The 288358-nt window shown below is 39.6% G+C and overlaps 1 protein-coding gene and 1 long non-coding RNA gene across 7 annotated transcripts; one reads left to right on the top strand and one right to left on the bottom strand.

The window, feature by feature from the left end:
• The first annotated feature begins 69636 nt into the window (after positions 1–69636).
• Positions 69637–210603, top strand: HMGA2 (high mobility group AT-hook 2). Of its 6 annotated transcripts, none has more exons than XM_030820040.1 (5): positions 69637–70546; positions 73160–73246; positions 83633–83683; positions 195656–195688; positions 207563–210603. In XM_030820040.1, the coding sequence occupies exons 1-5, from the start codon at positions 70436–70438 to the stop codon at positions 207608–207610; spliced, it is 330 nt and encodes a 109-aa protein (XP_030675900.1). In that variant the 5' UTR covers positions 69637–70435; the 3' UTR covers positions 207611–210603. The 6 variants fall into 6 exon arrangements, with proteins under 6 accessions (XP_030675900.1, XP_030675899.1, XP_030675901.1 ...); XM_030820039.1 differs by lacking the exon at positions 207563–210603 and adding an exon at positions 196634–196814; XM_030820041.1 differs by lacking the exons at positions 195656–195688; positions 207563–210603 and adding an exon at positions 158678–159146.
• Positions 210604–279846: 69243 nt separating this feature from the next.
• On the bottom strand, positions 279847–283149 carry LOC115836891. The gene is made up of 3 exons (XR_004031877.1): positions 283044–283149; positions 280709–280820; positions 279847–280004 (listed from the first exon to the last, which is right to left on the bottom strand). It is a non-coding gene; the product is annotated as an uncharacterized LOC115836891 (long non-coding RNA).
• Positions 283150–288358: the final 5209 nt, after the last annotated feature.

Here is a 288358-nt window from a genome sequence, read left to right as displayed (position 1 = left end):
TACATTGTAACAAAGGTAAGTACAGCCTTTGCTATCTGGTCTTATATGTCACCTGATCTTTCAGGTTATTCTGTGCTTGACTCTGTCTCACCAGAAACCCCTTGTTTATTCTAAGCAGACAGAAACCCATAATTCTTACTCATTTTATCGATCCTCCCCCTCTGTTCTCAAATCCCCTTCATTCCTTTTCGTTCCTAGTTACCTCATTGTCCCTTGGCCTCCAAAGAATCATCTCACACCCACAAGCCAGACAGATTAATATCCCTATTTCCCAAGGTGTGTGTTTGGTCTGGCTCCAGATGACCACTGGGATTTTGAGCCATGACACTATCGTTGAGAGGAAACTCCCTCCCTTTTTATACTAAATGTATACTTTCTCCTGACCCTTAATCTAGCCTGAAAAAAAAAATCTATCTATCTTCCCAAACATTTCTGAGGGGGAACTTAATGCTCTCTTATCATCCACAAACTTCTCTTGAACCTTTAAGCTCCAAAAGAAAGTATAGATGCCATCTTAGAGATTAGGAATGTTTTGCAGCGTATTTTTAGGGAATTTTAAATCAATAAATCTCAACTTGGGTGATTCAACCAATGGATTTACTGAACTCAGGCATGGATGAGTTCAGTAAATCCTGTCTCATTGCCAAGCCCACTGAACTCACCACCTGAGTTCCGCAGCAGGCACTCAGCAAATTATTCAGCAGTGGTGGAGAAAGATGGGCTTGGGGATAAAGGGAGGTCAAGGAGCGTTTTGTTCTCTTGTGGTAAGAAACGAAGGGAAGGAGAGGAAAAATAGTTCTAGAATAGCCTACTAGCATAACCTTTGCTTTAGAGATGCTGTTTCAGCTGTCGTCATTTCATTGGGCTTATTTCTCCACCATTTTTGAAGAATAAGCAGGAGTTACGTGCTTCTTGTTATAGCTGGTCACTGTAGTTTGTAAGATTCAGGATGGCTTCCAAAGAAAAAGTCGTATGAACATATTATAAGTTAGTTTTTTTGGCCTTTATGATGCTGCAGAATCACATGCATGTCATGACATTCACCACATTTGTGACTGTTATTCGGAGAAACACTGGAAATGAACAGTAGCAATGTATCTACGTAGGGAGAATTCAACGTCAAAATCTCTAGGGAATGCTTCCCTCTATGTCCTTTTATTCATTCCTCCCTCCTTCCCTTCCTCCTTCTTCTCTTCCCTTCCTTTCTTTTGCTTGAGTGAACCAGAGGAAACCATTCATCTGGAAGCCTCCAAATGTAGAATTTTAGAAAATTTAGTCCTTGACAGATCCTTGCAAAGTTTCAGAACAACTGGCCATTTACATGCATACATACATGCATGTGCACATTGCAATGAGCCCACTCATCACTTAAAACTATACTGGGATTTAAAATAATGTTTAGATGCTTTAATTAGATAGCAAATTTTTGGTTTGTGTTGGATCTCTTATTTTGTTGGCTAGGTAGTTCAGGGTGCAGTGGTGACAGAAGCTTAAGAAACGGAGCAGAGAGGTGAGGGCAGACTAGCCAGAATCTTCCTTTCTCTAGTCCCTTGTGCTAATTCTTACATTTTGTGATTGTGGCATGTTTGCTCTGCTCTGAGTACAGAACCCCAGCATATGTCCAATTGTCTGCACAAGTGGGAGAAAGGAGGTCTTCTAAAAGACTAGTGTTGACAGCAATGCTGTCAATTAATATAGCCATAGCAAACTATTCATCAAATTTATGTCTGCACATGGCTTTCTTTACCTTAAATTCAGGCACTTGTTTTACCTTCCCTACATCTATTTTAATCAAGTGGCCAAGTCACCTGAAAAAATCCATAGACTTTTGAAACCATACATTCAAGATTAATGTCAGAACAAAGGAGATGAAACACATGCAATTTTTTTCTCAACACAGAATGCAAACAATCAAACTGAGAAGGTTCCCAGTCTTCTTGTTTCCAAATGAATCGTCCATTTCATGGTTGATTGTACTTCCCAAGGTGGCTGCAGTAGATCTCCTATCATACATACTCTTCTTATAACTTGATGTTGACACTCTTCTCATAAACCTGAGAGGGCCTTTGACTATGGTGGAAGTGACACTATGTGACTTCTAAGGCTAGGCCATAAAGAAAGATCTAGTTTCTACCTGGCTCTCTTAAGACAGTTGCTCTAAGGACCCTGTCACCATGCTGTGAGGAAGCCAAGCAGCCACAGAGAGAGACCACATGTAGGTGTTCCAGCTGACCACCCCAGCTGTGGTCCCTCCAGTCAGCTGATATCACTTACCACTCCTGGAGCCTGGAGTCATCTGAAAGTTACTGTGTGTGAGTAACCATCCGATGACTCCGGGCTCCATAAGTCATCCTCAGCATCTGAGCTGAGCTGTTCCTGCTGAGCCTTGCCCAAATTGCAGATCTGTGAGATAGAGAAAAAGATTTTTTATAAGCCACTAAGTTTTAGATTTTTCTTATTCACCAATAGGTAATTCCAACCCTGAGTTCTCCCCTTCTACTGGGAGTTTGCTGTTGGTCCTAATAATTTCATACGTTTAAACATCCACTTTTAAAGAAACCATCTAAACCGGGATCTGGAGTTCCTAAGATTTAGCCGCAGGAAAAAGTAAAAATTCCCGCAAAATGAGTGCTGTGAACTAAGAAAAAAGAAGTTAAGATCTAATGGAGCTATCATTAATAATGCAGCAACAGTTACCATTCCTCGGTACCTACAGTACTCTACCATCTATTACATTAGAACTGAGATAAATTGGAAAATGCTTCTTGACAGAGCAAGTTGTTTTCAAAAGATCAGAAAATGAGAAATCTAAAGAAACAAGGATGGAAAGAGCAACAATGTGATCTGAGCTATGCCATGGACTTAGGATGACTCTGGTCTTTGCATCACAGAATTTTATTTTTTATTTTTTATAAACTGATGTTTATTTTCTGTCAACCTTATTTTCATGTTGCTTAAGAGTCCCTGCAAGAACAGCTTAAGACCATTCAGTGGTTGCTCCTACCCATTCAGTGGCCTGAGCAGTGGGAGCTGTGGACCAGTCTTCCATGGCAGGCTGAGCACTCCAGTCTTCAGTAGAAACTGCTGAATAGGCACAGAGGGCACCTGCATGCCTTCAGACCAGTCTGCAACTTCAGGCTGAGTAACAGTGAACTCAGGGGCTGGAACAGTCCATTTACCCTGAAATTCCTTCTTGGTCACAGCCTTTTCAGCAGCAGCCTGCTCTTCTTTTTCATTCTCTTCAAGATCTCTATAGAAGCAGAGATTAGACATTACCTCCCATGGGTGTTGCAAGAAATGGTGCCACGCATGTGCAGAACTTCCCAGGCCAGCATCTACCACATCTGACCCACTGAGGGAGGTCCCTTGTTGTTGCATGTGATACCAATGTCCACATGGCACAGAGGAGAATCTGTGTTGCACAAAGCAATGGCAGGTGGGTTAACACAAGATGCCTCTATGAGAGACTGGTGGTCAGCCCTGGTGTCAGAAACCACAAGAAGCCGTGGCTCCCAGTAGGCTGCCTGGATCTGGTTAGGAAGGTTCCAGGAGTGAAGTGGCCAGCAACTGGAGTGGCTCCAGTGGCAGCAGCAAACTTCACATAGGCTTCTGGCCAGTATTCCTGGAGGATATGACACTGACATCAGCAGAGTTTTCTTTTTTTTTTTTTTTGTTTTGAGACGGAGTCTCGCTTTTCCACCCAGGCTGGAGTGCAGTGACTCAATCTCGGCTCACTGCAAGCTCCGCCTCCCGGGTTCATGCCATTCTCCTGCCTCAGCCTCTCCGAGTAGCTGGGACTACAGGCGGCCGCCACCACGCCCGGCTAATTTTTTGTATTTTTAGTAGAGACGGGGTTTCACCGTGGTCTCGATCTCCTGACCTCGTGATCCGCCCGCCTCGGCCTCCCAAAGTGCTGGGATTACAAGCATGAGCCACCGCGCCGGGCCAACAGCAGAGTTTTCAATGACAACAGTGGCATGACCTGCCAGCAGAAGCTTCTCCCAGGTCCTCTTCAGATTTATGCCGTAGATGCCATCACTTTCCTTTTATAGATGTACTGTTTCATTTGGAAGTCAATTTGGTGCCACCTAATTGGGTTCCTACTGCAAGGAACTTAAGGACATCCTCCTCCTTCATTTGCAGGGCATCAAGGCCTCCAGACATTGTGAAAGTTTCTCTTTAAGTCATGACAGGAATCTGAAATTAAGAACAACACAGTATGGACCCCACTGTAGATAGCACAGAAACGCTGCCTCACAGAATTTTAGAACCTCAAGATTATAAGAGATCAGCTAGTTTGGGTCTGATTAACCTCTCTTGTCAAATCCCTGAGTCCCATCTGCAAAGAAAAGCTATCATCTGGTTTGTGTTTAAATATCTTTGATGTCAGAGAGAATCCTCTTAATTTCTCAAAGAAGTTAGGTGTTAAAGGATTCTTCCTTGGGTTAAGCTAAAACCATTCTCCCTGCAATTTTAACATTTGGTTTTATTGTGAAGTTGTATCTTTTGCAAGAGGTTTGGTTCTAAAGCCACATGAGGCAGCAATTGAATATGGCCAAACATGGTCTCGAAAGTTCCTCAGGAAAGCAACCCAACCATTATTAGCCTGTGAGTTGTTAGCCAGCATTCCTGCCCATGTCGGAACTGATTACTGTTTCTTTGGTTGAAAAGCAGAAAATGTAGTTGGTTTGCATAATGGTGATGGAGGCATTTTAAAAAATATGAATTTTACAAAGCTAGAATTACACTCAGACTGGGGCGATACTTATGTTAAGAGAGGCAAAATGGACCTGAGATGGGAGAGTTCATGCTTCCTGTTTCCTGCTCATTCTGGGGCACATATACGCTGATTAAGCAGAATGGCTGAAGGAGCCACCCACACTACTTACTTGTATTTTTCTCTAAAAATAAGATTATATTTGCAGAGCTCATCTAATTGAATGCATGTCCATTAAACACACTTATGACATATACCACTGTAGGCCTGTCCTCTAAAGCTACATACAGCAAGTCTCATGTCGTCTCCAGGAAAGCGTTTTGAAGACAGTGGTTAGAATTCTTGAGACAGCTCCACACGAAGCACCATCATTCCTTCAAATGTTTCTCATAGAACATAGTTTTGAGCCCCTACTCACTTGTATTTCTCCTCAGAACAGAGCTGAACATGTGCCCCTAAGTATAAATTCCTGGACTGTTCAGACTGTGCACATGGGATCAGGTCAGCATGGAATAGAGGAGATGGACACGTCTTTCCTTCTGAATTCTGACTTCCCTTATGCCAGCCAAAAATTGCATTTGAATTTTAGCAACTAAATCCTATTGTATTATAGTTACCAAAATCTAAAGTGCTTTTTAAAGTTATAAACTATTTAAACGTGCAGAAAATGATATAGCAGACATCCATGAACTCATCACCAAGATTAACATGTTAACAGCTTTACCTTATTTACCTTGGATTACTAAATCTTTCTTTACATGTGCTTTTATTTGCCCAGTTCTCCTGTATACTGTATTTCTGCACCCATCTAATCACCCTGCCAAGAGTTATGGATTCAGCAATTATTTCTTAAATTCCTACTGTGTCCTCTTTGGGGTCTTGATTTTGCTATTTAAATGCGTCATGTATTATCTCAGACTCATATGCACAGTTTTCATTAGGGACCCTGTACACACAAGTTTTTTTACAAAAATGAATGGGACAGGTTGATGACAGAGCTCTGGGATCCACCACTAATGACATCCTCTAAACTGGCTGAAGCATTATTTCATCTCTGTGACCTTCTTGTGCCTTTGTGTCGTTTCTTTCTCCTGGAATGGCTTCTTGCTTCCTTCTTCTATCTGACCAACTTATGTTACTTAACCCCTTGAGGTTCAGTGTCTGCTGTTCCAGGAACCCTTCCCTGATCATTACCTGCTAGGTGAGGTGCTCTACCTTTGTGCATTTCTTTAGGGTAGCACCTCTGCTCTACAGTCTTCATTGGCTATCCTGTCTATCTTCCCATCTCATATTTAAGTCCTTTAAGGGAAAAAATGTCATTATGTTTTCCTTTATATTCTTAACCCTTATCAATGTGCCAGAACTTCAAAAGTACCAGATCATATTAGATGCTCAAAAATGCTTGTTAAGTAAATATATAAGAATAAAACAATTTAGCCAAATCTTCCTTACTTCCATTACTGGGATACTTTCCACAATACCTCTGATAGATCGTCACTTCCATCACGGAGAATTCGCTACCTAACAGGACAGCCGATTCTCTATGTGAATGGCTCTGGATTTTGAAAGTCTCCAATTAAGCCCCGAATAGGTTTCCTGTAACAACACTGTAAGTTCTCATTATAAATAAGTCAAGTCTCTTTTCTGCATGTCAAAGATTCTTATGTGGTATTCCTTGGGTAACTAAGTAGTTTTTAGTGAATATGTTTTACACACAGCAGGCAGAGCTGGAGAAATTATTTCGGTGTTCAGAATTGAGGCACTTTCTGGGGCATCCCATTAAGGATTTCTACCCTGAATTCTTTCCAGAAGCTAATTGGGTCTGTGAAGACCACAGAGTACAGGTGTTCCATGTTCTATGCAGCTCACATTCCTACATAAACATGCTGTTACTTTCTTGAGCGTCACAAGCTCCTGGGTGGTCTTAGGGCTGCCTTCAAAGGAAAACAAGTAAGACTTTCCTCTCATTGCTGATCACTTGAAGACCTAGTTAGCATACAACATTCTGGAATCTCTATTTACTGAGTCATGAGTTCTCACCTGAAAGGAAACTTAAATGGCTAACTCTGGCTAATTCCAAACCTCATTGTATAGCCAAAGAGTTGTGGGAAAGGTAAAAGTGAAACAGGTAACTTCGGTGCCAAGTTCAATGCCTTTCTCTAAGCTCTTGATCGTAACTGTTACTTAGCAAAGTGAAAGCAATTGACATCTTCCTCAGGAAATATAGAAGCAAGTCATTTCCTTAAAAGTTAGGTTTTTTTGTTTTTTTTTTTGTCCCAGGTTGCAGATTCTTCCACATGGTGATGAGTTGGCTAAGTTTTATAACAGAGCAGTCATTATTCTTTCTGTATAGAATGTCAGTGTTTCTTGTGTGCCAGGCACCGTGCTAGGTACTTTGCAGACTTACCTAATGTGGCCCTCCTAACAATCCTGAGAAATAAATATTATTATCTCCATTTTATATATGAGGTACTGTAGGCACAAGAAAATTAAGAAACATATCCAGTGTTTCAGAATTACTAAATTGCAGAAACAATCCAAATCCAGATGGTTCTGATGCCACAGCTCATGGGCTTTGTAATAGGCCGTGCTGTCCCTCGTTTCAACATCAGCTTCCCCATGTGATCTTCCATGTGGAGCTGAGCACTGCCTTTACTTCCAGATCCAGTGTTCACAGACCAACTCTATTATCTGCATATGATTGGGTGCCATCCACTTAGGACAAAGTTATAACATTCTTTTCTTATCAACCAGAGTGTATTTAATTTTGTTTTAAAATAACATCACGCTTAAGAATATCCAGAATGCATGTAAATGATTGCTTGGATGTGTTAGCTTTTCTCTCTCGCTCTCTCTTTTTTTTTTCTTCTCGTTTGTTTTTTGTTTTGAGACAGAGTCGCACCGTCACCCAGGCTGGAGTGCAGTGGTGCGATCTCGGCTCACTGAAACCTGTGCCTCCCGGTTTCGATGATTCTCATGCCTTTGCCTCCTGAGTAGCATGCACCACCATGCTCAGCTAATTTTTGTATTTTTAGTAGATATGGGGTTTCACCATGTTGGCCAACCTGGTCTCGAGCTCCTGACCTCAAGTGATCCGCCCGCCTTGGCCTCCCAAAGTGCGGGAATGACAGGCATGAGCCAACATGCCTGGCAGCTTCTCTCTTTTATCTTTGGGTTGGCTGGAGGGGTGGAGTAGAGGAAGGTGAACTTTACTTAATAAGGCCCAACAAAAGTATTTAGTAAGAAGCTCAATTTATTTAAAAAATCTGAGTCGTTTGGACTGAAAAGCCAGGGACAGCTTTTGCTGATATTCATCATCAGTATTTTATTTGCATTATTTAGGCTATTTTTTCCACCCATCTTGATGCTCCATGCTTGACAGCAAATTCTTTAGACCAGAGGTTGGCTGAATTTTGCCCACTGTCTTTATAAATAGAGTTTTAATGGAACACAGGCACGCTCACTTGTTTACATGTTGTTTGTGGTTGCTTTTATACTACAAAGGCAGAGAGAAGTAGTTGCAACTAAGACTGTATGGTCCACACAGTCTAAAATATTTACTTTCTGACCCTTTACAGAAGCAGCTTGCCAACCCTTGCTTTAAGCAGACCAAAGATGTATGGATGCTGCAGTCCAGCTATGAATCTCTGTGTCTAGACTTGAATGAGGAGGAATTTGGACTTGGATGGCAGGACTAGAACATCTTTAAAGGCTCTTCCAACTCTGCATTTCAAGGATTTAAAAATTCAGCATTATATATGTTTTTTTCTCATAAATAAAGTGTATGAGGTAGGACCCGGATAGCAGATGTGGACTTGTAACAAATCTTGGAGTGCAATGGGTATGTTAAAAACAGACATTTCTGTTTTGGTAATTCTTACTATGCTGACGCTCAAATATAGCAAACTATGAATCCAGTGCATTAGTTAAATTTTGAATAGTCTCTAAAGGCAGCTAAGGCTGAATATGTGGAAGTGGGCCATGTCTGGTTATACTGACATCAACGAGTATTTGAAAGGAATCGAACTACATAATTGTACTATTTTGCTTGTCGGTATTTGTAAAATATTTTTTGTGTCTTCTGTGAAAACTCCCTCCAGTCATGAATGTTTTATTAATTTATTTGTTGCCCATCAACCTTATGCACACTGCTATATGAAACAATAGAGGAAATGTGGTCACTACCCTGGAGAACTGTGCTGCTCAGTTCTTGGACTCTCTTCCCATGTCTCAGGACCTGTTGTAATGTTTTGGTTATTTTTAAAAGTATTTCCTAGTAATTAAGATGCATGTCTGAAAAATTATGTGTAATGTCAGAGGCCCAAAACCTTGGGATCTGACACTGGCTGGATTTCTTTTTGCATGCTTGGGAACTTTGGCTGCATTTAAATTAGAAAACACATCTTTTGAAACTACAGGCTTTTTTTTTTTTTTTTTTTTTTAAGCCTCCTGTATTCTCTGTAGATCTTATTTGGCTCACTGGTTAGTCACCTGGTCTTTTAACTTGGGCCAAGCTTTCTCTGAATACCAGAAGGATTTCAAAAGTAGATGTTTAAAGACATCTGATCCCTGATGTATTGCTTAAAATCATCATCTACACATGTATATACATAAATACATTTTTAAAAATATTAATTTGGTATTTTTTAAGTATTTCCTATGTTACGAAATATACTACATTCAGATTTTTTTCCTATTGAATTTAAAATCAAAACAGACATATGTGAGTCAAACAACAAAAACTGTAAAAATACCTGTATGGTTTAAAATGATTTGCCTGGGGAGAAGAATATCTTATGATTTGAAAATGGGAAAGAAGTTTTATTTTGGAAGGAAAAAAAGACATCATGCTCGAGCAAAAAGGATGAGTTTCATGCATAGACATTGGGAATGGATTATGGGCATGACCCAGCAAGAGGTCGGAGCTGTCAGCACATCACACCGTGTGGCACCATTGTGAACTTGTTGATAGAATGTTTTGTAATTGTTCTCAAGTCAGCCAGTATATGAATATTTTGTCTTCTGAGTCAGCAAAGAGAAGAATTTTCATCACCTATTTCATTAGTATTTCCTTTCTTTTCTTCACCTGTAAGTGTCTAACAAAATATTTTATCTTAGGTACCTAATAAGTATTTATTGATGAATAACTTCACTGTTTAAATCAGCTCATTGGCATGTTTACTGATAAAAAAAAAAAGGGGGGCCGGGCGTGGTGGCTCACGCCTGTAATCCCAGCACTTTGGGAGGCCGAGGCGGGCGGATCACGAGGTCAGGAGATCGAGACCATCCTGGCTAACACGGTGAAACCTCGTCTCTACTAAAAATACAAAAATATTAGCCGAGCACAGTGGCGGGCGCCTGTAGTGCCAGCTACTCAGGAGGCTGAGCAGGAGAATGGCGCGAACCCGGGAGGCGGAGCTTGCAGTGAGCAGAGATTGGCCACTGCACTCCAGCCTGGGGACACAGTAAGACGCCGTCTCAAAAAAAAAAAAAAAAAAAAAAAAAAAGAATGAACTTAAAAATTCTGGAGAGAAAATGCATACATTCCAGAATTGTTTAAAAGACAACCTTTACAATGGTTCTAGATGAATTCATCAAAGTTGATTTCAGATGATAGCAATTTGTCAATAGATGAATTGGCCCTATGACTTATTTGCCCATTTAATGATTCATAATTTTGTTCTGACAAGTAATAAAGTAACAGGAATGTCTGTTTCAGTGAGGCTGCTCAATGTACAGCTTACTTTGGAGGAAGACAATTTCTTGGGTGTAAAAAAATTCAGATATCAGGCATATCATCCATCTCAATGAATTTTTTAAATAGTATAGTGAATTTTAAATAGTTTAGTGAAGTGAAACCAATCTCTTGCTGTTCCTGCCTCCTATAATTTACAGATTTTCTTTCTTGACAGGGAGAGAAAGGAGTTGCATTACAAGTTTGGACTAGGAATATTTTTATACATGGATAAGGAGAGGCTTGTATGCCTGTGACTGTGAGTCATGAACTGATATAAATGGGAGTGTGAAGATACTCAATGGTTTTAAGCTTGGAATTTTTCAAGTGGTTGTGCCAAGAACTACAAAGCAACAAGTTCTTAGTGAATCAATAATGTTGAAAATCGTTTTGTTGGCAAATTGGTTTTTTAATGAATTGGTAGTCGATCACTTACTACTTGACTAATTTTCTTCACACTGGTCTATCTCTTATGAAATAATCTTCCCTCTCCATTAGAGACCCACTTATCCGGATGCCAAAACCAGCCTTATCTGGAAGCGGGTAAATGAAGCTGCTGCCATATTTCCCAGCCCCCATAGCTTTATAATGATAAATTGTTTTATTCCATGTAAAGAAAAACATTCTTTTAAGGTGTCTTTTTGGAGAATTAGTTATTGAACATTTCAATGTGATAACATTAAAAACAAGATTTTGGCCGGGCGCGGTGGCTCACGCTTGTAATCCCAGCACTTTGGGAGGCCGAGGTGGGCGGATCACGAAGTCAGGAGATCGGGACCACGGTGAAACCCTGTCTCTACTAAAAATACAAAAAATTAGCCGGGCCTGGTGGCGGGCGCCTGTAGTCCCAGCTACTCGGAGAGGCTGAGGCAGGAGAATGGCGTGAACCCGGGAGGCGGAGCTTGCAGTGAGCCGAGATCGCGCCACTGCACTCCAGCCTGGGTGACAGAGCGAGACTCCGTCTCAAAAAAAAAAAACAAAAAAAAAACAAGATTTCATTTTAACCACTAAAATGGCTTAGCCATAACTCTTAATAGAGGTATGGCCTAGAATGTAAAAGAAAGAACTTGGCTGTGTATAAAAGAAAGGGAGAGAGAAGAAGAGTAAATGTAGAAAAATGAGTGAAAATACTGCAGGCTGTAAGAAATAGAAGAAAGATGCCTGAAGACATAAAATGGCATAGGGCTATTAGAGTCTGGTAGGTGCTGATGTACATGGGTGTGTATCCTGGTATGAGACAAAGAAGGTTAAGTGTATGTGTGTCTTAAAGATAGAAGGTCCACTCTCCCAAAATATTCAACCTTTTCAAAATATTCAGCATCATATAGTGGCTAATAGATATAAGTAATTTCCAGGCTTGCTCTGTTGATGTCACCCTGTCCCTATGTCTTAGCAATTGGAATGGGGATTCAAGGACTGGAAAGCAGGGTATTGGGTCTGACACTCTGATGGCATTGGACAAACTCCTCTCCACTTGTGTTTTCAGTGGTGACAGCCAGAGATTAATGGCAAGAGGGTACTAGAATTGACTGTGTGAATAATGAAAGGTACTAGGGGTCACTGCCAAAATAATGATCTACATTCTTTTCTGTTATCAGGACACTGGCATCCACAGAAAAAAAAAAAATCTTTGTAGAAAAAAACTCTAGTATTATTCTACCAAGTTTCTCTTTGCAACTTGTGCAATGTGCCCAGAGTTTTAAATCGGTCTTTCTATTCTTCAAATAAGAAACTGTTCTTATTTAAAGAACAGTTCTTAGTGTTCTTATTTCAAGTATCACTGCAGAGCCCAGATTTCTCTCCAACCTGTTTTCCCAACACAAAGAAACTAAACTTGAAGTCCTTGGAAATTCTGCTTGGTATGAGTCTTTGTCTTTCCATTTGATTTTTCTTTTTCCTCCTCTTCACTAGATTGAATTCCATGCCTTTCTTCTTTGAAAAAAAAGAGCTGCATCAGGAATGGGGATCAGGAAAAGGTTTTTTCACCTCCATGATTTTGGTAGCAATACAGACATCTGGCAACAAGGAGTACAAAAAACTTCTTTACCTTTTTTACTTTTTTTAAGGAAGCCATTATTTCAGGTAGAGGATATCAACTAACATATTCTTGCAGGCATTGAGCTCTTTCTTTCAAGACCTCCATTGGTGATCAAACTAAATATTTAAAAGGACATTCCTGTAAACAAAAGCATGGTCTGCATTCACAAAGCATTTTCAACAAGATCTCTTTCCAGTCAAGACTCTGACCATCTGCTTGCCATCTTATATTTTTTAATATTATTCTGTCAAATACATGCTCTGTCAATGCAGGTAAAGGAATACTTGAAAAATCTGAACATACACAAATCAGTGGGTCCAGATGACATGAATCCAAAAGTCTGGAGGGAATTAACTAATGCAGACTTGCAAATAAGTGCCCCAAACAGAGCAGCTTCACAATATTTTATCAAACTGCCCTTCTTTCAGGAAGTACACAGATAGTAAAACAAATACAATCAACATTCCCTTTGACTCTCCTGGCAGCAACTGTTACCTTGGACAAGTTACCATTTACAAGGCTGCATGTATGAACTTACTCTAAAAGCAAAGCACAAAAAAGTAGCATATCACAAAGAAAGAGCAAACAAACAATTAGTATTTTCTAAAGATTATAGAGATAGTCTGTAATTTGTTATTGACTAAGAGTTCCTTTGAGATCTAAAAAAGGGTAACAAGGCCAGGTGCAGTGGCTCACACCTGTACTCCCAGCACTTTGGGAGGCCATGGTGGGCGGACAACTTGAGGTCAGAAGTTTGAGACCAGCCTGGCCAACAGGGTGAAACCCTGTCTCTACCAAAAATACAAAAATTAGCCGGCTGTGTTGGTGGACACCTGTAATACCAGCTACCTGGGAGGCTGAGGCAGGAGAATCGTTGAACCTTGGAGGCAGAGGTTTCAGTGAGCTGAGATCGCACCACTGCACTCAAGCCCAGGTGACAGAGCGAGACTTTGTCTAAAAATAGATAAATAAATGGATAACCACATATGAGATGTGGCTGAGAGGTTCAAGGGGGACAATTCAGGACTGTGAGCCAGAATGACCCTGAGTCTGGTCTTGTTTGTCATCTGCCTGTGCAGCCACAGCCATGGACCTTGCATGGGCAAAAGCTGGGCTAAGCAAGAGAGTATGACAGAAGTAATGTTATACCAGCTCCAGGCCTATTCTTCAGAGGACCAGTAACTTCCACCCTGGCCACTTGAAAGCTATCCACCATGTAACAAGTTGAACTACCCTAAGACTCCCACGTTGTGTGGAAGCCCAAGCTAGTCATCTGGAGAGAGTGAAGAGGGCAGTGGTGGGGGTGGGGAGGAGAGCTAGGGGGAGAGTAGGGAGAAAGCTCTTCTAGCCACCCTGGCATCCTAGTATGGATTCCAGACAAGTAAATAAAGAAGCCATCTTGGACATTTCAGCCCCAGAAGATGCCATATGAAGGGGAACAAAAGAACCCAGCCAATATCCAGAAGAGAGGACCCAGCTTTATGGGCCCAGCTGATCTGGCCCCGTTATTTCCAACCGTCCAAATCACCTCAACTGAGGCCTCAGGTATTGTGAAGCAGAAACCAGCCATCTGTACTACACCCTCCTTGAACTCCTGATTCATAGAACCATGAGCTTAACAAAATGGTTTTAAGGGGGTGAGGGGGGCAAGGGTTTATGCAGCAAAAGGTAGAACTAACAACTTTTCTTTTACTTCAGGAAACTTTATTCCTTTTATTCCTTGTGTTTCTCTACTTTGTTGTTCCTATTTTCCTTTTTCTTCCTCTGTTTATTGCTATTTTTCTCTACTCATCATGCTAAGATAATTAAGCATATTTTAAAATTTGTTTTGTTTGCAAATGAGATGAGTTTTGGTATGCTCCCCTGCCCACCCCACTACTTGTATATTATCTTATTTTATTATTTATTTAAAGACAGGTTCCCGCTCTGTTGCTTGGGCTGGAGTACAGTGAGTGGTGTGATCATAGCTCACTGAAGCCTCATCATTCATTATTTTAAAATGAAGGGAGTTGTACTTAAAATTTCCTCTCAGAAAACTAGATTAATCGATTCTTATTTTCATGTAGGCACCAATGACCTAAACCTTTAAAAATGTATGTAAATATGAAAAACTAGAAAGAAACAGAGTGTCCAACAAAATAACCGAATACAATGCAACTGATTAAAAAATGCTCCACTGACTATATCTGGAGCAGCCATTGCTATCTCTTTGCCTCACCTCTGAACACTCTCACCTGCTAACCCTGATCCAGTTACGAAAGCCCTGGTGCTGTTCCTGTAGCGTACCAGGCGTGCTCCCTTTGCCTGTGCTGTTTCCCCTGCCTGGAAAACTTCAAGAAATGCACACAACGTGCCCTCTTTCTTCTTTGGGGCTCTGCTTATCAATGTAGCCCTCCTTGACCACTGCACATGACATGAGACTCCTCCCTTTCCTAACATGCTCTATCTCCCTTGCCCTGCTTGATTTTTCTCCTTAATGCCTCTCACCATCTGCTGTATCATGTATTCACTTATTTATTTATTCATTGTCTTCTTCCACTAGAATATCAGCTCCATGAGGGCTGAGACCGTGTGGTCTTGTTCAGAGTCTGTCCCTAGCATCTCTAGTACTGTATGGCATATGGTAAATATGAGTCAAGGAAGCATGCTGTGCAGCTGAGATGCAATGGATTTTAACTTCTGTCAAAGCCACTAACAATACGTCATTAAGAGAAAAGAACAGGTTACGGAATAGTATGGAGAGTTTATACATATGCTTTGAAAAAAGTATAATAGTCTTGACTGGATGCATAACTAGAAATGAGAAAGGTCCTCATTTTGTCAGCTGGGTGTAAAATTGGAGGAAGCGTTGGTGCTCTCACCTGTGTGACAGAACAGCACAGGGTTACCAAGAGAATGGAACAGGTTGTGGGTGATGCAGGAAAGGGAAGGGGAGGCAGAACACAGGCTGAGCCAGAAGCAGAGGCAGCACTAACTTTCCTACCCAGCGGCCATTTCCTCCTTGCCCTTACCAACAAAATCCTGATGTCATTGAGAAGAGCGAGGGGCCCAGCCAAAAATACTCACTTTCCTGAGCTTCTTGCAGGTAGGAGACCATGCGAAAAGTGCTGGCTAATGAGAATTAAAGCAAAAGTTTCAAAAAACTTTTCTGATAAAGGCACTACCCTTTCCTCAGAAAGTTCCTTTGAAACTTTTTGTTCCATTCTTTTAGTAACCCGTGTGCTGTTCCGTCGCCCAGGTTAAAGCACCAAGGCTTCCTCCAATTTTACACCCAGCTGACAAAATGAGAACCTTCTCTTTTCTAGTTATGCACCCAGTTGAGACTATTACACTTTTTTCAAATCATATGTATCAACTCTCCATGCCATTCTGTGACCTGTTCTTCTCTCTCAATTACTGAGGGGGGCACTGCTTCTCTCCTTCCTGCCACAGAAGGATATGAGGCCTGGAGCTGCAGCAGCCATCTTGTGACAAAGAGGCACCAGCTGTGAGGCAGAGGCTTTCACAATAAGAATGGTAAAATGGAGCAATAGAAAGAGCCTGGGTCCTGGCCAGGCATGGTGGCTCACACCTGTAATTCCAGCACTTTGGGAGGCCAAGGTGGGTGAATCACGAGGTCAGGAGTTTGAGACCAGCCTGGCCAACATGGTGAAACCCTGTCCTTACTAAAAATACAGAAAATTAGCTGGGCTTGGCGGGCGCCTGTACTCCCAGCTACTGGGAAGGCTAAGGCAGGAAAATCGCTTGAACCTGGGAGGCAGAGGTTGCAGTGAATCGAGATCGCACCACTGTACTTCCCCAGGAGATGGAGTGAGGCTCTGTCTCAAAAGAAAAAAAAAAAAAAAAGAAAGAGCCTGCGTCCTATGGCTGGGCACAGTGGCTCATGCCTGTAATCCCAGTACTTTGGGAGGCTGAGGCAGGCAGATCACCTAAGGTCAGGAGTTTGAGACTAGCCTGGCCAACAGGGTGAAACCCCGTCTCTTCAAAAATACAAAAAAAAAAAAAAAAAATTAGCTGGGCATTACGGTGGGAGCCTGTAATCCCAGCTACTTGGGAGGCTGAGGCAGAAGAATTGCTTGAACCCAGGAGGTGGAGGTTGCAGTGAGCTGAGATCACACCATTGCACTCCAGCCTGGGCAACAGAGCAAGATAAGGAAGGAAGGAAGGAAGGAAGGAAGGAAGGAAGGAAGGAAGGAAGGAAGGAAGGAAGAAGGAAGGAAGGAAGGATCGGTCCTGAAGGCATCGTGGAGCTGCTGCACCGTCTTCATGTTATTTCCTGTAGACTTATCATAGCAGCCAAACATGATCCAAATAGATACTTTTGGATTTTTCTCCTTCTTCTGTCAACTTACCATTTTTCGACAATGGCATATGTTATTTATATAGCTAAAACAATCGTGTGTGTGTGTGTGTGTGTGTGTGTAGGCACGCGTACACATATATTTGAGGATGGTTGTGAAAAAAACATTTGGTTAGTCTGAAGCTAAGGCAGGAATTTTTTCTTCCCTTGCCCACTTACCCCAGAGGAGAGAACTAGATCCCGAATTGTTGGACCAACTACCCTCTCTTATGACACTTTGTTTTGTCCAAATACTAGACCCTTTGTGATCTCAAATCCCTTTGTAATGAACTGCCCTGGTGAACTGGCCCCTGTGTGAGCCAAACAGATTTGAGTTTTGTAGCTAATAACCTAGGATAGAAATGAATTGAATTGTCTCCTTCTACTTGGACTTCTGATGGCAAATAGCAGATTAAAATGAATTTGAAGAGAAAAGAACATATCTCCTTAGGCTTGGAGCAAAACTTGTTAATCTGAAACTCTCTGCTCCCATTTTTGCCTAAGCTGAGCCTAATTTCTGCTTGCCTGTCTTAGGGGAGATCCTTCATGCAGAATAAACCTCTCCAAAAGAGAAGAGTGCAGATGATGCAGCTTGTATACCTCTCAGCTCCTCCTACTGCAATGTCTCTTCTCCGCATCACAGCCCAGTAGTGAATCCAAATTTTTCCTGCCTGTGGCACCTAATCCAGTATAACTCCCGGACCGTGCTTCTTCCTCCTATTCACATTATTGAAATTTGAGGGAGCCCAGTTAATAACACACTGCTTTCTCCCACTTAAATTCTGGACCAAGTAAGAAATAAGACAAAAGAGTAAGGCAGAGAGGAATACAAAATATATTTGTACTGATGATGCTGATGTTGGCCAATGTTTCCCCTATCAGCAAGTTGGCTTGCAGAATGAGACAGACTGACCAACCCAGTCGGAGGCTGCACTTGGCAACCGTAAATCCTGTCCGGAGAAGAGGTCTGTCCCTGCAAAACTTGTAACATGAAAAAGTAAGGCAATATGCTGTCTTCTCATAAATCAGCAGCTCCCAAAAATAAAATGAAGAGGAAGGGCTGGTCAATGCATACCCAGTGTCTTTCCAAACCCATCAGTCAGACTAAGTCACTCTTTTTCCTGGCTGAGGCCCCTGCTTAGTTCACTCCTTGCCTTCCTCACACCATCCAGGCCAAAGCTTGCCTGCCCTCCCCTTGCTTCACCCCCAGACAACATCCCCCACATGTCCAGCTCCCTGTCCCTGCATGAAGCCACCCCAGTGCAGGGTGGCAGATGCTCCAACTCTCCTTTCTACTCTTCCATAGACAAAGGTTTAATCTCTTCTATCTGTCTCAATTACCTGTATGCCCTTTGTATCACTTGGGTCTCAGTCTGAAGTTCTTACTTTAGAGAAATACGCTCTTGACAGGGAACATGTGAGAAGACATATAGAGTCCCCCCACTCAGCTCTGACTTCTAGAATTATGGAGAAGAAAGTAGTCTTTTTCTATAGTGTTAGAAAGAGAAAGTCTACTTTCAGCTTTAGGAAAAGGGCAAAGGCTTTGGCACGAAACATACTTTAGTTCCCAATCTGGTTCTGCCATCTTCTTGCTCTCACATCTAGTACACTTGGTTTAACTTAAGATTTGGTGTCTTTGAGAATGGAGTGTATTCATATCATGGCTACCATGCAGAACATCTTTTATAAGTATTCCTGGGACAATGCCCATAACACAGGAGATAATCAAGCAATATTGGTTTCCATCTCCCATATCCAACCTAATGGTAGAAAAGTTTCACTTCTCGAGTTTTATATTCTCATTTTCTAGTCTTCAGGTCAGCCTAGTCTTTGGATTAGTCTATCTTCTCCCGTCTTAGGATGATACATCTAAGTTTTAAAAAGGTATTTCTTATTTCTTTCCAGATTCTCTGCTGAAGCCAAGTATGATCCAAAGGCGAAAACTTTCTCATAGTCCACAGTCAACATGGGTGCCACAGGATACAATGAAAACCCTTAGGGACAGTGATTGTTCTTCCAAGACCCATCTACTGACGCTGATGTGAAGAGGAATTTCGTATACCTAACCTAACGAACATCGAACATCACAACTTAGCCTAGCCTATTTTAAACATGCTCAGAATACTTACATTAGCCTACAATTTGGTAAAAATCCTCTAACAAAGAGCCTATTTTATGATAAAGTGTGAAATATCTCATGTCATTTATGGAACATTGTACTGAAAGTGAAAAACAGAATGGTTGCATGGGTACCATCACAAAGTAGAAAAATCGTACGTCAAACCATCTGCAACCATCTGTAGTCTCGAGCACTCATCATAGGACTGTCCGTATTCTATGACACTCATCCCAAGCTAGTATGATTACTTGTCTGTGAATGGACTTTTCAAAAGTATCTCCATAATTTATTATTTGAATGTCCAGCACCCAACCTAGGCGCAGGGACACTGGGCTTTAAGTAATGTTTACCAATGAATGAATGAATGACCAAAGGCCAAATAATTGATTCAAAAGACTCTTTATATAAAAGCACCATGGAAAAGTGTTGTTACCATGATTGTTTTCTATAAGTCAATTTTATGTACAATAATAATTTCCTCCAATATAACACAGGGAGGATTCCCTTTAGACAACAGCCATGCATGTCATAGATTTTTCTTTCTTGCCAGACTCCAAAGACATCTAGTCACTTCTATTGGCACTGATTGGTCCATTAAGGATGTCTCAAGTGAATGGGTGTCCTTAAAATAGTGTTTTCCTCTCAGCTAGTTGGGAGGCTGAGGTGGGAGGATCACTTGAGCCCAGGGAGATTGAGGCTGCAGTGAACTGTGATCGTGCCACCGCACTCCAGCCTGGGTGACAGAATGAGATCTTGTCTCAAATAAATAAATAGTGTTTTCTCATTGGTTTACATCATAATTTCGGAGATATTTTGATTTTATTCTAATAAAATGACTTTAGTTTCAATGTTTGCCTATCTCCTGAGAAGTTATCATTCAGAATCTTTTTGTAATATAAATTCTCCTAATTTATATGTTGTCAAGTTTGGGTTGTAGTATACTGTATTTGGCTCTCTTAAAGCAGGGCACACCTGAATTAGCTTTTGAGATAAAAGGAAGGCAAAGAAAATTGATTGTGAGCAAAACATCTGATATAGTTTTAGTTGCAAAGTTCAAATTTTCTGAATGGGATCAAGATGACATAGTTTGAAATGTGGTTGAAATGTCTACACACCTGAAAGCAATGGTGGTGAAGTTCTTATACCATGTTTCCTTGTGTGTTTCTCTTTAGGTATTTCCACATATGTGCACATATATTGGGGAAAGCAAATGAACTTCCCTTTTTCTCCCCTAGAATCATTTCCATCCCATACTTGTTATACGAAAATGGCCACTCGTTCTTGGATCCATTTATTTATGTAGATTTTGCTTTGACTTTACCAAACAAGAAAAAGAGCTGGATTTAAATAGCAATGAAATTCTGCTTGCTGCTATGAGAAGGACTGTCCTCAAAGATCTCTTCTCTTGCCACTTCACCTTCCAGTTATGCTTTGTCCTTTATCCCACATAACAAATCTTTATCTAGCACTGGCTAAGGGTTAGGCATTATGGTAAGTGAGGGGGATGCTGTCCCTCCCCCCACTGAGCTTACAATCCAAGGGATGTTTTATGAAAATAACCAGTCATATCTGGGAATAGAGCCAATTACAGTGTCCAGATCAGAAACTGGCCTCAATTAAAAGTGATACTGATAAGAGTATCAAAAATGTATCAAAAGTGATATTCATCCTATATTTTGCTCACATTTATCTTCCTAGAATGTTTTTCCATAGTGCTGGATTTACCCCTTGGAGCCACTTAGAATAACGCTTATCTGTGCTCTGCAAGATGTTTCAGGTTTTAAAAAACAGCCACCTTCTCCCTCTCAGTGATCTCTCCTTTAAGGCCAAGTAGACCCTGCTCCTTCAATACTCTGACATAATTGAATTTTTTTTTTTTAGAGACAGAGTCTGTCTCACTTTGTCACTCAGGCTGGAGTGCAGTGGTGAGATCATAGCTCATTGCAGCCTCCATCTCCCAGGCTTGAGTGATCTTTCTTCCTCTGCCTCCTGAGTAGCCGGGGACACAGGCACATGCCATCGTGCCTGGCTAAATTTTTTATTTTGTATTTTGTAGAACCAAGGTATCTCACTATGTTGCCCAAGCTGATCTGAACTCCTGGGCTTAAGTGATCCTCCCACCTCAGCTTCCCAAAGTCCTGGGATTACAGATGTGAGCCATCATACCTGGCCTGACATAACTGTGAATTCCCTCAAACCTCTGTACTTAGATAACTAACCGCTGTAGCTAGATTTTGCAACAAATGACCAAAAACCTAACATCAAGTGGTTTAAACAATATAGGAGTATATTTCTCTGTGTAAAATTTCAGGTAAGTGATTTACCTCCAGTGTGGTGCTCCATAATACCACAGACCCAGGCTCTGGCCAGCTTGTTGCTCTCCCCTACTTGACTTGCATCTCAGGACCCAAGTGGTAGCACCCAAGTTCTAAGCAGCAGGGTAGAGGAAGGGGAAAAAAGAAGGGCAAAACAGTGGATGGATGCACACGGTCCCTTAGGATGTGTGTCCAGAAGTGGCCACTCTGCTTCTGTTTCATTGACCTTAGCTACATGCCTGCACCCACATGGAAGGGAAACTGGGAAATGAAATGTGTTCTAGGGAGCCATAGGCCTTCCTAAAACTTGGAGGTACTGTTGCTTTAGAAGAAAGGGACATGCATACTGAAAGCAATCAGCTTTACTTACCACACTCTCTCCTTGTGCTCTTTGGTCTCTCATGAAGTGCTGTGGCCAATATGTCACTACCTTTTTTTTTTAAATGAAAGATATCACACTGCAAAAATAGCAATTTTATTTCATCATGTACAGATGTAGGAAAGCCCTTGTACTTTTCTAAATCAAATTAAATGTAACCGTGTGCCTTGTCTTACCATGCTAATGAAAAATTCAATGTCCTTTATCCAGTATTGCCTCTTTAGGGTCACATGAAAGTAGGATTGAGGTTGAGAAGGCATTATCTGGGTCCTGGAAATTGAGGAATGTGGCTTTTATCTTCAGGCCATCATAATCCCCCATGAGAGTTTCATTGTTCAAATCCTGTATGCCCATGTGAAGACAGGAGACCCTGCTCTTTTCACTCCAGGCTTGGGCTTCAGGGTCTTTGCCAAAGCTCAAATGAAACCCTTGATGCTGGGTGCCCAGCCTTCCTCAGTGCACTGTGCAGTCATTTCTTTCCAGCATCCTGTGACTTCCCCAGGGTGCTATAAAGCAAAGATCCCTCCATTCCCTTCTCAGGTTTGCAGAATCTCCCCTTTCCCAGGACCAGCCTTTTCTGTCTTTACCCTCCAAGCATATTCTTTGATTTCTCCAATTCTGGATCAGCCCAACATCATTTCCCCTCAGAAGACTTAAAGAAAATAAATTTTGCCTTTTTTTGGAGTACTGTGGTAGAAGGAGATTCTGAAATCCATCAGCATTTGTGGTTGCTGTTTCACGTTTGTGTCTGGTTTTGTTTACTCTAACCCTGGTATAATTCATTTATTAATGCAGTCTCAAATTAGGTGGATCATTTTCATAATCATGTTATATTGCTGACCAGTATCAGGAATTGAGCTCGTCTGCTAGTAACAGATATTCAACCAGAGGCATAACTGTTAAGAGCTTATTTTTTCATATAAAGAAATTCCTGTGGTAGTCCAGTCCAGAGTTGGAACAGAAGCTTCAGAATGTCATCAGGGACTCACTGCTCCCTTGCCTTCCTCCTCTGCCACCCTTATTCATGTCCATTATCGATGACACAATGTGGCTGCTAGAGCTCCAGCCATTACATCTGTGTTCCAGGCAGGAAGAATGGGAGGGGCCAGAGCAAAAGAAACACACCTCCCAGATGAGTAAATACCCTTTAAATAGCTATCTTTAAACTTATGTGCAAAAAATTCCATTTAAATCTCATGGCCAAACCTTTCTTCATGGGATGCTGGAAAATACAGTTCTAGCACATTGCTGCTCCAAATAAAATCCAGATTTTATCATCAAGGAAGAAGGGAAAGTGAAAATCTATAAGCAACACAATTTCTGTATACTGCATAGTATTGCTAACTCATGTGTCTATCTCTTGGTTCATACAGTTAGCTATTAATATTTGCACCCAAGCAAAGAACTCAGTTTTGTCTTATTACTATTGAGTTCCCATTGCAGCCTATGAACATATTTTAAAATCCAACACGTTCATTATTCTTTGCAGCTAAATCACGTATACATGTGATTTAAGTGAGCCAGCTGCTAAAAAGCTGTTTCTGACTTTATACCAGTTGGTGAGGTGATGAAGAGATGGTAATAATCCCATTTCCAAATATTTTCCTCTGATGCCTTCAGCTTCAAAGATTCCCATCTCTTATTTCATAACTGTGAGATCTGTTTGAACAATTTTTGCTTTTTATTTTTGCAGGGACATCTATTGCTAGAGAGATGCAGGGGTTTTTGTTGTCGTTGTTGTTATTGTCGTCTTTTTTTTTAGAGACGGGGTCTGGCTCTGTCACCCAGGCTGGAATGCAGTGGTGCTATCATAGCTCACTGCAGCCTAGATCTCCAGGGCTCAAGTGGAGATGCAGTTTTTATTTCAAAAAAAAAAAGAAAGAAAAACAAAACAAAAAATTTCCAGTTCATCTTCTCTTTCTTTCGTTTTATTAAGTATAGTTATGTTGTTAAAGTGTTGCCTACATTCCTTTTCTCATTTTTTAGAAAATCTTTTACCTAAATTAAGAAATCATTCCATGATGTGTACCTATATCAAAACATCACCCCGTACTCCATAAATAAAATTAAATTGGTATATAAAAGATAAAACTTTTAAAGAATTTTGACCAAAAAAGGTTCTAAACATAATGTAAGAAGTGTAATACCAATTCTTTACATCAGAAAATTGGCATAAGATACAAAATTGTGACTAGTTTTCTTTGACTAATACTTTAATAATGTTTAATCAAGATTTTGAAAAAAAGAAGAAAACCACTTTGTTTAACATTTTTTTCTTGCCAAACCTTTTGTATCAGCCTGATTGCCTCTCTGACTCATTACACATAATTGAGTGATTCTTACAAGACAAATAAAACCAAAAAAAAAAGAAACTTTAAAAATAACAGAAGAATTGTTTCTGCAGCATCAACTTTGCCTTGTCAATTTTCAAGCCCTCTCCCCTTTTTGAGAGCTGTGGAGTAATCTTTCTACGTAAATATACCTTTTTTTTTTTCCATTAGAGATTTTAGTTGGGCATATAATCCTCTGGGTGGGAAGATTTGTTCAGGATTTTTTTTAATTGAGAATTGAGTCGTTGTGCCATCCATTGACCTTGTTTCTGATTTCAAGCTTTTTTTTTTTTTTAACTTTTATTTTAAGTTCAGGGGTACAAGTGCCGGTTTGTTACGTAGGTAAACTTGTGTCATGAGGGTTTGTTGGTGCAGATTATTTCATCACCCAGGCATCAAGCCTAGTACCCATGAGTTATTTTTCCTGATCCTCTCCCTCCTCTCCCACTCCACCCTCTGATAGGCCCCACAGTGTGTTCCTCCCTTCTTCAAGCTTTTTTAAAAATGTGGAAATAATGACATTGCAACAACAACAACAAAGTATTATTTTTGAACTTAAAACTAGCATCAAATAGTGAGAGAAATAGATCATTATTGCTAATTCCAGCTCCCGCTTTCTTGAATCCTTATTCACAAAATATTCTTTCAGCTTCTTTTCTCTCTCAATGGAAATTGATGGTCCTTTGCAACATTTTAAAATCTGTGGACTCTCCTTGAAGGTAAAGGGGCCCAGCCTTCTCCCTGAGGGGAAAGGAAATTCTTTGCATTCCTTCCTGATGAATCAGACATGCGCACGCACACACACACACACACACACACACACACACACAGACACACACACACACACACACTCCTTGATTTATCAGTGGCTCTTTGGTGGGATGTTCTGTTACAAGCTGAGACTCTCAGTCATGAGCTCGACCACTTACTCACTGTGTGCATTTGGGTACATTGGAAACCGTTGTGAGTCTCAGTTTCCTCACCTGTTAAATGCGGATAATAATATCTTCCACGCAGGACTTTTAGGGTTAAGGGGATAACATGAGATGCATCTGACATAGGAAATCCTCATTCAGGATGGAATAAGTAAGATTAGTTCATCTTTTTTAACTTTCTGTATTTCATTGTTAATGCATGAAGTTGAATATCATAGTTTGTAACATGCTGCTCTGAAACCTATAAGAACCACTGAACTGACCAGGAGTACCTGCATGCTGTGAGGCATACATTCGGTGGCAAGAATGAGAGAAAGCATTCATTGAATGAATTTCATGTGCCAAATACTGTCCAGATGTCAGTACTTTTATTTTTTTCAGAATGTCTCTGAGGGAGCAGTATTGCCCTAATCTGGAGGAACATGAGGCACAGAGAGTTTTAAGTCACAAAGCTAATCCATGGCCAGTTGAGAGTTGATTCTCTGTGTGCAGGAAGCTTGTGCCCTGTGGAAGTGGAATTCTAAGACAGATCCCAAGATTCCCACTCCTCAGTGTCTTCGTCCTGTGTGATCCAATTCCCTTGAGTGTGGGTGGAACTTTTGAATATGATGGGATAACCACTCCTGTCATTACATTCTGGCAGAAGTCAGGAAGATTCTCCTGCTGGCTTTGAAGAAAACAGCTGCCTTGAGAGGACCAGGTGGCTAGGGGCTGAGGGCGATCTCTGGGAGCTGACAGTGACCACTGCCAACAGCTAGCATGAACCTGGGACCTCAGTCCTACAACCACAAGTTACTGAGTTCTACCAACATTGTGAATGAACTTGGAAGAGGATCCTGAGCTCCAGCCGAGAGCCACAGCATGGCTAACATCTTGATTTCAGTTTTGTGAGACCCTGAGCAGAGAACCTGGGATTGCCATGCCAAGATTTCTGACCTAAAGAAAGTGTGAAATAATAAATGGGTGTTGTAAGCTGCTGAGTGTGTGGGACTTTGTTACACTGCAAAAGAAAACTAATACATGCCCTTTCTACCAGGCTCTGCTGGACCCACACTCAGGTGACAGCAAATTCAGCTTCTGTATGCTCATCCATCAGCTACTGGCCCAGAATGCTGGGGCAATACCTTTTCAAAGAGGAACTAATAATGCTTGTCCTTCCTACCTGAAAGAGTAGCTGGGAAGTTCGTCTGAAATGGTGAACACAAATGTTCCTATGGAATACAAAGTGCTATACAAGGGTGATTGTATTAGTCCATTTTCACACTGCTGTAAAGATCTACCTGAGACTGCGAACTTCATGAAGAAAAGAGGGGTGATTGACTCACAATTCTGCAGGCTGTACAGGAAGGATGGCTGGGGAGGCCTCAGGAAACTTACAATCATGGCCAAAAGTGAAGGGGAAGCATGGTGGAGAAGGAGAGCAAGAAAGAACGAGGCGGGAAGTGCCATGCACTTTTAAACCATCAGATCTTGTGAGGACTCACTCACTATCAGGAGAACAGCATGGGGAAATCCATCCCCAGGATTCAATCACCTCCCACCAGGTTCCTCCCCCAACATTGGGAATTACAATTCAACATGATATTTATGTGGGGACACAGAGCCAAGCATATCAGTGATATTCAAAATGTTAAACAACCAGCTCAGTGCGAGGGGCAACTGATCAGAAAGGGTATTGTCACATGGATTACCTGGAAATATTTCTTGTAGGGCAGATGTAAAAGATAGTTCCAGGTTCAAATATTGATGTATGAAAGCCTCGGGCGTGGTCAGGTCAGGGGGAGGTCAAGTTTATAAAGGAAGCTTCTCCATCAACATTGTCCTCTGTAGGTCTCAAAGTTTTGCCTTCACACCTATTTTCTTTAAATTCTCTTATATTTTCAACAAACATCACATCAACATATTCTTCTAAAATTTTTGAAAAATACTCCACTTTTAGAGAATGTGTTCTAAATGTTTATGCTCTCCCCAATTCTGAGAAACAATGGTACCATTAGCTCTTCCGAGTCTGCTCAAGAAAAACAAAAGAGAGATTATTTAATGCTGAAATGTATACTATTGAATGAGAAATGAGAGGTTGTTTCTTTTGAAGTGTCATTCACATGGATTCAATTTGACTGTGTAGATGCAAATTTTGACCTTCACCATCTACCTTTTTCCTGCAGATATTTTGCTTTTTTTCCCTGCAGGTATTTTTGTATTGTTTCCTAGGCTCAAGCTGCCCAAAGTGTCTCAGTTACTTTAGTAGCCTAATTGTGCAGTGGCATATTTAAAAGTCATTATTTTCATCATCTATTAAATGTAGCCCAGAACAGTTTAAAAAATTGGGTGAGGCATTTTTGCAAAAGCATTTACGATGTGGGCTGCCAAGGAATGTGCAGCTGCAGGAGCTTCTTTCTCTAATCTCGGACTTTTACTTGAAAATGTATTAAGGGTGGATACCTGTGAAGAGGAACCAATTTGATCTCCCAAGTATTGCACCCGTTGGAGAGTGAGACACACCTTGTTTGAACATGCTGACTCTATTGTTCCCAGGAAGTGTTAGTTGTTACAAAATAGCCCTTTTATATTGAAACGAACTGCTTTACCTTGGATAGCATCTGTTATCTTGCTAGTTCTTAACATCTTTGAAGAGTGGATCCTGAGCAGTGGTGAACTGGTAAATGTTTAACAACAGGCTTGGAGGTAGGGAGAACCCGATTTGTTGCATTTGCCAATTTCCTTGGTGTAAATACTCCTACCATAACCAATTTCAAGCTATCAAAGTTAGGTCACTGAATGCGGAGTTGGGAATAAATGTGCAGTGGTACACCATCATATAATATTTTTTTTTATCATACAGATACAATAGACATACATAATCCCAAGAGTAAAGGTAACAGTAAAAGGGAGTGAAATAATTAGGAAGTGATGATCTTTGACAATTTGTTACCTTCCTTTGTAATATAATTTATTTAACTGTAATTTTGTCTCATTTAAACTGCAATAATGGCCATGGCTAACAACCAGCTCCAGTACACCACTGAGCCTGCATCAAGAGGATTAATTAATGCTGCTGGATGATAATAACACTGAAGTCATTCCGCTTTATTTTTGACGGAGGCACCAAAAATCCAAGAATAAGGCAAGACATTCCAAGTACCCCATATTAAAATGTGGAATGCTAGGCCACCTGTGTGGGACTTGCAAAGGCAATAACCAAATTGGTCAGCACCATCTTCCAGTTGATTTGGAAGAGGTCGGGAGAGAATTTCCATGGGAAAAAATTGTTGGATTGTACTTCAATACAAGTAACAGGAAATTCAAGAGGACCTCTAAGAAAACTTATATGTACCACTTGGAGTGTAGGAACATACGGACTGGATCTGAGACCCAGTAAGAACAGTAAGGGTAAAGTCTATGGCTGTGACCACAGCACTGTGTCTGGTCACAGAATAAGGAAGCCTGCAGTGGGAGCAAACTTCACCTTCATTGATAGCGAGCAAAGGAAGCTCAGGTCAAAGGCAGCCAGCATGCGGCTGCCTTAAAAGGGATCCTACCCAAGAGGCTAAGTGCTCTAGCAGAACAGTGGGACCCTAACAATGAAGTAAGCACCCAAAAGTCCTCCAAAGAGACAATGTTAATCGGACAACTATGTCAAGGTGGTGGCAGTCAGAGACCACTGGCCAAGGATCACTAAGGAGCCAGTAATAAGAGCCTTGCCTGGGAGAAAGAACCAACTTTGGAGTATCTACCTTCCCAGGGGCCACCAACGCCATGTTGCAGCTTCTCCTTTCATCTCCTCTATAGCTTGATGTACCCTCCAAGGGTCAGAAACAACAGCTAGAGGGAAGAGGAGGGGAGAAAGGAAGTGAAGAAGGGGAATAAAATAGCAATGCCCTTGACCCACTGAAGTTTACATGGAAAGCTCTAAATTGAATAAAGTTTGGTTACAGTGTGTTGGACTTTGTGATGATTACACTGGATCATTTTAAATGCCCAAATGAAGGAACTATTTGTTTATTACCCAAGAACAATGGGAAAAACTAGAGAAATTGCCCAATATTTCATCTGGGGGAGGGGAGGGAAGCAATCCAGAAATCAAATTTGCAGAACAGTGTAAAAACAAAGGTAGAAGTGTGGATTCTCCTTATAACCTATTGATGCAAAATCAGTCAATAAACAAATGCAACTATATTTTTGGAAGATTTTCTGAATGCACTAAGTACTTTAAAACCCTTACCTGGCCAGGTACGGTGGCTCATGCCTGTAATCTCAACACTTTGGGAAACCAGGGCTGGAAGATAGCTTGAGGCCAGGAGGTCAAGACCAGCCTAGGCAACATAGCAAGACCCTGCATCTTAAAAAAAAGAAAGAAAGAAAAGAAAAGAAACAAAAGAGAAAAAAACCCTAACCAATTGCTACTTAAATGAAAGATGAAGATAAGTCATAGGGCCTTTTCAAGTGAAAACTATAATAAGAACTTAGAAACATTTTTTGGAATTAAATATAAATATTCCACAAGGAATCTTGTGATTGGGTGCCAAACTTGTCCTCCTCAATTCCAATTCATAAATCTTCCCAAAAAGATAATAGAAAAGATAAGCTGCCGTATGAAAGTTAGAGTGAATATCACTTCCCGTAGGCTGTCTAAATATTAACATAGTAAGGAGCTAAAAATTATTTTGATAATTATTTACATAATAATTTTCAACTACAGAACACCAAACAACTGCTTTCTTCTAAATTACCAAACTTACTTTTTGTTCGGAACTGTACAAAGTGCACAGCCACCAAATTCTTTTTAAAAGGTATTTCAGCTTTTACCTACTCAAATTCATGAATGTAAAAGTAATTGTAGAGTGGTGGGTTATTTTGGGGGATGGGCTGGGAGTAAGTGTAAAAACTCTCAAGTTCCATGAAACAGCCTTATGTCTGTTCCAATTTACTGCTAGAAATTATATGCGCAACAATGATTAAGCCCAGAAAAGTCAATGAGGTTACTAGGCAAGGAGGCCACACACTCTTCCCAAGAGGGGTAGGTTACCAGGCTGCAGCCTTTACTCAGACGATATTGTCTAAAGAAAGAAGCAGTTTTCTTTTAACAGTCACACAGCAAAAGAAGCAAAAAAGAAGACATAGGAAAAATGATACAACACTGTCAGATCCCTTTCAATTTGCAAATCCTGTGTTCTGTGATGGACGTGCAGACTGAAATGCCCATGGGGACTGGGAAAATTGAAGAAAAGAAAAAGGAAAGCAGGCAGTTATGACAAAAGACTACAACGCAAACACTGTGGTAAATAGCTTTTGGCACTCCGTCAGTGTCAGGGAGCAACAGGGAGCAACAGAGAGTGAGGAGGAGTGCGGTGAACTGGAGACGATGCCGCAGTCAGTGCTTGCTGACTGTGCCAAGTGACAAAGTGAATCCAGCAGCAAAGGTCATCCAAGTTTTGTAACGCCCTGGTTTTTAAAATGTTGCCAACTAATTTTAAAAATTGAAAACACTGTGTTGACTAAATCAAACATGGGTGCTCTCTGAGCTGTGGTATGTGACCAAAGTATTTTTCATCCAATATTAATAATAATAATAATTCAATATTGTTCAGATTCTTTTATAATGCTTACTAGTGCCTGGAACTAAGTTCTTCACATGTATTAACTCTTTTAATTCAGACAAATACATAACATCATATTAACCAAGAGTCCAGTGTAAATTTCATGGCCAAGTATATCGATTTCAATTGTATATTTGGGGGCCAGAGAAAGGACCACTGTAGGAGGGGTGGTCTGCTGTCCCATTGGACCCAAACCAGGACCCCATTTCATACTTGGCCCCCATGTGACCACATGCTAACCAGGAGACAAGGCAATGCTTTGGGTCTCTGCACCTCAGTGTCCCCTTTCTTAGTAAATGGCCACAAGCTTCTTCAGGGAAGTAAAGGGGAGTCATTACTGTGTTCATTTGCTAAGCTATTGGAGGGTCCTCCCTCCTGGGGACTTTGCTTCTTCAGTCACTGAATACCAGGTTGAAAAACTGGCTTAGTTTCAGAAACATTTTGCTGGGGTGACTGCCCTCAGCCTCCTGACCATTCATCCTTCAGTTCTTTTGATTTTATAGATTGAGCAGTACTCTTGCTGGCTGCCCATCTATTTTGCCCTCAGGGACACTGTATTCTACTAACAATTCCATAACATTCTTTTCAGAGACCCCTCTCACTGCCTTTATGACATTGCCCCTGATTGGATCATCATGTCCACCCCCCATTGATAAGATTGGATCATCTTATCACCCCCATTGCTATCAGGGATGACATCTTCTACTGTCAGCCCTAACCTACAGGGCACAGCCTTCACTGAACTTCCTAGGGATGCTGATACCCCTCTTAATAGCATAACCCTTGTTGCTTAGCAAATAGTGCTTCACTTCCACCCAAGCCTCCTGCAGATCAAGGGCCTCTGGTGGTTTTCTGGCCTTACACCGTATACTCACTGCAACATGTCAATTTCCTTGAGCTTTGAAACCCCTTCTCATGCCATCTATCATGGCAATTCTGGCAGGTATACACATGTCTGCTTAGTGCTCTGTTACTTTTTCTAGGAGTCATCTTATAGTGTATATGTGCCATTCCCAGGGTCCTTGCCAAGGTGTTTAATTCTATATCCTGGGTAAATTCTCCCTTTCTAACTTCACATTTCACCACTGTTGATCAAGCATTCACAGAATCCAGACCTGTGGACCCTCATCTGGCTCCTGCCAGTTTGCCAGCTCTTTGGAGTCTAGTCCCTTTCCTCCCATGTCAGGTTCAACACATCCTCAGCTGGGTGAAAGGGAGGGAATCCTAGCTATGGGCCCAGCAAGGAGCAAGGAAATGTGCTAGTCCTTAACTGGGAAGAGTATGCCCCTTGTTCAGGCTCAGTAGGTTCAGGGAGGTCTGCGAATTCACTTCCTTCCTTCCTTCCTTCCTTCCTTCCTTCCTTCCTTCCTTCCTTCCTTCCTTTCATTCTTTCCTTTTTTTCTTTCCTTTTTTTTTTTTTTTCCACACAGCGTTTTGCCAGGTCACCTAGGCTAACATGCAGAAATGCGATCACAGCTCACTGCAGCCTCAACCTCATGGACTTAAGTGATCTTCCCACTTCAGCCTCCCAGTAGCTGGGACCATAGTTGCGTGCCACCATGCCTGCCTAATTTTGTTTATTTTTTGTAGGGATGAGGTCTCCTAATGTTGTCCAGCCTTGTCTCAAACACCTGGGTTCAAGTGATTCTCCCAACTTGGCCTCCCAAAGTTCTGGGATTTACAGGCATGAGCCACCGCGCCCAGCAGTCTGTGAATTCATGATTCTCATGCGCACTAATCCAGATGTCCCATCCATTGCCAGAGTCACTCCCCTGCTCCCACCCAGTCAGGGCCCTGACCTTGGCATAAGGGACCTGCCGTGCTCGAGAGCTTAACCTTTTGAGCTCTGCTACTATAGGGACAAAGTCCTGCATCTGAACCTCAGCTTTCTCTGCCTTCACTCCACAAGGTGAGAGCCTCTCTATGCTACCAAAGACACTCTTTCTGGCTTTCACATTTAGCTTTTAGTCAATTTTAGCTTTTTTGTCAGCTAGTTACTTTTGGTTTTTTGTCATAATTTTTTTTCAGAGCGTTAATCATGCTTAGGAATGGCAAACCAATTCCATCAGCCTCTAGTTACTTTTTCCCACACCTTTCTCAAACTCCACACCAGGTAATACTTTCACTTCCGTGGGTCACCAGTAAGTACATCATCCCAGTTTACCACTGGCAGAAGTGTTAACCATTGCATTGCTACTTTGTACTAGAGGTTGCCTGGCCACCACCTACCCCAGTGATAGGATTTGAATTGCCAGTCAAGACCTCCAAATCCCACCCCAGGATCCGCCTTCTTAATCATTCCTGATGCCAATTGTCACTGGTTGAGTTCCCCAGGAGGCAGCCTATGAAATGGAAATTAGAGGTCAAGTTTATTATGAAGCCTCTAAGGATCTCTACCTGCAGAAGAGAAGAGGCAAAAGCAGGATTGCGCAAAGGGAGAATCAAGCTGTTATGCAGTCTCAACCAACACTGCAGCTGACTCTACAGGGATCTCTGAAGCTGGGATGACCTCTGTAGCTGTGTTGTCCTGAGCTGGGGTGAGAGGTTGGCCTTTCTACACCAACACTGATCAGTCATTGGATGCAAGCATCTTGGAAAAGGGGCATGACCTTGGGTGAGGCAGCTGTCTTCAGCCAACACAATCCCCACAGAGAGCTGACAGCTGAGGGCTCTGTGCTGGCAGTGCTCCCAGCAGCTGGGAGAGTATGTCCTTCATCCCTGAAAGGGGTTCTGGGTGGTGCATCCCAGTGTCCACCACACCCGGTATTCAAGGCTCTCTTAGCCAGCTATTCCTGGCTTGGTGAATCACTTTCTGCAAAGGTGAATATTAACATTAAACATTTGCAAATAATAGCTAAATAATACTGTGGTCCTGGATTTTACTCCCCAGGTAAACTTTAGACTTCATCTCCCAGGACCCTCTGTCATTCTCGGTGTTCCCTATTCACACCAGTGTTCTCTAAACCCACAACTCAGGGACAGGACTCTGTGCCTTTGGGAACACCGGGTCCGAAGGCTGAAATTGCCTTTCTTCCTTGTCCTTCTGGCTAACTCCTGGTTACCTTTTAATGCCTGCCTCAAATGTTACCTCCACTGTGACACTTTCATCTAGTCCCCAATTACAGCTATTTGCAACTTTCCTTTTGTTCCTACAAGCATCTGATAGCATAGGACTTAGCAGGGCATATTCTTAACACTATGAGCTAAACTTCACAGCTAGACTGCACCTTGATTGAAATCTTACTTCTGACATTTTGGAGTTGTGGAACCTCGAATAAGTTATTTACCTTATCCCAGCCTCAGTTTTCTTATCTGTAAAAGAGGGATCTATCTCACTGGTGTTATTGTGGGGATTAAATGAATTAAAATGAGAAAATCACTTTAAACTGTGCAATGCACATAATGTATGCTACACATCTTTGCCATTGCCTCATTGTAACTGTTATACCTTGGACCTCATTAGTTGGCTGGTCAGGAGCAAGGACAATTTCTTATTTGGCCTTAAACAGCCAACTATTAGCACAGTGACTGGCACAAATAAGATAACAATAAATACTTACTGAGTAAAGTTGGTATTTATTTAAGATCTACAAATCTAGCACCAGGATAATAAGCTAATAATGTGATACGTTGTAGCCTTGAAGAAATTTACATGTTTTTCTTTGTGATGGCAGTGTTAAACCAGTGTTTCCCAGAGTGTCTTCAATGGAACACTGGTTCTGCAAAATTATCCACAAAAATGAATTCAGTGGTCAAATATGCTTGGGAAATGGTACGCATACTACCGGATTCACATTAGCATATTAAGGTCTCTACAGAGTTCTCGAGATATGTGGTGGTTTTAATATATACTCACAAATTCTTTGACACTTCTCCCTCCAACAATTGGAGTTTATTTCCCTTCCCATTGCATATAGGCTGAACTTAGTGACCGAATTCTAGTGAATAGATTGTGATAGAAATGACAGTGTGTGACTAACAAGACTAGGTTATAAAAGGCATGGCAGCCCCCTCCTTGCTCTCTCTTGGTCCCTCACTCTGGGAGAAGCCAGTTGCTATGTCTCGAAGAGAAGCCCACATGGCAGAGAATGAATGCCTCTGCCAACAGCCACAAGAGTGCACTATCCTGGAAGTGGATCGTCCATACCCACTGTAAAGTGAAGTAAATATGGCCCGAGGACTCCTTACGTCTATATCTGAGTCCTTGTGAATGAGCCATAACCTAACTTAATAGGAAAAGACAAGATTGAAAACCTAAGTTAGGAGTATGTGCCTGTAACAATAGCTGAGTCTTGGTCAATTCCAGCAGCCGTACTTCAACCACTCATCACCACTAAGTGTTCAAACTGTGTTCAAATAAGGCAAATGCTGAGCTGTAACCAGTCCAGCTGTTTCTGCACCTCACTTCCGAATTCTGTACGTTCTTTGACTTTTTTTGTCTATAAATTTGTTCTGACCATGAGGCATCCCTGGAGTTTCTCTGAATCTGCTGTGATTCTGGGGGCTGCCTGATTCCCAAATCATTCATTACTCAATTAAACTCCTTTAAATTTGATTCGGTTGAACACCACTCAAGCCTTCAGATGACTGTGGTCTTGTAAGGCATCTTGACTACAACCTCGTGGGAGTCCTCCAGCCAGAACCATTCAGTTAAGATGCTAAATTTGGGGGGAATGTGTTATGTAGCAATAGATAATGAATGTATAATGAAACATGTTTAACTTTATACAGTTCAATGTTTGACCGAGGACACTGATCCCACATTATACCTATTAATACTGTAGCTCATTCTTTTGTTAGAATGTTGAAAATCACTACATAATTAAATTTTATCAAGTTTCTCTGAAGCTCTGTTTTAAATCTTTTAGAAATAACCATTTAAAAAATCATTCTATACTTGATATCTTAAAATATGAAAACACTGTCATACCATAACCTCTATGCTTTCTAAATATCAGATTTAACATCTTTGTTCTACTTAGAATACCACCTTCTCCTTTAAGAATAATTTCACTTTTGTTAGCCAGAGATTCATGTGCAGTTTTAAAATATGTAGCAGGTTTTATTATTTAGGTGCATTTTAATGTGCCTCATTTAAATTAATTTCTATCACATTCAAATTAAGCATTAAATATCTTATTTAAAATGAAAGAATTTGAGAATTTCCTGAAAGTGATTCTTTTCCTTCAAAAGAAAAATTTTTCCAGCTTAATGTTATTGCTACATCAGCTCTTTAAAAACTCACTTAAAAATACGTTTATATCTCTAAATAAATAATAAAATCAGTGGTGCAGGCTTTGTTTTGGTATATTCAGATCTATGTCTCATAAATATTCAAAGCACACTGCTGTTAATCAGTATTTTCCTTGGGTGGTTTATCAGAATTTGAGGTTATACCGTAACAAGCTAGCTTTCAAGTTCAATGCAGTTAGTATTGCATTTGTTTAATTATAGCGTTTTAGACATTTCAATTTCCTCTACTGAGTTTGCATGCAGAGAAGTCCTTTGAAGCTCAAATACTTAGCCACCTCCTTACTCTAAGGAAGTTTGGAGAGTGCACAGATTTTTCATCAGTTAAGGGAAAGCAGACTTGTTTTTGTTGTTGTTTGTTTGTTTGTTTTGTAACCATTGTGTGGGTTAAGGGAAGAGCTGGACAGAGAAGCAGGATGGGAGGAACTGGGCATCTTTCTCTGTGCCTGAGCCACAGCTTCTCAATCCATCTTCATCATTTTCTTTGAAGTGAATACCAGACCCCCAGACACATCGATTTTCAAATATAAGAATCAAACACATTCCAAAGCCAAATGTAAAGAAATTTAAGTTTCACGTCTGTTTTACATTAACCTAATCTGTGACCTTCCCAAATAGTTTGAATAATTATGACGACCTAAGTGACAGATGAAGCCTGTGATTTCCTTATAGTTGGTTAACTTTATTGAGTTACTCTTCTTCAGTATCATAACCAAAATAAGAAAAATTGGTATAATAAAATTTATGGCTCTGGGCACGAATTCTAAAATAAACACTAATAGAAATTAGTTAAGCACAGTGTTAGACTCCTTACATACATCACCTCTCTTTATGCTTAAATCAGTCCTTAAAGATGGGAAGTATTTCTAGCTCCATTTTCCAGAAAGGAAACTGAGTCCCTGAGGAGTAATTTGTATCAGAGATTATAACTAATGATTATTATTGGAAATAGATTTGTCTTGATATCAAAATCACAAATAACCAGAGGAATCATTATTTTAACCCTATTACCACAATGTTTGCCCATTTAAACTAAAAAGTTCTGCTTATAGGCTATCCTTTAATTGATAGAAGTACTATATATAACAACAGATTTCAGTATGAAGACAGAAGTTGCCGTTTGCTTAAAAGATTTTATCTGCTTTCCTGTTGTACCTTGAAGTGTATCAGGTATATCAATTCTACAATCAACTGTGATAATTAGGGGGACAACAAATGGCCTAGAGGGAGCATTTTCTAGTGATTATATCATAGATACATAATAATATCTTTATAAGCTAAGCAGGAAAACATTCTCAGAAGCATATTGTTCAGGTCAGTGATTTTAAAAGAATTCCATAGGATGAATAGCCCCTCTGTCAGAATAAAAGTTGTGGCACAAATTCCATTATAATTCTCTTTTCTCAGTCACTTGGAACTTTCTCAAATAATTTCTTTCCAAGTGAAACTGTCCCTGGTGACTGCCTTCCAAATGTGATTTTTTTTGTTTGTTTGTTTTTAGTAAAAGGAAAATTTGTTTTTTCATCTAAGAAGGAGTTATTCAGTCACTTTTTTCAAAGGCTTTTAAGTATAAATACCTCAAAATGCAAATTGTTAAATACTTAAAATTTTATGTAAAATTAGGCAGCATTTAATTATTGTTCTTCTTGTTATAGCATATGAGAAATTAGGAAAATCATCTAGAATTTTCCAGAGCTCAATAAATTGCTTACCATGTTGAAAAATTGGAGTAAAATCAAGACTGGCTTTATAGAACTATAGTTGGATTGAACTTGACTAAACACTTGAATAAGGTTTAATTCACAGTGATTTATCCACATAACCTGTCATGGAGTCAAGATAAAACATCACAGGCCTTCCTGTTCAAATGACATTAAGGCCTGTAGCAAAGCTGACAAAGCTGTCTTGTTGGGATTCGTCTCTATGCCTTTAATGATTTGCCTTTGTTAAAGGAAATCTTCCATAAGTTGAGCTTAGCAGCTCCCTAGGGTCTACAGATGCCAAGGCCTTCTGCAGCCTTAAGGTTGAACAACTGAATATCTCCACCCCCCGCCACCCTTCCTAACCTAAGAATACAGAATGCTCGACTTTTGCATGTGAATTTATCCTCATGTTGTTCACACAAGTACAGTGCCAGAAAACGTTATAAGGTAGGCACACAATAGACTTCACTATTTCAAGGAGTATTTCACCTGCAAAATCTGTGGAACTACACATTGTCAGATGTTATTCAGAAAGAAGAAAAGTCATTTTGTACCATGTAAAATATAAGAAATATTACCCAGCAAATAAATTCCATAAAACATTAACTCAGCAATGTTCTGATCATCTGAGCATATATTTATGCCTGACAACAGAACTCCAACACTAACTTGTGCTGGACACTGTTGAGACACTTTATAAGCAATAAAGATCAAATGCGATAGTAAATTATATATTGTTTTGGAGAAAGTGATTTGATTCCAAGTCACAAAAAAATAAAAAGCAGATTAAATAAGCTGCAAATGTCTGTCTTAAGTTTAAGAAGTCTGAAGGCAGTTGATCCTGACTGGAATGGTTTTCCCAAATGGCAAAAGTTCACCTCCTTCCAGGGGGTTGTCTTGCTGTGTGAAGCTTGCTTTTCAAGATCACTTCGTATTCGAAGATGGCTACTGAGGCTCCAGACATCACATCTCCATTTCGGTCTACGTGAGGAAGATGCTAAAAAAGGGCATGCATTGTATCATGATTTCCATTTACATTCCATTTGCTAAAATTACTCAGATGGCTTCACCTGGCTGTAAGGAAAGTTAAGAAATGTCATCTTTATTCCGTTTTGTTTTTTTTTTGAGGGAGTCTTGCTTGCTCTGTCACCCAGGCTGGGATGCAGTGGATGCAATCTTGGCTCACTGCAACCTCCACCTCCTGGGTTCAAGCGATTGCCCTGCTTCAGCCTCCCAAGTAGCTAGGATTACACGCAGCTGCCACCACGACTGGCTGATTTTTATTTTTTTTTTGTATTTTTAGTAGAGATAGGGTATTGCCACGTTGGCCAACCTGGTGTCAACCTTCTGACCTCAAGTAATCCACCTGCCTTGGCCTCCCAAAGTGCTGGGAGTACAGGCATGAGCCACCACAACTGGCTAGAAATGTCTTTATTCTTGAAGGCCATAGGTGCAGCTAAAACTCAGGGGTTTACCTTGTTGAGGAAGAATGGATATTCGAGGCAAAACTAAATTTCAGCCCCGCATATGATTAATGAATACAATAAAATTGTATAAAGTTACAGCAATTACAAAATAGGTGGAGCAGGAGAAAACCTGGTAAAGACTGAAATATTTGAATTAGATGGAACAAGAACATAAAAATCAATTATTGTGGAACATTTCCTTTTGTGCATCACTGTCACAAGATCTTCTCAAGGTCTTTAAGCTTAAACATCTTAAAAGTTAAGATCTGGCTTAAAAGTTGTATCTGCATATTCTAAACCAAAGTTGATACTTGGCAATTAATGAGTAAATTCAGATTGTATAGCTAGCAGTCTAAAGGTTGAAAAAAATTCCAAGTTGAATCAAGAATTGCCCTGGTTGCCACTGTATGGTATGTTTATGCTGAAATATTTATGATCCCTTAGAAAGATCGTATTCCTAAGAAAATAAGAATAATGTCATCCTTGCTATTTAGTACTTGGCTCTAGTGTACATTGCTCAAATATTTTAACAACCTAAAGTTCTCATTTTTTCCCTACATTTTTTTCTGTTTAAACAAGAGAGAAAATTATTTAGTTCATTTCAATATAAAAATACAATGTAGAGGCCAGGTGCGGTGGCTCACGCCTGTGATCCCAGCACTTTGGGAGGCCAAAGCAGGTGGACCACTTGAGGTCAGGAGTTCCAGGTGAGCCTGACCAACATGGCAAAATCCCGTCTCTAATAAAAATACAAAATTAGACAGGCATGGTGGCACATGCCTGTAATCCCAGCTACTTGGGAGGCTGAGGCAGGAGAATCACTTGAACCCAGGAGGCAGATGTTACAGTGAGCCAAGATCATGCCATTGCACTCAAGCCTGGGCAACAAGAGCTTAACTCTCAAAAAAAAAAAAGAAAAAAAGGAATGGAATATTTAAAAATGCAGGTGATACTAATGAAATACATAATGAGTGCAAGATACCTACTTCAAGGGATTGTCATGAGGATTAATGAATTTATGTAAGTATGCTTAGTTTTAAGCTATATTACTTTAATTTTTAAAATATTCACAAAATGTTATATACAATTACACATAAAAACATATGTTAGGCCGGGCGCAGTGGCTCACGCCTATAATCCCAGCACTTTGGGAGGCCAAGGCAGGCAGATCGCGAGGTCAGGAGATCAAGACCATCCTGGCTAACATAGTGAAACCCTGTCTCTACTAAAAATACAAAAAATTAGCTGGGCGTGGTGGTGGGTGCCTGTAGTCCCAGCTACTCAGGAGGCTGAGGCAGGAGAATGGCGTGAACCCTGGGGGCAGAGCCTGCAGTGAGCCGAGACCGCGCCACTGCACTCCAGCCTGGGCGACAGTGAGACTCTGTCTCAAAAAAACAAACAAACAAACAAACAAAAAAACCATATTTTAATGTGCTTTCATGGCAAAGTAAATAGATGGAGGTTAGAGATTTGTGATTTTACCGAGTAAGATCTATAATTCACAGAACCACCAAAATATCAAAAGTCAAAATCAACTTTCCTTTTTCTTGTGAAGTTCATTTAATTTTGTTGTTATTGTTGTTTTCTTTTTTGAGACAGGGTCTTGCTCTGTCTCCCAGACTGGAATGCAGTGGTGTGATCATGGCTCATTGCAGCCTTGACCTCCTGGGCCCAAGCAATCCTCCCATCTCAGTCTTCCAAGTAGCTGGGATTACAGGCATGCACCATCATATCTGGCTAATTTTTTTTCATTTTTGTAGAAACAGGGTCTCTCTATGTTGCCCAGGCTGGTCTCAAACTCCTGGGCTTGAGTGATCCTCCTGCCGTGGCCTCCCAAAGTGCTGGGATCACAGATGTGAGCTGCCTTGCCTGGCCCATTTAATTTTTTAGAATTACAGGTTTAATATGTTCTCTTTGCTGCCTAGGATGTTCCCTTTAAAGATATTTTAATAGTGCCCTGAAATGAAATATATCCATATGTATGTCTATATCTACATCTATACTGTATATTTAAACAGTTTTGCCACATGCTTGGAAATTGTGCCTTGAAATAACTTATCAGTGGTCCAAGACCTACCAAAAGAGCCTTGTTCGAGACATAATGAACACATGTACAAAGATTGCTTTTTAGCTTCCAATTCCTAAGCCATTCCATTTGCTATAATGGAGCAATATATTATCTTGAAAAGTACTGTGTAAGCATTTTTTTGGTAGTTGAGCTAACATAAAATTTTAAAAAATGAATACATCACAGTAAAAAACTGTAAAATATGGAACATTGCATCATTTGTTTGCATTTCATATAAATATCAATATTGCTATTTCCAAAGAAAATATGGTAGAATATTAATTCTGATTAGAAAAATAAGTATTGTTAATGAGCCAAGCACATTAGATATTTGTCTTAAAGCTTTGTTATAGGTTTGTTAAATAAAAAACTCTACTAAAAGAAGAAAATTGTGTTACCTTTGGGCCCTATTTTGCAATTTTTAACATAGGCAGAAACCTCCTCTACTTTCCTGGGAGCATGCTCCAATTAAACATGATGAGCATATTTCAATTAAGGTTTATGTTTCATATGTATTTTCCCAGGTGTTAGTGCCTAGGTCCATAAATACAACGAAGAGAATCACATGGCTCTATAAGAGGGTCCCACTCTGTGCTTCTGATAGTGCATATATGTGACTCCAAATGTCTGTGCAGCCAGTAGTTATAAAGCTGTTTTTCTTATTGAAATAATATCAGCATGCCAAACTATCATATCTTCTTGTGAAATTATTGTCAAAATCTGAGCATTGCCTTATTTTAAGTCATCTTAACATCAGAATTATCATTATAGTATCAATTTTAACCATTTTCTGGCTAATGGTTATAGGTTGTAGTGTCCCGCAAGGAAAGTGCAAAGATAGAAAGTCCATTCTTGATGGTTCACAGTGTTGGAGGGACTCAGAGGTACAGGTCATCTGGAACGGCAGTGTGCAGAGAACGTTAGTGGCATGCATTGTTGCAGTCATTTTTTAATATGGGCACTAAGAATTGAATTCCAGGTTAAGGTCTTATTAATATTACTTGATCCAGGAACCTAAAGTAAAGAAATATTACTTTACCCAGTGTCTCCAGCTTTCAGACTAATAGCAAGGTGTGCTCACTGAATTATCTTCCTTAAGTATCAGCTTTTCAAAGGACTTCCCTGCATACAAAATCAGCAGTTGAGATGTCAAAAAATATGTAGGTAAATAAATGCAAGTTCTCACTTCAGAAAACACCAAATGCGTTCCATTTAGCGAATATATAGAGATATCAACAAAACAGGGAAGTGTATAAAAAGGAGTTGTCAGCAATCATAAAATTGTGCTGGCTGGTCTGCTCACAGAAAACACTAATCTATTAGAGCGACTCACTCATTTTTTTCCCACCCTGAGGCAGGGGAATAGCATGATTATAATAGTAGAAGCATGAAAAAGTTATGGTCCATCAGAGACTTTCTGATGGCTAAATGAAACTTACCATTTGATTTTAGTTTAGAATTAAAACAATGAGGTTGACAGGTTTCTTTTTTTCAAACTGACCATTTGACTTTAGTGTATTAAAACTGCTAAACTGATTTAACCAAAACTACCCTTAACTTTCCTCTGGATTCTGTCTCCTGAGAGATCAAGCCTCAGCTAACAGATTATGCTTCTTAACCCCAAGATAATCTTCAGTGAAGCCATCTGCATGTTTTTTTTTCCTTGCAGTCATTTTTAATTTTTTAGCAAAACATTGTGGAAGCAACTTAGCAGTCTTGTTTTTCCTCTGTTGGGTTTCTTAAATGACTGGAAATGTGACATCAGAGTTTAAGGAGGGCTTCCTTTACAAAACTCAGAAGAAATCATTCTAGACAGAAAGATTATGAGCAAATGGAGCCTGTGTTCTATTTGTTTGATGACAAGTCTCAGATTAATCCTGGAACTCAATAATCCTTTCCCATTGGCTTAAATGTTGATTTCGTTTTACAGATTGATTGATTGATTTTTTTGTGACAAGGTCTTGCTCTGTCGCCCATGCTGGAGTGCAGTGGCACGATTTTGGCTCACTGCAGCCTCAACCCCTGGGCTCAGGTGATCCTCTTGCGTCAGCCTCCTGAGTGGTTGGGACTACAGGAGCATGCCACCCCTCCTGGCTAATGATTTTTGTATTATTATTATTTTTTTTTTGTAGAGACGGGGTCTCACCAGGTTGCCAAGGCTGGTCTCAAACTCCTGGACTCAAGCGATCTGCCCACCTCGACCTCCCAGAGTGCTGGGATCACAGGTGTGAGCCACCACGCCCGGCCAAAGCTTTACAGATTTTTGTCTCTGACTTTTCTGTTTTAAGGCAGCAGTGTGTGGTGAGTTGCATTGTATCCCACAAAAATGTATGTACAAGTTCTAACCCCTGATTCTGTGAATGTGACCTTGTCTGGAAGTAGGGTCATTGCAGATGTAATTAAGTTGAGGATCTCAAGATGAGATCATCCTGGATGCAGGATGGGCCCTAACGATAATGGCTGGTGTCTTTATAAGAGAAAGGAGAAGGAGATTTGAGACACAGACATGCAGAGAGGAAAGCGACATGAAGACGGAAGCAAAGACTAGAGTGGTAAACCTACAAACCAAGGGTTGCCAGCTGTCAACAGAAGCTGGAAGAGAGGCATAGAAGATTCTCCCTTAGAGTCTCCGGAAGAAACCAACCCTGCTGGTGTCTTGATTGCAGGCTTCTGGCTTAAGTAGACTTCCAGCTTTTAGAATAGATTTCTGTTACACACAATTGGTAGTAATTTTTTATGTCAGCCCTAGGAAACTGATATATAATGTAAGTCTCCTGTGTGGCTCTGGGGACAATTCTTTTGTTCAAGAGGCTGTCAGAATGTTACAGGTACAGCCACAGAAGGCAGAACAACTGATGCTTCACCACTAGCTGCTTCCATCACAGAGATCGGTACTCACACAACCATTTGTTGGCCTTAGTTGGTGGAAGTGTTTGGCCAGGATAAAAGGCCATGGTGTGCTTGCAAGTATCAGTGTTGTGGATAAACAGTCTGATTACTCCTACGCAAAGTGCAGATTTCCTTGACCAGAAATGCCCACACCAACTACCCATAGTTACAAACCTAAGACAAACCTGTGTTTTCTGTGACAATGTAAGTCAGATGACAACACCTCCCATTTCCTGAAGGCAGCACTTTTCTTCCTGAGCATAGTACAAATCCTCTTTTAATTTCTCTGAACTTGCATAATATGAAAGTTACTTACTGCTCCCCCAAAAGAAGAACAAAGGAAGAAAGGAAAGAAAGAAGGAGAGAAAGGGGGCAGGAAGGAAGAGAGGAAAGGAAAGAAGAATGGGATGATGAGGAAAGACAGGAAAGCAGAGAGAGAGAGAGAAAGAGAGGAAGGAAAAGCCCTATTCACATCTGAAATGTGGAACACACCGCATTAGCATTAAAATCAAACTGCTCGCTGGGCAATGCTCATAGAATATTTGAATGTATTGTTCAATCAAACCTTGTTTATCTTCTTCATTGACCACAAAAAGGTAAATTTATTGGCACAGTTGAACAGTGCAAGATGGGAGGGCCTGGAGGAGAGCTGGGATGAGGGAGGCCAGCAGCCACCTCTTAACTGCAGCTGAAGTCCTCACACACTCAGACCTCATCTGCATAGCAAGGCAGATGGGCCCCTTCTGTCTGCACATTAGCCTGAGATTTTGTGCCATCACAGCCCATTTCAGCACGCTGTTGAAATTCATGCTGTCTCCATTTCTCATCGGATGGAATAAGTAAACCAGTACCAGTGACAACATTGAAGCTTGTGGCTAATCAGAAATTTTCTGTGTGCTAACATTTTTCTTCTATTTGGGGGTTAGGTCTTTAGAGAAACAGAACTTCCTCTGCCTTTTTCCTTTCCTCCCTCCATACCCCTCTTCCCTCTTAATTTCTCAAAGTGGAGGGGAATTCACAGGACAGGATATCTGACTTTATGCCACTCTGTCCTGCAATTGAACAGTCAGCAGATGAGAGGAATAATGGTATTTAAGAACAAACAAAAGGAAAATATAAATCCTTGGGGCAGCAGATATGTGTAATTTACTCTAGTTTTCTGTTTCAGCTTTTAAAAGAATGCAAGATCTTAGACAATAGAGAGTCGGAAATAGGCCAGTTATAGCACTCAGTCTCCCTCAATTAGGGTCATCACAAAAACACTATTTATAAACATATGGTGCAACTTCATGGAATTAAAAGAATAGTGGATCCAATTTGCCATCTCCATCCACAATGTCCCAGGAGTCGTGAAAACGTGCTCCTTGTGGAGTCATTTTAAGCATTCTCAGCAAATCTTTCAGACTCTCTGGATTCCACAGCATAACTCTATTTTCAGCTATGGTCTTGGGCTCCAGGTCTCATCTCTTTATTCTCCATCAGCCCCAATATTTATGGAAAAGTGTCATTTAATGGCACACCAATGTTGGCGAAAGCTGTATATGTCTAAGGAAAATGAAATATTTGGCACAACATCAACCACAACATCTCTAGTTTGTATCCATTTGCATTCTATTCTGCACAATTCTGACAGATCAACATTCCTAAAGGCCAGATTTAATCCTTGGAGTCCCTACCAGTAACCTTGGGCTTCTGCTGACCATGAAATGCTTAGACTGGCCTCATGGCCCTCCATGGTCTGGCCTATGCTAGCTGTCTGCTCTTACCTTTTGCTGCTCCCTTTCATACACTCTTCCAGATGGAATAATTTAAGTCACACATACGTACCAGGCTTTACTTCTTCCCCTTTGATTAACCATTCACTTGCCTGACCTTATTTTTTCTTCTCTCTCCCTGCCTCATATGTCATGCCTTTACATTATTTTGAGTGTTATTTCTATGTTGGGTCTTGCTCCTACTCAACTGTAAGCTCTTAGGTGAAGGGACTTATTCACTTTTATTCCCTCTCCCTCTTTATTAGCACCTAGCACAGTGCTCTGTGTACAACAGACACTCCATAGTTATTTGCTGACTGCAAATATGAACAAATGAACGGTAAGTAGATTAAAAGCTGAAAGATGAACATTAAATAATTTAAATCATGGCTTGGAAAGACATAAATGGGGAAAATAAATCTAAATCACATGTCATTCATAATTCATGAGAAAAATACTATACTTTGAATAATTTTATATTGTTACCCTGTGTTACAATTATTAAGCTGGAGTGCTCCCACTTAAAATGTCTGTGTATGGGTCAGGCTTGGTGGCTTACATCAGTAATCCCAGCAGTTTGAAAGGCTAAAATGGGAAGATTGCTTTGAGGCCAGGAGTTTGAGACCAGCCTAGACAACATAGAGACTCTATCTCTACAAAAAAAAAAAATTAATTAGTCGGGTGTGCTACTTGGGAGCTACTGTGTGCTACTCCCAGCTACTCGGGAGGCTGAAGTGGGAGGATCACCTGAGCCCAGGAGTTTGAGGCTGCAGTGAGCTATGATCATGCCACTCACTGCAATTCAGCCTGGGTGACAGAGTTAGACCATGTCTCTAAAAAAATAAAATAAAATTCTGTGTATATTATATGTTGCAAGAGAAGTCAGGTTGGTAAATTATTATGTCATGTCAGTATTAATGTTATTTTTATGCTATTTCCTGTAAACGAATTTGGAGAAATGCACATTTTAAGACTGTATTACAAAAGAAATTCTATCTTGAGGTTCTGTTGCCAAGCCACTAAAAATTCAGTTGTTCATACTGTGAAGTCATCCAAACACCTCAAGGAATTTTTTCCTTGTACTGCATGATTGCTCATCTGAACACAAGAGGAAAATTTGTATGTTATAAATATTTGATGGGCATTTTTATCTGAAAAGGAAAAAACTAAAAAAGTGTACAATAGTACAGAAACATTGTTAAAAGATTTAATCAAAAGGAAGAGCAATCTGCTTTTCTACAAGATGCATATTCAGTGAATAACCAAGGAGCTGTATGCTTTCATAGAAAGTGTGGAAAGACGTGATTTCAACTTTTGATAATTATTTTCTTGTTAATAGCAAAGGCTTTGGATTATCATGGCTCTAAGCATCAAAAAGCAAGAGAGAGATATCAGATTGAATACCAGACAAAAAAAGATCTTGCCCATTAAAAAAACAAAAAGACACAAAAGCATTACCATCTCCTTCCAGAGTTTCTCTCCCTGATCCTAAACGTTGCATCCTCACACGACTTCAAGCTTCAAAAGTAGAGAAGATGAGAAAAATGAAGTGATGGGGGAGACGACAGGAAAACGGGAAGAAAATGGGATAAGGGAGCTGGAGGGAGGATACTCAGGAGTGGTTAGAATCACAAAGAAATGGGGAAGGGAATAAAACCTGCTATAAGCACCAGAGACAAACAAGGCGAATTGAAGATGTTTGTGTCATGTGTGATGTTCTACACCTGCTACTCCTGCTACTACAATCTAGTGGATGCCTTATGCCAGGTATGGTTCTAAGTATTTTACATATATTAAATCATTGAAGCTCATGGCACACCTACTGAGTGAAAGTCACAGAAAGCCTGACCCATACAGTGTCAAACAAAACAAAAAAGGAAATAGGTTGGGTCTAGAACAGAGGCATCCTTCGGGCTGGGATTTATGCAAGGCTTACATAGTGTAACCCTTTTTCCATTTCTTTTCCTCAACGGGTGCTATATTGACTCCAGACCCTAGCAAGCTCCCCACTCCTAGTCCCAAAATGGTAGACAGCTATGAGCTAGGTACATATTTCCTGTTCAATTAAAATGGAAATTTCTATTGTGCTTGGAAAAAATATGCAAAAATTTCATGATCGTCCAGAAGAAAAAAACTTGCCTATCTCTTCAACTTCCTCTCAGGCCCACCGTACCACTTGTACTCTACACTTCCATCACATGGGCCTCTTTAAGGTCTCAAATCCATCAGGCTCTTTGGTGGGAGTGGAGGTGGGTAGACATAAAGGTTAAATAAAGGTCGTGGAATTTGTTGCCCTGATTGGGCAGATTTGCTCTTGTGATCAATCCCATGAACCAATCCTACTTTGAGGAATGTGGGAATTGATGGTTGTTTTAAGCCAATTATATAGATCACCCCTGAAGCCAAGTGAGACCAATTCTATCCAAACTGGATTGATGAAAAACTCAAGGAACCCTTAGAAAGGGGGCAAGAAGAGAATCTTCTTAATAATAGACTGGTGAAAATGGACATAAAAGTAAATGGCTAAATGTAAAAAAAGCAAAGAATAAAAATTTAAAATATTTTTGTAATACTGTTAATAGTATGTCTATATTTTCATATATGTATATATATACATGCCTGTATCTATACTGAGTTGCAAGCAAGAGAAACCAGTGTATGCTAATTCAGACAGAAAGGGAGATTTTTTTAAAAGGGATTTTGACTGGTACAGAATCTCCTGAAAGTTGAGTGTCTTAGGTAGATTGCCAAGAAGCAGACCCTGGAGAATTTATGTCTTAGTGATTTATTAAATGGTGCCAGGAGAAGCCAACTAGAGAGTGGGGAAGTAAGGCAGGGAATGGGAGAAAGCCCACACCCACCAAGGGTGCTGTCTTATGCAAAGGTAGTTTCAGCCTGATCCCACAGGGGAACTGTATAGCAGAAGTTATGGCTGTCTTGCCCCAACTCAAGGCACAGAAGCTGGGCTTTCTTATTCCACATCTCCGAATCATTGGTTAAGAGTGCTCCTTGGAAGGCAAATTCCTAGGATTTCCAGCTCTCTATGCATTCTGGCAAAAGCTAGCTCCAGAAGCCAGAGGACAGCCCTTGAGAGAAAGATTTAGGCACTGGATTTTGAAATAGAAAGCACCTCAGATGAAATAGAAAGCACCTCAGATGATATAGAAAGCACCTCAGAAAATAGCAAAAAAGGATCCAATGAGACCTGGGCAATGCAAAAATGCAATGCGCCACTTTGAGACAATCAGCTTCCAATTTACACAAGCAGTAACAATGCTGCAAACCACACCCTGCAGCTGTCCCATGCACCATCAGGGAAATCTCTGATGCTGCTGGTGCCCTGCCAGCACCACTACCCACTGCTGCATCTAATTGCTGACTGCAGTCATTGCCCCATCCTCACTCCCATGGATTCTGCTTGTCACCTGCTCTTGGAATCTCTAACTTCTAAAGTCTAGCGTTTATGGAATACTACACAGCCACACAAAATAATGAAATCATGTCTTTTGCAGCAACATGGATGCAGGTGAAGGCCATTATCCTTAGTGAAATTAATACAGGAACAGAAAACCAAATACCGTATGTTCTCACTTATAAGTGGCAGCTAAACACTGGTTACTCGTTGACATAAAAATAGGAACAATAGACACTGGGGAACACTGGAGCAGGGAAGGAGGGAAGGGAACAACAGCTGAAAAGCTAACTGTTGATTACTATGCTCCGGACATGGGTGACAGTATCATTCATACTTCGAACTTCAATATCATGTAAGGTACTCATGTAACAAACCTGCATATGTACCCCCTGAATCTTAAATAAGTTGAAATTATAAAAAACAGAAAATAAAATAAAACAAAATTTGGGGTGCTAAGTGATGGCAGCCAGGGTATGTTTATACATCAGCTGCAAGAAATGCCAGAAAAGGGAATATCTGGCATTTTTAGCTGCCATATCAAGAGGCAAGATCCACCTCATTAAATATTAGGTGAGAATTCCCAAAACACAGGGAGAAGATGATGATGTTGTGTAGGAAAAAAAAAAAAAAGTAAGAGGTATTCACTCCACTCACAAATGCATAAAACATTTAGAATTGGGCTGGGCACGGTGGCTCACTCCTGTAATCCCAGCACTTGGGGAGGCCAAGACGGGCAGATCATGAGGTCAGGAGATCGAGACCATCCTGGCTAACACAGTGAAATCCAGTCTCTACTAAAAATACAAAAAAATAGCCAGGCATGGTGGAGGGCGCTTGTAGTCCCAGCTACTCGGGAGGCTGAGCCAGGAGAACAGCGTGAACCCAGGAGGCAGAGCTTGCAGTGAGCAGAGATTGTGCCACTGCACTCCAGCCTGGGCGACAGAGTGAGACTCCGCCTCAAAAAAAAATCCACTTAGAATTAATAAGAAATTGCCATCAGAAATTACCTCTAGGGAGTGGAACCAGAGCTATAGTTTCAGGAGTGGGTGAGAGAAGATTCTTACTTCTCATTTTATATGTTTCAGTAGTATTTAAGAATTTTATAAGCGACATATGTTTCTTTTTTTGATTTCAAAGAACTGGTTTACTTTTTAAGAAGACCTGTGTCTTTATTTAGAACTGCTTTTAAAAAGAGGCTGGAATGTTTTAATTAAATTAGGTACCCCTTGCTTTCAGGTAGGGAGGCCACTCAGATTTGGTGGCAGTGGTTACCATTCATTTTTTCATTCATTTATCAAAGATTTATTGATTGTATGCAAGATCCAAGGGATAGAAAGATGAAAGACGGAGCCTCTGTTCTCAAGGAGGGAATTAATTTTATGATGAGAAATGTCTTTGAATGTCTTGGGTTTTGTTTTATTTTCTTACATATTGGTGAAACTTTTACTTCAGATAATAAGTACCCTCTACTCTACAGCTTTAACTAGATTTACTTACGTTTTTTCCTACTAAATGGAATTAGGAAATATAAGTTGTACATCTTCACAATGATTTCCAAGCTAAATGATGTTGGTGGGGTCTTTGAAATGAGTTACTGTGGAAGTATTTTATGCTCTTGAACTTCTGTGGAGGTATTTCATGCTCTTGAACTTCATTCAAGAATTCAATTTAATTTCATTTAAATTCATTAGAATTAGGTGACATCACCTTATGTTTTGTGTTGGATTGCAAAAGACTTATTGCTAGCCAGATGTGTTCCTTTTGCTGATAGTAATATAAGCATTCTAAAAGTTCTAATTTCTAAGCCTTGGATTTAATACAAAACCATAGGTAATAAAGATGTATAAAAATCTAGCACTGAGGCCGGACGCGGTGGTTCATGCCTGTAATCCCAGCACTTTGGGAGGTCGAGGTGGGCGGATCACCTGAGGTCAGGAGTTCAAGACCAGCCTGTCCAACACGGTGAAACTCCATCTCTACTAAAAATACAAAAGTTAGCCAGGCACGGTGGCAGGCACCTGTAATCCCAGCTACCCAGGAGGCTGAGACAGGAAAGTCGCTAGAACCTGGCAGGCAGCAGCTGCAGTGAGCCAAGATCGTGCCACTGCACTCCAGCCTGGGCTGTAGAGCAAGACTTCATCTTAAAAAATAAATTTAAAAAAATTGGCCAGGTGCGGTGGCTCACGCTAGCACTTTGGGAGGCCGAGGTGGGCGGATCACAAGGTGAGGAGATCGAGACCATCCTGGCTAACATGGTGAAACCCCGTCTCTACTAAAAATACAAAAAATTAGGCGGGTGTGGTGGCAGGTGCTGTAGTCCCGGCTACTCTGGAGGCTGAGGCAGGAGAATAGCGTGGATCCGGGAGGCGGAGCTTGCAGTGAGCCAAGATCGGGCCACTGCATTCCAGCCTGGGCGACAGGGTGAGACTCTGTCTCAAAAAAATAAATAAAATAAAATAAAATAAATTTTAAAAAATTAATAATAAATAAATAAATAAATGTAACACTGAATTATTCTGTCTTCCTGACATCTAGTATTGATTTATGGAACATTTATGATATGGTCAAGCCAAGTGGTAGCTTGAAGGACGATGCTTTATCCCACCCTCAACAATCACTGAGTCCCCCCAAAGCCACCTTAGGCAAGGAGCTGGCTGCGCGAATGCAGCAGCGGGATGAATCCATCCCCTTCTAGCAATCAGCTTATCTCCCCTGATGCCTCCTCTCTAGATACTCTGGAGCTACCACTGCTTTAAAACTGGCTGAACTAAAAGAATGTGCTGGTCTTTTTTTTTTTTTTTTTGACAGGGTCTTGCTCTGTCACCCAGATTGGAGTCCACTGGCATGATCACAACTCACTGCAGCCTTGAACTCCTGGGTTCAAGGAATCCTCCAACCTCAGCCTCCCAAGTAGCTGGAACCACAAGTGTGCATTATCACGCCCAGTTAATCTTTTTTTAAATTAATTTTTGGTACAAAGAGAATCTCTCTATGTTGCCTAGGCTGGTCTTGGACTGCTGGGCCCAAGTTATCCTTCTACCTTGGCCTCCCAAAGTGCTGGGCTTCATGAGCCACCATGCCTGGCCTACTACTCTTAAGGTAGTTAAAACTCTTTCATTTGGAATTAATTTGTTATGTAAATCATGTTTTAAATCCATCTTTACATTCTAAAATAAAACATGTCAATTCTGTTGGTTAAAGCAATGTTTTCAATCTGTATTCCATGGAACCCTAGGGCTCTGCAGAGGCCTCTTAGGACAGTGAGAGGCAGAGTTTAACAGAGAGGCTAAGGGGTTGAAGCTTTAGAGCTCTGCTTCCCTGCCCCAGCTCAATGACTTTCCTCTCAACTTTCTATGCATTGGGCTTCCATGTAAAAGTTTGTTTGGAAAAGGTTTCTGCTGATAAACATAATAAATACTTTAAATTTAAGATATGCACTCTCTTCAACTCAGAAATGTAACTTTTAGAAACCATTCTGCAGAAATATTTGCACACATGTTCAGAGATGTATGTATCAAGAGCTCCTTTATCATTGTTTTGTAATGACAGTAAATTGGAAACAATCTAATATTCTTCAATAGGGGCATAGTTACACAAGCTATACTATGAAATACTATAAGCTGATAAAAATGCATGGAAAGATCTTTTGGACATGTTAAGTCTTTTAAGAGCATTTTCCAATACAATGTGAAGAGTATGGTCCCATTTATGTAAAAGAAAGCTGTATATCTGCCTATTATATACATGTAAGTGCTTGGAATAAAGAACTAGAAGGGTATATATGAACTGTTCCCAGTCATTACCTCTGGGGAGGATAATATGTAGACTTGGGAGGCTGGTAAAGAGGTACTTTTACATTTTACTCCAATTATTTCTCAATTTTTGAATGTTCTATGATGAGAATCCATTCAAGTATAACTTGTGTACATTATTAAATAAATATTTTTTTCCAAGAGTTTGGAAACCACTGAGTTAAAGCCTGGTGCTAATGAGGCCATGAATATATGCCTTTTCCCTATATGGGCAGGTTGGTACCTCATAGAGAAAATCTCTTTGTCTGACAAAGACTGCACCCCATACAACCCCAGCAAGCTTTTGCAACCACACACGGCACTTGTCACAATCAAGATCAAGTGAGAGGGTTTGACTGGTTAATTGCCCGCCCCCCAGGTCACAGCATGTGTTTTGTTGGTAGGTTTGTGGCTTCATCCTTTGTTCTTCATTTTAAATGGCTTTATTGAGATATACTGTGCATATCATACACTTAACCCATTTACAGTATACAATTCGCTGGTGTTTAGTATACTCACAGTTGTGAAACCATTACCAAAATCAATTTAGAACATTTTCATCACTCCAAAAAGAAATCCTTCACTTATTAACAATCACTCCTCATCCCTCCCCCTATTATCCCCAAGCCACAAATTTACTTTCTGTATCAATAGATTTGCCTACTTTGGACATTTCATATAAATGGAGTAATATAGTATGTGGCCTTTTGGGTCTAGCTTATATCAGTTAGCATAATGTCATTCATGTTGTAGCATGTGTCAGTACTTCATTCCTTTTTTATTGCTGGGTAATATTCCATTGTATGGAAACATCACATTGAGTTTATTCATTCATCAATTGGTGGACACTTGTGCTATTTCCATTTTTTAGCTATTACCAACAATACCACTATAAGTATTCATGCATAAGCTTTTATGTGGATGTATGTTTTGATTTCTCTTGGTGGTATGTCCAGGAGTGGAATTGCTGGGTCATATGGTGATTCCACTTTTAACATTTTAAGGAACTGCCAGACTGTTTTCCAAAGTGGCGACATCATTTTACATTCCCACCAGCAATTTATGAATGTTCCAATTTCTCCATATCTTCACCAGCACTTATTTCATCTCCCTTTTTAATCATAGTCACCCTAGTTGGTGGGGAGCTGCTGTATACATTATTGTGTTCTTTAGAATGACCACTTGTATGAATTAGGCTTCTGCTTCAATACTATTGCCTATAAACAATCTCAAAATTCACTGGCTTGAACCATAAGCATGTATTTCTTCCTTATGGGTTTGCAAGTTGACTGTGGTTCTACTGGGCTTGGCTTGGCAGTAGTTCTGATCTGTTTCATGTGTCTTCAACCTAGGACCAGGCATGCTCTTCTCACAGGGGATCTCAGGACCTCAAGCAGCAAGCAGAAATACTCTGTGGCCTGGGACTGGCACTTGTTATTTCTGCTCTCAAACCTTTGTCCAAAAAGTTCATGTTGCCAAACCCAACTTCAATGAAGCCAGTAAGTAAACAGTGGCTCACAGTGGCAAAGGGCAAGAGTGTATAATTGTATTAAGTAAGGAAGAGTTGGAAACAGTAAACCAGTCTACTTTACCACTCAGTTCTCTGTCCCCAGTTCCATCCTCTTTCTCAGTTTCCAGCACTGCTTAGCCATTATGTGATTATTATAAATTGATGTCATTCAAAATTCCATGTCTCTCAAATCTCAGAAACTCTCTTAATTCCCCAAAGAACTCATTTTCCAACTTCTCCATTTGAGGCAACAACACCCAAATTTAGAATTATTAAAAGACCAAATGATTAAGAATTACAGTGTCTTTCTCCCATCAAGCCTACTCCTCTTTTGTATCAAATGCTGCTAGCTGCTATGCAATAATGCTTTTTTTTTTCAAAACAAAAACAAAAACAAAACAAAAACAAAACAGGTGATTTTTTTCTGGCAATGTTCTTTTTTCCCAGCTTCCCTTACTTGCAGCTGGGGTTGACCCTCTGGTGAAACTCTGTTGTGGACTTCTGGAAAAATTTGGTTTCCTTGTCATTGTCCTTGACATTGAAGATAATTCAATGTCCTTGTCATTTTCTTCGTATTGTTTTGTCTAGGTCATGGATATGAAACTAGAGGTGGAGTGACCATACTTTAACCATAATTGATCACAGCAAGGAAAACCAGATGCCAAGAGTTGGGACATAGAATGGAAGAAGGCACATGAACACTGATAACACATGGAACTCTGATTCAGCTGGCATACTCACTTCTGGAGTTTTTGTTGTGTCACTATTGTTGATAAAGCATCAGTACCTTTGCACCAACTATCATGTAATTTACAAACTCCTTAGTGTGGTAATTAAGATGTTCCAAAGTCGTCTCTAAACTTCTGATCTTTCATCTCATGATTATTCTTTGATTTACCACTAACTGCCCACCCAAGATCTATTCTTCATCCTTCTCTGCCCTGCTCTGTGCCCTACCTAGAGGGTGATGCTGGTAGCCCAAGTCACCCAGGACCCCTTGCTTGTTAGCTACTTGTTGAGTTTGGCTAATGGGATGCACTGGCGTAAGGAAGCAGGAGTGGGAAGAGAAAAATTTCTTCCCACTGCCCTGCTTTGGTGCTTCCCTTCTGGCAACGGCCACTTGCTTCCTGACCTCAGCTACTACTAGGTAGCTCCTCTTCCGGGGCTCCAAATCTCACTGGGTCTTCAACATGATTTCTTCCCCTTACCCCTTAAGCCCTAGAGTGATAATGGCTCTCCATTGCTGCCAATATCTAGGTGCCTTAACATCTCTATTTTATTCTTATAACCCTGTCCAATCTGTACACATGGTCCTTGCATTCTAGTGCCTTCACAGGAACAATCTGCAGTGAATTGTTTCCAGCTGGCATCTGACTAATACAGTAAAACCTCTCCTGGCACATGCATTTGGGCTTGTATTTCAGCAACTTTTCTCATAATCCTCCCTTTGCTTGAAATCCCTGTCCTCCCATCCCTGTGTCTAGCTGTCCTTCAAGGCCTTCTCCAAACAGCACTCCTCCCAAGTAGCCTTCCTTAATCCCCACAGCATGGGAAATCTCTTCTTTCCTTGAACTCACTCAACAGATACTTGATAGTAATTATATTTTTCTGGTTTAAATTATAGTGACTTATGTACATGCAACTCTGGCCAATTGGTAAACACTTTGAAGTCTGAACCTACATCCAGTTCTGATTTGTTTTTGTTTTTCTTTTTCTTCTTTTTGCTTCTTCCCAAACTTTGCTTCTCTCTCCCAAAAGCTTGGCACCAAATGCGTACTGTCTCATTCATTTGTATTACTACTTATTACTACTTACTACTTATTACTGCTTCTTATTAGTACTACAAGAGATACCAGTTACAATGAATGCTTTATCAAAAAATAGAAAATGATGGAACAGACTAAAATTTCCCTTTTGGTGATAATGCATTTGTTGCACTTAAAATATACAATAATCATTCACCTATGATACAAATATGGTAAGTGATTTTATTTTTATTTTAATATTTTCAGGTGATAAATCTGGTTTTCTCCCAATACTTTTATTGGGTATCATAGAAAAAAATAATGTATAAGCCAATATTCATCTGTAACTGAGGGTTATCTACCATTATGAGTTAGAATCAGAGGTATAAAGTTATTTCCTAACCCGATGTTTTTCACCTCTGCTCTAGGAAGTTCTAGGGATTATTTCCAAGAGTGGGAATAGGGGGATAATGGGAACCAGTGCCAGGGTGGGAAAACATGAACTATAATTGATGAACTGCTGGAGGCTCAGAGTATGCAAGCCTGAGAGTTAAAAAACTCCATGGGGTTCCAGCCATGGGGATGTCCACACTTCTGTGAGTTTTATGTAAACGATCTCTACCAGGTCTTCACAGTGATTATCTGAGAAAAATCTTCTCATGCTTCTGGCAAGGGAAGGGGAAAATAACCCATTTTGAAATTTGCAACAGCTTTCTGTCCCTAACAAGGCCTGCTCTCAGGAGGAACTATTAACTGGAATCTAATCTATTGGGGTCTTACTACAGCCTAACCTACTTGAACGAAGGAAAATACCCAACCCCAGCCTCCTATAGCCATCCTGCTCCACCTAATAGGCAGGGGAAAGAAGTGAGAAGCATTCAGTTCAGGGGCACAGACTCACCAAAAAGTGCAACCTGATCATAGGATTATAGAAGACTCTCTCCCCTTCACACCTTAGGATTACATTACTGAAGATCTAGTCACCTCAGTTCCTTATACCCGGTACAGTATGTCCACCTTTCAACAAAAATGTCAATGCACGCTAAAAGACAAAAAAACACAGTCTGAGTGACTGAACAAGCATCACAGCCAGAGTCAGAAATGGGAGGAATGTTGGAATTATCAAATGAAAAATTCTTAAAAACTATGATAAGTATGTAGAGGTCTTTAATGAAAAAAGTAGAGAGTATACAAGAACAGATTATAATGTAAGCAGAAAGATGGAAATTCTAAAAAAGAATAAAAAGGAAATGCTAGAGATCAAAATACTGTAACAGAAATAAAAAATGTTTTTGGTGAGCTCATTAGTAGACTAGACATGACTGAGGAAACAATCTTAGAACTTAAGGATATGACATTAGAAACTTCCAAAACAGAAAAGCAAAGAGAAAAAAGATTCAAAAAACCAGAACAGAATATCCACAAATTGTGGGACAACTATAAAAGGTGTAACATGCACATAATAGGAATAGCAAAAAAAGAAAGAAACAGAAGTAATATTTGAAGCAATAGTGACCGAGAATTTCCCCAAAGTATTGTCAGACACCAAACCACAAATCCAGGAAGCTCAGTGAACACCAGGGACAAACACAAAAAAACCCACCCAAACTCAAAACAAACAACAAAAACTACACCTGGCTATAATATAGTCAAACACCAGAAAATTAGAGATAAAGAAAAAATCTTGAAAGAAGACAGAGGAAACAAACATTTTACCCATAGAAGAGCAAAGATATAATTACATCAGACTTCTCAGAAACCATGCAAGCAAGAAGAAAGTGGACTTAGATATTTAGAGCACTGAAAGAAAAAAAATCGGTCAACCTAGAATTCTGCACCTTGTAAAATTATTCTGCAAAAGTGAAAGAGAAATAAAGACTCATAGACAGACTAAAATTGAGGGAATTTGTTGCCAGCAGAACTGCCTTACAAGAAATGTTAAAGATCTCTTCAAGGAGAAAGAAAGTGATAGAGCTCAGAATCTCAGATCTACGTAAAAAAAGGAAGCACATCAGAGAAGGAATAAGTGAAAGTAAAATAAAAACGTTTATTTTTCTTATTTTTAGTTGATCTAACAGATAACAGTTTCTTCAAAATAGCAAGCCACTGTGTATTTGCACATATATATTTACACACATACTTATATATTCTTATGTGTAAATAAAGCAAATAACAGTAGGAGACAATAAAAGGGAGGGAGGAAGGAATTAGGGATGTTTTGTTATCGTAAGGTACTTGCACTACCCATAAAGTGGTATAGTGTTATTTGAAAGTGGACTTGAATTTATTGTAAATGTATATTGCAAGTAAGAAAAAGTTTAAAAAGTACAATTTATGGGCCAGGCGCAGTGGCTCATACTTGTAATCCCAGCACTTTGGGAGGCCAAGGTGGGTGGATCACGAGGTCAGGAGATCAAGACCATCCTGACTAACACCATGAAACCCCGTCTCTACTAAAAATACAAAAATATTAGCTGGGCGTGGTGGCGGGCGCCTGTAGTCCCAGCTGCTCGGGAGGCTGAGGCAGGAGAATGGTGTGAACCCGGCGGGGGCAGAGCTTGCAGTGAGCCAAGATTGCGCCACTGCACTCTAGCCTGGGTGACACAGCGAGACTCCGTCTCCAAAAAAAAAAAAGTACAATTTATGTGCTATGAAAAGGGACAAAATAGATTCATATAGAATACTCAGTTAAAACCATGAATGGCAGAAAAAGAGTGGAAGACCAAATAGGAACAAAGAAGGGCAACAAATAAAAAGCAGTAACAAATATCATAGATATTAATCCAACTATATCATCACTAATCACTTTGAACAGCAATAGTCTAAATGCACTAATTAAAAGTTCAAAGTGGATCAAAAAATAAGACAGACCCAAGTATATGTTATCTACAAGAAACCCACTTTGCATATAAAACAAATAGACTAAAAGTAAAGGGATGGAGAAAGATACACCACACTAACACTCATCACAAGAAAGAGGAAGTAACTATATTAATTTCAGACACAGCAGACTTCAGAGCAAGGCAAGTTATCTTTTAAAAGGGAGCATTATATAACAACAAATAGGTCAATTCTCCAAGAAGGCATAACAATTCTTAATGTATATATGCCTAACAACACAGCATCAAAATACATGAGGCAAAAACAGGTAGAATTGCTTTGTTTTCTGAGGAACTTCTATACTGTTTTCCATAATGGCTGTACTAATTTACTTTCCCACCAACCATGTGCAAGAGTTACCCTTTCTCTTCATCCTCATAAGCATCTGTTATTTTTTGTCTTTTTGATAACAAGCATTTTAAGTGGTGTGAGATGATATCTCATTGTGGTTTTGACTTGCATTTCCCTGATGATTAGTGGAGTATTTTTTCATGCATCTGTTGGCCATTTGTATATCTTCTTTTGAGAAATGTATATTCAGATCATTTGCCCATTTTAAAATTGGATAATTTGTTTTATTGCTGTTGCATTGTTTGAATTCCTTATATATTCTGGTTATTAATCCCTTCAGATGGAGAGTTTGCAGATATTTTCGCCCATTCTGTAGGTTGTCTTTTCACTCTTGATTGTTTCCTTTGCTCTGCAGAAGCATTTTAGTTTGATATAATCCTATTTTATATAAATCTACAGTAATCAAAGCAGTGTGATATTGGTTAAAGAATAGACAGATAGGCCAGGCACGGTGGCTCACGCCTGTAATCCCAGCACTTTGGGAGTCCAAGGCGGGCGGATCGTGAGGTCAGGAGATCGAGGCTATACTGGCTAACACGGTGAAATTCCGTCTCTACTAAAAAACACAAAAAAACGTTAGCCAGGTGTGGTGGCAGGCGCCTGTAGTCCCAGCTACTCTGGAGGCTGAGGTAGGAAAAGGGCGTGAACCCGGGAGGCGGAGTTTGCAGTGAGCCGACTTCGCGCCACTGCACTCCAGCCTGGGCGACAGAGCGAGACTCCATCTCAAAAAAAAAAAAAAGACAGTGGAACAGAATAGAGTCAAGAAATAGACCTACATAAATATAGCCAACTGATCTTTGACAAAGAAGCAAAGGCAGTACAATGAAGCAAAGATAATCTTTCCAACAAATGGTGCAGGAAAAACTGGATGTCCAAATCCCGTCCCCCGCCAAAAAAAAAAGAATCCCGTGGGACTGCTCTGAAAAAGGAACAGTTTTACTGATGGTGGGAATGTAAATTAGTACATCCACTATGGAAAAGAGTATGGTGGTTCCTTAAAGAACTAAAAGTAGAACTACTATTTGATCCAGCAATCCCACTACTATGTATCTATCCAGAGGAAAATAAGCCATTATATGCAAAAAATCATGTGCACACACGTTTATAGCAGCACAATTAGCAATTGCAAAAATATGGAACCAGTCTAAATGCCCATCAACCAGGGAGTGGATAAAGAAAATGTGGTATATATATGCACATACACACACCATAGAATACTACTCAGCCATGAAAAAGAATGTAATAGTGGCATAGGCCGCAACCTGGATGCAGTTGGAGACCATTATTCTAAGCAAAGTAACTCAGGAATGGAAAACCATTATATGTTCTCACTTATAAGTGGGAGCTAAGCTATGAGGATGCAAAGCATAAGAATAATATCATGTACTTTGGGGATAGGTGGGGAGGAGGGAAGGGTTAAAGGATAAAAGACAATACATTGGGTGCAGTGTACACTGCTCAGGTGACGGGTGCAACAAAATCTCAGAAATCAACACTAAAGAACTTTTCCATGCAACCAAACACCACCTGTTCCCCAAAAACTATTGAAATTAAACACACACACACACACACACACACACACACACACACACAATAAATCTAGATACAGACCCTATATTTTTCACAAAAAATTAACTAAAATAAATTTGATTATTAATAAATGTAAAATGCAAAATTATAAAACTCCTAGAAGATAGCATAGGAGAAAACCTAGATGACTTGGAGCATGGCAATGATTTTTTAGATACAATGCCACAGGCATGATCCATGAAAGAAATAATGAATAATCTGGGCTTTACAAAAATTAAAAACTTTTGCGCTGCAAAAGACAATGTCAAGAAAATGAGAAAACAAGTCACAAACTGGGAGAAAATATTTGCAAAAGTCACTTCTGATAAAGAACTCTTATTGAAAATATACAAAGAACTCTTCAAACTCAAAAATAGGAAAATAAAAAAAACCTATTTTAAAAAATAGGCAAAAGACCTGACCACAAAAGAAGATATACAGATGGCAAATAAGCGTATGAAAAGATTTTCAACATCATGTGTCATTAGGGAATTACAAATTGAAACCACAGTCAGATACCACTACACACCTATTAGAATGGCCAAAATCCAAAACTCATAACACCAAAAGCTGGCAAGAATGTGGATGGAGCAACAGGGACTCTCATTCCTTGCTGTGGGAATGCAAAATGGTAATGGTATAGCTGCTTTGGAAGATGGTTTGGCAGTTTTTTACAGAGCTAAACATACTCTTACCAATCCAGCAATTGTGCTCCATGTTTTTTACCCAAAAGAATTGAAAACTTATGTTCATACACACAAAAAAACCTGGCATATGGATGTTTATAGCAGATTTATTCATAATTGTCAAAATTTGCAAGCAACCAAGATATCCTTCACTTTGTGAGTGGATAAACTGTAGTACATCCAAACAATAAAATGTTATTTGGTGCTAAAAAGAAATTAGCTATCAAGCCATGACAAGGCACGGAGAAAACTTAAATGCACATTACTAAGTGAAAGAAGCATATCTGAAAAGGATACATATGGTGTGATTCCAACTTTATGAAATCTAGAAAAGGCAAAACTATTGAAACAGTAAAAATATCAGTGGCTGACAGAGATTAGGTGGGAGGGGAGATGATGAGCAATGCATAGGGATTTTTAGGGCAGTAAAACTATTATTCTGTATGTGACTACAATGGTGGATACGTGTCATTCTACATTTGTCAAAACTCATAGGATGTACATCAACAAGAGTGAACCCTACTGCAAACTATGGACCTTGGGCAATAATGATATGTCAATGTAGGTTCATGGATTGTAACAAATGGTGTCAATGTATATATAGCTCGGGAGGTTGTATGTATGTGGAGATATAGAATATATGGGAACTCTCTGTTCTTGCCACTCTATTTTGCTGTGAACCTAAAAGTACTGTAAAAATAAAATTCATTGATTTTTCTAAAAAGCCAGTCACATTATAACTTTTGCCAATCATGCATGGATTGAATATTTTATCAATTAAGAATTACATTTGACTGTTCATGACAGAGAATCTCTTGAACCGGGAGGCGGAGGTTGCAGTGAGCCGAGATTGCACCATTGCACTTCAGCCTGGGCAACAAGAGGGAAACCCCGTCTCAAAACCAAACCAAACAAAACAAACAACAACAACAAAAATAGGTCATAAATTCTAATGTGCAGTATGAACCTATATTTGTTCACTTAAAGTCCGGAAGGATTAAAACAGTTTTGGAGTTTTCTCTCAGTGGTGTGACAATTGGGGAATTTTTTCTTTACTTTTCTGTCGCCTGCATTTTCAACAATGCATTTTCTATTACAGTTGCGATAAGAGAAAAAGAACAATAACAATAACTGATCAGAAAAAGAAAAATCCTTCTAAAAGCAGTGAAGAATGGATTTTTACAATGTAAGACTGAAAGCTAGGAGACCATGGAGAAAGATAGTGAAGTAATCCAAATGAGAAGGGGAGGGAGCCCTAACTAAGGCAGTGACAGTGGGGTGGGAAGTAGAGTCAAGAAATATTTAGAAGGCAGAATTAGAGGGACTTGGTGATCATTTGACGTGGAAAGAGAGGGATCTAGATTGATTCCCAGCTAAGCGCGATTCCTGGTTAAGAGTGATTGGTAAGAAAAGAAAATCGTTCTGGGGAAAAAATTATGGGCCAGTTTCTATGGCTATGTAACAATTCACTCAAAAACCTAGTGAATGAAGAACAAACACAACATGTGTTTTACTCCTAAATCTGCACTTGGGTCAGAGCTCAGCAGGGGTCTCTCCTCTTTGTTCTGCTTCACATCTGCTTGGGGTGGCTTAAAGGCAGTTGGGGGTGGGGGCCTGGAATTATCTGAATGTTCATGCACTCACTTATCAGGCAGCTGATGGGAAGATAAATGTTTGAGACCTGTCACAGCAAGGGCTCCTTGGCATTTCTATCTCTGTGTGGCCTCTGCCCAAGGTCTCTCCAGCATGGTGGCTTCAAGGCAGCTAAGCTTCTCGCATGTCGATTCAGGAATTCCAAGGTGGCAGGAGGAGGCATGGGGAGAGAGAGGTTGAGGTCAAGGCAGCAATTGTATTATCCATGTTTGTAGCCTTGTGTTATCTAGTCTCCAAAATGATGCAGCATGATTTCTACTGCCTTTTATTTATTACAAGTATGTTAGTAAAATTGACCCACGTTTAAGAAGAGTGGAAATTAGATTTCACCCTTTGTGGGAAGAATGTTGGAGAATTTACAAACATGTTCTTAAACCACCATAGATGATCAATTCAGTTTTACAGACACTGAGTTTGAATTTCTGGGTGCCTTAGTCTGGTTCCTGAGCAAACAAGAGTCTTGGGTAAGGATTAATCCTTATGCTTTATTTGAGAAGTACACACTCAAGGCAGTGAAAGTAAGGAAAAATGAAGATAAGGCAGGGAAGGATGGAAAGCAATTCAAGATGATGCTGGTCACTACTACCCATTTACCCCAAAGAGACAGGGCAGGTGGCTTGGTAGGAGTGGTGCAACCACGTGGGGCATTTCCAGATAAATTCTAGATAAAGTCATTGTGCTTTGGAGCTTGGTGACATTTCACGGATGGTGAAAGGAGACGAAGTTTATTTAACTAGATCCCTCCTGTATTAGTTTTCAATGGCTGCATAACAAATTACCACAAACTTAATGACTTAAAATATGGTTAAAATGCCCATTTAATAGCTCACAGTTTTGTGAGTCAGAAGCCAGGTATGGGGTGGCTGGGGTTCTTACTCAGGGTATCATAAGGCTGAAATCAAGGTGTCGGCCTGGCTGTGCTATTGTCTGAAGGCTCTTGGGGAAGACTCCACTTTCAAGCTTGTTCTTGTTGTCAGTAGAATTCAGTTCCTTGTGATTGGAGAACGGAAGTCCTTATTTCCTTGTTAGATGTTGGTCTGGGCTGCCCTCAGCTCGTAGAAACCACTCACATTCCTTGCCACCCATGTCCTCCATCTTCAAAAAGCTATGGTGAGTCAAATCCTTCTTGAGCCAGAGGAAACTCTCTGCTTTAAACACACATTTGGTACGACTCCTCTGGGTAATTTCCCTGTCTTAAGGTCAGTATGTCAGGTAATACAACCTAGTCATAGGAGTGAAGGCCAGCCAGTGATTATGTACTCATGTACACCTCCAGGCAGGAGATCTTGGGTGCCATTCTGCCTACTACACCTCCTGTCCCTAAATCTGATTTCAAAGCCAATGTTCTTCCTGCTACCCAAAGCTGCTTCATAATATATGGAAACTGAGATTGCTTGGGGCTGACAATACAATGTCAATAGATGAAAGGCAGACATGAAACTCTTCCACTTCTGTTCTGTTTCCATGACTTTTGTTGAAAGGAATGTTCTGTGAATCCCAGCATGTATTAAGTGCTCAATAAATAGGGCTGAATGAATGATGGATTGGACAGAGGAGAGTACTGGAAGACTTAATGTGATAATAAATAGATTTTAAATGAAGACCTAATTGTGTTAATAGAGATCCTCTTTAATTCTAGATGAATTATATTTCTGAGTCCTGAGAGAATAACAGATGAGATTTCTGCAAAATCAACTCAACTCAATATATGTTTCTTGAATGAATGAGTGAACAAATTTATTTTGTTTGGCGATCCTCTGACTACAGGACTAGGAAGCCTATCTGAAAAAATTTAAAACCCCAAAACTAATTTGGCAGCATATATTTGTTCTTGATTATACTGTAGGGAAACTCTTAGAGATAAACTGTCCTACATTTCATTAACTATTAAGCATTAAAGACACAATTATTATTATTATTTTCTTTTTGAGATGGAGTCTCGCTCTGTCACCCAGGCTAGAGTGCAGTGGCGCCATCTCGGCTTACTGCAACCTCCACCTCCTGGGTTCACACCATTCTCCTGCCTCAGCCTCCCGAGTAGCTGGGACTACAGGTGCCTGCCACATTTTTGTATTTTTAGTAGAGACAGGGTTTCACCATGTTAGCCAGGATGGTCTCGATCTCCTGACCTCGTGATCCACCCACCTCGGCCTCCCAAAGTGCTGGGATTACAGGCGTGAGCCACCGCACCCGGCCCACAATTATTATTAAATAATAAATTATTAAAGACATAATTTCTAAATTGTGGGTTTGACCAGTGCAAATGACCTTATCTTAAAACACATGAAATGTTTTTCAGCCAAAGTAGAATGCAAAGCTCTGAAGGCCAGATCATGTGTTTATTTTGCTGTTTTTTTTATTTGTGTGTGTGTGTGTGTGTGTGTGTGTGTTTTGAGATAGGGTCTCACTCTGTCACCCAGGCTGAAGTACAGTGGTACCATCATTGCTCACTGTAGTTGTGACCTCTTGGGCTCAAGTGATCCTCTCACCTTAGCCTCTCGAGTAGCTGAGACTATAGGTGCACATCACCATGCCTGGCTAATTTTTTTATTTTTTGAAGAGACAGGGTCCCACTGTGTTGCCCAGGCTGGTCTCGAACTCTTGGCCTCAAGTGATGCTCCCACCTTGGCCTCCCAGAGCGCTAGGATTACAGGCATGAGCCACTTCGCCTAGCCTATGTGTTTACATTGTACTTTACTAAACTTCTATTTACATACACACACACGAGTGCTATGCATTCTGTTCAATCAATATTAGTTATAATTTTTTTCTGTGACCTTATATAGATTCAATTCCAAAATACCTGATTATAATAAATCTCCATTTAATTACACATGAAATATATTCATGATTAATCAGTTATAATCTGAGTAAATCCTTAAATAATTCTTTTTAATTTGTGAATGTATTAAGGTGTCAATATATCATGATAAAGTGCAATATGAGAACTTAAATCTCCTTGTCACAGATGCATCTTTCTTTCGTTAAAAGAATGCCAAAGGTATTTTAGTATATCTAACGCTTTTCTCATCCTGTATGGCATGTTCTTTAAAATAGTAAATTTATTATAGGTACCTTTGTCGTTGTAATAGATTAATAACTACCAGAAGTCTATCATGAGCAGAACACTACCTAGACAAGACTAGTACAAAAAAAAAAAAAAGAGGTGCTTGAAATGCTACCTGTCTTCTGGGAATATATATAAAATTTACACATAAGCATGTGTATTAGTCCATTCTCACACTGCTATGAAGAAATACCTGAGATTGGGTAATTTAGAAAGGAAAGAGGTTTAATTGATTCACAGTTCTGCATGGCTGGGGAGGCCTCAGGAAACTTACAATCATGGCAGAAGGCAAAGAGGAAGCAAGACACCTTCTTCGCAAAGCAGCAGGAAGGAGAAGTATAGGAACTGAGCAAAGAGGGGAGCCCATTATAAAACCATCAGATCTTGTGAACACTTACTCACTATCACGAGAATAGCATGGGAGAACCACCCTCATGACTCAATGACCTCCCACCGTGTCCCTCCCACCATACGTAGGGATTATGGGAACTACAATTCAAGATGAGTTTTGGGTGGAAACAGAGCCAAACCGTAGCAGCATGTATACCACCAAAATAGAAAAGACACTACCTAGTATGTGATAACATAGTGCTAAAACACCTTGAATTCTAAGATACATCCCAAATTCCAAGATGCTAAAGATGAAAATACAATACATCTTAATAGTTTTCATACATATGTACTATATATCTAAGACAGAAATTTTACATGTGATATTCTCAATCCTAGTCTACTTATTTTTTAAATGATGTTATGGGTTTGCTAAATTAATTTTACCACCCACTAATGGGCTGACCTGATCCAAACACTAATCTACATCATGTGTCACAGATAATTAAAAACCTTGTTAACATATACAACCAAGGTGCTAATTGCTCAATTCTATAGTGGGTGCAGAAGAAGAAAAGACGTAGTTGAATATGGACAGAAACTACCTGGAAAATTTTCAAATTAGAAAGAATTGAGCCTTGAATATATGGGTAAAATATGGTGTGATAAAGAAGAGGCAGTGAACGGTTGAGAAACTTAAACTGGGGGAAAAACCCTCAGATGTAAACGTAAAAAAAAAATCCTTTCCTTAAAAATAAAATCTAACCATTTAACATTATTTTAAAAATATATAAGAACACCTTTTTGTATAGTAAAAGTGTCAATAATTTCAAAGATTACAACAAATTTTAATGTTTCACCTACAGAAAGTATACAGAATTCTGAAAAATTAAATACAGCTTCCAAAGAATGAAAATATATTAAATTGATTTAAATAGAACTTGATACAATATTTGTTTTATACCCTTGTTATAAATTCAAAAGGGGTCAAACAGTCTAACAGCAAAATGATAGCAGCCCGAAAACAAGTGGCTGTATATTCACCCCACCCCCAATTTTTCTGTGCTTCTCTTATATTCAAAGATTAATGCAAAAACAAAATTTTGGAATCCCCGCTTTGCTGACATCTGCACACATTACCAAAAAAAAAAATCGTAGGATATAATGAGGTATACAGCACAAAACTGGCTGGCTGAATTCCTCAGTGACTCCCCTGCATTCACCTTCAGATTTTCTCTCTACTCCTGGCAAAAAGTGAGCAAACAAACACAAACCCAAAAACCCATTTTGTACATGTATGTGAAATGTGCACACCACAGTGCAAATATGTGATCATAGTTTTTAAATGTGCACGCTTGGCAGTTAGGAAGTGTCACTGTAATCGTTAGGTGAAACTTCAATCCCTTTGATGAAGATACCATCTTTGAGCCAAGCCCTGACAGAAAACCTTTGGTTCCTGTTAGACCCCTCCCTCCCCAGTCAGCTGCTGGGCTCCATCCGGAGGGATGGAGGCTCTCTCTCTCCATTACAGCTAAGCGTTCCCAGACCCAGGAGAAACCCGGGGTTCCTGCAGAGCACTCAACGTGCAGCAAAGTGTCTCAGCTCTGCAAAGGGCAGCTGGAAATGGATTTAAAATGGCAACGCGGACCAATCAGCGCTGCCGCGCCAAAGCAGACATTTACACGCGCCTCCTCCACATGCACAGCGGAACCTGGCGGTGCCTAACTCCTGCTTAGGGCTGCAAAGTAGGCGTTTTTATTCCACGGTGGTCTGTATCTTTGAAAAAAATAAATTCTTCCCCAGGTGAGAGTTTTTATTTTGGAATTAGTCCAAAATAATTTTGGGTGTGATGTGTGAAAATCTGAACCTAATTTTTTCAGTTTTGTGTTATTCGAGGATGAAAAGAGGTACATTTAAAAATGTACTCCACCTTTTAAAAACGGGCTGTGGCCATTATGGTGTTCACATAACTCAGAAACAGCCCAGGCTATAAAATTAGGACTTGGCAGAAAGAGAGTTCTCAGGCATAAGGTTAAATCGAGGTAAACTGAAGGGAGAGTTGGGCAGTGAGTGCAATTGTGGTATTAGGAATCTACAAGGTGCCCTTTACCCTGCGAGCGTCGGATCCCCGGGGAGGGGGGTGGGGAGGGAACTTCGACTGCCTCTAGTCTTTCCTGGAGAAAAAAGTTCAATGAAGAAGCTGGGGCGCTCTGTGTGTGCACATTGTTTGCACGTGTCTGCGAATGTGCATGTCTATCTGCGTGCCTGTATGTGTGTGTGTGTGTAAATGCGTGTGTTTACCAGCGCATGAGTGCCCCCGTGTCCACGTGTATTTGCATGCATGTGCTTACACGCGTGTTCGTGTGTATCTGCATGTATGTCTCCGTGTATGTGCGCACTCGCCCGCCCGCAGGCTCTGTGGTGAGGGCATTCCGAGGCGGAGTACGGCTGTTAGGGGCCCTCTCCCACTCCTCTGCAGTCCCTTCCCACTCACAGTGAACCGGTGCGCTGCCTGAGGTGCAGCCTAGACGCTTCCTGCAAAGTGTTGGCTCGGCACGGTAGAGGCGCAGGTAAAGGCCAAGCCCCGAAACGTGGCTCCGGGACAGTCACGTTCCCGCGCCTTCCCACGACAACTGCCCAGGGGTGACCTCGAGAGGCGGGTGGAGCTAGGCCCACGGCGAGCCAGCCCGGGATCCCTGGCCTGTCCCTTTAACCCCGCCGCAGGGCGGGAGCACGTGAGCGGGGCTCCGGGTGGCACCCGGGCGCCGCCGCCGCCGAGGCAGTTGTATTTCGAACGCTGCCTCTGGCTAGCAGCCAGGCGCCTTGGCTCGGCGGTCCGCCTGGCCTCCCTCCTCCTCATACTTTTCTTCCTGCGCAACCCCCTCCCCTTTATCCGCCCACGATTAGAGGTGGGCACTCCCCCCCCACCCCCTCCCCAAGCGCAAGCGCGCGCACGCACACACACCACACACACTCACACTCACACACACTCACACACTCATCCCACTTGAATCTTGGGGCAGGAACTCAGAAAACTTCCAGCCCGGGCAGCGCGCGCTTGGTGCAAGACTCAGGAGCTAGCAGTCCGTCCCCCTCCGACTCTCCGGTGCCGCCGCCGCCTGCTCCCGCCACCCGAGGAGGCGCGGTGCCACCCACTACTCTGTCCTCTGCCTGTGCTCCGTGCCCGACCCTATCCCGGCGGAATCTCCCCATCCTCCTTTGCCTTCCGACTGCCCAAGGCACTTTCAATCTCAATCTCTTCTCTCTCTCTCTGTCTGTCTGTCTCTCTCTCTCTTTCTCTCTCGCAGGGTGGGGGGAAGAGGAGGAGGAATTCTTTCCCCGCCTAACATTTCAAGGGACACAATTCACTCCAAGTCTCTTCCCTTTCCAAGCCGCTTCCGAAGTGCTCCCGGTGCCCGCAACTCCTGATCCCAACCCGCGAGAGGAGCCTCTGCGACCTCAAAGCCTCTCTTCCTTCTCCCTCGCTTCCCTCCTCCTCTCGCTACCTCCACCTCCACCGCCACCTCCACCTCCGGCACCCACCCACCGCCGCCGCCGCCACCGGCAGCGCCTCCTCCTCTCCTCCTCCTCCTCCCCTCTTCTCTTTTTGGCAGCCGCTGGACGTCCGGTGTTGATGGTGGCAGCGGCGGCAGCCTAAGCAACAGCAGCCCTCGCAGCCCGCCAGCTCGCGCTCGCCCCGCCGGCGTCCCCAGCCCTATCACCTCATCTCCCGAAAGGTGCTGGGCAGCTCCGGGGCGGTCGAGGCGAAGCGGCTGCAGCGGCGGTAGCGGCGGCGGGAGGCAGGATGAGCGCACGCGGTGAGGGCGCGGGGCAGCCGTCCACTTCAGCCCAGGGACAACCTGCCGCCCCAGCGCCTCAGAAGAGAGGACGCGGCCGCCCCAGGAAGCAGCAGCAAGTCAGTACGCGGGCGCGGTGGGGGCACCAGCCCACCCCGTCCCCACTGCCGGGGCCCAGACACGCGCGGGGCGGCCGGAGCGCGGGAGCCCAGTCGCCGCGGCCGTCGCACGCTGCCCGCCGGCAGGCTGGGGGAGGCGGCGCAGACCCCACGAGTGCGCCGCGCGGCCCCGGGGCGCCAGCAACCCTCCGGGCGGGGAGGTGGGGAGCCGCGGCGGGCGGCCCGGGGAAGGCGGGAGGTGGGATCGGGCGAAGCGCGTCCTCGGACTTTCGCTATTGTGCACGGCCCCGAGTGGCGCGGTGTCGCCCGGTGACTGGAAGCGACCGGGATCCGACAAACCCTGGCTCGCAGGCGCTTTCCGAGCTGCTTTTGCAACTGCCCGGGAGGAAGGAGGTGCCGGGGACCCGGGCGCTTCGGCCGATCTGGGCTGAAGGAGCTAGAGTCCTGGGGGCCGGAGGCTCTTTCTCTCGCCTCCCGGGGCTGCTCGCGGGTCAGGGGCTGGCGCGCCGCAGCCGCCCCCTTGGCGCCCTCCTCCAAGCTCTCGGTGGCCCAAGACTCGCGCCCTCCCGACAAAGAACGCATGGAGACCCGGCTGCCTGGTCCTCTTTGGGCTCTTTAAATATGCGGCGGCCGCCGGAGGGAGCCCGGGGCAGGGGCTACGGGGAGGCTCGTTCCTCGCGGGACGGGGTTAACTCGCCCAGCTAAGGGCGCGTTGAAAGGAGTGTCCAAGAGAGTGCAGGGTAGCCAGGGTCGCTTCCTCGTCAGGGGCCCGGTGCCCCTTTTGCCCCTAGATCTCGCGCCTCAGAGCTGCAGCCATTAAATGCTCTTCTCCAAGGCCAGTGGCCCGGGTTGAGTAGGGGACGATCGAGGGGCGCCCGGGACCCTGCGGAGTGGAGGGTTTTGTCTGCGGATGCAACCAATTAAGCGTGCAGCCGGCGCTTGCAGAGCTGCGCTCACGCGCAGGGCTGGGGGTTTTGTTCGCTGTAATTTCCAAGCCGCGGCGGGCAGGGTTGGAGCGGGATATGTCTTTTGAGAACATTTAAACTCCACTTTCTCGGGCTTTAAAACTTGCTCGCTCCTTAGTCTTAAATCGCTTCCTTCATGGCAAACACGCTGATTAGAAAATAATCCTAGAGTCCCAAAGTTTTCCGAGAGCAAGGTGGGGAAACTGAACAATGTTTGCTTGCCTGTGCATTTTAGAAAAATTGAGAGTTGTACCTTTTTGAAATCATCAAAGGAAACAAGCCGGTCTAGAGGCCCCTGAGTTTTCCCGCTCTGCCCAAGCGACACTTTACACCGCGTTTGAATCCTGTTTTACACCTCCCAGGAAGTCTCTGCCCTCCCCCACTTGTTTCCCACCCGCCACCCAGCTCTAACTCACTAATTGCCCCCCCTCCAAAAAAAAAAATCCAAAAGAAATTACAATGGGGTCTGGAGGTGATTGGATGCTTTACCTTTGAGTTAAGGCAGAGTTCACAAAGAAAGAAAAATGTGTCTCCGATGTGTTTGCTCTCGATGTGCCCACTGGCGCTAGTGGTCCCACAGAAGCTTGCAGGGAACCTTCCCAAATTCTCTAAATGGGATGCGAATTTTCATTGAGGACGTTCATGCGTTTTAAGTTAATTAGTCTCACTTAATCACCGAATCTGAATGAAATGTGAATAGATGATTCACTGGATAAATATTTGGGATCTGGAATATTAATCATCACATTCTCTTAACCACTTGAGTATTTACTACTTGGCATAGGAGCCATTTAAAGTTTTGCTAAACCTAGTGATTGCTTCCATTTCTCATTCCCAGACACTCCATTCCTCCTCGCTTTTACCCCCTTTTAGTTTTCTCCACTACACCCCCATAAGAGTTTTCTCAAAAGAAAGTTTTGAAGAAAATATGTTTATTTTTATCAAAAGATATTTAAATTTAGACTGGAGGCCATGCCTGCATCTCCAAAAGGAAGTGGAGAATTGAAGCAATTAACTAGATAATTCAAGCAAAACCTCCCACCATAGATTTACTATAATTATTTGGAAATTTTAGGAGGAATGGAGTTATTTTGAACTGAAGAACTTGAATAATTGCTCCAGTATTTCACTCAGAATGTGTCAGTTGAATCATAATCCACCTAGAAGGCAGGTATACAAAGATGATTAAAAGCCACCTTTTCAATATGGAAGATTGTTGAAATATCTATGATGGTAGCTTCGTATTTCTGTTGTTTGAAATGCTAGTATAATGGAGAGTGGTGTTCGTTTAAAATGCTTATTATTCCTATGAGTTGCCAAATGCATAGCCCTGTAAACTTTACACCTTAAAAGTATATGACTTTCTTTCTAGAACATGCCTCTTCAGCCTTTGTTACCATTTTAGGTTTGAAGTAGAATCTAGTTTTCATATACAAAACAGAGTTTCCTCTTTGAACCCTTGGATTAAAAGTATAGTTATTTCCCCTTTCTGTAAACTCTGTACCATCATCATCCATTTATGCTTGAACTGAACGTGTTCCAGCAGCTCTTTTGAGCAGCACATGCAGAAAATATAGCTAAAGAGTCAGGGTCAATTTCTTTCAGACATTCTTGCCACAACAGCATTTTTTTTTTCCCTCACAATTAGGAACCAACCGGTGAGCCCTCTCCTAAGAGACCCAGGGGAAGACCTAAAGGCAGCAAAAACAAGAGTCCCTCTAAAGCAGCTCAAAAGGTGAGATTTCTCAAGTCAAGCTCTCCTAACTTCATCAATGACTGACTACAGGAGCCTGCCTGTAACTTTCCCATTCTAACTCCGCAGCTAGGAATTTGTCCCAACTGGGTAACACAAGACTCACTTCTTACATTTAACATTAGTTAGATGCGAGTTAACCTTTTTTCTAAGCAGATGCTCAGCATAAAAAGTTTATGAAGATACTTAACAGTGTTGTTTTTAAACAAACAGCCACCAAATAATTTGAACCTTAAAACGGGTAGAAGTGAGGAAGGAAGGGGTGGGGGGGGCGAGATGGAAAATGACACAATTAATATTTGCACCAGTTGTAAATAGTTAAAAACAAATCAAAACTATAGATTTTGCCTGGAGGTAAAGTTTTTGCAATTTCCTCTGAAAAATGATAGAGATTGGTTTACTTTGTGCTTATTACATGGCTACTGCAAACCAAATCCCCCTATTAAGGTACTTTGCCAAATAGATGATAATTAGAAGTAAATCTAGTTGTGGGATAGTGGAAAAATTTCATGAATTTTACAGCTTTAATTGTGATAATAAAGTGTACTGTTTGTTTTACAATAAACCTGCAGTATAGTGTATCATAATCTCAAAATGCCTTTTCATCAAGTGACATAGAAATGTCTGAATTGGACAATGAGACTTTTAAAAACAAATATTTGGCTAATTTAATATCTCTTTTTGGGCAGAATAGAACCTGGTTAAGTGTAATATTCAGTGTTTTTCTTAATAAATTTAAACTTGCAGTTAAGATAACTTCAGGTTGGCTGTGTTTAAGCTAGCAAAGAGGAACTATGTCAGGGTTAATGCATGTACAGAGAAGTACCAGTCACTTTTTTGACTTTATAAATAAATTGGAAAAAAAAGTTTCTGCGTTTTATTTGTAGGTTTGTGTAGTAATTGAGAACAAAGTTTCAAAAATCAGAACTAAATTTGGATATACCTTTTCACCGGTTTTGGGTACTCCATGTACAGTATTTCTTAGAAAGGACTATATGCTCATCGTTTGGGGATTAATGTTTTGTGTGGTTTCCTTTGTGACTGTGGGTACTAACTGTAATATATGTGATAGTTTTCAGTGTTGTAAACTGCCATAGCAACTAATGGTACATATAAAGGTATTTAGGAAGTAACTATGAGTTCTTGTCTGTTTTAACAGTTTTGAACAGAGTTGAGGAGCATATTTTTAATATATTTAAATTTAATTGCTTCTTAGAGTTTAGATTTAATTGTGTTTCTTGTTTAATCAATAAATTTTAAAATAGCTCTAAGTAACCTTGTTATTTAAAAATGGCAATATATAATCTGGTATTTTTAATATGAATACTTTATATTTGTTTCATTTTATCTCATTTATAAATTAACTAAAAAGGACTGATTTTACCAAGGAATTTTTCTATGTTGTGTAAGTGTGGAGTTTACCTAATTTACTTTTATTCTAAGGAGATGCACAAATGAATATCTTGTTAGATAACTAGCACACATTTAAGCTGTGGTGTAATTCCTCTGAAAAACACATCATGATAATATCTACTAGGAATAAATCTTTAAATTTCACCATAAATAAGTAATTTGAAATTTAATACTAAAAAGGAAAATGAATTGTCTCCCATATTTTACTATATTTCATGTTTTTTGGATGAATAGATAGAAACGCTCCCATCGCCTCCTCTTCATTTTAAAAAGCTTACCACTGACTAACAAAATTTGTATTGAGAAAAGGGAAGCTGAAACTAGTGCCTAGTTTACCTAGTTTAAAAAAAGCAAAATTTTTAAAGTTGATCTATTACTAAGTAAGGGTTGATTTATTTTTAGTGACTCTAGTGACAGGCATTTGTAAGTGACCCCCCTAAGCCACTCATCTTTCTGAAAATTCTTCATGTGTATGCATACATTATTCCAATTTCCAAAACAGAAGTAGGCTTTCTTTTTTCTAAAGATTCCTTCTCCAGAATCTTTCGTTCTTTCAGATACAATTATTTCCTACAATGCTGTTATAAAAATCCCTCTTGTAATAAAAATGAATAAATACTTTTGCCCATAACATGACTTATTTTTCTTCAGTTTTATAAATTACGCTTCATCTGGAGAAGAGAATACCTTGCAAAATAATGAATGACATTGACGAATCGTTCATGGCATGTGTAAACTTAAGGTATTTTCACTTTCAAATCAGAATTTGTTGAGTATGTTACTATTCTATATAAACATGATTTTCAAACATTTATTAAGCATATATTGTGTTCTAACAAAACATATATGTTCGTCAGGACTTTGCAATACAAATCTCTTTAGAAAAAGTTATATTGTTCATAACATGTAAGATAAACATACCCTGTGAGACTGACCAGAGTAGATATGAGAAGTCTTCTATGAGTAACAAAGTGAGTGTTTTCCTGTAAACTGAGACCCATCACAATGCAAAATGCATTGCAAAGACTGGTAAGTATGTGAGAAGAAAGAAGCCTAAAGTTAGAGGAGCTGCAATGCACACTGAAATCCTGATGGTTATATACTTAAAATTTCTTGCTGCTTGGAGTTTCTTGACTTACAAAGTTTATATTTGGATTCAGTAACTGGCCTTGGGACATTTGAAAACAAAGCTGTTTATTAGAAAATTAACAGTGTGAAACTGGACAATGCATGCAGAATGTTGCAAGACCAAGTGAATGACTACTAAATTAGCCATCACTTTAATTTCAAACCATATTCAGTAGAAAATTGATTTATATAATATGTAAAACAAAGACATTTATAAAAACACAATTTCCTATGCTTGGAACTTTTGGAAGAGAAGATAATTATTCTTCAATCTACTTAATATTCCATTAAAACTAATTACTATGCATGACCATTGTGTGATGATTCTAGTCATTCCTCAGAACTCCAATCTGAGTGCTCAAAATTTGTCCCTGAATCAGTTTCATATAGTTACCTGAATAAAAGAAACCAGAAGTTAAAGTTTTCCTGAATAATTCATTTGTCCATGTGTGTGTATGTCTGTGTGAGCATATCTTTACCCTTTTATTTATTTTTTAGTCTGAGATACACCTATCACCAGTTACGTCTTAACTTCCTTTTTTGTTTTGTTTTGCTTTGCTTTCCTTTCCTGGTTGTGCTGGATGGAGATCTTTGCATTTTTACAGTTCCCAAATGGTTAGAGAGAAAGAAGTTATAATCTCCTTTAGTTTAGGGTTTTGTTGTACTTTTTTAATCATGACAGAATACTGGAGGGGTTGTCACTAATTTTTCAGTGTTGAAGGTCTCAAGTCAAATTCATCTTTAAGTTTTAAGCCAATTCTCATCCACATATTTTAGGAAGTTTTTTTTCTGAGGTTGAATTAAATTTTATTGGAAGGAAAATGAAAATTAAAAAAAAAAGATCTCAGGTGTGAGATAACCCTATTTCATTATGTCATATATTTGCTTCACCACCGTTTTGACTTTAGATGTAATGGACAGATCTAGGGAGCAAAGTGCAGAATGAAAATATCTAGATAAAGTAGTTATAGTTAAAATAATGTGTTCAGAGTAAATGTTTAATCTCTATGTTCAATTTGCTATAAAAAGAAGGCCTCAATTAATTAGATACTGTAAAGACTACTTCATGCTCCTTCTAATCATTTGCATTCCTAGAAATGTGGTTTGCTTTTCATAATCATTACCCACACCAATCACAGATATTTTAAGAAGAGAGAAGATAATTTTAGTCACCATTTCAGAAAAATCATTCAGCATAGATGCTGAGTGTGGACAGAATTTTCTTCAGAATATAGTAGGCCTAATTAAAAGGAGAAACCAAAGACATTATTATAGGTGAGTTAAGGAAAGGTAACTTTGGAAGTTATCATATAATTCTGGCCTATGGTTTCTAAATTAAACTACTATGATTTAGTTTAATTCCTCTGTGTTTCAATGGGCAGGTAAGTTTTATTGTGGGATTCAGGGCCCTATCTGAGGATACAAATGCAGCAGGTGAAATTAAGTAAAGCCCAACTGTTGTTCCATTATCTTGATATTTAGGCTGACTTACCTAAACAATTGACTCGTTTTTTTCTTTCACTTTGCCAGGGAAGACAAAGCCTTACTTAATGCACCAGCACATTCTATCTGGCAATGCTTTTAATCATCACAGATTACGATCCAAATATGGGAGAATGAAATACATTTGAATTATGAAGTAATTTTATTTCAAGGGACCTATAGTTCTTCTTCTCTGGAAGCTCTCATCCTTCTGAACTCTTCTGAACTTGAAGTCTCCTCATTTCTCTGGCTGACCTACATTCCTGGCTCATTTTTATCTCAAGTTCTCAACAGATCATTTTGCTAAGGAGATAGAATATACCAGATTGGTATTCTATTGCATTTCAGTTCTTTCTCGAGAATAGATGGATGCTGAAGAGGATTTTATGTCAGTTAAATCATTCAAACATGTCTTGTCTTGTTAGTTGACTTTCTGCAGTTTACAGAGCAGAAGGCACAAAGTGGAAACTGAATTAATTTCACTGATTCTGAGGGTTTCAGTTATGAATCTTTGTTCTGCCAACCAGGAGAAAAGGGGAAATAGAGAACTGTTATCTGTTAGGGCATTGCATTATTTCATATTGTTTTAATACAGTGAGCAATTTTGAATGGCATATTCTATTTAAATTAGGGAAGAGTAGTGCAGGCATTCTCTTTTGTCTAGGATAATGTTTGCTCAGAAGGTAATTCCTGTGATCAATAGCAGTGATCTCTTGTATTATTACTATTGATTTTTATGATTACAAAGAAGTAGAGAGAAGATTTGGAGGAGGAGAATCTTAAACTTTGATAACTTTGCCTGTCATTTGGCTTTGGTTTTAATTTAGTGTTTGTATACATGAAGATAAGCATGTGAAAATAAGGACACCAGAGTTGACAGTAAGGGCTAACTTGGGTAATAAGCAGGAACTACAATGGGTGATGGAAGTTACTTATATTTTCTATTGGAAAATATATTGTGATAGGAAATTGTAATGTCTCTTCAAGGCTAAAAGTGTTGCATGTAAAATTAGGAAACTTACAGAACTGGATTATCAAAAAGGTAAAATGAGAATTTCCTCAGTGCTTAGTGGGATTGATTCGTAGAGTTGATTTTGATATCAGTGTACATTGATTTATACTGTTTATATTTTTAAAAATAGCAACTGAAGGAAATATAAAATGTGTTTTCTAGGCTTTGGATAGTGGGCTTCATGCAAATCAAGATACAGGCAAACAAGACGGCACCGTCACACCCAAATATTTTTCTAGTTTTTTTTTTGGTACAGATGCATTGATGGATTTGCAGTGGGGAAGTTCTGGCTGTATCATAGTACATAAAAAATATGATGAGAGAACTTGTAAAAGCAAAAAATTAATAGCCACCTAAACCTGACCCTGAAGTCAGAATTGAATTATTCTTAGTTTCCAACCTCTGCTCTTGTCCATGTGTTTATAGGAAACTTGGAAATACATTACTTTTAACTAATTTGATTTTCACCCTAGAAGGTTATCTTTTATTTTTTAAATTTTCGCATGGCGGTTTTATTTTATATGGGAATAGCTCTCCAAAGAACAGACACTTTACTGCATTGAAATCAGACTGGGGCTCAGTTCTACTACCTGTGAACATGGGCAGGTTGCTTAATCTCCCATTTGTAAAACAGGGGAAGTAACAGCTGCCCTGCCCTACTAAAGTAAGATAATGCTTGGAAAGTCACTTTGGAAACTAAGAGAATTGGTAAGTATTGTATTTGTGGGTAGCATTTTAAAATAAGGGGAGGGAAAAGAAATTACATTTGACTAAGTGCTAAATGCCATAGCTTTTGTCAGGCACTTTACATATATGTTAGCTCTTTTAATCCTCTGATTTAGGCACTGTGGTCTTCATTCCACAAATGAGAAAACTGTGATTCAAAGATGTAAACAGGACATACCTGATATTCAACTCTGGTAAATGGTAGCACCTAGGTTTGAATTCACTTTAGTTCTAAAGCTTATACTCTTTCCACTACCATGTGCTCCCGAATGTTCTGTAAAATATTTGTTACAAGGTAGATTTCTGTTATCTCCAGTAACCTGAAATGCAGGTTGGAAATTACGCTTTGGGAAACCTTTGAAGGGCCACTCCAAAGGTTATAAAGGGATTGGAAATGTATGCCTTCTGCGACTGATACCCACAAGACTTCTGGCTCCCAAATATATCATGGGGCTATGTCTTTGGGAATTGTAACACATCCAGAAGTTTTCTTCTTTGCTAAATGAGAGGGCTAGGTGAAATTATCTCTACTTTTACTAACTCTAGAATTTTGATGATAAGAGGGAAATAAGACACACAAATAATATAAACACTTTTCCTTCCTTTCTTTTTTCCTTCCTTTCCTCTTGCCCTCCCTCCCTCCCTTCTCCTTCCTTCCTTCCTTCCTTCCTTTCCTTCCCTCCCTCGCTCCCTCCCTCCCTCCCTCGCTCCCTCCCTCCCTCCCTCCCTTCCTCTCTGTTTGCCTCCCTCCCTCCCCTCCTTCAACAAGTATATAGGAAACACCTCCCGTACACCAGGCACTAGTGCTAAGCACTGTTTTCAAGCTCAAGAGATGTATTTGCTAGTGAATTTCTTTCCTAATTAGTTTTTTAAAATGTGCAGTACATTGAAGAGCCTGGAGTACAGAACTTCTTAGAGAAAGAAATAATTATTTCCCATTTAACATTTCTCCCAATCCTCATGGACTTGCTTCTAAATATATAATAAAATTAAATATACAGTTTTAAATCTAAAGTTTAAAACATAAAAATATTAATGAGGGCAAACAAGGGAGAAATGACACTTTTAATGAGATATGATTGTTGTAAATATTCGCGTAATAGTGCTGGTAATAGTCTGAAATTTCAGTTCTTACCAATGAGAATTCCGACCATATCTCCCTTTTCTCTCTTGATGTGAGCAATAAATAGTTAGAATCAGTTACGTCTCTGTTATACATGGGCTTGTAGTATAAAGCCAAATTCTATTCTGGCAAAGGAAAACCAAATATACACTTCTACAGTATTGCATATGTTAAAACAAAACAAGCCTCCTGAATGTTTTGTTTGTCTTTTTTGAAAAATAATATCCTGAAGAGCATTAAACACAGGAAAACAATATTAAAGCTGATGTTTTCCAATATGTAAAAATCCTGGATCTAAGCTGGTTTACAAACTAAAACCCTAACTTGTTTTGCAGCCTTTGTGGAGTTTGATTAGAATGATTAAATAATGTGGGTTTTAAAGAACAATGAAAACCTCCCAGATTGACGCCACACAGCACAGCTAATGTGTTTCTTCTAGATGTAGTCTCAGAAGAGGGTTTCAGTTTACATGTAACACTGGCCTGAACGACCAAGGAGCAAGTTTGCTTTTAACAAGTCCGAGTGATAATCGTGCTATTTTGCCCTTTAGTTAATGGTGCAAATTTTATTTCTCAATAGGCTTTTTGTAAATGAGATGCTCATTTAAAAGTCACCTTATTTGCAGGGCTTTTTCTGTTTTTGAGAGATTTGCTTTCTCTGACTTTGAAATGCAGTGAAACCCTTTCAGAAAAAAAAAAAAAACTCTCTCTTCAATAGATTTTAGATACACCCGGATCACATCGTGGCCCCTGCAACATAACAACCGTGCAGAAAAAGCCTGGTGTAGCACTGTTAACTTCTAAGGTCAATAGGCTCCTTCTCCCACCCCGACTTCACACCCTCTTTTCAATAAAAAGGATTTCTATTTTCCATGTTTGTGTAATTTACTACTGGGTTAACTGTGCAATCTTACAGTTGCTTACGAAGATTAAGTCAGATGCTGCTTCTGTGCTAGAGAACTCCATACTCATGTATAACTCACTATGCAATAGCCAAAGGGATCCTTAAAAGCCTCATTCTAAAGGTGACAGATGGGTGTGAAGGAATACTTGCATTGACCAAGCCTTCTGTGAGAGGAAACTAACTTGAAGAAAAACTCCCTTTTTTGGGAGGCTGAGGCGGGAGGATCACAAGGTCAGGAGATCGAGACCATCCTGGCTAACACGGTGAAACCCCGTCTCTACTTAAAATACAAAAAAGTTAGCTGGGTGTGGTGGCAGGCGCCTGTAGTCCCAGCTACTTGGGAGGCTGAGGCAGGAGAATGTAGTGAACCCGGGAGGCGCATCTTGCAGTGAGCAGAGATCGCGCTACTGCACTCCAGCCTGGGCAACAGAGCAATACTCCATCTCAAAAAAAAAAAAAAAAAAAAGAAAAACTCCCTTTAAGGGTTCCATCTAGTTAGGAGTGAAAGAACACTTATGCAGCACCTTATGGGAGGCAGGAACTTCTAAGTACTTCTAGGAATGACGTCTCACAGGAGGAGTCATCTCCATTGCACAGATGAAACCAAATTGAGGTGTTCAAGGACCTGCCCAAAGTCATAAAGCTAAAATGGAAGAGCAGGAATTGGGATCTAAGCGTTCCAAGGTAGAGTCTGTGATCTTCTCAGGGCACCTCCTTCTCCATGAGGCAATGCTCTGAAGAGGGTATGATTTACTTGACACTCTGGGCTTTCACTAAATTAATGCCCTTGACATTAAGACAATGCTACTAACCTCTGACAATAAACGATTCCTTTGTGGAGCCATTCAAAAGTAATAAACAGTGATTCAGTGTCCAAATCCGATGGTTAGATAGAACCCCTAAAGGCTACCAGGTTTCCTTTTGTTCTGGGAAATTAACTGAATCAGTGACAATTTTAGTTTCCTAAAGTATTTTTTTATGGTAGCAAATGCTTGTATACTACCGGGTAGTAGCATTGTTAAGAGGCTAGGAGCACAGTCTTTACAGTTAGACAAAACTGGGTTCAAATCCCAGGTCTGCCACTTACCTGCTTTTTTGTGACCTTGAGCCAGTTGTATACCTAACCTATCTAAGACTTAGTTGTTCATCTACAAAATAAGAGAAATAATAATACCCACTTTATAAGGCTGCTGTAAGGATTAACATAACACATGTGACTGACAATCTAGTGCCTGGGATATTTTAAATGCTCAATATGTGTGAGTTAACATTACAATCATACAGAGTTTGGGTTAATTCATAGGACCTGTTGGATAGTAATGCCAGATCAGGGAGATAGTATTAGGTGAGAAATGTGGCTTATTTTATCTCTTATCTACCTGTCTATCTGCCTATCCATCTATCTGTTTTTCAACTATCATGTAAATCTATCTGTTTTTACCAGGCAGATTGAAGAGAAAAAGAGGAAAGTTTCATTTGGCAGTGTAGACAGTCAGTATCACTGTACCAAGTACCCCCACCGGCTGCTAACTCAGATAACAAAAGTAAAATGTGGAACAAGGTATCCTGGTTCAAGTTACCTGTATTTGTGTGTTAATATAGCCATGGATGATTCTTATACATGAAACAATATGTACTAAGTTTTCTTTATCCCAAAAAGTAGGAACACATGTTTTTATAGATGTATGTGATATGTGTGTGTATTGGTGTGTTGTTGTGTCTGAAGATTGGACTAGGGCTGACAAAAACAGGGAAAAACTAATTGCTTTATAAATAACGTTAACAACTGTGATATCAGAAAAATCTTCTGTGAAGTAAAGCAATGAAACAAACTCTCAAGATAGAAATGTATTCGTGTTAAGTGTGGGATTATTGTTAATAAAGTACATTTTTAATTAATCATTATTGCTAGGCACATATAGTTTTCATCACTAGGACAAACTGATGATTTCTGCCTGCTTTTTTTTCCTCTGCTTTAGGTGAACTGTTTGACAGGTGATTGTTTCAGGCAAGGAACATTAAATTAAACATGTAGAAGTGTGCAAATGTTTGTTATTTTGAATTAGAATGCTTGTGTATTCTTTTTCACATTTGTACTTGCTTTTGACTACCAATATAGGTAGAAGAGCTTTGTAAATTGTAAAGTAATATATCAATATTAATTTTTGCAACTTTAGTTGTGACATGGAAAGAATCTTGATCATCTTAAGAAATATTAATTTTCTAAAATACTAACTTATGTAGTTACAGAATGTGGGAATAATGTTTTAATATGGACAGAAATAAAAGCAAAATAGCTTTTGAAAAAGCATTTTCATGTATTTCAGAAGAGATCACTACAGGGGGAGTCTTTTAGGGTGAGGGTTGCATAGATACCTCTTTACATCATGCAATGAAGAAGAATCTACTCAGAAATGTGGAAAAAGATTAATCTTAGAGGAGACGAAGTGTGTTAAAAAAAAAAAAAAACCGATACGTCATCTGCAAAGCAGAACATTCTTACTTCAAATGTGTCCCTTGGTGCAGTACTTATAAACAATGTCAGGTAGAAAACTGTAATGACTTCCTTTTTCATTTGCAGAAAGCAGAAGCCACTGGAGAAAAACGGCCAAGAGGCAGACCTAGGAAATGGGTGAGTAATAAGATATAATTTTTCTTCTTTTTTTGAAAAGAAAAATTTCTGTTTTATTAAATGAGAAAAGTTTTATTTCGTCGATTACATGAATTTCCAACTTCTGGTTTGATGAATCTTTGAAAGGGTTAAGGCAAGACACAAATTATCATCAGTTCCTACCACTAGGCTCCAGGTGTTTATGTTCAGAACACTTTTCTTTCCTGAAGGTGGACTCATTTTTCTATCTCTTATCAACATCAAAAGAGGCTCCACTCTTCCTTCAAATGGGGTAACAATGAGATGATTTGTTCAGTAGATTGAGTAACTAAAGTTAAAGGGTATTATGAAACCTTGGAAGTTGATTACAAATGGTGATAAAATTCATACACAATGTGTATGTGATAACTTTTTAATGTTTTTCTTTTTCTTTTTTTTTTTTTTTGGTTTTCTCCATGGCTTTTTTTTGGACACATCTCATTTTCTAGGTGGTTTGTGTTTTCTTTTTCACATGGCTTTGTTAGGAAGCAAGGGTTTATTTCGAGTTTTTCTTGCTTCCCTTAGTAGTCATTCTCCACATGCAAACATTAGAGATAGCTGTATCCATACAAGTGCATTTGATCCCATAGGCACACAGATCCTGTATCTTCTGAGGCCAGAAATTCAGTGGTCACTGAAGAGCTTTGCTAATTTTACTGCTTGAACTTTGTTTCTTTGGTTGCTGTGTTACCCATGTTCTTCTGGTCTGTCTTTCCCACTGACGGAGAAGAGAAGTCCTAAAAATGAATGAAATTGTCTCTCAAGAAGGATGAGGGCATCCTTTATACCCAGTGTTGCATATGATGGGTTCTTTGGCTTTCCTTTTTCCTCTCTCCCAGTTCTTTCTTCATGCTCCAAATTTTAAAAAGTTTTTTTTTCTGTTATGCTGGATTATATGTTCCTGTTTGCCATTCCTTTCTCCTCTAGAGTTCTGCATCACTTTCTATTTATACTTTGGTATTGCCTTTCATTTAATTTATTCATCTTGTATTTTTCCTCTGCTCAACATGTGTTGGGATTAGATTTCTTAGCATAAGGAAATGGGATGATCTTTAGATGAAAAACATCTCAGTGTTAAAGTGTAACCTTAAAGTAAGTATATTTCATTCAACCTTCTGTTCATTAAATTAGTTCTCTCCAAACCTACTTATCAAGTGGTGATCATCTAGCCTGTGCTTGATTACCTTTAAAGTTAGGGAACTTGCTACCTCTCAAGGCTGCCTCTTTCTTCTAGGAAAGCTCTGAACATTAGAAAATTATTCCATCTGACTACCTGTAACTTCTGTCCACTGTCTCTAGGTCATCCTCCTGGGAATATACAGAGTAATTGTTTTCACTTTCACTCATGATAGCCCTGCAAACGGTTGAGGACAATTAACACATACTGTTTGTATGTATCTGTGTTTGTATGTAACACATACTCCAGTTTTCTCATTTTTTCCCCATAAAGGAACATTCTTGTTATTCTTTTCTGAACATGTTTGTTCTTTAATCTTTTGAAAGATGTCACCTAGAACTAAACATCATATTTCAGGTATGGGTTCCATAAACAGTGGGTTTATCACCTTCCTTGTTGTACATATGGTTCCAGTTATCGATTGCTGCTTAGTTAACCACTCTAAAACTTACTAGTGTAAAAAAAACTATTTTATTATGCATATGGATTCTTTGGGTCAAGCATAGGCAGGGTAGAGCAGAAAGTCTTGTCTCTGCTCCATGATGTCTGGGGCCTCCACTGGGAAGACTCAAGCATCAGGGGATGACTCTAATACTTGGGATCCAGAATCTGGAGCTGTTTCACTTACAAATCTGGTGCTTTATCAAGATTGGCTGGAAATCTGGGCGGATCTGGGAGTGCGTGCACTGGATCACCCGTACATGGCCTCCCCAGGGTAATCGGCCTTCTTACATGCACTCAGGGCTCCCTCTGGGAATTTTCTGGTAACTGAGGAGGAAGCTGCAAGGCCTTTTTTGCCTTAGTCTCAGAGTCAAAAACTGCTGCTTCCATTATACTCTAATGAGCACATTGTTGACTAAGTTGATACTGGCATACATATCAAATAGAGATCTGCTGTTTTCTAAGCATCAGAACTCTGAAAGGACATCCCATACCATTGAACTAATTAATAAGAAAGACATGTATAATCTTTCTAATAGGCAGCATAATAGAAAATAGATGAGTTCTTTGAAGCCATGGGATTAATATGGCTAAAATGAAATAAAATAAATTGCAAGCAAATACAGTGGCAGTTAACCAGCAAACTAACCTCCATCAAATGGGGCCTCTTAACTCTCTCAGCCTTTCATCTCCTCTGCCTTTGGGCTGTCCTATAATGGTCACCAATTCACCTCCATAAGTTAGAGTCCTGTCTTCTCAGAACCTTCCTATGGCTCCACATCTGGCCAGCTAATTAATTACAGCCTGCCCTAGTACTTCGAAGTCATTCAGTTTACATCTACCTTTCTTTACAGTTTTCTTTCTCACCACACATCCTTAAACAATTGATGATTCAGCCAAGCATGAGTAAACTATAGAGCAATTAAAGGATTTATATGTTTTTTTTTTCTTAACGGGTTCTTGCTAATTTAGGGGGGATCTGGATTCCAGGCATCCCATCTTCCTGCTGGGTAAGAAGCACATGTGAGGCCCCCACCACAGAAATCCTTGCCTTTCTGAGAATAGCTGGGCCATTTTCTTTGACTCTCCTGGTTTCTAATTTTTACTGGCTGTGAGAATGGAAAATATTATGTGGTGAATTGTTACAAGTCCCTGATTTGGTCCCCAAAGAAGAGTTGTTCTACTGAGAAGAGGAAATAAAAGGAAATTGTATATTTTTTCTAGACAGTGTGTTTCCTCTTTGCTTGTATATCTTCTGTTGGGTAGAGTATGCAGCCAGTCATGGCAAGGCATTCCGTTCAATGGCATTCTTTGCTGGAAAGCTTGTACTGAAGAAATAAATCATTGCATTTTCCATAGGAAATGGGCTTATACTTTATAGCAAGTTCAATTCTTTCCAACAGTGTCATTCACCGATTTCCTTGAGTTAGAGATATATTTTTGAACCGACTGGATTCATTAGGTATATGGGTTAGAAGCCAAATTGTTCCCCTTTTATTCTTGTGGGGTATTTTGCTTTGTTTTAAAGTTCTTGTGCTTCTAAAACTTGTTCCAGTAGATATTATAGATTCATGTAAGAGGCCTGGGAAAAGATACCTACCGAGGAATCCTGTGATGTGATGTAATTGGGATCCGTGTGGGTAGGTGCAGGAGAGAAACTTGTATCAGTCTTGCTTTCAGAGGGGATGAAGCATTGGCCAATCCAGTGATCTAATGAGTGTGTTAATTAGATTTGCTTAAGAACACTTCTATTGTTTAATTCCCTTCGTCTTTTTTTTTTATCCCCCTAGTTAGAACTGGATTTCAGATCTATTGTTTTTATGAGGTGGTCTGATTTTCATGTGTGTGTGTATGTAGAAGAGGCTAGAGGTAAACTGGGTCTCTTTTTTCCTTGCTTTTTATAGTTAAGAGCTCAGGCTCTGGATTCAGATGGCTTGGGTTCAAATTCTGGCCCATCACTTAGCTAACTGGAGTCTTGAGAAAATCACATGACCTTTAAAGGTCCAGTTTCCTCATCTGCAAAAGGTATATTTCTCATAGAGTTGTAAGGATTAAATGAGATAATGCATGCAAAGGGCTTAATAAAGAGCATGGCACATAGGAAGTGCTCAGTAAATGTGGGAAATTATGATTAATTTCACTGTACACTTTCATTTTGACATTAGCTGTAGGCTAAACCTTAATTACTTACAGCCACCAGTAGTTACACATAGAATGAAGTAACAGAGTTATATGTCAGACTAAACAAGTACCCTTGTTAGTATCATTATGTCCTCAATATATTTATGCTAAATATTAATCAAGTTTAAGAACTGCTTATAAATAATACTAAAGAACATTTTAATTCTCTTTGCTATTAAGGGGGAGTTTTACATTGCAGCTTGGAAGCCTTTCTTCCAGTAGTAGAGATTTGGTGTCATGTGGTGTTCATCAGTTTGAAAAGAAGTATTTCTGCTGTTTGCCTCAAGATGTACGTACAGAGATGTGCTGATTCTCAGAACTTCTATAGAATTCCATTAGCCAGTCCTGCCAATTGAAATTTGGCATTTAATATTTGCATTTTTCTATTCTTGCCTAGGAAAGGAGCTCGTCACATACCTAGTTTAGTGATGGAAAGTATTTGGAGAAAGTTTTAGAGAGTGGGGCTCAGGCTCAAGAATACAATGAAGTAATAAAGTTGTTAACCTCATGTATAAAATCCTCCATCCAGATGTTGCTTAGTGATGCAGCTAGTGCTTCTGGAGGAAAAGAAACAAGAACCAAACAATGAAGACTACATCAATGGGAACAAGTGATACTTTTAGGTGTTTTGTTCTCAGAATATTTTAAAAGAAAGGAAATTAACAACAGAAGAAAAATATTTCCCAATATGAATTAATGGTTTTTAAAAGAAAAAAATCTTTCTGGAGATACTAAGATTGATCTGGAAATTGATCCAAGGACCAGATGCTTAAACTTCACTTGAATTGGTCACTAGAAAGATCCCAGCAATCCCCAGCTGGTTTCTCAGGCTGCTGATTCCCTTTATTTGGTAATGGGGTGTGTGCCATATGTTGATTTAAAAATATGCATTTCCATTCCATTGCTTTTGAAGGGGAGCAGTTGTCTTTCTCTTATTAAAGAGCTTGTGATACACAGGAAAGTGATGTAATTTTATTTATTAGTCAAATGTGAGGATTCTAGATAAGACAACAAGGGTTTTTTTCCCCTAGTTTGTAGAAATCTAGAAATTTAAGTGACGATTTGAGGATCGAGAAGGGAGAACTGAATCAAAATAAAATCTACTACACACATTCTTTGGTTTTGGAATTCTTTGGCTTTATTCTAAAGATCCCAAGCATTGATGTATTGAAGAACCTGGAAATCTGATTTTGAAGCTAAGACATTAAGTTTTCATGTCCATTACTTTTTCCCTCCAGAGGTTTGCTACTTAAACACACACACACACACACACACACACACACACACACACACGCACACAGAAAACAAAAACTTTTAGCCGTTTGTAATTTGAGACTTTCCTTGTTAAAAGTGGCCGGGCATGGTGGCTCACGCCTGTAATCCCAGCACTTTGGGAGGCCGAGGCGGGCAGAACACTTGAGGCCAGGAGTTCGAGACCAGCCTGGCCAACATGGTGAAACCCCATGTCTATCAATAATACAAAAACTACCTGAGTATGGTGGTCCATGCCTGTAGTCCCAGCTATTCAGGAGGCTGAGGTAGGAGAATTGCTTGAACCTGGGAGGCAGAGGTTGCAGTGAGCTTGCTGATCATGCCACTGCACTACAGCCTGGGCAACAGAGCAAGACTCCATCTCAAAAAAAAAAAAAAAAGAAACTGAAATATATAACTGCAATGTTTAGAAAGGAATATCCAATAATGCAGATTGCAGATAATTGCAACTTTGTACTGGAGTCGGGGGGGAAGAAATAGCTTTGATATAACATCAAAAACTGTCTGCTAATGGAATGTGTGAAGGTGAAATCATTTTCCCTTAGACACTTGCCATTATCACATGCTTTAAAAAACAGGAGATGCTCTTTTTAAAGCAACTGCGTTTTTAAAATATATGCTTAGTAATTAAATATAAATTTGCTGATGCATACAATGCATTCAAAGTTGGTAAGTAATATTTTCTAAAACTGTCTTTTCCTTTGCAATATTCCATGATAAAAATAGAGTACTTTTCAAATTTTTTCCCTATGGGGAAAAGTAACTTAATCTTATTTTAATAGTTTACCACAAAATTCACTAAAATGATTATTTAAAATTAAAAGATTAAATATGAAAACACTAATAAGTCATATCTAAAAGGCAAGAATTGAATTTGATCATTCATGTTTTGGTTCAATACTAACATCTTTTTCATTTGTTTTAATATGTAAGTGATATTTTTAATTATTCTGTTAAATGAAGACTTTCAAAAAAAGAGATTGATAATCTGCCCTACTTGGTCAGCCAGTTCATCCAGTTTAGCATGGCCAACCTCTACCAGACCCTAACCATTAGGATTATAAAAACATTGGGGGCGGTGGCCACGTGTATCCAGACTGGAGAGGCGATCACAGGAGATGAGACCACGTGAACGTCCTAAAAAAAAAAAAAAATTAGCTGGGGGGGGGGAGAGAGAGGGGAGGAGAAGGGGAGGGGAGGAGCGAGATCGCCACAACCATGACAGAGAACTTCTAAAAAAAAAAAAAAAAAAAAAAAAAAAAAAAAACATGACTGCAGAGTCTGAAGCTCCAGTGGCTTTGCTGCTGTGCCAAAATAGCATCGACTATCACCAAGGAAGAAGAGATTTTTCTCACTGGTGTGGAGTGGCAAATTCTAGACAGGAGGTAGTTCATAAAAATATCTTATTTCTCCATATGCTATCATCAGATCAATAGAGTCCTGGCCAAGACAGTAATCTCAATTTTTAATTCTAATAAAATGACAAATGTACAATCAGTGACCATTTTGTATGACGACAAATGTATGTAAGACTTTCCTTACACAGCATGCTATCCCTACTCCCATACACATATTTACCTATATTCACCTTACTGTGAGTATTTATGGATGGTAGTAAATATTTCTAAAAGGTTGGAAATCCTCATGCTGTATATTAATAAAATTAATATGCCACTTTTTTTTTACTAGGTAAACAAGTAAAATGATTATATTCCAGGAGAACATTTTTGTTGTATTTTTAAAGGTGGAGCCGGCTTTTATAAGGGTTTTTGTTTTTGTTTTGTTTTGTTTTGTTTTTGAGACAGTTTCTCTCTGTCATCCAGGTTGGAGTGCAGTGGCACAATCTCAGCTCATTGCAGTTTCTGCCTCCCGGGTTCAAGTGATTCTCCTATCTCAGCCTCCTGAGTAGCTGGGACTATAGTCCCACGCCACCATGCCTGGCTAGTTTTTGTTTTTTTCAGTAGAGACGCATTTTCGCCATGTTGGCCAGGCTGGTCTCGAACTCCTGACTTCAGGTGATTCTCCCACCTCAGCCTCCAAAAGTGTTGGGATTACAGGCGTGAGCCACTGCTCACGGCCTTTAAGATTTTTTGTAAAAATCAAGGAATTCCTGATTCTAAACTCTTCAATACTTGACATAAACATTTAAACATTTTTGACAAAAGATGGGATGAAATCAAGCCTACTCCTTGTACTCCAGATTGAAAAAAGGACCTCTGCATTTTGATGGGCTGAATACCTTTGGGCAGGTTGCTTAATTTATCCATGCCTTTTCTCATGTTTAAGTGCCTGACAGGAACATTCTGTCCATAACTAATGGCTGTCAAGCATTTACGGTTGTAAAACACAAAAACCTTTATTGCTCCAGCCAGCTCTATCATCCAGGGACTGATTATTGAGTTTGTGATGATCCAGCCTCTTGTCCCCTTCTTTGCTTTGTTTTCTCTGCTCCCCCCTGCTGCCTGCCCTTTGGCCATTTCACTGCTCATTAGCGCCTCCACCAGATGGGGGCAGGGTCAGGAACAGGGGGTCAGCTCTGGTAAAAGGCTTGGTAAGAAGGAGGCTGAGAATAACAGCCAACATAAGGTTTTCAGATTATCTACATCCAGGCTCGCCCCCAACCCTGTCCTCAGGAATCACTGAATGCAGCCATGACACTGAAATTTGTTTTTCATTCATTATTTTTTCATTCTTATAATAAACGTGGTTTTATAAGTTAGTTAAAAAGTCTTTTTCAGGAGGCTATAGTAAACAAGAGCCCCTTTTGAGCATTTCCTTAGTAAACGATGAATGGCTGCCGGTCAAGCTTGTTCTGGCAAGTCTTTCGCCTCTGTTCAGATTCAGAAGAATGGCATCAAATCTATGCTTACATTAGACTAAGGTTGTGGAACGTAGTTCTTTCAATTCAGGTTTAGAGAATTTGTCTTATGATGCTGAAAGTCTTTGGGTGTTAAGAGGCCACAGAGCTAACCCTAACTATATGACCAAAGAAAGCCCATGTTATCACATTGTACTGTAATTTCAGTGCATTAACAGAAAATGCACCTCGAGTGCCTCTTTAAACGTGATGTCGTGCAGAAGGCACAGCGTGTACAGGACAGAGATAGAGACAGAGGCTACTGAAACACTTTTTTTTTGTTGTTCACTTATTTGGTTGCTTGTCTCTTTCTTGGCTGGATCATTTAAACCCTAGAGCTCCAGTTCTGAGACCCTTTGATTTTGTGATTTTCCTATTTGTCTAAACATTTTGCCAAAGCCTTCTGACATTATTATGAATCAAGTCTGTGCTGGGTCCTAGGGATGTCAAGGCTGACAAGATAGGTGGGGCTGCCTTTGGGGAATTTATAGTCTGGGGAGCTCTAAAGAGATAACCTGATGCCTGCCAGGTAAATTATTATTCTATGCTTTAGATATTAGGAGGCTAAATTAAATTACAGTTTTCAAGTATTTTGAGCTCTTTAGAATTTAAGTCCTTCCATAGAAGTAATTATATTGCTTTCCAAATCCTAATGACACACTATTTGAATTTACCTATATTAACACCATAATTTGAATGTACATGTATATGTATACATACATACTATATATATATACACATACACACACACACACTTATATATGATATATGAATTGGTTGTGCTGTGTGCTGTGTGCCTGGGGTAACATTCTCTCATTATCATCACAGCAGATATTAAAGCTAATACAAAATGTATACAGATTTGATTTATCAAAGTAGTCAAATTTCATCTAGTTAGTATTGGCTTAAAAAGACGGGCGTTAAATCGTCAGGTACAGGCTCCAAAAAGAGGGAAAAAAAGGGAATCAGAAAAACCAGGAAAATTCTGTTGAGCCATTTAACATATGGTGATCTTATTTTTCCTCTTTGTGCTTACTCAATATAATTTATGTTTATCAAATAATTTTAAAATCACCAGGTCTTATAGCAACTTAATTATATACTTTAATATTTCTGAATACTGCAGCCCTTTGTGTTTTAAAATGAGCTCTTTGAGGGTTGGGTGCATATCTCCTATTTTTTTTACCCTCAGCACCTAGGACATAGGAGGGAATTCAGCAAAGTGATTAAGAGCTCAGACTGCCTGGGTTCAGGTATCAGCTTAATCAAGGCAAGTTGCTGATCATCCCAGCCCCAGTTTCCCTGTGTGTAAAACAAAGGGTAATCATAGTTTTTGTCTGGTAGGATTGTTTCATAAGAATTAAATGAGAAGCCATCAAAAAAACTTTATTCAGCATGTGGCAAGCTCTCAATAGGTCATAATTGTTGATGTTAGTACAGTCTCAAGCCCATAATGGTGCTTACTAAATGTTCGGTGAGTAGGATGACAGTTTTTCTTTAGTGTGTACAAAGCATGGCCTTTGAATTTTTGTTTTCCAGTAATGAATGTGGATTTGAATTACATTCTTTGACTTAAAAAAAAAAACCAAACTAATGGTTTGTATTTCCAAAGAGGCTACAGTAGGTTTTTTTAAAAAGCACAACCTATAGTCATCAAAGCAGTATTTGTAATAATTTTGAATTCCATCTTATGCCTCTCCACTAAAGAAGTAAGCTGCTAGCCACTGTCACCCAGGCCCAATAGAAACTTCGAATGTCTTGCCCTATATTAATGTTTCCTTTCCCTCACTCCTGGAAATAGAATTCTGCTTTCCAAAATAGACTCTTATGCCGTACCTTAGAAGGATTTTTGTCACAATTTTGGATCATCAGAAAAACAGAAGACAGCTTTATTGGCCAAACCTCATGAACTAATTTTCTAAGGTAGTTTCTCTCTCTCTCTCTCTTTTTTACAAAAACTTATTTTAATGGCCTATCTGTGTCCCATTTTCTTTCTGTTAATTTTTAGTACTAATATGAGAATAAAGAAAAGTAAAAAGTCAATAACTGTATTTGTTTCTTTCAAGGGCATTTGAAAGCACTTGAAGTGATCCATTAAGGCAGTAGGGTGTACAACTAAAGATTTACTGGGGACCACAATCTGAAACCCTAGGTTTATGTCAACATGGGAGTAAGTACTTCACAGTTAGAATAATAGGTAGCAATGTTACATAACTTAAAAGTTTAAGCATTACCAATAACGGAAGTGCAGGTTTAATAAGTTCCCAGAAAACCCAAATATCTTCAATATTAAGGCAGTTCCCTGGTGCAGGAATCACTAAATCCCAGGAAGGTGAGATAATAACTGTATGTGCATGGAGGAACATGGACTCATACGATTATGGTTGGTAATGTTCTAGAAAGCACTATTTGTTTTGCGGTCCCTTATTATTTCCTGTTCAGAATGATTCTGACGTCAGAGAAGATACATGCTACTCAGTTTGTGTCAGAAGCTGATCCTTGAGTGTAATTTCCTTATTACAGGGTCTCTGTCCCTACATTTTCTTTCCTGCCATTATTCTCTCAGGTAGTCCAACTTCAGTATTCCTTAAATTCTCTAGTGGAAACTTGATGAGGCATTCGCATGCCTGGGCCCACTCTCCTAGGAGTGGAGTTAGAAAGTATGTACATGGCCATCTCTGTGGCCCCTCATTCTCTTGAGGGATGGACATTCTTGGCACTGGATGCACACCTTATAAGTTTTAAGGAAAGGATGAAAAGGCAATGAGTGATAATGCTGTCCATCTTATAACATGTGCATTCTGTGCTATTACTAAATCTAAAATTTCTCTTTTAAGAGAAAGTACAGTTTGATTTACAAATCAATAAATAAATCCCTTATTCCCCTTTCATATCTTTGGACTATATATTTTCCATATATATTTGGTGAAAATTATCTCATTCCCAATCCTAATTCTCCTTATTGTAATTTATTTCATAGCAATGTGGTAGAGTTTAATGACATTGTTTGGATTCGCTATTGAGATTTTCCTAAATAAGAGTGGTCATTTCCACACTACCAAACCAAGACAATGGTAGGCTCTGTATTTTTTTTTGAGGCTGGAGTGCAGTGGCGCGATCCTGGCTCACTGCAACCTCCGCCTCCCGGGTTCAGGCGATTCTTGAGCCACAGCCTCCCGAGTAGCTGGGATTACAGGTGTCTGCCACCACGCCTGGCTAATTTTTGTATTTTTAGTAGAGACAGGGTTTCACCGTGTTGGCCAGGCTGGTCTCAAACTCCTGACCTCAAATGGTCCGCCTGCTTCAGCGTCCCACAGTGCTAGGATTACAGGTGTGAGCCACTGTGCCTAGCCTCTATTTTTTATTTAGTATTGCCCTTCCTCTATTGGTAGTTGACTTTTTTGTGGATATTAAAATTTGTCATCAAATCAGCCAGGCTTAAAGTTTTGTGCCTTCCGTCCTGTTTAGACAATTGATGAGCTACATAAAACCATTTAAAATCCATAATTTTATAAGCAATAAATAGGTAATTTTTTCTAACATACAGTCCGCCTTGCTATTAAATCACTCATCTTAGTGGAGATCAACTGGGATCCTTTTCAACTGTTAAGACCTGTGGGAACAAAACTGTTACAGCCATGACCCTATTTGCACTGTTGGAAGTTCTTAGGGAGCCACAGTATTTACAGGAAACTAATTCACACTAAACTCACTTGTACTGCATTGTTTCCTGCTATGATAAAGCAAATGGGTTATGTATATTATTGCTTTAACAGAATGATCAATGCACTTGGACTGTGTATAGTGTGAGAGAGCTTGGCCTTACATAGTCACAGTATGAAGAGACTGAATTTTTTTTTTTTTAACTAAAAAAAAGACTTTTCTGCTGGGATTGTAATAATGTGGTAAGTATTCAGACTTACTATTTGCTATCTTTGAAACAAATATATTACAATAAACATTTAGAGAAGCTGACATTTTATATCCATAAGGCAAACACAAAATTTCCCAATTTGTATGAAAATTTGGGTGTTTTATCCTGTGGTTTTTTTTTTTTTATTTTTGAGTCTGAGATATTTTTGTGTCCAAGAAAATGTTTAGATTAATTCACTTGGAGTCTTGAAGTTATCTTTGGTAGAAAAACATCCTTATGTGTATGAAAAAAGCAATTTAGAAAGGAGATTTCATGAGCATCCTTGACAGTGGTGTACAAGTTTAATCGTCTTTCCTGTGACAGGAGGGTCTTCATGCGTTCAACCTAGAATTTCTCCTTTTACAGTTCTTAGTCCATTTCCTCTTGTCTTGTTCTTAATGGTGACAGAGAACATCTGCTATGTTCCTCTTCAAAACATATCTTCCTACTTGGGGTACTGTGAAGTGTACGGACTTCGGGTCCTAACATATCTGCATTTGAGTCTGAACCTTATCACTTACTAACCTTAGGCCTTTGTTACCTCTCGGAGACTATATTTCTTCTTTTGTGAAATGAGGCTGGTAATATCTCCATTGTAGTTTTAGCTAAAGTATCCAGTACCTAGTAAATGCTCAAAATACCATTATTTTGGCCTGGCACAGTGGCTCACGCCTGTAATCCCAGCACTTTGGGAGGCCGAGGCAGGTGAATCATTTGAGGTCAGGAGTTCGATACCAGCCTGGCCAACAAGGTGAAACCCCATCTCTACTAAAAATATAAAAAATTAGCCGGGTGTGGTGGTGCATGCCTGTAATCCTAGCTACTTGGGAGGCTGAAGCCAGAGAATCACTTGAACCCGGGAGGCAGAGGTTGCAGTGAGCTGAGATCACACCATGGCACTCCAGCCTGGGTGACAAGAGCGAAACTCCATCTCAAAAACAAAAACAAAAACCAAGAAATTAGACAGCTGTGGTGGCGGGCACCTGTAACAACAACAACAACAACAAAAAATCATTAGTTTTAAACCCTGTGAAAATATGTTGTCAGCTTTCCATTTTCCACAATAACATTCCCAAGTCTTTCTCACTATGTCCTGTTTTTCTAACCCACTAATCATGGTTCTGAATGAGACTTCAAATGATATGGCAGATGGAACACTACATTCATGATGAAAGGCCTTTCTGACTTGCATTCTAACTTAATGAATTTCTAGCTTTGTGACCCTGGACAGGTGACTTGTCCTTGAACCTGCTTGCTCTTATGTAAAAGGGGGATAATAATTGTCATAGCTTCTTTGTCTTCCTCTCTGGGTTGTGGTCAGAATAATATAATAATTTGTAATTTACAAATAAAGCACCTTGCAATCATAAGGTTACAGCAGTAAGTATCAGCAATTAAAATTTCATACACTAGCTGGATGCAAGGGCTCACGCCTATAATCCCAGCACTTGGGGAGGCCAAGGCAGGTGGATCACCTGAGGTCAGGAGCTTGAGACCAGCCTGGCCAACGTGGAGAAACCCCATCTCTACTAAAGAAAAAAGTACAAAAATTAGCTGAGCATGGTGGCGCACTGCTGTAATCCCAGCTACTCTGGAGGCTGAGGCCAAAGAATCGCTTGAACTCGGGAGATGGAGGTTGCAGTGAGCTGAGATTGCACCACTGAACTCTGGCCTGGGTGACAGAGTGAGACTCTGCTTCAAAAAATAATAATAATAATAATAATTAAAATTTCATACACTACAATAGGGTGAATGAAATTGTTCCTGTTATTTATATAACTTCTAACACTTAGCTTGCTATCTTCAGCTTTTCCCTTGTCTTATCTAATGGTTTATGAGGCATTTACTCTTTTTCCATTTCCATCTGCTCTTATGGTTGAAAGTCTAAAACTGACAACTTTCAGATGTATCACAGAGACATATCAAAAGAATTCCAACCTGAAAGGTATTGGGTTAGTGTGCAGAAGTAGTGAATAAATAAGCAGAGTTGGGTGAGGTTAAGAGAGTGCCAGATGATCTAAGTGGTAATAAACAGGTGAAGTGCCCTGGAGAGAGAGATGAGCAGAAGAGACCTCTCCAGTAGTAGACATTGAAGAGGAGGATTTTAGAATTCGTCTCCTAAGACAGTCACTGCCAAGTTCCAACAGAACATCATGGACAAAACATATCTAAATGAGAAGGAAACTTTGGGACATTGAGGATTGCTTGGAGTGGAAGTGACCTGGAAGGTGGCAGTGATCCCAGGCAGGAGAGGACAATGGCCATGTCTGCAGTGGTACAGTCTGAGGGGGAAGGTTGTGGACTGATGTGTGGGGAACTGGGAGTGTGGCACTGGAGAAGACCAGTTGGAAAATTGATTGCCCTAGCTGTGAGAGCTGAACCATGAGGACTGTCTAAGAGCACTGAAGCTGGGGAGAAAAGAAAGTAGCGTGGACATGGTAATGCTTAAATGAATACTTACATGTGATACTGGCTTAATATTTTAAATCTATTGAATATACTGTTCAAGTTTCTAGAAGCAAGAAACTTCCCCCCATATTTGTACTGTGTTAATCTTTTGGTTTCCTTGCCTCAATTCAGCTTTGTTTCATGTTTAATTATGGGGCTGAAAGTACATAAGTTTGAGTAGTCTAGAGTGGAATGTGGTTAAATATCCTTGCAGATTACTTTACGTGTTTCAGTGTTCCAATAAAATCAGCCACAGTGATCCATATGGGATTTGTAGATGCTGTTTTCCCGAGGCCCTTTTCTCTATGGCTGTCTGTGACCTTAGCCATTGAATCGCTTAATCGTTTTTGGCCTCCTAAGTCAGTGATTCTGAGCGGGCAGAGTGGTAATGTGATGTCATGTCTGGGGCATGAGCCTGCATCCTCGCCGCACAGGGGTCCCACCCTTCCTGGTCTAGGCAGCTCAATGCACAGTGCTTGGCGCATCGTGAGTGCTCAATAAATTCAGTTGCTTTTCCCGTCTCTCTTTGGATCTCAAATAGGAATATCCAAATTTGAGAATGCCACCAAAGCATTAGGTTCCCTAATTAAAGTCCATAGTAAAAGCTGAGGCAGATGTGTGGGAATGCAGTTCCAGACACTGTAGTTAATCTAGGAGAGATGATCGCACTGTATTTACAACAAGGCTTCCCATGCTCATGAATCATAATAAGAACTCTTACAGGATTAATGAGTTTTAACTTAATGCAGAATTTTTGAACTATGTGTAATGCTGGGACATTTCAAAGTGTTTGTCATGAAAAATGGCTAATGGAGGTACACATTTCGAGATATCCTGTGTTCCACCTACGTTGTTTGTTATCTTGTTGACATCTTCTGTTCCTTTTACAAAAAGGTCAGAAGGAAGGCCCTCCACATTTTCTGTAGATTGCTAGATAAGAGAAACATCAGGATAGAAAGGAACATTTTGATAGCCTTACACATTTGTTTTTCAAAATAAAAAAATTCTTTAAATAAAACTTTCTTTCATGCCCTTTCTCTGGTAGAGAGAAAAATTAGCCCCCTTTTCTTTCAGAGAAATGCCTTGTGCGCTTTGCCCAGTTTTCCCCTAATGCTGGCATTTTGTAAAACTGTAGAACCAGATCTCAATTAGGATGTTGACATTCATACAATCCATTCATCACAATTAGATTTCCCCAGTTGCGCATGTACTTATTTGTGTGCGTGTATGTGTGAGCATCAAGTTATACACAACTTTATCACATGTAGGTTCATGTATTCACTACCAGAGGTATTATTATTTTTTAAGTTCCGGGGTGCATGTGCAGAATGTGCAGGTTTGTTACATAGGTAAATGTGTGCCATGGTGGTTTGCTGCATCTATCAACCCATCAGCTAGGTATTAAGCCCATCATGCATTAGCTATTCTTCCTGATGCTCTCCCTCCCTACTCCGGTATTATCTTTTAAGACTGTCAGTTGCTCAGGAGTTTGTGGCACATCCCATGATGACATACACTAAATGTGTCTTCTCTAAGTACACAAGAACTTTGCATGACTGTAGGAATGTGGGGAGAGGAATTCTGGCCCATGGTTCCTGTCTTTGGCTGTGCAGTTACTCTTTCACATTCCCTCATTATAAAGATCTGGCTGGCCCTGGCAGAATCATAGGTGGGCTTGGCACACAGCTAACTGCTTGCCTGAAGTAACTTACACTTTTGTACTGCATTCAGAGTTCTGCCAACTTCAGAGGCCAGGAAAGAAAGGATTGGCCTGGGAGTGTAACACACCTGCTTTTCCTGAGGGCACATACAACAGGCCTATTTGAGTACCTGCTTGCCCTTTAGGATATATTGAAACACATGCCTGTATTGTCCTGAAGTTGTGGATGAATACCTTTATCCCCTGGAAATTCCTTGTTTCACATAGATTTTAAATGTCCATGCAGGCAGATATTCACTGAGGAAACTGTCCTGTTAATTGTACTTTGGCTATCTGGCCCAGTCTCTAGAACAATTATAGTAGAACGATGTCATCTTGACACATTTAGGAAGAGCCACATTTGAGAATGCCACTGTAATGTTTTGGTTCCCCAAATAAAAATTGCATATTACAACCATGTCTCTCTCTTTCCTTTCTCTCTCTTTCTCTTTCTCTCTCTCTCTCTCTCTCACACACACACATACACACACACACACACACACACACACACACAGCAAAGCTGTGCTAAGATGCAAACACTAGGCAGATGGCCAAGTTGCCCCTCCAGGCTAAATGTCTCAGGCCTGCACTCTAGTCTGAGAAAAAATGGATTTGCAAACAGCTCAAACTGTGAATATTAACATTTAAGAATGGCCAAGGTCTATTGCATTCCACTAGTCACTCCTAGAATCTGAGTGTTTGTTTAGGTAACCAGAACACAGATGATGATGATGATGATGATGATGATGATGATGATGATAATGATTGATCATAATAACTGAAGAGTAAAACACTATCAATGTGATCATTATGGGATTCTTTTAGAGAATACATTTAGTGTATTTGGACCCAAAGCCCTATTGGATCCTAAATCCCAGCTATGCTGTGGCATACAAAGAGCTGTTTTTTCTTTCTTTTTTCTTTTTTTTTTTTGGACTAATGCTTTTTGACTATTGGCACATCAAATATCTACGAATTACAAGTAATATTCTTTATTTTTGGTGGTAACTGTTATCTTATTTAAACAAAATCATGCTTTTGAATCAGCTGTAGACATTTTTGACAATCTTGGAAGTGCAGAAAAAGTTATACTTGAAAGAAAATAATTATAGAATATCAGCATATGCTGCTGTTGCTTCCATAGCAAACTCCTTTGGGCCTTACTCAACCAAAATAAATGTGGCCACATTGCTGCGGTAGGCATGGCTCGAGGCAAATGGAAGACTGCAGTTCTGTTTCCTGTGTCCTGCTTTCTGTCCCTGAGGTCCAAGCAATGCCAGAACAGTGAATTTGAAAGTATTAAAATGTTGGTCTGTGTGGTCCTTGGTCTTCCTAACTATAAAGCTGGACTTGGTGTAGAGGTTATATAGTTAAATCCTCTTATATTCTACAGGTGACAAAATGAAAACCCAGAGCAACTGTGTCCAGTTCAAGGCCACGCAACCTTGTTAGCTCTGACAAGAGCCAGGTTTCCTGACTTCTAGTCCATTGCTTTTCCCTGTAGCGAGCCGCTTCCTCTTGCCTCACCCGATCTTCCTTGCATTTCCATTGGGAATGTTGACCATAGTTTTGATAAATCTCTTCCTTCAGGTCCTGTGTTAGTTTCTTCAGGGCTGCCGTAACAAAGTGCCACAAACTTGGGTGCTTTACCACAACAGAAATTTGCTCTTTCACAGTCTGGAAACTGGAAGTCTGACATCATGGTGTTGGCAGGGCCGTGCTCTCCCTGAAGGCTCTAGGGAAGAATCTGTTCCATCTCTTTCCCTTCACTTCTGGTGCTGTTGGTAATCCTTGATGCTCCTTGGCTTTTGGATGCATTGCTCCATTCTCTGCCTCGGTTGCCACATGGTGGTAAGAGCAGTTGCTGTGTGTCTGTGTCTCTTTTCCTCTTACAAGGACACCAGCCATATTTGATTAGGGCCCGGCCCACTGACTTCATCTTACCTTGATTATATCTGCCAAGACCTTATTTCCAAATAAGGTCACATTCATAGAGACAAGGTGGGTTAGGGCTTCACTATATCTTTTTAGGGGACACAATTCAACCCCTAACAGTTCTTTATAACTTTAAACCTGTTAGAACCAGGCTGGTATTTGTAATGCATAATGAGAAACTGCAGTGAATTTCATTAAGTGTAAAGCATCATATCCAACATTTGTAGTTTGTTACAATAACACATTCAAAAGATTTATAGGCTGTTTTTGGTGTGATTTTTGGATTAATTCCCTCTTTTGAAGACATTTGTTGGGTTTAGTTTATTTTAAGGGAGGAATGAATAGACCTGAAAACACCTAATTTTTATTTTCAATTTAGCCTGGAAGCTAGCAAAATCTTTTGCAGAGAACTGAAACTGTGTCACAGAGCACCAGCACTGTATTTGTTATCATTTTGGCCTTCAGTTTTATTAGCGCTTGTTTGATGTGTTAAGCCTCTAGCTAAGACAAAAAGACAGAACTTTAGGGTTTTTGTTTGTTTTAGCAGTAATAAAGTCTAGAATAAAATGTTTGCTCTATAATATTTAATGGTGTGTATTCAATTTTTAAACCAAAATTTAAAAGAAAGAAATCCCATTCTCATTCAGCACTGTCAAATGTATTCATTCCTCCAGACTTCACTGGTTGAATATAATAATTTGTGTGTATAAACAGTCTTCCTGACTGCATTCTCTTTAATATTCGTTTATCAATTTGGGAGGAAATTTCCAAGTAACTTTTATTTGTACCTTAAAAAAATAGTTTTAAACGAAGTCATGGGAATGGATTGCTGTGTCTTTTACTGACTTTTATATATGTGATTCCAAATCTCCTTTTAAATTAATGTCTTTTAGCTTCAAATATACCTCTTCCCATAAGGCTAGTCCCCATTTCCTATAATCTTACAGACCTAGGAGAACAATATTTTCCCTTCTGTCGTTTTGATAATTACGTCCTCTGTGCTCAGTGGTGGCCTATTAACTCACATGAATACCATGGGCTTGCAAAATAGCCTCAAATTTCCATATATTGGAACTGTGAGAATTTTCTATAATGGTGCTTTAGCAATAATGATGGAGGTGCAGGCATTTCCTGAGGATTAATGACCAGCTGGGAGGAACCAGTGGCCCTTGGCTTTGCCTCCCAGCCAGCCATTAATTCTAAGGAAATGTCTTTTGCTGAGGTCGTTATTGCTATTATAAGCTTAAAATGGAAAAACATAATAGGCGTATGAGTTATTTTTATGGGTTGATGCAGTTTCCAATGGTATGTACTAATTTGAGAGAATGAATGTGTATACATACAAGAGTAGGTCAGATTGTTAGACTCATCCCTCAGTATTCCATATGTTTTGTGACTGATTTTACAGTTCTCTCTACCTTTCTCATTTACAAAAAAAAAAAAAAAGAAAGAAAGAAAATTTGATTCAGCATTTCCTAAAAGTATTGTATTCAGTGACATCTTTGGAAACACCAGTTTCTGTTATCAACTTCAAATAATAGTCAGGTTTTATGTATGATCTAAAGGGAAAACGAGTTTGCTTTTCAATCCTGTGACAATTTTTCTTTTAGAATGAAACGTTGCAAGAAATGAAAAATAAAAAAAACACTCTGTAACGATTTTGCTGTGCTTCTTTGATTTTTCTCTGTTTTTGTTTAACAGGTACCTTATATTTGTACCTTTACATATTGAATTCATGAGAGAGTTATGCACAGCCTAGTTATTTGACAATCCAGGGGTTTTAAAAAATGTATATTAAATATTGCAGTAATGGTGAATGCTTTAACATAAAACCACAAAAAACCTCCTAAAAATGAAGCCAAAGAGTCTAAATCTTGCTCACTGTGCTTCTTTCTGATTCTTTTTAAAAGCCAGCCCTTCTTGTACAGTATTTCTACTTTTTATTCTAATCAACTGGCCTGTTGCATTATTTTTATGTAGATTGCTAACAAGGTTTTTGAAGAAACATTCTTAAAAGTCATAAAAGGGAAAATCTTGACAGTTCTGGGATATTGCCCCCCTTGACCTTTTGGAGAAATGTAGACAGCATCTCCCAGGCATGACGCCTAAGGATCGTGTTTATCTGTCATCAGTTGGTGACTCCATGTTTATTGAGCACTGGCTATAAGCCAGACTTGGTGAGGGACTGAAACAATTACAAGACACAGTTCTGCGCTGGAAGAAATAGGAATCAACCTAAGATTTCCTGTCCTCCTAGGTCATCAGGTTCCTGTCCCACCACTTTCCTTCCTCTACCAAATTCACTTATAGCCTCCAAGTAGTGTAACTATCAATAGCACCCCTTTCACTCCCCAAAGTGTCCTAATTTGGAGAGTAAGTTGTATGATCACCCTACCTACAGTCTGCCTGTTTTCCAATGCACACTTTGTCCCTCCCCTGCTCTTGTTACATGTATGTTCTGAGGCCACTTCCAGATTGTTCTTCCTCTGTCATTACTCCAGCATGTCATTGCTGTGCTCAGAAACTGCTAACTGGGTCTTCATTTGTGATTAAATAATACCATTTTTCTTATATACATGTAGCCAAAAGCTCTATTTCCAATATGGAAATAACTAAGAGTAAACATCCTATTCCATGAACAGGACAAACACTTTCTCACCTTCACTTTTACCTGCAATTTCTTCCCCCATTTTCAGCTGCTTAAAATCTTTAATCTTCAAAGTCCAGTTTAGACACACCTTTTATGAATTAGCTCCTTACTGCCCTAGTCAGAAGTGGGCTGTCTCATCCCTGGAGGAGGGAGGGTAAACACGCATTGCAGATGCTTCTCTACTTGCCATGGGGTTATGTCCTGATACACGCGTTGGAAGTTGAAAATATCATTAGTCAAAAATGCATTTAGGCCGTGTGCAGTGGCTTACTCTTGTAGTCTCAGCATTTTGGGAGCCTGAGGTGGGAGGATTGCTTGAGCCTAGGAGTTTGAGACCAGCCTGGGCAATGTAGTAACGACCCATCTCTAAAAAAAAAAAAAAATATTAAAAATTAGCCAGGTGTGTGGTGGCACGCACCTATAGTCCCAGCTACTCGGGAGGCTAAGGTGGGAAAATGCTTGAGCCTGGCATATCTAGGCTTCAGTGAGCCATGACTGTGCTACTGCACTCCAGCCTGGGCAACAGAGCAAGACTCTGTCTGAAAAGAAAAGAAAAGAAAAAAGAAAAGGAAAGAGGGCATTTAAGACATCTCACCTACTGAACATCCTAGCTTTGACTAGCCTACCTTAAATATGCTCAGAACACTTACCCTGCCTACAGTCTGAGCATATTTACATTAAATATGCTCGGTACACTTACATTGGCCCACAGTCATCTTACACAAAGCCTGTTTTATAAGAAAGTGTTGAATATCTCATGCAACTTACTGAATACTGTACTGAAAGTGAAAAACAGAATGGTTGTATGGGTATTTGAAGTACAATTTCTACTGAACGTGTATCACTTTCACACCATTGTAAAGCCAAAAAATTCCAGTCAGGCCATCATAGGTCGGGGACTGTCTGTATGAATGCCTTGCTTTCATTATAGCATTCTCCATTTTCTCTTGCACTGGTAATTTTTGAACAGTTATCTTTACCAGTTTTGTAAACTCCTTGAGGACAGTTTTGCATTTTCTTCAAAACCTAGGACTGTGGTATACAGTAACTGCTTAATACAATATTTGTTAAATAAAGAACAAAAAATACGTGGCTAGGCTACTCAGGTCATTCCCACAAAATGATTTCTTTAAACTGCGTAATTGGAAGTTTTTGTTTTTTCAAAAAAGTATGTCTACAGTATTATGTCATTAATTACTGTACCCTGAGGAATTACTGCTGCTGCTAATCTCTTGGATTCAGTACTTAGAGACATAAATATAAGTGACATTAGCACTGCTACTGTTCAATGAGATTACAAAATAGAAAGTAGACCTAGAAGCAGATGTTGGAAAATATCCTCAAAGATAACAAAATGTAGAATATCTTACTAGGCCTGGTTCAAGGACATAGGCTAAGCTGAAGCTGCCACACATGGTGTTAGACTTCATGGCACACTTTTCTGCAGAACTGGAAAGAGATGTGTCTACTTTGGGGCATTTTCTTCAAAATTAAAAAAAAAATGTGTCTATGATTGATTTTAAAAAAGATAATTTAGGCCGGGTGCGGTGGCTTATGCCTGTAATCCCAGCACTTTGAGAGGCCAAGGCGGGTGGATCACGAGGTCTGGAGTTCGAGACCATCCTGGCCAACATGGTGAAACCCCGTCTCTACTGAAAATACAAAAAATGAGCCGGGCATGGTGACACACGCCTGTGGTCCCAGCTACTTGGGAGGCTGAGGCAGGAGAATCGCTTGAACCTGGGAGGCGGAGGTTGCAGTGAGCCCAGATCGTGCCACTGCCCTCCAGCCTGGTGACAGAGTGAGACTCCGTCTCAAAACAAAACAAAACAAAACAAAACAAAACAAAACAAAACTAAAAAAGGTAATTTACAGAAACAATACATGCTATTATATTGGATGGATAAAACAGAGAGTTCCATGTGACAAAACCTGTATGTAAACGTATTTCTTATTTTTTAATCATCGTTTTATGTATGTAGGTCATTATGGAACACTTGAGTTCAGAAAATAAATTACTTTTCTTTTTCAAAATATTGCAGTGGTAGTTTCATCTCATTTTAGGTAATATTGATTTATCCTAAATTGGTAAAAAAAAAAACAAAAAACTAGATACTATATATATTTAATTTAAGCATGGAACTTGTATTTCCATGGAAAACAAACTGATAAAATTTTAAAAGTAAATTGAGTAAATAAATATAGATTATACTTAAATTTTTTTTCTCTCTATGAACTGGCTTTGCATATATACTGTAACATTTAATATACCAACATATTTTGGAAAAAAAATCCTTTTTTGTGCAACATGTTCCTTTTTTTTTTTGGAATGAAGTTTCACTGTTGTTGCCCAGGCTGGAGTGCAATGGCACAATCTCGGCTCACTGCAACCTCTGCCTCCCAGGTTCAAGCGATTTTCCTGCCTCAGCCTCCTGAGTATCTGGGATTACAGGCGCCTGCCACCACGCCTGGCTAATCTTTGTATATTTAGTACAGACAGGTTTCACCATGTTGATCAGGCTGGTCTTTGTCTTCTGACCTCAGGTGATCCACCCGCCTGGGCCTCCCAAAGTGCTGGGATTACAGGCGTGAGCCACCACGCCCGGCTGTGCAACATGTTTCTAAGTGAACACTATGACTTCAGAGAGTTTTACTGTTTTAAGAGAGTTAACAAAAGAATAAGCATTGGATATACTTACCTTTTTTCAAATGTTATAACAAATTTACCAAAACTCACCACACACACACACACACACACACATTCCACAACTTCAAACAACAGAAAATGGGATTCTGTCATTCTCTGTGTCCCACAATCGGTACCACCACCACTACTACAGTTTGCTTTTATTATAGTATTATCAATTTTCTGCAAATAAGCCTAAATGTCTTAGGTAGTTCTACATTTTTATATTACACAGTAATTGAGGAAAAACTAAATATTTTTGAAAGTGCATTTAAAATACTACTTTAGAACAATTAATCTACTTGGGTGTACAAAATGAAAGCCAGTTGTTAGAAATCTCTTATACTACAAAAATTAAGAAAGTGTTAAGCATCAAGGATTAGACCTGGACTAGAAGCGTGGGTCACTTGGTGGATGACCACGTAACTCAAGAAGAGGAAGAGTGGATTTAGAATTCAAGATAGAGATGAAACACTCATGTACTTAGTGTGTGTGAAGTTTAGGAGAGGGAGCTGAGCTGATGGAGCCATGGGTCGCAGTAGCTGAAGCCACGGCTGTGGATAAAGATCCCAAGAGAATGTGGAAAATGAAACGTGATATAGAAAGTGGAGAAGAAAGGGAATATGGGGACCATTGCACACAAAGGAGATAATATAGGCTGTCAACTGCCAACAGCAGTTTGTGGACCAGTGGTCTTTACTACATCCTTCTCCAGCTGTCCCACCGTCCACACGAACTTACGCATGCTTCCCTTGCTCTACCCCACCCATGCTCAGCTCATGGTAATTGGCATGGCTGTTTCATATCTATTAGGTCACTACTGAGCTTACCATTGGGATAACCAACAACAGCAGTGAACCCTAAATCCTGATGACACTATCAGCACTCAAGTAGAGCTGGGGAATGAAACTAGAATTCTTTTGGGGCCAGATCATTAACTCATATCTAGTGACACCCCATTTTGCCTCTGGAAAAGTTAAGGTTTTGTTGTGCAATGAGCTTTACAGAATGGAGCATTTCTGTTGGTTTACTAAAACTATTAAGCGAAAATACAGCACAAGTGCAAGTCCTGGCTCCAGAAGTTGGCTGTACCTTCCTTTCTGCAGTACAAGGTGAACATCTGTAAAGAAGAGTGCAATGTCCCGGGTGTGTTTAAACTGACTGCCTTGGCCTCAAACTAAAACTGTTAAGCCAAAACAGGGCACAAGTGCAAGTCCTGGTTCCAGAAATTGGCTGCACCTTCCTTTCCGCAGTATGAGGTGAACATCTGTAAAGAAGAGTACAGTGTCCCTGGTGTGTTTACACTGACTGCCTTGTTTTCAAGGATCATTAGATTTCAAAGAAAAAAAAATCACAACAATATCCTTTGCATGGACCAGATGATGAGAAACTAAATTGTAATTTGGGATTCATTCACAAGAAAAGGCCTGAATGGTTTTCCCATGGACAGGATCTTGGAGGTAGGAATACCACATCCTGTGCCCAGCTCAGTCTCACTGACTAGGGAACGTTGTCTTTAGACTACAGAAGTCGCAACCCTCACCCCAAAACATGAGGTATTCAAACCTTTTGAAGGGTGTGATGTTTCCAGGTAATTTGGCTTGGCGCAGGAATTGCATTTATGCCCAACTTTGGCTAAGCGATTTTAGTAGTCCGACAAAAATGCTCTGCTCTGTAAAGCTAATTGCAAAACAATATCTTCACTTCTCCAGATGGAAAATGGGATATGAAAATCCACCAAAGGAAAGAAATACCATTTCCCGCACTACGGCTCTGCAATCTTAGAATGGTTCCATGAATATTATGTACGTGCAGTTAACATTTATGACCTTATTTAGGTCCAAGCAGCATGAGGGATTTTGTGCTAGTAGTTGTTGATGAGCACTACAAATAGGAATCCTTTATATCTGAGGTATCCATAGTAACTAAGTAGGGCCCATTTCCATCGTACTTATTTGCTTCCAACCTGCCAACCATGCTTAGACTCTGAGGGCTCCAGGATCCCTAATTCATAAAAAAACGCCCCAGAGAGGTGGGTAAGTGCTTTTCAGAAAAAGCAAACTTAAGCAAGTGATTTTAAGAGATTTGAAGAGTGCTACATGGCAGCAAATATGATAATTTTTTGGCCCAAATATAAATTTAATTGAGTAATGTTATAAAGACAAAATTACATAGCCAGAAACAGAATTAGGAGCATTAGGAAAATAATAGTATTGTCTTGCATCTCCTTGAAATCCCCTGTTATGTTACTCCACTGTTGACTATTTTGTAGATAGCACACATTCACCTTGCATTTGGCAGAGAACACCAGCTTTGCTATGAATGCTCACAATTTTTGTAATACAGGGAAATATTTAACATACTAGGAAAAAAAGGTTTAAATTCATTAACATTAATATTGTAATGTTCATATAATCCTCTTAGGACACACTCACTACAAATGATTTTATAGTGTTTCCATTTAACACACATAGTAGCTTTTCTTATGGATTGTATGTGCAGTGCCGTTGAACAGAAGCATAAAATTGTCAGTGGCCTATATTTTTTAGATTATTTCACTATGATTAGAAATATTTTGATCCATTTTTTCACTTCAGCTCTTTTTCATATTAGTGCACACTTGATCCTTGAACAAGACAGGTTTCAGCTGGACGGGTCCACTTATATGCAGATTTCTTTCAGTAAGAGTTACACTGAGTGCTCCTGCCTCTCCTGCCTCCTCTTCCACCTCTTCTCCCTCTTCTGCCTCTGTTACCCCTGAAACAGCAAGACCAACCCCTCCTCATCCTCAGCCTCCTCAACCTGAAGACAATAAAGATGAAAACCTTTATGATGATCCATTTCTACTTAATGAGTAGTGAACAAATTTTCTCTCTTGCTTTTCTTATTTTTTTGTAGTTTACATGTAGTTTGTAAGGATGCAGTATATAATAATATCACATACAAAATATTTGTTAATCGACTGTGTTATCAGTAAGGCTTGCAGTCAACAGTAGGCTATTAGTAGTTAAGTTTTGTGGAGTCAAAAGTTTTGCATGGATTTTTGTTGGATTTCTGACTTCACAGGGAGTCAGTGCCCCAACCCCTGCATTGTTCAAGGGTCAATTGTATTTTTGTCTGATTTCATGAGGGTGAACTTTTTATACTATACCTTTACAGATAGAAATGAAAGTATTTAGTAATAATTGAACATATGTACAGTAAAAATATTATAGCTGTTGTTTTAAAATAATTATATTAAATTGAAATCTAAGTTAGTCTTCAGGCTTTTTAAGGTTTTCAAATTTAAACTGGAATGCGATGCAGAATGCGCTAGAATAACATTTCTCCATTTCTCCAGTGTCAAGATGGGAAGGCACACATTCTAAGCGTCTGTATCTCCATCTATTTTTCTTTTTTTTTTGAGATGGAGTCTCGCTCTGTCGCCCAGGCTGGAGTGCAGTGGCTCGATCTCGGCTCACTGCAAGCTCCGTCTCCCAGGTTCACGCCATTCTCCTGCCTCAGCCTCCTGAGTAGCTGGGACTACAGGCGCCTGCCACCACACCTGGCTAATTTTTTTTTGGTATTTTTAGTAGAGACGGGGTTTCACCGTGTTAGCCAGGATGGTGTTGATCTCCTGACCTCATGATCCGCCCACCTTGGCCTCCCAAAGTGCTGGGATTACAGGCGTGAGCCACCACGCCCGGCCATCCCCATCTATTTTTCACTAATATTCAAGCTATAGTTGCTGGCTAAAATGATGGAGCATCAGAATTTGTGAACTCTGGGAATCATAGCAAGTGTATAACTGCAATTCCTTTGTGTCTAAGGAGGGTGGACCTCTATATTAGAGAGAAAATTTACAAACGTTGGGGAAAAAATGGAAATTGAGATTGACTCTTAAGGAAACATCTGTTCACTCACTCAGCAAACATTTAGCCCACTGTGCTAATGCTAGGCACTGTGCTGGATATTTGGAGAGACACTGGAGAAAACTTAAGGTCCCTAGTCTTGTGGCTCTTACATTCTAGAGAGAGATTTTAAATGACGGCGTAGTTATTAAAAAAAAAAAAGATGATGATTTCAAGCCTTATAAGAGCAAAGAAGAAAAGTGAACCAAGTTAATGTAATGGAGAGTATTGGAGTAGGCGAGGCTGCTTTAGATCAGAGAGTCTGGGTGGACTTGACGGAGGAGGTCATGGATAGCCTTGCAGCTGGTAGACCTGTGGGCAACATTAACAGCAGATAGGACGAGAGGGTTAGGGGCTAACTGAGCATTCACCTTTGTTTTCTTTTTCCCCTCGGTTATGAGTGTGACAAGGCGGAACATCCAAGGGATATGTTGCAGGTGTCGTAAGAGTCAAGTAAAAGGCAAGATGATTCATTATATCCGTTCTTTTTGTGATACCCATGTAACTACCTATAAGCTTCAAAGTGAAATAAACATTACCTCTTCTACCTTAGCCTGCTTCTCATTCTTCATTACAAATTTAAGAAGGCAGTTATTAATGTGAATAGTCATTCTTCTTTTCAGCAGTGCTAACTTTAAAAAATCACTAGCACTTAGCTGAGATGCAGCTGACATGCACCAAGATTGCTTGCCATTGCCCTGTCAACCCATCTGAGTCAAATTTTTCTTTCTGCTGCTGTTTTCCTTCTGCTGCCGTCTTTCTTTCTGCTGCTATCAAAATGGGAACATGTGCCTTCTCATCTTGACACTGGTAGAGAGAGAGATTGAGAGATTGAGGGGGGAGCAATCAGTTCTGATTTTCTAGTTTCTAAACACTGCAGAAGAACAAAGTAGAGAAGAAAGAGGAGTGTGTGTGAGGAAAGAAATGGCAAGAGGTACATGAGATAACTTAGCAGGGAGTTAAATCACTAGCTCACATAATGACAAAAAAACATTGACACTAAATTGAGGGCCTGCCATTTTTGTTAACTGGTATCACTGAATGTAGCTAATGGCACAAGCTACGTAGAAACAGGCCCTTGTCCTGTTTTTGCAATGAGCAGAAATCTAGCCCACTGAGACATTGAGTTCTTTTCTAACTTTTTGCTCGTTGAGAACATCTTTGCTTTTGGATACAAAGGCAGCATGAAAATCCGGAGGCCTTCTCAGGAAGAGGAACTTCTAGGAACTTAATCTGTTAGTGGGAGAGCCAGGAACCAGCACACTTGGAGTGTTATCTGAGCAGGAGGAGTCAGAATTGGCTGGCCAGTTTTCCCTTAATGAGTGTTTATTATGTTTAAGCTACAGAACTAATTACTGTGAAAAGACATAAAGGAATGAGAAGACCAAAACCATATCCTCATGATACTGACAAATCAGTTGGACTGAGCACACATGAATCAACTGAAGAACACTCCTGCCAAGTTCAAGTTGTGTAAAAGTGGAGGATATGAGTCTTGTGGGGACACAGAGTTGAGGCATGAGCTATTAGTCAGAGCCGTAAGGCTGCCTGCAGGAGAAGAACTTTGGATGGAGTTTTGAAGGAAGTGAGGAAAAGATCTGAATTAACATATTAACACATAAAGCTTGTCATCTGAACAGGTCTAGAAGCATCTCGAGGGTAAGAACGTGCCTTTTCTTTCTTACACATTCCCAGAAGACCCACATTCCTCGTTGGGCTCTCTGTAACAGTATTTACTAAACACTTGAATAACTGGACATGGGCAGCATGTTGCTACGTTGATTAAAGGTTGGTCTTCCACTCTGCCACTGGCCACAGCACAAAGTAAAAACAGATGTCACAAGCACCTTATAGATCTGTCCCTTTTTTCTTTTGATTTTCACCCTCCTTTTGAGCTTTCTTTCTCCAATATTGCTTACAAAATAATCTTTCTGCATCTGAGAGGGAGCAAATATTCAGTAACTTTCTGCAGCTGTCCTCACTAAAGAGGAGAATCTGTTGAATGCCACTGGAAATGTAAGGATCTCTTGTGACAGTAACGTCTCAGGGGAAAACTAGTGGTTAGATTGTTAATTCTTTGAGTCTGAAACTTTTTTCATTTGCAGTGCAGATAAGTGCCTGATCTTGCAGTATCACGTTTCTAACTTCTTTGTTCTGGCTTCATTTTTTTTTTTCCAAAATGCCATTTTCATTTGTTCTTAGAGTTCAGAACATGTCAAAGAGCTTCTCTGAGCAGTAGGTGGTTTTACAGAGCCCACAGAGAAGGAAAACTAAATATCATCCCGGATGCAGTCCACTACGATCATGGAGGAGTCAGATTACTCTCCGGGATTTGCTGTGTCTGCTTGTGAAACAGGAAAGGGAGAACTGAGGCAATGAGTCACCTCATTTGGGCTCAAAACACCACCTACATTGAATTTGGAGAAAATTTGAAGCAAGAGTTTCTTTTTATACATAATCACCATTTTCTCCATGGTTCTTATCCAATTCAGTGCATCTTAAAGGATGGCTTATGGAATCATGATATAGCAGAAAAATCCAGGTACTATCAGTCTTGCCTGTTTCTACCTAACTCTTTCATTTAAACTCTCATAGAATCTATAGGAACTGTTAGCATCAATTTTAATGAGTTGTCAACTAAGTGATTAGTGGTATTTATTGGTTATTTTTGACAAAATAATGGAATCATCAAATTTTGAAGTTGAGAAGTAAAGTAAAAATTTGTGCCAAACCCCAAATGTTTTATTATAAACATTAATGCTGTCCCAAACTGCCAATGCATTGCATGGAACTGAGTTTAGCAGGTTACCATTGAGTTCCTCTACTTACGCTCTAAGAGGTTGGCATTGGTAAGCCGCTACACTTTCTTGGTCAATGAGGCAGAAACCCCTTTGCAAAACACTCAACTGATGAAAAGATTAGCTAGAATGACTCTAGGAACTGTTTTCTAAGGATCTGACTCATTGATTCCTTTTTTTTGTAGGGTTCTCTGGGCCAAGTTAGTTTGAGTATGTATCATTTAAAATAGGATATTACCATCACCATCATCATGTACATTCATAAATCAAAGCAAGATTAGAGAAGGAATATGGTGGATCACAGAGCAACTCAGAAAGATGACAGCAACAACTAGGAAATGAAACACCATGGTTGTGTTTCAGGAACCCTACCCAGCAGATAGGAATTACCATAGCTCCTAAAATTCCATCTGGGCAGTTGATGGAGCCTCAAGTAATCTGACACCATAGCCCGTGCTCCCCTCTTGCTACCTGCTGAAGTTAGCAGGGAAAAGTCAAAGAGGGTGCTGTCAGTGGGGTCAATTCTTAGGGATCACAGTGAACCACCCTCCATTGCACTGACTCTTTCCCACAAAAAGGGCTAGAGATAGCAGCTCTCCTTACGTATTTAAGAAAGAATGGTCAAAAAATACAATTCATATTTTATTCTGGTGTATACCATTCTGACAGTGTTTCACAATGTAGGTAATATGAATGGGAGTATTTAAATACAATCCTGTTTAATATTCTTAGCCAGTACTTATTAAATGCCTACCAAGCCTGGCATTGTTCTAGAGACCTCAAAATACACCTTTAAAAACACATTTTATTGACAGTTGTATAAATGAAGAAAACAAGCCTCAGGAAATTAAAGTAACTTGCACAGATACACAAGCTAGAAAGTAATAAAACTGAATTTTGAACCCAGGTTTGTCAGACTCCAAAGTCCATGATTTTCTGCTCCATGTGGCCAACCCAGTTAGAAAGATTATAAAAAATTTTAACAGTTTTTCAGCCCTTCTCACTTAGCTTTAGGATTAAAAGTATTGGTCATGATTTGCAAAAAAAAAAAAAGTAGTGCACAATATTCCAGCTATATTCAATAAACATTTGTTGAATACAACGTATGTATATACAGGTCGTTGTTACAGGTTTGTGTATAAGTAAACACAATATGGTCCTTAGCTTTCAGACCTTTCAGTCTAGGGGTAGATATGCATGTGCATACAACTTCTATTTATTTTTGAATTTCAACTATGTGTCAGGTGTTAGGCTGAGCACATTATGAACATTATCTTGATTTATTATTTAACCCTTGTACTAGCCTTGTAAGGTAGTGGTTTTCAAAATATTTTTGCCAAAATGTAAATAGTAAAAAACAATATGTGAAGCCTTTATTCCAACTAGGTAAAATAAGGAAGGCTTTACAAAGGAGACGAATGACACTTCAGCTGAGCCCTAAAGAATGGATAGGATTCTAATAGAACAGCTGGGGGCAGGCGTGGTGGCTCACACCTGTAATCCCAGCACTTGGGGAGGCCGAGGCAGGCAGATTACCTTAGGTCAGGAGTTCGAGACCAGCCTGGCCACTATACAAAAGCCCGTCTCTACTAAAAATACAAAAATTAGCCAGGCATGGTGGCACATGCCTGTAATCCCGGCTATTCGGAGGCTGAGGCAGGAGAATCGCTTGAAGCCACGAGGTGGAGGTTTCAGTGAGCCGAGATCTTGCCACTGCACTCTAGCCTGGGCAGGGGGAGACTCCATCTAGAAACAAAACAAAACAAAAAAACAGCTGGAAGAGGACTTTCCTGGGACAGGGCCTTCCATGTCATGTGAAAAGTAGGAGTAAATCAATGGAGGCAGGGAAATGTAGGGTGTATTTAGGTAAGAGCAGCTAGTTTGGATTGGATAGTGTATATTAGAGACATACCATGGGTGAGGGGGTGGATGTGGACACTGAACCTAAACGCTTTGTGGTAGCAGGTCACGGGGACTGTGCATACATGCTTAAGGAGATTGGATGTTACAGGAAATGAGAAGCTATGAAAGATTTCTAAGCAAGAGAATGACAGGTCAAATCTGACATGATTTAGAAAAAACGTAGGCTCAGTCAGAAGCCATAGTCTAATGACCAATGCATCATAATTATTTGCTACACTAATTTTCTTCTTTAGAAGTCAGCTTTTAAGATATGTGTTTATAATACAGATTTATACAGTTTTACATGGTTGAAACAAATAATAATAATATTTATTATGTAAGATTCAAATTTCAGTATCAACAAATAAAGTATTCCTAGGCACAGCCACACATATTGGTTCATGTGTTGTCTATACCTGCTTTCCTACTACAGTGGCAGAGCTGAGTACCTGCCACAGAGACCGTCTGCCCAATAAAGCCTGAATTATTTGCTATCTGACCCTTAAGAGAAGAAGTTTGCTGACTCCTGCTCTATTGCGTCTTTCTGGCCCTCTTAATCCATTTATGTAGGTTTCTTCCTTTTGTGTGTGAACGGAAAATGAATTTAAGTTCATTAGTAGAAGCAAGAAACCTTTAGCTTGGCCTCCAGGTATTATTTGTTTTCCTTCTCATGAGAATTTTGAATGTTCTATATCTAGATTCTCGAGGCTAAAGAATAATGAGGCAGAATATGTTTTCTCCATTACTATATCCCCTTCCTATGGGGATTCTGAAGGTGCGGTTTTCCCTCTACGTGAGAGAACTATATTCCTTTCCTAGGCAGATTCCATTTTAGTTCACACTCAGGCTGTCAGATGCACAGAACAATGTCACATGGGCTTCTTAATACCTCTTAAAAATCACTTCCAGTTTGACTTCTGTCCATACTTTACTCTGTTAGTTTTCCTCAGAAAGGCTTGGCAATAGCAGAATAATCTTTGATTACCAACAATATATTTAATTTTCCTATTTGATATGCTGATGCCACAGAAAATAACCAATTGCCTTATGTGCTTTGTAGCTTTGTGCTCCACTGCATCATCGCTTTCTTGGGTTTAGGGGTCTGTGGGCATAGCAAAAGAAGGTGTGACAGCCTGTCCTTGTTAGACTGAAGCCAGTCTGAAGTGGCAGGGAGGCAACAGATGCCAGCCAAATGAAACATATTCTCACATGCTCCAGATCTTTTGTCCAGTCCAGAGCCTAGTGTGACTTGGCTTCTGCCCCCTTCATCCTTCCTAGGGTCCCCCTATACAAAATCCTTTAAATAAGGTCACCAGTAACCTCTTAACTGCCAAATCCAGGGGACACTTCTCAGTCCCCGTCTTGATGTCTCTTCTGAAATATCTGACACATCAGCCACGCCTCCTTATTTCAAACTTGCCCTCCTTGGATGCCTGAAGGTAAACCTGTCCTGTGTTTCTTCTCTTGTCAAGAAGTTCCTTGCACCTGGGAGGCTCTTCTCTCTCTACCCGCCCTCTGCACGTCGCTTGTCTCCAGGGTTACATCTGAGGTCCTCTATTTTTCATTCCATGTGTTCGTTCTGAGTTAGCTCCGTGATATCTGTGTTTCAGTCACTGCCTGCATTGACTGACTGTATTCGTAGCTTATCTGAGTGCCATCATACACCCAGTCATCCTTGACTGTCAGTCTCCATCTTCAACATTTGCAAAGTTCTGCCATTTATTACTCCTAAAGGTGCCTGGAGCTGTATGTTTTGAATTTTCTTTTCCTCCATTCCCACTGCCACATTGTTTGTACAAGTCTTTATCATCTCTCAAACTATTTGCACCAGCCTCCTACTAGTTTTCCTGCTGCCTCTACTCTTCTTTGTCCAGCTTACCTCCATTATCACTGCAAGTGTTTTCTTCAAAACAGACGCTTTATCACTCTCCTGCCAAACATTTTCAATGGCTACCATTCACCCAAGGGATAAAGTCTGAACTTCTTATGTTGATTATAGCATTGGGCCTAGTTTCTAATCTTGCCTCCTACCACCCACCAGTTGAAATCTTCACTTCCCTAGGACAGAAAGACCCATTTTTCTGAAACTTCCATTAGGTCTTTCACACCTGTGCTCTGATTGGTATAGTCTTTACCTTTACTTCCATTTGGACCAATCTCAACACATCTCCCAAGACCCAGTTCAAATATGGTGCCCCCCGCCCCGCTCCAACCTCTCCTGAAATTATTTCCTTCCTCTTTGCCTCGTGGGAATTTGCACACACCTGAGGTAAAGGACATTTCCCCGTCTACTATAATTATTTGTTTACATGTTTTTCATGCATGAAACTATGTCTCATCTATCTTTGTATTTTCAATACAGAGCATAGTGTGTGCCTTATAAAAAGTATCCAAAGAATGAATGTGTCCAAGCCATGTGTCTGCACCTGTACCATGAGCCCTCTAGATTCTGTTGTCTGGTGTGTTACAAATAAATAATGCTTTGAGCACCAAATACGGCAGCCATCAGCAGAAATGGTTTATTTCCTTTTCTCAATATTTTTTTCATACTGAATCTAGGCTAAGTGTAGATGGCTATAAATAGTCATTCATGAAGTCAAATGCACTGGTGGAATTGGAGGATAGTATTTATCTTAGAAAAAAAGAAAGAAGGAAAAGAGGAGGGATGTCCCGCGTCACTATTAGTGAATCACATATATTATACTTTAATTTCCCTTATAAATATGAAAAGAGCTTGGTAGAAAGTAAGATATATAAAGCATGTCTACATGTGTTTTATGATGTGTATACATATATGTATGTAGATACATACATATATTTAAATGTGACCATTATCACATTACTCTGTTATATTTTACTATATTCATCCTCACAAAATTCATTGTTTTACCTCCAGTAATAAAGACAGGGAACTGAGGGTTTGTTTTCAAGTCTTGCTTGTGGTATTTGCCCGTGCTTGTGCAACAGTAACAATAATGGCAGAATCATTTATTAGTTGATTGAAAAGAGCAGGCACCCATGGAGGTTTAACATGTGGTCGCTGTCCTTATGGAATTCAAAAATCACACACCAAAAAAGGTAGGTAACAATATAGGGCAGTTTGAGGTATGCCAATTAATGGCACACAGTTAGTGAGATTTTGTTTTTTATCTCTCTATAGCCTACTATAGCACTTTGCACATACTGGATAAATATTTGCTGAATGAGTGGACAGTGAAACAGAAGCAAATTTGTACTAATTTTTCAATTATGTTTTCTTCCTTGTATGCATTAAACTAGAGTTGGGTTTTGGGCTGTGTTTGTTGACACCAGCTTGTTGGGAATAAGAGTAAGAATTTATCCTTTACAGTTTCATAGATCTCATTTATCATCTACAAGAAAAGAAAACTTATTTTTGTTTTTATAAACTTAAAATGTAAATTAATAAATATATAATATAAATAGCTATATAAATAATAGATATATGTAATGTACAGAATTTAAAGCTATATAAAGTCTACTACTTAGTTGAGGACTTTGTCAGTCTTGCTGAGACACATTGAGCGAAAATATATATAAAAACCTTTAATGATGTGAGGTGAATACTCAAGAAATTTTAATCATCTTCTTTTCCGTGGTAATGAATTATGCTCGTACAACAAAGCCTAGGTTTCCAGCAGGAGGGAAACCATTTGAAGATGTGCTGCCCTTTAGAAATTGTTTAGAACCTTTTTCAGAAGGAGGTGTAGTGTGACTCCAGGTGCCTCTCCAGGGTTGTTGAAGTGAGTGCAGGTGACCCCCATGTACTTGTTCTTCAAGCTGCTTTATAATAAGCAGCTCACTACCCCGATTTACCCACAGAACCACCTTAAGACTTGGCAAGATATCTTTTTTTAAAAAAATAAAGTAATGGATAATCATAGTTCAAACTCATTTGTTTTTCTGTGTGTATACATACAGGTAAACATTTTCACAAGTACGCTTAAAAATAAGAGAAGAGTTTAAAGATTTGCCCCAATGGGCTCATCTCTCCCTTTTCCAGTTTGGTGCTCCATTTCAGAAAAAGAGAGTCACATTTTGAGACAGATGTAGCTCTTTCGACAGATTTTTCCAGAGCAAGAAAATTGGGATCTCACACATCTGCAGTAGTTATTATATCTTCTCATCTCTCTTTATTCAACGAGAAAGTTTCCCCGCCCCTCCAGTAATACTCTTAGAATTATCATGTAGCTGGATGCTATGGCCATAATGGGTTTTATCTTGCTTTGTTTAATCACAGATGTAAAAACAAAAAGGAATGCTTATATTTAAATAGAGTTAATACAAGTAATTGTCCCAAAGTAGTCCCAAATTAATTTTTACTCCCCTATTCTCATATGAGAAAATATACTGACAGTGGCTCAGTACCTGCTTGCTTTGCTTGTCTTACTGGCAATAATACCAGATGTATTTTATTTAATTGAATAGCTGTATTCCTGAGTGAGTAAATGATCTTATTCTAAGTTGATCTATCTACATGCACTAGAACTTGCAGTTTATGACAACTGTTAGTTTAGTATTTCAAAGACTGTACTGTGTTGCAAAGAAGTATTTTATTCAGATTTTCATATACTCAGTTTTGTCTGTTTGTTTGTTTTGAGACAAAGTCTCTCTCTGTTGCCCAGTCTGAAGTGCAGTGGTGTGATCTCGGCTCACTGCAACCTCCACCTCACGGGTTCAAGCCATTCTCCTGCCTCAGCCTCCCGAGTAGTTGGGATTGCAGGCATATGTCACCATGCCCTGCTATTTTTTTTTTTTTTTTTTTTTTTTTTTTTAAGTAGAGACAAGGTTTCACCAAGTTGGCCAGGCTGGCCTCAAACTCCTTACCTCAGATGATCCGCCCGACTTGGCCTTCCAAGGGGCTAGGATTATAGGTGTGAGCCACTGTGCCCAGCCTTGTCTGATTTTTTAATACTAGGCCTACATAAGCCATTAGTCAACTTTCTGTGAGTTTGAACTACCAACTTGGTGGATGTTTTTCTTTTTTTATTTGCTTTGTTTCTTTGAATTATTTTTACTATCATTAGAGAATGGGCAAGGTTACTTAGTAGAGAATGAGCTCATCTCTGCTACTTCAGCCATTTTTAGAATCTGATTTTTTTTAAAAGTGGTTGGAGGAAAGAAATGAAACTGCATTCAACTGGACTGACCTTGGTCGCCATTATCATGGGGATTGGTGAGTTTTTCTCTTTGTTGATGTCTTCAGTTTTCAACAAAATTGCTTCTTTGGAAGTTTTTGCTTTTTCTCCTAAACTGGTTATATAGGAATGTAGTAGGTACAGGTCATTCCATTGTATAAATGCGTGTTTATAAATGATTTACTTAGCTGTTCCAGCCTGTTAGTTAAATATGTATTTAAGGCCTGTTTTTTCCAAAAAAAAAAAATGTATATATAGAAAAAAGAATAGAAGCTCATAGAATGGATACTGAGTTGCTGAAAATTAGTCAATCATTTGAATTTAAATCGTTTCAGGAGTTTTTGCATTAGGAATTTATACCATATACTCACTCTGAAACCATGGCATAAAAAGTATAATTAGTCACATCTATTAAAACAATGAAAGAAAATATTTGGTAATTTTCTATTAGCCAATAAGTTACTTTGCATAAGGCAATTGTGAATACTCTTTCTCTTCCTAATCTTAGTATGTACACAACTATACATTCAATATTTCTTTCAAGAAAACCAAATCCTACAACCCCAGAAAGAGATTCTAATTTGATTGTTCTCCATTTCTCTTTATATCATTTATAAAGCAGGCAAAACAATTTCTGGCCTCTGATTTTTGAAAACCATAAAATAATTTCACCACTTAAGCCCAAACTTTCTAAATCAAATTTTTACTCTAAGAACAAATACTTTCACCATTTATAAACCTTTCAAATTAAGGTTTTGAGTAGAACTTTCCAGACAGCCTTCGGAAACCATAGCAACACATGTCCCTAAAGCACATTATATTATATGGCGCTCTACCATAGATGCCCAGTATTTGCCACAGAAGGAACAGAACTTGTCTTACCCCATGAATAGGCCAATTGGTCAGTGGAGGAGTGACAGGTGAGCAGTCAGCAAGGTGCTGGAGGAAGGTGGATGTCGGGGGTGTGAAGGTTTAGCACTAGAAAAAACTCCCACTCGGGGCTCTGGATTGCTGGGTGCTTTCTTTGCAGCCCTGGTTTGTGAAGTGATTTATGGGCCATACATCACCTTCCTGGTTGGCTTTGTTGACACCTTGTCACATTCTTGCTTGGGCTTGAGGAATTCATTGTTCTTGTTTGAACTGATAAGAACAAAAAAAAAATGAAGAAAGAAAAAAGAAAGGTTTTCTCACTGAGACCTTGGGAAAAGCTAAGGGGTTGGAATGTTGACGTGGAGCGCAGGCTGCACTTTCCCAAGCAATGCAGCCCTGCGTCTGCTGGCTGCTGCAGCAGCAGGGAAGCTTTGCCATTAGGAGTTCTGGCGGAAGCTTTATTTGCCCCGTGGAAGTAGTTTCCTGGCTTAGAGCTGTTCCTTTTTGCTAGAATGGTACTGTGGAGAGAGGCCTTAGGAGGGGTCAAGGAGAGAGGTTTTCCTTTGAGAACTGGGAAACATAATGGCTGAGAGGAGATTCCAATGGGAGGTAAAATGACCCCGGTCACTGGGAGAATGTAAAACACACGGTGACTTGATGTGAGCTGGTCTCTCCAAAGTTCATCCCGCTGTACAGCATGCATTTTGGGCATGGTGCCATGCTGACCTTTCCCCTTTAATGTGTAGTGCCCCACGCTTCACTTAGTATTTTGGCAGCCTGCACACAGAGGCTGGCATTTGAGCCCAGTGCTTTGAAGAGAGCAAAAAAGTTTCAGAATGAGAACTCTTCAAGTCACTGGCTATACATAGGGTATCATCTCCCATGTCAATGGAGCAATGGATGACCTGCCTGGTTTTTTTTTTTTAGGCCTCTTCCCTTTTGTCTTTGCTTCAAAAAAAAAAATTAGTAGATTAAATTACTTTTCATCCAAGAGAAGTAAACAGGTCAGATCCTATGTTCCATATCATGGGATTGTAAATGCTCATATTTCCTTTTGTGAAAATATGTTTTCTTTAAGAGCAGCCAAGCATGAACATACTGCATTCACTAATATTCTTTGTCATCATGCTACTGTTGATTGAAAGGAGAAGAACCTACTTGCACCCCAGCCAAGGGTGAGGTGTCCCGGGGAGTGTTCACACTTTTGTGTTATACTGTTAACAAGTTCATGTGTAATGTAATAAATCACTTTACCTGGAAGCGCCATTCATACATCCCCACTATGAACCCCATTTTGAATTGGAGCCATAGAAAACTATTTTTAAGCTTCTTAAAATGGTTCTCTGCAACAATGTTTCTTGTAGAATGAGGATGTATAAACTTGTTATAACATACTTGACTTTCCAAGTGGTCCCTGTAAACAAGGGATGCTTGAAGAACTGACAAGCTAGGTAGCCAGAGATTGGGATTGAAGAGCTGACATTGTTCTAACACTGAATGCAAATGGAAATGACCTAATACATGTGTAATAGTAAAGCTAATAAACATGTAACTGTATAGCAATTGCAGGTTTAAAATAAGAAGCGAATTTTGGAAAGCGCACACTTTTTCTTTTGGGTCATCTACCTTGCTATGAAGTGATACTTTGAATAACATTTAAATATCTAAATATATGTATTGCCATTAATATTGACATCAAAGTTTCAACACATATCTGTTTTTAAAAACCTACAAGCCCAGTTTCCCCAGTTTCTTTATAACTCTGATGAGCCTGCTAGTTCTGCCTTTGCTTTTTTCCCAACTTGGAATCTACCCTGGTTTCCAGAATTAGGTTTATTGACAGTGTTTCACTGCTCTCTGCTGGAGAAGCCCAAAGCCAAGCCAGGCATCTAAGGCTCTAATGACTTGCAAGGAATGCAGGTGAGATGGCTCAGCTGATAAACTCCCGGCCTCTGAAATTAAACTCAACACAAGACTTATTCATACTAGTCGAAGATCACAGTTTACAAGCTGTTCTGTACAGGCTAGAAATGGGTTTCTCAGAGAGTAGTACAGGTAAGATAGAAAGTGTAATACTGCCTAAGCTCCAATTTCTTACTTTCGAATGTTGTCCTTTGTAAAGATATCCTATATAATGTCGCACAGAAACTGTGCAGTTTCTCAAGTCAATTTTCATCCTTCCATTTTTGACACATAGGTATAAACTTAATTCTGGTATGTACATCTGAGACAGTAATCAACCATTCCCCTGAAAGAAAAAAAATAAAGAGCTTTTTTAATTTTTGAGACAGTATCTAGCTCTGTCGCCCAGGCGGGAGTGCAGTGGCATGATCATGGCTCACTGCTGCCTTGACTTCTCAGGCTCTGGTGATCCTCCCTTCTCAGCCTCCCAAGTAGCTGGGACTACAGGCATGTGCCACCATATCCAGCTAATTTTTTTTTTTTTTTTGGTAGTGATGGGGCTTTGCCGTGTTGCCCAGGCTGGTCTCAAATTCCTGGGCTCAAGCAATACACCCACCTTGGCCCTCCAAAGTGCTGGGATTACAGGTGTGAGCCACCATGCCTGGTAATAAAGCGCTTTTAACCAAAATATATCAAATTTGGAACAAACTATATATAAAGTTTTTTTCTTCTAAACTTCATATTTAGTATGTGCATGGCCGGAAAAAAGAGAACAAGAGTATTTACCAAGTAAGCAAAAGTGTGTTATGACATTTTTTTTCCTGAAACTTTTCTAGGTAGGAATAAACATTAATTTACATCTTCATTTGCATGAACACAAAACTCTACTATAATCTAGATGCTATACTTCTCAAATTTAAAACAAAAACAGTAAACACTTTAGGTGAATGTTGTGTTAAATGTCTATATTGAGCGTATATGTACACATATATTTATGCATATGTGGATGTGTGTTTATACATATATTCTATGTATATATCCTTGGGTGGGAACAGGGAGCAAAGATCTAAGCATAACATATCTCCACAGGGATTTATGTTCTTTTCAGTCTGGTATCTTTTAACTTGAAAACAACTCAATGAATAGAAATCATAAAAGCCATCCTTACAACAGCATTAAAGTGCTATTCTATTCTGCAGCATTCCAAGTGAATTATTGCTGTGCTGTCAAAGAAAACAAAAACATTTGAGAAGGACTGTTTATTTTACAGTGGTTGACCAAAAGTATGCAAGTGGTTATAAAAAAATGTAGACAGCTAACTATGGGAGGTGCCACTTGCACATTCTGAAATCCATTCACAAACCTTTGACACTAACTCTTGATCACTGGAGATAATATTAGAAGCAAAGCATTTTTCATGGGGAAAATCCTAGCACTTTGAAAGCATTTCAGGCCAAAGCAAACAAATAAAACCTCTATCCCTCATCCTATATCACTGGCATCTCCTCACTCGCAGAACCTAATGGCATGATTGTTTTTTCCCAAGAAGAACAAGAAAACTTTGCAAAAGTATTTCTCTCAGAGGTTATGGCAATGAAGGATTTTTGTGCCATGAAACATGTGTTGCCCTTTGTATTTAAAGATTAAAATAAAAACTGCTGTTGACAATGTTAATAGATTCTTTCATTAAACAAATATTTCATTTTAGAGCTATATGGGAAATTAGAGACCTCAAACACAGTCCCTGTATATTAAAGATAACAAAATGCATACTTCGGGAAGATAAATGACTTGCTTAAGCTCACACAGCAGGTAGCATGGAAGGATGAGTTAGAAGTACTAGTTCAGTGTTTGTATTTGTATGTTTTGCCTCAGAATCAGACAATATACAGTTAAGACCTCATCGATTATCTCCCGGTAAATGCTTATTTAATGTTTAAGAATTTTCACTGGTGAAGAGATTCTTACTCCAGGAGTCTAGGTCTTGGAGTTTAGGTTTCTTTTACTTAAAAAAAAAAATTCCTCTGATAAGTGAGGATCCATTTAACTTTCTGGTAGATCATTAGGTAACTTTCAAGAAATGAGAATAATCATAACTGGCTCTATTTGTCCTTAGCATGGGTTGAAAGATATGAAAAGTCCCTTGATATGACTGGCACGATTCTATCCCATAAAACCACTCATAAATATCGGTTGAAATAATGCCTGTAGGGAAAATTTTCAAATGTCCTTTCTGTCAATGCAGAAATGCCAGTGCAGCTTGTTTTCTGGGTGGTATGCAAGTTGTAGACAGGCACCACATTTTGGACATATTATGGTGGTGCAGTGAATTGATAGGCAGTTTACCACCATTCCCATGTATTAGATTATGTGTACCTCTGGCTCTCCTGACGCTTTGCCCCCAAAGTGGAGATAGTGAAAGAGAAGGAGAGAGGGAGAAGAACTCCTCACATATGTGCCCCTACCTCAGCAGCTCCTCCTCCTTGTCTCTGAGGGTCTCCAGAGTTTAAGAGTTTGGTGTCATGTTGGCCCAAAAGACTGTTGTCCTTTTGACAGCTCGGCTGTTTGTGTCTCCAGAATGAAACAGAATCAGATTTTTTTCAGATGTAGCATCTGCCTTCCCTCCAACATCCTTGGATTAATCACGTGCTTGCTGGCCAGGATATGTAAATAAGACTTGGCTAAAAAACCCTTAAAGGATTATGAAGCAATCTTGCTTAATAGTAGCAGAACAAAACAAAACAAAAAACCACTCCAACAAATCCTCCTGTGTGCTACCAAATAATGGAAAGATCCAGTTATGACTGGAACTGTCCTGGCCTGAGTATTGTCCTAGACCCAGAGGGAGCGAAGGAGGGAGGGAGCGAGGGAGGGAGAAAGAGAGAGAGAGAGGAGAAATATGAGAGGAGGAGAGAAATTGCTGAAGGAGAGCTTCACTCACTGATTCTGCACACATTCCCTCCCAGTGGTTGCTAATGAAGAGCCCGTGCTGGTGAAGGAAGCCTGCTGATCCCGGAACTGGCCTTGCGCGCATGTGGTGGGATGACAGACACATTCCCTTCCTTGAAGTGCACTCTTTTCCCTTGCACTCAGAGGTGGCCCGAGAGAGCCCCAGTAGGTCTCGGAGTGTGTTCCATGCTGCAGAAGGCATGGAGAGATTCCAATTGCGGGGGTTCCTCCATAGCCTTTGCAGCTGAACGTCTCCATCTCCTGTCCCTGGGCGGTCAGTCGCTGGCATGGCTCTGTGGAGTTTTACCTCCCAGTTGTCTATCACCAAAGCTGTCCACCCTGTCCGGAGGGGAATGAGCGTGGAAACCCCTGGCGGCTGTACTGACAAAAGCAACCTTAGTCAGTGACAGAGCTGGGCAGGCGGCGAGGTCTTGCGGGCTGGCCTTTCTGCTGCTGGTAGGAGGATCATGTGCTGCTATTTCGGAGGCTCCTGCCAGTTGGCCCCTGCCCACCTTTTCTGTTCATATTGAAGCAGCCAGGAACTGAGAGAAAGAGGAAGCCTCGGCTGTGCTCTGGGCTGCGCTGCCAGGGTTGCGTCTGTAGTAGGTCCAGCAGCAAAAACAAAACAGGGCAGAGCCCAGGGAGGCCCCAGCCAGAGCAGCTGAGTGTGGAAACAAAGCAGCCTGCCCGCCCTGGGAAGCTGCCGCAGGCTGTGGAAGGGAACTTGTAGAGAGGCTGCATCCTCTCCAAGCTGGGAAACTGAGGCCTAGAAGACATGTGACATATCTGAGCAGTGACCAAGCCAGGAGTAGAAATGTCTCCTGAGGGCCTGTCCTCACTGCTGTTTGGTTTTAATCGCTCAGCTCTTAATAGTGTAACCCTGGACAAGTGACTTAGTCTCCCCAGCCTCCATCTCATCTGTAAAATGGGGATGAGAAAATACCTCTAAGGGTTGTTGTGACAATTAAATGAGAAAGTATAAACAAAGCACTTGGCACAATGCCCGGCCACTTAATGGGCCCTCAGTAAATGTTGGCTAGTTATGTGAACCAGAACTTGAGATGGAAGTGAAGCAGAAAAGATAGGGAGTTGTTCAAAAATACCTGATCTGCTAGGGAACTATTTTTTAAAACAAGGCTGCTTTTCACAAGGAGGGGTAGGCACACTTGAATTAAGATCAGATTGATTATATGTTTTTGTTCAGCTTTGATGTTGAAATGTTTAATCAAATGGCAGACTCTGTCCCGCTTCCAGGAAGAGCTCAACTCCAACTAGGAGGAAGCAGGTAATGTGAGCCGTGGCATCTTCCCCGTTTAGATTTCCTGAATCTTTGTTTATCTTCTTTGTCAATGTGCGTCTGAACCTTCCCAACAGAGTTTAAAATGTTCAACTTCAAAGTTACATTCTGATGGAAAACACTTCCTAAGAGGCTGAAGGCTTACTCTGGGGGTGAAAGAAGAGGAAAGGCGATGGATCACACCACATTTGTGGAAAATGTTAATGCTATGTGATCTTGCCTCCTTAGACCCAGATAGATGCAAAGGATAAGGAACTCAGTTTATAACAACAGATACTCCAAAAGTGCTTTGCATCCTGTTCTGACACTAACTGGTTGTGAATCACTTGTTAAAGATAAGGGTAACAACAATACCATTTCTTGAGCCCTTACTGGGTGTCTGGTACTGTGCAAAGTACTCTCTCTATATTACCTCAGTTTCCACAACAACTTTATGAAATATTTCTTCCTTTTGTGATGAGGAAAGTGAGACTTAGAGAGAAGTTAAATAACTTGTTCAAGATCACTCAGCTAATAAATGCTCCTATGCACTTGGTCACTGTTCTATGTCCTGCTTACCCCTTAATGTTAACCTTAATCCTAACTTGAATTTAGGTTAATGTGTATGCACTGCTGTTTTTTCACCTGCAAATCAAGGGCTGTGCTAACAGTTTTGCTAAGGCCACTTCTTTGAAAATTGTAAATATTTCCAGAAAGAGGCACAGTTTACAATAAACATTCTTGCTTTCCAAATAAATTCTCCCCTATTAAAATCAATGTACCAGTTATTTTCATACCTATGTATTGTTTAAGATAGAGAGTTCAGGACATAATTGAAAACTGGGAAAAATAATCTCATGGTTTTGTTTGTTAGTTTGAGATGTAGTCTCACTCTGTCGCCCAGGCTAGAGTTCCGTGGCCCAGTCTGAGCTCACTGCAACCTCCAACCTCCCAGGTTCAAGCAATTCTCTTGCCTCAGCCTCCCGGGTAACTGGGATTACAGGCGCACACCACCACGCCCAGCCAATTTTTGTGTTTTTAGTAGAGATGAGGTTTTGCCATGTTGGCCAGGTTGGTCTTGAACTCCTGACCTCAAGTGATCCACCCATCTTGGCCTCCCAAAGTGCTGGGATTACAGGTGTCAGCCACCATACCCGGCTCTCATATTTTTTTATATACAGATTGAATATCCCTAATTTGAAAACCTGAAATCTGAAATGTTCCAACATCCAAAACTTTTTGAGCAGTTACATGATATTTGAATGAACTGCTCATAGGAACATTTTGGATTTCAGATTTCCAGATTAGAGATGCGGAACAGGTAAGTATAAGACAAATATTCCAAAATCTGAAGAAAATCAGAAATGCAAAACAGTTCTGGTCTCAAGCATTTCAGACACTCAGCCTGTATTTGCATGCTCATGGCTGTTGGGAAAAATTAACATATTCACCAAATTGTGCCTGGTCAGTTGATAATGATTTATCAATATTAATGCACAAGTATATCTACTTTTGCTGTCAAGGGCAAAATTTAAACTTTACTTGCACCAGTCTTTATCTCTAAGGAAACTTGTACATTTATGCATGTAATTTGGTATCCTCAAGGTAAAAAGTCCAAATAGTCAGCATTATTTACTAAGTGAAATTTCTCTATTAAGATTTTTCATGTCCTAATGGAATTATGCTTCTAAATTCTCAATATTTATTAGTATTGTTGAAATTTTGTGAATTAGACTTATCTAGATTAATATGTACTAGAATCATTACCTGTATGAACCTGGACGAGTTTCTTAATCTATCTGGGCCTTAGTTGCCTCAGCTACAAATTGGGAATGAAAATGGTATCATCATATTATAATGGTTGTTGAGAATACTAAACGAGTTAATTATGCAAAGTGCTTCAAATTGCTCCTGGCACATAGTGCTATATGTGTTAATTAATTGTATTAATCACTTGTGACTTCCAATTGATTCTATTTTAATTGATATTCTATAATATAATTTGCTTCCTTCATCACTCATGTATACAAATTAAATTTGTATAGAAAGTCTTCTCTTCTAAGAAATTTTCATTCTTCTACTTCACCCTCTGTTTAGCTCTGTAGTAAGTAATTTCTAACTGCTTATTTATTCCTTAGAACTCTATCTAGAGAAGCTTTTGATTTTAAGCTGTGACATATAATGGATGAAATTACAGTCATTGAATTTATTTTCTCTGAATTACAGATTATTTTAGGTAGAATTTATCTTCCTTTTTTTTCTGGTGCCCAAGTCTTAGAGAAACATGTTTTCACCCCTGATCATGATAAATAGTGGGTTTTTTAAATGACATCACGAGATACATATTTCTCAGATACAAAGGATTGTTGTTATGTTCTTTTGGCCAGAAGACACTCGTCTTCCTGGGAAATGTAGCCACAAAATGCTGGGTTTGAGTTTTATTAATATCCTTGTAGATTAAAAACAAAATGTTTTCCCTCTAAGTTTTTGTTCTTTTCCATTTGGCAAACCCGGTGATTTGCCACATGAGCCAATGTGTGTCTCATTTGCTTATTTTCTTGTGCACTAGCAGCCCTGGTGATAGCATCTGGAATGTGTGCCGTCCCTGGGAACAAATAACATGTTGGAAAATGGTTTACTTGGTGGATCGCTCATGCACCTGACAGCACATGCCACGTATCTCAAGCCATTTGCCTTTGGTACAAGTAATTTTAAGATAGGCTGCCTCTCCCCAAATTTTTGTCCAAATAATAATAATAACAACAATGATAAGAAAAGATTTTTATAACCAGTGACTTTGAGAGTCAAATTTTCAAAAATTATTTTAATATTTGAGCTGATGATATCAACTATGCCATGAAATTTTGTTTTGTTTTGAGGGAAATTACTCAGTTAAATGGGGAGGAACCCTCAGTTCCGGGAATTGCCCACCCCTTTCCTGGAAAACACATGAATAAGCCACCCCCTTGTTTAGCATATAATCAAGAAATAACTTTAAATATCCTTAGTCCAGCAGCCCAAGCTGCTGCTCTGCCTATGGAATAGCCATTCTTGTATTCCTTTACTTGCCTAATAAACTTACTTTCACTTACAAAAAAATTACTAGGTTAAACTGAATCAAGAAAAGATCAGACTTTGAAAACTTGGTTTACATATATATTATATATGTTGCTTTATTTTCACCATTCTTAAAAACTGTTCATTGACGAAGTGACACACAGATTTAAGAGGTTAGGAGACCGAGTGGAATTTAGACTGGACTGTTCTTAAACTGCTTTCAAGCTCACATTTCACTTAAGGGTAGGGACTCCCTGTCACCCTTAGTCCCTGTTTCCTCCTCGTGGGGAGCTTCTTTCTTTCTTTCTTTCTTTTTTTTTTTTGTTGAGACTGAGTCTCGCTCTATCACCCAGGCTGCAGTGCAGTGGCGCAATCTCTGCTCACTGCAACCTCCACCTCCTGGGTTCAAGCGATTCTCCTGCCTCAGCCTCCCAAGTAGCTGGGACTACAGGCGTCCTCCCCATGCCCGGCTAGTATTTGTAGTTTTGGTAGAGATGGGGTTTCACCATATTGGCCAGGCTGGTCTCGAACTCCTGACCATGTGATCTGCCTGCCTCAGCCTCCCAAAGTGCTGGGATTACAGGCGTGAGCCACCACGCCTGGCGGGGAGCTTCTTTTGATTCATCATTCTTGCAGGGAATTACTGAGAAGGACATGAGCTAAAAGACAGCACAGAGGTGTTCGAGGAAGGAGGTATGAATCCAACCAGGCCAGACCATTGAGTTCCAGAGAAATTTCCAGACAAAGCTTCTCAACCCACCAGCCAAGACCCAACCCACAGCGGTCACTTTCACTCTGTCTTATCTTGAACATACTCTTGCTTTTTGAAGGCACAGTCTATAGAATTCCACATTTTCTGTTTTATTCATTGCCTTCCTCAGTTTCCCTTAATAAGTAAGCAAGACTTGAACTACAGGTTATGAAATTCTTGGGATTAATGACTAAGCTAATTTAGAAACAAATGCATGTTCCCCATGGCCCAAAAATGTAGAAAGCCAATTACCTAACTCTATCTATTTGGCAATTTAAATGATGTGTTTTCTATAAAGAGTTCATTACACAAATGCTGACGGGATTGCCCCCCCCCCATAAAATGGATGATATTTTAGTGAGGCATTTCAAAGACGAAAGAGTTTGATGACTTGGTCTAAGGCTGGTTCAATGAAGGCAATGAAAACCTTATCTTGGCTATCCTTTTTCAAGTTGGCATTCCAATGAGTCACCGTATGGAAGAGGATTAAGAAAAATATTTTGTACTTAGGTTAGGCACAGTGCTTCACACCTGTAATCCCAGTACTTTGGGAGGCTGAGGCCAGTGGATCACTTGAGGTCAGGAGTTCGAGATCAGCCTGGCCAACATAGTGAAACTCTATCTCTACTAAAAATATAAAAAAATTAGCTGGGCGTGGTGGTGCGAGACTGTAGTCCCATCAACTCAGGAGGCTGAGGCAGGAGAATTACTTGAACCCAGGAGGCAGAGATTGCAGTGAGCCGAGATTACGCCATTGCATTCCATCTCAAAAAAAAAAAAAAATTTACAGTTAGGATTTGTAAAATTCTAAAAATCTTAAAGAACAATAGTTAAATCTTACCTTCTATAATTAAAATAATTAAATATTAAGGATTCTTTGGAGTTGCTTCATTAGGAGCTTTACACAAGGTATCTTACTAGCCAATATTAGCCTGCCACAGGTAAATTAAAAAAAAGAAAGCAATGACAACAACATTTGAGTTTGTTAATCTAATTGCCCCTTCCTTGCCATCACTCCAAGGCATTAATGTGTCTTTTAGATGACTGCAGTAAGTTTTCTATTAGAATTTCCTCTGCATCTCTCTCATACATGCACACACACACACACACACACACACCCTAGCCGTTGGTGTTTCTGAGGTTATGAATCCCCTTTCCATAGCGGTTTGGGAACATAGGATATAGTTTATGAGTTAGGGAGGCACAAATATGTTCTTAAAAAGAAACCTTCAAACCCACTGGGTGCAGTGGCACACGCCTGTAATCCCAGCACTTTAGGAGGCCGAGGCGGGTGGATCACTTGAGGTCAGGAGTTTGAGACCAGCCTGGCCAACATGGTGAAACCCTGTCCCTAGTAAAAATATAAAAGTTATCCGGGAGCAGTGGTGTGCGCCTATAATCCCAGCTACTCAGAGGCTGAGGCACGAGAATTGCTTGAACCCAGTAAGTGGAGGTTGCAGCTAGCCAAGATGGTGCCACTGCACTCCAGCCTGGGCGGCAGAGTGAGACTCAGTTGCCCCCAAAAAAAGAAAGAAAAGAAAAGAAACCTTAGAATAAAACTACCTTTGACTCATAGACTCATTCATCCAGTAGGAATAGAGTGCCCGTGGTGTGCTCTTTTTTTTTTTTTTTTTTTTTTTTTGAGACAGAGTCTCACTCTGTCACCCAGGCTGGAGTGCAGTGGCGCGATCTCGGCTCACTGCAAGCTCCACCTCCCGAGTTCATGCCATTCTCCTGCCGCAGCCTCCCGAGTAGCTGGGATTACAGGTGCCCACCACCACGCCCGGCTAACTTTTTGTATTTTTAGTAGAGACAGGGTTTCACTATGTTAGCCAGGATGGTCTCTAAACTCCCGACCTCGTGATCCGCCCGCCTCGGCCTTACAAAGTGCTGGGATTACAGGCGTGAGCCACGGCGCCCAGCCCCGTGGTGTGCTAACTCTTATGACAATGATGACATAGGGACCGAGGGACCACCCTCCCGTTAGAGATGCACCATGCTCAGCGCGTCTAACTTCGAGCCTGCTCTTTCCACCAATAATCAGCTGCCTTCTGTGTCCACACTAGGAGGAAGGATATATGCTTGATATCTTGTTTTATTATACTGCTGAATTTCATCATCACCTTACTCTTACCTACAAAAAATATCCAAAGTGTTAAATGTTTCTTAAAAGAAATATTAGTTGTGCCCATTTTAATCTCCTGAACTTTATGACCCTTGTCCAATGTTCAACTAGATAGTTAAGATTTCTTTCATTTGGCTTTTGGTAAGATTCATTTTTGGAATTAATAGAGGATCACTGTTCTCCTCAAGTCCCAGAAAAGAAAAAGGGGCTTTTTCCTACAAATCAAACTACAGCATACCACGAGCTGCCAGTGTTATTTGCTATTTGTTCCTTGTCTTTTCCAACAAAGTGACCTTAGCACTGAATCAGGAATGCTTAGATGTAGATGTGCACAGAGGACCCTTTATAGTAAATATATCATAAATACATATCTAATAGGTAAATATACATGTGTGTATATATATATATATACCCACAGATTTTTAAAAAGTGAATATTCTAGAGAGTTTCCATTCCAAGAATGCTCATTGAAAAAACACAGTACACAAGGCCAACAAGGAATAGAATAGAATATTCCAGCTTTGCAGAATGGTGAGTGAACTGGGGTTTGACTTTAAAGAGGTACGTAGGTGAGGAGTTGTTGACAAACCTTAGTTTGAAAGTGGTTTATGTCATGGGAAAGTACGTATCAGGGCTGTTGTGAGGATTATCTTATTTCTTTCTCACAGTAACTCAGTGCGGTAGACACCGTTATCATCCTTGTTTCACTGATGAACAAACCAAGGCACAATGAGGTAAAGTCATCTGCTGTAGGACTCAATAGCTGATGAATGAAAGAGCCAGGCAGGGCAGGCTGGCTTCAGAATTTTACTGTTTTGCTTCCTATTTCTCCCTACATCCTAGCCCCACTCACATGGAAATCACTCTGAAAAATTATTCTGTCTTATTCCCTGAAGACAATCCAGGCCGTCTTCCTCCTAATTCTTACCCACTTGTATTTCTTCTATAATTGCTACAAAAATGGTCCTACACAACAACAACCTTGTCAACTCACAGAGTAGAAAAAAAGCAAAGAACCTTACAAATTCCTCTGGGCTAATTTTATCAGCAAAACACTAAGCAAAATGAGAGTTGCCCAAGTCCTGAAAATCATTATGCCACTAAGTTAGTGGTTACCAAGTTCAGCCCACTATTTAAGTATAGTCATTTAAATAGGCCACTATTTAAAACATTGTGTTACCCTCATATACTCAACTCAATAGGACAGAGACCATGTTTTATGTCTCTTTGCATGTCCAGCCCTTAGCACAGCACCTGAGGCATATTCCTCAACAATTTATGCTTGTTGGATGAATGATGGACTGAATAAATTAATAGGTGTTAGCCTTTAGTTTTTTCAAAATCGTGCTTACTTATTCATTAATATATTCTTGTGATTTGATCAATGCAAAGAAGAGCAAGATCGTCATCTAGCATTATCCTGAATACTATTTAATATATTCTTATAATGTTGCCTAAGGTATATATCTTTTGTTTTGTTGTTTTGGAAGCTGTACTACACAATTGACTCAAGCAAGCTACATATACCATGAAAATCAGCATTGTTCTCCCTCACAACCCCCATGCACACATACCCAGCTTTCAGATAGACCTGAACTCCATGAAAGGGAAGTGCTTCTTGGATTAAGCTGAGATTGAGAGGACTATTTTACTGCTTCTTCAGCAGTATATTTTTTTTTTTTTTTTTTTTTTTTGAGATGGAGTCTCACTCTGTCACCCAGGCTGAAGTGCAGTGGCGCAATCTTGGCTCACTGCAACCTCCGCCTCCCGGTTCAAGCGATTCTCCTGCCTCAGCCTCCTGAGTAGCTGGGATCCCAGGCGTGCATCACCGTGTCCGGCTAACTTTTTTTGTATTTTTTGTAGAGACGGGGTTTCACCGTGTCACCATGTTGGCCAGGCTGATCTCGAACTCCTGACCTCAAGTGATCTGCCTGCCTGGGCCTCCCAAAGTTCTGGGATTATAGGCATGAGCCATAGCACCCGGCCGACTTCTTCAATATATTCGTGTATGTGAATTGAGCCTTCCATTTCTTCCTTTACCTCCTCTTCCATCCATTGGGACCAGTTGACTTTTTAATGTAAAGTATGGAAACTCAGCCGCTCTAACCCTGTTGTGATTCCAAACCCTTGTACCTACCAAGCCATTTAGGAAGACTGGGATAAATAAGCGTTGTAACTCCAGGGAGCTTTCTGGTTTCATGATCTATTTCTGCTTCTTAGGGGCCAGATAGTGCTAGGCTTACAGGAGACTCAGCCAGAAAACTGGCAAGTCGATTAATCTGTAGTTAACCACAGCAATAAATGAACACAAAGGAAATGCAGATGTAAGTAGGGGATAAACTTTGAGTGGTTCCATCAGTAGTGATTCATCATGTTGAACTACAATAATATTTTCCTCCACACACTCTCCCAGTTCCCATTGTGACCCTGGAGCAGCATTGAGGGAAGACAGTTAGGCTTGGGGGTGCGTTCTGTGGTCATGGCTGTGGAAGATTGGTCCTACGGCTGTTAATCTGGCTGACAAATGTTTCATCAACATGTATTGTTGAAAGTGACATGATACACAGTGCTAGTTAAGAGAGTCGCGTAAATAATAAAATGCCCAAGATGGGAGAAAAGCGGTTTTCCTGGCTTCTCCAAGTTTGAGCTGCAGAATCAGAAGCGGCAGAATAGAGAGAGAAGAGACAGGACACTAGCTTGGGTTCCAGCCCCAACTCTGCTGCCCTGTGCTGCGTGGCTGCAGCAAGTGACTTATCTAATAACTGTGGGTCTCAGTTTCCTCACTCATAGTATTAATCATCATTTCTCACGAGTATTAAATAAGAGCATGAGTTTAAAGAGCCCAGTCCCGTGCCCAGCACAACGGAGGCTACCCTGCAAAGGTCAGTCCCTTTTTCTGTGTGTTTCATCCTCTCTTGGCAGCCTGTTTGCTGCATCTCTCAGCTGACTTTTGTCCCTTCCTGCTCACTTAGTCAATTCAGAGATTACAGTTTGTACAATAATGCGCTGCCTTGTCTTCTCGCTGGTGAATCTGGACCGGAGCGCTCCGCCTCTGCGCCGACACTCATTCTGATGGTCTTGGCTGGAGGACAGAGACTGCTGGCAAAAACCTAAGAGGGAACATACCGTGGTAGCAGCATGAAAGAATTTGGCAAGGAGGTGCTCGTCACATGATTGTGATTCATACTGTACTCTCAAAATGTGGCAGGAGGGCTAGGAGAGACTTTTAATGCCAGCACACAGAGCAGAGACACTCATTTTCAAACATCACATTCTTTTTATAGTACAGGCATGCCTCACAGGGAAAATATTGAACTTGGCCTGCCAGCACCATAAGAGTCGTCCCAACTGTGATTTTATTGCTTGAGTCACTCCCTGAATCAGATACTGGCTGCATGGAGGAAGTCTTCTATTAGGGATGCTTTGAAATTGTGTTTTTAATTAATTAACACCAACTCTGGGCAGGTTTTTCATTTACTCCTAGATGACTCTTTTTTTTCTTTTCTTTTTTTGCCTGAAACTTGTTAGACATTTTTGTACGGTCTCAGTTGGATCGCTTTTAAGTATCTTGGTGAAAGAGTCATCTGTGTTGGGTGAACAAAGTGAGCGGACCCTTCAAAGTAGAGTTTGTCATCTCCGAGAGAACCTGATCCATGGGAACGGGGTCGCCGGGAAAACGGTCCCTAAAAGTCTGGCATAACACTTTTTGATGCCTTCAGCCATCCTCAATCCATTCATCCTGTTGTTAAATGTTAAAACTAGAGCTGGCCAGCTGTTGAGAAAAGTCCTCAGTTTTATTTCAACCAAATGGTGCTGCCTCCTGGGGCTGGAAGGGGGCTGACTTCAAGCACAATTATAAATGTGTAGCTCTTTCAAGCGGCGGAAACCTACAAAATGGCCTTGATTCACAGGGCCCCTCTGGCTCAAAGACTCTCTGCTTCCCGTGTGTCATAAATCTGTATCTGCATCAAAAAGTGTAAAGACGGCAGTGTATGGAAGTCCCTCTTCCTCTGCGAGTGTGTCTATGACAGATTTATACTGATGGCTACGCTGCACCCCGGTCACAGGCTCCTATTATAGTCATGCCCCACTGACTCAGCCCCCATTTCCTGTGGAAGGGGAGACAAGGTCCTGCATGAAGGAGGGTGAAATTACAGCTCAACTCTCTAATTGCTGTTCGTACAGGAGGACCTTTAAGGGCTGCAGCAAGACCCATTTTGTTCATAGCAACATCTACTGTCTCCTCACCCCGGTGTGGTCACAGCTAAAACCCAAGGCATTTAGTTTCATGACAAGATCTGCCACGACAGGGTACTCCAGAATTCAACAAGGCCAAATGGATACATGCGAAAAGAACAAACCACCTCATTTGTTATAGTTTTTGTTTCTTCAAAGTGTTTTTCTTTTTTTTCCTGAGGGTGCAAGTTTCAAATGTGGAAATTTTCTAAGGTAGCATTGAATCCACCTCTCTATTAGTATTTGCAAATGGATGCAGAACAGGACTGGTTTTTGAAACCACCTCCTTGTTAGAGATTTTTCATCCTTCGCCAACATTGTAGGGTTTCAGAGGTAGCAGCTGGTGAGAACCCTCTTATGTTTGACTGCCACCTTCAAGGTTTAGAGCTGTCCTGCATTTCAGGGGGTGAATGGCTACTGGTAAAGAGGTCAAAATGAGCTTTATTCCAAGAGTTAAGCAACGAAGTTGCAAAGTTTAATTGGTCTAATTTTGGGAGATTAAGGATGGAAAGGGAAGGATGTTAGGATAGTTTGAATCCTCTAAGAAAAGAAAAGGCAAAACTGATGTTTGACTTTCCCACTGTATTTAGAGTATAGCCTTCATGGGGTAGCTGTTCCTTCTTATGTTTGGTATGGCTCAGAGCACTCGAAAATGTCACTGGCTGAAGAAGAGTGTTTGTGATGATATTTTTTAATTCACTTTTTTTTGTAGATTTTAGTACTGTAAAGAAATGATACATAGAGGGGAGTAAAAACTTGTCTAGCTAACAATTGGTATTATGGTTTTGAATGCACAGTTCTGATTAAATTGTATACATTTCTTCCGTTGGCCAACTTATCGTGAGCCTGGTTGTGTGCCTCTGGTGTTTGTATGATATCCACCGCATTTTTTTCTAACATGTTAAGGATTCTGTTTTAAATAGAAAATCAGATTGCAGTTTGAAAAACTTAGTTTTAAAACTCTACCATCTGCTAGATTTGTGAAAGAGGATCTGGTAAATGAAAATTGTGTGTGTATGTGTGTGGTTTATTTTATAGGCACTGCATATTTCTTTGATGATCTATTTTCCAAGCTCATTCTTATCTTTTAGAAGATGTTTCAAGGATTTATGCATCTGGCAGGATTTCAGAGAACTCTATAGTAGTGGAGATGTACACTCCATTTATAGGGAATTCTGAATCAGGGTCATTCAGAGCATTTATTTTGTTTTGCGCTTAAATTTATTTCTGCTCTGGACATTTCTTTCAAATGGATCATTTTTACATGGTCAAATCTAAGCATTTTATTCATAAGAACTCTAATAATAAAGCTTTTTCAGTCCAGACATGGGAGGAAATTTGCAAAATGCATCAGGAAAGTATGGCAATTGTTTTTCAAGCCATCTTGTATTTGAGAAAGTATTGCATTCATTAGTGTTTGCAAAACTACATTTAATGGTGCAAAAGTAAAGTCGACCTCTCCCTTTTGGTGCACAGATGTACAAACTTTATGGAAGTACACCCCAAGGTAGAGACTTATTGGAGTAACTCTTAGAAAGGGCAAAGTTGGCCATAAACAGTGATGCAATAACCCCACAATTATGTATGCTCAATTATTTGGAAGGAAAGTCTGGGAGAAGTGTTTTATATGATTACATGGGCAACTAAGAAGTGAGTGTGGAGAAGCACGGTCCAAAGGTTTGCATTTGTTGTGTATATCCCAAATAGCATCCTAATACAGCTTTATAATGTAAATCCACCGGTACCAGTAAAACGGCATTTAAAACAAATTGTAAAATGAACAACATTTGCAAAGCAATAAAGACACCACCTTTGCAATCACTTTACTACAGTTTTGAAAAATGTTAGTGAATAGCTCTCCAAAGATGCAAATAAATACTATTTTATTAGATTTCAGCCTAGGAGAAAGGGGAGGAAAACCTTCAACTAGAATTACATGATTATTGCTTTGCTCCTCCCTCAACCCAGCAAACATTAAAATGGAACATAAAGCAAGTCTATAACAAGATTTATGAGGAAAGGTATTACACTTAGAGGCACATTGTGCAGAAAAGTCATTAAAATTGTTTGGGCCTTAAGAAGAAGGGGGAAAAAAACCTTTTGAGAAAAATGAGAAACTCAGATGTATCAAAATGCCTTCCTTATGATTACCTAAGGCTTTAGGTTTTTAAAAGCCGTTGTACCTAAAGGTTCTGATTCATTCTCTATTGTGGCAGCTTTTTCCTACCAGACAAAACTGAAAGGTTTTGTTTCTCTGGGAAACATACTTAAAGAAGTATAGTAGACCTGGCATTCCTTTTGCATGCTCTGGTAGACCCCGGCTCTTGTATAATAAAAACAATATAGGCATGTTATATTTGCCATATGTTAGTTAGGGGGTTTCAGCAAACAAATACCTCCTTGTGCACAGAAGTAGATGAAAGCAAAGCTTACTGATGTCTAGGGTCCCTATGCCTTAACTTACCTTGTTTGTCCTACTTAGTCTGCCTAGCAGACTTCTTGCTGGTTGGTTGTATGCGTATTTAAATAATGGTGATAGCTCAGCATATTCTTTATGCTTTGTTCCACTCTGAGGACGGCTACTACACTCGATTCAATATTACATGCTTTCCGATTTCCTTGCCTGATGCTTCTGTGTTATGCTAAATCTCAGTTTATTCTGTCAGTAAAGTTGAGGAGAGTGAGTGAGGAGTGCATGTGCATGTGTGTGTTTTCTTATCTGTAAAGTTTTAACTTTGGCTTACTGTTTAACCAGGAAACTCAGCAGGACAAAGGAGATCTAAATAAAACTATATTCCTGTTGAGAATCTCCAAGGTTATGCAATACAATGAAATGGTGGTTTGAGTAGAAGTTCTGTAGTTCATCCTTATCAGAGTAATGGTTTTGGGGTTTTTGAAAAGGAATGTTTCAAGGAGGTCTTTGAAAACCATTTTCTTCAAATGTTCATTGCATCTGAGATCCCATTTTTGTCCCTTTATTTGCTCCAGAATACCGCCCAACTGCCAACAAAGAAGGGCCTGTGCTCCCAGGAATTTTCTGCATTCCTCTCTGGAGTAGGCATTTTTCTCAGCTACAAAGGCCCTTTGGCGAATTCCCTCTAATCATTGGATTTGCCCTGGGCTCTGATAGGTGCCATTCATGGACTTGGTCTGCTGTTTGATGGGGCTGAGGCATTAATGGGATCTTTTCATGATAAACAAAACTGGGTAACATTACCAGAGGGATCACAAAGCTGCTGCTGTGGGGGGAGTGTGGTGCTTTCTCTCTCTTTCTCTTTCTCTCTCTGCTTTTTCCTTCTTCCTCCTCTTCTCCCTGTTCTTTTTATGAACGCACATTTGTGTGCGTGTGCAGCATGGCCATTTCTAGAAGCAGCTCTTCTGACCTTTGCTGCTGCTTGTAAGTCAATGGCCAATGGCAAGGCCTTTGTTGAACATAAGATGATTCTATAAACTGATCTGATCTACAGTAGCTTCACAGCCTGCGGGGAGGTCTGTGTTTTCTTAATTGATTAAACACTGGAAGAACACTGCATGAAGAATCTGATTTTGAGATCTTTCTTACATGCTGGCATTTAATTACTGAAAATATCTGGTAGCTGAGATGAATGAGTCTGTGGGAATACACACTTAACACAAGAATTCGACTTCATGTGGCTGCTGTGGTGGTATATCCCTGGCTGTGTTATCAATGCCAGACTGAATGGGGTAACTCGTCACTGTTGTTGTATCCTATTTGCTTCTAAAAAGAATGCAAAAATGGTTAGTTGAAACCTGATTCCTGCAATAGTGAAGAAGTGAAATTAGAATTATTTTAGGTGATGAACACTATTTTTTAAAAATTTTTATTTTTGTGGGTACGTAGATGTGCATATTTGTGGTGTATGTGAGAGATTTTGATGTGGGCATACAATGCTTAATAATCACATCGGGGTAAATGAGGTATACATCACCTCAAGCATTTATCCTTTGTGTTGCAAACAATTCAGTTATAGTCTTAGTTATTTTTTAATGTACACTTAAATTATTATTGACCATAGTCACCCTGTTGCATAACACTGTTTTTTTTTTTTTGATGAAAAGAAACTGACAGTACAAACTAGAGAACTTGCAATCATATTAATGACATTATTTTTAAGTTTCTGAGAAAATATTTTAAATGGAAATCTCTGATGTAATTTGGGAGTAAATGGTATATTAGGCATCCTGATAGAGGTAATTCTACTTACTTGCCATGCATTTTCTTATGTTCCATCTGAATACTGGGGCTCAGGCAAAAGGACACAAGGAGTGGTCAGGGAGAGCACAGAGTGAGCAAGCATGCAAAGCAGCGATTTAAAAGTCAAAAGGAATGTTAGGTTAAGGGAGGATGGGTGAAAAGCAATGCTTATTATTTCTCCTAAAGCAATAAGAAAGGCCGGGCACGGTGGCTCATGCCTGTAATCCCAGCCCTGTGTGAGGCCAAGGCGGGCAGATCACCTGAGGTCAGGAGTTTGAGACCACCCCGGCCTATGTGGTAAAACCCTGTCTCTACTAAAATTACAAAAATTAGCCGGGCATGGTGGCACACCCCTGTTGTAATCCCAGCTACTTGAGAGGCTGAGGCAGGAGAAATCACTTGAATCTTGGATGTGGAGGTTGCGGTGAGCCGAGATCGCGCCATTGCACTCCAGCCTGGGTGACAAGAGCAAAACTCCATCTCAAAAAAAAAAAAAAGTTAACTGATTCATCCATTGGAAGGGATAGCACAGTGTCCTCGTGTTTCCACCAGCCACTGATGCTAATTCTTCATTTTAATTTTGTCTTGACTTCCTGGCTAAGTGTAGGTATTTTAATATGAGTTTCAGCCTCCAACTAAATAACAAACAGGACACTAGGCTTCTATCTAGCCAAGGTGTCGTGATACTGTTTAACAGCCCCCAAATCCTCAGTACATTTTAAAATATCCAGGTGCTGGAGTCGAATGGGAAAAAGTTTGACAGCTAGTCAAAGAGGAGAGAAAGTCATTACCTTCGGTAGAGCAGCACTTCATTCATTTTTTTTTCAGCTTTTGCTTTTTGATTAATGCTTTTTGTTATCATCTGTTCGGTATAACATATCGTAAATCATAAACTCAGGGTTTAGATCTTTCAGTGACTTTTGCAACTTGAAAAGTGGAGCTTCCCAGCCTCAACGGAAATCTCCAGTGGCAAGTGTTTCCCGCAGGGCCCCATTACCCAGTCCTGGAAAGGTGCTAATGAGGAATCTTTTTTTTCCCATGAAGAAAACATCATGCATTTTAAAATATCAGTGTTATCTGATATTCACATGTTTCATACATATGGTTAGAGTACATATTCAACAGCCCTTAAGGGCTTAAATATCCTTTGTATCTACTATGATCCTGGTGGTAGCCACTATACAGTGAGCACCTACTGTGTCCAGCAATTGATTCACATTATACTTTATCCTCCTAGCCTCCCTGCCAAATCATGTTACAATTATTCCCATTTTAAAGATGAGGAGGTCGGGCGCGGTGGCTCACGCCTGTAATCCCAGCACTTTGGGAGGCTGAGGCAGGCGGATCACGAGGTCAGGAGATCGAGACCATCCTGGCTAACACTGTGAAAACCCGTCTCTACTAAAAATATGGAAAATTAGCCGGGCGTGGTGGCGGGCACCTGTAGTCCCAGCTGCTGGAGAGGCTGAGGCAGGAGAATGGCGTGAACCTGGGAGGCGGAGCTCACAGTGAGCCGAGATCGCGCCATTGCACTCCAGCCTGGGCGACAGAGCAAGACTCCATCTCAAAAAAAAAAAAAAAAAAAAAAAAGAAAGATGAGGAAACTGGGGCTCAGGGAGGTTCTAGTGTTAAAAGATAATGGAGTCAATTTCCAACGATGCCTGGCAAGTGGCACTGACTGTATTCATCCTATTTTGCCTTCTCGTCAGCTTATAACTCGTTCTTCCGAACAGATGAAAACTTGAAAGTTTAGTCGAATATCCAAATGTTTCCAAATATCCTTATATTTCATAGCTTGTATTTTATAACACATTTGGGAGCAAGTCCTTTCCAATGTTTATTTATTCTCTATAGTACCTACATTTAACTTTCTTTCCCCATAATGACTTCCGATCCTACTTCTCCCTGATTCAGTATTCACTCCATTACTTCACTGGCTCTCTTCCTTATTATCTGTCACAGGACACACATACTTTGGAAAAATCTGCCTTGTGATATGATAATTGCAGGATGTTTTCTGAATTGCAGAAGGCTGGAGTAGAGGGGGATGAGGGTTTGAATCAAGTTTATCTCTGGATGAGAGGAATTCTGGCCTGGGAAAGGAACTGGAAACTTCTGACCAGCTTTCCGAATGCTGGTTAAGGAAAAGCCTAACTCACTCTAGACTGTGCTCTGCATTCTAGACATTTTACCATGGGCTGTACCCTTTAGGATCTTATATTCTGAGGAAGAAAGTGATTATCTCCCAGGTTGCGCTATTTTTATGAAGAGAATTGAAGCTCTTTTATCTCTGGATAGTTTTCATTTTAATTTACAGATATCCCACTGCATCTTAGGAAAGATGATATTTTTAGTTCCAAACGAATGGATCACATTTTACCTGCCAGCACTTTTGCTACCTGAGTAGTTTCCTGACACTTGGGCTTTTTCTACTACTCAAGTTAGACACCAAGGCAACTATGCAGGGAATTTAAGCGAATCATAAAATCAAAAGAGGAGGGAAAACTTTTGTCTCAATCATCTGAGTATTTCGTGGTTTTAAAATCTTTATAGGATAGGGTAATATTTTAATACTTATAAGATAATGACTTCATTATTTTAGATTATCTTGTATATGTAATTTACATTACTCTTCTAACTGCTGTAAGCAAATTAGGTCATGTTTACTCTGTAGTCAGTGAAAATGATTTGTTCGAATTGAGGTCTCCTTGGATTATTTCAATCATAACTACCTCTCCATTAGAGAGAAAGGCCACTAATTATCAGCCTCTCTGCATTCTCTAGGAGGGCCTTAATGCACTCTAAATTTGTACATGAAGATTTTGTTAAGAAAATGCTAGATCTTACATGACTAAATGGCACGCTACTATTCCAAGGAGCTTGTTTTTAGTTTTGCTTCTCCCCTGGACTCCTTTTCAGGGTGTTTTCAAGCGAGATAGAATCTGTTCCTAGGTCACAGCATAGCTGAATGCCAGAGAGCAGAATCTTGAATCGAGAACCAGACCCGAATCTTGAACCTGGTTCAGGTAGAAACCAGACAAGTGTCATTAACTTTTCCTCTTAGTAGCCACAGCAAGCTCACAGCAGCCTCTAGCCAAGGACCAAGTGTATCAAAGGGGACTGACCAGCACTGTGGACTGCAGTGAATGCATAGAGCGGGGTGTGGAGACCACAGAGACAATTTTATTTTTTCTTGTTCTCTAAAAGACCACTAGGAACAAAATAAGCCCAATTTTTGTAGTACAAGCGCTGGTAATTACTGAACACTCACTCAATTGAGTTAATAAAGCTAAACATACCCAAACTGGCCATTGTTTTTAAGGGAGATTTTGTGGTGTGCTAGAGGCAGGTTGGAGCCAACTGTTACATTTTTAGGAAGTTTGGGAGCTGGTTGTTAAACATAGCCATTACTAAAAATTAACATATATAAATGTATAATTAAATAAATTATGTTTAAAACAGGCAATGTGTAAAGCTCATGATTTCCAAGTTATTCTTCTGGACTTTACTATTATTTATGCTCTTGATGTTATTTATGTTTATTGTATCTATGTGGAGAAATACTAGATAATGGTGTGCCACCTCCCATTTCTTTCCAGCTCTGTGTTTAATGATGACACGTTGGCAGCTGAAATTGACCATGGTAGGAGCATTTACACCACAGAAATTGGCAAATGCTACAAATAGGACTTGACACGTTGTTTTGATTATTGTCTAGACTTTAAAAAATTATTGAGAACATTTTAATAATGCAAGTTAAACTTAATAAAGTGTTATATCTGCAGCCTTTACATTATAAATAGCATAAAACATTTAAGGAAATATTCTTTGGATATTCAAAAACTATCATCCGGTTTAGCAAAGAAGTCACTCACATCATTAATGAATGAGTAAAGCTCTGATTTCACTGTTTCACTTTGGTTTTACTTATTGATGTAAATATCAACCAATGTTCATGTTGAAACTGCACTTATTTGTTAATGACATGAGCTGTTTCTTTGCTGAAATGAATAGTCACCAAGCATTTATTTGTTGTCTGATTTTGTGACACCGTTGTTGGTGATAGAATTACAAAAACTGATACTGAATTTTGCAAGAAATAGCAAGTGAAACAAGTTACAGGTGTATGGAATTTGAAAACAGAGTATTACATATTTTATTATCACTTGTCAATTGTTTACTAAACATTCCTTAAATCACTAATTTTATAATAAACTTATGAATATGTATATATGCACATTGTTTTTTCTCCCAGAGATCCTGACGTTAAACATTTACTAGATAATGGAAGACAATAGACGCCTTATGACATGAATCCATAAATCCCCCACAATTTTCTCTTGAGTCCTATTTTTAGATCCTTGTTATTCGAAGGACACAAGCAGAACTTTTCAAACAAAGTAAAACACACGCACACACACCCAAGCCTAAGAAACATGATCTCCACCAACTTAATATTTTGAAGTATGTGAAAACGAAGTGTTTTATGTGAGAACCATAGAAATGTTTTTCAAATATAGTAAAAATGGATGGTGTTGATTAACTTACTTTATAAAAACTTTCCTTAGTTTATTCTCTGAGAAACAACTATGTAGCAAACTTTGTCCTGGGCTCTGCACCAATATCAGGAGGACTTGGTGCGTGTTTCCCAGGTTGAGCTTAAATGTTTACTCTAATATGGATCATCCTACTTTTAAGAGTTTTTTTTCTTTCCAAATAAATAGCTAAAGAGCCACTTTCAGTTTCTTAAGAGAACTGACATGAATTTGTGAAGACCGTTGATCATCTTAATTTGTCTTCCATAGATAATAATAAACAAACAATATTGAACACCTGTTATGTGCTACATTCTATACCAGGCACATTCCTCAAAACTAATCTTTTGAAAATCTCTGTGAGCTCAGTTATAATACCCTCATTTTACACAAAAATAAGACATTATACTGGTAATAAATGATGAAGATGAGATTTGAGTTCAGGTTTTTCTGACTCAAAAATTCTCTGTCTTTTCTGAAAAAACGTTTTACCCCAAGAGCCCTTGAAAAAGAAAACAATCAAAAATTATATTCCTTTAAATTACTGAACACACACTGGGCCTGGGGAAATGCTTTCATCAAGTGTGAGAATAAAACTAAGTGACAGCTGGATGGCCAGATCCATTTTCTGCAGTAGATAGCAGAGTCTGAGAAAACAGCTGCCCAGAAATGAGGAAATGGAACAGACAGTATGTTTTGGTATCTTTTTACATTCAGAAGAAAGTAGAGAACCATATTCTGATGTCATTAGTCATCTCTGATACAACCAAATTTTTGACCTGCTGATACTACAGGATTTAATTTTGAAACTCACAGTGTGGCCCAAGATAATTCCAACTTCCTCACTCTCCTCTTGTCCCATACAAAATATCAATGTACTAATTAGTACTTACCAGTACTAATTCAAAATTTTATATCTAAATTTTGTAGAGTGAGATAGTTATATAAACCAAGTAGTAGTATTAGAAAGAAAATAAAGCAAACTGAAGTAGGATCTAAAAGAAGAAAGAGAATACATTATTTGTATATATTGGTCTAAATGTTGCCCTAGTTTTTTTGTTTGTTTGTTTGTTTGTTTTGGTTTGTTTGTTTTTTTAAAGAAACAAGCACCAGGATATGAGACGTCACTGGGAATACCATTTCCCTTCAGCTGCTTTATATGTCATTGTCTCTTGGTCTAGAATGTGTTTATATACATATAAACATATTCTCCACCAAATATACAATTTGGGACTAATGGCTTTGCTGATTGAAAAGACTGAAACTTGTGTCACTTCACTAAAGCAGTTCCTAAAAACAAATGCCATAAAGTTAAATGTATATGTGGTCAATGGATGCTAGAAAATAAAGGGACTTGTAGGATTTTAAATCAATTGATTTTTCAGCCATCAGTTTGAGTAACATAAATTGCAGACTATTAGGAAACTTTGGAGAAATGCATAGGCTCACAGTAAAAGGATCTGAGTGGGGAAAAAATTACCTTCTAGGGAAAGCCAAAAAGACTGTAGTCACAGGAGCAGAATGAACATACTGAGACATCGCCGGAGAGGTGGGGGCAGAGCAAGGGTCTCTGGTAAACAGGACCCACTGTGAGAAGGATCCAAGGTAAAAGGTTCGAGACATCACAGTGAGTATTTTCTTTTAGGTTAAATGTTAGCAAAATGTTTCTGACCGGCCTGTCAAACACTGTATCCGTGGACCTACAGAGGCTGTTTGTGTTCCAAGAGTAGTGCTTCTTCATTCTGAGGAAGAACAGGGATTTGATCACAGAATTTCTGAACTCAGAGTTATGTCACGTCTTTTGGCTTTTTGATTGGTGAGAAGTAGGCTTCTGTGGATAACTAGCAGATAACAGATAACATCCATTTTTGTTGCTGGAATGAAATAAGACCCAACACTGGCAAATTTACATTCGTGGTAACGGCCTAGAGCCACTTGATTTCCTAGTGGAGATAAAGAGGAAATGTTTTATTTGGGGGAAGTGGGGTTATATTTGTCAGTATGTAGTAGTAAATAACAAAACCAAACACATCGCGTAGTGATCCATGAGCAGTAATGATAATATCTTGAATTTGTACAGTAAGTTGTAAAGCACTAGTTAATCAGAGAGAACTTTAAATCATTAGCTTCATTTTCCAGAGGCCCTGGGCCAGGAACGTCTGACAGATCTGTTCAACGTCATAGAATTAACTCATGGGTTGAGAGGGTGGGCCTAGAATCTGGGCATACTGCTTCCACCCAGTGTGTTCCTTGGCTCATTGAGTGACCAAAGCACCGCAGTCACCCGGTCTACCTCTAGATTATAGACTTATCTAACAATTGAAGCTGCAGAGCAATTCATTTCTAAATGGCTTCTAATATGAAGCACCACACAATTATCAGTATGCCCTTTCCACATAGAATTGGGACCTGTCTTGTTTTTCCACAGTAGAAAGTATCCAGAATCAAGACAGTGCAAGCCACCTTCTCCAGTTCCTTAGCAAATGTTCTTTAACTGATTTTTTTGCTGCAACTTTACAACTAAAGAATTACTGTTTTATAAATGAATAAAACAAGGTGCAAGAGAATAGTTCTGATATGTGCAACTGGTTGATTTGATGATTCTGAATGATGTGTTTATTAATTGATTCAAATAATTGTTTTTGACATTTTGAAAATTAAATTTCTGGCTAGTTTGATGATATTAATTACTTATTTTAAAACTCTTAAACATCTTACATATATATAACTCTACAGCCAAGTCAGCTTTTGGTTAGGTAAATTATAGAGTGAAACTGTATAGAGTGAAAATTTTTTTCACTTTGGGAGGCCGAGGTGGGCAGATCACCTGAGGTCAGGAGTTCAAAAGCAGCCTGGCCAACATGGTGAAACCCCATCTCTACTAAAAATACAAGATTTAGCTGGGCATGGTGGCGGGCACCTGTAATCCCAGCTACTTGGGAGGCTGAGGCACGAGAATTGCTTGAACTCGAGAGGCAGAGGTTGCAGCGAGTCGAGATCGCACCACTGCCCTCCAGCCTGGGCAACAGAGCAAGATTCCATCTCAAAAAAAAAATTTTATTTTAATTGCAGATAAATAGAAAGTCATTTATATCAGTCTTTGAAATGCATGTCCTAATTTTTATTTCTTAGAGGCATGGCTTTCTGATTATTTTGGGAGTAGGTTATAATGAATTGACTTTATCACACACACACACACACACACACAATAGAAAATAAGGATGAATACTAAAATGGGCATTTTTCTGTATGATTAACAATATTGATATAGTCAGTTAAACCAAATGAAATTGCCATTTTCGTAAGTAAAAAAAATTGTTTAATATTGTCTTTCTCATGCTTTATTCTGCTTAATTTTGTTTACGTGTTTATCAAGCTTCTTCTATGGGATTCCATTGTATTTTGAAACCAAGCTCTCTTCCAGAAGAAAAAGAAAATGGAAAAAAAATTACCAATATTCAAATATTTTGATTGTTCATTATTACAGTTTTATAGGTTGAGGAATAGAAAGAAAAAGCAGAAGACAAATAAAATGCCTCATGTCCAAACCTGTGTGTGGACACTAACTCCACGGCACAGACATGTCATCACTCAACTCCACTTCTTCTGAGAATAGCCACACAGTGTGCATGACAGTGCCTGCCCTGTATATGCACAATACTCTTTGCATGCTTCTCCTTACATAAGGAATATTTTTCTTTAAAAAATACTTTCCTTAAAGACACATATATTCTTAAACTAATACATTCTCTTTAGAAATTTTAGATGATTCATAAAAGCTGAAGGAATAAAATAAAATTGTTGAATCTTACTACTCAGAAGAAATCAGATTTAATATTTTAGTGTAAATTTTTTATCTATGAAGTAAACAATTTTAAAAGCTAAATATAGAGTCTCATTTAGAAAATATGGATTATACCTTATGTGTAATTTTGTATTCAGCTCTTTACACTTCACATTATATTGTTTCCCACGTCATTAAATATTCTTCTAAGTAACCAGATTAGATCAGCAATAGTTCACTTAAAACAGTGAACAAGCTGCATTAAAAACCAGCCAGAGCCTTACCAAAGAGCTGATGCTATGAATACCAATCATAGCTTAGTTGCTGTTCCATATGTTAATTTAATTTGACAGAGTAAGAGTCTTTGAAGTCCTAATTCTCTTTTGCATCCAATAAACCAGTTTTTATAGTGCGTGAACTTTCAGACATCAGCCTGCAGCTAAACTCATGTCGGGAAGTTGCCATGAGGTCACACATAACAATGGCTGGAGGGGCGTTCCTTTGGAAGTCTTGTGGGAGAGGCGAGGGGACTGTCAGGGGTCACTTGGGGGGTCAGTGCCTCTGATGATAGCATCTTATGGGCATACAGATTTGTTGCCATTTTATGTGAGCTCTTGAAGGTTGATTTCTACAGAAATGGGTCCACAGTAGCCCAGCAACGTTCATTAATAAGTGTTTAGGTACGTCTTTGTGTTTATTCATGGGCTCTGTAGCTTTAGAAGGAAAAAGCCAAGCACAAGTGTCTTGCTAGTATGTTGTTTCACTTCCCATACTTCAGCGAGAAGGTGACTCTCTAGTCTTCCCTACCATCAGCATTTAGAATCCGGGTGGTGAGTTAGTTCAACTCATAGAATACTCCTGGGGATGTTTTTGTTTAATGCTGATTAGGGCTGGTGGTACCCACTAGAAGGGTAGAGGGGGAAAGAAACAGGGTATTAGAGAAGAAGATCATAAAGAAAAAGGTTAAAAATAACAAATTATGCTAAACATTAAGTTCTGTAGAGTAAGGATTTTAAGTTTTTTTGTTATTCTTTGTTTAGACTGTACGTTCTTTGAGGGCAGAGACCACGCTTATAAGATATTACAAGTTTAGGAGCTGATGTTATTGTCTAATAGTTATTCTGGAGGTTCAACGTCAAATATAGTGTCCTAATTGCTACAAACATTAAAGATCAAGACCCTGTGGAAATGGGTTTCTTTTCCAATTACTGATCACCTCCAGTGTGCCAGGACCTGTGCAAGGCTAGCATTTGACTCCAAAGGTGTATGGGCATTCCCTGTACCTGAAAACAAGTGGGAGCCAAGCATGTGAACTGTTAACTTCAATAAAAAGGGGTTGCCGGGCACGGTGGCTCACGCCTGTAATCCCAGCACTTTGGGAGGCCGAGGCAGGTGGATCACAAGGTCAGGAGTTTGAGACCAGCCTGGCCAATATGGTAAAAACCCATCTCTACTAAAAACAAAAACAAAAAAAATACCAAAATGAGCCAGGTGTGGTGACGCATGCCTGTAATCCCAGCTACTCAGGAGGCTGAGGCAGGAGAATTGCTTGAACCAGGGAGGCGGAGGTTGCAGCGAACCGAGATCATGCCACTGCACTCCAGCCTGGGCAACAGAGTGAGAGACTCTGTCTCAAAAAAAAAAAAAAAAAAAAAAATGGGAGGTAAAGTGCTCTGATAGTCATATGCTGAGAGTTCTGGACCTCTCAGCGTTTGTCCAAAGTTAGGGGATCACTCAACAGTCAATTAACTAGCATAAAAAAGCAATTCAGAGAGGAGTCTATGCCCCTCTTTGGAAGGACCTAGGAGGCCTATTCTTTGGGGGAGTTCTTCATCAATGACAGCGATTTGAGAATAGGGAACCGAAAGATAGGGTGGCCACTTACAAGGCACACAAGCCAACATTTAGGGAAATTGGTGATTAACAGGAAATTATTGGACAAGTGCTTAATTTTTCAAGTAAGGATGTTTCTAGGTAACAATCCTGTTGTGGCCGCATGGTTCTGGGAAGTGGTAGACATGGGATTAAGCAGCTGCACTGGATAGTAATGATGTAATTGGGTTTCCAACATAATTTCTAGTCCTTCTACTGCTTCTGGGTGGTTTCAATGACTGTGTGACCTAAGTTTCATTTTGGCAGTCCATTTCAGCTGTACCATTGCTTTTCAACCATTGCAAAGGTAGTTTGACTCTCTCTTTACACTTAATTACTCAAATCTTTGTCCTTTAAATAAAATTGAGATATCCATAGAGTCTGCCAATTAAACAGTTAGAGGAAACCACACACTCTTTGTGGAGAAAAGAAGGCCAAATTAGACAATCAAGTGGACCAAGAATTTGCCTAAGTTTGGTATAATTTTGTTGAAGATTAACTTATTTTCATGGTGAGTTACGGTATTGCATGGAAAGCACACTTTACATTACTTGTACCTGACTGTCAAACAGACATTACATGTGAAGGGCAGCCTGTATACAGGCTGGGTTTCCCCTTCCCGCTTGGGAACAGCTATGGGGAACTGTTGGCATGAGTCGTTCTCCTTAGCTCGGCATATCACACACACATATTGTAGTTCTATTCTCCAGTCTGTCTGTTCTACTCTGTGATTTCTTACTCATACATTCCAACATCTCTAGATTTTTCCTCATCTCTTCAAAGTCTCATTCAGTTGTCTTCCAGATATTTCCCTTCACATCCTTTCTTTTTTTTCCTTTGCCTTTCTCTTTGTTATTACCCTTTTTACATTTTCAAAATGAGTTTCATATGTCTCCAGTAGTTGCTGGGAAGTAGAGTTAGATGGTCCTCTCTTCGTTTATCCACAGCTATTTTAGTGCACAGTGTTAAAATTATTTGTTTATGCAACTATTTCTTCCTTGAAGGAACTTTCATCTTTAACTTCTTCCTTGGCATCTAATGGGGACTTAATAGATGCCTATGTTTTTAACCATTGTAATTTTAGTAAGAAAGTTTATTCTGCTTTCCCGATAGTCAATTCACAAACAGACTTTTGCAACCCAACTCCCATATAGATTGAGGAGTTTCTGCAATGTGGTCAACTACAGCAAAAGGCCTTTTTTGTTACAAAACTCTAATCTTGATCTACTTTGGCCCCACCTGAATTCCACTATAATTACCTTTACAACATATATCCTACCATCATCTTAAAAAGGCTTACTTCTGAACACATCCGCTGGCAGAAGATTTGTTTTGCTTTCTTTTCTAGGAAATTGTAGCTTAGCAAACTATGAGACTGTCTGACTTTAATTTTTCTTACTTTCTAACTGTTGATCTAATTTTTTTAAAGTAAATAGATTACCTTTAATTTGCTTATTATGCTCAATAATCACACATTAGCAATGTAATAATTTTAATAACAGAAAGTACATCTAAATCTCTACTGTTTGTATGTAAGTCCCATACCTGGGAGCCACAATACTTTCAAAAGTGCACATCAAAGTAATTGTTTTGTCTGGCGCCAGCACAAATTTCTGCTGGGACCTGCCCCATTTAATATAAATTATATTACCTTTGGAATTTAAAAGGATGTAAGGTGTAGCGTGCCCTGCAGGCAGGAAATTTAAACTACAGATTGCCTTCTTTTTTTTTTTTAATCTCTGATTTATTCCTGTAATGTGGAATATTTAGCATCCCTAATTTCCATTTAATCTTTTTACAGGCATATTTTGAATTTTTCAGTCATAGGGAAGACAAAGTTAGAAATCCTGTTATTCTCTCAGGCTAACTTGAGAATGAAAAATATCTAAAGCTAGGGGTGAAGTGGGAAAGAGATGTCATTATCTGAAGGAGTCTATTTAGAAACCAACCAACCAACCAACAAAAAAAGGGATGATGAAGAAAAATAGGGAGCTTTGACCTAATTTAACCAAAAACCAGCAAGCCTCAAACCTGATGTCTTTGCCTCTTTTTTTGCCTATATAGACATGAATGTAGGAGTAGCACATCCACGGGCATGAATATGGAGATAGAACCTCATCTCCGTAAATCCATTGAACATAGTTTTATACCCTGCTTAGAGGACCAAGATGTTACATTTTAAGCCTGTAGGGGGAAACACATGCAAACTCAGCTGTTCAGGTGGAGAACTCTGGCTTCCACATTCACACGCTTGGTGACCTATTTGGCTCGCGTAGTCCTCTCTTAGGAGATTGCTGCATGCACATCATCTTGGATGTTGAATGTACAGAATACGTTCACTAGGACCAGTCAAAAGGGCAAATAAAGCTAACAGCACAAAGGATATATTGAAAAGAGGTAGAGAGGAAGGAAGGAGAGAGAGCATACACTAGAGAAGAAAACTAGAGGAGCTAAAGACCAAAGCAATGAAGACGAGGCTCCTGTCCACCTCCCCTCTTTGTGTTCCAGGTGGTTCTTACACTCATTTTTACCCAGCCACAGCTGAAAACATGCTCCTTTCTCTGCCCTTAGTCAGGGGAAGGGGCCTCTGCTCAGTCTCTTAATTCAGTCATTGCCTAACCATTCTCATGAAACAGGTCCCCATCACCAAAAGCAGATACCTTCTCCAGGTCTTTTTCTTTTTTGTTCAATAATCCAAGTATTCTCTCAAAGACTAATATTGCAGTCATGAACAATAGTCACTGCTGACCGAGGTACTGCATTAAATCTTTTATATCTCACTTAAAAATCTTTACACCGTACGCACTCCTCACGCCTACCACATATGTTCTGTCATCCCAATGTTATAGATTATTGAGTAAGATGTTCTGTATCTTTAGCCATGAATATAAACGCATGTAGTTGATAATTCTACATAAGATTTTGCTGTTTTTCTTTGCTCCTGCATGCATTTCTCTCCGTTCAGTGTCTGTGGTCCCTGAGTTTTCATGACATCTTCTCGTAGGAACTTGGGGTACTAGGTCCTCAGACACTTTTTACAGTTTTCTCCTTTTTTTATTTTTAAACATCTTATTAGTTCTTGGAGTACTGTCCAACTTAAACTGAAATGCACATCTCCATAGTTTTCTTTTGGTTTCTTATATGTTTCCTTTTGACTTATAAAAAAAGGGGGGCTAAATACCCTTTGTTCCAAGCGTTGACAGAATTCAAAGGCGCAAATTCAACTCAAGTTTTTGAACTGTATAGACCAGTTAGTAGCAATTAGTAGTCGCTGAATGCCAGTGGTTAAGAGAGGTGGTGTTTAGCCTTCCTTCCACCCCATTCTCTATTCACCTTTATCCTTTCAGCATTAGAGCCCCCACAGATTCTGCAGCAATGGGCAAGATCTTTGAGATGGGCTGGTTGTTGAGAGGTTCAGCCTTCTAAAAACCTTAATATGCTTTCAGTCTTCCCTGGAAACAGGTGATAGGCTAGTTAGCATCCACATCCTCTGCTCAACAGAGCAGCTTCTCTGCTGGCACATTGCTTGGCAGGACTCCAAGGAAAGCTGTGTGATGACAGCAAGATTAAGATCCACGAAGCAAGGCCGGGTCATATGCTCTAAGTTGTCCATTTTTTCTATTATCTTAGCATGTTCGATTCCACAAACACAGCTTATTCCAAAAGCCAATCCTCCTAATGAGCATTCAGTCATTAGAATTTTCATCAATACCAAACGGAATTACGTTTGGGACCCCTTTTGGTCTTTCTTGTCATACCCGAGATGATGAAATCCTTTATTCTCTAAGTGCCCCTTATGCACACACGGAGCCAGAGCATCCGTGTAGAAATAAGAACTTACCATGGTAAATGGTCAGTATTGTTGAATCTCCAAGATGTGGGGTTCACCACATTTAACTGTATGTTTATTAACAATTCCATTCTAAAAATTATGTTACAAGCATGGCCAAACAGAAATGAAACTATGATAGTGGCATCTCTATACTAAAAGTCTACTCTCTATGGATCTGGCCATATCTACACTTACAGAGCTTCAGGCTGGTGATCCCTGATTTAGATACTGTATTAACTGTATCTTGCCACTAGTCTTTCTGTTTATGTTCTCTTTACAATTCCTAAACACCCAATAGTTTGCAACCCTTACCATACTTCACAGAATGATTCTTCAGGTAAATGATAAATATTAAATTTTTTAAAATATGCATATTATTTTGGTAAGCTAATCAAATTTTTTATGTTAAAGTGAACTTGATATATTTTTATATTCTGTCATTTATTTCTCCATTAAGTGCACAGCTTTAAAAATTTTCAGTGCTGCAAAAATAGGCCAAAAAGCGTGACCTCATCTGTTTTAAATTTAAATAAATGAATGAATATGCAAATGAAAGAAATAACGTCCCCTGGGAGCACTCTTCATAGTGGGCCTCAGCAAAATAAAGAACAAAAGCTTCTAGACCTTGCTTCCTGCTCTGTCTAGAACCCTTCTGAAACTCATTTCCTCCAATCTGTAGAGTGGCAGGGGAGTCCTAGATACTTGGGTCCTTTGCATTGTCCTGTTCATGCTGAATTATCAGTTTTATTTAGCAGTTATAAGTGATTCACATTGAAGTTAAAGGAACAACCTGAGGAGGTATTGTTCACAGACAGCCAACCCTCAGAATGTGTTTGAAAGCATAGGTTTTGATTTTGGAAAGAATCCTGGATTTGGAATCTCTTCCTGGATTTAATGTCAAGCCATAGCTCCATCAGCTATTTACTGGATGAGTCCCTCTTCCTCTCTGGCTCACAGTTTTCACAAGTCTAAAATGTGGATTGTCATAGGATGATCATGCCGAATGGGGCATTTTAGTTTCTAAAATGAGAACATTGCTCATCTATATAAATATAAAGTTAAAAAAGAAGCTGTTTTAAAACAAAACAAAACAAAAACTCTCAAAGCAGTCCTTTAGCACTTCTGTGTCCCTGCTCTGAGGCAGGACCACTCTTAAATTCTTCCACTCGGATAAAAAATCTATATTGTTTGAAAATACCTTCAGAGGAGATGTGGTAGGAATTTGCTTCACAAGCACAGTTACACTAGACGTTATTAAAACAAAAATGTTTTAATTAATTACTTATAATCATGAGTCTTTTGTTTTCTGTGTAGTTCTCCATACAACAGTTCTTCTGTTCCTCCATTCCTTCCGCCATTTTGTGCTATTTTTTCCTTCTGCCATTTGGTACCATTCTGCAGCAGTTTGCCTCTCCTTCCTTTTCTCTGGTCAACTCCTTCAGTGGTCTTCCCCATTTTAAACAAACTTCACTTCTCCTCTTTTCTCCGGGGTCAGTCATCTTGACTTCTGCACAGGAAGAAGATCCCACAGTCTTCCTCAGCCACTGAATCCAATAACTGCAATCCTTCTGGTAAGGAAACTTGCCTTCTTGTTGCAGTTGAAGCCCATTTCCTATTCTTATTTCTTCAGAGCCCATTTCAAAAGAGCTGGTTACCATCCTTTAGGTTAGTCCTTCCTAGACAGTACTTCAAAAACATTATATCACTTTTCAGTCTTTTTTATCAAGCATGAGTTATAGAACTTCCTTTAACTTTTTCTCGTAAGGCGTATTATTCAGCCTTTTAATAAGCAGCAGGGTGTAATTGAAAGAATATGGACTTTGTAGTTAGACCTAGGTTTGAATCTGGGCCGTGTTACTCACTAGCTATTTGACCCCGCTCAGAGCTCATGACTTCTCTGAACATAAGTTCCCTCATCTGTCAGGTGGGGTTCATGAGACCTGTCTCACAGGGTCCCCATCACAGCTGATGTGTATAGTGTTCCTGATGTGTCATCAGTGCTCTAAGAAGTGTTGGTTACCCTTCCTCTTCCCTTTCGTTATACTCTTTTCTATATCAGGTCACTATTTCCTGGCACTTATGGAGCCTAGGGTTGAACACAATGTGGAGAATTTGAAATAATTGTCTTTATTCATCCCCCTGCAACATGCTTTTTAAAAAATGTTTTGGTTGTTTGTTGTTGTTATTGTTGCTGTTTTTGAGACAGAGTCTTGTTTTTGTTGCCCAGGCTGGAGTGTAGTGGCACAATCTCAGCTCATTGCAACCTCCACTTCCCAGGTTCAAGCAATTCTCCTGCCTCAGGCTCCTGAGTAGCTGGGATTACAGGCACCCACCACCACACCCAGCGAATTTTTGTATTTTTAGTAGAGATGGGGTTTCACCATGTTGGCCAGGCTGGTCTCGAACTCCTGACCTCAGGTGAGCCACCCACCTTGGCCTCTCAAAGTGCTGGGAATACAGGCGTGAGCCATCGCGCCTGGTCTAAAAAATGTCTATTAGTGTTCCATCACTAGATCTCTTCTGAGGTATTCATGCCATATGCCCCATCCCGATGTCATATCCACAGGACAGTCTACTACCAAGAACCAGCTCCAAGAAGAAAACATCTCTGAGAAACAGTATCAAAAGGAGTCACTGAATTGTCATTGGAGGAGTCCAGGATAGCTCTTCATCTTATTTTCACCTTGAGGAATTGTCCGTTACATCTATGAGCCTTATGTGTGGCTTTCTCCAATATAGAAACCTATCAGGTGTCTTTCAGATCATTTCAAAACACTGGGTTATTCTTTCTTATGTTTCCAACTGAAGTCTGCATCCCAAGATGCAGTTTCACTGCTACCCCATATGGCACCCTTGTGCGAATTTGAAAAAGGTACTCACTCTAGGCACATGCAGAGCCATGCCTGGGGGGACAGCGTAGAGAGTAGAGGGTGGGCTGAACTCCAGTCGTTCTCATACAGGGATCCACCTTTTTGCAGAAATCACAGTGTGGCTGTGGTGTGGTTTGATTTCATAAAACAAATGCTTAAAAAGTATTCACTGTCTCTGTCACTTCAGTGCCATGTAATATCACATGACTTTCCTTTCTCATTCCATTGGTATTTTCCTGTATTTTTATCCTCTGTGCAGTTTGTCAGTAACATTTCATTCTCAGCTTCAGATGGGCTGCCATGACTTTTACTAGTTCCAGCTATTTCTTTGGATGCACCTTTGAATACCTACCTTGACTTACATTTTTTTGTGTGGAGTTACTCTTTGGGTTTAAATATTGGACATTTGGGTATTAACCCAAATAGATTTTGCTAAAAATTTCCACATTCTATTAACAGATTCTTAGTAATAGCAAATTGGCAAAATCAAGATAGTTAATTCGTATTAACCTTGCTTCCCCCTCTTCTCTACCACGCCTCTAGAGATGACTTAACTGAGCATCCAAATGACCTAACCCGGGGTACTGGAGGGAAAGGGGGAATGGGTGACCATCAGTCTTAAATAATCTACACACTAATAACCTTCCTAGGAGGTGAGAGTCCAGTCATTCTAAGAGGAGTACCGTGCTGTCATCCTTGCCGGAAAAGAAGATCCTTTTATACTAGGCCCACAACTTTGGACAAGTCCCCCATAGAACAGTAAGGGAGTGCAGTGGACCGTTACATTTTCCAGGGCTCAGCCAAATTGGTTCTGGTGATCAATGAAGCTGCAAGTCTGAGGCAGCTGGTTCCATGTTCAGTAACTGATAGGTATTCTTAGATTCATCTCAAGGAGGTAGAATAATAATATTAAAAAAAGTGTAAAAAGGGATGAAGATTAAGAAGTGGAAAACTTGAAGATAAGCCAGAGGCAAAATTTCCTGACAGCATGATGTACTGGACTGCAGATAGGTCTTTTGATGGATATGCTTGCAATTCCATTGTTACATTTATCTTGTCTGCATTTTTCCGCATTTATTTCTAATGTGTCTGCTAGGCCAGTACCTTCCTGGGAACATAATATAAAAACAACTATTAAGTAAATAGAAAAGCTTAAACAATACGCATATAACTCCAGCTTGAAGCTTTTTTTTAATGCTCTATAAATCGCTAGAAAACACGTGACAGGAACTATTCCTGATCAGTCTTAGGATGTGCAGGATGCCCCAAGAAGCTTTTCCTGTTTACTACTTTTTTGAGTGTATGAATATATGTTTTTTGACTTTGAGATAGTTAATATCCAGAAGAGTTCTTCGGCTATGGAAATAGCCTTGAAGTCTTGGGTCTGGGAAAATAATAGAGAGAAAGAGTTAGAAGGGCTTAGTAGAAGAATTGAGGGAAGGATGCAGGGAAAAGGGGACAATAAATAGAAAGAGGAAGCTGGTGAAGGTAGACTTTGGCAGCTGGGGCAGCGGCACTTGGGACGCTTACATGAGGTAGCCCGCAGAGGCACCTTTGGGTGGAGAGAGAATAAAATCTGGTTTTGACATGTTTGTTTTAGATGGCAATGAAGTGTCTAGCCTATATATTTTGTAGACATTGAGAAATAAGGGACTGAAAAGTGGAAGAGGGGTCAGGGCTGAAGATGGGGATCTGGGGCTCATCTGAGTATAGGTGGTAATTGAATCCTTATGGCTGCACTAAGGGAATAAGTAGAGAAGGAAAAGATGAGCTAGGAGCCCCTGGCTGAACCCCAGGGGCACTAAGTGGTAATGCATGGAGGGAGGGGGAGAAGTTAAAAGAAGGAAGAAAAAGCAGACAGAAATATCTGAGGAGTCCCAGGGCCTAAGGTCCCTGCCACTGAGGCCGTGAGAATGTTGAGAAGGCAGCACAGATCCCTGGAATGGGGGAGCCGCTAAGAAGTTAAGTAATAAGCCATGGTGTTTGACAGCTTCCATAAAAGCAAATGACAAAAGCTAGGACTGCAGGGAGGTGAAACCAGGGCCGAATCTGGGTCTGGTCTGGATTCTTTCCTCCATGCTCTCTAGCACAGAGCTTTATAAGATAGTGTTGGTTTAACGAATGAGGGAGGGAATGAGTGAATGACTGAATCAAGCAAGTAAGCAGATATAGAAACATGGGCATTTTCATAAAGCGGAGTACTCAACAGTGCCTGTGAGCGTCACTGACAGGCCAAACACATAAAACAGGCAGAAGGGAGAAAAGGAATTGAGAAAAAGAAGGACAAGGAAGAGACAGAAGGGGAAGGAAAGAGCGGTAAGAACTGAAAAAGGCTGGGGTTTCCTGGAGTGTGCAGTTATGGAGCCCTAGATCTGTGGGTTTGGCCCTTTGTTCGTATCTCTAGTTGTTTCTTTGACATTCATCTTGTCTCTGTGATGAAACTTTAAGTTTCTCAGCAAAGACAAGAACTACTATTGTGTATCTCTTTAGTACCTAATACAATTCCACAAGCATTTACTTTATACTTGATAACAGGTGGAGAGAAAGAAAGGTTTTCAGTAATTTCTAAAAGTGAAGAATTATCTAGAAATTTAGTCAGTGAAAACATCCAATTTTGATAAGTCAAATTAAAACATCCATTCTTCACTCAGAGGAGGCTTTTAAACTTGGATTTTCTAAGTAATTTACTCAAACCCTTGTCTCTCAAAGACCCTCTTGTGAAATGCCCTTGTGAAGTGCTTGTGAAATGGCCTTCTGAGTTAGCTCCACAAAATGTCCTTCCTCATCTTAGCAAAATGAAGAAATGGGTCGAAATGATTTGAAATATGCTTCTCTGTCTCTTTCTTCACCTCTTTTTGGTTTCATTTTCATAAGAGTACCTGTCAGCCTTTGCAGATGAATTAAAGGCAGTGTCGTTCTGGAGGGAAATCATATGTTCCTTTGATTTTGTGATGGAAGGACTTATAAAGAGAAGTGGAGCTTGGTTAGAAAGGGGAGATGTGCACATGGGAAATGTAAGCAGGGCTGGTGAGAAAACTTGGTGGTGGCGTTTAATTAATTTTGAAACTGGGAAATAGTTCTATAGTTAATCTGTAAGTTTTTTTACGCTGAATGCTTGGAAAATTTCAACTTTTTTATTTTCAGCCACTTTGTATGCAGTGATGACATAAATAAGAAAAACGGCCTTGAAAACATCAAAAATGTAATTTTCACCTTCTTATGCTTTAAAAACACTTGAATGCACTTCTCTCAAACTTTTAAGAAAAGAAACAAAACTCAGATTTTGGTAAAGATCAAGATGAATGGTGTTGACAAATTTCAGGAGGCTGGAGACTCTGAAAATAGTCTTATGGATGACATCTGTATGTAACTTTATAATGCTCTACCACAGATGCTCCTATAAGGGCAACAGAGAAATAGCTGGAAAAGGTAACAATGTTACTTATTTATAATACTAAATATGTAAGAGTTGTTTGCATCCATTTCCTGGCAGTATTTCCTATTTTTAGGAGTGAGGTGAATGATGTTGTAGAGCTGGAGATACCAGTGGGCTGACTGCAATTTTCAAAGCACCTTGAGATGTAAAAAATTTGTTTCTGTAGGAGGGAAGGGGTATGGTTCTGATAAATCTCTTAGCAGGATGAAAAAGAAAAGGGAGGTCTAGACAGTCTTGTTTCATCTGATAGAATTTTCCCACAGAAGATGGGCAAACATCAGATAAGAACATTTATCAGACCTCACACATTTTACAGCCACATCCCTTTGGGAACATTGCGCAGCATAGACTTGCTAAGTCCTGAAAATGGAAGACAGAAAGCACTATAAAAAATATGGACTGGTGCCCTGAGAAACAAGTCTTTATTACTCACCCTAACATATACATTTGGCATTTTGGTGTACTTGTTAAATGGTACATAAAACCGTATCACGAATGAAAATACAGCAGTAGTCCATGAGCTCTTGGCTCAAAAGAAAGCAAAAGTAAATTAAGCAAAATATCTACTTAAAAAAAAAAATGGTAGTGGTCCCATTGGAAAACCATATATATGCTGACCCACTTTCCTATTTGCTCTTGCCTGATTTTCGTAACAGTGGGTGAATGCAGAGGAGCCTTCAGCAGGATTGTAGAAAGTGGGTACCTATAGTTGATTAATCCCAAACTTGAGAAGCAAGAACGAGTAAGCTGGCAACCTAGGAGATGCTTTAGTAGTAAGGGCAGGTGATGCCAGGGCAGATTTTTGCCAATGAAATAAGAATTTAAGAAAAATGTTAAATTCATGTAATGTTATTTCAAAGGCTAATCCAATAATTCTTAAACATTTATGCAAATCTGCCATTTTCTCACTCTGGAAGGCAGATAAAGAGAACCACGTGGGAAGATATAGAATGTTCTATTACTTGCCATTAAATTGATAAGAATTACAATGTCTGTGAATCCATCAATACCACTGAAGGACATGCAGTGGAATCAAATAGGTGGCAGAATAGGTATATGAATCACATAACAAATCTTTTCACCAGATAGTGTTCAGATTTGCTGTTTATTTGTGGCTTATTTAATATTATCCTGCTTTTCCTCAATCCACAAAGGATGCAAAGCTTCTTAAAAGAACACCTTGGGCCTCAGGCAACCAGTTTTTAATGACGAAAGATGGACTCTGAAGTCCATGACATTCAGTAATTTGTCACTTTTCTTGTGCACAAAGTTGAATTCTGGCTCCGGGAAGATGATGTTTGGGAGAAAATCATTTAGTTGTGGATGAAGTGAGCCAATACATAGCTGGTAGTCCCAATATGACTTGTTTGTTTCCTAATTTGAGTTTACATAGTAACTCTTTTAAAGAAACAAAACCATTTTTTAGTGGTGGGGGAGTTCTTTGTGAAAATAGCCATGAAGTGAGAGATGAGTCCTGGGTAGAAGCTGGAAAAGGAGTTAACTTGCAGTATGAGGATGTGCACAGGAAACGCTTGCCTCTAGATAGTAATACAGTTTCAGGAGAAATCTCCAAACCTGAGTGAACTATTTCCTGGATTCTTAAGTTTAGAGACTGTGAATCTGGGGGCTTGCCAAGTCCTCAAAAACATCAAGGGCCTACTAAAATACAATAGAAAATCTAGAAAAAAAAGAGAAAAAGACAAGGAACATGTAGATTTGTTTAGAATGTGTATTTTAGATGCAATTCTCCTATTACCAACTGATATGGTTTGCCTGTGTCCCCACCCAAATGTCAACTCAAATTGTATCTCCCAGAATTCCCATGTGTTGCGTGAGGGACTCAGCGGGAGGTAACTGAATCATGGGGGCCAGTCTTTCCCATGCTATTCTCATGATAGTGAATAAGTCTCACAAGATCTGATGGGTTTATCAGAGGTTTCCACTTTTGCTTCTTCCTCATTTTCTCTTGCAACTGCCATGTAAGAAGTGCCGTTCGCCTCCCGCCATGATTCTGGGGCCTCCCCAGCCATGCGGAACTGTGAGTCCAATTAAACCTCTTTTTCTTCCCAGTCTCAGGTATGCCTTTATCAGCAGCGTGAAAACAGACTAATACAGTAAATTGGTACCAGGAGAGTGGGGGCATTGCTGAAAAGATACCTGAAAATGTGGAAGCGACTTTGGAACTGGGCAACAGGCAGAGATTGGAACTGTTCGAAGGGCTCACAAGAAGAGGAAAATGTGGGAATGTTTGGAACTTCCTAGAGACTTGTTGAATAGCTTTGCCCAAAGTGCTGATAGTGATACGGACAATAAAATCCAGGTTGAGGTGGTCTCAGATGGAGATGAGGACCTTGTTGGGAACTGGCGCAAAGGTGACTTTTGTTATATTTTAGCAAAGAGACTGGTGGCATTTTGCCACTGCCCTAGAGATTTGTGGAACTTTGAACTTGAGAGAGATGATTTAGAGTATCTTGCAGAAGAAATTTCTAAGCAGCAAAGCATTCAAGAGGTGACTTGGGTACTGTTAAAGGCATTCAGTTTGTTTTTTTTTTTTTTTTTTGAGACAGAGTCTCACTCTGTCGCCCAGGCTGGAGTGCAGTGGCACGATCTCGGCTCACTGCAAGTTCCACCTCCCAGGTTCACGCCATTCTCCTGCCTCAGCCTCTCCGAGTAGCTGGGACTACAGGCGCCCGTCACCACGGCTGGCTAATTTTTTTATTTTTAGTAGAGACGGGGTTTCACCGTGTTAGCCAGGATGGTCTCGATCTCCTGACCTCATGATCCGCCCGCCTCAGCCTCCCAAAGTGCTGGGATTACAGGCGTGAGCCACCGCGCCTGGCAGGCATTAAGTTTTATAAGGGAAGCAAAGCATAAAAGTTTGGAAGATTTGCAGCCTGACTATGTGATACAAAAGAAAAAAATCTCAGTTTCTGAGGCGAAATTCAAGCCAGCTGCAGAAATTTGCATAAGTAGCAAGGAGCCTAATGTTAATCCCCAAGACCATGGGGGAAACGTCTCCAGACCATGTCAGAGACCTTCATGGCAGCCCCTCCCATCACAGGCCTGGAGATCCAGGAGAAAAAGTGGTTTTGTGGGCCAGGCCCAGGGTCCCCATGCTGTGTGCAGCCTACGGACTTGGTGCCCTGTGTCCCAGCAGCTCCAGCTGTGGCTGCAAGGAACCAACGTACGGCTTGGGCTGTGGCTTTGGAGAGTGGAAGCCCCAAGCCTTGGCAGCCTCCACGTGGCGTTGAATCTGTGGGTGCACAGAAGTCAAGAATTGAGGTTTGCCAACCTCCACCTAGATTTCAGAAGATGTATGAAAACGCCTGGATGCCCAGGCAGAAGTTTGCTGCAGGGGAAGGGCTCTTATGAAGAACCTCTGGTAGGGCCATGGGGAAGGGAAATGTGGGGTCGGAGCCCCCACACAGAGTCCCAACTGGGACACTGCCTAGTGGAGCTGTGAGAAGAGGGTCACTATCCCCCAGGCCCCAGAATGGTAGATCTACTGACAGCTTTCACTATGTGTCTGGAAAAGCCACAGACACTCAACACCAGCCCATGAAAGCAGCCGGGAGGGAGGCTGTACCCAGCAGAGCCACAGGGGTGGAGCTGCCTAAGACCGTAGGAACCAACCTCTTACATCAGTATGACCTGGATGTGAGACCTGGAGTCAAAGGAGATCACTTTGGAGCTTTAAAATGTGACGGCCCCACAGGATTTTGGACTTCCATGGGCCCTGTAACCCCTTTATTTTGGCCAATTTCTACCATTTGGAATGGCTGTATTTACCCAATACCTGTACCCCCACTGTATCTAGGAAGTAACTAGCTTGCTTTTGATTTTACAGGCTCATACACGGAAGCGACTTGCCTTGTCTCAGATTAGACTTTGGACTGTGAACTTTTGGGTTAATGCTGAAATGAGTTAAGACTTTGGGGGACTGTTGGGAAGGCATGATTGGTTTTGAAATGGGTAGATAGGAGATTTGGAGGGGCCAGGGGCAGAATGATATGGTTTGGCTGTGTCCTCACCCAATGTCAGCTCGAATTGTAGCTCCTGGAATTTCCATGTGTTGTGAGAAGGACCCAGGGGAGATAATTGAATCATGGGGGCCAGTCTTTCCTGTGTTATTCTTATGATAGTGAATAAGTCTTATGAGATCTGATAGGTTTTTCAGGAGTTTCCGCTTTTGCCTCTTCCTCATTTTCTCTTGCCGCCACCATGTAAGAAGTGTCTTTCGCCTACCACTATGATTCTGAGGCCTCCCTAGCCATGTGGAACTGTAAGTCCAACTAAACCTTTTTCTTCCCAGTCTTGGGTATGTCTTTATCAGCAGCATGAAAATCGACTAATACACCAACCTTGGGAAACTTCATTGTATGACCATTTCCCTAGTTTCTTCAATTGGAAACGAGGGGAAGCTGCTCATCCCCACCAATTGTTGTGCCCCAAAGAAGGGCAGCATGGTCCTCCTGCTAATTTAGTTGGTAAACTTGGGCCCAATCAAGTAAAAAAAGACAAAAAAAAATCCCTATGGCCATTCTTAAAGAAGACCCCTCAAGAAATAAAAGAACATGGTTCTGGGTCCTTTCCCACTCCCAAAGGAGAGCAGCTCCATTTTTATTATTTATATAAAATGACGTTCTGAAGACTGGGGGTTAGGGGAGAGAATGAGGAAGTGGAATGTTTCTTTGATGAAGGAACCCTCACCACCCACTAGGGGCTTCCCTGTGTTACATTCAGACCACTGTCAGTTCCTGGGCTTTCAGGGACTAAGCTGGTACAGTAGTGAGCTCCCCTTGCCAGCTACAGCACTGGGCCAGTCCAACAAAATATATTTTGAGGCTGAAGATCAAACAACTTAGTGAATAACTGAAGCTCCTGTAGGCTCCCGTACCCTGTGGGAACCTAGAAGAGTATGGTAGGACAGCAACATAAGGGCCATTTTCTGGCTTCAAATGGGAGCTCTAGAGCTCTGATTGGAGATGCCAGACTTTATCACCCTTAAGAAAGTCATTCTCGCTGGGTGCGGTAGCTCATGCCTGTAATCGCAGCACTTTGGGAGGCAGAGGCGAGTGGATCACCTGAGGTCAGGAGTTCGAGACCAGCCTGACCGACATGGAGAAACCCCGTCTCTACTAAAAAATACAAAATTAGCCGGTTGTGGTGGCACATGCCTGTAATCCCAGCTACTCAGGAGGCTGAGGTAGGAGAATCGCTTGCACCTGGCGGGGCGGAGGTTGCAATGAGCCAAGATCACGCCATTGCACTCCAGCCTGGGCAACAAGAGCAAAACCCCATCTCAAAAAAACAAAACAAAACAAAACAAAACACAAACAAAAAAACCAGGAAAGTCATTCTCTGACCCCACCCCCAGCCCACCTTGGGAAGGATACTATTTAATAGTAACTTAAATTCCTCTTAGGGTAGGGAAGGTCCATCTTGTCTTGGCTTATTCAGGGTGGTAGAAGCTTTATCCACTTCCTACTCTTCTTCATGTTATTGAAGCCCAGTTAAAATGAACCAACTTAGAATATAAAATTATTTTAATATTTCTTCATCTGACTTCTAATCCCATTGTTCTTTTTGCTGTATCTGAAGATAGCCCCAACTTCTAAAATATGTTATTAATTTCTGGGCTGTAAAGTGAATATGGAAGAGGGACTCAAATTTTGTAAATGCTGTGGGGTTACAAATCACCAGTTGTCCTCTGCCTCTGTGTTGCCTCAGCCTACCGCAAGACCTCCCTACACACACACACACACACACACACACACACACATCCCTGAAGTCACTCTAAATATCGGTAATCATGAAGTTGGCCAGGCGCGGTGGCTCACGCCTGTAATCCCAGCACTTTGGGAGACTGAGGCAGGCGGATGGCTTGAGGTCAAGAGATCGAGACCATCCTGGCCAACATGGTGAAAACCCGTCTCTACTAAAAATATAAAAATTAGCTAGGTGTTGTGGCGCGTGCCTGTAGTCCCAGCTACTCAGGAGGCTGAGACAGGAGAATCACTTGAACACGGGAGGCACTGGTTGCAGTGAGCCGAGATCCTGCCACTGCACTCCATTCTGGCAATAGAGCAAGACTCCGTCTCCGAAAAACAAAAAAAGTAGTTATGAAGTCTTTGGCAACTTCCTGAGGCCTTCCAACCCTCTCCCAGCCTTTCAGAACAGGTCTTCCTATTTTCTTCCATCCCTCTTCTGCCATTCTGTCATATTTCTAGAGTGGGGCTGGCAATAAAACTATCAGAGAAGAGAGAAACCATATGTTCTGAGGTAAAATTTAACAGAATAAAGAAAGAATGCCATTAATTTCCAGCCCTTGAAAATGCCCAGAAGCTTCCAAGCAGACCCTCCTTAAAAGTTTCCATCTACTGTCTTTTATTAAACTCTGGTATTCCTCAAACGTGAAATTCCTTTCTGAATTGTTAAAATATTTTTATAAATAAAAAAACTCAATTAATTTTGAGTAGCTCAAAAATATCTTTTCTATAATTTCTAAAGTAAATATGCTACATTTTAGGTTATAAATTTTTGCCACCAGGTGTGACTCTAACTACTCTTTATATCTTTTGTTCGCTCAAGGTAAAACGTGTCCCACATTTGAAAATAATTGACTTTTGGACAATTTCTAATAAGCATTTGGGTGGTCCTGAGCAGGAGGAACTTCTTCTAGTTTGTGAAGTAGCTAAGGAAAACATCTTAGGCAATTTTTAGTTCCAAGAACTTAGCCTGACCAAGTAACCTGACTTGCAACTTAGGCGTTTAATTGGGAGCAATTTGGACACCAGAGTTCCGATTCTGCTTTTGGTGCCATCTTTATCTTTGGGGAAGTGTTCTGCTTACAGCCTATATTTTATGAACATTGTTTCCTGTATATCTTTATGTCTAATACAGCACTTCAAACATAGTAGGCATTTGGAAATTGCTCCCTGAACTGAATTAAATGCAAGGTTAATTCATGGTTGTACATGATCGGAGTTGGAGTAAAAAATGAAATAAAATGAAAAGCACTATCAATTACTCAGGTTAAGTCATGTCAAGCGATCATTAAATTTTCGATGATCTTGCAGATCTTTGAATGAGAATGCGGATCTTGGGGCATTTTCAGTTGTGGGCACTGACATGTGAATGTGCGTGTGCCCTCACATAAGTTCTTACATAGCAGAAGGAAGGAAGTTGTGAAAGGGGAGAAAATAGAGCTATTGACTGCAGAGCCATAAAGCTGTTTTTAGAATGACTGCTTCTGTTGTATTGGGGAATGCTTCCTTTGAGAAGGGGTATATTATGCATCCTCTTTCCATTAAGTCTATTTTTGGAAGAAATTACAGAAGATAATATATTACCAGCTCCCAGGGATCTCTTATCAACATAGTCTCTGTTCTCATTACACACCTGCTTAGAGCAAAATAAATTATTCTGTCCTCAGGAATGCCAACCCCAGACAATCAAAATCTTCACTAAATCACTGTATTTATTAGGGAAGCTCAGATTTTTGAAAAGTGTTAACTCCGCCCCTAAAAGCAGTAAGCGAGAGCTAACAACAGTGGAGTCTTGTGGTTGAGCATTCAATCAGCTTCAACAGGGGCAAAGTCTCGGAATTGTTTTCAAAACAGTGTGGGGCTTCCTACTCAGGGGGAAGATTTATCTGCATTTGGCAATTACTCCAGTTACCTTGGAACAAGAAATTTACTTCTCAGTAGTTTTACAAATTAAGTGTTTAACTTCGTCTCTATAGAATTAATGCCTGGGAGGTGGGGAGAGGAAGGCAGAGCAGAGGCTTTCAAGGCCAGTTCACAAGTTTGACATTTAAAGTGATAGTAGCAATTTTTTCTCTAACTGCAAGAGTGTGAAGTTCTGTTTCCACCTAATTGCAGTTTGCATCCTGCAAGTATATTGATTTAGACATTAAAACAACTTAAATGTTTAGCAGTAAAAAGTTGTTTAATCATTAAACCACTACCATTTTCTTTTGCCCTTTAAACCTGCTTTCAATCAGCAGATGCTGATTTGGATGCTGGTTTACATTCTCATTAACCATGAAGATCACAAAGGAAGGTTGTGGCAGCAGTGGGAAGCTCTGAAACACCCTCATTGTCACAGGAAACATTCAGTGAGACATTCAGCTGTCTCACAACACACACAGCTCTGAGAGAGGTTTGGGTGACAGAAATGCAGCCTCCAATTCCAGAAGCAGCACCCTGTTCATTCCAGGAAAGGGAAAAAAAAGTGCTTTTCTGCATGACCATGGTGATCATTGTTACCATGCAGTGATCAGGGGTCTTTTTGCCGTTTAAGTGTAATGGGAGGAGGGTATATAATTGCAGACTCCTAGGTGAATGGCGTGGATGTTACTCTTTTGCAAAGCAAGGAGGAGTTGCAGTGTTTCATGGCCTTTCAACACACAGGAGTTTTATCATTCATTTTAAAAGCACAACTTAACACTTTTCAAACTGAGTTTCAGCCCTGGATTGTTTTTTTACAAAATGGCCCTTTTCCCCTCATAGTGGGATGGCCATGGGTGCCCATTAATTGCTACACTGGTAGGAACTGAATTTATTCCCTTCGGTAGAAAAACCAAGCTTATTTTCTGAAACTTAATCCTGTGAGCTACCATCCACGGCCATACCAGGCTCCAGGAAGGGACCACAACTTTCTGAAGAGACGAATTGCTGCTTTAACAAAGGCTACATGTGCCTTTTGATTCCATATTCTTCCTCCACTAGATGTTTGGTTTTGCTGCCAAATATAAAAACCACACTGGAAAAGACAGTTCTTCACTTTTAAGTGGCTGTGTGATAGAAAATTGGTAATTAGTTCAGTTTTGAGGAAGACAGGGACAAACTCTTCTTTACGTTTTGTAAAATCACAAATTATGACAGTGATCTCCATTTGAGATGGAGAAATGGAAACCTAGCAAGTTCCAGAGATCTGCCCAAGATCTTGTAGCTAATTATTAGAAGCAGGAAATGGGTTAGAAACCAGAACCTTGACTTACAGCTAATTGTATTTTCGGCTTTCCAAACATCTTTACTGGATTAAAACAAACTTCTCTTGTCCTCAGGTAATACAAATACCTGTCCTCATAGAAAATAAAGGCTTATTGGTCTGTCTCTTTCTCTCTGTGTCTCTCTCTGTATCTGTGTGTGTGTATATATTTTTTTTATATATGTATGTATATATAAAATATGTATGTATATATATGTATGTATATACATACATATTTGTGTCACCCAAAATATGTGAGTATATATATGTATGTATATATGTGTGTGTATATTATATATTTTATAAAGATATATATTCAATCATACATTGCTTAACGATAGGGGTACATTCTGAGAAATGCATCTTTAGGCAATTTCATTGCTGTGTTAACATCAAAGAGTGTACTTACACAAACCTAGATAGTACAGCCTACTGCACATCTAGGCTAAATGGTGTATCTCATTGCTCCTAAGCTACAAACCTGTACGGCATGTTACTGTACTGAAACTGTAGGCGATTGTAACACAATAGTAAGTATTTGTGTATCGAAACCTACCCAAACATAGAAAAGGTACAGTAAAAATACAGCATAAAAGATTTTAAAATGGTACACCTGTATAGGGCACTTACCATGGATGGAAATTGCTGGACTGGAAGTTGTGGTTGCTCTGGGTGAGTCAGTGAGTGAGTGGTGAGTGAATGTGACAGCCTAGAACATTACTGTACACTATGTAGACTTCATAAACACAGTACACTTAGGCTACACTAAATTTATAAAAAATATTTTTCTGGCCGGGCGCGGTGACTCACGCCTGTAATCCCAGCACTTTGGGAGGCCGAGGCAGGTGGATCACGAGGTCAGGAGATCGAGACCATCCTGGCTAACATGGTGAAACCCCGTCTCTACTAAAAATACAAAAAATTAGCTGGGTGAGGTGGTGGTCGCCTGTAGTCCCAGCTACTCGGGAGGCTGCGGCAAGAGAATGGCGTGAACCTCGGGGCGGAGCCTGCAGTGAGCCGAGATCGGCCACTGCACTCCAGCCTGGGCGACAGCAAGACTCCATCTCAAAAAAAAAAAAAAAAAAAAAAAAAAAAAAAAAAATTTTTCTTTCTTCAATAATAAATTAACCTTAGCTTACTGTAACTTTTTTACTTTATGAACTTTAAATTTTTTTAACTTTTTTACTCTTTGTAATAAAACTTCACTTAAAACACAAACACATTATGTAGCTGTACAAAAATATTTTTCTTTATATCTTTACAAGCTTTTTTCTATTTTGAAAATTTTAATTTTTTAAATTTTCAAACATTTTGGCTAACAACTAAGACATAGCACACACATTTGCCTAGGCACACATAGGGTGTGGATCATCAAAATGTCAGTAGGCAATAGGAATTTTTCAACTCCATTACAATCTTCTGGGACCACCACCATATATGCAGTTCATCGCTGAGTGAAACGTCATTCTGTGGTGCATGGCTGTATTTATATCTGTATAAAGATTACACATATATAAAGGATGCAAAGACAAAGAGTACATATATATTTACATATATAGTGTACTGTATATATGCATGCATGTATGTGTGTATGTATGTATCTTACTTTGGAGTTTCCATTTTTCTAATCTTCTTACCATTTTAAGAATTGGTCTATGCAGAGCAAACTTTTAGAATCGCAATTAAAATGTTCAGAGATGTGGCCAAGTTTTTGTGTAGGTGTTTGGATAATGTGCAGACAAATTCTACATTTCTCTGTTCTCAAAACTCCTTCCGACATAAATACTGAGGACTGTTCTCTGGCCAAAGTTTGTCAAACCATTTCTCTGAGTAAGAAGACTTCCTCGTGTTTTCCATACTCTATAGTTCAGTGTTGCAGCCTTCCCATACTTGATTTTTAAAGCAGAGTTTTGTTTTGTTTGTTCATAGTGCATTATGGCTATAAAATTTAAATAACTTTCCTCTTTGAAGATAAAAGGAAGTAATCCTAATTTTAAACAGTCACTCATTGTAAAAAATTGAAAAAAAAGTATCGATATGTCTAAAGAGACCTATGTATATATGCATTAGATATTTATATACATACATATGTATGTATATATGTAATATATATCATATATATATTTTAGAAATCTGCAAATTTAAAAAGGGAGTGTTTAGATTGCAGAAGACCTATCCCTAAACTCCGAATCCCAGAATTCTTAAGCTAGAAGGGCTCTTGAGAGGTGATCTCATCTGTAAAGAGATGTATATTTAAGGAGCTAATTTACACAGGTAGATAACAAAACCTTACACCAACTCTTCAAGCACATGAAGCACCTTACACGAAGCGCTTTGGTGAATACTCGTTTCTACTCAATTTTAAACTAAATTCAGCTGAAAATACCTCATTTTAAAGAGGATAGTCAGTCGACTCACTGGGGAAAAACAATTGGATAAACTGGTTGTTTGCCCTTACCCAGATAAAATAACTGATGAGTTGAATGCATTTTTGTAATGTGTCAAGACACAGGTGGCTTTAATAGTCACACACATGAAGTATGGGATATGTGGCAAGGAATGGAGGTTTTTACATACAGAAGTAAGAACTGTAGAGGGGGAAACCATGAAAGATGGAAAAAGATGAGAAGAATGAGGACAGAGATAATACACTCAAGAAAAGCTGCCTATTTCAGAGTAGAATAGATTGTAAGCCCCACTATAGTTGAATGCTTACAAGAGGAGAAGCTTTCAGCAACTCCTTTGTTTCTTAATGTATATATTATATCTGAACAGAATGCTTCTTTCCTGTGAGCTAGACAGTAGGAAGTAATCTATCTTCAACCTTGTTTGGTGTGTAAATAAAACTTTAGAAAGGGTCTGTTGAACTTTGGACAGGCAAGCTCCATGAGCTCTCCCTCACTCTTTGAGGTAGGTTAAAGGGTATGGCCATGACCACCACCTTAATCCTTCAGGGACTATTTACAAAAGATTGAAAAATGTGCCCAGGGCCCGCACCTGCCCCTCTGTGGAACTAGCCCAACTCAAGTGGGCTGGCAGGCAAGCCTGGCTTTCATGGGGACAGAAGAGAGAGTTTGCGGTGAGTTTGGCATCTTTCAACACATGCTTTTTGGCTTCTCCTACTGAATTTGTAATTTCCATGATATTTGGTGGGAAAATGGACACCAGCCTCTTTTCCTTTTTGTCTGCTGCTTTGCAGCTATTGGGATTCTGCGCCTTGGGATAATGAAGCAGGCTGTCATTTCCTCCCCCTAAATAATGCATTACAAAGTGGAAATGCAAATTTCCTGTGCAAGCTCTAAGTAGCAGGTGGTATTTCCTTAATATATTGTTTTTGACCTTTGGGGAAATTGGTATTACGAGCTGACTTTGGAAATAAAATAGCATCAAGGTCCTACATTTTAAATAAAACAATCAATATCTTAATTTTTAAAAATCAGACTAGATTACGATACCAGGAAAAGACATACATATTTTGCTTTTATGTGTTAAAGTTTTGTAATTCAGGGAGGACAAGAAAAGGGATATGGTGCAGCTGAACTTTCTAATTCACTAAGACAGGAAAAAAGGAAAGAAAAAATGTATATTTTTAAGTTTCAATTTAAACCTTTGCTGTTAACTAAATGATTTAATACGATCAGTCATACAAATAGTTAAATTAAGCATGGAGCTGTTCAGATGGCAAATCTGAGTTGAGCTGAAGGTAAAAGACATCTGTATTTTTCATTCATTTGCTCAGCAGCACTAAATTTCAAGCTTGTTTTTTGTTCAGCATCAAAGAAAAGGTTGTTTTATGGTTATTGGATTTTTTTTAACCCACATATTTCATGAAAGGGACTCAAGTCACTGGGTCTTTATATTCTTTTAAGTTATTTTTCTGCCCACAGCCCTTCTGCAAGCCATCTTGTTGAAGAGGGAAAACATAATTTCATTCTTTTTCTCTTCCTTTGAAGAAAAAAATTTAAGAGATTTAAATACCATTCACATTTTGGAACTTCCTTCTTTACCCCCTCCCGAAACCATCATCTCACAACTATGTAAAGCAATCAAATGTTGAAAGACTTAAGAGATTTTCAGTCCCATAAATATCCTTTATATACTTATAACTGCTCTACTTATCAAGGGCAACAAGAATGGAACCCAGGAGCTAACTAGGTTTATAGGTGTGTGTGTGTGTGTGTGTGTGTGTGTATCAGTATATCCAGATGTGTCCAAATGTACACGATATTTTTAGCATACAAATTGCTGATTAGGCATCTATGTCCCTTTCTTCTCTAAAACCTCTAACTGCATGGATCTATTAGTGGATGGGTGCCAGAATGACACAGTCAATGGAGGACTGAAATATTTACCAAACCCAAGAAATGAAGGTTTGTTTGAATAGTTTAAACTTGACAGGAGGCTGACACATGAGGATCACTTGAACCTAGGAGTTTGAGGCTACAAGGAGCTCTATGATCATGCCCCTGCACTCCAGCCTGGGCGATAGAGCAAGACCCTGTCTCTCAAAAAAATAAAATAAATTTGAGTAGTGTAAACTGTGTAAACTTGGATAGTCCAGTTACCTTCATTCTTTAATTGTTCCATAGCATATATTTGGCTTCAATGTCCAGGTTTTCGAGCACAAGAAATCTGCATTTTCATTCTAAGAAGTATAAAACAAGATAGTTATATTTCATGTAAGGTTCACATTAATTGTCATTGCATCTCTTCTTCCCAGAAGGAAGAGGCAGTGAGAGCTGGAGTCAAAACTGGGTACTGTAAATGCTCATCTAATCTTGGAATCTCAGAGGATATTAATTTTCCAGATAGTTGAGTTATTGCCTTCAAATTTTAACTTCAAATTTTGTTAATGCGGTTGTATATCAAAATTCAGCCAATGTGCATGATATGTGTATCTCAAACTACATTTATGAATTCACTGAATGTAATTTTATGTGTCTCTTGATAATGTTGAATTGTTAACATAAGCATCACTAGACTTGTCAAGTGGCAAAGATCATATTCTTTCATTCTTTCTTCCTTTCTCATTTCTTGAATGCTGGCTATATGCCAGGAACTATGTACCCACCCTGGTGCTTGGTGTATAGAAGGCACTCAATGAATGTATGTTGAATAAATGAAAAAAATAAATGAATAAACAAGTTCAATGGATAGTTAAAAGGATAGTTTCAATTCTGTAAACCTTAATTTGGGTGTAGGACCAGTCACAGTGCCATGACAGATAGAGCTATTTGGTGATAAATAGTGTGGAATGTATTTACCACCAGGCAGTAATGCCCTGTCCCTCCTTGAATAGTACTACAGATATGAGAGTGCTTTTTTAAATTTTTAATCATTGGCCACTTTCTCGTGAAATTGGAGGGAAACTGTGCAGCAACAGGACTCTGGGCATTGTGACAAGTCTACCGTCTACAAAATTTGTATTCAAGACAAAATCTAAAGCAGTCATCTTTCAAAAGGATGCCCTCACTTTCTAAAAAACAATTGTTGCAATGACTATAGCCAATGAGATTGTTCTTGCCACTACCATTCGAAACATCAGTGATGTTGGCATCTTGGGCACATACCACAGACACCAACTTGTTTTTTCTTTCCCACACCTCTGTCCCATATATGCTAAGTTTATTCTTGGGCTGTGACAGAGGAGCATTCCTTATCACTTTGAGAAGTTCAGCTAGGATATTTAGGGGATGAATTGCATTCTTACGAATTCTTTATCATGATTACACTCCTATCTAGTATAATGTGAAGGTAAAGTAGGGCCTTTGGAGGTAGACTAGCATAGGTTTGAAATGTTCCGTTCATTCATTATCAGCTGCCAAGAGTAACCTGGGGACATTTCCATGCTTTGTGAACATGGTGTCTTCATATACATGCTGATATACAGGAAAGACCTTTGCAGAACTCCATGAAAGTTTGCTTTTATTATTGTACCAAAAATTACATATACCTGACCAGACACAAAACTAAGCTATAAGTTTTCTTTAAGCCCCCTTAATATTTTGTCCTTTAAGCATAAGCGATGTTGCAAAGCACCCCTTTAATTTATCCTGTGTAAACAATCACTATAGTCTGCAAAATAGAATGCATTTCTTATGAAATCCATTTTGTAATAACATTTTGTATACTGAATGATGCATTCAATGAGTGAGGTAATTAATGCTAAAGGATAAAAAGATTAATTAAAAAATTGACCAAACTATACCTTGCTTCCTCAGTAGCTATGCATAGGTAAGTCTGTTATTCTGAAATTATGGTTGACTGAAAGAATAAATATAAAAGATAGTGGGAGGTATCCATCAAAAATGTCTTTATCTTTTTAAACACTGGTCTGCACCCTATAAGCGGTAAGCAAAAGTGACAATTTTTCCCTAATCACTAAATGTTTATTAACCATTTGTAAGAAGCGTTAACCTGTCCTTAATTTGTTTGAACCCATGGGGCCATGAACAAACACCATAATAGAGTGAAGAAAGCAATGCCAGCGTAGACCAATTTTATCAGTAATACAGAACTGTCCTGGGACAGAGTATGCCCAGATATGAGTTCTCAGAAAAAGCCACAGAACTCTTCTGTAAACTCCTATATCAACTATATCCTACCTCCTCTTCTGCCTCAGCCTGCAGTAGCAGAAAATGTTTACATGTGTTTGTATATTCACTGAAGAGTAGCCCTCAAAGAATAGGGAATTCTCACATCTTTTTAAAAAGGAGCCACTTAAAGAAAATACATTCTAAGTGCTTTAATTCAGATTTAAATGGTTACATGGCGAGATATTATTCCATATAATTGGAGTAATTGTGAATTTATACAGATTTTCAACAGTGGCACTGTGTAACCATTGATAAAATACAGGGGGGGGTGGGGGGATAAAACCAGTACTGCGTGGATCCAGTGACATTTTCGCATGCTCACTTTTTCCAGTTGTGTAGCAATGACCATATTCTCTAATAACATCAGCATACTTTTATGCTTCGGTCTTTTTCCTTTTCATTAGGAGAATACTGGAATTCATGCTATAGAATGGTTCCTTTTATGCCCCAGCCCACTTGTGCAACGACATTCCTGTGATTTTACTATCTAATATGTTGTGGCTATAACCAGAGAATGCAAAATCTGTCTTCCTGAGAGCCTTGGCTTCTATGTTTTCTACCAAATCATACCTCCATTTTCTCTATAAAGGCTGTTGGTACACCCACAAATGTCATCTGTTTGTGATGAGCAGAACTGAGGCACTTTTGTTCTGATGCTTAAATTTGTTCACATGAATAGAAGTTCCTCATTTGAAAGTGATTTGCACATAGGTTGAGGAACTGTGCATGAAATCACTCAACCTAGAGGCTGGCATTCTTCATGCTGCTGGCTGTTGATTTCTTCATCTTCTCCCTGAAGACCCTGCATGAGTGGTGAGTATCCATAACGGCACCAGGAGACCCAGACACCTCTGTGGCAGCCAAGCAGGTGTTACCCTGCAGGACTTAGAGGGATCTTAGGAGCAAGAGAAGGAAGGAGTGACTTCTCTCACCAGTGATCAGAGCAGAAAGTACAGAGCAGCAAGTTGCAGGTGCTGGCAGTGATGGCTTCTGCACTGAAGGGCAACCAAACCCTCCTATGTAACCCTGTCACCACAGCTCAAAGGGAGGCTTTCTTGCCCCCCAGTAGAAGGGAACTGACAGAGCCTGTATGGCTTTGCATCCTGAAGATACTGTAGTTGTTGCGTCTGTTGGGGAAGCATCAAGAAAATTAGATTGTTCCAACATTCAAGCTCTTCCATATTAGCTTTGTGTTCCATTTGATGTCAAACAATAGGTTGAAAAATTAGCTTAATTCTAAGCTTATATGTATATAGGGAATTTTATCAATTACTAGTACCATTATAACTTGTTAAACAGTGAACTTATAGTTGAATGTGATCTATTAGATGGCTGCTTAACATTTGCTCGAGAATAATCTATTAGTCATCTAAGCACAAAGTAGCTATTTGAAAATTTGTTGAGTAAATGACATCTCTTTGACAGAAATATCTGCATAGTTGCAGTGTGTTATACATGCTCGTTATAGCCTAACTACGTCTGTTTGAATTTGGGTTTTTCTTTTTTTTTTTTCTGTCTGCATAACACACATGCAGATATCATAGTGTGAATACTTACTGTTACAATCTTGGAGAAAAGTGTATCTCTTGACTCTTTAACAGCCTAAGCATACTAAAGGTAGTTTGTAAGCAACACATAACTTTGAACATGGAAAAATTGTTTGCTTTTAATGAAATTCTAATTTTGTAACTTGCTGAGAGTTATTTTTAGAGAGTGGTAACTTTTGAAGAAAAAGAAGCTTTTTTTTTCTTTTAAATCCTGAAATGTAATGGTAGTCATTAATTAAATTTTATAAAATAGATGTTCCTTTCAAAAGCAATCTCAGACAATAGTACATTTTAAAGTCTGGATTTCTTTCCCAGCAGCCCAGGGTGTTTTGAAGATAGGAGAACAAGGGAAGTACTTTAAGCTGTAAAGTCTTGCAGGGTAGCAGTTAAGTGCTTAAGGCACTGCATTCTTGATGCAGCGTCCTGTTACAGTAATATTACGAAAAAAAGCTACAAGGAATTCTCATACATGTCTAATACATATAGCTTTAATGTTCACATGGCTGGACCCATTCACAAATGGAATCTGTGGGTCAGATGTAGTTTGCAAGCCACTATTATTAAGCTGTTTTCCTTTTACTATTAAGTAATGGTTCCTTGTTAATATTATGAATGCGTGTGTTCTTTGCTCTCTCTGTAAATCTTTTGTTCCATTCATTTTTTTTTTTTTTTTGGCCTTACAGGAATGTGGGGGGAGGATATCCCTATCCACAAATCAAGTACTTTAAATAGCCAGGCTAGAGCCGAATGAAGGAAATCAGTCTAGATAACATCTTTGTGAAATGTATGCCTATGAACTCTGCGTCACACAATACAAAGGAAATTGCCATTGTCCTGCACAAGTTAGGTGAACAAAGCACATAAAAAATCCTGTTCTGGTTGCCATACATATTCCTGTGCAGCTGAAACTAGAATTCCAAAGGCCACAGAAATGGCAAGGCTTAAGTGGCTAATTTGCAAATCAGAGAGTGCAGGTTTTACATTGATAATACAGAGAGACCTGTAATCATTCATCACAGTGGTACTACATTTTTTGATACTGAACACTGCAAATCATAAACAATAAGGATTACATGACCACTGCTGCTACAGTGACTACTGCTGCCATCACCGCCACCCTCCCTAGTGCTATTAAATAATGCTTACTAAGTTCTTTCAGCCAGCAACTGTGCTATGTACTTTAGTGGCATTCATCATATTTAATCACCCCAGCAACCCAATGAGGAATCCACTTTATACAATTAAGGAAATTGAAGTTTAAATTGCTACCAGGTCACACAGCTTACCCATACCTGGTCTCATACTTGATCTCAGAGGTCTTTCTGGCCCCAAAGCCCTGTTCTTCCCCACTATCTTGAACTTCCTTTCCCTGTATGTGAAGGGAATGGAACTCACCAGGTACCAAGATGTCACCTCCTAACCCTTACAAAGCCCGGTGAGTTATTTGGAGGAGAATTTCTCCCAAGGCCAAAAGCTGTCCGTGTAATACTCCAAAGTAACTTCCATATCCTGGAAAGAACAACTATAATCAAAGATAGCACCGTACAAACATCCTTCCTTTATTCAAAAAAATTAATTTTTTTTTAAAAAGCTACCACCACCAACAGTTCTTCCCAAGATCAGAGATACCTGCACATCTGGCAATAAGCCCAGACATACCAAACTGTGTATTATCTAGAGCCAGGGACTTGAATACCACTGCATCTGCAGAGAGACAGGCATCTCATTTCAATAGACAACTTGTTCCTAGAGTGGGATACTCCCCTGCTGAACTGACAGGGAGCCGGAAGAGCGGCATGGAACAAAGAGAATAGTTATGACTGGGCAGCAGACGGCCCCAAGCACAACCCCAGGTTCTGCTCTTCTTCAACTTAACCAAGCAGAACTGCAGTTGACTCCCATTAAAAGTCAGTAGACATTTAGTCGGCTTCCAGAATGTGGGCAGAAGCTCATGTTAGTTATTTACTACCCATCTCTGGAATTCCTTTTGGACATGACCAATGAGTTACAGCTGGTCTTTAGGCAGTATGGCACACTCATTAACTAGCTGTCAGGAACAGCTACACCCTTTGGTCCACAAATCTGGATTTGCCAGAGGAAAATTCCAAACAGACCAGGAAGGCAAACACCACTGACACCATCTCCATAATAACTGTAAAACTGAAACATATACGTTCTACAAAGAGGGCTGTTCTTCTACCTCCTCAGAAACAATTTGACAAAGGCAAACACTTTATGCACTAGCCCTGGACAAACAACGCAAAGAAAAGTCTTGTGCAGCTGATTTTAGGGTCAAGAGGGCGCTTCTTACCAACCCTCAAAGACAAACCAGCACAGAGAATAGTAAAATGTGCAAAGCCAAACCAGTTGCTACTCTATCCATTCCCCAACTTCCTTTGTTCACAGAAAGTGACCCTCTCCATGGCCCTGGGGTAAATCTGATTTGTCCATGGTGGTCATGCTGGTCCCATTCCCCTTGCAAGGCAGGTCTGGCCTGTTAAAAAGGGCCATGAAATCTGCAGGGACTGTCAGAAGAGACTCTCTCCTTCTGCTGGACCTTGACATTTCTGGAAGTGCCACTATGAATGGACACTGCAAATTTTTTGACTCTGAAGGAAATAGACTGAGAATAAACGTCAACTGGAAGAGCAGAAAGAATCTGAAGCTCCGACATTTCTTGACCTACTGAATTTACCAACTTTAAACGTGCATCATCTCCAGGCTTTTTGTTATGTTAAGTAAATAATATCCTTATTATTAAATCAGTTTGAATTGGGGTTCACTGTTATACCCAAAAGCATACAGTAGGAATTATCTTTGGTGGGCTATTTGAGACTCGTCAGAATTCATTATCTACAGTCTTACAGATTGGTTGGATTTCCATTACCTCCTTACATACACTGATCTGCAGGAAATATAGGGAGATCAAATTATATTTAATATGTCTTTTAAAATATACTCATTTTCTTCTATCCACTTTTGGAACTCCAAAAAAGTAACTCTCTCATGCTAACAACTCCCTTGTTAGAGAAAAGAATTGTAGGTGTGTAAGCATTGTTTTCCCATGACAATGTTTTTTTAAATTATTTATTTATTTAGAGACAGGGTCTCACTCTGTCACCCAGGCTGGAGTGCAGTGGCACGATTACAGCTCATGGCAGCCTTGAACTCCCCAGGCTCAGGTGACCCTACTACCTCAGCCTCCTGAGTAGTTGAGACTGCTACTATCAAATGGGTAGCATGTACCATCACACCCAGCTGATTTTTGTACTTTTTTTTAGAGATAGAGTTTTGCCATGTTGCCCATGCCAGCCTCGAACTCCTAGGTTCAAGCCATCCTCTCACTTCATCCTCCAAAGCAGGTCACTGGGCCCCCCAAATCTAAGAGTCATGTCCAGGAATCAGCATTTCTAACAAGTACTCTTTTATGAGATATATGGAAGGTGTGACTTAGCGCTTGAGGAAGAAGAGCTAGAAGAGGAAGAGGACTTCTTCCAGGCAATGAGAGGCCTTAGAAATTATAGTTGGAAACCTTTTTTGAATATTTCTTCCAGAAGACTAGAAACACGGTAGGGACTGAGTGAGTCAGGTAGATGGCCAATTTCCCTGCTTTGGGAAGATTCTCCCTGAAATTTTCTATTGGTGTTATGGTCTGCTCAATGTTTGTAAACACAGCTTCTCTGATACTGGAGCATGAAGCAGTGTGTCGGTAGCTTTGACTAGTAATGTGCCTTAATGTGAATATGTATAAATATTATATGTACACACACACATGCACACATACAAGCTTTTTTTTTTTTCTTTTTGAGACTGAGTCTCAACTCTGTCACCCAGGCTAGAGCACAGTGGCGTGATCTCGGCTCACTGCAACCTCTGCTTCCCAGGGTCAAGCTATTCTTTTGCCTCAGCCTCCTGGGCAGCTGTGAATACAGGCACTCGCCACCACGCCTGGCTAATTTTTGTACTTTTGGTAGAGACGGGGTTTCACCATGTTGGCCAGGCTGGTCTTGAACTCCTGACCTCAGGTGATCCACCTGCCTTGGCCTCCCAAAGTGCTGGGATTATAGGTGTGAGCCACCACGCCTGGCCACATACAAGCTTTAAATGAAGTCTTTTAAATGACTTCCTCTGTATTTATATATCATAAGTAAAAAATAATGTCATGGATGGTAACATTGTAAAGAAATGAACACATGCACAGGAGCACCAGCCAGTGAACACAGAGACCATACTGGACAAGGGATTAAAGGCAAGAGACGTGGAGATTTCTTGAGTAGAAAGCCATGTGGATGGGAAGGGGAGAGATGTGATGATGTAGATGGGCCTGCATCATTATGGGAAAGGCTCGTATGGCATCTGTATGGGGAACAAGCATTTTTATTCTTCTCCATATTTTGGTCACAGACAATAACACATAATACATGAGGTTGTAAAGTCCAGAGATACAGGAACTGTGCCTGTATATTTTCTATATCATAGATACCACAGAATTTATAGCTAACATTTGTAACACAATAAAATATTATAGTAGGTGATAAACAAGAGAGAAAAAAGAAACAAAAATAAGTCATTAACATTTATCACAGATACTTTAGCCTTCATAGCCTTACCTGACTTTCTTTTCTATAGAGTTTTCAAAAGGAATAATAGAAATAAAAAGATTAAAGAAAGTATAGATAGATGGATATAGCTATAAATAAGAAGAGCAGGATAGGATTTCTACTTTTATAGAAATCTAGTGAGAAACAAGATGCTCTTTATATTTCTAAAACATCTTGAACTTTTTGATGAGAAAACTTTTTCAGAGCAAAGCTGTTATTATAAAAATAGTATTCTAGTGCTGATTTGTCCTTTAAATATATTAGAAACATTCTTTTGAACTAAGATCTTTTAAATTGTTACATTAAAATGCAGTTTTTCTCCTTATTTGGTCATTTTTCTTCTTAGTGAAATCATAGTCCAAGGAAGCTAGATTTTTATTATGTTTTTAAAAACAGATGCTATTTTTATAGATAAAAGAGGATGGTTGCCTATAACACTGATTTTCTTCATAAAAAAATAAGAAGCACAGAATATGCTGAATAATTGCCCAAAATTCTTTTCTGGGGCAGTGTAGAATAGTGGAAAGGGAAAAAGATGTGGAGCTATACAACCTGGGTGGGTGTTATAGCTTCATTATATGCTGGCCTTGAAATGTTTTGCAAGTCAATTACTGTCTTTTGGGTTCAGCTTCTGCATGCATGAATCTGAATGGCAATATTTCTGTACATGGATGTTGTAAGAGTTAAAATCAGTCAGTGCACTTTTAAATCACGTTACAAACTATGTGTCACTGTTATATGACACATACAAACTATGTGTCATTATCATCATATGATCGATATCAACAAAATGAAAATTCATGTCATCTCATCTTGAAATGAAAGAATGTTTGATTCCATGAATGTGATCGTGAAGCCGAGTTCAGAGAGACATTTCTGGAATATTCTATACAATGCTAAACAAAGATAAGCAGTTTTTAAGTTAACAGAATGCTGAACCCAGAATCATCCATTTTAGAGAAGTTGAGCTGAGTTAGGTAGTTCAAGACAGTTGCCTGAAGCTCCACTTAGGTTTGAGATGGAGTAGATTTAGAAGACAAGACGAATGAAGTATTTGATTTTCTAAAAAAGGGAATGGAGACATTTTAATTTACAGCTTCTGAGGAAAGGTCATCAATCCAGAGAAGACCGTGAAGGAAGGTCCAGGAAGAAGGTATCCTCTGGAAAGGCCAGGGTGTCAGGGCCACTGTAGAAGTGTAAGCATGTAGCAGAAAGAACTCACTTCACAACTGTTTAAAAACGTTAAGGATATAAGCTAATGTTCGGGAATAGTTAATGTTTCTCGGAGTGAATATTAAGCTTCCTCCAAGGAAAACAACTCAACTGCTAAAGTCAGCCCTAAACTAGTGCCAAGAAAATAGTGCTAAATTAGGATTCTAGGAGAGATATGACTCAGTTAAGTATCATAGAGCACTCAACCCATAAACTATCCATTTGTGGTCCTTGAGAACATAAGAAATTACAAATAAATGTACTGACTCTTTCCTTAAGGAAAAGAAATGCCTAAAATCATGATTCAGCTTTTTAAATTCAGTTTCCATGTGTAACTGTTATAGCTGCTGGGAAATACTTGTTAGTCAAATCATTTTGTAAAACCATTTTCAAATGTTTAGTCTAAGACCGGGCAAATGTTCTTGGGACCAAATAAATTTTCTGAGTATTGATTCTAAATCTCTTTAGTCAGAATGAAAGCACTAAGAACTGTTTTAAAAATCATATTATTTCTATAAGCTTATGGGCAAGCATACAAGAAAAGATATACATGTTACATGTCAAATTGTGTGTATCTAGTTCGAGTCCTGATCCGATTTCATATAATCTCTATCTGAATAATTGGCCACATGTCAAGAAGATGCATATCTTAAAGGGACTTTCAAGTGTATTGCCAATGTGATTGGAGTATTAACAACAAATTTGGATATTAATTCTTGGTAATCTCCAATAGCATCTAATTTCATTTCCATTATTTCATAGATGCCTCCTTTTCATTTAATATTGAGCATTAATTGGTCTTTATTTGGCTGGAGTTGACATTAGCTGAAGTTTGAACTTAGGCTATAGCATCTGTGCATATGTGTTTGATTTGTGAAAACCCAACAGCATGGCAGTTCAAATATTTATTCATTTTCTCGTGCTGGCTCTTAAGCACATGTGCATATGCAAAGTGACCTAGCTTTGTGAATGGTCATACACAGAGAAAAAGAAATACATATAGAATAAATAATTTGAGCCTTAAAAAAATGTATATATATATGTGTGTATACACATACATATATGTATAGCGTTCCTTTTTTGAAAACTTGTAGCATAAGGAAATAGGACTGAAACATTCATTATTTTCTACGAAGTAACATTAATCTCACAATTTTCACTCCACTTTTTGACTAAGGGTGGATTTTTCCCCTAAAATCTTAGAGAATCATAAAAATTGAGATGAAAAGTCGACTCCTGAGACTGTGTATTCCTTTACCCCACCTGTGTGTGACTGTTTACTTCAGACTGCTTTATGTTCCTCAGAGCACAACCATCTCCCGTAAAACAAAAATGCCTATTAAACTGCTGTAACTTGGGAGCACACCAGAGCATCCCCTTAACACTAACCATGGTTTGACAACACTATCCCCAAACCACATCTTTTGCTTTCTAATTTGTTAAGCTTAATTGTAATCTTTAACTTTCCAAAGTGAAGGCAAAGAAATTTTCTTGATGTATTTCTTTGTGATAGGGAAAAAGTGATACTTTTCTTCTACTTCGTCTTCAAATTTCTTCTGGAATTTTTTTTCAGTGACCTTATCTCTACTTTCTCATTTTCCCTATTATAAAGAAAATAGTCATCTCTTCATTCCTACATTTATCTTTTCCATATTTGATGACCACGCCTCCGCACACTTAAGAAAACATTGTAGGAAAAAAATATTAATCTAAAATTGTACATTGTACTCCAATATCTGTTCTTCATTTGTTTCCCCCATTAGACTCTAGGCTTCTTGAAAGATTTCTTCTTTGTTTTCTACACCCAGTTCCTGTCTGTCATATAGTTCAAATATCAATTAGTATTTGATGAGCCAGTGAACCACTTCATCAGGTCAGAATCTAGAAGGATGCATTTTGAAACTAATCATGACACTGTGATTTTTAAAGGGCTTCCCACTGATCTTTTCACTCCATTCCAAAGGTGTCTGAAAGGCACCAGAGGGAAGGCAAAAACTCCAAAGTATCAGCCCCCCAATCTGTTCTCATGAGTGCTGCTGTGGCTCATTGCCACACATACGCAGTCTGATGTTAATCAACACTAACTAGAGCAGCTTATGGCTATTCTCATCCTTGAGCAGATGAAACGAGGCCAGCAGCAGTGAGGGCACTTTGCTATAATAATCCAATAAATACTTTTGAAATGATGCTTACTTTTGTCTTTTGCATTAAAGTCTAAGCGCAAAGCCAAGTAGAATAGAAAATAAAGAACACTTCCCCTCTTCCACAATACCAAGCAGAAATTCCAGAGATTCTGCCAAAACTCCCCCATAGATTTATCACTTCTTAGGAGACTTTGTACAGAGAACTACAAAATCTCCTTTGCACCACAAGGGCCAGATGTGACTGTTGAATTGTAACCACCCGTAGCTACATGTGTACACACATTGCACAGTTATCTCTAAATGCACACAGGAGGCACAAGGAATGGAAGTTAAGACCTAACCTAGGCTTTTTCTAGGTTCAGAGAAAACTCTGACTAGCTACTCCTGGTAGATGGTTTCTGCTCTTTACCAAGGCCTCCCATCACTAGGGGGCAGGTTCATTCCCAACTTAGGAAGCACTAAAACAGAAAAGCTTTCAACCCCAGAAAAGTGGTGCCTAGAGGTGTGATTTGTATAGCTAGCTATAGCTGAGTCTCATCCTCACGATGCTGCATCAACATTTGATCTGAAATAAATCCTTCAAACTTCAGATATATCATATTCCTATCTAATTATCAAAATACATTCCTTAGGTACATTAAAACTTTTTGGTCACTTACTATTGTAGAATACCTCGAACTGAACTCCCCTATATCTGATCAATATCTGAGTTGACGATTAATTTTAAATTTAATTCAAAGTGACAGTTTTCATTCTAGACCTTCCTTGGATAGCCACAGAGAAGTGTTATGTACAAATTATTTCAGTCATCCAGTTTCAATGAAGAGGTAGAGTTCAGGTGGATTTGGAGTGGGTATGAGAATCTAGCCAGATGGCCACAAAGACAGTCCTGGTGCTCTGGGAGAAGAACCACAGCATAAGCAAGAAACTGGAACACCACACCTGGTATAGGCCAATCCCTCTTTTCACCACAATCTGGCAGCCTTTGGTAAAATAAGTGTAAGGGGAAGGATCCAGACTGGAGAGGAGTGAGCAGAAAAATTGAGTACAGGATCTCAGAAGGTACAAAAAGGTACGCAGAAGGTACAAAAATCTGTTGGCTAATACAGCCTAATGACAAGTCACAAAAATTACTTTTACTGAATTAGAAAGACCTTATCTTGATTGTACGGGATTAAACCATATGAAATTGCTGATAATTGATTGGTTTTGACCTACAAAAATGCCAGTTCATGTGGCTCAACCTGATAGTATGAGTCACACGGGGTGAATGCTATGAAGACCCTCTGCCTCCACCTATCCTGGTGATACAGGTCTGCAGGAGGATTTGCATCTAGAAATCAGAGATTTTTGTTTTTTGAGAGTCAGAGTCTTGCTATGTTGCCCATACTGGAATGCAGTGACTACTCACAGGTACGATCATAGCACACTACAGACTCAAGGGTCCTCTTGCCTCAGTCTCCCAAGTAGCTGGGACTAAAAGCATGTGCCAACATGCTTAGCCCTAAGATTTTTTTTTTTTTTTTTGCTTAACCTCCCCTGGAGCTCCAGTTTTTCATTGAGGGGCCTCAGGGGCATCCTGGGAGGGCAGAGATGGGTTGGAGTGGAGGCCACGTGAATAAGTCTCAGAAATACCATTTTGTCTGCTTTCTGTTGTAGGGTTCCACATAAGATCTAACATAAAAGGTGTGGGGGAGGTTCTTATGCTTTAAAAAAAAAAAAAATGATTCAAAGCCTCCAAAGCCTGAAGTTCACTTTTTGAAAAGTGACCCAAACACAAATCTTGACATTCTGGAATATTGAAGTTTTAAAACTGTAAATCTGGAGGAACATGAACAAGTATGTCCATCACATAATTTCGTTGAAAGGCAAATTCTTGATAATGGTCATCCTCCTTCAGCCAGGTAAATGTCAAATTCAAAGAAAATATATTCAGGACAGCACTGTGAAATTTCTGAGGATAAGAGCATATTTCACAGCACATAAATGAAAGTGGATCTCGGTGAATGTTCTATACAGAGAGAAAGGTTGTGGTTTGAACCTTTAAATAACTTTGGACAAAGGGTGAAGAAGGATATTGTTCTCACCACAAGTCAAAAGCTACTCCCATCAATGTGCCCAACCACACAAGTCGAGGCTGCTGCTGGCCTTGATGGTTCATGGCCATTTGGAGTGTTTGCAGAGAGACTTGATGATTACTTGTCTAGAATTTGCACTGTGTCTACTTATTCAATATTTTGGAACATTTTTTCTATAAATAACCAGTCAATTTTGTCTAGAAATCAGTGAAGTGATTAAGTAATAGGTCTATGTATTTATTGAAATGTTGTCCATATGGTAGGGATATATTCATCTGTCAGTTCAGGCAGATAAAACTGGCTACACTTGTGTGGATACAAACATGATCATAAACCTCACTAGTTCAATGAGCTGGCTTACATCTAAAGGACTCTTTTGCATAAACATCTTTAGTATGACACCATATTTAACTTAAAATTTTAAATAACAGATGATCCTGTGAGATGCTATTTTGTGAGGTGTGAAAGGCCCCCAAAATGTAAGTCTCACTGAGGAATTTTTATAGAAATTAGGGTTTTTACATTCTTTATTAGTAAATAGCTAGAAGATCTGTCTTATACTATATTGCTATGAGAATGGACAATAATCTACATGAAAAAAGATTATGCTATGGCACAGAAGTATACCTATTGGTTGAACAATGGTCATATGATTTTAAAACAAAATCATATGATATTAAAACAAAGTGGGCAAAATCACCTACTACTGCCTGGCAAGAAGCAAAGGATCTAATTATATTAAAATACTGCTGCTTACATTAAACCCAGAGACTCTTCTGCACAGACAGCCATGTGAAGGGATTCTTTCTTTCTAAGGTCAACTTAAGACCCTTTACATAATAATCATGCTTGCTTTACCATACACTGTGCCTAATTTTTTTTTTTAAATTAAGTTGGTAAGCTCAATTCAAGCCTCTTTTTATTTAATGTTTAGATTAGTACTAAAATGAACTACTAATGTCTGGGTACTTTGTTAGCAAGGATTTTCTTTCAATACCTACCAGAAGGAGTGGCTTAGCTGTCTGAGTATCAGCTTTAAAATACCTAGACTTCCTGGAACCGTAGATTGCATTCTTAGGAGGGCTGAGGAACTTCTTAATTGTTCTGAAATAGGTGGAATGGCAGACCATTTCCTACACAAGTGTCGTTCTACAAAATCTTAAAAATCCAAATACTCTGTGGATTTTAAAAATTCAGTAACTTTTTTTCTTCCATTTGGAGAAATGCTCATTTGCTGTATGACCTCGGAAATCCAAAAATATGTCCTTTCCTTTTGCTTATCCTCTACAGTTTCTTAGCATGTTGTACCCTAAGCTATTTGTATATACTTTAACAATGATATTTATTTGCTTAAGCATTATACTTTCAATTGTGGCTGAGCTAGTCCATTCTAAGGGCTAGACTGCAGAGAACTACTCACTGAAATCCATGTGGTTAGAAAGAGCCCTTTTAATCTTCACGTGATATGTTTAACTCATGGGGTCTTTGAGTTCTCACCATTTTTTTTTCTTTTGAGGCAGAGTCTTGCTCCGTCACCCACGTGGGAGTGCAATGGTGTGATCATAGCTTACTGCAGCCATAACCTCCTAGGCTCAAGCAATCCTCCCACCTCAGTCTCCCGAGTAGCTGGGAGTACAGGCATGCACCACTACACCTGGCTAATTATTTTTAATAGAGATGAAGTCTTGCTAGGTTGCCCAGGCTGGTCTCAAACTCGTGAGCTCAAACAATCCTCTCAAAGTGCTGAGATTACCGGCATGAGCCACCACACCTGGCCACAGTTTTAACATCTATTAATCCAAAACATTTCCTCAAAGTCCTTTGGTGATTTTGTCAATGCTGCTATGGATGTTTTGTTCTGGGAGGAAGCTCTGTTTCACCCCATTGTATTTTAGAAGTTTCAATGCAACTATGGAATGAGGATTTTCATTACAAGCTTTTCGAAAGGTGCAATAGTCTCAACATAATGAACTCAAAATCTCAGTGCATTGAAGGGTTTGCATGCCAAGTTGACGAAGTGCCTAAATTGTGTAAACTCCCTATGTGCACACTTAGAATTGGATCATCAGATTTGTCTAAATAACTTGAAAGGCTTTGCTATCTGTTCACTGAACAGTCATCATGATGTCCACACCTTTAAGAGGGACTCAGCCCCTCCACAACTGATAATGAAGGAAGAATCTCCAAGTGAGGTGAGGCAGCTGGACTTTGCAGGTCTGACTCTTGTCCCCTGGGATTCACTTTTCATCAGCAACCTGGAGGAATCAGAACTAGGCCCTGCTGAACAATCTGGAGATGAAAATCAAAGCCGGGAAGTACAGCTTCTCCTGGATTGGATCTCGATTTGACTTTTTTCTTTTTTCTTTTTTTAAGGAACAGACTGGGTTTCTTCGGAGCATTATATCAGGGATTAAGAGAATCAGTAGACTCGGGTTGTTTTAGTTTTAGAAAAAGATCTCAGAAGATTATTTAAATTCCCTATGCCTTGGTTTCCCTGTGAGAAAATGAAAACAGTAAGGCCTGGACCCTCCCAGTAACAAAGGGGCAGATGTTAAAAATATAAAGGATTCTAGCTTTTATATAGGAAATGCATGTGCAAAATATTACTCATTTATTAAGGTACATGAAAATTTACTGTTAACAACACAGAAGACTAATATGTATCATTGATGTTATTCAGGTCTTATAAAACTCCAGTGGCCAGTCGTGTTTTTAATGCCAAGAACCCCGAGGAGCAACTGGTTTCTAAGAATCAACACTTAGTTCTGAGCCGAGAGATGCCCCAAGGAAGATAAGAGACTTACAGTTTGTTTGGCGTCCAAAAAGCTTTCCAGACAGCAGTTTGTTTCCTTTCCCTTTTTATGAATGGTGGTAGTATTATGCTTCAGTCTGCGTTTTCTACCAAAGCCATTCATAAAAATAAAAACAAAACAAAATAACAACAACAAAAACTTTCTCGGCACAGTCTGGAGCCATTGGGTGCCAGAGGCTGGGAAAACATCCTGGCAGCCATAACCCCAACCAACATTGAAAGTATTCAAGGGTCTGTTTGTTTGGTGGTCTGAAAAGTATGAAGTGCTGTGTCTGAGGGTAGCTGGTAGAAGTTCCGTGACACGGACTAGGCCAGGAGCCAGGGCTGGCAGAGATTCAGACATTGTCTTTCCCCTCATTGAAGTGTCAGGACCTAATTCATGGAAAATTGGGTGAGCTGGCAGCCCTTTCAGAGGATTTCATTGAGCTGCAGTGTGCAGGAGTCACATGAATGCAGGAGCCTCAGCCAAAAAAGGAGGGGGATTTCTGAGCAGTAGGAACCAGTCAGCCTGCAAGAATGTGTGTGGATTTGAAACGGTTTGGGAGTAAACATGTGTACAGGTGTAATCGACAGGGAAAAAGGGGAGGAAGACGAGTGCTCTCTTCTTCCAAATGACCCTTTGGAAATGAATCCTCTATTAGCCCACGCTTTTGTGTCCTAAGAGGCAAGAAGTCCTCATCGTTCTTGGTTCGATTTCCCCTGGAGAAAATATCATCTCAAAACTTGGGCTTTTGTGATGACGTCATCTTTACTGTGATTTAAAGTCAAAGGGAAGAACGTCTTTTCTTTTGAGCAAAAGTACCTTGCCATTTATTTTATTTTTATCCTGTCCATCTAAAAAAAAAAAGTTCTGATGATTTTTATATGGAATTTTTAATGTACCAGCAATAAACCACTGTACCACTGAGAGGAATTCTGAGAGGAAGGGGCTCTCAGAATGAATGAACAGGGGCTAGTGAATAGTGAACGTATCCTAACTGCTGTTATTTGGGAGAACTGTAGCAATTTTATTTTTCACTGGTGCAAGAAAGCATGTCACTATCCACATCAGAGTACCTCAGGTGTACTCACAAATCTCAGTGATGTGTAGATACAATAATACATGCCTATATTCAGACATGAGAGTGAGGACTGGAAGTAAATAATCCATCGAAAAGCTTAGGCTTCAAATCCATCTTTTATAATGCCAAAGTAATAACAAGTATTTTCTAATACTCTATTGGAAAGTTAGGCAGGCAGAAAAACATTCCCTCGGATGTTTCACACAAAAGAGGAGAGTTGCCCGGGCGCGGTGGCTCACGCTTGTAATCCCAGCACTTTGGGAGGCCGAGGCGGGCGGATCACGAGGTCAGGAGATCGAGACCACGGTGAAACCCCGTCTCTACTAAAAATACAAAAAATTAGCCAGGCGTGGTGGCGGGCGCCTGTAGTCCCAGCTACTCGGAGAGGCTGAGGCAGGAGAATGGCGTGAACCCGGGAGGCGGAGCTAGCAGTGAGCCGAGATTGCGCCACTGCACTCCAGCCTGGGCAACAGAGCGAGACTCCGTCTCAAAAAAAAAAAAAAAAAAAAAGGAGGAGAGTTTTGCTCTACACATGCAGTAGATATAGATATAACAAAATATAACACAATATTCTTCCTCTGATACCATCAAGAAACTGAACAAACTCACAGAATTATTTGCAAATCATAAGGGACTTGAATGCAAAACATTAAAAGAACTCTTACAACTTTGTTATGAAGAGATAGCAAATTTTTTTTAAATGGGCAAAGGATTTAAATAAACATTTCTCCCCAGGAGACATATAAATGGCCAATAAGCACATGGAAAGATGCTCAACATCATTAGTTGTGAGAAAAATTCAAATTGAAACAGCAATGTTGTTTAACTTTGCACCCATTTGGATGTCTGTAAGCAAAAAGACAGGCAATAACAAGCATTGGCATGTATACGGAGCAATTGGAACTCCAGTTTCATTGCTGGTGGGACTGTAAAATGGTACAGCTGCTTTAGAAAGCTGTCTGGCAGCTCCTCAAAAAGTGAAACAAAGAATTACAATATGAACCAGTGATTCCACTCCCAAGTATATACCCAAGAATGAAAACATGTTCGCACGAAAACGTGTATATAAATGTTCATAGTAGCATTATTCATAATAGCCAAAAGGTGGAAGCACCCCAGATGTCCACCAACTAATGAATGGATAGGTAAAATGTGGTATATCCGTACAAGGGAATATTATTTAGTATAAAAAGGAATGAACTGCTGATGCTGCCACATGGATGACCCTAGAAAACCCTAGGCCAGTGAAAGAAGCCACACACAAAAGACGCTACATATATTGTATGATTCCACTTACATGAAATGTCAAGATAGGTAAATTCGTACAGACAGAAAGTAGATTCATGGTCACTTAGGCATGGGAGGTGGCTAGGGACATGGAGGGTAGTGGGGAGTAACCACCAATGTGTACAAGATTTCTTTTAGAGGAGATGGAAGTGTTCTAAATTAGACTGTGGTGATGGTTGCACAATCCTGTGAATACACTAAAATATACTTTAAATGAGTGAATTCTGTGGTATGTAAATTATGTCTCAATGAAGGTGTTTTAAAAAAATAAAATATTAACAAATTAGGTACCTTCACTCCTCAGTTTTGTGATATATAGGCTAAAAACAAAGTGAATCAAACAGTTAAGTTTCTTTCAAGCTAGTTGGCTTGTATGCCAGAATTTAATTGGGAATTGTTTTCACTGAGATAACCTATGTTGTATTTCCTTAATATAGAGAGATCATGAATAAACAGTTTTCTTTTTTTTGAGATAGCATGTTGCTCTGTCACCCAGGCTGGAGTGCAGTGGCATGATCACGGCTCACTCCAGCCTTGACCTTTCTTGGCTCAGGTGATCCTTCCATTTAGGCCTCTGAGTAGCTGGGACTACAGTTGCAACGCCACCATACCCTGTTAATTTTTGTACTGTTTGTAGAGTCAGGGTTTCACCATGTTGCCCAGCCTGGTCTAGAACTCCTGGGCTCAAGCCATCCATCTGCCTCTGCCTCCCAAAGTGCTGGGATTATAAGCGTGAGCCACCATGCCTGGCCAAGTATAAACACTTTTAACGTTTGATATACCAGTTGAACTTTATACTTTCCTCTTTTCTTTGCAGACAAGTATCTATATTTAAAATATGCACACCTAATTTTTTCTATAATGTATATTTTCTTTTAAAATATATCTTTTTCTTTTCCTCCTTAGCCACAACAAGTTGTTCAGAAGAAGCCTGCTCAGGTAAGACATAGTCATTAATTCTTCTCTCCCAATTAATACAAAAAGTGAAATATGTACTGAAAAATGTCCCCAAACTAAACCTTATTTTGCATTTTCTTAATTTTGATTATTGTCTTGCAGTATTCCTGAAAATGTGTTGTAGCCTTCAAAGTCAGGAATATATAGTCTGCAATCATACCATGAAAACCTCCCAAAATGTAAGGTCTTAAGTGTACAAAGCAAATATAAATTCTTTTAAAAATAAAACTATTTTATTACATTGCCTCATATGTAAAACAAATATTTAATCTTATCCTATATTTTACCAATTCTTAAACATCAAATTTTGTCCTTCCAACTGACTGTCTATATTCTGTTGACTTGACACCAGACTTATATTTAATGATTCATGACTGGAAACATATTTCTTCATTGAACCATTTCATAATATTTGATGATCCCAAAACACTTCAAAGAATGCTGGAATACTTGGAAATTAAGTTATACTAACTTGCAGACTGATGCATTCTTAGATCTTATTTAAATAACTGAATCACAGTCTCTGAAGTTTTTGGCAACATCAAATTGGGAAATAGCTCTATGTCTCTTGCCCCATATTCCTGGAGCACCTTGTCCTCACTATAATCTATACATAGAAACATTAAAAAAACATATTTATTGAGGAAGCATATCTTGAAGTAAACAAAACTGAAGTATAAGTTATCCAGGATTGCTAATAATGTGAGCCATTATTAAAGTATAAGAATGTCCTGCTGTTCTCTTCCCTTCTTGATGTAAATAGTCATTGGAGATCTAGGTGGTATCATGCTGAACCTGCCAAAATAAGTAGTGACCAGTGTCATGAGCTATCAAATTAAGTAGAACTCTTTCATGTAATTTTAAGTATCCATGAAATCTTTTTCCCTAGAAGTCTTTACAAATCTACCTTGCATCCTATTTTCTTAGGTCAATGTTGCCTTGCCTGGGAAGGACCACCCGGGCAATCTTATATATCTACTATTCTCTAAAAATGCCACTTAGAAGAGAACTGAAACTTCCAAACACATGAAAGGATCCAGGGAAAGTGTCTTCAAACAATTACATATGAGCTTTAAGTGGAATAAAAACAGAGTTGCCATGAAAAAAATCATTATCATTGCTGCTCCCATACCTAAAAGCTAAGAGTGGGAGAGGGGTGCTAAAAAGACCCAGTGTTTGTGTATCTTTAAGCAATATTTAAAAATATATATATATAAACAAAAACTTGACATTTTAAGTAGGAGAATCCAAATATATTTAGCCTCTCCTCCTTTATCTGTACAAAAATCAAGAGAAAGTAAATTGATAATTCTGTGCATTTGAGTCAAAGGATGAGGCAGAGTTCACATTTGCATCACAGGCTGTGAACTATAGATTAATAACTTTATGTGGTTTGTTAATATTGATTCAGCCCCTTGTGCTTAGTGTCATAGGGAAGATAAGTCAAACAAAGAAAAACAGTCACTGCATCTGAGAAATGTATTTATATGTATATGCCTGTGTCCTATCCAGTGGTATGCTGGAACCAGCCCTTGTGAGCAAATAGTGAACATCTCTTCTGAATTCCGTGTTCAGTGATGTCAAGTAGGTAGCTTGAAATCCACTATGGTGGGAGTATTTACACCATGGAAAGTGACAAATACTACAAATCAGGACTTTTTTTTTCCTGAGGAGCAAGTAGTTAAACATTTACCTCCCCAGCATGGCCCCACTCTTCAGCGATTCTGTTTATTTGGTCTGGAGATCCATCAGTGTTTTTTATGAACTCCCTAAGTGAGTTTAATGTGCAACTAGAGATGAAGACACTCCGTGAAAACGTGAGATGTCTGAACATTTGTTGAGCAAGTGACCACAGAATGTCAATGTGTATGGGACACACAAGGGATACAGATGAATGAGTGGAATGCCTCAGGTTATCAAGGGGATGATAAGACTGGAATTTTCTTGTTTTGTTTGATTTTGTTGTTGTTGAGTTGCAGAAGGGAAAATTGAAACGTAAATTAAGGGAAAGAAATTACAGATGAGATGAATGGCATATACAAAGGTAGAGAGGCAAGAACAAATATATCATAGGTGGAGATTATTAATGTGGCTACAACTGATTGCAAGTTGGACATTAATACATCAAGAAATAATATAAGTGAAATCACAGTTTTTTTCCCAAGAGAATCCAGAATCTCAAAGAAGCCACAAGTGGATTGAGTTGATCTTCAAGGATCAATCTGGCTATCTTACAGACCCTGTTCCAGATTTGCCCTTTATAGGAGAGTTCAGACTCAGAATTATAAAAAAGAACATGAGTTCATTGGGCTACCTAATTTATATTGTCTAATGACACAGTGATGAATTATATAAACATGAAAACTACGTGAAAGTTCGTGGAGGATAATGTAAATTTTACACTACATTCAAAAGAATCTCTTCCTTTTCCATCTGTTTCTTTCAAAATACCCTCCCAGATGGCTTTCCCGTGTGGCAATCTGGATTAACTCAGCCTCATATCCTTCCTTCAACAGCACTTTGAGGGGTTACATTCAGAATCACTTTTGAGGTGGTAAAAATTTTAGCACAACTAAATATTTTACATCTAAAGAAAAGGGCTCGGCAGTGTGTAAACAGACCTACGTTTTTCTTTCTGGCCCCATCACTGGGCTACTTAATTTCTCTTTGCTCTATTCATCTAGGAAATGGGATAATAGTAATGCCTTTTCCCATACTCCCAAGAACATTACAAGAGATTCATAATTATATAAATTCCAGGTAGCATTATTACATTCTGACTTATTTTTGACTGTTAAGTGTTTCATTTCCAGAGATTTATAGTCTCAAAAATTCTAGAATCCTGATTTATTCCGAAGTACTTCCTCTTTAATGTCAAGTGTTTTCATTGAATGTTTTTTAAGGCAGGAATTTTTTAGCTGGAGGAAATTTTCTAGTAATTGCTCCATCCTATCATTAGGACTAAAGCATTCAGAATCATCTTCCTAGCATTTATGTCACATGTATACAGAATTACAAAGGCTCCGTGGTGAAGTATCCTCATACTGCCCAAGGCTGAAGTCTCCTCAGAACTTCAAGAATGGCCCTTGTTGAACCTGGGGTACAAAGTAGCAGGGTTTATTCTGAGGAGACAAATTCAGAATTATGATAAATCTCAGCACCTACATACGCACTTGTGTTTGTGTATACAAGTACATGCATCTAGAGAGAAATAAAAAGTGAAGGACCACCCTGTTGCTGGGGTTTGTGTTTGGGAAATCCACCAGGTGTCATCAGCTGCAAACATCAAGTGTGTCCCATAATCCTAATGGGAGAGTTAATAATCTCTTAAAAATCGAAAGGGGAAAATCTGTAATATGCACGTCAACTTTTTTCTAAAATTCCAAAACCAATGAAAACAGCTTATAAAATAACTCTACTATATTTCCACTTCAAGTGATAAACAATAAATTGAAATTAGCTAATTAGAAATAAATAGAAATGAGGCTGGGTGTGGTGGCTCACGCCTGTAATCCCAACACTTTGGGAGGTCAGGAGTTCGAGACCAGCCTGGCCAACATGGTGAAGCCCTGTCTCTACTAAATACACAAAAATTAGCCAGGCGTGGCAGTGGGCACCTATAATCCCAGCTACTCGGGAGGCTGAGGCGGGAGAATCACGTGAACCTGGTTGGCGGGGGAGGGTTGCCGTGAGCAGAGATTGTGCCACTGCACTCCAGCCTGGGTGACAGCGAGACTCCATCTCAAAAGAAAGAAAGAAAGAAATAGAAATCAGCTCGTTTTTTAGCAATTTGAGCAGTTGAATTCTCAGTCATATGATTACATTCTTAACTCTAGTAGGAAATGGTAGTAGGTTTTTCTTTTTCTTTTTTTTTAAAAAGAAACACCATAAATGTACCAGATTATTATTATTATTAGAGAGTGCTTTGTTACTCAGGTTTTTACTTTGATAAAAATAAGTCTCTCTCCATCTGAGATGTCTAAAAAAGTTTCGCTAGTTTATCAGGTATTTGATCGTTTATTGCTATTTCCCTTTTAAGGCTTTAACCTGAGACTTGAAGGGACTCCCTAAATGTAATTCAGACATTTTTCTCTCACCTTTCTTCTACCCAAAGAGAAAACAGGTTTTTAAAATCCTAACAGCTCTCCACCCTTTCAATCTACTTTCCCCATTGTTGTACAGCCCTGGCAAACGATGCCTCTGGCAATTAGGACAGGTATAAACCTGCTCCTTTTCAATTTCCCAATGAGAGGATTGCAAAGTTTTCAGTTTCTAAAAGACTGGAAACAAAGCTTTCTGTTTCAAAAAAAAGAGTTTTTACTTGCGAGTAACATCTTCTGTGGGTGGTGTGCACCCGGGCAAAGAAATCTCAGTAAGCCTTGATTATCACGGGATTTCTTCCCCCTCAAAATAAAATGTTGAATGTTTTTACAGAGACTTCAAGGGCAGTTTTAAGGATGTTTATATTTCAGACAACCTAAACATTGTTTGGAGCAAAATGAGAGATTTCATTTTGGGACAAGCAAGTTGATGAATTGCAGTCAGCATCTCGTTCTCAAAGAAGGCATTTTTACTGGGGGCTTTTAGTCTAGACATACAAAGAGGAAAGGAGGAAAGGGGAAAGCATTCTCACTCTAACACTCGTCTTTTACATGGTATCTTGGCCAGTGCAGTAAATAGTTCATAATAAATCAGACTTACAAATACTCACTCGTCTACTCACTCAAGGAGCATAATGATTTATACTGCCTAAGTCACAAAGATCACTGATGTATTTATTTTCTTGCTTATGACTTTCAAGCTAGTAAAACATCTTGTGGGCCAGTAAATGTTTAGTACCAACTGGCAAAACATGAAGGATCATATCAAAGGCTGCCCTGAGTTGCACTGTTTTGTTGTATAGGAAATACTTTTTGACTTAACCTCTGACCTCTGACATCACAAAGGTCAAGGGAAAAGGAGAGAGCAAAGTAGAAACCAAGGTTTAACCCTTAATAAAGTAGCTCAAGGACATAGAAGCACAGGGAAATTGGAGGGCAGAGGAAGCGTATCAAAATGATTATTAACTGTAAACAGATGAAGTAATTAGCTTAGCTAACAGTTGTAATACAGGAATATTGGCAGGATGAAGTCAGCAGTTCTTGGCAGGAAATGTTTTATAGAGATGACAACTTCTAACAGAAGTGAAAGAACATCACTCAATTTAGGGCAACTTATAAAACTCCAAAAAGCAAAATTTAGTGTTTCTGGACTTGAGAAATTTGCTGTGAGAGTTTTTCTTTTTAAGTATGACTGTTTCTGTGTGGGGAAGTCTGTGGATTAGGCTCAAAACAAAATGGCAGTGGCTGCCTGCATTTCCCCTTCGTATTGCAGAATTTTCCTCTACATTTTGATGTGTACTGGATAAAAACCAATTATTTACTCAATATATAATCTTTCTTCTTACTCTCCAAACTTGCTGACCCAAATTAATGTGGAACAAATAGCAATTGGCTTTAAAACCTGGTCTTTCTGAGAAAATCCTTAATGGTTGCATAGAAATATGTTGCATTGCCTCAGACACTTACATTCAGGAAATGTTTGCTGGACACTCAAATGTCTACTGAGAAATTGTTAACTGTTATTGATATTTTTATAATCTTACTCAAAAGTCATAACTCAGGATAATGAAAAACGTTTGGTGCAATAATGATTAAAATCCATAAATGTTCTGTTCCCTGGCCGCAAATACAACACCTATGCAAAATTATACACATCTACAAAACAAAGGGAAAAGGTTTTTTCCTAGTCTATGCCATTAATAAGCACATCTGGAATATAATCCTTAAGGAGTCTTTAATCATAATTTAAAGCTACTTTACATAAAAATAAGAACATTCCACAACAGTTGTGGAAACAGTGAAATACATTTTCTTCTTCTGGGCCAGGCACAGTGGCTCATGCCTATGATCCCAGCACTTAGGGAGGCCCAGGTAGAAGTATTCCTTGAGCCCAGGAGTTTGAGACCAGCCTGAGCAACATAGTGAGACCTCATCTCTATTTAAAAAAAAAAAAAAAAAAAATTCCCTCATTTTGAATACTTTGTTTATGCAAAAATCCTTTTGCTGTCTTTAGCTATTTTTTTTAAATGGAGTGTTCCTGCAATAAAAATTGAACCTGGCATGGAAAACTGATCAAACCGGTAATCCTCAGAAATCATGACTCCTGAAACTTGCAATTAGTTTATACCTGAAATGATTTCCCTATTTGAAAAATGTGCCTACCATCTCCAGATTTTTTAAAAATGGCCCTTTATCCCAGAAAGGAGAAATTCATTGTATCCCAGAGACCAGCGTTACTTCCGTTGCAATATTTTCAGTGATGGAACTCTGTTGAGGCTACAGACAAGAAAAGCGGGAGAGCACTTTAGAAATCTAAGACTTTTTCTTTTACTTTCCTCTGGGGACCTTCTTTAACAGTTTTTTTCTTTCTTAAGAACCTATCCTTGAATCATAGGTAAAGAAATAATCACAGAATGAGTAACTGACATTAATAATCACAGCTTCACACTTACTGGATTTTTACTCTTTTTCAGGGTTTCCCCAAGTGGTGGTCACATTTCTCACACAACCCTGCAGTGTAGATAGACATGTATAGTCATTACTGGGCTGACATGGTGGGACTGAGACCTGCTAATGCCGTGGTTGGCATCTATGATTAGTGAGGTCCAAGATCAACCTTCTTTACATTAAACATGCCCTAGCAAGTCCTTCAAACCAACTTTATTAAGCTGATGCTAACGCACACAAAGAAGTCCTAACAATTCTATGTTTTTGTGTACATAATGCAGAAATAAAGACAAGATCAGGTACAAGTGCTGTCAATATCTCAACTTCTTGTCTCCTTTTGAAAAACATAATTCCCGCCTAGCATTTCCACCAGAATCCCTTGCTCTTGCCAGATAATATGGTTTATATATGTTCCATTTAACATGTTTTTAAAAAATCTGCTGTAGAGTTTTCCTAGTTGGAGGAAATAATCACTTTCCATTAAGTTAAACAGTCCCGATAAATTTTAAATGAAAATATCTGACAGAGAAATAGAAAAACTCAGCTTTGTGGTCTTGCCGTTCACTTAGCTACAGATGGAACTTGAAAAACTGGTTCCTGGTCATTGCTGCTGAAGAGAGCCCTTTATTTCTGTTGTGACAGGACTGACTCAAGATACTCATGAACGTGGAAAACTCCTAAGTGTGTCGTTCTGAGTTCCTGAGAAGTTGAACATACACAGATGACAAAAAAGAATGCCATTTAGCCATAACTACCCTTTCTAGATTACCAAGTATTTGTAGGTTTATTGGCAAGATAGCTTAAATTACGTATGTATTTCTGGCCTGCAACAACATGTAATAGAAGAGTTGCAGAATTCTTTGCAGTTAAGAAAAAAAAAAGATAAGGACTTATTAAAGCTGACATAGACATCTGTGATTTTTGCACTCCATACCACACACAAAGGAGGGCATCGTGGTGACACCACCCCTGTGTTTGTATTTCCCGGTTCCATTTAGAATTCACTGGCCTCTTCTACTGCAGACCTGCTGTTTAGTCTGCATCTGAAAATTAAACCCAGAGCTTCAGCTCTTAGCATTAAATATTGAACTTTCTTCCAGCACACACCCTCATCCATGCCTGTATGGTAAGTCTGATTAAGACATTTTAAAATTCCATCAGCCTTAGGAGTTAAGTTTGGATATTGGGCTGTCTTCCTCCTCCTTTTTAATCTATTAGCGGAAGTGTACCCAAAGGTGTATATACCACATGCATCATGTTGAACCAAATTAAAAGAACAGTGATATGTGCAAACTATATTTCTGGGTTTCAGTGGAGTTTTTTTTCCAAGCTTAGCTAAAACAATGAAAGAGTTACATTTATCAAATTCCTTTTTTCATGAACAGAAGAAAAACTAAGGCAAAGTAAGTGCACTTTTCCAGTAGTTATAATAAAAATATAGTTTTCCAACTCTGCCCACCCCTGTTTCCCACTCATCAGTTTTCTGCCAAGAAAGCTCATGTGTTTCGACCCGGTACCTCACTTGTCTTTGTAAAGTAGCTGCATGATGGCTGGGAGCTTTTCAGTGTTTAGAGGTCTTAGTAGCTGGAGCACATAAAAATGTCACTGTGCACTTGCACTTTGAAAAGTTCTTTCATCTGAACATTCCTGAAGCCCCATTCCAACAGGTAAGCCTTCTTGACCAAAGAGCGGCTGTTTAGCCTTCCCACCCTACCACTAGACCCTAATGAGATGTGTGCAACTCTTGGCTATAGTTTTCATCTCCTTATTACCTCAAGGCTCCTCTTGGGAGCTACACAAGCTCAAAGGTCCTTTGACCATTAGGTGACAAATGCGAAGCAATTATTTTAAAACATGTCAAGGTAAAAGCTATTGTCTATAACACACGGCCGTGTCTTTATGTCTTTTTTTTTCTTTTTTTTTCTTTTTATTTGAGACGGAGTCTTGCTCTGTCGCCCAGGCTGGAGTGCAGTGGCACCATCTCGGCTCACTGCAAGCTCCGCTTCCCGGGTTCATGCCATTCTCCTGCCTCAGCCTCCCAAGTAGCTGGGACTACAGCTGGGACTACAGGCGCCACCATGCCTGGCTAATTTTTTGTATTTTTAGTAGAGATGGGGTTTCACCGTGTTAGCCAGGATAGTCTCGATCTCCTGACCCCATGATCCACCCGCCTAGGCCTCCCAAAGTGCTGGGATTATAGGTGTGAGCCACCATACCTGGCCCCAGCCATGTCTTTTAAGTTATTAAAGATGATTGAAGCTCAGGGGTCCCTACCAACTCCTCAGTTACAGAAACAGGACTCTTTGGGGATGTCGGAGCCAGCTGCTTATTCTCCATGTCACCTGTTTCTGTTCCCTTTTTGCACCACAGAAGCACCCTGTGTTAAGTCTGGCCGAACCATGACATTTAGGGGAGCTGAGAATGGGTTTTCCAACCTCATTCCTGACAGGGAGGATTTTTCTTCTCTTCAATGAATGCACACTTGTACAGAATCCACACATGTAACCAAAGACCAAGTCACTGGGAAGGTGAGAGCTGAGGTTTGCAGAGGTGGGAAGAGCCACCTGCCCCACCACATCACCCCTTTGGGAACCATTCCTTACTTTGAAGGGTGGCCAGCCAGGGCTATGCCAAGAAGAGAGAGCTCTCCACTAACTAGACATTTGAGAAAACCATCATTCTGAGCATGTGAGAGCCACATTGCCTCCAAACCTTTAATGGAGTGAGACTCCCACCCTCTGACATCCTAGTCATGTTCCCAGTACTCATTGATAGTTACTAGTAGAATTCCAAGGTCAGCAGAAAGGTACATTAATAAAACAACTATCCACATTGTCTTAAGGACAGTTAAGGAAACAATGTGACCTACCACCATTTTCATCTGAATTGTGTCTAAAGGGTTAGAATTCAGGAGTTTCAGAGCTCACATCAAGCAAAGTTTCTGGGAATGTTTTGAAAAGTTGATCACATTCCATCTAGTACAAGGTCTTTGTTAAGTTCATGGCCTGAAAATTCTGTTTCCTTCCGGATTTGAAAGTACCTTGGTTTCCGGATAGTATAGAAAAATCAAACAGTTAGAAATGGAATAATTACAGCTCAATCCAGGAGGTTCGCCAGCTTGACTGAGTTCTATTAATTTGTTAACCATAAGAAGGAGTAAAATATACCTGCTGGCTTTTATGCCGTGGTCTGTTTCAGAGTAGTCACCTAAGTCCACACCTCATGTCAGAATGAGAAGTGAATCATCTGGGGACAAACGAGGTGTGTATCTGCCTAACAGCTTAGTGACTTTCTCGAATTTAAATATTAAGTGAAAGGACAGGGTCACAGGGCAGCTGATCTTTGGCTCGTCTCTCTTTCGTCTGCCCATGGCTTTGATCATGCTACATCCTCCTTTGTGGCCAGGGCTCCACAGAGAATCTCAGGGTCATGGCCTGTTGCCTAGTCAAGAGGTATAAACCTGCTGCTTAAATACGTGAAGCCCACAGTTTGGGGGTTAGGAGTTAAAGGGGAGGTAGCCTCATACGTTCCACTTTTCCCACAAAACCCAAAGCAGACTAAACAAAACCGGTGTGAAATCTCATGACTTGATGCTGCCGTGGTTATATTTTTCAAGCTGCAATCCATTCATTTGTATGTGTGTTTATTCCCAGGATTTACAGCTTGCTCAGTCTTCGGGGGGGAAAGAGAATATTTGAAACCTTTTGCAAAGGGTTTGAAGTATGCAGTGGCCTGTGATTAAAGCCCAGGATAGAGAGAGAGAGAGAGAGTGTGTGTGTATGTGTGTGTGTGTGTGTGTGTGTGTGTGTGTGTGTGTGTGTGCGCGCACGCGCGCGCGCATTCATGTGAATGTGTGAGTGCCCGTTCATGTGGGTTTTTTTTCTCCCATTTGCTGCTTTTACGCAAAAGCGTCACACATGGTAGCATTTAGGAGCCCCTTCACAGCTGAAGTGTTTCAAACACTAATGAATGGAAGTTTGGTCATATAATGCAGACAAGCTTTAAGGCATGCTTTACTGAATGGTGTACTGTAGTGACCTGGGAAAGGAAGAGAGGTATAAATTGTGTCGGTTAGCCACCCAGACAAAATGAAGCCATGTGGAAAATCAAATCTATTAAAGTATGAAGACTGTTATAAGCTGTTTTAAGCTGGCCATTCTTAAAGGGGCTCGGTCTGCTGCAGGAGTAAATGTTTACCTCTTCCCCCAGATCTTTTTCACATGCCGTCTTACGAGACAATGTGCAGCATTTGATAAAAATCATCCTCTCACTAACGACGCTTTTATCGGAAATGTTTATTATCTCCGCTTTACCACCCATGTCCTGAAAGGTACTGCACATTTGTTAAATAAGCAAAAGGAAAGAGAACTTTGCGGCTCAAGCCGGCTCGCAGAAACCCCAACAAATTCCAGAGCCATAAGGAATCAGAAAAAGGAAAAGGGAAGGAGGAGTTAGATTTATATGAAGAGGGGGACTTGCAAAAACATATATATTAGATTTTCTCTGCTTGGCTAGCCCACCATCAAATGTTTGGTCGATGCGGATTAGTATTGAGATTGAGCAGTTACGCCGAACTTGGGTCACTGTCTCAAAATGTGCTTTAATAAATACAAGGGGGAGGAAATGGATTTGGGAAGGCTCGTTGTCAGCTCTGCCCCTGTTCTCACACTGCCTCTGCACAGTGGTGTAGCGGTCACACGCAGGTGTTGGCACCAGTACCAACCCGACCCAAATCCTGGTCCCACACACCCTGTAATTTTGGGCACATTACTTGTCTGTGCCTTGGTTTTCTCAGATGTAAAACAGGAATATTAACAGAAGGTGCCTAAGCATCTGGTAAGCACTCTAAAAATACCAGCTATTATTACCAGTATCTGGAGGGTGGGTTCATTTATACCTTAAGAAAGGATCCCCCTAACTCTATTTTTCTTGTGTGCCGGTTTTTAAAACTGATGAATGGCATGCTGTCGGGAAAAATTTATCCATTCCTATTTTTTTTCTAATTGGTGAGTAAGCGGGCATTGCCCTGACATTCTCTGGACAGCAAACAATTGAATTTGCTGACCAGCCGCCATGATGTCAAGCCTTAAGTCAACAGTGGCTAATAACCGCTCTGGGAAAAAACAACACCTTGATTCCTCAATTACGGTTTAAGAAGCCCTGGGAATAAGGGCTCGCCAGTCATCGTCATCCTCTTTTGAGGCAAGCATAATGTGCTGTGGAAACAGGTTACCTCTGCACTGTTGGCAAGAGCAGCCCGCACAGTATAACGATTGAGCGTCATGGCTGTGCCCTTTGTGTGTTCCAGGAGGAAACTGAAGAGACATCCTCACAAGAGTCTGCCGAAGAGGACTAGGGGGCGCCAACGTTCGATTTCTACCTCAGCAGCAGTTGGATCTTTTGAAGGGAGAAGACACTGCAGTGACCACTTATTCTGTATTGCCATGGTCTTTCCACTTTCATCTGGGGTGGGGTGGAGTGGGGTGGGGGAGGGTGGGGGTGGGGTGGGGAGAAATCACATAACCTTAAAAAGGACTATATTAATCACCTTCTTTGTAATCCCTTCACAGTCCCAGGTTTAGTGAAAAACTGCTGTAAACACAGGGGACACAGCTTAACAATGCAACTTTTAATTACTGTTTTCTTTTTTCTTAACCTACTAATAGTTTGTTGATCTGATAAGCAAGAGTGGGCGGGTGAGAAAAACCGAATTGGGTTTAGTCAATCACTGCACTGCATGCAAACAAGAAACATGTCACACTTGTGACGTCGGGCATTCATATAGGAAGAACGCGGTGTGTAACACTGTGTACACCTCAAATACCACCCCAACCCACTCCCTGTAGTGAATCCTCTGTTTAGAACACCAAAGATAAGGACTAGATACTACTTTCTCTTTTTCGTATAACCTTGTAGACACTTACTTGATGATTTTTAACTTTTTATTTCTAAATGAGACGAAATGCTGATGTATCCTTTCATTCAGCTAACAAACTAGAAAAGGTTATGTTCATTTTTCAAAAAGGGAAGTAAGCAAACAAATATTGCCAACTCTTCTATTTATGGATATCACACATATCAGCAGGAGTAATAAATTTACTCACAGCACTTGTTTTCAGGACAACACTTCATTTTTAGGAAATCTACTTCCTACAGAGCCAAAATGCCATTTAGCAATAAATAACGCTTGTCAGCCTCAGAGCATTTAAGGAACCTAGACAAGTAAAATTATCCTCTTTGTAATTTAATGAAAAGGTACAACAGAATAATGCATGATGAACTCACCTAATTATGAGGTGGGAGGAGCGAAATCTAAATTTCTTTTGCTATAGTTATACATCAATTTACAAAGCAAAAAAAAAAGGGGGGGCAATCTCTCTGTGTCTTTCTCTCTCTCTCTTCCTCTCCCTCTCTCTTTTCATTGTGTATCAGTTTCCATGAAAGACCTGAATACCACTTACCTCAAATTAAGCATATGTGTTACTTCAAGTAATACGTTTTGACATAAGATGGTTGACCGAGGTGCTTTTCTTCGGCTTGAGTTCACCATCTCATCATTCAAACTGCACTTTTAGCCAGAGATGCAATATATCCCCACTACTCAATACTACCTCTGAATGTTACAATGAATTTACAGTCTAGTACTTATTACATGCTGCTATACACAAGCAATGCAAGAAAAAAACTTACTGGGTAGGTGATTCTAATCATCTGCAGTTCTTTTTGTACACTTAATTACAGTTAAAGAAGCAATCTCCTTACTGTGTTTCAGCATGACTATGTATTTTTCTATGTTTTTTTAATTAAAATTTTTTACAAATACTTGTTTCAGCTTCTCTGCTAGATTTCTACATTAACTTGAAAATTTTTTAACCAAGTCGCTCCTAGGTTCTTAAGGATAATTTTCCTCAATCACACTACACATCACACAAGATTTGACTGTAATATTTAAATATTACCCTCCAAGTCTGTACCTCAAATGAATTCTTTAAGGAAATGGACTAATTGACTTGCAAAGACCTACCTCCAGACTTCAAAAGGAATGAACTTGTTACTTGCAGCATTCATTTGTTTTTTCAATGTTTGAAATAGTTCAAACTGCAGCTATCCCTAGTCAAAACTATTTTTGTAAAAGACATTTGATAGAAAGGAACACATTTTTACATATTTTTGCAAAATAAGTAAATAATAAATAAAAGCCAACCTTCAAAGAAACTTGAAGCTTTGTAGGTGAGATGCAACAAGCCCTGCTTTTGCATAATGCAATCAAAAATATGTGTTTTTAAGATTAGTTGAATATAAGAAAATGCTTGACAAATATTTTCATGTATTTTACACAAATGTGATTTTTGTAATAATGTCTCAACCAGATTTATTTTAAACGCTTCTTATGTAGAGTTTTTATGCCTTTCTCTCCTAGTGAGTGTGCTGATTTTTTAACATGGTATTATCAACTGGGCCAGGAGGTAGTTTCTCATGACGGCTTTTGTCAGTATGGCTTTTAGTACTGAAGCCAAATGAAACTCAAAACCGTCTCTCTTCCAGCTGCTTCAGGGAGGTAGTTTCAAAGGCCACATACCTCTCTGAGACTGGCAGATCGCTCACTGTTGTGAATCACCAAAGGAGCTATGGAGAGAATTAAAACTCAACATTACTGTTAACTGTGCATTAAATAAGCAAATAAACGGTGGCTCATAAAAATAAAAGTCGCATTCCATATCTTTGGATGGGCCTTTTAGAAACCTCACTGGCCAGCTCGTAAAATTGAAGCAATTGCTCATGTTGGCCAAACATGGTGCACCGAGTGATTTCCATCTCTGGTGAAGTTACACTTTTATTTCCCGTACGTTGTACAATCAAAACACACTACTACCTCTTAAGTCCCAGTATACCTCATTTTTCATACTGAAAAAAAAAAGCTTGTGGCCAATGGAACAGTAAGAACATCATAAAATTTTTATATATATAGTTTATTTTTGTGGGAGATAAATTTTATAGGACTGTTCTTTGCTGTTGTTGGCCGCAGCTAAATAAGACTGGACATTTAACTTTTCTACCATTTCTGCAAGTTAGGTATGTTTGCAGGAGAAAAGTATCAAGACGTTTAACTGCAGTTGACTTTCTCCCTGTTCCTTTGAGTGTCTTCTAACTTTATTCTTTGTTCTTTATGTAGAATTGCTGTCTATGATTGTACTTTGAATCGCTTGCTTGTTGAAAATATTTCTCTAGTGGATTATCACTGTCTGTTCTGCACAATAAACATAACAGCCTCTGTGATCCCCATGTGTTTTGATTCCTGCTCTTTGTTACAGTTCCATTAAATGAGTAATAAAGTTTGGTCAAAACAGATCAAGGTGGGAGACACTCACAAGTCATTTTGTTGCACCGCTTGCACACACCTTGGCACACATGTACATAAAGTGTGTTTTACATATCATACTCCTTCAATCAACTGCCCTGAGCTCGCCTTTCAGATTTTGACATTTAATTCTACAGAGACAATCTTAGAAGAAACATGAAGAATAAGCTTTAGTTCCAAACTACAGAATTTTTACTTCAGGCTAGCATCTACAAAGTTTGTAAGGGAAGTAACTAATGCACTAGTCATCTTTGAAGTAACATTGGAAAGAGATCTGGAAGTTTGATGAAAAGAATAAGAAATGAAAGCCACAAAGTGTCTCCTAGATAGGAGCTTTTTAACTCTAAAAAGTACTAGCAGAGTCAGAATGATTCTACCAAGTTCAAGGTCAACTTGACACTTAAGTTGCTAATTATGAATAAATCCAGGATTTTTAAAAAGCTAAAACTTTTGGTTTGTACTATCACCGTTGTTACTCAAATTTTCTTCATTTAGCTTCTTAGAAGGAGAAATTTGTTTCTAGGAAAAGCTTGCCAATTTTAAGACATCTACTGTCAGGAAATTTGTTAAACGTATTATTTCATTCCTGAATTCATTCACTTATTCTCACAGCCAACATTCTGTGAGTACCTTACTGAGTTATCCTGAAAAGTGGTTGCATCCTGAAGCCCCTGCCAATACCAAGGACAAATCACAGGCCCTCTCACAAAAAGCCTTTATGGTCACCATCAGAGAGGGAGAATGAGTTTCAACCAATGTAGCATTTCACATGGGAGCGTGGGGAGGGTATGTATCTTTTAATGGGCTGAGGATGCTGAACTCTTTGGTGAATTCAGGAATAGTAAGTGGTTTAGGCAGAAATAAAAATAGAATTTAGGAATGAATACCATCCAGCTAGGAGGCATATGATGCAAACTCCAACTGTAACAAAACTTCAGAGAAGTGAAACATAAGAAGCCCAAGACCAGCACAGTGGCGCACTCCTATAGTTTCAGCTACTCAGGAGGCTAAAGCAGGAGGGTCACTTGAGTCCAGGAGTTGGAGGCTGCAGTACACTGTGATCACACCTCTGAATAGCCACTGCACTTCAGTCTGAGCAACACGGCAAAACTCTGTCTCTCAAACTAAAAAAAAAAAAAAAGCCCAAGAGCAGAGAGAAGACGGCAGATTTGATGCTCTTTTCAAGTTAGTTTTATTTCTGTGAGATGACTTTTTATTGAGCAAGACTTATTTCTAGAGTTAGGTAAGGTCATTCTTGAGCAATTACTCTTCAGATCTAGGAATTCTGGCCTAAAAGTGGAAGAAAAGTTGAATCAAAATTTTTTTTGAAATACATAATTCAGATAGACAACAACCGGGGGGGTCAAAAGACAACAACAGGAGTCTACACCCCAGTCTGAGTTCAGCCATCTGTAAAACTTGGCAATCTTCTTTCTTCTGAAGTAAGAGGAAAATGGCTGCAGATATGACCCTCTCTCCTCCATCCTCAGCCTCTGTATTTGGGACTCCATCCAAGCTAAGCCAGTCATGCCTTGGTTCCACTCTCATACCAAGACCCAGTTGCGGCCCTTGGGAAAATGTCTCATGTCAGTGAGCAATACTCCATTTTGTACCTAGTTTGCAATAGTTAGGTTTTTGTTTTTGCCTTTTAGCCTGACTCAACACCTTGATGATCTGCCTCCACTCCATGAGTAAGCCCATCTCAGCCTTCCCAGGGCCCTAAATTCTTCCCCTGTACTGCCACCAACCCTAAGGTTGACCCCTTGTGACCTGTTAGTCCCATCTCCCTTTCTTCTATTCAATTACCTATTTTCTCACTCTTGGAATTTGCTTGTCCTGTGGCTTCCTTAGTCCTAGTTTAAGCATACATTCTTGAGGATGTGAAATAGCAACATTTGAGAATGCTGCACTGCCAGAACCCAGACTGTGGGGTATCTACCTTGAAAGAAACTTGCTATGTGAGGAAAATGGTAGACACAGATCTAGCTTTAGTAGTGTGCTGCTGCTGAGAATCTAGAGATTTTGGAGAAAAGAGGAGCCCTTTAACATACTGCCATGTTCTCCCCAAATCCTGGAGATCTCAAAAGCATCAATGTCCTCCTAAGTCAGATCTCTGGCTGATGTCTGCTGTTCCACTGGGCACATTGGCCAGGTTTTAGAGGAACCTAAGGAACAGGAGCTGCCATTTAAGTGGCAATGCTCCAAGGGATGCAATGAAACAAAGACAAAGTTGATATTAAAATGCAGATAGTTTAGTTTAGTGCAGGCTAGCAGCTCCTGCCCTAGAAATGAATGACTGTGTTAGCCAGGATCCCTTCAGTTGCACAAGACATAAACCCAATGCAGAATGGCTTAAGCCAAACAAAACAAAACAAAACAAAATATGAAGTAGCTGATAAACTAGGAAGTCCAGGATGTGGATCTTTAGGTATGGCTTGATCCAGGGACCCAAGGATGTCGCCAGAACTATAGTCTGTATATAACCTATAGTTCAGCTTTTCTCTATCTTGCCTTCATTCTTGGATAGGTTATCTTCTAGTGATGGCAGGGTAGCTGCTGGAAGCCCCAGACCCACATCATCTTGGTCTAGCACACTCTGAAGAAAGATCCTTATTTTTTTTCAGTATTTCTAACAAAATCTTGGGGTTGAATACTGTTGGGCCAATTTGGATCTCAGGCCAATCACTATAAAATCATTCTGGCCGGAGGTGGGTGGGAGTGGGGAGAAAACAGTGATTGGTTAGATCAGATGTGGGTCACATGTCTGTCCCCAGAGCCAGTCCATAAAGGCAGACCTCAGTAAGTGAGAGGAAGGGAAGAGAGGAGGCCCAGCCCCATGTGAAACATGAAATGAGACGCCCCAAAGACAAGCCCAAGCCCACATCCAGGAGAAGGGAAAATAGAGAGAGGGAAGGATAGCGGCTGCCTGTTACAATGGCACAGCCAACAACTCTCACTTAACACCCGGAAACTGAGATGAGACAAATGTGAGCAAGGCTGAAGAATGTCACAGACTTTACCATGAACGTGAATGGAAATAAAATACCCCGAGAATTGTTGGTCTGGCAGTGGACTTTGCAGGGGGATAAAGACACCTTGTTTAGAGGCACTGAGAGTTTGCTGTTTCTTACCACGAAACAATTTAGCCTATCTTGACTGGGACAAGTAATGACAACTCTTTTTGCATCATCAGTTTTTTGCTTACAAACCACTTTCACAAATTTTCTTTCTTTTCATCTTCAGCACCATGGTGAGTAATATAGCAGGTATTATTATTATTATATTTATTTTACAGATGGGTTAACCGAGGCTCGGAGAGCATAAGTGACTGACTTGGGAAGACAGCTAGTAAATGGCAAAGCCTTAATGTAATCTCAGATTCCACACTCTCCTCTATACTGGTGTACACCCTCAGAGTATTGCATGCAATTGCTGCTCAGCATGAACCTTCTCTTGGGTGCACATCCCTAACATAGTTAATCCTAGCTTTCCAAGCTTCAGTCAGATTTTCCAAAGTTATATTTTCAAAGGGAACACTGAAATAGCAGCACACTCAGTCTCCAAGTCTTCAGTACCCTTCAGTTGGAATGATTCTGTTGCACTGTGGAACACCTAAACTAGCTATTCATCCCATTTAGCAATCTAAGAATATACATCCAGAGACTATGAGCTCTATCAGGTTTAGGGGATTCTCGAAATTGCAGCAAGTAAGCTGGCCATAAGACTCGGAACATTCTGCAAAACCAGTAATGTTTAAGGTCCCATTCCGCTATCTTTAGTCTAGTCCCCAAATCTGTAGGCTTGTCGAAGTTCCCTGTGGCCTCATCTCTGAAATCAGCCATTAGGTGGGCTGATACATGGTAATTATTTCTTACAAGGGGATACATTAAGCCATAAAACAATTATGTTTAGTCTAATCCCAGCCAACTTAATCACGTCATGAAAAATAAAACCTATATTTCAACCAGCTAATGAAAATGTGAAACTTATCTAAATCCATAAGATATATTGTACTGCCCGTCCAACTATTACAGAAGTCATCTTTACAAGACAAAGGTCTTCAAATGTCTCATGAATGTGTCTGCTTTCTCTTCATCACCATTGCCACTACTACAGTTCAAGCACCACTACATTTTTATGCTTCGTGTGCTCTTACCCACTTCAATTTTTTCTCTACCCACAGCCAGTGTCATCTTTTGAACAACAGAAATCCAATCACAAAATTAATGGTCTCAGTAAAATTCAAAATCTTTCCTATGGCCCAAATGGCCTGACACAGTCTGGCTCCTTCTTCCTTTTTGAGCCCAAGCTCTCTCAGTCTTCCTTACTTTTTGCTCACTTGCCTTACAGTGGCTTGGAATGCACCTTTCTCTTTCCTATAACCTTGAGCACTTTTTCCCAGGCTCTACTACCCCCTGTTTGGAATTCTTTTCCTCCTTGGCCTCTCTTCCACTTTGGCCAACCTCCTTCTCAGTCTTCAGATCTCAGTTGAAATGTTTCTCCCTCTAGGGTAGCCTCTCTGCCTTCTTACTCCCAACTCTGACATACAGTCAGGTCCTCTAGTGCAAGGGTCGCTAGACCCCATTACCAAACCATTACCAGTTTGTAGTTTGTGGCCTGTTAAGAACTGGTCTGCACAGCAGGAGGCAAGCGGCAGGCGAGGGAGCACTTCCACCCATGCTTTGCCTCCTGTCAGATCAACGGTGGCATTAGATTCTCACAGGAGCACAAAACCCTATCGTGAACTACACATGCAAGGGATCTAGGTTGTGCGTTCCTTATGAAAATCTAAGATGGAAGAGTTTCCTCCAGAAACCATCCCTCACTCCCAACATCTCGGTCCGTGGAAAAGTTGTCTTCCATGAAACCAGTTCCTAGTGCCAAAAAGTTTGGTGACCCTGCCGTAGTGTATATTCTCTCTTTTTTCATTTGTCTAATTTAAGGGGTACAAGTGCAATTTTGTTACATGGATCTATTGCATAGTGGTGAAGTCTGAGCTTTTAGTGTAGCCATCACCCGAATAATGTACATTTTACCCATTAGGTAGTTTCTCATCATCCACCCCCCACCGTTTGTAGTCTCCTATGCCTATCATTCCACACTCTATGTTCATGTGTACACATTACTTAGCTCCCGCTTATAAGTGAGAATATATGGTATTTGACTTCCTATTTCCGAGTTGTTTCACTTAAAATAATGGCCTCAAGCTCCACTCATGTTACTGCAAAAGACATGATTTCATTCTTTTTTATGGCTGTATATATACACTGCATTTTCTTTAATCATCTGTTGATAGATGCTTCAGTTGATCCCCTGTTTTTGCTATTGTTGAATACTGAATATATTCAAAAATATATTGAATATATTCTCTTGTAACACCCTAGACTTCTCCCTGGTAGCAATTACTGCAGTTGTCATTAACCAACTGTGTGATGTGCCCCTGTGGAGCATGACAGCAGGTCTGTCTTGCCACCTTTGTCTTTCTAGCACCTGGCACAGTGGTAGAACACAGTAGCTCTTCCAAAACTGCTTGAATGAAATGAACCATACCCAGTTTCCTCCGCACTTAGCAGACAGATTCTTTCTAGCATCCTCTCACCTGGCCTTTTCCTAGAGCCCTCCTGTCCTTCAACACCCTACTAACCTTCACTGAGAACTTACTTTACCTCCCCTGCGCAAGGCTCTGCACTCCAAGCCTCTCTCTGTTGCCACCCCATCACTTCCTCAACACAGCCAATGTAATCCCTCCTCTGCCCCATTTGTATGAGTTCAACTTTCTACCAGCATGTTCACCCTGAAAAAGTATCTGCTAAACAAATGAATTGACAACAGATGCTCCATAGACAAACACCTAACACAGTGTCTCAGATATAGTGTGCCCTGGGAACAGAGAGTTGTTGCACTGAACTACTCGGCCTCTATTTTACCTCCGCTAACAGAACTTTTTTTTTTCTTCAGGAGATTTCTCTCTTCACTCTCAGCCTGTGAGATTCAGCTGGAGCTGACATCCAATCCCTGGTGGCGGGGGAGGGTATGTGACTTCGTTCAGACCAGTGGATATATTTTGACCCTCTGATTGGTTCAAGCAGAGGCACACAACCCAAGGCAAGCTCATGATGTTTAATGTCACACTTTTTTGGGATTGGTAGGAAAGTCAGCCCTTCTCACTCTGGTAGACTTGAAGCTGGTAGACTGCATGCCTGTAGCTTCTGAAGGAAGGGTGGTGAGGAGGAAGGCCTGTGGCCACAGCATTGGATGAGCTTGTCAGACAATGAATCCAGTACAGAGGAAAGCAGAGACAAGATTTGGAGACAGACCAAGTGTTGAAGACATTATTTAAGCCACCGGATTTCTTTGTGCCTGGGGGTTTTCAGTTACACAAGCTAATAAAGTTCCTTCTTTTCTTGAAGTTTGTCAGATTTGGGTTTCTCTCACTTTCACCCAGAAGAATCCTGATGACGCCGTAAACTAAAGCATCAATAAATACAGGAACGCAGTGAAAGTCGACAAAAATGACCTTCAGAAGACCCTATTCTAGCCATGGTTCTACAACTCTCAGAGGCTGAGACCTTGGACAAACTCTGAGTTCCCATCTCCTTACCTATAGACTGAGCTTGGTGGTTGACCTTTATCTCCTTATCTATAGACTGACCTTTAATATTGTTTCTAGGTTTAAAATTCTATAATTCTGTGATACTAAGATGTCCACAAAGCTTAAATACAACAGAACTAGTTCACAGAGGTGAGAATTTAGATTAAGAGACTGCAGAGGAAATAGTACTGAATAGAGGGACCTTTCATGGGTCTGCCATATCTCACGTGTTCACAGCTTCCTAGTATATTTCCAAGTTAGAGAAATGAGGAAACTCCTGGGCTGATAACAGAACCTACTGAAGTTTGAAACCCACAAATAACAAAATAGCAACCCCACAGGCAGCAGTGGATTTCATGAGACAGCTTGTTTATTTCAGTATGTGTGTGTGTGTGTGTGTATATATACACACATATACATACACACACATATACATATGTATATGTGTATATACGCATGTATCCACATATATGCATATATATGTATAATATTACTTTAAGTTACATATATGCAGGATGTGTCTTTTCTTAAATTTAAGATAATATAAAGTCATTCATAATTAACCATATATAGTAATAATAATAACAGTGATAACAATTAAAAATCCTAGCCAGAGGCTAGTAAAGAAAGTAGAGCTAGTGAAGAAAGTAAATGAAATATCACGTATCATGGCACATGGATCAGTGTAAGAAAATGTGCTATTATCCTGATCATAATGGAAAACAAGATATAGATTTGTAACGGACATGGTTTCAGCTTTTAACTAAATATTTCTCTGGACCTCCATTTGAATCAAAAGGACATTCTGCACAGAAGTATTCTTCCTACAGAAGGAACAACTGCCAGATGGAAATGGACATTGAGCCAGAGTCTAATCTTACATCATTCAGTGAAAATCCTCCTGCAATCATTATTAATAGCATCCTGATTTATGCATTTTCCATTAGAGTTATGTTAACTGAAGATCTAGATTCACACATAAAACCATCAAACTAGAATCATTCTCTATTTCTTCGTACTACTCATTTGTATATCCTTGAGGCCATTCCAAGGAATTATTTTCTATTTGATTTGTTGTTTCTGAGCCTGTCACATAACTTGAAATAAAAAAATGAAATCTTGCCCAGTTTCCCAATGATCACAGACAATCACACCTCCTTAAACAATTATCTTTCAGCTAGCCTCAGATTAAAATTTTAGAACAACCTTTAAAGTTTCTTTTCATGCCAATGTCCTGAATGGTATTGCCTAGGTTTTCTTCTAGGGTTTTTATGGTTTTAGGTCTTATGTTTAAGTCTTTAATTCACCTTGTGTTAATTTTTGTATAAGGTGTAAGGAAAGGGTCCAGTTTCAGTTTTCTGCATATGGCTAGCCAGTTTTCCCAAAACCATTTGTTAAATAGGGAATCCTTTCCCCATTGCTTGTTTTTCTCATGTTTGCCAAAGATCAGATGATTGTAGATGTATGGCGTTATAGCTGAGTCCTCTGTTCTGTTCCATTGTTCTATATATCTGTTTTGGTACCAATACCATGCTGTTTTGGTTACTGTAGCCTTGTAGTACAGTTTGAAGTCAGGTAGCATGATGACTCCAGCTTTGTTCTTTTTGGTTAGGATTGTCTTGGCTATATGGGCTCTTTTTTGGTTCCATATGAAATTTAAAGTAGTTTTTTCTAATTCTGTGAAGAAAGTCAATGGTAGCTTGATGGGGATAGCATTGAATCTACAAATTACTTTGGGCAGTATGGCCATTTTCATGATATTGATTCTTCCTATCTATGAGCATCGAATATTTTTCTGTTTGTTTGTGTCTTATTTCCTTGAGCAGTAGTTTGCAGTTCTCCTTGAACAGGTCCTTCACATCCCTTATAAGTTGTATTCCTAGGTATTTTATTCTCTTTGTAGCAATTGTGGATGGGTGTTCACTCATGATTTGGCTCTCTGTTTGTCTGTTATTGGTGTATAGGCATGCTTGTGATTTTTGCACATTGATTTTGTATCCTGAGACTTTACTGAATTTGCTTATCAGCTTAAGGAGATGTTGGGCTGAGATGATGGGGTTTTCTAAATATACAATCATGTCATAAAACATGAAAAGCAATGGCAACAAAGCCAAAACTGACAAATAGGATCTAATTAAACTAAAGAGCTTATGTACAGCAAAAGAAATTATCATCAGAGTGAACAGGCAACTTACAGAATGGGAGAAAATTTTTGCAATCTATCCATCTGATAAAGGGCTAATATCCAGAATCTACAAGGAACTAAAACAAATTTACAAGAAACAAACAACCCCATCAACAAGTGGGCAAAGGATAGGAACAGACACTTCTCAAAAGAAGATACTTACACAGCCAACAAACATATGAAGAAAAGCTGATCATCACTGGTCATTAGAGAAATGCAAATGAAAACCACAATGAGATACCATCTCATGACCGTTAGGATGGCTATCATTAAAATGTCAGGAAACAACAGATGCTGGCAAGGATGTGGAGAAATAGGAACGCTTTTACACTGTTGGTGGAAGTGTAAATTAGTTCAACCATTATGGAAGACAGTGTGGCGATTCCTCAAGGATCTGGAACCAGAAATACCATTTGACTCAGCAATACCGTTACTGGGTACACACCCAAAGGATTATAAATCATTCTACTACAAAGACACACGCACATGTATGTTTATTGTAGCACTGTTCACAATAGCAAAGACTTGGAACCAACCAAAATGTCCATCAATGATAGACTGGATAAAGAAAATGTGGCACATAAACACCATGGAATACTGTGCAGCCATAAAAAAGGATGAGTTCATGTCCTTTGCAGGGACATGGACGAAGCTGGAAACCATCATTCTCAGCAAACTAACACAGGAGCAGTAAGCCAAACACCGCATGTTCTCACTCATAAGTGGGAGTTGAACGATGAGAACACATGGACGCAGGGAAGGGAACATCACACCCTGGGGCCTGTCAATGGGTGGGAGCTAGGGGAGGGATATACCTATGTAACAGACCTGCATGTTCTGCAAATGTATCCCAGAACTTAAAGTATAATAATAATAATAATAATAATAATAATGAAATTTCCTTTAAAGTTTTTCATATCATTTGTGAGGGCGTTCAGTGCATATTAGCTCTGGTCCAATGAAGAGAGATAGGAAAAGCATGGAGGAGGCTAGGCACGGTGGCTCATGCCTGTAATCCTAGCAATTTGGGAGGTCGAGACAGGCAGATCACCTGAGGTCAGGAGTTCGAGACCAGGCTGGCCAACATGGCGAAACCCTATCTCTACTAAAAATACAAAAATTAGCCAGGCCTGGTGGTGCATGCCTGTAATCCCAGCTACTCGGGAGGCTAAGGCAGGAGAATCGCTTGAACCTGGGAGGTGGAGGTTGCAGTGCACCGAGGTCATGCCATTGCACTCCAGCCTGGGCAACAGAATGAGACTCTGTCTCAAAAAAAAAAAAAAAAAAAAAAGGCATGGAGAAGCTATGATGCTTCCTATGGCCTCTCTTGCCCCAGTGGAGGGGGTAGTTGATGGCAGGGAGAAGGAACTGTATTGAAAACATTTTTGTTTCACATAATCCAGAACCTGATCTCATGAGTGATAAGGCAAGTTAACTTTTCAATGTGGTCTTTGTTAACTATTATTCAAAGGCTCTGAAGAAATAGGAAAATATAACAACTTTCCCTCACCTATTTGTCAAGCCATAAATAAGAGGCTAGGTTATAGCATGTGGCACCAACCATTCTGAAAGCATTTTACTTTCTTCTTTCATGGGGCTGTAAAATTACATGGTGCATTCTCAATTTACTTAGGAAATGGCTGGAGGAAAAGAGCTTAGGAAATATTCATTTCCTATGGAACACAGGAAATCTGCATAACCTTCTCTCTATCTCTTTCCCTTAACTTTTGGGTTTAGGCCAATATTTTTTAACTCATTAGCCTTTAACTGAGCAGTTGTTTAACACATCCGAGGGTTGTTTAGGTTGTTATTTTTCACATAATCAGTGTGTGCAAACTAAAGTGGGACTGTACACAATGACAGTGGCTTTCTTTCATTCATTCAACATGTTTACTGAGCACCTACTATGTTCCAGGCACTATGCCATGTATTGGAACTACCAAGAGAAATAGTCTGATCTCTGCACCCATGAAGAATAAAGTCCAGCAGGAGAAACTGAAAACAAATGTCATGCTTGAGGGGATAGATACTCCATCTCCATAAAGTTATTCTTTCACATTGCATGCCTGTGACAAAGTATCTCATGTACGCTGTAAATGTATACACCTACTACGTACCCACAAAAATTCAAAATAAAAAAATTTAAAGAAAACAAACAGCAGTGATAATAGAGTATTTGAAGGAAAATGCCAGAGGGATGCACCCAGAACTGTGGGAGGTACAGCATCCCCATTTAGGTGGCGTCACTGTTGAGAATGGCATCTCGAAGGAGGGCACAGCTAAACTGAACCTGAAAGATGAGAAGGAGTTTAGCCAAGCAAAAAGGAAAAGGGAAGTGGAGGATGTTCCCAATAGATCCATAATATAGTCTTACACACCGGCACCATGCAAACAAAAGAATTGTGCTAAAAAGATTTTTTAAAACAACTATCCACATTTAAATTACATCACTGTAATGACTGAAGAATGAGTTGGCACAGTATCTGGTTCCGTGTGCTCTTGAACAACTAACTGGTGGATGACAATGTGCCAGCACAACTCCGGGCACAGGCAGAGTGAAGCGGATCAGAGCTGAGGCTCAGAAATAACTCTGTCAGAAGCCATTTCATGTTGTGAAAATCTCATGAATTTCCTGAAACAAAGGTCATTTATACGCCAGATGAACAGACAGGAAGATAAATGTAGGAAGAAGGGTGGAGGGAAAGCAAGCAGAGGACACCAACAGATGTTTCCAGAAGAGTGTATACACAAGTTTTCCTTCACTTTCTATAGCTCCTGTTGTAACAAATCCTGTTGACAAGCACTGCTGCAGTTCTACAAGAATGCCCTAGTAAATACAAATGATATTCTTAAAAGTATCGTATGATGCTTTTTCTTTGCATTTTAAGGACATGAATAGGCATATCAAATTCATACCTGTTATGAGGATTGATAAGCATAATTTATCCAATTGCGTTTATGTTACTAAATATTTATATTTTTGGATTTTTTTCTCTATTTTTAGGCTAAATCCAGATGTTTTCAATCCATGCAAGATGACAACAGAGATGTAATACATTCTTCAAGAATCCATATAAAGCTTAGCACCACTGCCTGGCATGTAATAAGTGTTCAATGCTCAATAAATGTTAGCTATTATTATTGTTGATATGACCTCTTTACAGAAAATAAACAGAAAATGTTTTCTGAGACATGTACACTCTTTTAAAATCAACAATACAAGCACTTGATGAAAAAAGCAAGTAGTTCACAAAATCTTATAATGAAAAACGGTGACTTGCTTCCTCCTGCCCACAGCCTCTCTTCTTATTCCTCAGATACAACTAATTGCCTTTCACTTTTTCAGCTGTTCCATCAGGTGTTTGCTTTCCTATTTTTAAATTACAGACATATATCTTTTTATTGATTAACTCACTCCAGGCATTATCGATTGACATCTTTCCATGGCAGATGAGGATTTAGGTCTCTTGCATCATTTCCTTTAGTCATTCATTCAAGAAATAATAATAGCTACTATTATTATTTTCAGACAGGGTCTCTCTCTGTGGCTGTGGTGCAGTGGCATGATCAATCTTGGCTCACTGCAACCTCCACCTCCTGGGCTCAAGCCAATCTCCCACCTCAGCCTCCCAAGTAGCTGGGACTATACAGGAACATGCAACTATGCCAGGCTAATTTTTTGTAGTTTTTGTAGAGACGGGGTCTCACTATGTTGCCCAGGCTGGTCTCAAACACCTGAGCTCAAAATATCTGCCCACCTCGGCCTCCCAAAGTGCTAGGATTACAGGCATGATCCACTATGCCTGGCCAACTCAACAAATAATTATTGAACACCTAGCGTGCCAGGCACTTATCTAGGCACTGAGGATACCGCAGTGAACAAAACAAAAACTTCCTTGCCTGCAAGAAGTTTACATTCTAGTGGGATAGAGAGACATTAAACATGTCAGAGGGTTACATGTTCAATGGAGAAAAATTTAGTTGGCGAGGAGGATATGGAGCACTGGCTAGAGAGGACTACAGTTTAAATACTTTGGTCATGAAATGCCTCTCTGAGAAGTTGATATTTGACAAGACTCTAACTTTGGGAATTTTCTGATGTTGTTTCTTTGATAATTTCTTTGCCTTTATTTTCTCTCTTCTACTTTTTTGGATACCCTATTAATCAAATGTTGAACTTGCTGGTTTAATCCTCTACAATGCTTGGATTTTCTTTTCTACCTTTCTCTGTCTTTGACTTTTTGTTCTATTCTCTGGGAGATTTTCTTGATTTTCTGTTTTTAACTCTTCATACAACAAGTTATGTGGAGGTCTTTTTTCTTGAGACTCTTCAGTTGTCCTGGAAAGTCACCTCTGGATTCCAGGCTTGAGACAGAAACCAGGATGTTGACATTTTATGCCCAAAGAAATAGACGGAAGTCAAGTGATCCATGTAATCCCTCTGTTTTTAGACCTAAGCCCAAATCCATCCATTACTGTAACTGGAATTCCAGAATCCTAAATCTTCCTGGTATTCCTCTGGACAAATCTGATTGATTTGCTTTTTCTTTATCTTCATCTGTGGGCAAAGAGGCAGCCTCCTCTGGTCTGCTAACTCTGTGCTTCAGAAATGTGTGGAAAATTCTTATATGCTGTGGACTCCTATACTATTCTCTTCTTTTTCTATAACTATATGGAGTACAAGTGTGATATGATTTGGCTGTGTCCCTACCCAAATCTCACCTTGAATTGTAATAATCCCTACATGTCAAGGACAGGGCCAGGTGGAGATAATGGAATCGTGGGGGCAGTTTCCCCCATACTGTTCTTGTGGTAGTGAATAAGTCCCTTGAGATCTCATGGTTTTATAAATTAAAGTTCCCCTGCACAAGCTTTCTTGTCTGCCTCCATGCAAGATGTGACTTTGCTCCTCCTTTGCCTTCTGCCATGATTGTGAGGCTTCCCCAGCCATGTGGAACTGTGAGTCAATTAAACCTGTTTTCTTTATAAACTGCCAGTCTCTGGTATGTCTTTATTAGCAGCGTGAGAACAGACTAATACAAAGTGTAATTGTGTTACATGCATAGATTGAGTACTGGTATCTCCCATCTGAATAACGTACATTTACCCATTAGGTAATTTTTGTTTGTTTGTTTGTTTTTGTTTTTGTTTTTGAGACAGAGTCCTGCTCTGTTGCCCAGGCTGGAGTGCAGTGGCACGATCTCGACTCACTGCAACCTCCGCCTCCTGGGTTCAAGCAATTCTCCCACCTCAGCCTCCTGAGTAGCTGGGATTATAGGCACATGCCACCATTCCCGGCTAATTTTTGTATTTTCAGTAGAGACAGGGTTTCACCATGTTGGCCAGGTGGTCTCAAAATCCTGGCCTTAAATGATCTGCCCATATCAGCCTCCTGAAGTGCTAGGATTACAGGCGTGAGCCACTGTGCCCAGCCACCATCAGGTAATTTCTTATCATCCACCTCCCTCCCAGCCCTTCATCTTTCTGAGTCTCCAGTGTCTATCATTCCATATCCTATGTCCATGTGTACACATTATTTAGCTTCCATTTATAAGTGAGAACACGCAGTATTTGTCTTTCTGTGTCTGTGTTGTTTCACTTACAATAATGGCCTCAAATTCCATTCATGTTGCTGCAGAAGACATGATTTCATTCTTTTGATGGCTGAATAGTATTCCACTGTGTATGTCCACCACATTTTCTTTATCCAATCATCTGTTGATGGGAAATTAGGTTGATTCCATATCTTTGCTATTGTGAATAGTGCTGTGATAAACATATGGGTACAGGTACCTTTCTGATATAATGGTTTCTTGTTATCAATATGTGAAATACAATGAGTAGATACCCAGTAGTGGGATTGCTGGATCAAATGGTTTTTTCTGGCAATTTGAGAAATCTCCAAACTGTTTTTCACAAAGGTTGTATTAATTTACATTCTTACCTACGGTCTATGTGAGTTTCCATCTCTCTGCATCCACACCAACATGTTATTTTTTGTCATTTTAATAATAGCCATTCTGACTGGTGTAGGATGATATTTCATTGTGGTTTTAATTTGCATTTCTCTGATGATTAGTGATGTTAAGTATTTTTTCACATGCCTGTTGGCCATTTGTATGTCTTCTCTTGAAAAAATAAAAAGGCTATTTATGTCCTTTGCCCACTTTTTTCTTTTTTTTAATTTTTGTATTTTTAGTAGAGAAGGGGAGTTTTGCCACTTTGTCCAGGCTGGTCTCGAACTCCCGACCTCAAGTTATCCACCTGCCTCGGCCTCCCAAAGTGTTGGGATTACAGGAGTGAGCCACTACACCTGCCCTTTGCCCACATTTTAATAGGAATATTTTTGTCCTTGTGAATCTGTATTTTTTATATGCCTTTGCTATAATTGTAATGAGGTTTAGGGAAAAAAGGGAAAATTAATATATTGGTTCATCTGCTCTCTATTATTGGATATCCATGTACAATTTTAAAAAGCATTTGTTGATTGCTATAATTTCCATCATATATACAAATATATGTACATTTCCTCACATATTTATCCAATATACATATTATATATGTTATATATGTGTGTGTGTGTGTGTGTATTATGTGTATGTGCATGTGCAAATATGTGTGTATAATCTTTTTTCCATCATTCCACTCTTTTGGAGGTAAGATATGTAAACTCAAGAAATATCATTAATCTCAAATACATAAAGTTCTATAACTATGTTTTAAAGTGAAAGGTCATGATACATGTTAGGACCCACAAAATGGCTGGAGTATAGATTTGATTTAGGGAGAAGAAACTGATTACAGAAGATGCTGGGGAGAAATTTTTTTAATGGAGACTGACCCTGAAAAACCATATAAGCAAAGTTAAGCAGTTTGAAATTTATTCTATGATCTGTTGAGAACCACTGAAATGAGTTGAACAGAGAATACTATAATCAGTTTTATATTTTAGAAAATTCACTGACTACAGCAGAAAGAATTTAGCAGGGGGCAAAACAGAGATGAGGATCAGTTAGAAGGTGATTGCAATGACAGTAGAGATGGAGAGCACGGGGTCAATTTGAGAGATATTTGGGAAATAGAGTTGATGAGTCTTGGTGTTTATTAGAAGTGGGGGTGGGAGTGGAAAGAGGACTCCAGGATGATTCCTGGTTCTGACTTAGGCAGGCAGGTTGTGGTGCCATTCACCAAGATAGGAAGGATAGAAAAACTGGGTTAAGAAGAAGCTGATGTGGGTAGAGGGAAGAGATCAGAAGCCAACTACACACGCTAAGGCCACAGCCAACTACAGACCTCCCTGTGAAGGGAAGAGCAATATCCCCTGAAAGTAGATTGAAGCACTGATTCATATCTCCTCCAGCACACTGACTAGAGAGAGTGATTTGGGGACCAAAGTGAGAATGGGACTGTTTATTACTTAAGAGTCCACAGAAAAAACACCACATTTTCCAGAATTTGCATCCAGGGACAGAGAAAGTTCACTCCCACTGAATAAATTCAAAATTGTATTTTTGTTACAACCCATGCATCATAGATTGAAGATACTAATTACAGCTATATAAAATTCTGTACTCTTCCAACTGAAAATACACATTCTTTCCAAGTACATATAAAACATTTATCAAAATTGACCACATAACCAGGTCACAAAGGATAACTCAAAATTTTTCAAAAATGTAATCTCATAGAGATTACATTAGTAAAGCACATTATCCCTAAATTAGACACCAACAATAACAATATAGAAAGGAAGATATATTTTGATTAAATGCACCTCCAAATAATTCATGGGTTAAAGAGGAAATGACAATGGAAATTACAAAACATTTAGACCTAAACAACCATAAAAGCCCTACATATTGAAATGTATGGGGTATGGCTAAAGTGGTCCTCAGACATTAATTTACAACTTCAAATGTTTCTTTAAAGGGATACTGAAAACAAATAAGCATTTACTTTAAGAAAATACATTAAGTCATTGAAGGAGACTAGATACCAATGTAAGAGCTTGTCATTTTTCATATATACAAAACATTACTGGGTAAACAAATAAACTTTTGTTTGCCCCAAGTGAAATTTATTTCAGCCAAGTAATAAAAATGCTAATTTCATTTACTCTGCCCTTTTTGTCCTTTTCTTTCCATTTATTTATTTATTTATTTTTGAAATAGGGTCTCACTCTCTCATCCATGCTGGAGTGTAGTGGTGCAATCATGGCTCTATTTAGCCTTGACCTCCTGGGTTCAAGCAATCCTCCTGTCTCAGCCTCCCGAGTAGCAGGGACTACAGACATGCACCACCATCCTTGGCTAATTTTTAAATTTTTTGTACAGATAGGGTCTCACCAAGTTGCCCAGGCTGGTCTCAAACTTCTTGGCTCAAGCAATTTTCCCACTTTAGCCTCCCAAAGTGTTGGGATTACAGGCGTGAGCCATGACACCCAGCCCTTTTTGTCTTTTTTATATTTGTATTGAATAAAACTATGGTGGATTGGTAGATATTTGGCTTTCTCATATATATTATGTATATATAATATCTGTATGTAATGCAATAGGATTCTCTGCACGTGTGTCTGTATATAATAAAGTTCTACTTGCTCAATTTATCTGTAAATAGAAAACAGCTCTGAGGCAGCAAGAGTTGAAGGATGAATAACATGGGTCCCACGTTCAGACAGCACTGAATTCTATCTCCACTTTACGTTGTATTAGCTGGGCAACTTGGGCACATCTCTGTAATCTCTGAACGCTCCACTTTCTTTCTCTGTAAATTGTAGATGCTGGAGCCCGGATACCAACCATAGATGAGCATTGTGATGAATACCAGTCACTGTATATGGAGCACTCACCTTGCTGCCTAGAAGTGGCAACGATCACTACATAGTAGGTACTGGAACTAGAAAAGGAATAATACTTTATGGTAGAAGGGAACTTTTAATTTTGACAAGCATTTCAGTGTAATTTTTCACTTGGCTTTTGATATTCATAGCTGGTAGGTTTGATCAGGCCTTATTCTCATTTTACAATAGGGCAGCTAAGTCCCAGAGAGCTTAAGTGCTTTGTCTAAAATTGCAAAGCTAGTTAGTGACTGTCTGGTTTTGGAAACTGATTTCCCAACTCCCCCGAGCATCGTTCTTCCTATGATATGTCTCAGTAGGAGTGCTACTTAGAGATCTCCTGTAAGGGACCTCCGTTCTAAGCAGCTTAAGTTGGACCCAGATTCACATATTTATCTTCTAAGACAGTAGAAAAATCAGTACTCTATAAAAATGTGGACAAAGAGCTCTCTTAGAACAAAAAGACCTGTTAAATTTGGCACATTCTTTTTCTAAAAAATTAATTTATACTTTACATAAAAACTGACCCTTTCTAGTATACAATTTTGTAAGTGTTGACAGACAACTGCATTCGTGTGAGCATCATGACAATCCAAACAGAGCAGCTCCATCACCCCACAAATGCCTCTGTATCACTCTGTAGTTAGCTTCTTCCTTTAACCCCAGTTACTGGCAATCACTGTTCTGTTTTCTGTCCCTATAGTTTGTTCTTCTCCAGAAAGTCACAAGATGGCATACAGTATGTAGCCTTTTGATTTTGAGTCTGGCTTAGCATTGTGCACTAGAAATTCATCCATATCAGCAAGAGGGAATTAATACTGCAGATGGAACTACATTTGCTACACAGCAGACCTTGGGATGGGGAGAGTGTCATAGATTATCCAGGTGGGGCAATGTAATAACAAGAGGTCTTATGAAAATGAAAGAGGGAGGGAGGAGAGTCAGTATCAGAGTGATGCAGCACGAGAAAGACTCAACCCATTATTGCTGGCTTTGAAGAGGGAAGCAGGTCATGAGCCAAGGAGTGTGGGCAGCCTCTAGAAGCCACAGGATGAAAGGAAACATATTCTCCCCTAAAGCCTTCAGAAGGAATGCAGTTTCACTGATGCCATGATTTTAGCTCAGTGAGACCTGTTAATATTTTTGACTTCTGACCTCCAGAAACTCAAGAGAATGAATTTGTGTTGTTTGAAGCCACTGAGTTTATGGTAATTTGTTACAGCAGCAATTAGACACTGGTACTGTTCATACTTACTTTATCTTACAAGGAGAAAGGCTAGGCGGGCACCAACTGGACTAATTTCTGAAAGGTCTTCCTTCCCACAAGTCCACAGAAGCAATATTAACTGCTTCTATTATTAACACAAACAATATTAAGTGTTTGTGATCCCTGCCTTTGTTACGGTTCCTCAGAATACAGTCCTGGGACATCTTCTTACCCTTTTCCCCTTCTTTCTGTCCCTGGAGCTTCACCCACACTCATGGCTTTAGATATGGTCTGTGTATGTTTAGATACTGTATGTGTATGGATGATTCACACATTTGTATCTCTCACTTAGCCCTCCTTTCAGAGCTCCATTCCAGAATATCTCCATGTGGATATTCACTGGGATCTCAAGCATAATATGTCCAAAATGGAACTCTTGATTTTCTATCCCCAACCTCTGTCCTCACATCCCTAGGCTGCCTTTCCCTAGATGTCCCCAATTTCTTATGAAAGAAACTAGTCAAAAACAGTTGACACCTTTCCTCTACATGCAATTACCAAGTCTTGTCAAGTCAGTCTGCCTTCAGATACATCTCTAATCTACTCTCTATCTCTCTCTGTTTGTCGTCATCACTTTATTCTGAGCTATCCTCATCTCCTCCCTGAGTGACTGTGACAGCCTCCTAATATCCTTGTTACCCCCAATGCTCCTTTCCAATTCATTCTCCACACTGCAGCCAGAGTGATCTGAGCATTCCAACTTCCTTCTGACCTCAGGGCCTTCATACAAACTATTCCTTCTGCTTGGAACATATTTCTCACAACTTTCCAAGTGACTCTTCATCCTTCAGACTTCATTTGTTAGACAGATCTCCCCTGGCAAGTAATTCTTATAACCTGTTATTTTTTTTCATAGTTCTTATCAAAACCTATAACAATATTTGCACTTAATTTCTGTAACCTGGGCGGTCCCAAGATGGTGAATAGGAACAGCTCCAGTCTACAGCTCCCCGCGTGAGTGACGCAGAAGACGGGTGATTTCTGCATTTGCAACTGAGGTACCAGGTTCATCTCACTGGGGCTTGTCGGACAGTGGGTGCAGGACAGTGGGTGCAGCACACCAAGCTTGAGCCAAAGCAGGGCGAGGCATCGCCTCACCCAGGAAGTTCAAGGGGTCAGGGAATTCCCTTTCCTAGCCAAGCAAACCTGTGACAGATGGCACCTGGAAAATCGGGTCACTCCCACCCTAATACTGAGCTTTTCCAATGGTCTTAGCAAACAGCACACCATGAGATTATATCCTGTGCCTGGCTTGGAGGGTCCCACGCCCACAGAGCCTCACTCATTGCTAGCACAGCAGTCTGAGATCAAACTGCAAGGCAGCAGCGAGACTGGGGGAGGGGTGCCCGCCATTGCTGAGGCTTGAGTAGGTAAACAAAGCAGCTGGGAAGCTCGAACTGGGTGGAGCCCACCGCAGCTCAAGGAGGCCTGCCTGCCTCTGTAGATTCCACCTCTAGGGGCAGGGCATAGCTGAACAAAAGGCAGCAGAAACCTCTGCAGACTTAAATGTCCCTGTCTGACAGCTTTGAAGAGAGTAGTGGTTCTCCTAGCAAGGAGCTTGAGATCTGAGAACAGACAGAGTGCCTCCTCAAGTGGGTCCCTGACCCCCAAGTAGCCTATCTGTGAGGCACCCCCCAGTAGGGGCAGACAGACACCTCACACAGCAGGGTACCCTTCTGAGACAAAACTTCCAGAGGAACAATCAGACAGCAACATTTGCTGTTCAGCAATATTAACTGTTCTGCAGCCTCCGCTGCTGATACCCAGGCAAACAGGGTCTGGAGTGGACCTCCAGCAAACTCCAACAGACCTGCAGCGGAGGGTCCTGACTGTTAGAAGGAAAACTAACAAACAGAAAGGACATAGACACCAAAACCCCATCTGTATGTCACCATCATCAAAGACTAAAGGTAGATAAAACCACAAAGATGGGAAGAAAACAGAGCAGAAAAGCTGAAAATTCTAAAAATCGGAGTGCCTCTCCTCCTCCAAAGGAACACAGCTCCTCACCAGCAACGGAACAAAGCTGGATGGAGAATGACTTTGATGAGTTGAGAGAAGAAGTCTTCAGACGACCAAACTTCTCCAAGCTAAAGGAGGAAGTTTGAACCCATTGCAAAAAAGTTAAAAACCTTGAAAAAAGATTAGACCAATGGCTAACAAGAATAACCAATGCAGAGAAGTCCTTAAAGGATCTGATGGAGCTGAAAACCATGGCATGAGAACTTCGTGACGAATACACAAGCTTCAGTAGCCGATTCAATCAACAGGAAGAAAGGGTATCAGTGATGGAAGATCAAATGAATGAAATGAAGTGAGAAGAGAAGTTTAGAGAAAAAAGAATAAAAAGAAATGAACAAAGCCTCCAAGAAATATGGGACGATGTGAAAAGACCAAATCTACGTCTAATTGGTGTACCTGAAAGTGACGGGGAGAATGGAACCAAGTTGGAAAACACTCTGCAGGATATTATCCAGGAGAACTTCCCCAATCTAGCAAGGCAGGCCAACATTCAAATTCAGGAAATACAGAGAACGCCACAAAGATACTCCTCGAGAAGAGCACCTCCAAGACACATAATTGTCAGATTCACCAAAGTTGAAATGAAGGAAAAAATGTTAAGGGCAGCCAGAGAGAAAGGTCGGGTTACCACAAAGGAAAGCCCATCAGACTAACAGCTGATCTCTCAGCAGAAACTCTACAAGCCAGAAGAGAGTGGGGGCCAATATTCAACATTCTTAAAGAAAGGAATTTTAAATCCAGAATTTCATATCCAGCCAAACTAAGCTTCATAAGTGAAGGAGAAATAAAATCCTTTACAAACAAGCAAATGCTGAGAGATTTTGTCACCACCAGGCCTGCCCTACATGAGCTCCTGAAGGAAGCACTAAACATGGAAAGGAACAACCAGTACCAGCCACTGCAAAAATATGCCAAATTGTAAAGACCATCGATGCTAGGAAGAAACTGCATCAACTAACGAGCAAAATAACCAGCTAACATCATAATGACAGGATAAAATTGACACATCACAATATTAACCTTAAATGTAAATGGGTTAAATGCTCCAATTAAAAGACACAGACTGGCAAATTGGATAAACAATCAAGACCCATTAGTGTGCTGTATTCGGGAAACCCATCTCACATGCAGAGACACACATAGGCTCAAAATAAAGGGATGGAGGAAGATGTACCAAGAAAATGGAAAACAAAAAAAGGCAGGGGCTGCAATCCTAGTCTCTGATAAAAAAACTTTAAACCAACAAAGATCAAAAGAGACAAAGGCCGGGCACGGTGGCTCACACTTATAATCCCAGCACTTTGGGAGGCCGAGGCGGGTGGATCACGAGGTCAGGAGATCAGACCATCCTGGCTAACACAGTGAAACCCCGTCTCTACTAAAAATACAAAAAATTAGCCGGGCGTGGTGGCGGGCGCCTGTAGTCCCAGCTACTCGGAGAGGCTGAGGCAGGAGAATGGCGTGAACCCGGGAGGCGGAGGTTGCAGTGAGCCGAGATCACGCCACTGCACTCCAGCCTGGGTGACAGAGCGAGACTCCGTCTCAAAAAAAAAAAAAAAAAAAAAAAAAAGAGACAAAGAAGGCCATTAGATAATGGTAAAGGGATCAATTCAACAAGAAGAGCTAACTATCCTAAATATATATGCAGCTAATACAGGAGCACCCAGATTCATAAAGCAAGTCCTTAGAGACCTACAAAGAGACTTAGACTCCCACACAATAATAATGGGAGACTTTAACACCCCACTGTCAACATTAGACAGATCAATGAGACAGAAAGTTATCAAGGATATCCAGGAATTGAATTCAGCTCTGCACCAAGTGGACCTAATAGACATCTACAGAACTCTCCACCCCAAATCAACAGAATATACATTCTTCTCAGCACCACACTGCACCTATTCCAAAATTGACCACATAGTTGGAAGTAAAGCTCTCCTCAGCAAATGTAAAAGAACAGAAATTATAACAAACTGTCTCTCAGACCACAGTGCAATCAAACTAGAACTCAGGATTAAGAAACTCACTCAAAACCACAGAACTACATGGAAACTGAAAAACCTGCTCCTGAATGACTACTGGATACATAACGAAATGAAGGCAGAAATAAAGATGTTCTTTGAAACCAATGAGAACAAAGACACAACATACCAGAATCTCTGGGATTCATTTAAAGCAGTGTGTAGAGGGAAATTTATAGCACTAAATGCCCACAAGAGAAAGCAGGAAAGATCTAAAATTGACACCCTAACATCACAATTAAAAGAACTAGAGAAGCAAGAGCAGACACATTCAAAAGCTAGCAGAAGGCAAGAAATAACTAAGATCAGAGCAGAACCGAAGGAGATAGACACACAAAAAACTCTTCAAAAAATCAGTGAATCCAGGAACTGGTTTTTTGAAAAGATCAACAAATTTGATAGACCGCTAGCAAGACTAATAAAGAAGAAAAGAGAGAAGAATCAAATAGATGCAATAAAAAATGATAAAGGGGATATCACCACTGATCCCACAGAAATACAAACTACCATCAGAGAATACTATAAACACCTCTATGCAAATAAACTAGAAAATCTAGAAGAAATGGATAAATTCCTCAACACATACACCCTCCCAAGACTAAACCAGGAAGAAGTTGAATCCCTGAATAGACCAAAAACAGGCTCTGAAATTGAGGCAATGATTAATAGCTTACCAACCAAAAAATGTCCAGGACCAGACGGATTCACAGTCGAATTCTACCAGAGGTGCAAGGAGGAGCTGGTACCATTTCTTCTGAAACTATTCCAATCAACAGAAAAAGAGGGAATCCTCCCTAACTCATTTTATGAGGCCAGCATCATCCTGATACGAAAGCCTGGCAGAGACACAACAAAAAAAAAGAGAATTTTAGACCAATATCCCTGATGAACATCGATGCAAAAATCCTCAATAAAATACTGGCAAACCGAATCCAGCAGCACATCAAAAAGCTTATCCACCACGATCAAGTGGGCTTCATCCCTGGGATGCAAGGCTGGTTCAACATATGCAAATCAATAAACATAATCCAGCATATAAACAGAACCAAAGACAAAAACCACATGGTTATCTCAATAGACGCAGAAAAGGCCTTTGACAAAATTCAACAGCCCTTCATGCTAAAAACTCTCAATGAATTAGGTATTGATGGGACGTATCTCAAAATAATAAGACCTATTTATGACAATCCCGCAGCCAATATCATACTAAATGGGCAAAAACTGGAAGCATTCCCTTTGAAAACAGGCACAAGACAGGGATGCCTTCTCTCACCACTCCTATTCAACATAGTGTTGGAAGTTCTGGCCAGGGCAATCAGGCAGGAGAAAGAAATAAAGGGTATTCAATTAGGAAAAGAGGAAGTCAAATTGTCCCTGTTTGCAGATGACATGATTGTATATCTAGAAAACCCCATCGTCTCAGCCCAAAATCTCCTTAAGCTGATAAGCAACTTCAGCAAAGTCTCGGGATACAAAATCAGTGTGCAAAAATCACAAGCATTCTTATACACCAATAACAGACAAACAGAGAGCCAAATCATGAGTGAACTCCCATTGACAATTGCTTCAAAGAGAATAAAATACCTAGGAATCCAACTTACAAGGGATGTGAAGGACCTCTTCAAGGAGAACTACAAACCACTGCTCAACGAAATAAAAGAGGACACAAACAAATGGAAGAACATTCCATGCTCATGGATAGGAAGAATCAATATCGTGAAAATGGCCATACTGCCCAAGGTAATTTATAGATTCGATGCCATCCCCATCAAGCTACCAATGACTTTCTTCTCAGAATTGGAAAAAACTACTTTAAAGTGCATATGGAACCAAAAAAGAGCCTGCATTACCAAGTCAATCCTAAGCCAAACGAACAAAGCTGGAGGCATCATGCTACCTGACTTCAAACTATACTACAAGGCTACAGTAACCAAAACAGCATGGTACTGGTATCAAAACAGCGATATAGACCAATGTAACAGAGTCCTCAGAAATAATACCACACATCTACAACCATCTGATCTTTGACAAACCTGACCAAAACAAGCAATGGGGAAAGGATTCCCTATTTAACAAATGGTGCTGGGAAAACTGGCTAGCCATATACAGAAAGCTGAAACTGGATCCCTTCCTGACACCTTATACAAAAATTAATTCAAGATGGATTAAAGACTTAAATGTTAGACCTAAAACCATAAAAACCCTAGAAGAAAACCCAGGCAATACCATTCAGGACATAGGCATGGGCAAGGACTTCATGTCTAAAACACCAAAAGCAATGGCAACAAAAGCAAAAATTGACAAATGGGATCTAATTAAACTAAAGAGCTTCTGCACAGCAAAAGAAACTACCATCAGAGTGAACAGCCAACCTGCAGAAGGGGAAAAAATTTTTGCAATCTACTCATCTGATGAAGGGCTAATACCCAGAATCTACAAAGAACTCAAACAAATTTACAAGAAAAAACCAAACAACCCCATCAAAAAGTGGGCAAAGGATATGAACAGACACTTCTCAAAAGAAGACATTTATGCAGCCAACAGACACATGAAAAAATGCTCATCATCACTGGCCATCAGAGAAATGCAAATCAAAACCACAATGAGATGTCGTGTCACACCAGTTAGAATGGCGATCATTAAAAAGTCAGGAAACAACAGGTGCTGGAAAGGATGTGGAGAAATAGGAACACTTTTACACTGTTGGTGGGACTATAAACTAGTTCAACCATTGTGGAAGACAGTGTGGCGATTCCTCACGGATCTAGAACTAGAAATACCATTTGACCCAGCCATCCCATTACTGGGTATATACCCAAAGGATTACAAATCATGTTGCTATAAAGACACATGCACACATATGTTTATTGCGGCACTATTCACAATAGCAAAGACTTGGAACCAACCCAAATGTCCATCAATGACAGACTGGATTAAGAAAATGTGGCACATATACACTATGGAATACTATGCAGCCATAAAAAAGGATGACTTCATGTCCTTTGTAGGGACATGGATGAAACTGGAAAGCATCATTCTCAGCAAACTATTGCAAAGACAAAAAACCAAACACCACGTGTTCTGACTCATAGGTGGGAATTGAACAATGAGAACACATGGACACAGAAAGGGGAACATCACATACTGGGGCCTGTTGTGAGGTGGGGGGTGGGGGGAGGGATAGCATTAGGAGATATATCTAATGTTAAATGACAAGTTAATGGGTGCAGCACACCAACATGGCACATGTATACATACATAACAAACTTGCACGTTGTGCACATGTACCCTAAAACTTAAAGTATAATAAAATATATATATATATATATATATATATAAAGAAAATGTGGCAAAAAAAAAAAGAAAATAAAGAAGTCTAACACGTAAGGAAAAAAAAATTTTTTTCTGTAACCCTTACTAGTGTGTAAGCTCCTGGGGCAGATACCACATCAAGTATATCTGTCTCTCTATTGTGAGTCCCAGGCACATTGCCCAACACATAGTAGGTGCTCAAAAATGTTTGAGGAAGGAAGATGAATTTCAGTAAATAGAATTTATTAAGATCTTCTATCTTATCCCCTCCTGGAGATTATTTCTTTCTCTTTCTTCCACGTGGCTATCTTTGCCATTTATGCTTACCTTCCCTAGGCAGTGTCATATGCTCTGAAACCTTCCTGCAGCACCAAAACACCTGTCCTATGTCACATTACCACTAGGACTCTGCCCTCTTCTGGTCAATATGGGAACTGATTTTTTTTTTTCCTGATGCAATTTTAACAGATGATTAAGGGCTAACCTATTTTCCTTCTTAGTCAGTATTTCTATCTTAATTGGCAATTTCTGGAAAAACAAGAACTAGCCCCAAAGTAAAGACTTCAATCCATTTCTGTTTAGTAATATGTATATAAATCAAGTCCATTACCAAATTCATGAGGGATGAATCCACGTATACAACCATGGCAGTCTTCTTTCATGAATTTAAGACCTATTTATTGACTACCTATGTTAAAAGAAAAACTTCCACTGAATTAAATTTAAAGGAGTCTAATTGAGCAATGAACAATTCATGAATTGGGCAGCCCCCAAGATCACAGCAGATTCACAGATACTCCAGGTATGCCTGTGGTCAGAACAAATTTATAGACAAAAAAAAAAAGAAGTGATGTACAGAAATCAGAGGTGAGGTACAGAAACTGCTGGATTGGTTACAGATTGCTGTTTGCCTTATTTGAACACAGTTTGAACACTCAGCAGTGTACAAGTGGTTGAAGTATGCTGCTGGGATTTGCCAAGTCTCAGCTATAGTTTCAGGGCATATTCCTAAGTTAGGTTTTCAATCCTGTCGGCCTATGAAGTTAGGTTGCAGTTCACCCACAAGGACTTAAATAAAGAAGTACACAGTCCTTCTCAGCAATATTTAGTTTGCTTTAACAAATTCCCACTTTTGGTCATTTTTCTCAATTTTGAGACATTGACCAAAACATTAGTCATTGATGTCACTATCACCATTGTAAATGTACTTATTTGGTCTTGAAACCCACTGGGAAACAGTAGAACAGTGAGTTTTGCAGATAGGAACAAGGGCTTGAGTACAAGGTACCTCCTTATGCTGGAACATTCTGTTTACAGGAGAAAAACGAAACCTGGTCTATTCTTTTTTTTTTTTTTTTTTTTTTTGAGACGGAGTCTCGCTCTGTCACCCAGGCTGGAGTGCAGTGGCGCCATCTTGGCTCACTGCAAGCTCCGCCTCCCGGGTTCACACCATTCTCCTGCCTCAGCCTCTCCGAGTGGCTGGGACTACAGGTGCCCGCCACCACGCCCGGCTAATTTTTTGTATTTTTAGTAGAGACGGGGTTTCACCGTGGTCTCGATCTCCTGACCTCGTGATCCGCCCGCCTCGGCCTCCCAAAGTGCTGGGATTACAAGCGTGAGTTACCGCACCCAGCCGAAACCTGGTCTATTCTAAGATGTATGTGTTTGCTTAAAGTCTTAGTTTGATTATATCACATGTAGCACGAACGACTCCATTTTTGTTTGCTTTGGTCTGCTGGGGCCTAGTGCATGAACTCAGTCCAAAACAATGGCCTCGCGTAATTTTGCTTTAAAAAATCTCCCGTTTTGGGTCAGGTTCTCACTTAGGTGATAGTGTGACCAAAACTTAGGGCCTTAGCGCCACACTCAGTTACCATCATTTTGGGTTTCCAGTCTCAGTATGTCATTCATAGGTTACGGTGTCCTCATGGTTGCACACTTCTTTCAGCTCTTGTCATTGCAGTGAAGACAGACCATTTGACATTCTAGAGATGGCTGCATGCAAACATTTAAAACCTCTGAGAGAATACAGTATGCCAGGGAGACTGTTATTATGACTTTGGGGAGGATAATACCAAGAATTTGGAGTATGCTCCTTACTAGCGTCCCCACAAACCAAACCACCTAAAATCAAATAGATTAGAGAATGAGCTAGACAAAGAGTCTACTCACTTAACTAAGCAGTCTCTTTGTTAATCCCCTACAAGTGAATCTCTATAATCTACATTTGATGTATTTCTCCATAGGCCACGAGGGCCAGCAGCTGCATAGATACGTTTCTGTTCAGCCACTAAATAATCTAGAACAATTCTATTATTTAGCATAACTTTCACAAGAGAATTTAAGTCTGTTGTGTAACCATAGCCTTTATGGTAGAATCTGCTACAGAGCCTGTCATGAGGGATACATTTCTAATCATTGCCTCTTTTACTCCAAGCCATGAAAAAAGAACCTAACAAATGATGCCTTTCTTGAAGAGTGAAGGCCTCCTGGCAATGTTCTCTTTAACCCATGATGTGGGTTAAGAAGAGTGAACCAATGTTCTGTTTTTGACTGATTATGAGGCGACATATGTACCACTAAAGTTTCTTATCTACATTAGGCCTTTTTTTTTTTTTTTTGAGATACAGTCTTACTTTGTTGCCCAGGCTAGAGTGCACTGGTGCGATCTCGGCTCACTGCAGCCTCCGCCTCCCGGGTTCAAGTGATTCTCCTGCCTCAGCCTCCCGAGTAGCTGGGACTACAGGTGTACCACCATGCCCAGCTAATTTTTGTATTTTTAGTAGAGATGGGGTTTCACCATGTTGGCCAGGATGGTCTTGATCTCCCGACCTCATGATTTACCCGCTTTGGCCCTCAAAGTGCTAGGATTACAGGCGTGAGCCATTGCCCCCAGCCAGGCCTTCATTTTTTATCTATCAAAGTATAAGGTTATCCATGTATATGGCTGGCTGCAAAATCCTTCACAAATAAAAGTATAACCCATAAGTGCACACAACAGACCCCCTTTTCATTTCTATTGTTCATAGACACATAAACAAGGAAAAAATATTCAAAGATAAGAGTCTCATGAGAGTAGAGCAGTCTTGATCCATGATCTCGGGAAAAGCTGCTCACATCAAGGATGCCATCTTCTGGAGAGAAACTTTCCTGGTTAGCTTTACCTTAAGGATTCCAGCGGCTGTACAGTTCCAAGAGTGTGGCGGGACCCTTCTCAGTTGTGACATTATAAACCCAAAGTTCAAGTGTCCAAAGTCTTGTTGCAGTGTAAATGGCAAGGGCAGTCTTTTCCTGATATTTTCAGAAGATCCCGTTTTCAGGTTCTAGTTTATGAAGGAGTTGACTGTCCTCAGTAACACATAAAAAGCTTTCTTTAGCTGGTGAAATTACAGTGTAGCATAATAACGTACTGTTATAACATCAGTCTTCTTGCATGAGAGAACTTTTCTATAACCAGAAAACACGCATTGAAAATGACAATTGAATGAAATCCCTGTATAAAATGTTTAAATGGACCATCAGGTAACCAAATGTACCTGAAGCTTTGATTGTTTTCCCAGGAATATGGGTTTGACAAACCAAACATTGGCTATACACTATTTATCAATTTATAAGTTACCACACCGATATATTTAATTTTGATTATTTTATCTTTTCCATGATGAGTTATGGAATGCAGAACTTTTAGTAACAAAAGCTTTAGGGGCTCAGGAAGGACAAGGCAGCTGTCCTGGTCCTCCAAGAATCCATCCTTAACATTGGACTTATGTTCTCTTGAATACCAGTTGTTTTTCCAATTTAGGTGCATAGCACTGCTAACTGATAGGTTACCATAGGTAATTTGACTTAGACCATGGAGCTCATTCAAATTGCATATATAAACAATTTCAGTATTGGCTGATTTAGCATGAAAATCTGGCAAAGTATTTTCTTGGTATTTAATTAATTTTTGTTCTACTTGGGTTAGTAGTTTTATAACCCAGTCAGTCTTTTCAGTAATATTCCAGGAATTTTTACCCAGTCCAAATGATATGATTCTAAAGTTATCAGAAACCTGGATTCAAGAGTGCTTTTCAGGGTTCTTTCTATCCTTTCATGAACCTCCTAAAAAACATCAGCATATTCTAGGATTTTGTATGCTTATGAAGTTTTCAGAAACTGTACCAGCATTAACCAATTAACTGGAAATAACTTTAGTCATAGTTAAAAATACAATTGAGAAGGAAATTTGGTTCTTTCTGTGGTTTACAATAACAACATAATAACCATAATTATAATTGATAATGTATAGACATATTAGAATTTTAGAAATCCCATGCAATTTTGGAGCATATTGATGATATACACTAGAATGTAACCTAAAGATGTATAACCTAAAACCTATAAACATTATTTCTTATTTTGACAATACTTCCCATGTAACTTAACATACCAAATAATCCTGTTTACCTCTTTTTCAGTTGCTTCAGGGGCCCTATGTAGCATCCCAAAGTTAGAGGTCAGAAAAGACAATTTTGAAGCTGAAATTTGATTTTGGGAAGCCTTTCAAATATGTTAAAGCTTTAAAACACTTGATATTATGAGATAGAATTCCAGGTCACCACAAGCCATTCATTTAGCCAAAATAATGAGTTTAAAAAAATTTTTAAGGCAAAAACCTTTATATATTGATAGAGGGAATATTTAGCTTTCCAAATAATCTGTCTCTTGTCTTTCCCTTCTTTTTTCAGTAGTTTATTCAAAAGGCAAACAAAAGTCTTTCATTATCCTTTGATATTACATGAAAATCTTGTTTGAGAGGGAACCAAACTTCACACTTGCATTAATCTACTATTAATGTCAACCCCAATTTTTAATAACACTTATAGACAAATTTATCAATTTAATCAGTTTGGCCAAAAGGTGAGATTCTCATAAACCTTTATAACCCTTTACAATTTTTGTTAAAGACCAGATCAGTACTCTAAGAAAAACCTGTTATGCTTTTATTTTAAACGTTCGATTTACAGAAAAACTGGATAATACCCCCTTTAACTTTAGCCAATATGGTTACAAACAGAATGTTTTACAATTAATTTTACACACCTTCCACAACTTGCTCAAAGCTTTAGCATTTTTTTTTTTCTTTTTTGAGGCAGAGTTTCACTCTGTTACACAGGCTGAAGTGCAACGGCACAATTTTGGCTCACTGCAACCTCTGCCTCCCAGGTTCCAGCAATTCTCCCACCTCAGCCTCCACAATAGCAGGTGTGTGCCACCATACCCAGCTAATTTTTTGTATTTTTAGTAGAGATGGGGTTTCACCATGTTGGACAGACTGGTCTTGAATTCCTGACCTCAAGTGATCTGCACGCCTTGGCTTCTTAAAGTGATAGGATTATAGGCATGAGCCACCGCACCTGGCCCAAACCTTTAGCTTTGTCTTATTTAATTTAAAACAATCCTTTAACCCTCTAACCTGGGTAAAAATTTACATTCCTATGCCTTCTTATAATTTTTTTTACCAAAAGCATATTTCACTTTCCTTACACACCTTGAATATAAAACTGTTTTTACAGTATCTCAATTACATGTGATAATGGTAACTCTTAGCAACTTTTATTTTGGTGCACAAATTTCCTTTCACAAGTCTTTTCATGACTTGCACAGATCATCTACAACATCCTTGGACTTTCTCACTTGTCCTAAACATCCTTTTTTTAAACTAGTTATTTTACTTTAGGACAAGAATTTACCATACAAGATCCTTTCTTTCATAAAATTTATTTTCTTTATAATCTTCTTTGCATAGCTAAGGGGCATGGCTAATTCCACATGTTCCCAGGCCTTATCTAGAATCTAATGTCTCCAAAGTAGGTAAATTGAACAATTTTCAGAAGTCAAAGCAGTTTATGACCTTAAAGCATTTAGCAAACCTAATATCTGACCTGCCTAATTTAGAACAAATGTCTTTATTTTACCAATAATCTTTTAAACTTTTTATTTCCCAAAGATTACTAAGGTTACATGAACTAAAAAGCCTTACAATTTTTATTTTTCTTTCAAAAAATTTTCTTTAAATGCTTATTTTTCTTTAAGCCAATACGTTAGAGCTCTTTTATATAAACATCACACATACAACATATATATAACTATACAGATAGACAGAAGAAGATCCAGTAGTTGTAAGATTTTTCCTTTGCTAGTTTTTAAGTTTTTTAACTGGATTACTGGCTTTAGGGTGGAGTCCTTGGAGAGACAGGGCCAGGAAAGCATGCAGTTTCTACAGCCCAATATAATAAACAGACACAGCTGGAAGGCAAATCAGATCTCCAGAAAGTAAGGGTCCCATTCCCATTTTTATAACAGATCCTGGATCCCGAAAAGAGGGCATCAGCTCATCTCCCATGGGATTCTTATTTCTCAGTGGGGGGTGGGGACATTTCCATAACTTCTAGGAGGCCAAGAGCATGCTTCTCTTATCCAAACATGTAGAGCTAAGTATCTCCCCATAATTGCCATTAGCTATTCCCGAAAGTCTATTTCCAACCTAGTTACTACATACCAAACCTCTCTTATAATGCAAAGTAATTTCTGATACCCCCCAAAGTCAAAAATGTCAGATAATGCCATGCAAAAGAGAACAGAGCCTCAGATTTTTGAGAGGGAACTGTCAGGTGGCTAGAATACAGTAAGCCAGGAGTAAACTGTCAGAGATGAAGAAAGAGAGGTAGCCAGGAGACTAGTCATAGACAGCCTTGTGACCACTGCAAAGACCATGGATTTTATTCTAAATGTGACATAAAGGTATTGAAAAGATTTGAGCACAGGATCAACATGATACTACTTATATTTTAAGAGGATGACTGTCGCTGTTACGACTTTAGCAGGAAGCAGGGAGTTGGGGGAAGAGAAGAAACAGATGAATCAGGAGGCACAGTGCAGCAACAAGAGATGAAAGGTAACAGTGGCTTGGACTACAATGGTAGTGGGAGAAGGTGAATACATGGTCAGATTCAATAATTAGTTTTGAAGTTAATGCCAATAGGATTAGGAGATGGGCTTGATACAGGCTGTGGTAGAAAGAAAGGAGTCCAGGATAATGTCAAGGTTTTATGTCACAGGAAGAAGGAGAAGGTTCCATTTAGGTAACAATATGTAAAAAATAATAGCAGCATGTTGCAACCCACACACATTTTATTAAACAGTTCATGAATTCTGTTAACTTAGGATCTTTCTGCTCTAAAGGCTAACATCATCCTTCCAGCTCCCAGGGAAACACTTCTCTATATCACTTGCCCCATATCCTTGTAAGTTTCTGACTGTCATGTCCAACCTGCAGCCCATGGGCCACGAGTAGCCCAGGATGGTTTTGAATGCAGCCCAACACAAATTCATAAACTTTCCTAAAATATTATGAAATTTTTTGTGTTTTTTTTTACCTTATCAGCTATTGTTAGTGTTTCATGTATTTTTATATGTGACCCAAGATAATTCTTCTTCCAATGTGGCCCAGGGAAGCCAAAAGATTGGACACCCCTGGTACAGGTTGCACCATTGCCAACACTGCAGATTAACATTGCTTTGAGTAAGAAGACGATTTGAGCAGTAGAAACACTTGGGTGAGAGAGAAAACCAAATGAGCATGTCGCACCTTTTTTCTACATAAATGACATCATTTCCCAGTAGTACTGAGCATCAAGTTTCTTGCTTCTCATGATGTTCCAGTTTGTGACCTTGGAGATGCTTACCAATGAGTTATTTGAGATAATGATATAACTATTCAACTGAATAATTCAATGAGATAACAATTCAAAAAGCATATGGCTTCTGAAGAAAACAATTTGTAACTTAAAAAATCACATTACTTTTAAATTTATATATGTAAGTCTCAGTCTAACTAATGTGTGAAATGTAATATTGATTCTTAACACTGATAATAAGATGAACACTGAACATTAGATTTGCAAAAAGCTTTACTTCTATAAAATATTTGATAAATGTGATTAACTTTTCAAAAAACTAAATTTAAATACATGAAAATTAGGAGATGAAGGCAGAGTCATGCAGAATGAAGTTTTGAACACAAGCTCTGTTAAGGGATCAGTTGCATTTTCTTACTGGTAGGCAATCAGCCTACCTCAGACACCCGGGCATCAGTCCACTGGTGTGAATGTTTTTGGAGAGGGACAAGTTTTATTTAAATAATTTTAAAATTTTGTTATATATTAATAATCACATGTATTTATATTTTGCCTTTCAATTTTGTAGGTTATTTTAAATAGAAGAAATAACTTTTTTGAAAACACACCAAAATAATTTTAATTTTATAATTTTAACATTTACTCTATTTTTATAAGATACATTCAATTTTATATCCGCTAAATATATTTTAATTCTTTAGATCATTAATGGCAATGTAACACACATTCGATGAATAACTCATTATAACATAATAAATGATTTTGCAAAGTCAAGAAAAATCTATTTTATAGAATGACTATATAAAAATGTACATACTAACATATAACAATGTATGAATTATATATATTATTTTCAACTTGTAAATTAAATAATGTTTAATAATACTTGTTCAATTCCATTTAATCATCTTTGTTATTTTGCCAATGAAAGCAATGCATTTACTCATATTTTTATTCTGTCTGTTATTATAATAGTATATTTGACAAGGAAATAGGAGAGAACATCTTTTATTTGACCAGGGTTAGCTTGATTTATAACTTCTTAAACATCTGGTATTTGGGTATTGGTGTTTTTGCCTAGGCCCTATAAATATTCCAGGCAGCTTTGTTGTTCACAGAGAAGACTGTGATTAACTCTGTCTGGAGGGTCAGAGAAAGCTTCACTCAGGAGGTGCTGTCAGTCTGGAGGTTCAGAGAAAGCTTCACTGAGGATAGGGTCATGAAGGGCAGTTAGGAGCACATCAGTGGGTGAGCTTTCCATCAGACAATGGAAGAAGGGCATTCAGAGCACAAGAACAGCACATGCAAAGCTGGGTGGCCATGTTCTGTGAAATGCAGTATGTTTGACCTAGTTGGATATAAAGTTATGTGGGGCTAGGGGAATGGTTGGGCATGGAGCTAGAAATATGACTCAGAGAAAGACATCTTTTGCTCTCCAGGAGTTTGAAAGGAGTCTGGTGGCAGTCATGGTGCATATCTTAGGAAATACTTTGAGTGACAGATCCTGATACAAATGTCTTTGCTCTTCTACCCAGCCCAGGATCTTTCGTTGTGTGTTTTGAGACAGGGTCTTGCTCTGTTGCCCAGGCTGGAGTGCAGTGGCATGATTTCTGCTCACTGCAACTTCCGTTTTCCACAGCCCAGGATCTTAAACCAAGTAAATTCTTGGAATATTTGCTGAATTGAAGTGAAAAGAATTACATATTTGAATGTATTCTTTTTTTTTTTCTTTTTTTGAGATGGAGTTTCATTCTTGTTGCCCAGGTTGGAGTGCAATGGCATGACCTTGGCTCACTGCAACCTCCGCCTCCTGGGTTCAGGCAATTCTTCTGCTTCAGCCTCCCGAGTAGCTGGGATTACAGGCATGTGCCACCATGCCCAGCTAATTTTGTGTTTTTAGTAGAGATGGAGTTTCTCCATGTTGGTCAGGCTGGTCTTGAACTCCCGACCTCAGGTGATCCGCCCACCTCGGCCTCCCAAAGTGCTGGGATTATAGGCGTGAGCCACCACACCCAGCTGAATTTATTCTTAAGGCTACTTGTTAGAAATGCTATGAGAGAGTTGAAGCCTTGCAAACAATAAAATATTAATTAAAATTAACATAATGAATTATGATTATCACCAATAATATTAATAACTGCCTTCTGTCAATAAACTAGTACATGATGATCAGTGTGTTACATGCTCTAGATGAATTATCTTTCTTTTTTTTCCCAGCTAATAAAATGATCACAAATACATGAAATATCTCTTAATTCTCACATGAATGCTGATATAGATGGGCTATCAAGGGACAGTGAGATGAATTCACCTGCCTTGATACAGCTAATAAGTGACAGACCAGAAGTCTAAACTCAGGTTGGCTTGGATCTAGAAAGATTTGGAAGGTGTCCCCCCTCCTCCCACCCCCTCCCCACAAGGAACAGGCTGTGCTTTTAAAATAGTTCAAAGGATTGTAATCGCCCTCAAAATGCAACACTTTGTGGGTTTTTTTTTTTTTTCTCCTGGCAACTTTACAAGGTTTGCACAATGGCCACATCTATATGATAAACAGATGGAGCATGCACTGTTTCCATCAGTGAAACACACAATGGATTGGGGCTGGGGTTTCTGTGGGAGGTGAAGGGACTCGCCAGCCAATAAGAGAACACAGATATTCAACTGACAGAGCTAGGGGACAAGGGTTTCCTTTTGCAGGATTCCTAAGTGCTGTCAGTAAGAATCTATTTGCCCCATCAAGGGATCAGTTGAGAGACACCTTTTCCCCCCAAATTGGAAGTACTGGAATCTATTAGAAATGTTTAGAAGAATGTAACTATTAAGAGAAGGGAAAGAATTACTTCATGGTATACAAAAATTTGATGAAGAGATTTCCTTACAGGTAAATCTCAGTTACTTGGAGCCAGATGATGGGAGAGTTTGCTGAAGAAAGATGAGGGAGCTGGGCCACCAGGTATGGTTTTGCGGGTTGTTCACTGCACAAGGGTACCTGGCTGGAATAGCAAGTGAGACCAAAACCCAGCAAGCACTCTGCTTGCCAACTCATCCACACTGGTGCAGGGGTTCATCTGCCCAGGAGAAGGGAAACTTTGCTTGAATATGTATATATTCACCAAATGTACTAGTGGCAGCCCAGCCCTAGAGCGCCTCCTCTTTAAGGGTGTCAGTGGTGACATTACGCATTCCTCCTCAGTCTTCCAAATCTCCACCACGACTTGGAGCATTTGAGAGACTATATAGAGTAATAGCCTCTAGCAGTGCACTACCAAGTTCAGTAGCCACTAGTCATGTGTGGCTTTTGAACAGTTGGAATGTGGCTGTTGCAAATTGAGATATAAAATACACACCATGTATGTAAAATGTAAAATACACACCAGATTTTAAAGACTTTATATGAAAAAAGATAAAAAGTATTCATTAATAATTTGATTACATGTTAAAATGAAATATTTTTATATATTAGATTAAACATTATTAAAATTAATTTCACATCTTTTTACTTTTAAATGCAGCTATTAGAAATTTTGAAATTCTCTAATTGGCTTACATTATACAGTTGACCTTTAAACAACACAAGTTTGAGTTACTCAGGCTCACTCATGCATAGATTTTCTTCCACCTCTGCCGCCCCTCAGCCAGCAAGACCAATCCCTCCTCTTCCTCCCCCTCCTCCTCCTCCTCAGGTTACTCAGTGTGAAGACAATGAAGATGAAGACCTTTATGGTGATCCACTTCCACTTAATGAATAGTAAATATATTTTCTCTTCCTTATGATTTTCTTAATGACATTTTCTTTTCTCTAGCTTACTTTAAGAATACAGTACATAAGGCATATAACATACAAAATATGTGTCAATCAACTGTTTTTATTATTATAAGGCTTCTGGTCAACAGTAGGCTATTAGTAATTAGGTTTTGGGGGGTCAGAAGTTACATACGGTTTTCAACTCTGCAGGGTGGGGGTACCTTGGTGCCCCTAACCCCCATGTTGTTTGAGGGTCAACTGCATTTCACTTGGACAACATCGCACTAGAGTCAGGCAGAGGTGGTTTAAACCCCCACCCATCCACTTATCAGCACTGCTTCTTCAGGCGAGTTTCTTTTTTTGTTTGTTTGTTGGTTTCTCAAGACAGAGTCTCACTCTGTCGTCCAGGCTGGAGTGCAGTGGCGCAATCTCAGCTCACTGCAACCTCCGCCTCCCAAGTTGAAGCGATTCTCCTGCCTCAGCCTCTCAAGTAGCTGGGACTACAGGTGCACACCAACACATCTGGCTAATTTTTGTATTTTCAGTAGAGATGGGGTTTCGCCATGTTGGCCAGGCTGGTTTCAAACTCCTGACCTCTAGTGATCCACCCTCCTTGTCCTCTCAAAGTGCTGGGATTACAGGCATGAGCCACCACGCTTGGCCTTCAGGCAAGTTTCTTAAGTGTTTATTTTCTGTAAACATGACTTCATAAACTTACAGAGTTGTTCTAAAGATTAAATGAGGTAATGCATGCATCCTGACACTGCACTAGCATGCAAACATTGTTATTACAGTGTTCTGGTCACAGTTCTCCCAAAAAGAGGGACAGGAGACACAAGTGGATACTCCCAGCATTCCAATGCACAGGTACAAATTGAGGGCCAGAATCAAGCCATAGCCTTTATATGCGAAAGGAGATCTTGCAAAGGGCCTTACCTTTGAGCACTGTTTTTTGTTGTTGTTCTGTTTTGTTTGAGATGGAGTCTCGCTCTGTTACACAGGCTGGAGTGCAGTGGCACCATCTCAGCTCACTGCAACCTCTGCCTCCTGGGTTCAAGTGATTCTCCTGCCTCAGCCTCCCAAGTAGCTGAGACAACAGGCACGTGCCACCACGCCCGGCTAATTTTTTGTATTTTTAGTAGAGAAGGGGTTTCACCATGTTGGCCAGGCTGGTCTTGAACTCCTGACCTGAAGTGATCCACCTGCCTCGGCCTCCCAAAGTGCTGGGATTATAGGCCTGTTTTTCTCTTTTCAGAAATCCTGCCTTTGTTCCCTAGAAGCCTGCTCTCTAAGGACTCTAAGGAAGCATTCTTGCTGGAGTCATCTGGAGCCACCTACCTACGCCACTCTGCCCCACGGGGCCCTACATGGTAAGGCGCTCAGGGCAGTGATGTAGCTCTGTTCTCTTCACTAGGCTCTACACTGGGGCTCAGTTCTAGGTGATGTGTTTTCAGCAGCACTATTTTTTGTTTGTAAACATACTGCCCTTTTCCCCTCATAGGAGACTGAAAAGAAAACAAACAAACAAAACCCAACAAGCTGCTCTGCAACCACGATACTCACCGCTACGTGTGTATCCAGCTTGTTCTTCGACAGGTAAAGGTAGGAGGGAATGTTCATAGTTTTCATTGTTGAAAAAGCCTCAAAGATCTGTATAAATCCTTGGTCCAGACATGTTTCTTTGTGGGCACATTGACAACGTTTCGATTCATAAATGAGGAAGCGAGGACAGATGTGTTAATCTGAATGCTCAACTTCTGAACAAGACTGAATATTAGTTCATCTACTCATTCTACATTTCAGAGGGGTTCACACCAGATTTCCAGGAGCGCACAAGTTGCAACCTAAGTCAATTCCCTTGATCACAACTGTCATTTTTCTCTCAACCCCAACCTCAGGTGGCTCAGTCATTTGTTCGTTCACTTTCCCGCTAAGGCTTGTCCCTGGAATGTAGAGTTCCCCCAAAAAACAAGGCTTCTGACTAACTGATACACTCAAAACTTACTGATAAAGAAAGCAGCAATATCCTACGCTTGAAGACGATGAAAAGAAAAAATAAAAATAAGGAAAAGAAACAGTAATAAAAACAAGAGGCGGATGTCACTGTCTGCTGATTGGATCTGCACCCAGAGAGCCATGCACTTTTCTGAGTTTTAAAATTTTCCAACCAAAACCAGCACAAACTGTTAAGCTTTGGGCTGAAGATTTTGGGGACAGGAGGTTAGAATAAAAGGCAAGTGATGAATATCATTTATTTAAGAAATCTGGACTCAATTGACCATCATGATCGTTGTCAGTTTTGCACCATAAAAATATTTAGTCAAAAGGTTTCTGCCCTGTTCCTGTTTCTCTTTGCCCCTTGACGATTCCGTTCTGTTTCCAGTATTTCATTAGCTGGGAAATTTTATTTTTGAGCTCTGAAAACAGAGAGGCATGGTCTTCAAGCCATAGGTTGATTTTCATTGGGAAAATGTTGAATGAATGTTTGGTAGGCTCAAGACATGAAACGAAAGGAGATGCAAAGATAAATAAATGTTTCATGTGCCTTCACGGCATTTCAGTCTAGGGGAAGAGCTTAGATGTATATTTAATCATCCACAAACATTTATTAAATGCTTACTTGGCTTACTACATGCCAAGCATGTTCTCAGTGTCAGGAACAAAGCAAAGACATTGCTATCATGTGGCTCATATTCTGGAAGAAGGAGACAAACAGTAAAGAAATAACTATAATGTGCCTGATATTATAGTACCAACTTAGTGCTGTTCACCAAATAATTCTGGCTCTCCCCCTTGCTGGGCACATGGTGACGTCACTCTTCCCTTCCCTTTTTGAAGTTAGGTGTGACTTGTTACGACCAATGACACAGGAGCAGAAATCACATATATCACTTGCAGGCAGAGGCTTTAAGAGTCAGTGCACAACCCACCACATATCCCATCACCACTGCTGCGGTAATTGCAGAAACACGTGTTAAATGATGCCTCATCACTGTTCAACCCTGGTCATTACCATGACCAGAGGCTCCTGCCGACCTGCAGTGGACATGTAGTGTGAGCAAGACAAATGTTTGCTTTTTTAGCCACTCACATTTGAGGATTATCAGTTACCCACAACATAGTCAGATCTTTTCTGAGAAGACGGGTTAGCTAAGTACTCTGCAGAAAAGCCAAGCAGCGTTAAGGATATAAAGGAATGGCGTGAGAGGAAGTGGTTCCTATATAGGGTGGTTAGGGAGGTCCTCTCTGATAAATTAATATTTGGGCAGAGATCTGAAAGAAATCAGAGTGCCGGCCATGAGGACTTCTGGGTGAAGAACATCTCAGGCACATAAATAGGCAAGGACAAATGTCCTGAGACAGGAGCGTGCTTGGAATGTGTGATGAGACCAGTGTGGCCAAAGCACAATGTACATGGAGGAGAGTGGTAGGAAATGAATGTGGAAAGGTTGGTGGGCATAACAGAGGAGAGCTTTATGGTCTGCATGTGGTATATGTTAAGATCAAGTGTGACGCGAAGTCAGAGGCGTGTGAGATGACAGTAGATGAACAGCATTTGAGCTGGTCATCTTTGACGCTTATCACTACCCTATAATTTATGTCTAACTCATCATCAAATCCTAATGATCTCTTGGATCTCTTCCCTCTGCCCTGCCATTGTCAGCCCCGCAGCCACCACTTTGGTTCCAGCCTCATTAGCCTTTACCTGAACCATTGCAGTAGCTCTCTAACTGACCAAGTCCTTTCATTCTTATAGCCCTCAAATGAGTCTCATCTATTACAGCCACTGCCTCCAGGAATGAATCCTTTAACAACTCAAAACTGATCAAGTTACACAGCCCTGGTTATAACACATCCATGGGTCCATACTCCCTAATGAAAAACAAAACAAACCCAGATATTTAGCACGAATGCAAGACTCTCTTCCTATGAAAACCTACAAGTCCCCCTCTCCAGTCTTGACCTCACCATCACTCTGTCTTCTTCATCTCCAGAATTCTGTCACTCCTTCAGCTTCCTACACATCACTTTGTTTCATACCTTTGTGTCTTTGCACTCATTCCCTTGGCCTCTCCAGATCCTTGTCTGCCAGCATCACTCAAAATCCCGTTTCATCATGGCCTCCTTTGCAAAACTTCCTGTGGCACTGATCCAGTGAGGTTCTGCTGTCCTTTACCTTAGCATTTTAAAGACTACATCCATGGCTGCACGTATGACCGAGTATATATTACCTGTTTATGTGGCTGCTCCTCTTCCAGTGTGTATGTTCTTTGAGAATGGAAACGTGTGATTCACTTCTGTTATCAGGGGCAGGGCCTGTACAGTTCTTCCTCCACCATGGGGTGATTGTGATGTCTCCTTCAAAAGCACCCTCTGAGTTTCCAGACCTTGCCTCCAAACCTGTTGTCTCCCAAACCTGTTGCCCATACTTTGCTTCTAACTTTTGGTTTTACTCTCTGTTAAATGCTTGGACTTAATATTTTCAACCCTTCCATATTTCCACCCTCAGGCTTTGCACTGGACACCCAAAACATACCACCTGGGGCCTGCTTGGATCAATCCTGGTACCTGGACCACTTCCAGAGCCAAGGTCCTATTCGCAGTCCAGTAGCTGGGCATTGCACGCTGCTGTGTACAACAGCTGCTTCACACAGGACTGCAGAACTGAACTGCCCTCATGTTGCTTCACCTTCTGTCTTCTTCACTGTGCACTGGCTTAGGAAAATAGCAGAGCTTTCTCCAATTGTCCCCCAAGCTGACTCAACATAAAGCAAAGTTTCAAAAGTTTGAAAGGTGAGTGGCAGCAGCTTCCTATAGCAGTTTGGGTGGTCCCACCAGGGCCCATCAAACTTATCTTACCTACCTTTCCTTATCTCCACCCACCCTGGTGCCTTTCTACCTTGAGTTGCTGGAAATGCCTTCAGAGCCCCCACATAGCAATAGAGTTTGTAGAATTTGTCCAAGCCTGTTTGAAATAGGGGTATGGAAACCACAAGAATGAAGTTGTGGGGTTTTTTTTAAATACTTGGCAATTCTTCCCAAATATGCATTCTGATATGGGTGAGGAGACAGAATGAGATCCTTGTCAGACTCTGTTATGTCAGCATGAATCTCCTCCTAGGGCCATTTTGCCTCAAAGAGTATGTTTTGAATCTTTTTGTCCTGGAAAAACCCACAGGAGCTGTGAGTAAGGATGGTGGCATGTGGGGGCCCAGGTGTGGGCTGGAACAGTTCTTGCTGCCAGCTCCAGAGTTCCTGGGAAAGCAGTATGATAGTGGTAGGAAGCATTTCTAGGCAGTACTGCTTTCAGGGAATAAAGGTGAAAGTGAAGGGAAAATTAAGCTCACAAATGAAAATGAAAGATAAAGTAGCCTTTGTTTTCTCTGGCCTGATTAAGCTTATTACTCTTTCGTTGATGAAAAGAGGATCCAACCTGAGGATTTTAAGCTTGTGCTGTCCATGGTGGCTTCATATCTAGAAGGTATTTTTAATAAAAGCAGTGCTCAGATCACTGGCTAGAAGAAAGAGCACCCAAGCACATCAGAGATGTCATGGTTAGTCCCAGATCTCACAAAGGGAACCAAAGGATTGACCAACCCCATGCAGGTCAGGTCTCTTATGTTTGAAGCCTTCATAGTGGCCTAAAAACAACTGCGTGAAGCCTCCAAATGGTAGACAACTGGATGCTTGATATCTCCTCTATTTTCTTATTGTGGTATAGATTAATGGCTTATGATATTGCATCACAGTGGTTTATTAAAATCAGAACTAACTTCCCTTTAATTTTAGTTATGAGTGAGGTTTATTCAGAGACCATTGCGAATGGGTAGGAATCAACTAGAAAAGTGTAAAACCTGTTTTCAGATAGAGCCCCCTTGCTCCCAATGTTGGAAATAAGGTCCTAATCCCAAAGTTAGGTAATTTTCAGGTCACCCCAGTGAGCACTGGAGAGACAAGAGAAGCCAGGGAGAGAGTTTCTCTGAGAATCAGTCAGAAGTCTAGGCCTGTGTCTCTCAACCTTGATTGTATAGTAAGATCACCTGGGAGGTTTTTTTTTTGTTTTTTTTTTGTTTTTTTTTGTTTTTGTGTGTGTGTGTGTGTGTGTGTTTAATTCCCAGAGAAGGCAGACAAGCTCAAGAGGTCTTCAGGTGGAAAACTAGAGCCATTACCTGAGTAGCTGTAATGCAGCTGCTGCCTCAACTTTGCAGTAAAAGGGAGATATTAAATATATTGGATCAGATATTTCACCCCCTGCAAAGAAGTCTTCATGCTGCCTACGAAGTCTTCTCTTGCTTAAAGGTGCTTCCCCACTCCCCAGAATACAAAGTCCAGTGCATAGCATCTCTGAGAATTAGGCCTCTTTCTCCTGTTCCCAGCTTCCCAAGAATTCCACCATTCCAGTTTTTTTCTAGGTATCTAACCTTATCTACATAGCTATGTATCTGAGTGATGGCTGACTCCATCCCTATATCAAGGTAAGTGTCTAAGCCAGATGTCGGCAAACTATGGCCCTTGGGCCAAATCCAGTCTGCCACTTGTTTTTGAAAATAAAGTTTTATTGGAACACAGTCATGCTCTTTCATGTACACATTGCCTATGGCAGTTTTTGCAATACATCAGCAGAGTTGAGTAGTTGTAACATATGATATAGTCTACAAAACATAAAATATTTATTGTTTGGCTTTTTACAGAAAGTGCTTGTGAATCCTGGTCTAAGTCTTTTTGCTCAGAAACAGATTTAGAAGTGACAACATGAGCTATTTCAGGCCAACCAAGTATGATGAGGTGTCTGCTACAGTTTCCTAAAAAGACAGAAAAGGAAGAGAGACCCCTGTCCATCCTCTGACCATTGCTATGTCTGGATATGAGAGTCAACCCCTTGAAGACTCCTTGAAGAGGAGGTGTGGAAAGAACTTATGTCCTTGATGACACTGTTGAGTCTCTCAATCACCCAACTTTGCAGAATTCCCCAGACTAGACTTCTTAATATCTGACATACTAACTACCTGTATTGCTTAAATCAGTTTCTGATGGGGTGCTATATTATTTGCATGTTAAATATCCTGAGTCAAATGTAAATGACTAAACTTGTCTCCAAGAGAAATATTAAGCTAAAAAATACTAATACACGGCCGGCCGCAGTGGCTCACGCCTGTAATCCCAGCACTTTGGGAGGCCGAGGCGGGCAGATCACGAGGTCAGGAGATCAGACCATCCTGGCTAACACGGTGAAACCCCGTCTCTACTAAAAATACAAAAAAAAATTAGCCGGGCGAGGTGGCAGGCGCCTGTAGTCCCAGCTACGCGGGAGGCTGAGGCAGGAGAATGGCGTGAACCCCGGGGGGCGGAGCCTGCAGTGAGCAGAGATTGTGCCACTGCACTCCAGCCTGGGTGAAAGAGCGAGACTCCGTCTCAAAAAAAAAAAAAATACTAATACACATTTAAAAATTTCGTAGATAGATTATTGTCAATAATCTATCTACAAAACAAGGAACAGATTCACAGAGTATACCAAGCCCTCAAAGAACAGAAAACTTATTTTACACAACAGTTACAGAAACTATAAAACGGAGATGCTCTCCATATCCTTTATATGAAGCTAGAAAAACTTTGATATTAAAAGTGCATAAGTGCAGTATAGTGTAAGAAAAAATGTATAATAGACATAGATATGAACATAGGTACACAAACTTTTCATAACACCTAATATCTGTTACTTTTTAACTGAAGAAAGTAAGGAAGCAAAAGAGAAGGAGAAGAAGAGAGAAAAAGAGAGAGAAAGATAAAAAGAGAAAGAAGAAAGGAAAAAAAGCAAGCAAGAAAAAAATGTTTAATAAATTTGCTATAAAAAGACATTTCTTAATCTGATATAACCTGTCAACAACCTAAAGCAGATGTCATACTAAATATGAAAATCAAAAGCGTTACCTTTAAAGTCAGGAACATGATAAAGAAACTCTTACTGCTTCTATTCAGGACAAAAATACAGAAACAGAAAAAAATAAGAGTGATAAGAACTGAAAAAGTGAAACAATATGTTCAATATTAGCTGGTGATATTGTCGTCTACATAAAAAATCGAAGATATTCCACAATTGGGTTAATCAAAGTAATGATGGCTCCTCAAAGTTCCTGGATAGAAAAGCAATATACAAAAACAATAGCTATGCTATACCTAATAAACATTCATTTAGAAAATGAAACTAAAGAAAAGCTCTCATTCACAATGACAGCAAAAAAAGGAACATATAAATTTTTAAAAAGATGTACAACATTGTAATGAAAATATAAATATGTATTAAAATAAACAAATAAATGAAAAATTATAGAATGCTAATAGTTAGAAAGACTCAATGCCATAAACTGATAATTTTTCCCAAATTAACCTATAAATCTAATTAAAGTTCAACAGGATTTTTGCCAAACTTGACAAGCTAATCCTAAAATTCATATAGAAGAATGAAAGATCAAGAGTCATCAAGAAAACTTTGAAAAATAAAAAAATGAAGGGAGATACCTTGCCCTCTCAAATATCAGGATTTGTTATAGAGTTTTAGTGTTTAAAACAATGTGATACTATCTTGAGGATAAACAGATGGACTCATGCAACAGAAACAAACATTCACATTTAGAGAATGTGGTATATGTAGTTCTGGTGTCAGGGGCCCTTGAAAGAGGCAAAACAAATAGTGGGAAAAGAATGAGCTATCTGATAAATGAGGCTGAGAACACTGGCTATACTTATGGTTTAAAAAAAATCCTACGAAACCTTTATATGAAAAAGAATTCCAGGTTAATTAAGGCCCTAAGTATGAAATGCAAATTTTTCATATTATGAGATAACAATATTGAGGATATAAACAGAGGAAAATCTTTATGATCTTGAAGTAGGGAAGAATTTCCTAAATAAAACATAAAATTTACCTTATTAAAGTAATTAAAAATTTTTAGATGGCAAAGACTGTCTGAACAAAATTTAAAGGCACACTACTGGAAGAAGATGTAGAAGAAATCCCCAAGAAAATATTACTATACAAGGTATACGTTTTAAAAATCTATAAATAAATATGAAAAAGCAATCAGAAAAATGGGTAAATGACATGAACAGGCAATTTACAACAAAAGGAAGGTGAATGGCCAATAACCACATGGAAAAGCTTTCAACTTCCCTAGTGATTAGGAAAATACAAATTAGACAAAAATGAGATAACACTTTATACCAAGCAATTTGGCAAAAACTAAGAAGTCTCACAACATTTGTGTTAATGAGGAAGTGAAACAACAGAAAGCAGTGTTCACTGATAGTGGCAGTGTACATTTGTACAACCATTTGGGAAATAATTTCTGCTAAAAGTGAAAATGCTTGTACTCAACACTTCCCTTGGTGAATGCTAGAGGTGTTTGCACACATGTATAAGAATATTCACTGTAGCATTTTGTAATAGTAGTAGAACAATTGGGAGAAAAAAATTTTACGTTGATTAGTAAAAATATAAAGTAGGCCAGGTGCGGTGGCTCATGCCTGTAATCCCAACACTTTGGGAGGCCAAGGAGGGTGGATCACCTGAGGTCAGGAGTTTGAAACCAGCCTGGCCAACATGGCGAAACCCGGTGTTTACTAAAAATATAAAAATTAGCCAGACATGGTGGCATGCGCCTGTAATCCCAGCTACCCAGGAGGCTGAGGCAGGAAAATCACTGGAAACTGGGAGGCAGATGCTGCAGCGAGCCAAGATCCCACCACTGAACTCCAGCCTGGGCAACAAAGCAAGACTCCATCTCAAAAAATATATATACATATGTATATATAATGTAATTTATAAAATGAACCACATCACCATATGCAATATAGATAAATCCCATAAACACAATATTGAGTTTTTAAAGAAACTGAAAAAGATATACATAATAGATTTAATAGAGAAAATTTTTATTATATAAAATAACATGTTATTTGTGGGTATATATATGTGTAGTAAAAATATAGAAACATGGTTAGAGTACTTTTGGATGAGGGAGGAAAGAAGATTGGAAGGGAGTACCTCCAAATCTGTAACATTTTATTCCTAAAGCAATAAATCTGAGGCAAATATGGTGACAGTGACCTGGCTACCTAGACTCTGAACAGTGGCGGCATGACTGAAAACAAAATCTTGACACACCCCACGCATAGCAGCTGGCACCTGAGCCCTAGGTAGATATCCTACAGGCTCAGCTTGCCACCTCCAGCCAAGCCAGATTCTCCTGTCTCCAGCCTGTCAGCCATACTCAGAGACATGCCTTTCCTAATATGGGACAGAAACAGTCCCCACTTGTGATGGTTAATTTTACGTGTCAAATTGACTGGGTTGCAAGATGCTCAGATATTTGATCAAACATTGTTTTGGGTGTCTCTGTGAGGTGCTTTTGGATGAGATTCACATTTAAAGCGGTGGACTTTGAGAAAAGCAGGTTGACCTTTATAAAGTGTGTGGGCCTCATCTTATCAATCAAATGCTTGGATAGAACAAAAAGGCTGACCCTCCCCCAAGTAGAAGTCTTTTTAACAGCCTTTGAACAGGGCCATCACCTTTTTCTTGCCTTTGCACTTGAGCTGAAACACCAGTTCTTTCTGAGTTTCACCCTGATGCCCTTTGAACTGAAATGACATCATTGGCTCTGCTGGGTCTCCAGCTTGCTAACTGGTTCTGCAGATTTGGGGACTTGCCAGCCTTCATAATCACATGAGCCAATTTCTTATACTAAATCTCTTTTCATATATATACCCTATTGGCTCTGTTCTCTGGAGAACTCTCATTAATACATCAATTTTTTTTGGTATTAAAAGATCTACCCCATTTCTCTTCCTCCGAAACTCATCCCCCAAAGCTTAGACTCATTGCTGGATTGGGCTTCCCGTTGGGTAGCAAAACTTTTCCTCTCCACACTCTTTATTCTCTTAGTCTGTATTTTTTCTTTAATAATGGTAAGTTGTTATATTTAACATGTATTTAATATATATTTATATTTAATATATATTTAATAACTATTTAACAGTCGATCTTTATTTTTTGGAGATTCCACATTTGCAAATTTGCCTACTTGCTAAGATTTGTGTGTAGCCTCCAAATCAGTACAAGCAGCACTTTCACGGTTCTTTGTGGACAAGCATTGAGTGGTGAAGAATTTGAATCACCTGATGCACACTTTCCCAGCTGAAGTGAAACGAGGCTCTACCTTCTTTTTATCTATCATACTCTAAACAAGTGTTCTTTTTGTGGTCTATCCAGTGCCATTTTTTTTTTTTTTTTGCATTTTTGTGCTTTTTCTTCGTGATTTTACTGTTTAAAATAGCCCCCAAATGTTTTGCTGAAGTACTAGTGTCTAGTGTTCCTAAGTGAAGAAAGCTGTGCTTTCCCTTTTGGAGAAAATAAGTGTACATTTAAGCTTCATTCAGTCAAGTTATAGTGCTGTTGCTGTGAGTTCAATGTTAATGAATTAACCATATATATGAAATACTGTGTTTTAAACAGAAACACACACGAAGCAAAGTTAGGTGTCGATTGGTTGATGAAAATGTGACTGATCTGAGGCTCACAGGAACCTAACCCTGTGTTTCTCCTAAGAGCAGTGGTGCAGTATTCAGTAACTCAGTGTTCACAGTGACTTTGCAGGACATTGCTACTGCGAATAATGAAAATCAACCACCAGGTGCAGTGGCTCACACCTATAATCCCAGCATGTTGGGAGGCCAAGGCGGGAGGATTGCTTGATCCCAGGAGTTTGAGACCAGCCTGGAAAACATACAGAGACCTCGTCTCTACAAAAATAATAAAAGATATTAGCTAGGTGTGATGGTACATGCCTGTGGTCCCAGCTACTTGGGAGGCTGAAGTAGAAGGATAGCCTGAGCCCAAGTCAAGACTAAAATGAGCCATCATGCCACTACACTCCGGCCTGGGTGACAGAGTGAGACTATGTCTGAAAAAATAAAGAAAGAAAGAATGGAAGAGAGAGAGAGAGAGAGAGGGGGAGAGAGAGAGGAAAGGAAAAGAAAAAAGAAAACAGAAAACAGAAAAGAAAAAAGAAGGAAAGAAAGTCAACCGTATGTTTAAAAATCTAAGTTGTGGGTGGATATCTGAATGTATTTTTTAAAATGTTTATAAAAAACACAAGACTTCTTTTGTATGTGTAAAATGTATCATAATTTTAAACCATTTTAAAAAATAAAAGGGCGTTCATTGATGCCAAAGGTTAGTGTATGACAGAGAGACTGAGGGGGCAGAGTGAGGGGGCAGGCAGACAAGCAGGTGTCTGATCGTGAAGGGGCAGTAGGCAAAAGGAATACATTTGAATTTTATTCAGAACCGAAATAATTAACTCATACTGGCAAAAGATTTTGTTAGATTACTCATTCCCTTCTCTCTCCCCTCTTCATCCTGCTTTCTATAACTTTCTCACCCAACTATCAAAGGACCCAAATATCTGGTGCATCCCTATTCAAGGATGTACATTCTCATTTTCACAATAAGTCTGACTCCATTTCTGATGTTTGACTTCCGTCAGCTTTTAAGCCTCACCCCTCCCTCTTTCCCCTGTCCCACAAGTCAGTAGGCTGATAAGAAATTCTGGATGTTCTCTCCTTTGGCACTGGTGAGAGATTCAAACCACATAAGTCCTTTGCCTGCACAGGAACCCTCAGCCCAGACCCACCACCTAAACACTGTAAAAGCACCAAACCCATCTTCTTTCCTTGTCTTTTAGGCCATTTTCAGATTCCACGGGTGTTCCTTTTCTGCTCCTTCCAGAAATGCCTCAATCATATAAGTATCAAAACTTTTCATGTCCTCTCGGTGTATGTGTGGCATCATCAATCTCTGCATCCAAGCCAAATAACGAGTGGGGGTTCCATTGTATTTTTGCAGAAGGACATTTTCAATACAGAAAAACTATTCCAGGATTAAGAACGACCTGACATGATCTAAGGTCTTGGGGGAAATAAATATTGAGAGATTAATAAAACTAAGCATACATTTTTTAAAAATCAAAGCAAAATAACGTATTTGGTGACTGATCTGCAAAAAAGACTCATTTGTCCAGGTGTGGTGGTTCACGCCTGTAATCCCAGCACTTTGGGAGGCTGAGGCCAGCAGATCACTTGAGGTCAGAAGTTCAAAACCAGCTTGACCAACATGGTGAAACCCCATTTCCATTAAACATACAAAAATTAGCCGGGTGTGGGGGTACATGCCTGTAATCCCAGCTACTGGGGAGGCTGAGGCATGAAAATCGCTTGAACCTGGGAGGCAGAGGTTGTAGTGAGCCAAAATCACACGACTGCACTCCAGCCTGGGCAACAGAGTGAGGCTCTGTCTAAATAAATAAAGAAGACTCATTTGGTTTTGAGTCTTGTTGTAAATGCAATGTACTTTAACCTGACCACCATCTTATTCTTATGATACAATGAGAGATAAATAGGAGTATTTGTAGATTTATCTAAACTGTTTATTACACGGCTGGTGCTATTATTTTTCCTATTCATTGTATAGTCCCATCACTGTGGATGAAAAGATAAACATGAGTCCCCGAAGAGCTCTCTTACTTTTGTTGCACCTCTTCAGACCACCATGCTCCATAGCTATGTCTCATCTGGAACACAGAGGAATGTAGAATCCTCCCAACTAATGGCAGAGCCATAAATTGCTATATCTGCCATATGACCCTGTCCCTTGCTATTGCATAAAACGTGGTCAGCTAAAGGCCTGCCACTCTGCACTTGAGCTAGGAAATTCTTCCCCATCTTTACTCAAAATGGAAAGTGCAGCCATAACAAAGTACCTGTAATTAGAATAAGCCATCAGCTAAATGTATTATTACAATTTATTGGCAGGATAACAATAGCTGCTATCTTCTGTACACCAACCATAACCAAAATCATTTCTTCTGTTTTCCTGAGGCAGCTTTCCCCTTCCTGGGCTATAACAAGGTATTTCCCCTTCCTGGGCTATAATAGCAAAATAAATGCCAAGAAACATAATTTAATGAGGAAAAAAGACAATACCAAATATTTAGTGTTTACAAAATATTATCCCTTTTGTACTTGCCAAAGTTCGAAGGGCCAGAATTTGAACTGAGATACATCTGACTCCAAAGCTTGTCATCTTTATGCCTATGGACTTTACTAGGCAACACTAATCACTGAACAGTCATTACCCACATTCTTTTTTGCTAAAAATAGAATCCTGATTTTGTTCAGCTGTCAGGTGGCCAGGTGCTTCACAGAAATTTGTTCTCTTCCCAGCCCAGAAGTGACCTTTGATGAGGTCAAATCAAATTTGATAGTTCCATCCCTTTTCTAGCTATTGATTGAGCAGTGGACATGTGACCCAACCCTGTCAAATAAGACATGTAGAAAGTTTGCTGAGAGACTTCTTGGGACATTTTTCTTTCCTTAAAATATAATGATACGAGTCCATTGATTTTTCTTATATTTTTATTTTATTGATTTATTTGTATTTATTTTTGCTTTTTTGTTGCTCTGGACATGTTTGTAGGGATGTGATGCACAGAACGTTGGTAGTCATCTTGCGACACTGGGGGAAATTACACTAAGAGAACACAACAATATCCTGAGAATACCAGAACGGAAAAATATAAAGAACCTAGATCCCTAACAAAATTGCTGAAAAGTTTAACTAAACCTTGTACCTCCACTGTTTTCTTCAAATGAGATAACTTAAAACTTTTGGTTTGGGTATTTTGATTGGGTTTTCTGTTACTTGAGGTCCAAAATGACCTTGCTGACACTTGGTCTATAAAATGAGATTTATTACCTGTAGATGTTTTAAAAACCTAGAAATAAATTTTCTTGTAAATCAAGAAACAGTATTTCTGGATCCTTTATTGGATGTAGAAAACAGGAAAGAATATCGTCCTACACTTATAACCAATAAAAAAAGATAATTTACAAAATTATAACTTCTCTTGAATCTATCACAGGGCTATGGTCACAAGGCAGACACAACTAACTTAAGAAATTCAAAGAAAGACAGGTACCTTCAAGGACAGTACCTGCTTGTCTGCAGCAAACACCAGATACCATCCAAGCTGGTAAGAAAAAAATCGGCCAAAATTTTTAACAGACTGTTAAAGGTCAAATGGGATAGTATAGGGTATAGAGTTTAGAGTGACAGTATAGAACTACTGAGAGCCACAAACATAAGGGGAATTCACATCCACTTGCAGGCTCTTCTCCACAGATGCTGAGCACTCATGAGAAAAATTAAAGACCTAAAGACCGGATGAGATTCCAGAGAACACATCAGTGTGGTACAGACTTGCAGAGGAGAAGAGCGGCCACTGAGGCAAAGGCTTGAAGATATACCCATTTCTTTCTCTCCTCAGGAAAAAAAAAAAAAAAAGTCTTATCCCGCTGAGGGAAAAACAACAACAACAACAACAACAAAACTATGTCACCATCAGGGCACTGGTAGAGACCCATTGTAGCTGGGGAAAGGAATAGAAAAACCTTCTGGGGAAGGGCAGGAATATATCCTAAGTCTAGACCATTAGAGATCATTAGAGATTTCATACTGCTGGACAAATAAAAATCCTCCTTTGCGGGAGGACTGTTTCTCTTGTCACATAGAGAACATTGGGAGTACTGACAGGGCTAGAACATGTGGGGTCAGTTAGAAACAAAAAACAGGAGTGAGGCTCACAGTGACCAGTGCACAAAGCTTGGCGGTTGTTCTGCATTCCAACCAATTTCTAAATGACTCACAGATCAAAAAGGAAGTTATAAGGAGATTTGGAAAATATTCTGAACTGAATAAAAAATAAAAACATAAGACAACAAAATTTGCAAGATGTGGTCAAAGCAATGGTTTTGGGAAAATTTATAGAACTGAAATGCTTATATTAGAAGAGAAGAAATATTTCAAATCAATGATGTAAGCTTTTGCCTTAAGAAACTTGATAAAGAGAGCATTACCCAAAGGAAGAAAATCATAAAGATCAGAGCAGAAGTCAATGAAACTGATAGCAGAAAAATTATGGGAAATATTACTAATTAATATAATTAATAAACTGACAAAAAAGAAAACACAAATTACAAATATCAGAAATGGAATAAATATCACTATGTAACCTACAGCTATTTAGAGGATAATAGAAAATCAATTATGTATCCATAGATTTGACAACTTAGATGAAATGGACACATTTCTTGAGACACAAGCTTCCAAATCTCCTTCAAGAAGAAATAGATTAGTCTTATATCTTTTTAAAAAATTCATTTTTAATTTAAAACCTTCCAACAAAGAAAATTCCAGGCCCAGATGACTTCACACCTCAATCATTTTCTACATTTGCTTTGGTTTTGATTCTCCACTCTGGGCTTCATAATTATTAGATTTTTATTTTTTTCAAAACAGGGTCTCACTCCATCACCCAGGCTGGAGTGCAATGGTATGACTATGGCTAACTGCAGTCTCAACCTCCTGGACTCAAGCAATCTCCCACTTCAGCCACCTGAGTAGCTGGGACTACAGCCACACAGAACCATGCCCAGCTAATTTTTAATTTTTTTGCAGAGATAAGGTTTCACTCTGTTGCCCAGGCTGGTCTTGAACTCCTAAGCTCAAACAATCCTCCTGACTCAGCTTCCCAAAGCACTGAGATTACAGGTGTAAGCCACTGCAACTGGCTAATTATTTGACCTTTGTGTGTGAATATTGTTTGTGTTATACCTACAGAATTATTTTTTAGACATTAAGTTCATAGAAATTTAGTTAAAAAATGTTATTACTACACTATCTTAGATTCATGATCATTTTTCAATTAATGACTTTATAAGCACCATTAAAGCTATCCCAACAACTCCATGAAAAGGGGAGGCAAATGGAATCATGGGGAACAGAAGTTAAACAACTTTTCCAGCCTCATGCTAAACTGATCAGTTCAAAGGAGTTCAACTATAAGTCAAGGGCCTTGAGTCTTGTCTGCTGCACTCCTGTGACTGGACTAACTGGGTCTGGCTACTGTGCAAGGTCAAAAATACACAACCAAAAACTGTCAAGCTAAGGGAGAAATCAAGAGTTGGAGTAAGATTACCACACCAGAGCTAGACACACAAAAATGAAGATCTGAGACAAAGCAGACACAGTCAGCAGGAAGCAAGGACGACTGAGAGCTTTGCAAGTCTGAATTAGGCTTTCAAGCCATAGTAGGACAAACCAGAGGTCAAAGGGGAGGCCCAGAGGAAATTCAACCCTTCAGGCTTTCTGCTGAAATAGGATGGGGTCAGGGAGGCCAATTGGCAGCTTAGAGGAGAGCCTGAGGCTGAATATCTGGTTCTACCTGGGGTGTGTGTCTTATACCCTTTCTGATCTGGTTCACAGATTAACTATTGCATGCTCAATTCACTCACCCTGCTCCCCCACAAGGTCCAGAACTGATACGTAAACTTAGCCAAACAGTGGATTTTGTGAAATAAAAAAAAGCCAAGACAGTTGATTGAATGAATGTCAGCAATTCGTTAGATGTTTTGGTGTCCTTTGGACAGAGCTTATTCATAATCACTCTTGCTTAATGTTTTAAAGTATAATCTTACATTTAAAAGAAAATGTGGAGTAGCAACAGAAAGAACAAGTTTTGAAGTCAAAATGACTTGAATAAAAATCACTGCTGTTTTTGGGCACGAGACTTTAGATAATTAGAAATCTCTAAATTACAACATCCCCATATATAACATGGGATCAACAATGTCTACCTCTTGTGAGAAATAAATGAAATATTTGCAAAGTACCTAATACATAGAAGGCACTTGATAAAAAGTAATAATAATGATTATTTTATATGTCTTGTTTAAACTGAATCTTGGACATTCCACAAATAATCCATCTAGTTTATTCAACAAATATTTATTGAGCACCTACTATGTGCAACAAATACTCTTATAGGTACATGGGATTCAACAAGAAACCCCAGTCTCTGTCCTCCTGGAACTGGCTTTCTATTGAGGGTTTGTATACTATATGCCAACACAGCAAAAGATGCTTCTTCCACTGAGCCCAGAATATAATTCTTCACCTCACTTCACTCCACTGGTAACAACTAAGGTTACCAAATTACACCTATTGGAAAGATATTCTGTAGATTTCCCTGATACCTTCTGCCTCATCATAATAATATCCTGCTAAAGAAAAGGTCCAGTTCTGCAGAATGGACAACATCTATTCAGAATAGCAACATAAACTTTGCAGACTCCCTCATACATCAGTACCGGTATTGGTATTTCAAAGTAATCGTACGCTACAGGGGCCAAAGACTTGAATGCCAACTGGGGGGCCATGGGTAAATGAGTCAAGAAGCCCAGTGTCATGGTTAAAGAGTGAGGAAAATTATAAAAATTAAACTGTCTCTATAAAATGCGCAGCCACAGCTACTTTCAGTTGATATTGCCAGAGAAAATGCTAGTGTGGTCAGATCTGACTTTTTAAGAGAAGCTGAAATCTGAATTTTTACATAAAATTAAGTGATTTTCCAAATAAAATCTCTCAATAGTACTTATTCAGCCCAGGAGACATAAATTTACAAGCCCAACAGAGGTTTAGAGGACTACGTTTTTAAAAATCAGTAGTGTAAACAGTCTTTAATTCTTTTTCACTTGCTACATGGAAAGACATTCTCAGAATTGCAAAATGCCAAATGGCAATGGTTTATAATTTTGTTCATTTGTTTGTTTTTATCTGAAACCACAGTTGTTATCCAACATCTAAGAATGTAGAGCTCAATGGGTCAATCCCATAATTTGTGGAGAAGCTGCAATAAGGCTGGAATAATGATGGATTAGAAGGAATGGGTTGCCCTCACCCTAATGTCTCGTGGCCTACCATTACCCTGGGATTAAGACATGCAGAGACTTGTTTGTAGTCACAGATTTTGTATCCTCTCTTGACATGGCTGCAACAAGAATGCACATCTGTGAAGTGTTTGCCAGCATGTCAAGAGTAACAGGACTCTTGAAGCCATTTCAAATGTCATGTCAATCCTTGTGCATAACGTCTTTAAGAAGATTGTTGCTTTAGAGATCTTAATATTAAAAAAAGAAATCTGAAACACAATACTTTTAGCCACTTAAAAGAGGAGTTCATTTTCACTAAGCAAAGTTGAACTTTTTAAACTTTTTACCAAACAAGCCTCTTTTTGGTGGTGAGCAAATAAATTAGCATGTGGGTCCTAAGTGCTCTTAAAATCGTTTTGCTATAGATCTGTCCACTGTTTATAATTCTTGAATAAAGCTAAAAGTAAAGAAAGCCTTTCTCTGAAGGTTTATGAGCATTTTTCCATGAAGCAGAAGTCAAACAGAAGATCAAAGTGATCTAACAAAATGCTCCAAACTTGGGTTGGGGTGGGCTGAAGGGCAGTGAAAAGAAATCAGCCCCTCCAGATAGTTTGAGAGATATGTCTTTTTACTTAAAATGAAACAAAACGGAAAGCATGAGAGTTTGAGTGTATCAAACTAATGAGAGTTTGAGCGACTCAAGCTAAGGTTTCTGAACAACATCATTAAAGTATCCGCCTTTGATATTTTACCCATAGTATCAAAAACATCTTAAAGGAAGTTAGTCAACTGTTGTACCAAGTAGCAAATATGAACAAAATCAGGTGAATTTCTTATCCCTCTGTTCCTAACAGCCATTCATTTCTAGGTTTCTCTGAGTTTCTGCCAAGGGTGGACTTTTCCAAGCTCACAAAGGATTAATGTACAGTCTTGAACTATCTTGAAGAGTCTAATGTATTCCGTATATTTTGAATACTACATAATTGGCATTTAGCTTTTCATACAATACCAGTTTAAATGCCTACTAACCATTTACTTTACATAGAAAAATAAAACAAAGGAAATAAAATAAATTTATTGCTGAAAAGGCATGAATCTATTCATCCATGATTAAACCCTCAATAAATCTGCTTCTAATCACCCATTGGTATTTAAAGATCTAGTAACTACTCCATTAAATTTAATTCTCTCTGTTTAATGACAGTTATTCTCAATATAATGACAGTTATTTGAAACATATACCCACAGATTATTAACGACATTTTAATAAGAGTTTTAAACCATGGAATGTGAGTATGAATCTATCAAATGTCAATAAATCAATTCCTATTTAATGCAGAATGCCTGAATTGTTAAGCCAAAATATATCCCAACTTAGAATATTTTAAAAACATTTTAATGAAAAAAAGATTTGCCAGGGGGAGAATATGCATTTGTGAACTGCTAGTATTATTGCAGAATAAAATTAAGGATATATAACTTTATAATATATTTATTTTATATAAAAATATGCATTTGGAGGAGCACATTAAATTTTCTTGATTGGGCTGGGCACGGTGGCTCATGTCTATATTCTCAGGACTTTGGGAGGCTGACTCAGGCAGATCATGAGGTCAAGAGATCAAGATCATCCTGGCCAATGTGGTGAAACCCCTTCTCTACTAAAAATACAAAAATTAGCTAGGCACGGTGGCAAGTGCCTGTAATCTCAGCTACTTGGGAGGCTGAGGCAGGAGTATCGCTTGAACTAGGGAGTTGGAGGTTGCAGTGAGCCAAGATTGTGCCACTGCACTCCAGCCTGGTGACAGAGCAGGACTCTGCCCCCACCCCCCCCCACACACACAAAATTCTTGATTGGGAGTTGATTTTATCCAGAAAACAATTTTAACCTTATAAGTCAAGTGGTTTTACTTTTTCTGTTGCCAATTAAATATGTGCTAAAATATTACATACTATTTTATTTCTGAGATTCACAGTCAGGTTTTTTACAAAACATTCCTTTATATTGAACATAAGAAAAATTGTTTTCAAGTTATGGTGCTCACCAATTCACCATCTCTTAAACAAAACAAAGTCCTTAATCCAAATAATTCTGTTCCAGGCTGCTGGCACAGTTTGCTACCTATCAGATACACTCTGGCTGCCATATCTTTCTGGTCAGCATAAATGGTCCATGCCATTCTTGCTTGAACTTTCCCTTCCATGTATCCTCTTCTACATCACTGGCGCAATTACTGGACCAGGAATGTAGACTGCAAGTCAGTGTGATGTAAGAATCCTAACCTATAAAGTACATCAGTAGACACTTTGTAGCATGTGCCGTTTATTAGGGTTTCCATTAAAAGCATTACATTTCCATACTTTACAACCATAAAAGAGTAAATAATTTCAAAGGATTCCTTGATAGGAGACTTCTGTTTTAAATGGAACTTGGAAATATCTGGGAAATCACTGGAATAAATGTGCTTAATAGACCCAATGCTGTGAAGTTCTTTTTAACTGTTTTCTTAAGCACATAAAAAGATATAACATTTCCTCCAACATTTTTTGAAATACATTTTGGTTTGGGGTTTTTCTCTGTAACATTTGCTGTATAAATATTTCTTACAATGCTTTCATTGTTCTTTCTTTCTTTCCTTCATTCTTTCCTTCTTTCTCTTAGTGCTGAGGCTGACTTCTTAACACCAATAGATTCTGACCCCTTTCATTGCTTTAATCTGCAAGATAAATTAGAGCTTAAAATCAGAAAGTACCACTACATGCCACTGAAGAAAACCTGCCGCACTACATGATAAGTTGGAAAACATATACTAAATGTCCCTGTTGAGATATTTCCTTTTTTAGAGGAAATTCCATCCATGGGACTAGGCAAATATTTCATCAATCTGGGCTGTATGAGAAGCCAATACAACATTCTTTTCATGGAAAAGATTAGATCAGGCCAGTTTCAGAATGAAATAATTTTTAAAGATATTCCTAATACCAAACATTTGAGGAAAATTTAAGTAGTCCATCATATATTCTCACATTATAATCCAATTGGAATTGTCCAGATCAGCTGCCTTTATGATCCTCATTCTCCAGGAAATTACATCAATTTATCTTTGATTTTGTCTGTGTAGGCACGACATTAGGTAGCACACTTTCTTTTTCCAGGACTGCATTTCTAAGCATCAGCCAAAGTACCTCAACAACACTAGCTGTCAAAGGCAAGATGATGAGTAGATAATATACCTAACGTGAAACTGTTTGATTGTCTAATGGCACCAATTAGAGGTCTCAGGATGGTGGAGATTAATTTTTTAAACCAAAATGTTAAGCCCTCAATAACAACCCCTGGAACCAAGAAGAAGAGTAAGCATGGAATGTTATCAGGTGGGTTTTCCCGACTTCATGAAGAAGGCACGAGTAATTGATAACAGCAACTACCAGACTTGCATGCCAGGCTCTGTGCCAAATTGTTGGCGCATATCATATCATTTAATTCTTACAAACCCTCCTGATCTTTGTTTTACAGATGAGGAAATTGAGACTCAGAGAGGTTGAGTAACTTTCCCAAGGTCACAGAGTTAGTAGTGTACCTAGGATTTTAACCCAAGTCTGGCTGAGTCCAAAACGTAAGTCCTTAACTGTCATGCCCAATATCCCTCTAGCTTCAGAGTCAGGCAGGGCTAGAGGACAGAGCCCAGAGCCAAACCTAAAAGGAAGGTTGACTTTTAAGGGGTGAAAATGCAGTCAAGTCAAGAAGAAAGTTATCCAACATCTGTTCATAGGGCCAAGGCCTCCTCCTGGCAGAGTAGATCTGGTTGGCAGGGAAGGAAAATTGGAGTTGCATGAGCAGCATCTTGGATCTGGGAAAAAGACGTAAAGTCTGAGTACTATCCAGTGGGAGAGGGGGAAAAGCTATATGCCTCCCTCTGGTACTGACACAGGCTTAAGCATCTGCGTGGTGGAAAGCTGGTGGATTCATCTAGCTCAGATGGCAAGTAAAAAGGAATGAAGGCAAAGAATAACAATCCAAAGCATGTCTCAAGGTGATCACTGCATGCGGACACTATTTGGGAGAGGCTGAGAAAGGGAGCAAAAGACGAATCCAGGAGAATTAATCACTTGCCTGCCAAGGAGATGCAGTTCAGAAACCAAAGGGAAAAGTAGGGCTCGCTCCCACAAAGCACTCAATCTCCCGAAAGAAAAAGCATAAATAGAGTCATATTTGCCAATGAAGGTTTCTAAATGTTTAAACTAGCTGGTAACACCGCACAGATGGAGAAACTAGTGCTTGCGGAAGTTAATGATTTGTACCGTAGTCACTCGGTGAATCGGAGATAGAGCAGATGTAAACCCCCAATCTCTGGACTCCCAGATCTGCACATAAACTATCAAAAATACAAACCTTTTAGCCCTGAAATCTGCCCAGCCCTTTGTCTACTGTGTGGTCCCTGTCAACCTTCAACATTGTACTACACAGAAGGGATTTCTTTCCCCTTACATGGTTTCTAAGTCTTGGTTAGCTACATGACTGGGTTTCTGTGTTTTTTCTTTTATTCTTTCATTCATTCTACAAATATTTATTGAATTTTTACTATGCACAAGGCACTGTTCTAGACGCTGGGAACACAGTGGTGAACAAGACAGAGATCTTGCTTTCTTCTAATGCTGATTCTGGGAGGGGCAGGCAGACAATGACAACAAACAAGAAACTATCAGAATAAAAGTGTTAGACAGAAAACAGAGCAGAGTGATAGGATGGAAAGTAACAGCAGGAAATAACTTAGATTGAGTGGTCAAGGATGGCCTCTTAGGGGAGGAGATTTTGAGCTGAGACCTGAATGGCACAAAAAAGCCAGCCACATGAAGATGGGAGAAAAGCAGATTTTTCAATCAAAATACACACGTATAGATTTCCCAGTTACGCACTCTATAACCTGTTTTTCCAGCTATTCAAGATAACTTATTAGATTGCCAGTGAATGAAAGTGTCATCCTATGAGGAATAAAGCAACATATTTCATTCTAAATTTTAAAGTTTCATTAGCAAGCTTTGATATTTTGACTATTAATTTTTATTAATCTGAAATTCCCTACTCATTTCACAACAGATTAAGACACAGCAGTCTTATCAGAGGTTAGCACACAAAGGAATTAAGAGGCTCACTGAAGAACTCAAGGGCATGACAAATGTTTCATCCCGATTATGCTCAAATTCATCTGCACAATAGACACTACACATTCTGTGGTCCACCACCGTCACTACCTTGCCCCATTTTATTCTAACCGGTGTCCCAGCTCTCCAGCAAACAAGGTGATCCTTTCAAAAAGAAACTGCAATCATGCCTCTCCACCGCTGACCTCACTCTAAATTACAACATTCTGCAATTGTGGATTGTTACGGGCTGAATTACATCCCCCCAAAATTCAAACATTGAGGCCTGTATTAGTCTATTCTCACGCTGCTAATAAAGACATACCTGAGACTGGGTAATTTATAAAGTTAAGAGGTTTAATTGACTCACAGTTCCACGTGGCTGGGGAGGCCTCACAATCATGGCGGAAGGCGAGTGAGGAGTAAAGTTACAGCTTAGGCGGCGGCGGGTAAGAGAGCTTGTATACGGGAACTGCCACTTACAAAATCATCAGATCTCGTGAGACTTATTCACTACCACAAGAACAGGACGGGGGAAACCGCCCACATGATTCAATTATCTCCACCTGGCCCCGCCCTCGACACGTGGGGATTATTACAACTCAAGGTGAGATTTTTGGTGGGGACACAGCCAAACCATATCAAGGCCCTAAACCCTAATGTGACTATATTGGGAGATTAGGGCCTTTAAGGAGATAATTAAGGCTAAATGAGGTCAAAAGGGAGGGTTCCTATCCAATAGGACAGGTGTCTTAAAGAAGAGACACCAGAGATCTCTCTCTACATGCTCATAGAGAAAAGGTCGTGGGAAAACACAGCGAGAGGGTGGCCGCCTGAAAGTCAGAAAGAGCTGCCTCACTGGACATCAACTCTGATAGCACCTTATCTAGCACTTCTAGCCTCTAGAATTGTGGGCAAATAAATGTCTGTTGTTTAAGCTGCCCGTTCTGTGGCATTGTTATGGTCCCCTGGCAGACATATGCGTGGTTGTTGACCTTCTACTCACCTCACTTTCCTCTGACTCTCTCCTGCTTTGCTCCCCTCGCCCACTCATTCCAGACACGCCGGTGGCCCTGTTTCCTGTGCCTGAAGGATTCCTCCCAGAATATCCACGGGGATCTCCCTTTCTCCCTCTTCAGGGCTTTGCTCAAATATCCCTTCCCAGCGAGACCTCCTCTGACCACCTGTATTTAAAATCATGAAACCTCCCCTCCTCCACAGCTCATTCCATTTCCCTCCCCTATTACTCTTCACGGTACTTATCCCCTGTCAATAAATAATAGCCACGTAATTTATTTATTTGGGTGCATTGTTTGCCTCCTCCCACTATGATATAAGATCCATGAGGGCAGGGAGTGTTGCGTTCCTGTATCCTGTCAGATGAGGACAGAATAGAGGAGTGTGCAAGTGTGTGTGGGAAAGAGAGAGAGACTGAGAGAGAGAGGGAAAGAGAGAGGGAAAAGATCACCAGTCAGATCATGATTTTGCCCACTGGAGGCAGTTCTTTTGAGCTCTTTGACCCAAATTTACTAGATATGGACTTATAAATGCTAATAAAATAACAAAAAATACTATAAATAGTTCACAGTGCAATGAGGAGGTACTACTGCCCAACACCTGGCAGAGGGCCTGTTACAAAGGAGAGGTTCAGTGATTATTTTTTGAACTGAATGGTTATTGTCACCATGACCAGCATCTCCATAATCTAGTGACCTGCCCCCATTATTATCATCTGATTATGAGAAAGGGTTTCATCATTTGGAAATGTCACAGGTCATTGGGAGCAGGTTCTTATGTGCTGACAGTGACCAGCATAGTGCCTGACTTGTAGTAGACTCCCGGTAAATATTTGTGGAATTAATTGAATTTTTTTTTTTACATTTATCGGTTTAACATAAAAGAAATCGCAAAGAATCAGATGAAAAGATGCGTAGGGCAAGGCATGTGGAAAGGGACACAGAGCTCCCATGCCTTGTCTTGGTGTGCCCCGTTCCAAGAACCTCCACAGGTTCAGTTATCCAGAAGTGCATTCGATCTCCGTCCTTTGCAGTTTTTACAGTGTCTTTATTACATAGGCATGATTGATTAAATCATTGGCTATTGGTGATCAACTTGGCCTTTAGTCCCTCTCTCCTTCCCAGAGGTTGAAGGGTGGGGCTGAAGTCCCAACCTTCTAATCCTGCCTTGGTCTTTCCTGTGACCAGCCCTCATCCTGAAGCCATCTAAAGGTTGCCAGTCACCAGTCATCTCATTAGCATTCAAAAACACACTTACTACTTTGGAGATTCCAAGGACTTTAGAAGCTGAATGCCAGGAAACAAGGACCCAATATATATCCCATAAAATAACAGTTCCCTCCCTATCCTCCAACACAGATCCCTTACATTAAAAAAATGTACAACTCAAATGGAACTGGCAAATTATTGGAATCCCATTTAATCTTTAATAATTAGTCCAGTCCACTCTTATGTCATGTGAATATGTCTTTCAGGGCAAGGCCACTCAGGTTTGCAGGCTTCCCATTCAATCTTGTCAGGGTCCAAGAGGAAGAGTAGTCTCAGCAAACATAGAGCTTTACCCTTTCTGGCATCTGGCATAATTGAGCTGAAAGACAATGTCATCTCTTGCTCTGAGCCTCTTTGAAAGTGTTGATATAGTATTGGATTTCTCTTATTACATATCCATTTATTCATTTCTTTTTTTTTCTTTTTTTATATGACCTTATTTGAAGATATTATTCATTTCTTTAACCTCATCTACTATTTCTCCTTCTCTTCATTTATACCTAAACTTTTCCGCCTTTGCTAACATAGCAGAAAATCTGGCAGGACAAAAATACGTAGACACTCCTCCTTTAGATGTTAATTTTGAAGTAACTTTTCAATACCGCCCATTATCCTAATATTCCTTTCAATAAATAAGCTTTCCTTATTCTGCTTGGTCCTGAGCATAATGTTCAAATTGGTTCAAATAAAAAGAGCCACCATATTTTTATCCTTGGGAATAAGCAAACAGAATTTCTTACATGGTAGAAAGGAAAAACGTCACTACAAAACGTGATTACAGCATTTTACAATATCCATCGCACAAGCTGTATAAAACACACAAAGTACATCTACTAAAACTTTGTTCTAAAACAATTTTTTAAGTGAGCTAGTTTTTAATGCAGTCGAGATTACTGAGTTAAAAAAAAGATTGAGAAGGATTGAGAAGGAGCTTTGCATAAACAAAAACTCTATCTGCAAATAATTATTCCTTAATTAATCCTAAGAGTTGGAGTAGCTTTCCTTTGTTTATTAGCTTTTTTTTTTTAATGTAAGTGATTTTCTTAGAGTAGAAAGTTTAGTATCAGAATTGGCTGTGTTATACATGGTAGTCACTTTTCAGATATTTTCCTATCTGTTGGATTAGGGGCTCTTACTTTCTCCACATCCACCCTCAAGACTCCCCCTATCTCCACCTAGCCTCTGAATATCTCCACCAAAGAGCAAATCAGTTGACTGAAGGTAAGTAAAAATTACATGGGGTTGGTAGTTAAAACTATTGACCAGGCCGGGCACGGTGGCTCATGCCTGTAATCCCAGCATTTTGGGAGGCTGAGGCGGGCAGATCACCTGAGGTCAAGAGTTTGAGACCAGCCTGGCCAATATGGTGAAACCCCGTATCTACTAAAAATACAAAAGATAATTAACTGGGCATGGTGGCCGGTGCCTGTAGTCCCAGCTACGCAGGAGGCTGAAGCAGGAGAATCACTTGAACCTGGGAGGTGGAGGTTGCAGTGAGCCGAGATCACGCCACCGCACTCCAGCCTGGGCAACAGAGCGAGACTCCATCTAACAACAATAATAATAAAGCTATTGACCAAAATTTTTATGCTCTGAGATTTCTCTGTGAATTTGCATGAACCTGGGAGCCTAGCCCATTAAACTGGCTAACTGAATTATATGACTATCTACATCTTTTCAGAGGGTAGAGTGATTTCTTCCTCAATCTAATGAAACTTAATATTACTATATCCTTAACCCATAAGTGGGTATGTTGAGTATAACTTTTTAAAATTTTTTTTACTTTGAGAGATTGCATGTTTAGGTTTTAATGTGTTTCTTGTTTTGTTTATTGTTTAGGCAAAATCAAAAAACTAACCTTATCGATCTGGCATTTGTTTAAATTTTTATTTGCACAGCAAACATTATTCAGTGCTGTGTTAGTATTAAAATATGAGAAACACTAGGACAAAAATACGTAGACACTCCTCCTTTATATGTTAATTTTAAGCAGCAGAAAAAGCCAAATTCTGCATTCAGTATGCAGAGAAATAAGGAAAAGAAGTAACAGAAGGAGGTTAGTGTGGGCTGAGACCACTTGAGGGCATTTGAGCACCTTTGCATTCCGTGCTAGTAAAGTGACAGAAGTTAGAAAGTTGGCCTATCTTTGAAGATCAACATATATATATATATATATATATATATATATATAGAGAGAGAGAGAGAGAGAGAGAGAGAGAGATACGAATGAGAGAGAGAGAGAGAGAGAGAGATACGAATAGAGGAGATACATTTTATATCTGCCCCAGAACTCATTTTGGATTTTTTTCAACATCCTTCTGACAACATCCTTCCGAAAGAGATCAAAGTTGAAACGATTAGTAAATAATAAAATTAAGTCAATAGGTTATTAAATACCACATCCAAGTTATCAAAAATTGAAGTACAGAGTTAAAAAAGAAAAAGTATACTGCATACCATGAGATTATATGAATCTCCAGGTGCCCATTTCTGCAAAAAGCTCATCAAATATTCATAAATCTAACTAACTTCTCAGTAGGACATCTCCTAAACAAAGTGTAGGTGAACACAGAAAGCTGAAATACATAAAAACAGAATTTGGGTGTCTACTTTGACTGTCTGGAATTTATTAGGAAGCAGAAATGCCACCAAAATGGAAATTGCACACAAGGAAAAAATCCCACTGTGCTTTTATCCAGCTAGGTTGGAAATGATGTAATAAATGCACCATAATTTATGTACATAAATGTGTGGGTAACTCGTCCAGGGAGTGGCAAGTGCAGAATTTCAGTGGAAAAAAATAGTGTACATCAAAGAAATTTGACCAGCGGCCAACAACCATTAATCTCTTCATGAACTCTTAAATATATAGATGCCAAATAAAACTTGTCATTTTATTCCATCTCTCAAAGCAACACATTCTTATTTATGAAGTTATGAGAGAGCATAACATTATACCTTATTTGACATACAACACGCACAGAGCATACAGGAACCTTGAGAAGATTTCCTTCATAAAAATGAGGACATTGATAAATCAACAGCCATACACCTCAAGGATAATGGTTTAAGTCTGACCATAGTCCTCAAACTTAATGTGACTGTGATCTTCATTCATCTTTCCATAGTCAGCAGCCCACATCACAGCAACCACGTATGTGAGACATCACCACCAGCCAGCTTGCTAACCAGGACAGACTTCAAATAAAGATAGCGTTGAATTCTTTCAGATGTGGAGGCATGAGAGAAAATTTCAGAATTAAAGTCAAATACTTTAAGTATCACACTAAAAGAAAACATTTGTGTAGCTGTCCAGAAAACCTATGAGTCGTTGGCTGTAGTTCCCACAGAACTATGGCATTCCATGTGCGGACATTGTTAAGTGATAAACCTTTCCATTGATGTGGCTTTACCAGAAGCCACTTAGCATGCTTCAAATTCATAGCTTGATAGGTTTCCGTGGAGAGCTTCCCTTAAAGGTATTTCCTTCTTTGGATTTCCACAGTTCTGTATCTTACACACCTCAGCAATATAACATAATGTGTTACTTATTACTTTTTGAAATGAATAACCAATATTTCCCACCTTGAAATATACTTCAGCAAAGTCTAGATCAAAACATTTCTGTTTATCGGGACATGGATTCAAGAAGTCTTGCAGATAATAATTTAAAATATACTCAAGAAATTGGTAGAGTTATATGATTGTCTTTCCCACTGCAACCTCAATAAATATTTATAATGGAGTGTGTGTGGGGTGGGGTGTAGAGGGAGAGAGGGAGGAAAAAAAAAAGAGAGAGAGTCAATCAGATCAATATTTTGCTATTTGAAAACATACAAATAGCCAGTAGGCTTATGAAAAATGCTCAACATCAGTAATTATCAGGGAAATGAAAATTAAAATGACAATGAGCTACCATCTCATCCCTGTTAGAACAGCTATTATCAAAAGACAAAAGATAAAAAATGTTGGCAAAGATGTAGAGAAAAGGGAACACTTCTACACTGTTGGTAGAAATGTTAGTTAGTAAGCCATTGTGGAAAATAGTGTGGAGGCACCTCAAAAAAACAAAAATAGAATTTGCATATCATCCAGCAATCTCACTTCTGGGTATATAACCAAAGGAAGTGAAATCAGCACCTCAAAGTGATATCTGTGCCTTCATGTTCATTGCAGCAGTATTCACAATAGCCAAGGTATGGAATCAATATAAATGTCCATCAGCAGATGAATGAATTAAAAAATGTACTGGAATACTATTCAACCTTTAAAAAGAGGGAAATTCTGTCATTTTCAATAACATGGATGAATCTGGAGAACATTGTGCTAAGTGAAATCAGCCAGGCACAGAAAGACAAATACCACAAGATCTCACTTATATGTGGAATCTGAAAAACTGAAACTCGTGGACATAGAGGGTAGAATGGTGATTACCAGAGGCTGAGGGGCAGGGTGGGGAGTATAGAATGGGGAGACGTTGGTGAAAGGAGACAAAGTTTCAGTTATACAGGAGCAATAAGTTTTGAAATCTGTTACACAGCATCCTAACCAGTTAATAATGTATCACATGTTTCAAAATTGCTTTAAAAAGTAGATTGTAAATGTTCTCACTACATAAAAATGGTAACTATGTAAGGTGATAAAAATGTTAATTAGCTTGATACAATCATGCTACAATATTTTTATATATCAAAACATCACATTGTACCCCATAAATATATACAATTATTATTTCTCAATTCAAAATGAAAATTTGAGTTAAGAAAACATTTTACTCTGGCTGGACTTACAAATGTGAATGAAATAAAATAACAAAGAGTTCAAAGTACAATGAAGAGGTACTACTGCCCAGCACCTGGAAGCAGGTCTCTCACAAAGTAGAAGTTCGACAAATACTTTTTAACAAAATAGTTGTTGTTAACATAAACCATCATCTACATAATCTAGTGACACCCTGCCAGTTGCCATCATCCGATTATGAAAAAGATTTTCATCATATATAGAAACTTCTCAGGTCAGCAAGGGCAGGTCTTATGTGCTGACCCAGGCCTGCTCATAGCAACCACCCCTGCTGGTCTTGAGAAATGAATTTTCTCATCTTCTCCAAAATGGTCCAAAAGTTAATACCTTGTAAGAAATGTTATGAGATAAATAATTCTCGCCTGATGTTTCCATTTGCCCAGAGTCAAAATACATAACCTAATCCCAAGACTCCTAAAACACATGAAAATTAGACCTGTAGTGAGACCACGAGGCATCAGAATCCGTGATCATCCTTCCAAGTTCAGACGATGCTGTAGCATGAACCCACACACAATGTTTGCTTTGTAGGTCTCTACTTTCCAGGAAGCAAAAGGAACAGGAAACCAACGAAATCAGCATTGTTGACCAATTATTCAGGGCTAGTCCTCGCTCTCTTTCTCTTGGTTAGTGGCTATTTCTGGCAGTTCCTAAAACCGAGGCAGCCAATGTCATCACTGTGGAAATATGGATTGTGAGTGGCACTTAGAGAGCAACCATCTGGGGGCTATATATTAACAAGTGCAAGAATGGGAGCAGAAACAGTGTACAGAGACTCAGAATGTGCCAAAAGATGGCAAATCACCCTCTGGGGTCCAAAACAGATCCAACTGAGAGACAGAGAGAATGATTGTCTTCTCCACAAAACTGCATCTCACAGAGCACAGAACCCTTTAGATTTATACATGTGTTTTGACAAAACTGGGTGGTTCCTATCATCTAGGAACACTGAAAGGGTCCCATAGGGAGGCAAACAATTTAAATAGGTCAATTTTTAAAAAATTTTATTATTATTATACTTTAAGTTTTAGGGTACATGTGCACAACATGCAGGTTTGTTACATATGTATACATGTGCCATGTTGGTGTGCTGCACCCAACTTTTAAGAAGTTTCAGCATCCCGAGGTGTCCGAAGTCACACACCAACACCAAACCTTTGTGCACCTGGATGCTACATGTCACCCAAAAAGGTCCCCTACTCAGCTCCCACATTCTGTCCCAGTCTCTAATTCAGCCATCAGAGAGCCAGCTGCTCTCACTGGCCACAATAAAGCCAATTCATGTCAGTTTATTGCTGTTCAATGGATGTTAGTTCCATTTTTCAATTACATGTTTATGTATGTGAATGCTTTCCATATTCACTACCTAAAATTTACTTACTCAGTAATTTCTTAAGATTCCAAGCGTATAGACCATTGAATTCACGTGGTTTGATTACTGAGTAATTCTTAAAGTCTCTTTACTGGAGTATGACATTTATCTAAAGTCAAATCTAGAAAGAAAAAAATATATGTGATGGTAATAAACTACTATTGAAACAGAATCCTAACATGAGATGTTAAACAATAGAGCATTGTAAATAATACCCTTCCCAAAAGGTTCTCTGTGATAGCCGCAGCTAAGGAAAACATATGATAACAATAATATGATTTCCATAACCCAACAGTCCTTTCACCACTTGTTCCATGTGGGGATGATATGCAATAGCTCTGCTCTGCATTTTTTTTGTTAAAAAATAAGTTCTTTCTCACAAATAATAAATTTATAGCCAGGGAATTTCTTTATGACTCAAGCTTTCATTTCTTTAACTTACTGCTTTTAGGGACATAAATTCTATTAGCCTCTGTGTGGAAAGTTCGTTAGGGCAACTTGAGATCAGTGGGAATTGGTAAATGTCTTATGGTTTAAGATGAAAACATGCAATTCACTTAGAGTCTTTTCAGTGCTCTACAATATTCCTGGCCATTTCAACCCAATATCTGAATTCAAACTACTTCAGTCAACATTAAATTAGGCGATGGTCTACATTAATTCATTACATTTGAGTAAAGGAAGATTAGCTGAAAAAAAAATAACATGGCATGCAAGAATGTGTGTCATGTCAACCAGCTGAATATGCATTTCAGAATACCATACCTTTATTTACATTTTAGCAACGGTTTCATTCTTAATACTATTTGTGTTAAAATCAATTCATTCTTCCAGTGCTTGAATACAAATAGGGCCCATATGATAACAGAGATAATCCATGTATATAGCTTATTTTACTTAAGCAAACACTTCAGTGATTTTTTAATCAACACTGTCCAGGCAATTAAATGTTTTCTTTAAAAGAAATTATATGAAAAATACTGGAATTTATCTTGTTGTCTGTACATCAATAGTAAGTTAATAACTTTGAACTTAAAAAATATAAACTGTTATCCCTTTCCTTTTGTTTAGAGACCTTTTCTTTATAGAACATCTACACTGGTACTACGCAAACGGTGTTCCCTGGACGGTGCTGGCCCTGGGTGGACTGGCACCACACTGCAATGAGTTGAGCGAAACTGAGAGTGAGCACTTAGAAACTTTTCTAGTCATCTGACATGAAATTTTTTTGTCCTTTTTGTTTTTTTGAGACGGAGTCTTGCTCTGTCACCCAGGCTAGAGTACAGTGGCATGATCTCTGTTCACTGCAACCTCAGCCTCCCGGGTTCAAGCGATTCTCCTGTCTCAGCCTCCTGAGTAGCTGGGACTACAGGCGGACGCCCTCACCCCTGGCTAATTTTTGTATTTTTACTAGAGATGGGGTTTCACCATATTGGTCAGGCTGGTCTTGAACTCCTGACCTCAGGTGATCCACCTGCCTCAGCCCCCCAAAGTGCTGGGATTACAGGCGTGAGCCACTGTGCCCAGCCTGTCTTTTGAATCTGATATTAAATATGAGAGGCTTGCATTTTGTATGATTTGGGGTGTTTTTAAATTTAATTTTTCTAGAAATACATTTTTGTTACATTTGATTAAAACACCAGTTTATGGCTGATTGGACATTTAAAAACTGGTCCTTTGCCACAGATATTTTTAGAAGCTTGGGTATAAACTATAAAGTGATCTGGATGGTCAGGTAACTGTTTTGTGAATTAAATGTACATTACACACACACACACACACCCCTTATCTATATAACAGAACAGCCAACTCAGCAGAAACAAAGCTCAAAGCTCTGTGAACTCATTTCCTCAGTATCTCCAGATGTGCCACAGCTGAGGGAGTGTTCAGAAATAGGAATGGTTTGATTACATGATTGAAGCAAATGGATTTGTCATGCCTTGATTCTCTTTCTTCCTTCCTTCCCCCTCTCCTTTCCTTCTCCCTTCCTTCCTCTCCATTCCTTCCCTCCCTCCTCCCTTTCTTTCTTCCCTTCTTTCCTCCCTTCCTCTTTTCCTTCCTTCCCTCCCTTCTTTTCTGCTTTTTCCTTTCCTGTATTATCTTATTCTCTGTCTCTAAAGAGAGAGTTAAACCAAGAGCCCACAATCACACACATCAACAAACTACATGAGTCAAATTCACTGAGGAAGAGGAAGGAGAAAAAGAGGTTAGGGATATATGGAGAAGCAAAACCTGCTCAGAAATGCAGGTACATTAGGATCTAGAGACAAGTACCTACATCAAACAAAAGAAACGTTGCTTTATGAATTCCCAGAGAATATATTTTTTTCTGAATTAAACCTACCTGTTATTAGCATATTTTAATTCTCTAGAAAAGGAATTTTTAAATCTGAGTTTCTGAAGAACTCTTCTTGGTTGCTCCCCCATGAAAATCCAAAGGAATTCCTTCTAAAAGTCATGAATGAACATTCCTTTAGACGCTTGGGGAAGAGAACCGGTGAAGCCATTTCCCCTCTGCTCTCCCCTCACCGCAGCTGAAGTGTTGCAGAACACAGGACTTTGCTTGGGTCCAAATCATTTCTCCCAGACTCTGAAATATGGGTGGTTAAAAACAGGATGCCAGAACAACCATATTTCCTCCCCTCATGCTGCCCTTTTACATGTACTCAAGACAATGCAGATTTATTCTGCCTCACCTGTGTCTAATGTTAGACCATGTCCCAGAATGTCGGAAAACTTTTGTGTTTCATTTTACAGTAAAAGAAACGTACTACCCAAGCTCTCAAGAAAACACAAAGAAATGAATCTGTATCCCTTAAGCTTTGCAATTCATTTTTCTTCTTTGTTGGTTCTCGAAACTGAATTCTCTGGGTTGGGGTTTTATACTACAATTTTGTCTTCTGCCCTTTTCTTTACTTCCCCCTTCACTCTACTCCCGCTACCCCCCGCAACCCCTAGGGGCTTTGGCTTCAAATCAAAACAGCTTTCAAGTGGCCAGGACCAAGTTCCAAAGCTTCTATGTTTCCTACAGATTTTCCTTCTTTCCCAGATTTTTCTAAGGCCCACTCTTTGTAGGAAGGCATGCACCTCCAGATAGGGTCCTGACTGTAAGCATTGTGTTGGGCCCCCATTCCAACTGCAGAAGTTTATTTGAAGTATGTTACTCTTTGCCTGCTTCTTAACTTGAGGCCCAATAGTCTTACAATGTCATTTTTTTCCCCCTACTGTAAATCAAGGGACAGCTGTCTTTGGACTAAATTCCAAATAGTTGGTCTGGAAATGAACTTCTCAGTGGGTCCCTCCTCCATTCTGGCTGACATTTCCCCATTAATTTCTTTTTCCCTTTCATCCATTCATTGGCTGATGAGTCTATAAATACACCTCATCTGCTTTTACTTTGCTTTTTAAGAATAAACTGATACCAAACACACTGTCTTAATTACATCCACAGGCAAAGCATAACGAGTTTAAGTGTTGTCACAATATAGTTTAAAAACTTGACATGGTTCATTATGCCAGCTGTGATAAAACTGGGAAATGAAAATCTTAATTTGAAAGTGTAAATGAGTAATTCATCTGAAAAGGTATTTTTAACATTAATAAATGAGAATACCTAGAAACCTACTAAGCAAAGGAAGGGAGTTGAACAGGAAACCGATAAGTAGATTGGTAAAGAAGCAAGGAAACCCGGCCTCCATTCCTCTTGGGCAAAACACCTCTAAAATGAGGCAAGTCAGCCCTCCCAAATTCAGACCAGACCTGGGAGAACATTGTTGCTCATTCTGTTCTTGAGCATTCACATTATGAGGTGGCTGCTGATTCATGAGGATCTGAATTCTAGGGGCACATCAGGAAGGAAGGCTCAGGAAAATTCTGATTTATGCCCAAAAGACAGTCGGTTTTGGAAAACTCTACTTTTAAGATGAAAACAAGATTAAAGGAAAGGATAAGGTAACACATGTTCTTGATATAAAATTACTTCTTTTAAAACCTTTGGTTGTGATGATATGGCTGATAACTTTCCAATAACGGTAGCCCACTGGGATAAATTAGCATTCTGAATTTTGTGAAGCAATCTTTGTTTTCCTGAGGTATTTTCACACAAACACATTCTTAACTGACGGAGAGCAATGGAGAAATAAATATTCATTTTTGAATGGGAAATAAAAGTCAATGGCAAGTTTCTCAGGTAGGAAACTACTATAATCTCCCTGTTTTCACACATAAAGAGCCTCAAGAAAATAGCAGTTAATGTACGCTGAGTAGTATGTGAAAACTGATAGACATATCAAAAAAGTTTTAAGTGAGCCAAAAGAAGAAAAGGCTTACAGATGGCCAGATGGCTTTGACATTGATGGAGTAGTATAAGAGTGATGATCAGATGTTTTACTATTTCTATGAGAATCATTCAAAATAAATATGATTAAACTGTAGAAAAATCAATTTTGGCAATGTATAAGAAGTTGCAGGCTCTAGCTGGAACCCATTCATCACTAGATGAGTTTATTAAAGGAGACTGTGGAAGAATCCTTTTTTGGGTTTTCTTATTTTTTTAGACACAAAGTCCTGCTCTGTCACCTATGCTAGAGTACAATGGTGCAATCTTAGCTCACGGCAGCCTTGAACTCCTGGGCTCAAGTGATCCTCCTGCCTCGGCCTCCCAAAGCTCTGGGATTACAAGCATAAGCCGCCATGCCCAGCCAAGAATCTAGTTTTTTAAAAAAAGCTCAGGGAACAGCATGTTAATACTAACTCTGTGCTAGGCATTTTCACATAAATATCTTACTGACTCTTTGCAGCAACTCAGCAATAGGCATTAACTCTGTGCAATAAGACGTACAGATAATCTCCAATTGTCATGCATTCAACTTCCATATATCATGTGTGGACAGCTATACACTGCTTACTACATACTAAAACCACCCTTTTATACATCAGTTTTGATGAACAAACTTTTTGAGGGCCCTAGTGGCTGCTTGCTGGCTAATAATTCCGTTTGACAGCCTTGTTTCCAGATAGACAATGCTGTGGATTCACCAAACCATTTAGTTTCTCCCCTGGGTGCATGGAAAAACTACATCTCCTAATCCTTTTGCATCTAGATGGCATGTTGTGACAATTGATGGCCAATGAAGTGTAAGCAAGTGTCAAGTGTGTACTTCTAGCCCTGGCTCTTAAAAAGACCCATGACAGGCCGGCATGGTGGCTCACACCTGTAATCCCAGCACTTTGGGAGGCTGAGGTGAGTGGATCCCTTGAGCCCAGGAGTTCAAGACCAGCCTGGGCAATCTGGCAAAACCCCATCTTTACAAAAAATACAAAAATTAGCCAGGCATGGTGGCATGCACTTGTAGTCCCAGCTACTAGGGAGGCTGAGGTAGGAGGATTTCTTGAGTACAGGAGGTGGAGGCTGCAGTGAGCCCTGATTGTGCCATTGCACTCTAGCCTGGGTGACAGAGCCAGACCCTGTCTCAAAAGGAAGAAGGAGGAGGAGGAGGAGGAGGAGGAGGAGGAGGAGGAGGAGGAGGAGGAGACGGGGAGGGGAAGGGAGAGGAAGGAGGGGGAAGGGGATGGGAAGGGGCTGTGAGAATCCCTCTCTTTGCTCATTGGCTGCTGAATAAAGCAGACCCAGCACAGGCCTCCTTGGGAGGCCCTGATGGATAACAGAGTCTCTGAGGGAAGATGCCAGGACACCTGAGCCTGGCAACTGAAAGAAGAGCTGCCCAAGCAGGATCAGCCCCAGTGGACTCTCTCTCTCATTATCTATCTATCATCTATCTATCTATCTATCTATCTATCTATCTATCTATCTATCTATCATCTCTCTATCTCCCTATCTATCTATAGATTAGATAGAGAGATAGAGAGATTTTTTTTGAGACAGGGTCTTCCTCTGCTGCCCAGGCTGGAGTACAGTGGCATGGTCATTGTTCACTGCAGCCTCTACCTCCTGGCCTCAAGTGATCCTCCCACCTCAGCCTCAAGTAGCAGGGACTACAGGTGTGTGCCACCATGCCTGGGAAATGTTTTAATTTTTTGTAGAGACAGGGTCTTGCTATGTTGTCCAGGCTGGTCTTGAACTCCTGGGCTCAAGTGACCCTCCTGCCTCAGCCTCCCAAAGTCCACTGGAATGGACTTTTTATGAGAAAAAAAATTAAACTAAATCAGTGAGATTTGGAATTTGTTTGTAACAACAGTAATTAACAGTAACTACCCCTAAGAAATAACTTCTGTGAATTCAGTGATCCAAACAAAGATTAATATTTGTGCAATTATTTGAATATTTTACTGTAATTTGTCATAATTTTTCTATTAAAAATTGTGAAAATAGAATAATAAAGGTTTAAATACTAGTAACAGGAGTATCATGAACTTAATATAATACAGAAAGGAATAATAGTTATTAGACATATTAAAAGTGATGTCTCTAACCTCAGCCAGGCGCTCACTTAAGCATGTTGACTACACATTCGGTTATAAAGAAACATAAAATTAGAGAATGTGTGTGAGATGCTAGAATTCTAATCATTCAACTATTGTGTCTAAAAAGCAAGACTTATATCAAAACAGGATCCCTTGCTTCTTTTATATTAAATCCATTGTTTCATTGTCTTACAATCAACTTGCAGGCATGTTTTCAGGATCAAAAGACAAAAGTGTCTATTTTCTTATTTTAAAATATAAGAATATTAAAAATCAGAAAAGTTGAACAATTCCCCCAAAGTCTTGTTAATAAATAATAGAATTAAGATGCATTTCAAGACTGGCGTCAGCCTAAAGCCTTATTCTTTTCATTATACCTCACTGCCTCTCATCTCTGTAAAAAATTAGGATGTCTGCCTGTCTTTGAAGAACAAAATATATAAAATGATCTTACAGCGCCCCCTTTGAGCACTTTGATTCTATGATAAAGACATTTCCATCATTTCCTGATGTTGTGAATGCAGGAGCCTCATGAAAAATGTCCCTTTACTACAAAGGTTGGCAAGTGCTCAAAGATATGGCTTTAGTCAGCCATGCCATGCTGTCTCTACTAAACAGCATTATTTCTAGGAAGAATTTCTATTACTTTAAAGTGGAAAATAAAGTTACAACAACATTAAAGAGTATGTTACAGTTCCATGCTCTGTTCTGTTGGCAGAAAACTTGGTCTCTGCACCAGCATTCTGCCCCAACTGGCCATGTCTCAGGAGAAAAGAATTCCTCTCATCTCTCTACAGCAGCCTTTTCTGCTTAACTCAGACCCCCACCGAAGCCGGATGACAAATACAAAAGGTTTCTAAAGACAGAAATGGCAAGGAGAGAGCTTGGAGACACCCTACCTCTTGAAAAGAAGAAAAAATAAGTAAATAGTTTATTATCATCATGGGCCTTGGAATGACATCATAAGACCATCCTTTGTCACCTCTGCCATTTCAAAGCCAATGTGTATGAGCTATTTTAACTGAAAAAATCATTTTTCATTGACTATCCAACAACTTTGGCTTTATACACTATTTTGAGAACCCATTTTTATAATAACTCAGTTCCGCCGCCTTTTGGACTCATTCGAAAGTGCATGTAGTGGTCAGACTTTTGCTTGTGAGTGATATCAATGTGAAAAGAAGCTTTAATAAAGTTGCCAGCATCCATGGACCTCTGTACCCATAACAACTTCCA

This window comes from Nomascus leucogenys, chromosome 10 (assembly GCF_006542625.1).
Source record: "Nomascus leucogenys isolate Asia chromosome 10, Asia_NLE_v1, whole genome shotgun sequence".
NCBI lineage: Eukaryota > Metazoa > Chordata > Mammalia > Primates > Hylobatidae > Nomascus > Nomascus leucogenys.
Note: the sequence above shows the minus strand (reverse complement) of the source record. Positions and strands in the feature narration are given on the sequence as shown.

Bases quoted from the DNA above. Each gene is read 5' to 3' on its own strand.
- HMGA2 (XM_030820039.1), top strand. From the start codon at position 70,436: ATGAGCGCACGCGGTGAGGGCGCGGGGCAGCCGTCCACTTCAGCCCAG. The intron at 70,547-73,159 runs GTCAGTACGCGG...CCTCACAATTAG, and splicing joins GCCCCAGGAAGCAGCAGCAA to GAACCAACCGGTGAGCCCTC. The intron at 83,684-195,655 runs GTGAGTAATAAG...TTTCCTCCTTAG, and splicing joins GAGGCAGACCTAGGAAATGG to CCACAACAAGTTGTTCAGAA.